The 288358-nt window shown below is 43.0% G+C and overlaps 1 long non-coding RNA gene and 2 pseudogenes across 2 annotated transcripts; 2 read left to right on the forward strand and 1 right to left on the reverse strand.

Moving 5' to 3' along the window:
- Nucleotides 1–22336: 22336 nt before the first annotated feature.
- LOC148093463 (uncharacterized) lies at nt 22337–229498 on the reverse strand. Of its 2 annotated transcripts, none has more exons than XR_015714213.1 (3): nt 229427–229498; nt 120166–120275; nt 22337–22419 (listed from the first exon to the last, which is right to left on the reverse strand). It is a non-coding gene; the product is annotated as an uncharacterized LOC148093463 (long non-coding RNA). The 2 variants fall into 2 exon arrangements; XR_015714212.1 differs by lacking the exon at nt 22337–22419 and adding an exon at nt 47237–47293.
- Nucleotides 150301–151083, forward strand: LOC107529302 (transmembrane epididymal protein 1A-like; annotated as a pseudogene).
- Nucleotides 229499–254528: 25030 nt separating the features above from the next.
- Nucleotides 254529–254778, forward strand: LOC107529306 (cytochrome c oxidase subunit 6B1 pseudogene; annotated as a pseudogene).
- Nucleotides 254779–288358: the final 33580 nt, after the last annotated feature.

Consider the following 288358-nt stretch of genomic DNA (forward strand, 5'->3'; position numbering starts at 1 on the left):
GACCTCTTTGTCATCTTTAAGGATAAGACTGCTTTAAGAGACAAGAGAACCAGGCAATGTACATGTGGGAAATTATTATTACCCTCAAACTTCTGGTTGCCTAAGCCCATGAAAGATAATCGAAGCTCTGATCTCAACTCAAAATGCACAGAGACACGTTAGGTGGAAGATGCCTCAGAGAGTGACTAAGGTTAGCCTCTTTGTTTACTACAAGTGAGGAAATTGTCCCATAGAGGACATCATGTCCTCCCAGCACTGTCCTAGGAGCAGGGTTACCTTTGAAGAGGTCAGAATAAGGGGAATCTTGGCATTGATTGCCATAGGAGGGTGACATGGTCATGAAATCAGAATTCACTACTCCCTTATAGGCCATTTTTAAGTTTTCCATCAAGAATGGCCCATGATTTAGAAACAAGCATAGGCTGAGAAATGCTCCTATTTAAAGATGTTCCCAGGCATTGATGATGGTTTATCCCTGATCTCCAAACCCTGGGTTCTAGATGACTTTCCTAAGCAAGGACATTTCATTTGCCTATATGGGTGAGCCACTATCTTTCTCTATCACGAGTCATATCTACTATTACTGTGGGACCTGGGATTCGAGCCCAGTTAGGGTGTAGTCTTGGTTGAAAAGGAAGATTGGAAGTAGGTAGTCAAGAGATAGCCTGTGACTGAGTTAGGAGAGAGCCACTAGGCAGTAAGTGAGGGGGCTCTGACCAGACCTTGCTGCTCAATGTGTCCTCTATAGATGAGCAGTGTCAGCCTCTCTGGGACCTTGTTAGAGAAGCAGAACGGGCAGTTTCACAAGATCTTCAGGTGATTCTCATGTGCATTAAAATTGAAGGCAGTGCCTGGTCCCACTCACAGAGATTCTGATTTAATTGGTCTGGGACAAGGACAATTTGAAAGGCACTTCAGGTGATTCTAAAGTGCAGCCATAGCTAAGAAGCTCTTTAGAACTTGGTGATGTCACCACATGCCTTGGACAAAAAGATGGTACTGTGTAAATGCTCATGACCCAAGGAAGTGGAGCTTATTTTGTTGTTTGTTTTCCGCACAGAAATCTGCATGAATTTTAGAGAAAGGACTGTTTTAAAAGAAAATAATGGGGAGAAGGCAATCCTAAGAAGAGTTGGGGAAGGAGGGCGGGCAAGATCACTGTAAAACACAGGAATTAGTATTAAATGAGTTAATATATGCCAAGCACTTAGCACAGTGCCTTACAAATAATTAGAGCTTTATAAATGTATTTTATTTTTGTACTATTATTTCTATTCATGGAGAATGTGGACCTAAAATGAGAGAAGATACTACAATAGCTACCTTTCTTTTCGTGTCTCCTAAGTGCCCAGCCCTTTATATTCATTCTTTCAACTCTTCCTCATAACAACACTTTTAATATTACCCCACCTGGCAGGTGGAGAAATGGAGGCTTAGAGAGGTGTTTTAGTCTGCTCAGGCTGCTATAACAGAAAACTATAGACTGAGTGGCTTAAACAACAAGTACTTATTTCTCACAGTTATGGAGGCTGAGATGTCCAAGGTCAAGGAGCCAGCCAATTTGCTGTATCCTCACATGGTACAGAGAGAAAACTCTGGTCTCTTCTGCTTATAAGGGCACTAATCCCATCATGAGGGCCCCACCCTCATGACCTCATCTAAACTTAACTACCTCTTAAAGGCATACTTCCAAGTACCATCTGATTGGGTGTTAAGGCTTCAACATATGAATGTTGGAAGGACAGAAACATTCAGTTTATAACAAGAGGTGATGTATACTACCCAAGATCTACCTGACCCTAAAGTACCACTTAACTGCAACTAGGATGCCAATTATCACTGTATGCCCCTGGAATGTAGAAGTTGGGGGTAGCTAAGTGGAGGCTGAGAAAACTGGGAGGAAGAATAAGAATAATCTTGATAAACTCCAAATAATATCAATTTACTAGGTCCTGTCTTATCCCAGTTCCCAGGTCCTCACTCAGACTCCTGCCTAAAGAGCAGTTATAAATTCTTGCCTTTGGAATAAAGTGAAACTTGGTCATTCTAGCAAAGCTCATCTCTGCACTCAAGAGGGACATCTTGCCCCTGGCTTAGAGCACTGGGGCCAGGTTCCAACTAATGAACTCCACAGCCAATTACAAAGAGGGTGGAAAGGCTAAGAATTAGAAAGGAGTGAGTGCCAATCCCAACACATTTCATTACCAAACTGTTAGATTTAGAAGAGGGTGTGTATCAGATTGGCTAAGAAAACACTAGCAACCACTTGGGCTGTGGAGTTGCAACAGGGTTTGCAGCAACAGGGTTTGATAAGAGGTAGCCAGTGTGGATTTGTGAGGGCAGGCCTAGCTTGAAAGAACTCGTTGGGTTTGTTTTGGTTTTATTTTTTTTTAGAGGAATTAGGGTTATAGGAGACAAAAGAAAACAGAAAGACTAGGATTATATTTACCTAAAATTTCAAAAAGCATTTGATAAGGTCGCATGTTAAAGTCGATTGCCCCAGGTAAGAAATCATGATGGGGGTAAAATAGCTTAATGCGAAGCTGAAATGCTTCCCAAACAGGAAACAAAAACGGGTAATAAAAAGTAATATTTCTAGCTGGAAAGAGGTTATTATTTATGGGGCTGGTTTGATCCCTTCTCATTTACACAATTTAATCAGAGACAAGATTTTGGTGGTTCTCCATTATTATATTTTTTAGGTGGAAGAGAAACTGAACAGCCTAGCAAAATAAAAATCTATCCTCAAGCCCTCTGCACTCCAGTTTTTCCTTCACTAACTATTTTTAGGATGCCTCTGCTGTGCCAGGCAGTTTTAGGCACTTGGGATAATCAGTCAACCAGAAAGACAAAAATCCCTGCCCTCCTGGAGTTTGCATTAACATGGACATACAATAAACATTTTACATAATATAGTTGCCATTTAATTTGGGCACAAACACCCATGTCTTAGATGTCATTGAACCCCAGGAAAGTCGCCGTGATTCGGCTGAAGGAAATGGTTGAACAAACTCTTGATGATTTGTTAGGAACATCTCCTACTCCACCAGAGCCTACATGGCAAGGCTTCTGGGACCCCTACATTTCAGGCTAGGGTTAAGGGGAACGTAAATGCATTCCATTCTTGATGCCAGTGTGTTCCTGTGCCTTTGCCCCAGCAGAACTTGAAAGTCCTTGAAGGCACGGGTCACAGCACCTCTTTTGTTTCCCATATCTGCCCGGCCCCTGGGAAACAGAGGATTCTCAGCCCTGCAAATGTTACTGACTTAGTCATCGCTTCCATAAACTAGAGGAGGAGACCACAGTAATTGTCGCAATAGCATCTATTAATATGCTATTACTGATAAGAGTATGGCAAACAGTTCTCCACCTTTACTGAGCCGGCGGGGGGGGGGGGGGGGGAATGCAACGGTTGCTCAGTCCAGATGAGGCCCTTACATCTGTAGAAACCTTTTTCTCTAGAGATGCTTAAAATGGAAAAGGTTCTCATGAGCCTACGGAGGTTTGGAAATGGAGATTTCTAAAAACAGGTAATGGTAATAATCTCTTATGTCAATTCTAACTTGTGATAGCAACTTAGAAAGCACGATGCTAGCCCTGGGGAGTTGAGTTCCCCCAAAAGGAGTTTTGTCAATGGGGCCAACACAAAGTCTCTCTGGAAGGTAGAGCCTGGGCATATCATAAACCTAGTGCTTGAGCTAGACTGGGCAGTGGACTGGTGACTCTTAACACAATACAGTATGGCAACTATAACCGGGCACTAAAACCATCCTCAAGGTCAGTCCTTAAAGTCTTCGCCTTGGAGAGAACTATCCATAAGAATGTGGATCTGATCTGCCATTGCTCTAGGAAAGTAGACAACAGCCATGGCCTGAAAGCAAAGAGATGGTTGCAAAGGGGGATTTCCACCCTGTGTTTCCATGGGCTGTGCTGGCGGAAGACACACAAGACTTGAAGTGATACACTCGGCTCCGGGCCAGGGTAGAACTCCTATGTCCAAAGGCATCAGAGCCAAGTGTTTGCCTTTCCCTCTCCTCTCATCCCTGCTCTCCTCCTGCCAAACGTGCACACACTCCACTCAGAGGAGCGGTGGAGCCCTTGGGAGTCTGATATTTCTTTGTTCAGGACACTCAGGCAGGTATCCTGACCAGTTATGACTTTCTGGTAGCCATTTGTATCACCCTTCAAAACAGCAAGTCTTTCCACAGTGACCTTGTCTTTGAAGCTGCCAGGTTTCTCTATTGCCTCGTCATTTCCCCATGGCTACTTCTGGACACTGCAGACTTCTCACAACAGGGTACCTGCCTCCGAAAGGAGTCTGCTACGGGAAGCACGTCACAGGGTGACTCGTGACCCTGCTTAGATTGCAAGTGTGGAAGGCGCTTCTAGAAGGCTGTCTTCTGAGCATTTCCTGTGTCATATCTTTTGTATCGTCAGAGGAGGGAACTGGAGCCCAGGTCTTATAACTCAATGGTTGGTGTTCTTTCTTCCACATCACAGTGCTTTCAAAATTAGCAACATCCTCCTTATATTCCTCACTAAATCAGAGTGCATTGTTTACTTAGTTCTTTATGAGCCTTTCTCCTCCCTTGCAAAATAATTTTTTAACCTCATATTGGCAACCTTCAGCCCTCAGCCCCCAGGTCCTGGAGCCCCATGAACGTGGCTTCCACAGAACCGCCCTGTGCTGTTCTTTCAGACCGTGAACAACTGTCACCCCAGACCTTTCTGTTCATGGAATCACGGACTGAAGGGCCTGGTGAGGCCTTCAGAAATCATCCCGCTACACACCCCCATTGTACAGGGGAAGAAACTGAGGACAAGGGAGCCCTCGCTTACACTGGGCTCGTGACTCACAGCCTTTGTCCTTTCCACTTTGCAAAGCCACCTTCTACAATCCCAGCCTCGACTCAGAATTGTCCACAGCACATTCTCTGAGCTCCCAATTCTCTGCTAGCCATGATAGAGATAAAGTACTCGAGAAAAGCTTTAACTGGTGCATTTTCTCAGTAACAGGTTGTCACTCTGAGGTAACAGTGACCTAATCCAGGGAAATGAGCTACTCTGCAGATGAATGTTGTGATATAATGTGAACAGTGGGAATTCTGGGTCCTGAGGCAGATGAGAGAGAGATTATGGGTTGAGTGGTTTCTTCAGACCCTTAGATCACACCCTCAGAATTTGCAGAGGATGGATAGAGGCCCCTGAACCAGAGGTGCCCAGGCTCTAATGTAGAGAAAGTGTGATACCCTGAGAAAGAGCGGTGAGATCAAGTAAGCCCACTTCAATTTTGCCACACGTTTTCTATGAACTTAGATATGTCCTTTAATCTCTCTGGGAATAGTGGCCTGAACTAGTTAATCTTAGGGCCTCTCCCAGTTTTAAGATGTTATGATTTATGATGAAAGTAGAGTAACCTCTAGTTCAGGATTTGCAAGCTCAGATGTTTAGTGGGCCAGCCAATTAACATAAAGCAGTGAAATAAGATGTTTGCATATTAAGCACTTTATTTGCCATAAAACATGTAGGATGACTATTCTTCCTTTTACAATAAATTATGTTGGTCCAATATTGCCAGGTCCTCTGATTTTTTTTTTTTTTTAATCTTCACCTGAGGATACTTTTTCCATTGCTTTTTCAGAGAAAGTGGAAAGAGTGGGGAGAAAGAGAGAAACATTGGTTGAGAGACATCGATTGGTTGCCTCCTGCACACACCCTGACCATGGGGCCGGGGATCAAGCCTGCAACCAAATACATGCCCTTGGCCGGAATCAAACCTGAGGCCTTCAGCCCACGTGTAGATGCTCTAACCACTGAGCAAAACTGGCTAGGGCCAGGTCCTGAGTTTTTATCAAGAAAAGCCCCAAGTCCAAACTATATGTGAAAAGGTTTTGATTTTTAATGTTGGCCATTCAAATTTCAACAAGAAAAGAACTTGTGGGGACAAATGTCTCCCATCCTCAGGCTGTGAGCAGTAGTGATGAGCCATTGGGGGCCATTATGTAACTAGGATGGTCTGGAGTCCTATATCCAAGGGATGCTGGCAGGTGCTTGGAAGTATAAAGAAAGTCTTGTGTACCTTGGAAAAATAGTTCTGTGCAGAAACAAAGAATGACCGTGCCTCGATCTCCCCCGCAGCAGTGAGCCACTGCTAGAAGGGCTGCGATCTGGAATTCCCTAGCTTGCGGTCCAAAGAGCTCAGACCGGCTGGGCTCTGCCATGTGTCCCAAGGCTCTGGGTGCTCACAGTTCAGGGAGCGCCCGTTGTTAGAGTACAGCTCTGCTTCGAGGAATGTGGAAGTGCCTAGGGGTTCTCACTTTACAGCCCAGAGAAAGGAAGAGCATGGTGCTCCCGCTCTGCTTTAGGGAGAGTCCGGACACTGCCCAACAGCGAAACCCAGTCGGAGAAAGAAGGCTGTTCAGAGATGCAGAAAGACACTGATGGGTGGGGCCCACCGGGGACCAAGTCCAATAAATATAATGATACTAAAAACGACTATCGTTTATTAGCCTCTGGCTTGGAGTGAGAAGCACTCACAAGCAGGTTCTCATTTAAATCCTATAGCAACATGGCAAAGGTTAAGTAACTTATCCAAGGTTAAGTGAGTGGAGAGCACAGATCAAAATCAAATGTGCTTGATTACAAGCTCAGGTCAAGAACTGGTGGGCCATGTAGGTGTTTTTTTTTTTAATCCTCACTAGAGGATATGTTTTTATTGATTTGAGAGAGAGAGGAAAGGAGTGGGAGAAACATCGATCAGTTGCCTCCCACATGCTCCCTGACCGGGAATCAAACCTGCAACCTTTTGGTGTACAGACAATGCTCCAACCAACCAAGCCACCCAGCCAGGGAGCAGATGGTGTAATTTTGAGGGACAGTGATGTGCCAGGTAATGGCCTGGTCTCAGTGAGGGAAGCAGCTGCATGTTCCCCTGAGAAAATTTGTTTTCTTTTTCCCTGAAAGAGACCTGCATGGCTTCAACTTTCTTCCTGGCCGAGCTGAGGCTGCTCTCTTTCGAAAGCTCCCACAGTTATGTTGTTTCAAGGAAGTAATATTTAGTAAAACTTTTGAAAACCCAACTTTCTTGCCCACTTTTCCAGACCTACAAGGCGGCATTTTATTATGTGTGTAGCTAGTCACATGATTCCAATCATAATAAAAGAGCCATGGACCATAGAATGACCTGATTTTTCTGAAAAGCTTTTGCTGATACAGTAACCGATTTTATTTTCCCATTAACAATGAGATTGGAAGGCTCCTTCTGCAGTTTGCTGCATGGACGACCACCATCTCGGTCCCACTCAACAGCCACACGGTAGAGAAAACAGTGCCAGCAATGACTGCAAATGAAGCCAGTGGACAGGCCCGGCACCTTGTGGCACATTAAATTATCTGTCTCACTGCCACGGAATCAATCTCTCTCTTAATCAGAAGAGACATAAAGGGTCACAAGTTCCATTTGAGACAATGGTTAAGGGGCAAAGGAGGGAAAGAGCCAGATGATTTATTTTTATGTGCATTTGTTTGATGGAAATTTCCATGCATCTTGCTATTATCAATCCACAGTGCAGACAGAGAGAGGGGAGGCTTTCAGGGGGAAGGAGGGAATGGTGAAGGAGGACTCGCCTGGAAAAGATAGCCACAGAGGGCAGTGAAATAACACAATGAGTCAGTCTGCCCCACAGTTAGTCTCCAGTGCTCTGGCTTTGATTGCTTAAATATGGACCCTGGGATCTTAAAACTTATCTACCTTCATCTTGAGTTTGGATGAACTTACGCTAAGAGGCCTGGACTTGGCTGATTCATTGGGAGAAACATTCTCCCCATAGTCAATACTGCAAAAGCAGGTCAGCTCCTAGGGACCCCCTAGGGTGGGCCTAGGCTCTGCTTGGCACCGGAGTTGGAGGGAAGGAGAGATACAGAAGCATTGCACCTGATCTCTGCTCTCAAGGAGTTTGTACTCAGGGAAAAAATAGCAGCACATGAAGCAGCCAGAAGAGGCCTGAGGATATGAACCAAAGAATATAAAACAGTAAATGCTGCCAGAAGAGGGAAAGGAGTAGGATGAGTGTGGGCCTGAGTATCTCCATAGTACTATTGACTCAAGAATTTAATCTTCAGTGAAAAGTTTCAAATATTTTGCCTGTTTCTCCAGGCCTACGGTGAGGCACTAAAGCATGTGTGGAAGGAGCTTAACATGAAAGAAGCTCCACATTTAAAATATTTATTTTTCTGTTGTGAACTGGAAGCCAGCAGCTAGTTACTGATCTGTTGTTATTATAGTCACACCGGTTACTTGAAGTGAAGTATGAAAATTTGGGTTCCAGACGACACGTGGTCATTTGGGCTTTCACTTTCTATTATATTTTTAAAAGACTTTACTTAAAAGTCTTTTAACGTAAGTTTTGCTTTACAGGACAAAAGTTAAATATCTCTTTATGTAGGTCATATAATCCAGGTGTTGTCCGTGCCTGTGCCTCCAGGGGTCAGACAATTAATATGAATGAGTCGTGGGGGTAGGAGCAAGTGGGACAACAGGTGGGGATGTTAGGGTCCTGGAGAGAAGGACAGGCTCTGTGGAAAGTGACATTCACCACCCAGAACACCATTGCCACCACACAGGGATATGGCTAGTAGAGTCAGTGCCTCTAATTTTTTTTGGAGAAGGTGAAATGGCATGAAATTTACTGATGTGGAAGTCGTCGTTTAGCTCACACATACACACACACAAGGGCAAAACCAAACCAAATCCACTGGATCTGATCCGTGGATTTCCGGTTTAGATGCCCGACTTAGAGCCATCTGTTATTTTACAAATGGGGAAACAGAAACCACAAAGGTGACATTACTTGCCCAGGGTCATACAACTAGCTCAAGAGCCAGGACTGTTTTCCTGGTTCTTAAATCTTAGTTTCTTTCACCATACCATACTGTCTTATAAGAAATAAGTCTTAGATTCTATAGAAAGATTCAAGCTACAGAAGGCCTCAGAAGGAATCCTTTAATTTTCCCATATTCCCCCTTCTCAGCTTAAATGACAAACCCTCATTGTGGAAGCTCTGGGACCTCCCTGTGGCTACATCTTGTCTTTCCCAGCAGGGTGTCGCTTTAGGATTTGTCTCAACAAAGGGTATGTGTGAGCAACTGGAACCAACTACAAGTGCAGGGCCTTGACTTAGCTCACTGGGAAGTTTCAAAAGAAAAACCCTCCGTGCTAAGGCTTGCTGGCTGCCATCGACTGCATTCCAGCGCTCCTAGTCCCGGGTGAGCAAACTCTTCCCAGTTCATAATTTGGAGTGGGAATCAGCAATGGACAGCAAGTCTGAGTTTCATTTCCTACCAGGAGGAGACAAAGCCTCTCCAAGAAATTCATCCCTTGATGGCTGATAAAAATAGAATTGCAATTTGTGCTTTCGTCCAACCCCTCTGTCTTCAGGCTCTTAAGGTGTATTTTCCATCGTGATGGCTGATTTAGATGGATTCCCGGGGTGCTGCATCACTGCTGATGACATTAATGGTCTTGGGCTCCCTGAATTTTGATTGATTGCTATAATCTGTAAACCTATTTCAGGACATAGATTTATTATTATTAAGCCCATAAAATGGTGTCAGGGTCAAAGCAACCTGACGATGTGTGCTGTGATGCAAACATGGCCAAGGGGTGGATGCCACCGTTTAACAGACACAAATGGCAGGAACGACCGTGTTTCACCCGCCACTCGCCACCTGCCTCTAGGCCCTCCCCCAGAGGTGGTAGTGGGGTTAGGCTCCAATTTGCACCGGTCAGGAGGCAGGAGGCGGGGGGAGTGGGAGTGGGGATAGAAGGATAACTATTAATTAATCTCTTAAATTGTTCAATTCTTCAAAGAGGTTTTGACAGAATTTTTATTTCAGTTTATTTAGAAGTGGCTAAAGATTCCCTCCATTTTTTCTCTGGCCTCCAGAAATTGTCTTGCTTTTCTAGCTTAAATGTGTTATTTTTAGGTCTGAGAGCAATATTGATGCTATCCTGTTGTTACCTGGGATACGAGACCTGTGTTCTTGTCTTCCTGGAGGAAAGACTTTAATCAAAAGACAAAGTTCAGCAAAGTAAGTAAGAATTTATTGGCCCCAGCAAAAATATACTTGGGACAGTGAAACAAGGAAGGGCATAGAAGATGCAACAGGGGAGCTTAGGCTGGGCTGCCTTGGCTCACTGGGAAGTCAGAGAAAAGGGGGCCTTGGCGACAGGTTCATTGCTCCCCGGGTTGCAAGTCTCGTGGGGTCCCTTAGAGGAAAGAAGGGGGAAGGGAGTGGCACAGGTATGCTCCCCTGGGGGAGAGCAGGAGCTGGGTCCTTCATCCTGAGTGGATTTGTCTCTTTCTTACAGGCGAATATCTTAGGGAAGGTCCCCAGTAGAATATTCCAGGTGTGCTCTTTCAGGGTCGTGGTCCCTACTGATTGGTCGGTGCCAGGGCAGGGGGTCATGAGTCAATGTAGCTGGGCCTAAGGCAGCCATTGCGCCACTTGTCTGCTGTTGCTGGTTTCTGGGCCTGGAGCTGAAATCCACCTGAGGCCTAGGTGTTATCTCTAGGGAGGAACACTCGGGGTCTAACCAGCAATACACTAGGAGAGGATAGGTTACCCTGGGGACAAGGTTCTTGTTTTCCCAGTTCTGTCCCTTGCTAGGCATCCCGGGCATTTTGTCCTGGTGAGTTTCTGTCCTTGCTTGGCTCATGTCTGTCCGCCTGCCTGTATGACACTATTCCTTCTCAAGCAAGGAGAGAAAAAAGCTAAGCAGGGAATTATACTCCTAGCCATTTTATCGTTTCTTCCTTCCCTCTCTTCAGAAAGCTTGGCTCCAGTATTAAGAGCAAGGAAATGGATCTTCTATTTGGCTGGGTTCCAGAAAGATATTCTCAGGATTGCCATCGCAAGTTCCTTTTTAGGAAGGAGGCGGTACTCAGTAAAACAACAATCCATACTTTTTGTTTACACATGGGATACAGAAAGCTGAAAAGAGTTTCACTCTTCTTAAGATAATAAAAAAAACAGACATGTATATTCACAACTTATTATAAATTTATCAGTGAGCTGAGGTCACAGAAAAACCAACTAAAACTAACTCAATCCAAGGAAGACAAACGACCGTGGTCAGAGCCGGGGTGGGAGCACTTCCTTACCTAAAGCCCCTGCAGCTGGGCGGCCCAGGAAAAAGGGTCCGGCTAAAACTATTGGGGGGCTGATTGGCAGTGGCCAAGGGTGGGGGGAGGAGATAGTGTAGAGCTGGGGGGGGAGTCATCACAGATACAAGGGAAATTCTTGCAGGGGCTTCTCTGCCGACCTCAGAGGGCGCTCACAGAAAGGACTGCTGAGAGTCACAGGCAAGCACCCCGGGGTGCTGCGGGAAGAGGGGAGAGGGGCGAGGGGCGAGGGGAAGGGCAGCGCTGGGAGAAAGGCTTGAAGCTCTGCCTAGATCTTTCTCGGGCATCTCCCCTGCAGAACAAAAGCGTAAACTGCTGTGGGGGGCGGGGGGGGTGGCAATAAACACTGACAGCCTATTGCAACTGGGGTGAGAAAAGTGCCCTCCCACCTCTCCATAAAAAAGAACATTGCGCAATGATAAAGGGGTGGTTCTCCAAAAATACAATGATCCCAAGTTGGAATGTGCCTAATACCAGAGCATTAAAAATATTTGAATCAGAAATAAGCGGAAATGAAGAGAGAAACTGATCATTGTGCGAGGAGACTTCAGCACTCTTTTCCCAGTTATTAATACAAAGTAGACAGAAAATCAGTAAGAATAAAGACCTGAAAAACACTATCCACCAGCTTGACCTAATTGACATATATAGAATCCTCCACTTAACAGCAAAACAAACATTCTTTTCCAGTGCACATGGACCATCCACCAAGACAGACCAGGTTCCAGGCCATAAAATAAACCTTAACAAATCAAAAAGACTAGAAAAACCATACAAAGTATGTTCTCTGATCATAACACAATTAAACCAGAAATGAAAAAGACAAAGGTACCTGGAAAATTCACACATATTTGGAAATTAAGCAATGTACTTCTAAATTACCCAGGACTCCAAGAGAAATTCTCAAGGGAAATTAAAAATATTTTAACAAAATGGAGATAAAAACAAAAAATATCAAAATTGGCTTCCATTAGAGAAATAGAACATTTTAAAATTGGTTAGCAAAGCTTAAGAAACTGGAAAAGGAAGAGCAGATTAAACCCAAAACAAGAAGATGGCAAGAGATAATACAGAGCAGAAATCAATGAAATCTGATATAAAAACCAATAGAAGAGCACTTCCCCTGGTACAGTACTGACTGTGCTATATGGGTTCTATCATTCTAAAATACCTTGAATTCAAAACTAACATTTGCTTCGTGTGGCCAACATATCCTTTTGAGACTGATCTGCCCCAGAAACCTGCCAGGAAAGAAGAGTTTGGAGCCCAATGCCTGGGGTTGGCACTGCCCTCTGTGAGTCAGCACTGCAGGCCTCACCCAGGACAGCTAAGGAGGGCCTCTTCAACAATTCTGAACAAAATGCCCCCTGTCTCCACGGGAGACAGGCAAACAGTACCGTGATGACACTACAATGCGCTATGATTGACATCAACCCAGACACCGTGGGACCCAGGGGAGCTTCTCAGTTGGAACAGAGACAGTGCCAGTTACACTCTGAGACTGAGAAAGCATTAACATGAAAGAGAAGCAGAAGGACGCACACAAAACAACTGGAATTACTTTCATGTGTAACATCATCGGGCAGTTTAATGGAACAATACATGCTGAACTGAAAACTCTTTTAGTGCATATCAAAGTCCTGCTCCAAATTCTATAAGTGGGATGTTGTATCATTCAATTAAGCTACTGCTTAGTGTCCTATGCCTTAGAATTTTGTGAATGCTGACTTTTCAGCAACTGATTCAAATCTACTTAATATTTATTTATTTATTTATTTATTTGTTTATTTATTTATTTATTTGGTAATGATGTAAGAAAGAAACAGGTATAAATAACTAAGAAGAATCAGTGTTTTCTAAGGAAGGGGACTCTTGAGGACGTAAGGACACAGAAGCCAAGTTAAGGTTTCAGTAAACTGTTGAATGGACACTTGCATGAGATCATAGGCACATCAGCAAACAAAGCAGCTGTGCTTCCCCACTAAAATTCAGTGCAAAATGGCACCTGAAACCCCTGAAAAGTATGTTGTTAGGAACTATATATATAGCAAACCAATCCTGAGATACTAAATGACTACAAATGTCTGTATATCCAAGATTCTTGATATGAGAGGCAGTTATATTTAGACTTAGGTCAATGTTCAAAGTGTTGCAGAGAAATCAAAAGTTGGCTTTTACAATAACCCCATGTAAGTGGGAAGTAAGTGTGTGTGAGAGAGTGCGTGTGTGTGTGTGTCTGCAAAGGCTTCTTCAGGCGGATAGATGGTTTGCCCCCAATTAAATGGAGGGTTACTGATAGGAAATGAGACTCAGCAAAGCCAAAAACCTACCTGTGGCTGGAACAGATATTTGTTCTGTCTCAGCAAAAACCAAGAATTGAAAGTGCACTCTGAAAAGGTATTCCAAGCACTCCTGAGAGGAGAACATGTGAGGAGTTGGGAGCTTAGGGGAGGAAGGGAGAGGTTGGAGCCCAACCTCAATGTTGGAGCACAGGCTATGGTTCCGAGAGGGAAGTTAAATGCCTTCTGGAAATGACCATCATGTACTCCACCTCTGTCCCAACATGTTCTAAGAGTTTTTGCCTTGTTTTAAATAACCTTTATTCTTATACCTTGAAAAGAAAAGTTTGTTGCATTCTGATGTGCACTTACCTTCCAGGTCACGTGGCCTTTCTCCTGAGCTCTGTTGGAGGCACAGCCTGGGCTCAGACTTGTCCACCTTGACAGACAAAAATAGAACAAAATCAACAAAGGAATCTAATCCAAAGTGTGTGTGTGTGTGTGAAGAGGTCAGGGGCATTGTCTCAGCCCTCAGCATCATCTATAGGCTCTATCTACCAATCTTTTTACACCATTTCCAATGTAGGGACCAGACACTTACATTTTAAAAATCTTTCTCCCATGGTTCTGCTCTTCAGTCCCATGACCATCATTGTATTAGACATGAAGTTCTCAAAAGACAAAAACTATCCAACTGACATTTTTTTCTCTGTCCAACTAACATTTATTGAGCATCTACAGTGGGCCAGGAACTGCAGGACTTGGATAGGATAGTTAATAAGAGGGGCACTGTCCCTGCCCTCGTGGTAATTTAATTGGGAGAGTCAGACACTACAGAAATAATTATAGTTCATTAAATATTTACAACTTATTTAAGAACTACAAAGAAAGAACAAACTTCTATACCCAAAGTCCTTGGACCAGCACAATATATATGCATAATAAATATTTGTCCATTGTCTACTGTTCTGCAGGTTATTTGCATTGGCATTAAATGCCCAAGTCTGTTCTGGTAATAGTTGCTAGGCAAGAAAGAGATAATTTGGGGAAATCCTGGTTTAGACAAAGTGAAACAGACTTCTTTAATGAGGAATGTCTCTAGATTTTAATATGCTAAAGGGCACTGTGGGTCTCTAAAACAGCTCTCTGGTGTGCATGGGGTGGGGTGTCATGGGCACCCCTACAGCATCCCTGGGAGCCTAATCATCTGGGAGCACTCATGTGGAAAGACTTTTCTGAGTCTTTCAGCTAGAACTGCAATGCTTCAGTCTGAAGGAGGAAAGTGTCCTTCTTTTCCGTTGCTGGCAGCTGGGCCCTGGAGAGTCTGGGTTTTCTCTGATAACACAACCCTGCCCCTTTGCCCAGGGAACACTATGCCACCCAGACACACACAGCCAGAGGATCGCTTACTCAGTGAAAATGAAAGGGCCTCAATGCATTCAGGATCTGAAGGTGCAGAAATAAGTGTTGCAATCAGAGTTTCCGATGACTTTGCTTGGCACTACCTGGAGTTCAAGGTCAGGGCAAGGGCACAGACTCTCTCTATGGTCTTCTCAGAGCTTTTGGCTACCAGCATATTTGGTGGTAGGAACAGGGAGTGTTCTCTGGGCTGTGCACAGTGCCATGAAGCCTGGCCGCAAAAGTCGATCCCAGGAATTATCCAAACAGAAAATACAGACACACTGTTCCCATGTAGGGCTGCATGGGCCACAATTACACTGAAAAAGTATTTGTTGTGTACCTATCTGAAATTCAAATCTCGCTGGGTGTCCTGTATCTTTATTTGCTAAATCTGACAGCCCTCCTTTGGCGCCGGCCTGCTCTGCCGACCATGAGTTCTGCCCTGGGGTGCTGGGCTTTGAATACAAGGGGCGAGGGGGCCACCCTGCAGGTGCCATCCCGGCCAAGCCAGTAGAGGCCGAGTCCAGCTGCTGTGCAGATGCGCAGGACAAACGTTGCCGGAGGCACTCCTGCGGCTGCCCTACTTGGCCAGCCAGGGTCCGCTGCTGGTGAGCAGGTCAGTTCCATCCTTCTCATTTCTGCAGAAAATCGGTGAGTTCCATTAGCCATTTTCTGCAGCATAGATGAGACTAGAGCAGTGATTTCTTAACCACGGGCAATGTGACAATGTCTGGAGACAGTTCTGGTTATTACAGCTGGGGCTGGGAGGCAGTGTTCCTGGCATCGAGTGGGTAGAGGCCAGGATAAACATCCTTCAATGCACGGACGGCCCTCACGTCCAAGAATGACCTGGTCCTAAATGTCAATAGCGCGAGGTTCAGGAGCCCCGGACCGGAAGAAATCCAGCCACACTGAAGGCAGGCGGGCCCAGGCAAACGTGCGAAGGGGAGAAAGTTTTAGTCTTCTCTTCCTTATGTTTTTCCTTTCACCAACCCCACTCTGCCAGAGTCCAGTGTCCCTCTATGTGGCCCTTGGGTCCTTTAGTTGTGGGAAAACACCTGCCTACTGCACTCCAAATTTTATTATAGTATTAATGGCTTAATATACTGACTTTTTAGAACATACTCCTGTTCAAGAGGCCGTGTGGCAGACATTGCTGTTTCCCCACTTCAGAGGCAATCTCCCTTTTCTGAGCTAAAAGAACTCCCAACTGTGTCCAAGGAAGCAACTGGCCCAGTTACAACTACTGACCCTCTCAAACTTGCTCTCAGCCAGGTGGAAGAGGGAGCCTACCGGGTGGAGGTTTCAGGAAGGCTGCTTGCCTAATAAAAATGGACAGGCTTTTGTTCTTCCCGCTCTTCTCACCTGGAATGCAGATGTCAAGGGCCGCAGAGAGGCAGCTGCCATCTCACAAATGTGAAGACCAAAGCCACACACAGATGGTGCTGGCGCGGAGGCTACAGAGGGGCATGAGTGCCGGGTGCTTTCCCAAGCCAGTGCACTGGTATCTCCAGACTTCTTGTTACCCTAGAAAAACAAGCCCTTGGTTAAAATACATGCTGGGTTTCCGTTACGTGCAGCCCAACTCAGTCTTAACTGATACAAAGGCCTGGATGGGAGAATGTTTAAGCCAAGCATGGAACCTACTGGTGAGACGCTGGGGAGCCTGGAGCTCCTGAGGATGAGTGCGGGGGGACAGGGCACTTTCCCAGCTCCCCTCACTCACACTGTAGGCTCCGTGCAGACATGTAGCTGCCCTAGTTACGGCCCAAGGAGATTAGGAAAGCACTTGGCTGTCAATGGTGCCAGTCAATGCCACAGTAGTGGATACAATTTCAAGGAGATAAATGATCCAGAAAGGGGGCTTGGGAGGCCCCGGGCAAATAATAAGTGACCAGCTTTCATTAGGACCACATCTCTTCGCACGCAGGACCAGGGAAGATGCTTTCCATGGTGCTCACATTTGAGAGAACAGGGCCAGCGTTGCTCCAAAAGGAGAGGATCTTGGATCCTTAAAATTGACACAAGGCATTTACTGTCTTTTAGGATGTGACCTCAGCCACTGTCCTGATCTCTCTGTGCCTTAAAAGCCTCCTCACCTGCATAAATGGTGTCCATTGTAGTACCTACCCCCTAGGGTTCTTAGCAGAATCTATAGGGACACCTTCAAAAAGGGCAGGGCGCCGGCTTGGGCACTGGGCCAGACAGTGGCCCTGGGCTGGACACCAGTGAGCACTCCCTGAATGTTAGCTTGCACTATGTTTATATTGACCCTATCAGAGTTTCATCCAGCAGCAAAAAGAGGCGAGAGGATTTCTCCTCCGTCTATGTAGGAAGGCACATGGCTGTTCCCTCCTGACGGCAGCACAGAGAACCGAATGTTGTGTTATTTTATAATCTGGCCGTCCTGTGGAGCGATCTGTAGAGAATATTCAACAATCCATCCCAGCCCTCAGAGCTGGAAAGTCCCACTGAAGCAGTTACTTCCTTCAGGGAGGGAGACGCTGCTGCTCTGCCCTGTCACGTTGAGGTGGCCCCTGCCTCTCAGGCCTCTGATACTGGCTGGACCTGAGCCCTGGGGAGGGCCTGAGGTTTGGAGTCACAGGAAGCCAGCAGTGGTTCAAGGGGGAGGGGACAGATAGTAAAAGCATGAGGAGGCTGGCAGGCTGGGGAGGAAGCCCTCTGCACCCCAGTTTTAGGGTCTCTCTCAAACTCAGCCTGTCTGACAGATGGCCAAGTAGAAGTCCCCAGGTTGTCCCTGCCAAGTAGAACGTATATGTTTAAGTTGGAGGGCTTGGTGCACGTAAACCATTAACAGGACTCCCAACAAAGCGACCATGATACAATATTCCCTTGTGCGGAGCCCTGCCTGAATTCTGCCTTTGTGTCCTGCAATCTGTACAAACCTTGCCTCTGGGCTGGAAGCCACTGCAAGCAGGCTGGTCTCACCTCAGGCTTTTATCTAAAAGCCTTACCTAAGAAACACAATAGCCCGAGTTTACCTGGCTGATTTCTTTTCAAGGTGTGTGTGTGCTGAGGGGGAAGGGAGATAGGTCCGTGAACCAAACTATAACTCAAAAGTAAACGTCTCCTTGTAAAATGTGTAGAGAAATGAAGATATGGGCATAAAATGCAGCCCTTGAAGTCACGTGTGGAGGGTGGCATGACCCAGCACTGCCGCACAGTTACAGGCTGTGTGGTATGTGAGCAGGACGTTTGTCACACTGGCGAGCACCGGGTTAGACAGTAAGTAGGTTCCAGGACTTGTTCTTCCCAGAGCAGAGGCTGCTCCCGAGGCGGGGACACCAGGCCGCATGCAGGACCTCAGGGCTGAAGTGAGCTCGCCGCCTGGGTGGAAGGGGTGACGGGAGCCCAGCCAGGGCCCTGCCTCATTCCCTGATCAGAGAGTGACCTCAGGTCCCCTCATGGCCTGAAGAGAGCCTGCTGGGACGCTTCAGCCCTCCCTTCACCGAGAGAGAACCCCAAGTTCGACAGGATCGACACCCCTGCTATGTTCCTTACTCTCCTTTGCTTATTTCTACCTTAGCAGAACCCCACACGCCCGTTAAATTAGCCTTTTTTCTTAGTTGATACCTCTGTGAAATTGTGTAAGCCATTTCAAAATATTTTGAGAGCTAATTGAAAAGAAAAGCCTTAAATAGAACAAACTAATTTTCCATCAGGAGAACACTTGTTTAAGCGTAATCTTACCATGACCTACAATGCAGCTGCTTAAAGGAATGAGACTGTGCTGCATGTGTCGATGTGGAGGATCTCTGTAGGAGCTTGGTGGTCCCCAAAAAGGCGCGTCCATGTCCTAAAACGCAGAACCTGTCAATGTGACCTTATTTGGAAAAAGGGCCTTTGCAGATGTGATTAAGGATCTCAGCTGAGATCATCATAGATTATCTCAGTGGGCCCTAAATCCAATGACCAATGTCCTTATAAGAGACGAAGAGGAGATGCAGACACAGAGAAGACGTGTGAAGATGGAGGCACAGATTGGAGTGATGCAGCCACAAGCCAAGGAATGTCTAGAGCTACCGACAGCTGGAAGAGACAAGGGACAGATGGTCCCCTAGAGCCTCTGCAGGGAGTGCAGCCCAGCCGACGCCTTGACTTTGGACTCCTGCCCTCCAGAACTGCAGAGAATAAATTTCTGTTGTCTCAAGTCTCCAAGTTTGTGGTAATTTATTGCAGCAGCCCTAGGAAACTAAATACAACTCAAAGATAGATTTAAGTCTAGAAACCCAAAGGCAGAAAAAGTGAAAGACCATATATACAGTACACAGTATAGTGTATGTGCTACTATTGATATTTTTTAAAAAACATGTAGATGTTTGCATATGCACAGAATATAACTTAAGGATACAAAAGACACTGTAACAGTGTTATCTCCAGAGAGAGAGATACTGGTGTTCGGCATCCACTGGAGCTGGGCACTCTGATAGGCAGAATAACAACCCTACTCCCCACCCCCCACCACCACCCCACACCACAAAGACAGCCACATCCTAACCCCCAGGACTAGTGAATATGTTATATTAAATGGCAAGAGGAAATTAACATTGCACATGCAACTAAGGTTGCTAAACAGTTGACCTGAAAATAGGAAAGTTATCCTGGACTATCCAGGTGGGCCTAGAAACCACAAGGGTCTTTAAAAGAGAAAAGGGGATAATATTGGAATATTATTTGCAATAAAAAGAAATGAAGTGCCACCCACACTACAACATGGATGAATCTCGAAAGCCCTATGCTACATGAAAGAAGCCAGTCTACTACGGGTTTCTCATTATTGCATCCCAAAGCTTTGTGCAGTTCCTGGCCCATAGTAGGTGCTCAATAAAAACTGATAAATAAATTACTTTATAGTTCCTAATTTTGTCTCATAATCCCTATGTGCATATTTATATTTTCAGAGAAAACTGATTTTGCTACAGGACAGCTTACTAGTGTGAGTAGAAATTTTGCAAATGTATTATGAATAGTCCAGGAATCTACAAGCTAATGTTTAACAGATGACATAGATAAATATGTGCACATGCTCTCGTTAACATAAATCACCCACTCAGGATTCTTAAACTAAAAAGTACATATCTATTTCCTAATAAATAATGGAGGGGAAAGGAGGCTGAGAGCAAAGGGACCACTTCTGTAGTCTCTGACCACATGTGAGTACAGATGGACCCTCAGATATCGCCCTAAAGCTGGATCCGCTCCGTGGGAGAGCTGCTCACTACCTTCACGTAGGTCCTGGGGTCCTCTGTCCCAGTACACTTATTTCAAGAAATATTTTATTTAACATGGATCCAGCATATATGAGTTAGCTGTATATACTGAAAATTAATTCAAGCAGACAGAACTCATATATTCTGTGTCTTTGAACCAAGGAGTCAGTCACTGATGGAAGATATACCCCTAAAGCTAGCCACCTTTAGATTTAAAACTGTATTTATATAGTTTATATATTAAGTTAGAAAATATGTGTCTTATATCACCCACACATAATTGCCAATAAGAAAATTCCAGCTTCTATAAAGGCCTACAGAGGCCTACTTGGACCCACATGACTTAGCTCTTGCCCATCTCTCTAGCTTATTTCTTCCCATTCACCCTCCTCCTGGACTTCCAGTCGTATCCTTTGCTGTTTCTTAAATACACCCAATTTGTCTTTGCCTCGGGGTCTCTGCACTTACTCTCCCTCTGCCTGGAAAAATCTACCTGACTGGATCTTAGTTCAAATAAATCTTTGTGAGGTCTTCCGTGGCACCAAATCAAATCAGTGCCCACCTCTCCTCCTAGCAACTATTACCACACTCTTGTTTTTAAAAAATACCATGTCATTATCTAAACTCATCTTGTTCATTTATTTCACTGTTTATTATCTGTTTCCCCCTTGTTTTCCAGATAAGCGGGAACTTTGTCTCTCATGTATCCCCAGAGCCAAGGAAACACATAGGAGCCTAAGAAGTACAAATGTTGACTGAGAAGAACCTAGCCACGTGGTCACCTATCTTTTCACAGAGATAAGCAAATGCTGCAGCTTCACCAGGCCACGGACTTGTTTTAGCAAAGGGCACCCCTGCTTGCAAGGAAACTGCTGACACAAAATGCTTTAATACCCTGGGGCTTAGGAACAGCTGGAGAGCTGAACAGGTCAGAGGCACTCAGGCACAGAGAGCTCTCTGCTGTATTGGGTAGGGTCATTGTTTTGGATTGAGGATCTGTTCTTGGAAATCTTATAGGGGGTCAAGGCTCAGAATGTTGACCAATTCCATTCAATTTCATGAAAATGCTATGCTTTTGAATGTACCTATCAAGGAAGAAGCCCCTCTCTAAAAAGCAAGTTATTCACATTTCTTGGGAGGCAGGATAAATTAAGGTAAAAGAATCAGAAGGAGGAAGGTGACATTACTGACATCTAAAACATCCTTTTCACATGAATTAACACTTTCTAAGAAGCATCATAAGCCCCAATTTCAGAAAATTGAGAAGGCCATACAAAACTAGATTCAAATCCCAGTTTCTCAGCTGGTCTTCTCATGAGGTCCTTGCATAGCAGCAATTAAGGGGTTCAAGAGAGGGTCCCAGACAATTATACTACTGATCCCTTTGCTCCTGACCCAGCCCCAATATGTGCTAACCAGGTAATGATTACAGGGTTCCATTACTATTAACTTATGTCATCATTTTACTTAAAGAGCTTTTGGCTGAAACCTGTCACCTCAATTTTTTGAAATCTCTATGAAGACAACTTCATTGTTCACACTTGCTAATTTTTTATTATTTAGAATCCTAGTTCTAGCCTACTATTCCAATTTATATTACTCCTAGTTTTTATTGTTAAGTTTCTATGTGTGTCACTATATCATTGTATTTGTTTGTCTTCTAAGCCATCTCAAAGTCATTGTGAAATAGAGCTACATATGAAAAACTGAATTACATATTACTATATTCCTATATAGTAATATACTAATATATATTACTGTGGTAGGTTACAAAAACAACCATAAGTTTTCATGCATCCTTACATCCATGGCCTTTGCCATATGATTTCTCGACTCTTCCCAAAATGATGTGGGGTTTATTTTCTAGTTCCTTAAGTCTGGGCCGGCTTTGTGACTTGCTTCGGCCAGTAGGACATGGCACAAGTGACAGTGAGTCAGTTCAGAGCCTCGGCCTTCAGGGACCCTTGAGACTGCCATGTGAATAAGCCCAGGCTTGTTTGTTGGAGGATGAGAGACAGATGGGCCATTGAATCCACGGTCCCAGTCAGTAGCCAGTCACACCCCAGAAGCAGAGACATCTGGATGATCTGTCAGTACTTCCAGATTCATAAGGGAGCCCGGATTAAATAAGCTAAATGGTTGATTTCTTAAATAACTAAGGCGGCGATCGTTGCCTGATCTACCTCTATTCATAATAGCCATGCACATAGGCTAATGCCGTAATAAGTGATTTACTTACATAAGCCCAGTCTTTTTCAGTTGGGTGCCATCTTCATTTCACAGCTGATCCTTACAGGGGTTTAGCGACTCGCCTTTCCTCTTCTCCTGCAGGAAAGCAGAGGAGGAAGCTTGTTACCATAGCAAACGCTAGAGCTCCTTGGCCATGAGCTTTAGATTTTTGCTATCTCACTGAATGTACAAGCCCCTTCTTATTTGGTCTCCCATTAAGCAGACTGAAAATGTAAAGCTTAAAAAGGTTTTCAAAAGAATTCTTCATCCCTAGCCAGTTTGGCCCAGTGGTTAGGGCGCTGGCCTGTGGACTAAAGGGTCTTGGGTTTCATTCCTGTCAAGGGCACGCACCTCGGTTGCAGGTTCAATAGATGTGTCTCTCTCACATCGGAGTTTCTCTCTCTCCCTTCCACTCTTTTTGAAAAGCAAGGGAAAAAATATCCTTAGGTGAGGATTAAAAATAATTCTTCATATTTTTCTTCAAAGGTAACCTTAGAACATTCAACGGCAGGAACAACTCCAAGTTACGCAAAAGAGCCAACTTTTGAGGGGAGGTTGCGCCTGTCCCCGACGGGCTTTGACAAGGTACTGGGGGAGCCACATGCCCTCTGAAGAGCCCAGCCTGTGGCCTGAACATCCCTGAAGGTTCCTCCATAGATCGCTCCTCAGAGGGCCTTTGAGAACAGAAATGGCCCATTTGGCAACTCATGGGCTGATAGGCCCGAGAACGTCTTTGAGGCACCCAGGTGAACACTGTTTTCCTGACGGCAAAGCTCAGAGGCACCAAGTCGTGGGCCAAACGACTTTTATTCTACTTGTCTTTGTCCACGGAGCATCCCTCCCCATGGGGCAGACATAAATCAGCCCCCGGTGTAGAGCGTAACAACCACACGCGACAGTGGGAAGAACCCCACCCGGGTCCCTTCCTGCTGCCCTTCCACCCGTGACCTGGAGGATGCAGCGCCCCCAGCGAGAGACACAGCCTAGGCAGGGGGGCGACGCAAGGGAAGGGGGGTGCTGCTCAGTGATCACATGTGCTCACAAGGACAAATACAAATTTATGACCTAAAATTAGGGATTGTAAAAATGTTTTGATTGCCAAAGAAAACAAGGAATGCACAGGTTTCTCGCTCTCATCTTACCTCTAGTTTTGTTTTGCTTCTTGCTGGTGTTCCTATTTTATGTACTTTATCAATCTCTCCCTTCCCCAAGGACGCGTGTGTGTGTGTGTGTGTGTGTGTGTACGTGTGTGTACATTCATAAGGACAATGGACTCTGGCGACAAGAGACAGGGATGGGTGTAGCCAGAGAATGAGAGGCAGATAGAACCATAAAAATCAAGGAAAACAAAGCTTTTGATAGTAAAAACATACACAACTGGGTAACAAATTCCGTTTATTAGCCTTAGGAAGTCTCAAAATTAAGATGGGCCACACTAAATTTGATTGTCAGAAATATTCAGAGGAACCCTCTTTATATCTCAGTTCCTACAATGACAGTCCTGATTCAATTCATTAACTAATAGCTCCACTGGATTGGCCCTCTGCCAACTAATGCCCTCTACCATCTTTGCTTTCTGGTGTCGAATATGAATTCGTGTTCTTCATTTTTTGTGCCTTATTAGACGGACCTTCTGACATTTCACGAGTTCTTATTAGGGTAGAAGTCTGTCGGCCCCCGCTGCAGAAAGGCTGAGTGAGTGAGGCTCAGGATGGTTGGGTTCAACCACGGTGCTCCTGGCCGAGTGGGGGAAGGGAAAAGTGGGCCTGCGAGTTCAGGTGGGAGACAGTGCTGAAATGGGGGCAAATGGAATCACCACAAATTAGCCACCTGGTTCTGTGTTTTTCAGACTTGTTATATGGTCTCTTGTTAAAGAAAAAAGAACACCTCAGGATTTTTAATGTTGAGAAATATTTTATCATTTTACTTAAACAATTACAAAAATAAGTACTGAACATATGTATATAACCTTAAAACTACTCTAAGATCCCCCAAAAAGTGTAAGTTGTAAAACTTTATAAAAATGTATAAATTCAAATTAGTAAAAATAATGTAATGAGATGGATGAGTTTGTTTTTGCTGAAGCTGAATCATCCAGATTGGACTTAATATTAAGAAAGATGCACTTGCCTGTTTAATGCCTCATTTTTGACTTGATTCTTTTGCTTTTGATAAACTATTGAGTCATTGTTATTTTTGTTCAAAAAATACCAACCAATTTCAGCCCTAACCACTTTGGCCCAGTGGTCAGAGAGCTGGCCCAGGGAGCAAAGGATCTCGTGTTCGATTCTGACCGAGGCCACGTACCTCGGGTGCAGGCTCCACGCCCTGCTCAGGTCGGGGCGCGTGTCGGAGGCAACCAACCGATGGGCCTCTCTCACATCGATGTCTCTGTCTCTGTCTCTCTCCTCCCCTTCCACTCTCTCTGAAAAGCAATGAAAAAATATCCTCGGGCAAGGATTAAAAAAGAAAACCACAAAAAGAAACAAAACTAATTTTAGCCATCAATTTATTAGGTTGATGAGCCATTTAAAACTGCCTACCAAAATGCAATACTGGAGGAAAAACCATTCAACTCCATGCAATAAAGCCTTTCTCCTGTTTCGTAGCTGCCCAGGCTGCCTGACGGGCTGCTCCGCGTGCCCGAGCGCGGGACGGGCGCGGGCTCTCACGCTCGCCAGCGGCTTGCCCGTGGCCGTGGCCGTGGCCGCGGCCTCGGTGGGCTGGGACCGCCTGGCTGCCCTTTGCCGACAGTGGCCGATTCTTGGAAACACATACACAGGCAGACATGGAAACCGAGCATCGGCACTCCGTCACAAGGTAATTGTTCAGTGTCCAGAACTGCTTCTAGAGTAACGTGCGAAAGAAAACACAAAGCTAAAATTATCACAAAAATCCAGTGCCTCAGGGAACACATCCATGTTTGCAAAACAACTTCCTAGCTTATTGTTTTGCTTGGGACAACCTGACCTAGCAAATAGGTTTCCTATGTAAGCACTGTTAATAAAATTACTTTTGGGGAGTTAGAAATGTAGTGCAGAGAACTCACTCCTACGGTAGGGCTGGGGAAAGATAAGATTTATAAAGGCACCTGATAATTGAAGGTAAACATTTTTTTTTTTTGTTAAAAAGTACTCCTAATTTATATTTACCTTTCTGCCTTAGATAACAAACTAAAATTTTAATGTAATGACTTTTTAAAAATCATTTTTTATCTTAATATGTCTGCAAACCAACATTGAAAGATTATTTTCAAGTTTACATGTTTATCTGATCAAGCTGCAGGCTGTTCCTTTGTAGCATTTTAGCATCTCTTGGGGGGACACACAAATCTTTCTTCTTTTACACAAAAATGAGAAAAGAACAAAATTAAGCAAAAATCGATGTCACCTTTAAAGAGTTATCCTAAAAACCCCCAAGATTATTTGAGTTCTGTTAGATTGTGACAGTAATTCAAGGGATATTTTTGTCCATGAGGGCGGCCACAATTTTTTTCATTAAGGACCTTATTTGACCTAGTTTTCCATCAATTTCCCGCAGGCAGATGTCCAGCCTGTACATGTCCCCCACACACGCACACCTTCTCTACACCTTGCTGTAACTTAAGTGTCACAGTCTCCCCCAATATCCTTGTTCTGTAACAGAATAGTCAGACTTGGTACCATGGGGTATTGTTTCCTAGCACTAAGTTGAAATAATTCTGGAAACTGAGACCTCAGAGGTTTCAGAGATTTCACCATCTAAGTGCTAGGCTGCATTGTTTAAGGTCACTGACCAGCTTAATGACTCAGAGGATTACTGCAATCTTGGGGAAAACATTCCAGAGCAAGTCATTACTATTTAGAGAAATATCTTATTAAAAATATTCTTAATGTATAATTCTATTTGACTTAAAATAGAATTCTATTTATGACCCATATAAATTTGTGTATTTGTGTGTGTATGTATGTATACGTGTGTGTGTATCTGGATAGGTGATGATTTGCACTCTAGGAGCAATCATTTGGTTACCTTGTAGAAACACATATTCTTTGTTCTACCAAGAGCCCCCCAAAATCTGTTTTTAGAACAGATTCTTGTGGCAGAAGCTTCTAGTTGTCCTCATGCTCACCTTGTTTCCTAGTGACACAATTCTTAGTAGGTACATGACAGCCCTAAACAAAAGCCATGTTACCCAGCCTCCCTTGCAGCTAAGTGTGGTCCTGTGACCAAGTTCTGGTCAATGAGAGAAGTAGGCAAAAATGTCAGAGTCACTTCTGGGGACCGCATTTGAGTTGGCAAACGTATGCTCTTTGCGTTTCTTTTCCATCACGTCATCTTTCCTGCTGCCTGGAAGCAGACAACACCTTGGACCATGAACATGAGATCATACGATACAGGAAACAACCCAGTTTTTGAGAATTTCCTGGAGCAGAGCCACCCTACCGGCCCTGTACTGCTTTCTTCTCCCCTTTTACACAAGATAAATTCACTCATGTTTCTTGAGTTCTTTTAAGTTTCTTTAACTTTGGATTTTTCTGTTACTTGCACACAACCTTTTACAGAATGCGATTTGGTATGGCGCAAACTGCTAAGTTCCCATCTTACAGTACTGATATAGATGAAAGTACGAAGATATATAAAAATACAAAAAAGGAGCATTAAGTTACCCTTCAGCATTAAAGAATGTATAACACATGCACATTAAGGGTGGGTCTTTAGAACAGAGAGGGGAACTGGGTTCCAAATCCACATAGGACAGGGTGAGGGAAGGTCATCTGCTTGCATGAATTCTTGAAGGTCAAATGTCAAGAGTTGTTTACAGCTTAAAATGAGGTAATCCAGACCCATGGCCTCTTGGGAATAAACTTAGCGGTTGAAAGAGAAGACTGATGGAAGGGGCTTTGAGAAGGTATGTGGGCCAGGCTTACACCAGCCCAGCTCCCTTTCCCCGAGGCTGACTCAGCCTGCCCTGCTCCACGCTAACCTCTGACCTCCTGTACAGTCCCCACACGGAGGAAAGCCCTGGGCAACTGCACTCTTGTTCCTTTAATGCCCCAACTGCAAAAATAACCCCCAGCTGCTCTAGGAGTGCTGGAGGGCATGGGGACAAGCCCGACCCCGCACTCAAAGTCCCGAGAGGGAAGGGCAGCCCACTCAAGCAAGCACTGGATGCCTGAAGATTGTCTTCCTTCTCCGAGTGGCAGCTGCTGCAAGAAAGGGGACCCAGAGAGCGCTCGGGCCCACACGCTGCTTGGTAAGCGCATCGGAATTGCAGCAGAGGAGGCAGCCACTCCTGGCAGGAGGGAGCGAGAATGACAGGGACACGGGGAAGGAAGCCTGGGGGAAGCCCCCACCTATGGGGAAGTCAGGGTGACGCTAAACAGGCTCCTGTCTCTCCCACTGTCAACACCAGGAAGGGACAGCTGGTGTGACCTGGGCACAATCACAAGAAACAAATCTGAAACTAAAGAGGCGGGAACCGGAGCCCAGCAATGTCAAATCGATGTGGAAAGCCACAGGGCCTCTGGGGAGGGCAGGGGTGGGGGGAGAGAAGGGACTAAGCAATTGTCTAGACAGGGCTGGGAAAACTTTTCTCTGCCAAGGGCCATTTGGATATTTATAACATCATTTGAGGGCCATACAAAATTATCAACTTAAAAATTCGCTATGAAAAAAGCTCCTAGGTTTATTGAATTTCAAGGCCCACCTGCGGTTGCCTGGGCAGGGCCAGAGCAGACGATTTCTCAGGCCACATACGGCCGGCAGGCTGGGCGCTCCTCACCCCGGGGTAATCTCAGCAAGATTAAAGTTCCTCCCTGTTTCAAGGTAAAGCGAGTTTTTATAGCAGTGGATTCAAGTCCCAGCTTCATCATTTTCTTAATAGGGCTCAGACAGTCCTCTCTGAAGGGATGGCACACTTGTGCTCTGGGACCTCTTTTAATATGGGAGACTCCAGGTTCAGGTCTCTGGACACAGGCTAAGAAGACAAATACTTCCTGTGCAGACCGCCCTTTACATTTCTCAGCCTGACAGTCCCTGCTCACTAATCTGTGCGCTGCTCCTGTGAAAGCGACCAGAGCTTGTCAGCCCGGGGGGCGGAATGGAAACCCGAAACAAGGAGGCGGACACAAGGCCACCCCGCAGAGTCCCCCCAAGCGTCACGCTATCATTGATGAGTAGGACTGGGGGGATGCTAATGATGCAAAATGCCGTTAACCTTGACTCCCCCAGTTTTTAGATCATTTAGTTTGTATATCTAGAGATTTGTTGTTCTTCTTTCTCCCTCCTCTCTCCTCTCTCCCTTTAGTCAGCTCTTGGCTTTTATTTATTTTTTTAAAACATATCTTTATTGATTTCAGAGAGAGAAAAGGAGAAGGAGAGAGAGAGAGAGAAACATCAATGATGAGAGAGTCATTGATTGGCTGCCTAGGCATGTGCCCTGACTGGGAATCGAACCCTGATCGCCTGGATCCTAGGTTGATGCTCAGCTGCTGAGCCACGCCCGGCCGGGCCAGCTCCTGGCTTTTAACCACCACACCACCTGAAAGCATTCTCTAGGAATCTCTCCAACAAACGTGCTGAAGGGACCTTTCATTCAGTGCTATGCACTATTAGATCATTTCCCACTATTGGAGGGATCTCTGCCCACTCCCCACCCCAAACGAAACTCTCAATTTTCTGAAATTAAGTCAAATATTTATTGAGTACATATCAGGGATCATGAGTGTAAAGAGATCAATTAGACACAATGGCTGCCTTCAAGGGGTTCATGTTTATATTCACACACACACACACAGAGTAATTGATTGCAACTCAGGAGATACAATCAAGGCTTAGTTTGTTATTATTTTTCCAAGTGAATGGACAAAAACTGTTGTATTATTTAGATGAAGGAGAAACCTTCAGCCCAAGTTGCAGAGGAAGCTAAGGAACAGATAGAACTGAGAGAGCCTAGTGTTGTGGGCTGAGATTTCCCCCCTCCAAAATCATGTGTTGAAGTCTTAAACCCCAGCACCTCAGAACACAATGTTATTTGGAGATAGGGTCCTTATAGGAGTAATCAAGTTAAAATGAGGTCATTAGTGTGGGCCTTAACCCAAGTGGACTGATACTCTTATGAAAGGGAAATCTGGAGGGAGACACACAGAGAGAGAAGACAGTGTAAAGAGACACAGGGAAAAGACAACTGTCTATAAGCCAAGGAGAGAGGCCTGGACCAGATCCCTCCCTCACACCCCCCAGAAGGAAACTCTGCTGACACCTTGATTTTGGATTTCTAGCCTCCAGAACTGTGAAGCAATAAGTTCCTAGTTGGTTTTTTTAGGCCACCTAGTCTGTGGTCCCTTCTCATAGCAGCTTGAGGAACTAATACAACTTGCAGGACCAGCAAGATCTGAGGAAGCAAAGGGGGGTGAGCAAAGCCTTGCATGCCAGTGAGGCAGCACAGACAAGATAAGTGAATCAGAATGCCAGGTATGACCTGAGAAAATCCACTGACCTGGAGGAAAAGGTACCTGAGGAGGTAGAACATACCTGGTCAGGTAAGGAGGCTTTGGGTCCATGTGTACCGGGCCGTACATTCAGGAGTTTGGAATGTATTCTAAAGGCAGAAGAAACCATTGGTGGCACGCCATCGGGGGCCACATGATAATAGAAGTTGTGTATTAGGAAGATGGATTGAAGAAAGGAGTCTGGAAGAAGGTTGCTCAGTTATGAGTGGTTCTTAAGCTTGGCTGCGAATTAGAATCACCTGGTGTGATAAGCCAACTGGTGGCCCCCCCGGGATACCCATGGCTTAACCCTGGGCCCCGTGAATGTTACCAGATACGGCGAATGAGACTGTGCTGATGTGTGCCTTAGGATCGTGAGATGGGGGATTATTCCGGATGATCCAGGTGGACCCTAAGTGCAATCACAAGCGTCCCTGTGGGAGGGAGGCAGAGGGAAATCTGACTTACAGAAGAGGAAGGACGCACTGTGACAGCTGCAGCAGGAGAAAAGGCCACATAGTGTGACCACCTGAGAAGAAATGGGACAGCTTCTGGAAGATGGAAATGGCAGAGAAACAGATCCTCCCCTAGAGCTTCCAGAGAGAGTGAAATCACCTTAATGTCGGCTCAGTGAAAGTCACTTCGAACTTCTGACACCCAGAAATGTAGAAGAATAAATCTGTGTTCTGTTAAGCCACCAAGCTTATGGTAATTTGTTATAACAGCCACAGAAAATTAATACACCTGGGAAGATTTACCAAAGTTCGATACATGGGCTCCATCCCAGGGCATTCGAACCTGCCCGCAGGTGGGCCTCGGGCGCCTGTAATGTCTCCCAAGTGTGCTGCTGGGTCCGGGGAGAGGTGTGAGCAGCAGCGGAAGGTACCTTGGGGGGCTCCAGCAGTGAAAGCCCGCTGAGAAGTGGAGGGACAGCCTGGCAGTCCGACAGAGATAACGTGACATAATGGGCCTCGGGGCCTCCGAGTCCGCCAGACCCGACCCCCCCCCCCCCCAGCTCCTCCACTGCCTAAAATTCGCATTAAACAAACTGTTTGATTTTGCATAGATTCACCTCACTTATTGAACATGATAATACCTACCTCAGAGAGTGGTGAGGGTCAAATGAAACAGGGAAATTGTCTAATTTAAGTATTTTCACATAACAAATGCTAAAAATTAATACAGGTTTCTAGGCAGAGATGTAAAGAGCTCTGGAATCCCACTTTCCTATAAAAAGGGTTGCCAGGTAAAATACAGGCCTCACGGTTAAATTTTAATTTCAAAATTTATAGTATAACGATGTCCTAAATATTGCACGGGCCATACTTATATTTTAAAACTATCCGTTGTTTGTATCAATTGTCTACTGCTGCTGTAGCAAATTATCACAACCTTAGTGGATTAAAATGTATTACCTTACTGCTCTAGCAGTCACAAGCCCGACACGGGCTGAAGCCAAGGTGTCAGCAGGGCTACACTCATGCTCTAGGGGACAGCCCGTTTTCCTACCTTTCCAGCTCTTGAGGTCACCCGCATTCCGGCCCGTGCGCCCTTCTTCCCCCAGCCTCCTCCTTACTCACGCCGACCCCACCGCATTTGTTAAGGACGCGTTTGATTAGATTGGGTCCAGCTGGAAGGTTCTGGAGACCCTCCCCGTTCTGGGCGCATGCGCTTGATCACACCTGAAAGTCTGCCTTGGACAATAACGCATTCACAGATGTCAGGGATTAGGAGATGGACGTCTGAGGGATGTTGTTCTGCCTACCACACTGTTCATCTAAAATTCAGATTGAACTAGGTGTCCTGTTGCTGTTTGCTAAACCTGGTCACCGTCACCCCACCTATAAAACTTTCTTTGATTAATTGGAAGGGAAAATGCTAATTTTCCCTGCCCCAAGCCTTTTGCTATTCCCTCTTCCCATTCTACGCATCTGCATCTCCCTCCATGCTGTTATATTAGATTCTATGGAAGAGATCTGTAGTTGTTTGTGAAAGAAAGAGAGAGAGAGAAGGGGGAGAAGTAAAGATAAATTCTACTTTTTCCTGACTTTCATTATGAAATGAGATTTAGACTTATGTAATAGAAATTAGTAAGAAAACACAGAAACCATTCTAGGTATTTCAGGCAGGGAAGGAATGCAATACAAGCAACTGATTGCATACAAAACTCCTGGAAGGGCTGGAGGAGAGAAGGTCAGGGAGAGCCACAAGCTTTCGAGTTTGCTGGTAGCTTTGCAGAGCAGGAAGTCTCAGGGCCCACAGGAAACTGCCGGTTGTGATCTCATCTGCTGCACTGAGGTGGGTGACCCCAGAGAAATGCCTGGGAGCCCACACAGCCTGACAGCTGCTGAAACCCACACATCTGCCTAATTCCAACAGCGGAGCCGTAATGCTCCAAACCTCTTGCAAGTGCCTCTGGTTGTCAGTAAGACCTGAGACGCTGCTGGCAAGAGATGCTGAGAAGTGTAGTCTGCAGGCTTCCAGCCCTAACAAGGAGGAGGAAGCACCTAGCAGTCAAGCGGGCCTATGGAGCTAAGGAAAGGAGCCACCCCGAAGGATTGAAGGGAGGAGCTTTTCACAGAAGAAGGCAAAACAATCACCAGTGCTTAGATTCTTAGATATTGTAAAATACCAAAATCCCTAAGTGTTTTGTACCCTTCTGCAACTTTTTCTTTTAAAACAATTCTTTGTTAATTTGCTGTGTTCTCCCATATCTTCTGAGCTTTTCCTAGCCCTAGGATTTCACTAACTACTTACTCGGCCATCAGAATTTTGTTTTTCTGTCTAAGGTGGCAACATGTAAAAAGAGGAGTCTTGGCCCTGCCCGGTTTGGCTCAGTGGTTAGAGCGTCGGCCCACAGACCAAAGGGTCTCGGGTTTGATTCCGGTCAAGGGCAGGTACCTCCATTTCGAGTTCAATCAGGATGAGCAGGAGGCAACCCTCACATCGATGTCTCTCTCTCTCTCTCTCTCTCTCTCTCCTCCCCTCCTCCCTCCTTCTCATTCTCTAAAAAAATCAATGGAAAAAAATATCCTCCTGTGAGAATGAAAATAAAAGAGGAGTCGGTGAATATGTGTTTCCAGGGCTAATGTGTGAGCTGTAAGATATGACTGTTTCATTATCTCTTGCTGTGCCACAAACTACACTCTACAACTTAGTGGTTTAAAACAATAGCTCCCCCTTTTTTTCACAGTTCTATGGGTTTGGAATTCAGGGGGGACTCAGCAGGGCTGTTCTGCTCCCTGTGTTGTCCCCTGGGTTACTCAGCTCCATTCACTCGGTGGCTTGCAGGGCTAGAAAATCTGAACAGGCTTCACACACATCTGGTACCTTGGTGGCCCTCCACCTGGCTCCCCTCTGCCCAGGTGGCCTCCCCACACCTCAGTCTCAGGCAGCCGGTGTCCCTGCATCGTGGCTGGCTTCCCAGAGGGACAAAGTTGAACCTGCCGGTCCTCTAACGGCCTGGGCGTGCAAGTCTCAGAACAGCACTTCTGCCAAATTCTGTTGGTCAAGGGAAGTCCCAAAGCCAGCCCGGGTTCGAGTGCGGGAGAAGCAGCTCTGCCTGCTGGAGGGCAGAGAGCCTGTGCCCACGGAGGGAAGGAAATACTCAGGGCGTCTTTGGACACTGGGTTCTACTCGCCCAGCTGCTACCTCTGATCTCACTCTCTTATTCTACCCTCACAACGGGACACATGCTGTCTTTGACCTTTGATCTTCACGCATTTGTATGCATCAAGGGCTTCTTTACATTTTTTGCTTACGTAGACTATCAATAATAAATGTTTGAGCAAGCATTTCATATATACACACACACATGCAAATGTTATATATGCATGTATAGTATATTCATATACTACTGACAATCTATTTGTTACATATTAGTAAAGTTTAATACCTTTTTATTTTTTAATAAGATAAATATAAACAGAAGGTCGATTGTATATTCCACTGTGATACCACTGATTTATCTTTCCCCCTCGGTTGGTCTCATCACTGCTGTCTTGGATTTTCTTACTAACTCCCTACCCAGCCCCTTCTACCTGCCCACAGGGTGACCCGGAGACCTTGCTCCCCCTTTAATCTTCTTCCTGTTCCTTGAATACATTAAATTATCCAATGGTGCTCGGCCTGGTTCCACGATTTCCAGCTCATATCTAAGAAGCGTGTCATGTACTCAACCACAAGCACTGTGGAAGCGTAAGGCTTATAGTTGTGTAAAGTAGATTTGCTCTTCTTTTCTCAATGTTTAGATCCCCAATAATTGTAGAGATATATACAGGAACTCAGGTAGACCTCATCCCTCTTCAAAAAACAGGGGTCTGGGAATTGAACCCTGATTAGGATTATTTGTGTTCGCACACAGAGTGGAAGATTGAGGCCGACCTAAGCTTAGAGGAGGCAGGTGTGCGCCTTTCCATCTGAGTCCAGAGTTCCAACACAGAGGCCAGCAGATAGGAGGCGCTTAATAAATGTTTGTTATACTAGAAGTTGGCCCCTTATGTTGAATTATCCAAGTGGAAACGTACAATTTGCTTTGCAAGTGTTTTAATCAAGAAATACTGAGACACACAAGAAGGTGCTCTTTATAGTACAAAAATAAGACTCAAATAAATCATCACATAAAATCCCAGACAGAAGGTGAAGCAGAAAAAATACATTGAACATTACACTTATAAGTGCCCTACCCCTTTCCTTATGAGTACAAGTTCGGTTTCTTCTAATTTTCTTTTTTCTTTAATGTGTGGGGTGTGTAGAAAGAGAAGGGGGGCTTGAGGCAGTGAGCAGGGTGGCAGGATCTTCAGTGATCTGCCGTGATCTGCAGCGCACGTCCTGGCCAGGCTGGTCTCCAAACAGGCCTCCGCAGACACGAAGGGGAGAAGGCAGCCAGCTCCCTTTGTAATCAGGCATGAAGCTGCTGTGCGCGTAGCCCTGATGCCCAGGCTGCTGAAGGCTCTGATAGCTCAGGCAGAAGCAAGGGAGAGGCTGATAAGGGGGGCAGGAGCCCAGGGAGGCCTGTGGGCAGCCCTCGCCTCCCTGGGGGCAGCTCTTCTGCTTCTGGCTGCCAGATGTAATGCATAACTCAGGGGCCTGAGTGAAGGCCTGGGGGGGCTCTCCCCTTCTCGGCCTGTCTAATTTAACACGTTTCTGTCTGGCTGCCCTCAGCTTCAAAAGAGAGCCTGAAGTGCTTGCCTACATGACAGGGTCCTATGGAGCTTTCCCTGTCAGTATTTCGAAATAGGCATTGGAAGCAGCTTGTCAGGCAAGCGGAGAAGCAAGAAATATGTGCAGGGGTGTGTGTGGGTGGGGGTTGGAAGGGAACCTGCGCTCTGACTGAATGCCATTTGTTCCCTTCATTTTAGGCTGCTGTTCTTATTGTTTTTAGCAAGACATTTTCCTCCCCCAAATGCAAAAGCTAGAGCTATAGGCCCATCAATCTCTGGCCCTTTATACAAACAAACTCTGGGCTGCACTGTGGCTTGAAGGTGCTGACAGCTTACCTAGTGGCTCCCTTCCAGCCGCAGGCGGGGGAGGATGCCTGCTCTGAGGCAGCGGCTTCTGGGGGTTCTGCCCTTTGGCACAAGATAGTTACCATGATGGAGAATTGGAAAAAAACCAAGATATTGCTAAGCAGATTTCAAGGCTGCCTATCAGTTGTTTACAGGGAAGACATTCCTTTTAGATTTTCCAGGGTCTGTGTTCCCTGGGCCAGGTCCTGTTCCCAAATCTCTGGGCCGCAGCCGCTGATCTGTGAAAGGAGAAGTTTGGGCTGGAGGGTCTCCAATGCCCCCTGCTGCTCTGACTTCCTCTGGTCCCATGACCTCTGAATTATCGAGGATGATGGAAACCAAGAGAGACCTAGAAAATCCAGAAGAATGAAAAATCACCATATCTATATGTGTGTATATATATATACATATATATACACACATACATACATATACATATACATATACATATATATATATATATATATATATATATATATATATATATGTTGTTTTTTTTCACCTTGGTATATCATTCCTTTAATTGGAATGAGAATGTGCTAACTCATGAAGTCACGCAATAGAGATCTGGCTCAGAAGTTTTCCCATTTCTCCATCCTGTCCCCTGAAATTCTACAAATGCCTCTGCTTACCTTTTCAAAGGTAACTGACCCCACACCCAACTTGTCGTTCTAGTTTATCTAGTTAGCACTTTCTCTGATTAGGAAGGAGAGAGGGGTGATGCTTGGTTTAAAAGCCCTTCCTGTAGGGACATTCTACAGTTCACCCCTGTGTCCCTATTTTTTATTTTAATGATTGCACACATATATTTAACAACACAGTTTCACACAGAATGCTAAGAGCACTTTTTTTCACATTTTATGGGACTTGAAACATATGGACTTTCCATTAATATTCATACCACAGCACAGCCAAGTCTACCTCCTAAGTAGAGGCATCGCAATTTGTTTAGAGTTTAAAACCTTAATGACAATAATGAGGGGAGGAAAAAGAGTAAGTTTATTTTCTATAACTGAATGGAAAATAAGTTCACAAAGTAGTAAATAAAATTTCATATGGTCTCTCATGTGTCCTGAAGGAGTTGGAGCTGATTCCCAGGGGTGACTGCTGTGTCCAGATAATCTCCTCTGTAACTTCTGTGACTGTAGAAGTTGTTTCGAAATTCAGCTAAAAATGTTCCTGATCAGTTTTATTTGGGGTTCATGTCAAGAATTTTTTTTCACAGTTCTGTTTTGTTGAGGCCTTGGAAAGGTACATGAATATTTAGAGTATGAAGTAGATCTTTAATAAAAACAACCTCAAAAATGTTAACAATTCTTTTGAAAAATACTAAACAAGAGGCTTTTGATGTTTTTTACTTAAGCAAGATGAGCTAAAATGTTTGTCAATCCACTTTGAATTGAAAAATTACAGATCCTCAGGTGATGTGATACTATATAGAGAAAACTCTAAAGATTTCACCAAAAAAACTATTAGAACTAATTAATTCAGTAAAGTAGAAGGATACAAAATTAATGTTAAGAAATTGGTTGCATTTTTATACACTAATAATGAACTATCAGAAAGGGAAATTAAGAAAACAATCTCATTTAAAATTTCATCAAAATTAATAAAATACCTGGGAATAAATTTAACCAAGGAGGTAAAAGACCTGTACTTGGAAAACTGTAAGACACTGAAGAAAAAAATTGAGGAAGATACAAATAAATGGAAAGCTATACTGTGCTCAGGGATAGGAAGAATTAACATCATTAAAATGTCCATACTACTCAAAGCAATCTACAGAATCAATGCAATCCCTACCAAAATACCAATGGTGTGTTTTACAGACCTAGAAAAAATAATCCTAAAATTTATGTGTAACCACAAAGGACCCCAAATAGCCTCAGCAATCTTGAGAAAGAAGAATGAAGTTGGGGGTATCATGCTACCTGATGTCAAACTACACTACAAGGCTATAATAATCAAAACAGCATGGTAGTGGCATAAATACAGGCATATAGATCAATGAAACAGAACAGAGAGCCCAGAAATACACACATGTTCATATAGTCAACTAATGTATGACACAGGAGGCAAGAATACACAGTGATGCAATAAGGTAAAGACAGTCTCTTTCATAAGTGGTGTTGGGAAAATAAGACAAATATGAAAAAAAAATGAAACTAGACCACTTTCTTAAACCGTACATACACAAGAATGAACTGAAAATGAATTAAAGACTGGAACGTAAGACCTGAAACCATAAATCTCCTAGAAGAAAACACGGGCAGTAAACTCTATAATATTGCTCTTAGCAATATTTTTTTTTAATGTCTTTTTGGGGAAAGAAAGAAAAAGGAAACAAGTGGGACTACATCAAACTAAAAAGTTTCTGCACAGCAGAGAAAAACACCAGCAAAATGAAAAGACAACCTGCTGAATAGAAGGAAATATTTGCCATTGATACATCCAATAAGGGATTAATATCCAAAATATATAAGGAATTCATACAACTTAACAGCAGAAAACAAACAAGCAAACAACACCAAAAAACGATCGGAGTAAAAAATGAGCAGAGGACCCAAACAGAGAGTTTTCTAAAGAGGACATACAGACTTATGAAAAGATGCTCAACATCACTAATCACCAGAGAAATGCAAATTTAAACCACAACGAGATATTGCCTCACCCCTATCATAAACAAATCAACAAACAACAGGTGCTGGTGAAGATTTGGAGAAAAGGGAGCCCTCATACGCTGTTGGGGGCATTGTAAAGTTCACAATCCCACTATGGAAAACAGTGTGGAGGTTTCTCTAAAAATTAAAAATAGAACTACCATTGACTCAGCAATTCCACTTCTGGGTATGCATCTGAAGAACTCCAAAACACTAATTCAAAACGATATATGCACTGCTATTTTCATTGCAGCATTATTTATAATAGGCATGATATGGAAGCAACCTAAGTGTCCATCGGTAGATGAGTGGATAAAGAAGATGTACATATATACAATGGAATACTACTCAGCCATAAAAAGAATGAAATCTTGCCATTTGTGACAGCATGGACGGACCTAGAGGGTATTATGCTAAGTGAAATAAGTCAAGCAAAGAAAGACAAATACCATATGATTTTACTTATATGTGGAATCTAAAAAACCTAGAAAACAATAAATGAACAAACAAAGTTATATATACAGGGAACAAATTGATGATTGCCAGGTGGGAGAGGTTTTGGGAGATTGGATGAAAATGGTAAAGGAATTAAGAAGTACAAATTGGCAGTTATAAAATAAGTATGAGGATGTAAAGTGGAGCATAGAGAATATAATCAATATTATAATGAGGGATCACTCTGTAAGTTATACAAATGCCTAACCACTATGCTGTACACTTGAAACTAATATAATATTGTATGTCAACTGTAATTGAAAAATGTTTTAAATTGTATGCAAAAATTATCATATATAAGTGTTGAATCATTACCTTGTCCTAATGAAATTAATCTAAGGTTATGTCGATTATACCTTAATAAAAATATTATTTTTAAGTTGTGGCTACTATTTTTTAAATTTTTAAAAAATAATCTCCTTTACAATGTTTGTTTTGTGTGTGTGCCCAAAGCATACCATTTCATTCTCTGAAGACGTCTGACCTGACTTGAACTTTGAACTGACATGGCAGAAGCAGTTTCCAGTTCTGTATTTTGCAGAGATTCGTGGGGGAGGTTTTCAGGGAAGTCACATTGAAAAGCCTGAAACACTCAAGGGTATGTATTCCTGTAACTTGGAGACATGGGACTGAAAAAGTCAAATGAGGAGGGGTTGTGCAAACGGGAGATCCTGTTTCAGGGTGTCCCTACCTCTGGCCACATGGTTGATTTTTAGCACAGTTATCTGGTGATATTATTTTGACAAAAACAGGGCAGTGGTTTGAGTTCTTTTAGTGTTACTGGTGGTTAGAAACACCCTTTCCTCCCAGTTAAGTAGCTCTAATGCAACACTTCTTAGCCACAAAAGAGTTCACCCAAATGCCTTAGAGAATGAACACTTCCCTTTGGGTCTTACCTTTCTTCTCTCTCTCACTCCACACACACACACACACACACACACACACACACACACACACACACACACACATATTGGGGAACGTCTCATTAGTGTTTTTCCCAATGGCTCTGGTTTTTTTGGATGTTATCCTCAACTGAATTGCTTCATTTTGTTAAAAATCATTTAATGTTATCACTGAAGAGATCTACTCATAAGAGGCCTCGTCAGGCAGCAGCTTTTAAATCAGATGGGTTTCAAAGGCTTTCCTATGACTCACTTTTCTTATCTGGAAAAAAGGGGATCGTGACAGGACCTCTCTCAAAGGAGACGGAGAGACTGTGATGAGAAACGCCCAGCAAAGCCCTTACTAGGTGTTCAGGGGGTGTCTGATGTGACCAGCCTAGGCCCAGACAGGCCCCTTTCGCGCCCTGGAGCAGGTCTTGCCGGTCGGGAGGCGTAGGTGGGCGGCGGAGATGTGCGTCCTTGGACAGCTGTGAGGGGGTGGGAGGGAGCTCGGTAACCCTGCCTATAGGTAGCCGTCCTTGGGGGAAGCTTCCAGTCTCCCTCAGCTTGTCCTCACTGCAGAAGTGTAAGTTTCTCCTTCCAAAAGAGTTCACCCAAATGATCAGGGAATAGAGAAGTGCCCCAAACTTCCACGCCAATCCCATGCCCCACGAGGGCCCAGTGTGCCAGGGGGAGACAGGCTTCCTCCACCACGTGGATCCAAATAGCTTCATTCAAGCAGCAGACCCAAAACAGCAGGCTTTTCTCTCCATTTTTATGAGGTGGCCACTCTTGGGGAGGAGAGAGACGCGGGATTTAAGATTTGCATGTAGGAATAAAATAAGACTGAGCAGTTTTTGTGGAAGAGCCCTGTACCAGCACCACCTTCCCTGCCCCTTGTCACTGGGGAGGAAGCCATGGGGGCTGCCCCCAGGCACCCTGGCTGCTGTGTATGTGCCGTTGGAAGAGGGGTTTCTCTCTCCCTTGTCCCCTTTCTGCACCCCCCCCCCCCCCCCCCGGCTCAGGCACCTCTGACAGCCTGCCTGCAGCTTCTTCCATGTTGCCCCTGGATCTGCCTTTTCCCTTTTTGTTTTATTTCTGAGGATCTAAAAATGCTCTAGCTAAAGGTTTATTTCATCATGCTCCTATTCTCATGTTTTTGTCAAATAGGGAAAACAAGGAAGTTAGCAGCCCTGTCTCAGGAACTCAGCCAGTGCCAGGCCAGCGTGAGTTAGGATTCCTGAACTCAGAGCCCGCGCTTTGTCTCCGAGATTATCCAGCCTGCGACAAGGGCCAGAATGTGCCTGAGATCCCTGCCAGCTGGGCATGAGTCAACATCTAGCACGCAAGAGGTGGGATCACATCAGGAGTTCACAGAAGGACCAATGAACTAACCTTATCCCCCCTGCCTTCAAATATGCACCCGGGAAAAACAACCCTGAGCCACAGAGGTTAATGCTTAGGGGCCAGACGGCCTGGGCATGCACTTCACCTCCTGCTGGCTGCATGACCACGAGCTCAGGGCTTCACCTCCCTGAGCCTCAGTTCCCTCATCTGTAAAAGGGAGGCAGTAGTTATACAACCGGTCATTGTGGCAGGTGTACTGCCTGGCAATAGTAAATACACTGCTAGTATAGGTTGTCAATCGCCCTGGCATGGAGGGGGAGCAGGGTCTTCAAAATCGCAATTGAGCTCAATATTTAGGTTCATATAAATAAACCCAGCTCATTCTCCTGTCCACGTCTTCGTCCAAGCCCCTCGCCTCCCTGGCCTTCTCCCATTGCCTCTCCTACTGTCCCCTCCCCGGTGTGACTCCCCGGTGTGTCTGCCCAAAGAGATCCCCTGCCCCATCTCCCCTTTGCAGTGCGCATTCTGGCTTTTCATGCACTGCTTTCCTCTCAACTTAACGCCGAACCCCAGGACGATCTCTTCTGAGTCACCCATAAGGGAGGGCACATTGATAGGCCAGGACGCTGGAGGCACGCGAGCACTTGGTGCTTGCTGATGGTGCGAACACCGGGCTAAAAACACCTTTCAGGGAAAGGCCTGACTTCCGCGCAAACCGCCTTGTGACGGCCGCGGAGCCTGGGGAAGGGCCGTGCCCTGCAGCCCCTGAGCTCCGGCCTGCGAGGTCCGGGGAGCGGGCGTGCGCTGCGTGCACAGGCATTCCAATAATAGCTTCTGCCGGGGGAGAGTGCAGCGACTCACGTCCCCAGAGCACGTCCCGGCAGCGGCGTGGGCGGGGACACTGGTCCTGGCAGAGGGGGATTACCTGGGGAGGCCAGGGAAGGGGCGGAGCGGGGCCAGGCAGGGGAGCTGGGGCGCACAGGGCAGCCACTGTTGACTCACACAGGAAAGCGACAGGGCCAGGACCAAATCTGAAAGAAGCAAGTCGCCCGTGTCAGGGAAGCGCTTAGAGAAACAAGCAGCATGGTCAGCTGGTACCAAGTTCAAAAAAGGAGAATTCAGAGCATCTGCCTGCCTTTGTTCTCCTTGAGTTTATCAAGTACTGAGCACAGTGCTGCGCTTCTGCGAAATGAGGTGCAGCCAGCCCCTCGGCACGGGCCCCGCAGCGTCTGCCAAGCCGGCCAGGGCTGTGAGGGCGGCTCCCACTGCCAGCCTCACTACCACCCTCACTGTAATCGCTACAGCTGGCATCTCCTGACAGCCTCACCTGTTGGGGTTTAGGGGTGGCCAGCTTGGGGGGTGGAGGGATACACTGCTCACCAAGAGACCGGGCACCAGCCTGAAACAGAAGAGGCAGAGGCAGATTTTCAAATGTCTACCCGGAGGACAGCATTTTTTTTCTAACACAAAGACATCCTACATGCAAGCTATGGCCCTGTTTACTGAGCACTTACTATGTCTAACTCTGTGTTAAGGATTTGATGCGCATTGTCACAATGAATTCTTACAGCAATCCTGAGAGGCAGATTCTTTTAGTATCCCTGTTTTGTGCACTGAGGAAATGGAAGCACAGAGAGGTAGAGCAATCTGTCTAACACCGCACAGCTGTTTGTATCAGATTTGGAATTTGGACACAGGCCATACTCCCTCCCAGTATGATTCTGTTTAGTCCTAGTTGTTGATGATGATTTAAGCCTTGGATAGTCTGGATGCATTTTTTGTAGTTAGTCTGCGTTCTCAGGGGTGTCTTCGTCAGTCTCTAGGGTGAAGAGAGAATGGCGGAGTGTTGGGGAGTTCTTGGAGAGGTTGGCTCATTATTGTAGGGCCAGGTTGCAAATGAGTCTCTCCAGGGACTAGATAAACCCAGTCTCCAGTTTTACAATGCAGAGATGTCTTCAAGGTCATGGGCCTCATAACCCCTTAAAATGTCACCACACACCTCTGGAGTTAACCTGGAAACTTATCTCAAAATGTAACTCTTGAGGAGAAAGGAGATGTTCTTTGTTATTTCTTATGACTCATGTCCATTGGACACACCAGGCACCTGCCAAGCATTCAAGAGACACTTTCTGACCACCATTGTACCAGCTGCCCCCACCTGGATAGCTTTGTCCTGAGTTTTCCTCTATTCCTAGGCTATCTTTGACATAGTGACCCATTTCACCTCTTTCTGCCCAGAAGTGGCTGTTCCTATGGGATGGGGACTGGGGACGGGGCAGGAGCACTGGATATCCATAGCAATGAGAGCAATCCCTAAACATCAGGCACTTCCCACTTGTTCAAAGTCCTTGAACAGACTTTGCAAGAAACTTAACAAAGCAGCTACCCCTGGGTTAACACCTGGTATGAGGCTGCACTGCCTGAAGGATAACTTAAACCACTTCAAAGCCACTGGAGATACAGGTTTGGAACAGAAAGGCCATGTCCCTCTATCCATTCTAGCATATTTCCTTCAGTCAAGCAGTAAGCCCAATGGACCAGCAGAACTCCAGAGTCATCCTGAGCGAGCACAGGGCTGCGGTTTGTCATGGCTCCATTCGAACCCTCCCATTAGTCGGCCTAATGTTGGCATATCTAATAAATCAAGTAGAGGCTGTTTGCCTCCCAAAAGATGGATTTGCCTTGATTCTCTGTGCCACATGCAATTGAGCAGTAATTTATACATTGCCTGGAAACCAGTAGCACAAACACTGTTAAGTAAATGTTCAATTGAAGCCAAATTCCCCCTACTGTTCATGAAAGGAACTTGGATGCTCACTCTCAAGTGTCAATCATCTTGAATCATGCTGCTGTCAAATTTAGCTAATGTTTTTCCAAAGTAGCATCTCCCATTAAGTTAAATGATGCCTTCAGGCACATTATTCCTTTAAAATGTTGCACTGTATTTGAATAGAAAATAAATGTGAAAAAAATGTAACTCTGTACGGTTGGTTATATATCTGGGGTTAAGTGTTTGTATTTCGTTACTATTTTTAATCAAGAGTTTTCAAATAATTACAGCATAAAGGAAACCACCGTAAAAATTTTAACCAGAAACTTACTCACCATAATGGATAATTACCAAAGAATAAGTAAACAGCATGTAGGAATAGGAAAGAAAGAAGAGTGACTGTTAAAAGTTGCCAGCTTCGCAGACAGAATCTCTTCCCCGTAGCTCCCCTCTTCCCTCTCAACGCCCTTTCCCACCTCAGCCAGGAGCTGAGCAGCTGAGCTGCCTTCTGCACCTCCCTCCCTCCGTTTCTCACTACCGAAACCTGCCCAGTGGGGAAGGGCTGAAACTCATTTCCATTACGGTTTAAGTGACTGATAACTTAAGTGTGACAAGTTTTTCGATTATTCATTTATTTTAACATACTAAATAATGCTTTAGTCCAAAGAAAGAAGCTATAATGAGAATTTTAGGAGCCAGACAATGGGGAGCAATGACTTGTCAGCGAGGGTGGTGGCCTTGGTGGAATGTTTTACTGACCCAAGTGAGACCTTAATAGCATAGAAGTTTTGGAGCTATTAATGACGATATATCAATGAATGTGGGCTAAAATGAAATATTTGACAAGTATATTGTTTAAAAACAATAGTTGTGTTCCAGGAATTTAAGTACCCTCACCAAATGGAGTCAATAGGACACAAGATTTTTGCTTTTGTAAAAATCAGCAAGAGTGAATATTGAGATCACACACACACACACACACACACACACACACACACATTTAGATTTTTTATTATTATATTTTTAAATCCTTACCCAAGGATATTTTTTCCATTGCTTTTCAGAGAGAGTGGGAAGGAGGGAGGGAGGGGGAGAGAGACAGAGGAGAGAGAGAGAAACACTGATGTGAGAGAGACATGTCCACTGGTTGTCTCCCGCACTCGCCCTAACCAGGCGGGGGATGGAACCTGCAACCCAGGTGTATGTTCTTGACCTGGAATCAAACCCTCGACCCTTCAGTGGACAGGCCAACACTCTAACCACTGAGCCACACCGGCCAGGGCTTAAAGAGCTTATCATAGTCTTACGTGAAAGAAGCGGAAGAGGAGTGAGGCAGAGAAAGAGCCCTGAGGTTCTTGGAGGAGCTGGGAACTATAGGACCATGAAACCAAGGTTGTAAAACTAGGTAACTAGCAGGTCACTGGTGGCCTTTATTGAATAAAATTGTAGAAACCATTGTTCTCATGATAAATATCTCAAGCCTCTGGATAATCTGGCCCCTGCCTACCTCTCATCTCTCTCTATTACCTTCCACCCTCATCCCAGCTCTTGGTGCTTCAGCCAAGAGTCTTTGCACTTGCATTTTCCAAGCCTGAAGCACTCTTACATTCTCCAAATGCTCTAGTTAACTCTTGGTAACCCTGCAGATCTCAGCTCAATGGTCATATCCTCTGAGAAGCCCCTCCGACTCCTCAGAAAGACAAGGTTCCCTACTGTCACAACTCCTATACCTTCTCTTCAAAACCACTTTTCCTAGTTTATATTTATATGTTCATGTGACAACTGATTTATGTCTGTCTCCCCTACTGCTCTCTAAACTCCGTAAAAATGAGACCACATCTCATTGGTTTACCTTTGTGACCCCAGTGCCAAGTACAGTGTTTGGCAAATAATATGTGCTCAATACTTGTTAATTAATTATGCGAATGAGTGAATCAATAACTTTTCTCATCATTTGCTACAAACTAAATGTTTATGGCCCCCCCAAATTCATATGTTGAAGCCTAATCCCCATTGTGATGCTATTTGGAAGGAAGGCCTTTGGGAGAAGATTAGGTCGTGAAGGTGGAACTTTTGTGAATGGGATTAGTGTCCTTAAAAGAAGGGATCTCTCTCCACCACCTGAGGATACAGCAAGAAAAGGCATCCATCTGCAAACCAGGAAAAGAGCCCTCATCAGACACCAAATTGGCTGGCACCCTGATCTTGAACTTCCCAGCCTCCAGAACTGTGAAAAATAAACTGGTGTTCTTTAAGCCATCAGCCTACGGTATTCTGTTACAGCAGCCTGAACTAGGAGACCAAAGCAGCTCAGGACAATCAAAAAGCAGTGAACCTTAAGCAAGTGATTTAATTTCTCCAAACCTCTATTTCCTTATCTCTGATGTGGCGTTAACAACAGCATCTACTTATGAGGATAGTTTTGAGGATTAAATGACATCATACATGCAAGTAATTTAGCACATATCTAGCACATAAAACACTCAATAAACATATTTTATTATCACCATTAAAACTTACCTCTTTGCACCAGCTTTCTATAAACTAATGGTTTTGAAGGGTCCTTTAGCTTTAACCATACTATGACTCCTACCTAATCCTAAAAAAAAAGTTCTTTGTGTTCTGGTTTGTCAACCTGGTGACATTAACAATCAATATATTAACTTTTGCCCAGTTAAAAAAATTCTATAGGAAACAGCAATGATTCATCAACTTGTAATTGCAACGGTAAGCACCTTATTCATCAATATGCATAAATTTAGGGCATGGCCATAATTATTTTATGAACTTGTTTTTAATATACCAAAAGTCTTCATTCTTGCCCTAGCCGGCGTGGCTCAGTTGGCTGAGCATTGTCCTGGGCACCAAAAGGTCGCCAGTTCAATTCCTAGTCAGGGCACATGCCCAGGTTGTGTGTTCGATCCCTGGTCAGGGTGCACATGGGAGGCAACCAATCAATGTTTCCCTCTCTCTCGTCCTCTGTTTCTCTCAATCTCACTCCCCCCCCTTCCTCTTTCTCCAAAATCAATTAAAAATATATTTTAAAAGTCTTCACTCTTCTCATGAGATTCCAGGAAGTACGCAGGGGATAATTTGGAATGATGAAGTTCCTTCTCCATCTGCAGTCCTGAAGAGGAGCATGTTTTTCCTTTTTGATGATCTGACAACAGGACAGATATATATGCCCTTACTTGAAAGAGAAAAAAAACCCAGAAAACCAAAAGTAAGATACTTATATTACACAAGCCAAATAATTAAACAGAGGCCTGTGTGCCACTCTGTGATTCGCTAACTCTATTATACATCTTTCTGGGTTTCAATCTACATGAAGAAAGTAATGTTCATTACCTAGTAATGACACACTGTGGGTGAAATTTACTTCCAGTGAAAATCATGCTCTTCGGTGCTCTTACAATGTGTAATGGAGAGTTTTATGCCCATTTTATGTATGAGAAAGCTGAGGATCCATGGAGATAATTACCTAAAAACCATATAGCTAAGCAGGTATGAAACCAGTGCCGAATGAGCCCGGAGCTTTAGGCCTCATGATCAGACACCCCACTTCCCTTTGCTTACCTGTCAAGTCCCGTAAGTGTTAGCTATACTGTTTGTTTCCCATAAATACATCCTTACTGGTAATGTCAATAAAGCAAATTTCATCACCCACTTGGAATGGCTCCGTCTTCATCCTGGCAGTGTTTTGCCTTCCAGAAGAACAGAACAATGCACCATAGTTTTCAAGTGCCTTTCATTTCTCACTGGGACCTTTGCTACTTGGATCATACTTCCTCCTTCCCAGACGTTAGCAAATATCATATCTTGCTCCAAATAATTGTCTCTGTAACAGAGGTAATTACAACGGTAAGCACCTTTTACCCCAATTCCTGTGTTTTTTCAGTGCTTTATTTTAGGTTGACCTATACAGCCTAAAACTGTTTCAATAACACCTGAAGCTAGAGGGTCATAAGGTAGCAAGAGAAAACATTATTAAAAATCAATAACCAATGTTTGTATAAAGCGTTACAGTTTTCCAAGTTTCAATGCTGCAAATCTGGTGACTTTCAGTAACCCAGTGAGGCAGCTCCGGCAGGCCTCGTTCCCACTTGATAGGTGGCAATGATGTTCCTTCAGTCCTTTAGATTTCGAATTCTTTGCTAGAGTTACAATACTACAGATTCCTAAGGACTTCATTATTAGTTTCACTAGTATCCCCTTACCATTCAAAACCCAAAGGGCATTTGCCTGAACTTCCATCGACATAACCAAGCAGAGAAGCCAGAATTGGAATTATCAGCTAAAATTTACTCAAACCAAGCTTACTTATTATTTCCCAGATATGCTTTGGACAAGTTATTTTAAACACAATTGTACATCAGTAAAAGTCCACAGGAACAATGAACACTCCATAGGCCTCTAATGGAGAAAGTGAATTCAGCACAGACCTTGTTACGGTGTCAAAATGAAACAATGCCTGGGCTAGTTCCATTACTGCTCCACAAACAAAACTGAGGAAATGGGAGAAGAAAGGAGGAAAGGAAAGTATATTTATGCCCTGCAGGGCTGGAGCTCTGGCAGGAAATTCCGAGTGAGGGTTCTTGCTGGTGCCGGACCACTTGACCCTGGGATTGAGGAGCCTTCACAGGGCCATCGCCAGCCAGGCATGTGGTTGGCCCCATCCACAGGCCAAAGCTCCAGTGCTTTCCCATGTCCCCCCAAACTTGGCCCCTCCATCTGTCGGGCAGCTGCCCTTCTTGCTCCTACAAGCCTTGTCGACCTCCAGTTTAATGCAAGAAGAAATGCCTCTCTCCCCTCACCCTTTATATTTCTCCTGCATCCCCCATCCACTGATCCCTGCTTAGTGAGTCTCAGTGAGTGTTACCATTGACTGGAAATGGACAACTTGACCAGACACCCTACGTGCCTGACACACAGCAGATATTCTCAAACTTTATTGCATAAGGATCAGTAGGAATGCTCATTTAAAATGCACATTTGTGGGTCCTACCTCTGAAGATACTGATATAGTAAGTTTGGGATGGGGCCCAAGATCTGGATTTTAATCAAATACTTCAGATGATTTTGATGTAGCGGATCCAAGGACCGCGTTTTGGGAAATACCATAGAGAGTACTAAGTAACTGAATAAAAGAATGAATGAATGATAGTCTCACGAGTGAGTATCAGTGGTTGAATAGTGTTTCCCACATTTGCCTTACCATAAGAATCACTGGAACACTTATTAAAAATACTGATTCCTAGGCCTACCCCAGACTGGGGAATCATAACCTCCAGGGAAGACATCTGGGAATCCAGATAAGTGTCCCAAATGCATTCTGAAAAGGCACTTTGGGGATACTACTGTGGTCTCTTTCGTTCCCACCATGCTCATTTTTTGTTGTTTGAAGCAGTCACTTGTGGAGCCCACATCCAAGCAGATACCTGAAGCTCCCTACTGTCTGTAAAACTGCCCCTTCCCTGGAGTACCTCTTAGGGAAAACTGGACCCCTTAGTCATACCCCAAATGAGACTTCCAGTAAATAGCCTATAGCTATGGATCCAAATGCATTTTAATATAATCTGGTGAAATGTCAAAATATTCACATAATCAGTACTGTGTGGGCACAGTACACATAATATATACATATAGAATTTCAATATGTATAATATTTTAAATGATAGTTTTCCACTGTGTAAGCCTAATAGAGCTAGGGAATATTGATGTATTTTTAAGATTCTCTTCTACATTCTCTCTCACACCCCTTAAGGTAATAAGGCTTGGGATTGGTAAATATCTTTTAGGTAAGGCCTGGTAATTTTGCCCAGGTTTGGTTAATATATCTTTCCCTGTTTAATTTGTTGCATGCTCCATGCCCTGACATCTTATTTCTTCCCAGACCAGAAGTTTTCAAATGTGCAAGCCTACTGTGCCTGGGGGAAATGTTCAACTTTTGCCTTTGTAATAAGATATGCTCCAATTACCAACTTTAGCAATTGAATATAGTTGAATAATAACTGAATGGGACACTTTGTCACTCCGTCATTATTCAAGCTCCTACTGGTGGTGGGGTGAGGACTGAGTGGAGGTCAGCCTATTCTCGGGGGAGCTCAGCCACACAAATCAACAGAGAGGATTTTCTTAAAAAACAATGTCACAAAAAATAAAAAAGATCCAGAAAAGAGAAGTCAAACTATAGATTTGGGAAATGCTATAAAAGCTCCAGTTTGCTTTTTGAAAAATGGCATAGTGTGTTTAGTGCTAATTTAAGGCATTTTTATACATGGAAAGTATGCTGGAAGGGTAAAGCAATCACCTGGGTAATTAACCCTAAGAAGTGCTTTGCAGGTGGACAAGATCCAGATGGATGATATCATTTTCACATGGACTAGAGTTAGGTGTAAATTCCCTCCACCCTACATTGCATGTCTCCTCTGAATCTGAAAATATTCCAGTATCCATTATAAGCTTTAAGCACCTGTATCTTGCTTTGGCACATACAAAGACTTTTCTCCTGCAAACAGAAAGGCCTCTTATTTGTATGTGAAGCTTGAGAAGCCAAGAAGTTTTGTGTATTTTAGTCTCAGTTTTTCTATTTGTTTTCAGATATACTATAAAGTCAGCTTTTCCCCCTGTATCTAGGACCGAGGTTTATTTTCCATAAAGAGACTATCACATGCTGACTTTCAGTTTATATGCTTAGTGTACAATGTGACTAGAGTCTCATGAAAGTTACTCAAGGGAAAAACCAGGTGGCCTGGCAGGGGTGTGGTCATCGGGGAACTAGGGTGTGGCCATTCGGGAAGGACACCTGGTTGGGAGGAGGCTGGGACACAGAGTGTCAGGTCAGTAACAACTGCCTCAGTATCCGGACAGGAGGCTTTCAGGAAGGATATGGCACTCTTCCAGGATGCCTGAGCCCTGGTTCCTGCAACCTCATAATCCTCATTTACTCCGTGTGTGTAAAATCTCCAGGCCTGGGACTGATAATTAAGGGACCTCAAGGGGTTTTTATAATTGTTGCTAACCTCTACTTATTATTAACAAAAATGTTGATCCCTTCTGGGGTACTGTGGGTAGAAATGCTTATAGACAGGGGAAGTGTTCAGTGCAGTGGATATATCTCCTTGAGAGTAGATCTAGCTCAGTGATATACTCCCTGAAAGTCACGATAGGTATCGTTTCCACATGGATACAGATGTAAGTTGAGAAACACTTTTCCTAAAGCACCGGTTTTCTCATTTCAAGACTCTGGTTAGATGCCCCATGGCTGGGACCTTTCTCCATGTTGTGAGTGGACAGAAAAAATCCTAGTCTTTGTTTCAGATTTCAGCTCAGGAGACAGCACTGCTTCCCTAGAAAGATTCAATGGCCCTGGTCCAGAGAATATTCAACTTTTGTTCCAATGGCAGCAGAATCTTCCTTCCACTGTCCTGGCCCACCATGAACTGGGTCTCAGAGAAAGAGACAGACTGACTGCCCCGTTGTAGAGCTGCCAAGAGAAATTCTAAGCCGTGCTTTGGTAAATGGGAGCCTCCATCAGTATCTTGGGAAGCATCTGCAATGATCTTGGTTATTTCCTTCAGCTGTGTCCAAGCTATAACCTTACCTGATCCTCAGCTTCCTTCACTCGGAGCCTGACCCGATGGCCATGCCCTACCTCTACAATCAGCAGCAGCTCAAGTTTCCCCTTCCAATCCCCCCACGTTGCCACTTCTACGGCCACTCTCAGCCTTTGTTTCTGATTTTATCTACCCAACCAAGCTTTGGTCTACCCTGCCATAGCTGATTATCCAGGCTGAACAACACTGTCTGCTAGCCTTACCCAGGACCATGCCCATCTGGAAGGCCTAACCTCATCCAAGGCCCTTGCTCTGGCTCAGGGCCTCTGGCATCTGTTGCACAATTGGGCACCACGAGGAGCACATGACTGCCATCCACAAAGACAAAGATGGAAAATATGAGCCATCCATTTGGCAACAATGTTGGCATCTTCCTCCATTCATGCTGCCAAGCCCTGACCGAAAGATCTTGGCCTGCTTATTGCCCAATGCAGTCAGTCCAGACTCTGGGTGGCTCAGGTCGTCGTGGGTACAGCCAGCTCTAATAAGATTTATATATGCAAGAAAAGGGCAGAGGAGGGGACCCAGGCTCCATATCGGCTTATGCCCACCAGACCCAGCTAGAGGGAAATCTAGAAAACATTTGGGAAATTAAATAGAAAACTTGTTGTTGTTGTTGCTGCTGTTATTATTATTATTTAGAAATGACAAAAAGAACATCTCCTTTTTTAAAATTTTGACTTGGTTTTCACAGGAAAAAATGTTTTTCCTGTCCATATAAAGCACCTGTGATCTTTTTTCAGGAATGAGGGAAGCTGGAAGGTAGGGAAAGAAAATTAAGTAAATGGAATAGGGTATATGTTCTAATGTTGAGAAAAGCTATGTCAATAGTGCCTACAGAGTACTAATCCTAGGTCCCAAATGAATTTGAAAGCACCATAAAGAAGCCAGGAAGAAAATTAAGCACTTGCATACAGACTCACCTCGCTTATCCTCCCCCCGAATCTCTCAAGTTAAGTGTTGTTTTCCCCACTTTACAAATAAAGAAAGTGAGGCAGCCTCAAGGAAGCTAAAAGATTGCTCAAGTTTGCAAAAGTAACAAGTGGCTGCATTGGGAGTTGAACCCAGTCCACCAGGCACCAAAGTTCAAAACCGCCTCTCATTAAAAATTGTTGTTAATTTAGACAACTGTCTTCTCCCTGAAGCATACGCTAAAAGAAGTTTATCAACATTCCAAGACGATGTCATCAGGGGAAGCATGGTCAAGTTACCATGGAAGGAGTCCGTCCAGTCCATTTCCCAAAACGAGTGTTGGGAGGTGAGTTTGGTAATTGGTTCACTTTTAAGGCATGATTTATTTTAAGCTGGCTGGCCTGATGATGCAATAAGCAGGGCAATGAGCTTGGTCTTGAAGATAGGTTTCTGATTTTCTGGGAAGAGTTTTTTCTACTTTAATAAGCTTTGACTCTCCAAGGAAATTCCTAAGGAAATGCAGTCACGACCTGCTGAGCTGCCAGCTCTGTAAATACACCCATGCTCATACACACATACATCGAGGAATAGAAATGTAGTTATGGCACTCAATGCTTTCATCAGGGAGCAGTCTATTCCAGCCACCAGGAAGGAAGCTGTTGGTGAGGAAACTTATTTTTCCAACTTGGGTCCAGTGGTCAGGGGCCTGCAATTTAACTGATGCTAGGCTAACAGGAGAAAAGACAAGGCTTATTTATACCTACACGTGGAACTACTCAGTGATGGGTAACTCACTCAATTGCCCAGAACTAAAAAGGTTTATATACCAAACTAAGCAAAAGGAGGAAGGAGTTAGGACTTTGATGGGACGGTATGGAAGGTTTTGTGGGGCTTTTTGATGATAATGGGAATGGGCAGCCTGCCCCTGTGGCAGCTGAATTCACAGGAAATTTACACTGGGGCTGGGGTTAATGGCAGCTTCATATCCTGAAGGCTGTGCTTGAGTCAGATAAGGGGAGTTAAATAAGATTTTCTTTTTTAAATCCTCACCCGAGGACATGCTCAGAGAGAGGAAGGGAGAGAGAGAGAAACATCAATGTGAGAGAGGAACATGGATCAGTTACCCTCTGTACGTACCCCGACTGGGGATCGAACCCCAACGTAGGTATATGCCCTGACCAGGAATTGAACCGGCGACCTTTCGGTGCCCAGGATGACACTCAACCAACCGAGCCACTCCACCTGGGCGAGGGTGAGATAAGATTTTTTTTTCCTGTACCTTCTTTAGCTCAAATCTTTTCACTTTCAAATCAACTCTGGGGGTCCGAGTGGCTCCCCTCCTGCATTTCCCCTGTCTGAAACTTCTCTAGAAGTTTTACCAAGCAGCAGCAGCAGCAAGGCTGGCTGCTGTGGAGATAGATTTGGGTTAGAAGTTTCAAGGAAAGAGGTCTGCAAAGGGGGAGAAAAAGACTGGAGCAGGCTATAAACCTGGATTCTGGGTCCAGAGAGCAGGCAGTCGAGAAGATTTCTACCCCTTGGGTTTGCAGCATCTTAGGGAGGTTGGCAGTGGCAATGGCACGGCCTCGGCTATTTCCTGCGGCAGAGCGTGGAAGACGCAGGAGGTTGGTGAGCTTTCTGGAAGGCTGACCCACACCGCTGTGGTCACGAACCCTTGGCACTTACATCAAGCTGTTCAGCTTCAGCTTCTAGCACTTCAGGAAAAATCACAGTTGTACTCAGTGACGGCAAGTCAGGAAAGGAGGAGAGAAACTGGAAAAGTTAATTATCAACAAAATGTGTAGGACAGCAGGGTCCAACTTACAAAGGGGAGGAAATTAGCTCAAAGGCAACGGACAGGCCTCAAATCTGATAACAAAAAGGGCAGGTGATTATTTTCCATTGAAACGAAATTTCTCTCTACAATCACCCCCATTTTAATCAAAGACAATCAAAGAAAGATTATTCTTGTTCACAAAATAAGTCTAGGTTATTACGTTTGGCTGGATCACTTATATAAGCGTAGCAAGGATGGTAACTGATGACATAGGCCTTTTCAAGTTTGCTTTGCTGGGGCTTTTATAAGGATCCTCAGATTGGACTTTTAAATGCCTCTCGGTGCTTGTGAACCAAGCCAAGAACTTACTGGACTTCGTCTGCAGTATCTATATATTTGGGTCATTTGCTCTTTTCTTGAGGTTCCCCAAATAGTCTAAAGTTCCTGGGCCTGCCAGAAAGTGGCCTTCCTTACCACCTATAAGGCTGGGAACCTGTAAGCCAGGCATCAAGTCCTTTTTTCTCCAAGAGGGTTTTGTAAACATCGGTTCCATAAGGTGAGTCTTAATTCCTAAAAACTGTCTGGTCATACCCGATTCTATGTGCATCTTTCTCAAATATGACATTCCAGTAAAAGCCTTGGCGATATAACAAATTTTCTCAACTATATCCTCTTATAAGTAGGGCAGATTTTTATTGAACTTATGCAAACAACTACATTGCAATAAAAATAAGAATACTGAGAAAGAGTTTCTGAATTCCAGAGAGATCAGGTAGGGAGAAAAAAGATAAATGTTTCATTTTTGCTCACAAAGATATAATCTACTAGATTATTGTGAGTTCTGGATAGCTTAAGAGAAAGGGGTTCCTTATATCCAGAAAGTAAAACATTAAAGAATCAGCAATGTTTCAAGCAAACAAACAAAAAGCCCATAAAAATTATAATCACTCTTCATGTGTTCATTCAGTCCCATGTAATGAATTCTTGTTCTTCTTGATCTCGAATTAGCAGTTTCATGAACCAGAGTTCTGGAACCGTCTACTCAGTCCAATGGCATGACCTCAAAGTTAGTTAAGTGATGCGATCAGAAGCCTGTACCCCAGAGTGCCTGTCATAGACTTTTCTATGGTTCTTTGAGACATTGCTTTTGTTGAAGACAAAGTATTCTGGCTTGTAGTTGATTGTAAGAGCTTTTAGGAAAACATCAGAATAAAATAATAACTAGATAGTGTGAATGACACAAAACTTAAAATGGTCATAGTTACCCGCCTCCAGTTTGGCCATCTGTAGGAGGGACGTGGTGGAGGGGTGCTTATGGTGAGTGTTAGATTTTAATTTTTGTTATAAATCTGATTTCTGTTCTTTAATTTTGCTAAGGAAGTCTTTTAAGTTAGTCATGATCTTTTTTGTGTATCCTTCTTTCAATTTGATCTTCCCATGTTGGTTAAGAAGCTATTTATTTAGGATGAGAGCTCTCAAAAAATGGATTCATCCAGCTGGCGTGGCTCAGCAGTTGAGCATCTACCGATGATCCAGGAGATCGAGGTTCGATTCCTGGTCAGGACACCTGCCCAGGGTTCGGGCTCAACCCCCAGTGGGGGGCGTGCAGGAGGCAGCCCATCAGTGACTCTCATCATTGATGTTTTTATCTCTCTCTCCCTCTCCCTTCCTCTCTCTGAAATCAATAAAAATATATTTTTTTAAAAATTCTTTCAAATATAAAAGCTCTTCCAAATCAAGAGATCTGTTGCCTGGCCATTGATGATTTAGGATCTCCAAAGGTATACCTGTTCCAAAATGTGACGCAAAATCAATAGGCCTTTGTATGACTTAGCCATGGACAGGAGTCATCCCCCCAAAAGGGTGGAGAAGATGAAGCCCCATGATCCAAAGTCATTCCCAATGATAGACAGAGACAAAAGGCAAAGAATCTCCTTGCCACAGGTGATGAGAATGGTGTTTGTGGAAACTCGTCTCCAGTTTTCCATAAAAGTGAGATGCCTCCAATCACCGACTTCCCATCTGTGACACTGGGCAGGTGATACCGAGATGGGACTTCCCAGCACTAGCAATACAATGAGAAAACAAGAAGATGAGGCCCTTAGGGACTGAAGACCCTTCATTTAGCCTTAGATGAACCCTCTAAGGGCTGGCAATGGTTAGCAGGATACCAACCACAAATGGGGTGCCCAGTCTATTCATATTTTTGTCCTGCAAATTATAGATTCTCATGCTCCAAGCCTCTTCTGAGCATAGATCCAATATTTTAAGTTCCTGGTCATACAGAAAACCAGAGAGTCAATGCTCTCATTAGATCTGAATGAAGCTCTTGGGACACAAAAGAAGACAGGACACAATGGACATCCTAGAAAGGAAACGATCTATAATAAGGGTACTCAAACCAAGAGTTACAGTATGCAAGGAACTAGTTGCATAAGTGTTTTCTCCGGCTCATCTAAATCTTGGGGAAAAAAAAGAAACGGAGAGAATCTTACTGCCTTTGTTCAACCAGATCTTGAGCAGAGATATGGGAGTCTGACTGGTATGGAAATTCATCCGTCAGTGTAGTCAGTGGTCTCAATATCTCAGCTGCAGTCTCCAAAGTAGGCAGGGAGTCCAATCATACCATTTATACCACCAAAGCTGTTAGGAGGAAAACTTTTCTTCTTCCAACTGGTGTCTAGTAGCAGGGGGCTTGGAAATTAACTGACAATAAACAGATTAGGGGAGCAAAGAAAAGGAGTATTTATGGGAGCAGGTGAAAGTACTCAGTGATGAGGAACTCACGCCATAAACACAGATAAAAAATTATTCACGTACCAAATTTAACAAAGAGGTGGTGGTGGTGGTGGTCAGGGCTTCAGTGGGAAGGTGTGGAAGGTTCTGTTGGGCTTTTTGATGCTGATAGAAATGGGCAATCTGTCTCCCTGGCAGCTGAATTTGCAGGAAACTCCTCAGGAGAGGGATTGAGGGCAGTTGCAGTTTCTGAAGGCTCTGCTGTAGTCAGATAAGGGCAATTTTGATAAGGTTTATTTCTTTGTCTGCTTTAGCTAACATGTTTTGTCTTTGGAATTATCTTTATACCAACTCTGGGGTCTGAGTGGGTCCCTATAGGACTCAAGACACCACCATCACAAGAACTTTAAAAAGGAAAACCACCTGTATCCTCCCTGAGGCAAGTTTTGTTGTTGTTTTAAATCTTCACCTAAGGATATTTTTAGAGATTTATTTTATTTTATTTTTTTAGAGAGAGAGGAAAGGAGAGAGACAGAGAAACATCGATCAGCTGCCTCCCATATGCACCCCAATGGGGGTTGAACCCACAACCCAGGCATGTGCCTTGACCAGGAATCAAACCTTCAACCTTTTTGGTGTATGGGACGAAGCTCATGCAACTGAGCCACCCAGCTGGGCCCTGAGGCAAGTTCTGAGGCAACATTTCTGTGCTGGGCTTGAGAGCTGCGGGAAGGTTCAATGAAGCTCCTGGTGACAGACTCAGCTGCCTAAAAGGAAGGCCCTGTAGGTTATCGATGTCATCTCTCTACAGGCTGAGATCATCCTGGGCCCCATTCCAACAACATGAGCCCTGGCTGCTGTACCACAGGGAAGGCTGGTATTTAGCTTCACTAAGTCCCCAAGATTCAAAGCTCATTACTTGCCTTCAGAAAATCATTGCACAATATTTTAAGACTTTAGTAATATCAGTTTTTGAACTGGATATATAGGGTGTCCCAAAAACTGTATACACACACTTTGAATAATTTTAAAGGCAGTGTTTATTAAAATGCATTTCATTTTCAAAATTGAGCTATCAGCTGTTAAAGTGTGTACATATTTTGGGGGAATCTATATATATATATACACACACACACACACATTTATAGGACTTTTGCCTTTTACCTACCACAAGCAGGAAGTAGACTTTGTATTTTTGGCTACAAGTTGATTTTATAACCCCAAACACTGATTTCCAAGGAAATATTGTTACCAGTGGAAATATCTAGAAGGAAAAGTGTAATTCAAAGTGCTAATTTTGAAAGGCAGCCTTCTACACTCCCTATCACTTTGAATTAGTGCTGTGAGTTAGTGCTACTTGGCTGCAAGGAGAACATGCTTCCTGCTCATTAAATCCATCTTCACAACCTCAGGAACTCTGCAGTTATTAAGATAATTAAGGACATCTTCTAAAAAAATTGTGGCCTCAAGTTCATCAATTCAAACTGCTCATACAGAATACAAAGTGTAGAGACTAAAATAAAGCACCAGGTGATCTTTTCTTAGAAGAAGGAGCTCCCCCTCCGCCACCAAAGAAAGGCAGGTATATGTCTTCAGTATAGACTCTCAGGATGAAATGTCTTAGGCATTAATGGGCATCCTGGGGCTCACTTACCTGCAGGGACCCTGGAAATCAATGGCAATGGGGAATAGGAACATAGCTGGAATGATTCCAAATTTGGGAAACTTGTTTATAGAACTAATTTAGACATTGTTAATTAGTGATTCAAATGCTGGCTTCCCAAAGTATTATCAACATAATAATACTCTGTTGGGGAAAGGGGACTGTCCTGTACATTGCAAGATATTTAGCAGACATCTTGACCTTGACCCTCTGGATGCCAGTAGCACTCTCAGTCATGACAATCAGAAAGGCCTCCAGACATTGCCCAATGTCCCCTGCGAGGCAAAACTGCCCCAGATGAGAACGGATGCTTTACAGGTGACAGAGATGTAGTTCTCAGCAGGTCTTAGTAGAGGCACGGAGTGGAGAGGCAAGGTTGAGAATATTTCTCAGATTTGGAAGTCTGTTTTTGAGGTGTGTCTTTCAGTGGTCAGGGGCCGGGGGGTTGGAGTTCTGGTTAGGGCTGTATGAGGATCATAATATAATCTTTAGGATTAGTGGATACAGCAAGGTGAAGATTTTGAGATTAGGGGATTGAAAATGCTCATATTGATGTAAAATTGTCCTTTGACGCTTTCTATAGATGAGTTTGGGGAAGTTCCTGGAATGAAATAGTTATTTGTAAGAGTTATCTTCTGGGGCAATAGCTTTCTGGAATAGTAAAGTGGTCTGATGAGGACCCTGGAATAGTGAGTCATGTTAACGTAGGCTGTGTGGATAGAAGTGATTTGGGTCCCCAGCGGATTTCTTGATTGCCGTGTCCCCCTCAGATGCTGCCTGCCTTTGCCCACCATTTCCACACTCAGGGGAGCTAAAAAAATGAAGACCAAAGAGGCAGAGGCGAGGAGCCTGGACTCTGGGAGCGTCGCTGCCAGGGGCTCGTCGCGTTGCCGAATCCTGGCTGTGGGACCTGGGCAGGCAACACACTCACCACGCCTCCGTTTCCCCATCAATACCCTCAGGTTAATAATAGTATCTCCCCCAGGTTGTGGCGGAGTTTGAATGAAGTAATGCCTGTCTAATGCTCTGAACATAGCGCGCACTCGGTGGGTGTGAAGCGACGGTTCGCAGCTGCGGCGTGGGGAAAGTGACCCGGCCGCGGCGCACCCCTGTCGGGCAGGCACGCTCCGGGGGAGCCCCCTCATGTTCTTTCCCATGCTCTTAAAAAAGACAGGTTTTAAAAAGAAGCTGAAATGCTTTCCCTGCCCTAGAATATCATGGGATGAGAGTATCTAACTGTTCTAAGTTCCTCCCACACTCCGCTGAGCATGGTTTTTGATCGCCCCTGAAATGCGTGGGGTGACTTAGGCTGTAGTTTAGTAATGCCTCTTCTGTGAAAGCTGGTGAACAATAAGAGCACCATGGCGTTAGCCTGGGCTAGGTTAAAAGTTACTTTTCTGTAGCTCATCTACTGGAATGCTCATCTAATCTAGTCTTCCATGGAACATTTTAAGGACAATACCTTGCTTTACTAGCCATGACCTTGAATCCGTTACACTGTGGAATTCTACTCCGTGCTTTCTCCGGATTCTGAAAACAGGTCATCTATACAAGTGGGAGACCCGCTTGCATTGTGCCAGGGGCTGATCTAGGCACTTTGTACACATTTCTCATGTAATCCTCACTATAAGGTAAACACTGTTACGAAAAATCTGATACTGACAGAGCTGAATTAACTTGCTGAAGAGACCTGGCTGATACATGAATGGAGGCAGGATTTACTCCAATGTCTATTAGGCTCTAAAGTTGATGGTTCTATTACCGCATGATACCACGAACTATTTCCCAAAACAACAAACAGAGAAACCCAAGGAGAACACATCAAATGCATTCTAGTCATGGTTTTACAGAGCTGGGATCTATGTACAGTATTTGACCACAGCAACTATTTTCTGGAATTGGCAAGGAACAGACAATCTTGAAAAGTGATATATCTAATCTGGCCATAGGATGACTGAAATAATCGAACACCAACCTCAAGGAACCAGTGCCAGTCCATATGTTTGCCTAATTTTAACAAATAAATGAAGTAGGCCCAATCAATCTATTGGTTGGGTTGACTCTTAACTGCTATTGATGGGATTTGGGGGGGGGGGGGACTTCCTGGCCCCCAATCATTTTGAGGGCTCTATAAATTCAACAAAGAAGTATTTAGACAGCAAATTTTATCAACAAATGTAATGGGCTAAGGGAATTTTACTGAATAACACTGTGAGTGGGGAGTAACATTGGAATGAAATGCCTTCAAGCAAAGTGTCTTACAGAGTAGATTTTCTGGGAAAGTGTCCTTTTTTTCGTGGTGATGACGATGTTATGGTTTTCAGGGAAGGTGATTCAGTAAATGGACAACTAAATGCAATTTGATTTTTAGATCTTTAAGTTTTTTGTTTTAACATGAATCAGAATTCTTTATTCTACCTAAGCTCGGCCCAGCGCCAGATCCGTGATTCTGAGTAAGCCACCTCATTTCTTTGGGCCTCAAATTTTCTCCTCTACATAGAAAGAGGGACTAGATATATGATCCATAAGGTCCCTTCCTGATCTTGAGTCAAATTGATTCAAAAAGATGTTATTAACTGACTAGTGCCCTCTACAGGCAACTTTCTCCTCACTGTGAGAATTCATAAGCGAGATGTTAGCAAAATTCTCTTGGTATATTTAATGTTGTGACTTAGTGTCCAACACAATATTTTGATATTCAACGAGCCATGGTTGTAAAGCAATTAAAATTGTAGTTTTTGTCTCGACTTCATTTTACGCAGAAGGAATATGAGGCCTGCCGTGGCTGTGAACTTTTCCAGTTCCCTTGAAGTAAGGCTTTGAATACAAGTCTCTTGCCATTCGGTTCAACAGTGTCCAATGGTGACCTTCTCAGTCTTTCACAGTTGTCTTCCAAACGCTCTTCCCTCCCCTTGTCAGATAGCAACGGAACTCAGCATTTTCTCAGTTTCTATGTACTCACTACCTTTAAGAGTTGATGAACTGTGGATTTTTCCATTAGAGCAGGAAATGGCTGCTTCACCGTTGCCTGGTAATTATGCGAGCACCTTGCTGTACGGCTGCTTTTCTGCAGCCTCTCCTGTTGCTGACGGGGAGGTCACTTACTGACAGTGCCAGCAGATAATGTATGCGTGCTCCATACCTGATCCACTCACTCCCTTCAAGGACTGCTAAAAGTTTTCATCCTTCATGCTGAGACCTCCTCAGAAGTAGGGACACTATTCATTTCTAAGGTGGAAGACACAGGAAAATGTCCTGGACAGCTTTCAATAAAAATCTGAGTCTGTTTAAGCCTACTTTAAAATTTTTAAAATCAATTTATATTTCAGTTTTTAGCATTACAAAAGCATTTGTGCCTTATAGAAAGTTATAAATGTAGATAAAGAAAAATGAGGAAATGATAGCACCATATTCCTACCACCCATAGATTGCCACTGTTAACACACCTGTGTATATACCCTGAAACTTTTTTCTATGCATATATAAATATACATATTCATATTTTTACCAAAATGAGATCACACACTGTTTTTAACCTGCTTTCTTTAGTTAATGATCTCCATCTTTCCTTGCCAATACATTTTCATCTTATCTAAAATCCACTCTGTTTTAAAATGTCCCCAGCTTGTCCCCAAAATGTCCTTTACAGTTTGTTTATCCAAACCAAACTCAAAGCTAGGATCCTGCACTGCACGTAGTTATTATGTCCCTTAAAATTCTTTACTCTAGTATAGTTTTCTTCCCCTCTCTCCCTCCTTTTCTCTCTTTCTCTATTTATCTCTCTCTCTTTTTCACTTTCTTTTCATGAAACTCATTGAAGAGAACAGGGCAGGTTGAGATTTGTATGTGGTTGTTGTTTTTTTCTTGTTTTTAGATTTTGTTCTTTACATAAACCAGATTTTTAGGAAATTGCCCAACACTCTGCTTTATCTTCACCTGCAAGAAATACTGCCTTAATGGCATAACAGATGGTCAACTGCTTAAATGTAAAGTTTTTAGTCTAAAACTGAATTTGTAAACCTGATTAAATATCTCCATTTTTCTTTCATTTCTCCCTCACATCCCCTCTACAGCTCCTAGAACAAAGGAAAGTCAGTCAAAACTATGCCAAGCTCTGTGATAAGCTATAGTGACATGGTCCCAATCCTCATGGAACTAAGAGTCTAGTGGGGGAGCTAGACCTTTAGTTAATCATTAACATGAAATGTTTAATTGAATGATGACAAATACAAATTCTGAGAAGGCAAAATATAGAATATAAAGTTTCAAGACACGAGAGATGGCTCAGGGAAGGAAGGGACCTGGTTTAGTATGTTAGAGAAGCCTTTTCCTGAGGAATAACATTTAAATTGCAGTTAGTTTAGGGAAGTTCAGGCCAAGGCTGTTCCAGGCACTGGGAACAGCATTTGCAAAGGTGGTAATATTTAGGAGTAGGGCCTACCTCCGCTGGGATGAAGGGAGTAAGAGGGAAAAGTTAGTAAGATGAAGCTGGGAAGTGAGATAGGGACCAGTTCATTCAGAGGTCACAGGCCATGTGAATCATTTTTGGACTTAATTATATAGGCAAGAGAGAGCAATAAAGAACCCTAAGTAGAAGAGACACATAATAAGATTTAGGTTTTAAGAAGATCATGCTGACTATTGTGTAGAGAGTATATTGAAGGAACAGGAGTGGACACAAGGAATAGGTTAGAATGCCATTGTGATTGTCCAGCTGAGAGATGATAGTCCTAGAGTGACGGTTAGAAATGGACTGACGTGGAGTGGTTTTCGATATTTAGCTCATTAGGAAGTCATTTTAAAAAGACTTAGGGACTGATTGGAAAGGAAGGGGTGAGGGAAGGGGAGGCACTAAAAATAATTGAACTGTTTCTATACAAGCGATAGCAACCCAACTCGAACTGGTGTAAGGAAATTGATTGATTCAAGTACAGGAAAAGCCCTGGGAGTAGATCAGGTGCTTCAGATATGACTGGATCCAGGAGTTTAGATGATGTTTTTAGGAGTAAAAAATGCGTTCAATTTTTATCTCTGGAAAGCTCTTAACTCATAGTGGTACAATAGCAGCTGGGAGTTCCAGGTTCACATACTCACAGGGTAGCAACTTCAACAGAAGAGAACTTCTCAATATTTTCAGGGAATACACTAGAACTGAGCCTCATTAGCTAATCCTGGGTACCATGTTCACCCCTGGAGCTAAAGGGCAGAGTCTGTCCCACTTGGAGCAAATAGACCTAGGGTGAGGAAGGAAATTTGAGAAGCTATTACCAGTCCAATGGTGAATGGATGCTAGGCAGGCAGGAATGACAGTACTTATTACAGGTAACAACTAGGATTTTGACGGGCACAACTGAGTGGATGGCGGGCCACTTGCTGAAGGAAGAGTGGAGTGTTGAGGGGAAAGATCACAAGTTCAAGTCTGACATGTTCTTTTGAGGCCTATTAAGCTTATACGTATAAATGTCAAGTAGGCAGATGAATACATGGGTCCAAAGCTCAGTAGAAAGTTCTTGGCAGTAGTTCAAGGTTTTGGAGTTATCCACGTACAGGATATGGATGAGATCATCTGAGATGTGTGTCAAATGAGAAGAAGAAATTTATTAGCTGAGTAGAAGAAGAGGAGGAGACCGCAGAGCAGAATGCAAAAGAAAGTCTGGTGAGCCAGTTCAGAGGAAACCTAGTGGGAACAGTGCCATAAACGTTCAGGCTGTTTCCTGAAGGTGAGTATGGAATGTCTACCTGTGTGTCATACGTCTGAGAGATAAGATCAGATAAAGAAGTGTCAATTGAATGCAGTAACATGAAGATCATCAGTGAGTCTAGTCAGTAGTAAAGGTTCAGATAGAATGACGGAGAAGAAAGCCAGTTGGGTGGGAGGTTCAGAGTGGATACAGATGGAAAAGATGGCAGTGATGAGAAGTCTGCTATGAATGAGTAGGAACTGACAGAATAGTGGTTAGAGTGGGAGAGGGGGGTCTAAGGAAGGTTATTTTTTAGTTTTTTTAAAATTTTTGGATAGAAATAACTTGAACTTGTTGAGGTGCAAAGTTGGAAATACATGAGATAAAAGACAGAAGATGAGACCCACAGCATAGCAGATGGAGAGACCTTAGCATAGAGAAGGGCCACCTCCTTCACTATAATTGGAAGGGAAATGAACACGGATGTGGGAACATGTTTTGATTCCATGGCCATAAGTTGCAGTTATTCCCAGATGATGGCTTCTGCTGTCTCTGAAGTAGGAAGTCGTCTCCTTTACATGGGGAAGGATCTGAGGTTGAAGAGAGTAGAAAGACTTGAAACAGGGTGGAGGAAAATAAACTACAGATAGGGTAGGATCTCTCAGAGCTGTGCCAGTGGCCCAGCAGTGCCTGTGGCCCAGCAGAGGCTGAACTAGCCTTCGCCTGATCAACTGATGATTTCCTCCAGCAGCTCCCAGCAGCCTGAGTGCTGAATGTCAGAAGATGGACTGTTGGCCAATAGATGTGATGGAAGAGCACTGTCAAAAAGATTTGATGGGACAGTAACATTATGCATCGGGTCCAAAAACCAGTTGCACAAATGGAGAGCCTTGCCATGCCTACGTTAGTGAAATGAGAGTGGGGGCTGGGTGGAAGATGTCTGCTGGACTCATATTACCACAGGATGTGTTCTCTTGGGGTTTTACTGAGTGTACAAGAGAATGATTGAAAGGATGAACCATGAAATCCATGGTGGGGAGGAAGGGAAGTGAAGAGGAGGAGAGCACTGAAAACAAGGGCTGACAATAGGAGGTCCCAACAGTGAGAAATAATAAAGGGCTGGCCATTAGCCACACGGAGTCAGTCTTTTGAGGGAGAAGCAATCTTGGGCCATCTGACCCACTGCACACTGACCAAGGTGTTGGAAGGTCCCAGCTCCACCACGCGTTAGCCATGAGGCTTTGCCCCTGCTTTAGATTCCTGATCTTAAAGTTGGGGATAGTGGCATCTTCCCTGCTCACCTCGCCAAGCTGTTGTCAGCAATCATTTGAAGTGCTATAAAAGTGTGAGCTACATCAGCAAACAAACTCAAAGGTCTCTTTTTTCCATTGTGGTAGAGGGGGGATGTGTGGAAAGGGAGGTGGTTACCCCAGAGCTCACCACTGAATAGTGCAGGCCTCACACTTGCTGTGCTTGGGTTAGGGGAGGAAAAACAAACTGCATACTCTGCCTTGAGCTGTTGCTATTTAGTAACAAGCTGTTCTGCAGTAGTTCTGTGGTTCTGTTTTAATTTTTTAATTGTTTGTTTTTATTCCATTACAACCTAACCTTCCTGGATCGTTCATACACATTAAAATATTAGATCAGGGCACACAGCCTGAGGACCGAGGCCTCAGAGTGATACTGCAAAGGGAGTTGCTTAGTCTCTCCCCGGAGCAGGTGCTGTGTTCTCAACCCTTCATTCCTATTCCCTCTTCATTCTCCTTTTCTGATTAATCCCCTACTCTGGGAAAACAAAACAAGACCCTTTCCTTCCTGCACTTGTCTCTGTTGCAGTAAATGGCACCACCACTCACCCAGTTGTTCAAGCCCAAACTTGGGAGTCACTCTTTGTTCCTGACTTTCCCTGATGTTCAATCCACTGGCAGGTCTGGTTGACTCTACTTCCAAGAAAAAACACTTTTCATGATCTTTATTTGCCACCATCTCCACAGTCCAGCGACCATAATCTCTTACGGGGACAACAGCAATAACCTTTTAGCTGGTTTCCTGCTACCGTGTTCGGCTGCCTATAATCTATTGTCCCCACAACCCATTCTCCAGTCGTCTAGAGAATCTAGTCATCTGCCCTCCCTTCCCGCCCCCTTCACTCAAGCTACCCTAGCCCTCCTTTGAGACCTTGAACTTGCCAAGCTTGTTTTAGCCTCATGTTCTTTGTCACAGCTGTTCTCTTGCCTAGGAATGCTGTTCTTCCTGATCCTCTCATGCCTGGTTCTCTCTTGATATTAAAATCTCATATTGCCACCTCCTCAGAGAGTCCTTCCCCCACCACCCGGTCAAAAGTAGGATGAATGAGTTCATCTGTCTCACAGAAATATATATTCTTTTCTCTGTCCTTTCTTGTCCATCCCTCTTTTTCTTTTTTGCTCTTAAAAAAATTCTCTCTAACCCATCTCTCAAGTTAGCCTGTGGTTTATGTTAAACATCACCTAGAATTCCCTGAGTACCACCTGTGTGGCTAAATTAGTGGAGCAGGCATTGCCTTGAGGGTCAGGCATATTCCGCAGTCTGTCTTTCTTTCCTCCCTCTCTCCCTTCTTGCTTTCTCTGCCTGTCTCCACATAATTAACTCATAGGCTCCCATGATAGATCAGAGTCATGTTTCTAAACATAAAGATACAAAGAAAGGAGTTCTTGGTTTGAACTTTAAGGACTTAGGTGAAATTCTTTTTTCCTTCTATTTATTTGTTCCTGAGCCTCAGTTTTCTTAGATTTGAAGTGGCAGTAAAAATTACTGTTTCACAGGTTATTGGTGAGACGGTGAGTGTTTCAGTTATTTACTACCACAATAATGCTGTATAACAAACCACCTCAAAGCTCATTGGCTTCACACGGCCATTTATCATTTCTTATTTCTCTATGGATCAGCTGGGCAGCTTTGCTGATGTGGCCTGGGCTCATGCATGTATCTGCCACCAGCGGTGCGCTCAGCTGGGCTCGCTGGCCTGGGATGGCCTTCCGCTGAAATAACTCATCTCTGTTTCATACGCTCTCCTGTCACACAGCAGGCTTGTGTTTCTGGTGGTGACAGCGTTCCAAGAGGGAAATCAGAAACCACATTTCAGATTTCTGCTTCCATGAAGTTTGCTGCTATCCCATTGTCCAAATAAGTCACCTGGCCAAGCCCACTGCCAAAGAGCACAAATACAGAGAGAGATGAAATGCCCATGGCCAATAATGCTATAATCTACCACAGTGAACTGAATCATGATGATGTAGAGCCTCCTCATCTGGGAAGCCTTCCCTGATTTCCCTCAGCAGACCTGAGCACGCTTTCTGATATATTTCCAATATAGAAATTATTCATAAATATTTACTGAATCCCTAACTTCCCTAGACTCTAGATGTGCTCTTCACAAAGCAATGAGTGTGACAAAGTCCACTGAATACAGAAACACATGAGATAAACACAGTTCCATATACAGGACTTAAAAAGATTACTTTGTAGCTCTTTACGAGCATGTCAGTCTCCCCAACTATGCCGGGATCTCTGAGAGCAGGGACTAAGTCTTTTCATCTCCAGTTCCCGGTGGAGTATCTGGCGGAGGAGGTGCTCCATAAATAATGAAACTGCAGGTGAGCAAGGGAGCCCTGCGGAAGGAAGGCATCAGCCGAAGAAGGCATGGCCCTGAGAGGTGTAGAGCCAAGAACTGGCCATGGCAACAGCAACTCATTCTCAGGCTTTCATTCCTTTCAACTCTTACGTGTCCCCACGGGGGGACACAGGGACTGCCTTTTCTTCCTGGCGCCCGTCTCTCTATACACATCTTCATAGGGCCCCCCTAACAGACGTCTCACTCGGCAGTGATTCTGACCGATGGCTCTGGCATTTGCCTAGTTTTGTCTCTCTTGTAACCCAAAGAAACATGTGCTTCCTACCTCTCATCACGGATGACTGTGGTGGCGATGTCAGAGAGGACAAGGGACACGTGACCCTGGGTGCCTGGGTCTTCCATTTAGGATTGTGAAGGCAGAAATTCATCTTTTTGAACCGAAAATATTAATTTCTGAATGAGAGATAGATTTGGACTATCATTTATAAGTTTTGGCATGAATCTTCTAGAGTTCCTTCTTTACCTGGCTAGGTTCTAGACCTTCTATTAAATGTTATCAGGCTTCTTTCCAAAGACTAATATGACCACTTGAAGACACTGGTTGGTTTAAAAAGTACTAATGCGGCTTCTGGTCAAGTTTTTAATCACTCAGCCACTGAACCTCCTTCCTCCATTTGGGGTATTCTCACAACATGTGTCTTGGTAGAAGGCAGAACCTGCCTCCCACTCTAGAACCTGAGAAGGCCATATTCTAGCTTTCTTCCTGCTCCCTGGCAGGGGTGATGTCTTCACGTGACCAAGCCCAACTAATCAAGTGCTCCTTCCTGAGACAGCAGAGCATCTCCCCCAGTGGCTAAGGTAGCAGGGGTTAACGGCACCAGCAGGTGTCCAATACATAGTATCTAGTGGGTCTATCTGTTATGGGTCGAGTTGTGTCCACCCAAATTCTTATGCTAAATACCTATCTCCAAGTATCTCAGGATATGACCTTGTACGGAGACAGGATCTTTGCAGAGGCAATCAAGTTAGAAGGTCATTAGAGTGGGCACTAATTCAATATGACTGATGACCTTATAAAATAAGGAAATTTGAACACAGAGACATGCACAGAAGGAAGAATGCCATGTGAACATGAAGACAGCCACCTATGGGCCAAAGAGAGAAGCGTGGAACAGATACTTCCCTCACAGCCCTTGGAAGGAATCAAGCCCGCAGGCACCTTGATCTTGGCCTTCTAGCCTCTAGAACTGTAAGACAATAAACTTCTGTTGATTAAGCTTCCCAGTTGTGGTATTTGGTTATACCAGCCTTAGCAAACTAATATACATTCTCAACAGAAAATTCCTGTGGGGTGGTTTTGGCTTGGTCCTAGCCTCCTTAGGTTCCTGGTTCTCCATCTTCCAGGATTTTCTGAAGTGATTAAATATCTCTTCAAAAAATCCCTTTTTTGAGTAAAACTCAGCCAAAGTTTGTTGTTTCCAACTAAGAAACCCAAATAATACAAATACCATATTCTGCAGAGTTTTCCCTCTAGGTTTTTGGGGTTTTTTTCGTCATCTCTCATCAAAACAGCTCCTTCTTCTGAGCTCCCTGGTCCAACCAAGGCTTATAGGATTGGCATAGCTGCCCTTCCTCTGTGGTTGGTGGGTTTTTAACTAATTTAGCCCCACTCCCTCCTTCCTTCTGACAACACAAATGCAGTTCTTCCATGACTCACCTACGGCTAATTTGTTGACCCTCTTCATTTAAAACAACCAAGATCAGACGCTGTTCAGGTCATACGATGGAGGGAGTGTTGTGCTCCCTGAAATACCAACAAGCTATCCCCAGCCCCAGAGCCTGAGAGGTGTTGACACTAAATGGGACACTCCAATTGTATTCTTGCTTTAGGATGTGTTCTGAGTAAGCTGCTCACTTGTCTGTACTTTGGGCTTAGTCACATTAACACCATAGCGTGAACTCCTGGCTTGCTGATACTTTTTCATATAATGTCTAGATTAAATCTACAGTAATAGTGTTCCATTCCTTATAAATACGTGGTATTCAGGCTACATAACCACTGGTTGGGTGAAACTGTCTTATCTGATCATAGGTCTGCACAGGCTCAAAAGCCTTGTGAATTGAAAATTTATTTTGTTGCTGCTCCGACATTTCACAATTCAAGAGATAAAGCCGGGGGGGGGGGGGGGGGGGAGGAAATTATTGAGCCCAGGCTTCTACTTTAAGTTCAAAGCCAAAAAGAGAGAGAAGAGGAAAAGGCCAGCAGAGTGTGGTACCAATTTTTGTCCCTACTTCCATTTCCCAAGGAGAAGCAGGGCATTCATCTTTGTTAGGGAAGAGCCATGGGCTAGATGCAATGCGGCTTTCATAAATGTTATCTATTTAGTTCTTGCAGCCGCCCTCCAGAATTTCTACTATCATTGTCCTTTCCATGTTATAGATAAGAAAATATGTTTTCAAGCCATTTGCTGGCCAAATCAGCCTCATATATTACTCCAAAGGATGCTCTTTCTACTACATAGGGAAAGGTGATCTAGCATCCCCCCAGAAGCCCAAGATACCTTAGATGTAGCAGTTTTCCCTTTGCTCCAACAGAACAGCTGGGATGAAACAGGACAGGAAAGTCAAGTTGCTCCTCAGTGAAGGCTACGGGGGGGACGGCATTATCACCTCTCGCTTCTACTCCCTCCTTTCAGCTCTTCTCTGACAACACAGGTCGGAGAGTCACCTTGTGGGGATCCTGCCTGTTCAACAGCAAGGATTGGATTTGTCTTGCCCATGTGGAGGGCCAGGCACTTTGTCTTTCTGCGGTCCTCTCTGGCTGCCTCTTTTAGGGTTGAAGCACTATTTGATGCGCATTGTATGACCATCAATGGCTGCGGCCCCTTGTTCTCTCTGGAGAAAGAGACAGTATGGGTGGCGTGTAAGGCAAATAGTTCTTTTCTTCCTTTCTCCTTTGTTCTCTCCCACTAATAATGATCTGGCTGAGTGACCTTGGAAAAGTCACTTCACCCCTTGACACCTTGGTGATTTTATTTATAGAGTAGAGGTGATGGTACCTTGTGTGTCTGATGACAGGGGCATGACCCGAAGCATCTCTTGAGCCTCTGCTCTTTCCATACCAAGAGCCATTAGCAAAAACAAACACATTCCCTCTCTTATGACATGAAAAATTAATTACTATTCCAATTACATGCCTTAAGGAGAGACATCTTACACTGAGTGTTCTTCTGAATGGCAGTTATGATTGGTAAATGGCACCAACCTTGGGGAAGTGGGGGTCAGACATTCCCCACTGCAGGCTCACTCTGCACATGTCACTCACTGGTCACAGTCACCCAAATGCTGTATTTAAAAATTAGTTTCTCAAATCTCTTTTGTTTTCAAATCACATAGGGAAAAAGTTTTTCTCAGAGCACCATTAACACTAAGGCACAAAACACACTTTGACCCAGAAGGGAATGGCAGAGTGAGGTTTCATCTGCTTCCATTCATTTTTTAATCAAAACCCACCATATTGGAAGTTTCAAAACATCATGAAATAGTCTCTAGGAAATATTCGTGATTGAGCTACTTGAACTTCCTGTTGACTATAAGAAGCAAGACGTTCTCATTGGCCTGCCTCCTATCAGAGCCCAGAAATGGCCCTCTTCCTGGGGGCACTTGTTTGGAGCATGAATTTGAGGCTGTGAACCCAAGAGGGGTCTCCGGGGTGGTGAGAGGGAGCTGCATCTTTGAGAATGCTGTAAGTTATCACGGTGTGTGCAGAAGACTTTTACTCCCTGACTTTCCCTGGGAAAGAGGTGATGGAGCCAGTGAGAGATGAATGCTTCTCTATGTAGCAGGGGAAATAACCAACGTTATCATTGAAACTCTCTTTTTAGACTCTCTTTCCTTTGGAAAGTTAGAGGCATTTGGGGTTTGCATGGAGACCCTAACCAGACTCTTAAAGTGTCTAATGATTCCAGGTTTCCTAGTGAGAAGCTGTTATTATTTTTTTAAAGAAGATTCTGGTAGTGGTAGTAATACTATTACTAATCATTACAACAACAATAATAATACTTAACATGAATTAGACATTTATTGTTCCAGGAATCTTTCAATGTTTTATGTGTATTAACTCATATAATTCACACAAGAACCATACGAGTTAGATGTAATTATTATCTACTTTTAACAAACAAGAAAACTGATGCACAGAGACTTTCCTCAAGGTCATACAGTGGGTGGAGTCAGGATGTGAGCCCAGGAAGTCTGGTTCTGATGCCCACATGCTTTAGCCAGCTACATAAAGACCAGTGATCTCTACCTCCCCTGGGACCTCCCCAGCACCACCTCTGACCAGTGACTCTGGATGGTAGTGCTGAGGGTAATTCCTGCTCACTGAAGTTGCTCCTAGTGGTTCCTAGCCTTTAACATACCATCCCAGGGACGACTCTCAGCAGGTGCTCCTTTGGGGAAGTTTCTGTTATTTGGGGAAGTTTCCATCACCACCTCTTGTGATGGCTGCTGCCAGTGATTGGTGGCTTCAGGCATCCACTCCTGCTAGCATCATTGCCAGGGCCCTCTTGGTGTCTGCTGCTCCGATAACAACATCCAGGTGTCTCAGTCCTTGTCAGCACTACCCCTAAAGTATAGCTCATCGAAGCTACAATGCCACACAGCTCTGTCCAGAAACTTATTTGAGTAGTGCAGGATCTTATAGATGGCATCAGGGAAACAAATCTACTTACTGCCACATTTCCTTTTTGTTCTTTGGGGCGAAGCACAGGTCAGCTTGGCTTATAGGACCAGTAATTATACTTCATATACCTGGTGTATATTACTTTTGAATTCACAAAGTTCTTTTAAAATTTATTACCTCATCTAACCCTCCCACCACCTCTGTGAGACTATTGTAATACCCAGTTCAGAGATAAAAAAATTGAGGCTCAGAAGTCTAGAATGGCTTTCTTAAGATTTTAAAGTCAGAGTCAGGAGTAAACCTAATCTATTATCAGTCTTTTAATTCTCTGGCTTTATGGGCAAAATAGTATCTTGTTGTTTTATTTTATTTATAGTTTAATTATCCCCGAGGATATTCTATAGTGCTTTTTTGTCCCTTGCCTATGCTGGGGGGAGGGAATTAACTAATAAAAAACTCTTTCTATAAGGGAGATATTGATTTTTTTTCCTATCATATATTTTGTGAACATATTTTCTAGTTTGCCCCATGGCTTTAACTTTGTTTATAGTTTTAGGATATACAGAAATATAAAAATATAAAAAATTTATTCACCTATCTCCTCATGGTTTCTGCCTTGGAAAAGGCTTCTCAATATAAAATCATATACATTTGTTTCTACCTAATTGGTAGTTTAACTTTTATATTTAATCTTTAGTCCACCTGGGATGTATTTAAGTGTATAATGTGAGCTGAGGGTTCAATTTGATGTTTTGCAAATGGGTAAACAGTCATCTCAGCACTATATATAAATGACGTGTGTGTTTTCCATCGATTTGGTCTTCATCATGTTTTAAGTGCAATATATATTATATTTGGGTCTGTCTCTGGGCTTTCTATTCACTTCCCGTGAAGTGTGAATCCTGATTCCAGTTACAGTGTCCTCCCCTTTCGACCCCATGGCCACCCCTGGTGCTGGAGGGCAGGACCTGCCCCTCCTATCTCAACATCACTCCCCCTTGGGCACCAGGGGACTTGGCATCAGCACCTAATGCCTCGCGACTTGTGCCTTTGTTCCTCCAGGCAGAAGGGCAGGATTCTGGGCCCCAAAGCAGATTGCTCGGGCTGAGAAAACATGCTTCCTTCAGAGTGTGTGTGTGTGTGTGTGTGTGTGTGTGTGTGTGTGTGTCTCAGAGCTGGTTCTCTGTATCCTGTGGTTCTCCAAACCGGAGACGTGTTCTGCCTGTGACTTGTGTGACTAAATAGAGAGCTAAGATCTGAGGCCGGCTCAGGAACTGTCGTTATTCAAGAGAAGATTTGCTCCTTTAGTGTGGGGTTTTGTGGAGATTTTGCGGCCCTCATTTTCTTTTCCTTCCCTCCTTCCCTCCTTCCCTCCTTCCCTCCCTCCCTCCCTCCTTTCTCTCTCTCTCTCTCTCTCTCTCTCTCTCTCTCTCTCTTTCTTTCTTTCTTTCTCCCTCACCTGAGGATATGTTTTTTATATTGATTTTTAGAAAGAGCAGGGGAGAGAGAGAGATTGACGCGAGACAGAAACATTGACTGGTTGCCTCCCGCACGTGCCCCGACCGGGGACTGAACCTGCAGCCGGGGTACGTGCCCTGACTGGGAATTGAACCCGCAGCCTTTGGTGTGTGGGACGACGCTCCCACAACCAAGCCACCCGGCCAGGGCCACCTTCATTTTCTTTTAAGGTGTGAAGTCGTAAGAAAATGTGGACACACATGAGAACTCAAGACCTAAGCAACTGCGAGTGTAGAAACTGAACATTGACCTGGGGAGTCACAGACCAAATTTACTGTTCTCTTAAATCCCTGGGAAATACCAATTTCTGTTCTACTGTTGGTCTGTTCAAGTCACTTAAAATCATAAAATGTTACACCTGAAATGGACCCTGCCCGTTTTCCAGCCAACCCCCTTGTTTTGCAGATGTGGAGACTGCCGCGCAGAGAGCTTCTGTGGCTCCTCGGCAGGCCAGGGCCGGGGTGGGAGAGGCGGCCTCGACGCCCACGCTCCGGCCCGCAGCCCGTTTCACGCGTGGAAGGCGGCTCGGTCAGGCAGCCCAGGCTGTGGCAACTGTACTAAAATCCCAAGCCCAAGTCAGAAGTCATGCTGGAAGTGGAGCCGCCTTTCAACTGAATCAGTTGCTTGTTCCTTGGACTGAGGGAAATATACACCATAATGGCTGTGAACAACCCCTCTCCCCGGCCTTCCTTTCTCTGTCGCCTGTGTCCCCCTTCCTCTCTCTTATTCTTTCTTCCTCCCTCACCTCCCCCTTGCACTAGAGCCTCTCCTGCCAGAAATGAAATTTGCTGCACGAGGCACGGACCTGGGGCCCGCAGCACAGCTGGCTGCAGCGGGCGTCTGTCCTGTGCAGACGCAGTGGCTTCGCAGCCGCTCCCACCCAGCCGTGGCTCTGGTCCCAGAGTTCAACCAGGACAGGGCGAAGTAACGTGAGTTAAACCAAAGCAGGACGTGGACAGCTCGTGGGTACACAGTTCAAGTCTGCCAGCCACATAACCAGTACCTCAAACAAGCGAGATCCAAGGTCCCCTTCCAACCCCTACTGTCCTGCCATGCACTCTAGTCACCAGGAAAAGAAAGACCAGGAGGCATGGTCCCCTCTTACAGGTTCAGTTAGTTCTTTAGTTGATTATGTGCCACAAGGTAATAAGTACTCAGAGCTGGCCACTCAAAACAAAATCTCAGACCGTGACACTGATCTTCGCACAACCCTTCCCCACCTGCAGTAACTATCATCCTAAGTGCCACACTTTTCATTGCCTTGAGTTTCTTTATATAAAAAGAAAATTTGGTTTCATTGCATATATGTAGTCATAAAAGTGTTTTCATTTTAACATTATAAAAATATTTTGTATATGTTTAAAATTTTCCATATTAAAAATCACTAAAGGGTATGCTGTATGTAATATTTTGTGACTTTTCCACTATTTCTGTATAATATTCTCTATTGTAAAAAGATCACAGAGCATTTTAAATATTTTTGAATACAAGAAATGATGCAAAAGGAGATTTTTGATTAACCTAAAACTCCAAAGTGACAATATTTTCCTTGTTCCTACTGACTGCAGTTACATCAATTTTGTTCATGTTTTTCCCCAACTCTGCCCCCTCATGAATAGATCCCCCCCCCAACTGCCTCCAGGTACTCCATGAAGCGGACCTAGCTCATGGTGAGCTCTGGGCAGAACCCTGGTGCTCTGACTTTTCACCGATTGGATTTGGCTCTTAGCCACCTTAACCTTAGCTTCCCAGAGGTGTTACTCTCCTACAGGTACTTCTCTCCCTTCCCTGGCTTCGGTCAGTGGAGGACCCTGAAGAGCTCTAACGAGGGCTTGTAGGGTGTTACTCACTTGTGTTTTTGTGTCTTTGCAGTCGCAGTCCCCCTTCTGCTGGGAATAGTCTCTCTTCCAGGCCCCATCGCTGAGGGCTCCTTTCCCAGTAGCTGGGCCCCAGCTGGAGCTAAACTTTCAGTCTTCCATGTAAAGACTGCTCCAAAGTCAAATCCAGAGGAAACAGAGTATGCCTCTCTCTTTTGCCCTGCTCAGTAACTTTCCCACCCTTTCGAGTTTGCATCCGTGTAACATAGAACACGACTTTCAAGTGCACTCCTCGGCTACCCTGAGGTTGACTTTCTTAGAGACTTAGCAACATCCTTCTTCCCAGGGAATCAAGCTTGTTGCATGTGACCCAAAATACTAATCATTTCTTTCATTCATCAGATATTTATTAGTTGCCTATTGTGTGCCAGGCACCATGAGTTGATACAAACTAGGCTTTGCATGTACAATCGCAAATAACCTGCTCTCTCTGCTCTAAGACCCCCCATTCCAAAGGGCATGCAGAAAAGTACACGAACAAATGTCACAGAGGTGCTTGCAGTCAGGGCCACATTATGACTTCTGTGGGCCCTAATACTTTTGCCTTCATTGGCCACTTTCTCCATAAAAATATTTCTAACTCTTTTTATAGCACTAAGCTGCCATTAGAACTCATTTAATACCTGAAATGTTCCTATTTCAGGGAACCTGCTAAGGGAATGCAGGAGCCACGCTTTCCCTGTGTGCCCTAGAGATCTCTCTGGTAGCTGAATGAGAAGCTGTGACTTTTCCACCCTGTCCTCCCTACCCCCTACAATGACTTAAGAGATTTGAGCTCCCAAGGACCCTGGCATTGTCCATGGGCTGGAGGACTCGAAATACAGCCTGTGCCTCCCTGCGTTGTGTCCTCACCAACAAGTAGATTCACAGAAAAGGAATTTAGGTAAAAAATGATGCTGTCTTAAATCTAGATCCACAATGCCAGAGCAATCCTTCTTTGCCAAGTAGAAATTTATGTAATCATAAGACTAAAGACACTTATAATTTCCAAAATGTAATCGCAACCAGCATAACTCTAACTAAGTGCCAAAATCATTTTCCCTGAGTCCTCTGAAGTGCGTTGAGTTGATAGAAATATATCCAGAACCATAGCTATGACACATGAGGAAGGAAGACAGAAAGGAAACATTTCAACTGAGATGGACATCAGTGGGGAAAGGAAGAGATAACCTCCTGACCCATATATACCATTTTCTGGTCCAGAAACATTATCTGTGCAATAAGAACTTTAGTATAGAATTAAAAACAACAAAAAATTATTATGTTTTTTCTGCACGGAGGAGCAAAGCTTGAGAGCTTGTGATTTTTTTTCCATTCATACAGCTTGAGGGCAACAAACACGGCGTGACTGAATAATATCACATACAATTAATGGATGAAAATATATGAAAGTCAACCCAGAATAGCCCTTAGACTGCAGTATTTGGGCAACAAGTAATGAGTGATAAAAGGTCACATGACTTTCCAGTGCAACACTGTCCCCTTTCTTAAAAAGAACCAAAAGACTAAGTGTTTTTAAAAATAATTTTAAATTCCATGGGAGTCTACCCTAAGTCACTAGGCTGTATAAAGAAAGTGTCTGATCACTTAGTCCGAGTTCCCGGAATGGGAATCCAGGCAGAGGCAAATGCTTAGGTCAGGCCATGTGGATAGGTGACAGATGGTAGATTTTTGCCTTTCAACACATAACCGTAACCTTATGCACTGTCTGAGTTTATTTTCAATCCCATACACAAGGACTTCTTGTTAATAATAAGCTCTCCTCCAAACCCATTTCCAGGAAAAGCTTCCCCATGTGTGTCACCCTGTATCACTTCCCAGTTGCAGAGTGACCATGAGGACTCTGGGACCCAGGGATCAAGTGTCAAGTTCCAATAATGGGGTGTGTGTGTGTGTGTGTGTGTGTGTGTGTGTGTGTGAAATTTCCGGTCCTTGTTACTATTTGTATTAATGTCCCTTCCAGTCTAGTCTCAGATGCGTCTCAGATGCATTACTTAGAATTTGCAGCCTTTCTCTTCTTTGTCACCTGGATGAAAACCAACACACATTTTACCAAGCCATCTGTACTTGTTATAAACAGAGGGAAGAAAAGGAAATTTTGTCTCACAGGTTAGGGTCCTATCTCAAGGTGGGAAAACTCAGTAATTTATACTCAAAAGTAAACAAGCTACACCCGCCCCCAGCCTATGAGGTGTGTAAACATTCAACAGGCAATCCTAATTTATTCTTGGTATTGTGTTTGTTTGTGTTCTGAGTCAACTCTTACCTTCTCTTTATTTTGAAGCTAGTGAATAAAGGCCCTTAATTCCATCTGAGGCCATGTAATTTCACTGGGCTTTTCAGAAGGATTAGGGGCAACCTAGAAACATGAATTTGAATGAGCGTAAACTCTTGCTATGTGACTCCAACTAAAACGTGAAGCAGAGAACAGCTCTCAGATTTATGAACATCAATTTACTTTGGGGAGAAAAGCTGGATAAAACTTGGAGTTTGGTCTGAAAATAGCCTGGCCAAGTTTAGCTTTCTGACAGCATTTGGTGGCAAGCCTGTTAAAGAACACCATCTTGAAAGCTCCCGTTTGCGAGCTGTAGATAGCACCTCATCTGGACACGCCCAGAGCATCAGAGCCTTAATCCCCAAGGCACACCTGGCAGGGAGCAGAGATGTGCGGGGAGAGGAGCTGGAGTTTAGATGGGCCCCATATCTCGTGTTTTCTACATTTCTGCCTATTTGATTAGTTCCGTGCTAACCCAGAGAGGCCCCAGGATGCAATAGTTAAGAGCACCAGTGCTAGAGTTAGAAGGATCTGATTCCGAATCCCAGCTCTGCCATGGCCTGGCTGTATGGCCATATATAGTTTCCTTAACTTCTCTAATTCTCAAAGTATGTTAGGACTAGCACAGTACCTGCACATTTGGGAGTTCAGGGTTCTTCCCCTCCTCCCTTTCCTTTTCACTGAGTTTTCATAAGGATGATATATATGAAAAGCATTCAACATGTACTCCATTCTCACATGACTATTAGTTTATCTTTAGTAGAACATAAAGTCATTATTTTTATTATTACTATTTGAAAAAAGACCATCTAAAAGTTGCTGTTTCTAATTCTAGTCATCAAGTCACTTTGCTATAGACAATTTTGTTCTGGGCTGAGCTATCTGAGAGGCTCAGTAGATATAAGGCTAGTGCTAAACCACTGTTCTCACAAAAGAGTTGTTAACAGAATATTCCCTGACTTGACAAAGTGTTAGTGCTTCACTGCTCCTGGTAATGGTATTGGACAGAGTCACTCCTTCATGGACATCCCATATTTATAGTGGGATTCAGGGGATTCTTTGAAGGTTGAAGAGAAACAGGACTCAAAGTCCTTAGATACTCCAAGTTATTAAATCATCTCTGAAATATTAAATTGTTTTTAATTGAACTGACTTAGCAGGAAACGTCACTGGGATGGGGCTTAAGAGGAAACTCATCATTACATACACTTGGGTGCCTTAAGCTTAAGAACAGAGTCAAGATTGTCCAAGAGGAGAGCTGGCCTGGCATTAATATTGCCCCTTTCTGATTCAGTCATGTTTATATCCTGGTCATACCCAATGGAAAGTGGCTGAGTATGTGAGGAAGAAAATCACAAAGACTCATCTTGCTGGAATCCAACTTGCTATGGCATGGAGCTCCATTGTTGAGTGGAACATGGCACTTCAGGGAGAAGCACTCTACCCTACCAACCTTCCCTGATCCAAGATGGTTGATGGCAGCAGCCTTTCTGCTTACACTACACTAATGGATTAATACTGTCAATAGAGACACAGCAAGGGCTGTCAACTTCTTCCATGACTGACTGTGTTGTCCTATGTAGACGTGGGTCCTCGGATTTCTCATAGGCAATGGCCAGGAAAGAAAGTATAGACTTCTCAGTGAGAACAGGGGATTGGAATTATTATAAATTGAACATTCAAAGAAATGTGAAGTTATTTCATATTGCAAACTGATGATGCATGATATATTAGTTATGCCCAGGAGCATTTGAGTTAGCAGTCTTCATAATATCAGTTTCTAAGTCCTTCTGCATATCCTTAAACTAAAGAATTTGTAAAAATTGAAAATAGCCAGGAGCTCACATCTCAAAAGGGGTCCTACCTCTGTACCTACTACCTTCCAGCCTAGATTTCCAAATGAGGACTGTAGTAAGATAGAGGTTAGGGCCACAGGTAGGTTAACTTATCTTTTGAGCTGGACAATTCACTTCCCTTTGGTGACTAATTTCCACTCTCTTCCTCCTACTAGTTTGGCCTTTGGCCAATTTCAATTAATTATAAAAACTTGAATTGTTTGAGGTTCCTGGTTTTAAGGGCAGAAATGAAGTTGTTTTAGAACAATCCTGCATCTTAGCATTCTTAAAGAAAAATCTAAACTAGCTCATTAGAAATGTGTTAGATATTCTTTTGATGGTACCAGGAACAGGCCAAGAACAGGGACCTTCATCCCATCTTTGTTTAATATAGGTTCAAAGGTGCCATCTAAACTGATTGGTTGTACTGCAAATTTGTCAGGTTTTGTATAATTTTAAATAAATGGCCTGGACAGGGAAAAATCTTTTTCCTTATAGAGAGATGTGGTAATAGAATGGGCAATTTTATAACCTGACCCTTATAACATTTTTTATCTGATAATCTCAAAGCAATTTTCAGCATCAATGGTGACCTTCATTGCTCTGTTATTGAATGGGAAAGTGCCAAACATTTGTTCACAAGTTGTGTACCTCCCCTTCCAACGTCAGCTGTGGGGATGACACAAAAGGGAAATTTCAGAACCCAAATTTAGACTCCTATCTCTCAACCTGTCATTCCCAACAACATATTCACATCATCTTTGCTGGGCAGTTGAATGGATGGGGTTTAGGGGAGAACATGCATTATTGTGATTTGCTTGGGTGGTTCATAATTTGGCCTGTGGAGGGGCTTCCGTTCTAATGGACAACTTCCCTCTGGGGGCCGGAGCAGCTGCAGCATGATTGAGCTCTCTAGCAAGGAACCCACTGGGAAGCAACACACAATGTGATCACAGTGCCATTAAGACATTGGACACTTACTCATTTGCCTAATAAAATGTCTTGGATATCACTCTTACCCAGTGCCCATTCACTCACTAAGTTCGTTAGGGGATTTAGGATACACCAGATCTTAGCAATCCTCCCAATCAAACTGCTCATTTTACTGACAAATGAACTAGCCCAACATCACACAGATAATTAATGACAGGTTCATAACCAAGATCGTGAGTTAATGGTTCCTAATGTTTCTTCTATCACCCCACTCTTCCTCTGTAAAGACAAATAAAGACACATAAACCTGGAGGGGGTCACAATAATGGAGGGGAAATGGGACTTATTGCAAAAGAACAATGTACGTCCCAGCATGAGAATGAGATGGGGAGGGGCAGAGATTTAATATGTGCTGAGCACCTGCAACATGCATAGGGTTTGATTACACATTTCTTTATGTAATCTTCATATCAAACTCACGAGGAGTATATAACCATCCTATTTTATTGGTAAGAAAACTGAGGCTTGGAGGTTCTGCAATTCTTTATTAGCATGTGCATAGAACTCTAGCCCATCTATGTACCCACTCTCTGGAGACCCAGAGTCAATGGACTCCCAAAGAGGAGTGGTTCCGCTGGAAAAGCTGCCCGATAAGGCAAGACTTGAGTTGGTGCAATTGCACTTGCTTAGGTTCAGAGAAGCCTCAGCAGATGGAGAAAACACAGATGGCCTCTCCTTGATTGCGTCACCACCCAGAGAAGGTTGGAATCAGCTACACACCCACTGCTTTGCAGTCTCAAATGTAAATTGCCTAGAAAATTGAGCATGGCAAAGAGAAATTTTGCATCTTAAATCTTCAGTGGTCCTGTTCACAGATGGTCTATTCTGTGGGCAAGGAGTAACACAATATATAGGGGGAGTTCCTGAGGATGTAGAAGGCCCTCAAGCCCCTTTTGTGAGTTGCATCACTTCATGATGAGCCAGAACAGCCATCAGTAAAGGGGCAAGGTGATGGACAATTGAACAGAGCTATATCCAAGTGCTGAGGGAGAGTCAGGCAGAACAGGGTAAGGACAGGTAAGATAAAGTAGCATGTGGCAGTTTTCAGAAGGAGGAATACCCTGAGCAATGGTTTGCAGGATGTGGCTTGGCAGAGAGCCGGGAGAAGCACTGGAAGGAAGGTTCTGAGGTGGGAGGAAGAAAATCACACACGTAATGGGAACAGAGAACAGAAAACAGAATATGGAAGCTGGAGATGAGGAGGACTGGTAAGGAGTATATGTTAGGAAATTTAGAAACTCATAAATTCAACCACATTCCCCTTGATCACTAATACACAGAACATTCAGACCTCCTCAAGGACCCCTTTCCCCTTTGAATACCTTTGGATATGACTCTGACACTGTCTGTCATGAGTCACAGAGAGAGAGGTAAAGACCTTGTCAGAACTGAGATTTTTATCATTTCCCTTTCCTAACTAAACCAGAGGCTCAAAGGAACAGATTGACTACATTCAAGTAAACACCAAAGTTGAATTTTATAAAGGAGCTTCAGAATGCACAGACTGTCCATTGAAATGTGTCAGCGAAATTAGGCCACTAATACTCAGTGGACATGACTTGTTCTGGAGGAATTTCCATTAGATACATACACATTTGAGGGGATGTCCAACACTGGATCCCAAATTTTCTGAACTCTTAGTGGCTGGAAAGGGAGCAACTGGAAATGGGTGGTTAGCAGCACCTCTCGCGCAGGAAGGTGAAAATGTTCTTGAGGAAGCAATGAACAGATGCAGTGCCTCAGAATGAGATGGCAGGTATCCTGTTCAATCGTGTAAGAGACTTGGTCTAGATCAGTGAGTTTATTTCAGAACAAAAGGTTTGTCGACTGCCTTTCTTTTCCTCTGACTTTTTTTCTGGTAGAGAAAGACAGAAAGAAGCCTTGATCCCTGGGGAATGGTCAGGTTCATCATAAAGAGTGGTGCAGACTGTGCCCTCCTCGCTGAGTACCGTCTGAGAGGCCATCTGTCTAGAATGTCATCAACTGGAGCTACAGTGATGCGTCACAAACCAGTCTGAGAGCTTCACTCCCTTTCTGTTGCTTACTGCCACTGAGTTGAAATGAACTAATTTATTTTGAATGGTTGCTGTAAATTTGATCTCCAAATTACCGGGGGTAATTTTAGTGTCCATGATCTAAAAGTACTCTATGATTGTAAGGAGGAACAGTTGATATTATCACCTTCATCAGAATAACAGCCTCATTTCACACGCTGACACCTTGAGTCTGTTGACATCGCTGGTGACTGCGCTACGCATCTATTCTGCTTCCCACAATACCGGTGTCAATGAGTGTCTCGAAGAGCTGTGGGCTCTTTGAAGTATATTTGGAGACTTTTTCTGCCCTTAGCATCCACGCAGCTAGGAACAACAGGGAGGTGTTGATTGGTGGGTGTATTTTTAGTTGGATTACTTCAGCCCCAAACAGGGAGAGCGTCAGGCAGTGAGGAGCGAGGCACATCTGACTAGGACTGGCGCACGCTGTTCAGGCTCCTCCCGCAGCTAAGCGCTGCTGTGGCCTGGCCACCGGTGTGTGCGTTTTGGTGGATGCCCTTAGGTGGCCGGCTCTCCTATGGAAAAATACTATGTACCTGCTGCAGGCACCCATCTTTATTCTGTGGAGCTTCAGAATTTATTTTTCAAAAGGTAGCTTCTCTTATCCTCACAGCTCTGTGAGGCTGTTAGATGTTCTAGGCCAAATAACCCCCCTATGCGTGAACAAACCGAGAGGCAGCTTCGCTGTGAGGCCAGTTCTCCAGCACTTTTGCAGAAGGGTCGGACATTTATAAAGTATATTCAGATGGGCAGAAGTAAACGCAGGTTCTTTATTTTCTCTCTCAGGCCTCATCTTGTCTTGCAGTGCTTCATTTCCACGGGTAGCAGGGAAAGTCAGTGCTGCTGCTCCACCGTGACTCCATCTCTGTGGTTCCTTGGGTGTGCCAGGCCTCCGTCAGGTTGTGCCTGTTCAGACCTTGTCTCTGGTGCCCACGCTTGTCTCTAGTGTGGCGCAGCTCATCCCATTTGCATCTAGCACCTGAGGTACACATTTGTGGTCTCCTGACGTGAGGACCCAGCATCACGAAATGAACTCCTTTCACTTCCCAGGCATTTCTCCGTCCCTCTCTCGTTCAGTGGTCTATAGGGCCTCTTGATTCTCTTACTGAGACACCTGAAGGTCCTGGAGCTCCATCGGGCCTAGAAGGATCTCTGTAACCTTTCTAAACTCCCACCTGGGTGGCCACGTTACACCGGTGCTGGGCTGAAAATGGAGAGCTCCTCGAAAGAGCTTTTGAATTTCCTAACATTCATCTTGAGATACGGGGCATGTGCCTACCTGCTCTCAGATTCTCAAACTCTCTCCCACCCAGAATTTTTATCCTGATGGTGGAGTATGTGCCTCTTCTGGCGTCTTGCCTCTTTCTCTCCCCCTTCCTTGCCTCCCCTCTGGAAGCTGGGGGGCTTTTTTGCTTTCCCTTTCAGTCAGGTGAACTTTTTCTTACATCATCTCTTCCTTCTTCCATTCTCTAGAGCTGATTAGTAAAGCTCTGGAGTCCAGTCTACCAGCCCTGACTCTCCATAAGTAAAGAGAAGCTTTACAATAGAGTAGTCTCTTTTCTTCGTCAAAAGCTTAGCTTTCAAGGTGATTGTCACACTATAGACTCAAAACATTAGCTTTTCAACTGAGAGCTAAATGGTGACCTCTGACTTTCAGTGTGTGCCCACCCTCGCTTTCCCTGGGGCAATGAGATATAAAGGCCGAAGGAATTTAGGGAACCAGAATTTGCTAAGCATTCATGTTTGAAGAGTGGAGGAAGAGAGACTAGTTTAATATTTTTTAAAATAGTCTCCATTGAGCTTATGGGAGAGTCAATGTTTGTGTGTTAACTAGGTGCCAGGCGTTGTTAAGTGTTCTCATGCTCTTCCCTTCACTTAACCCTCACAGGATCTGAGCCCGTGGGCTCTGCCTTGACAACTTGCAGGATTACTGACTTGTGACACTGTGTCTTACAGAGGACAGAGGGCTGGGTGAGGGCACAGAAATCCATGTTATCTCCAAGAATATGCACCGTAAATTTCACCACACCTGCTTTCCCATGTTTTTTGCTCAAATTGTCATGCCCCTAGAAACACATCAGGCAAATCCAAGTATTCTCATTGGAAGGGAAGGAAGCAATGGAAGTCTGGCAGGAGGAGATGGAAGGAGGAAGGCATAGAATGCTCACAAGATACCAGTTTCTGGGAAATAGACTTACTGCTAAATTCATTCATTTTCACCCACATCACTCTGAAGAGGATTTTAATGACCCATTTATTGGACGTTTGCTAGGAGCTTATATTTTGGGTACCATATTTTTATTGGTTTCCTTGTTATAAAAAGGCAAAACCAAAGTACACAGTGTTCAGATGACTTGCTTAAAATGGGAGGCATCTGAGTCACAGAAGTAAAGTTAAATTCTCTAAGCTTCCTGTCCCATAATATCTTTCTTTAAATATACTTTTGTCCTGTAGCTTCACTTTTTCAAGATCACAGGACAATTCTGTAGGAAGAAGAGAACCCATGAGACTTGCCTACATGGCAGTGAGGCAACCTCCTTGGAACCTGCCCCTCCCCCCACCCCAAAGAAATCGTGTTTGAAACAACAGAGGCGGCAGGTTTTTGGAAAAAAGTAAAAGTCCAATGTCATTTTTAAAAATCCAGAAAGCAGTGTTTCTTGAAGTACAGACCAATGGTATAGGCCCATATTTTAATACTGTCATGTTTTCTCACTCATAGTAGCTACAACTTAGTGTGAACTATTAGGAGGAAAGAAAAGCAAATAGTAAAACTTCCCAAAGATAAATGACCAAGTGTTCCAGAAGAGCAATGCAAACCAGTAGGATCAGTAGTCGATGCATGTGAAAACATCTTAGACTACTTAAGAGAGACTCTTTTATAGAACCAAATGTGGTGAAAAAGAGATGGAATTAAGACTCCAAACAGAAACAAATAGGAGGCCTATAAGCAAAAATGGAGCAAGAACAGTATACAGGGAAACAAGAATAGTTTTAAATACATGAAGTAGAGGGAATTGGAGAAGTCAACATAACTGTTGAAAGAGGTCTCAAGAACTTTTTTTTAATTTTCAAATTTATTTTATTTTACTTTTTTCCATCACCATTTATCTCCCCATAGCCTCTTCCAGCTTCCCCCACCTCCCTCCCCTCCAAAATCACACAGTTGTTCGTGTCCATGAGTTCTTTCTCTTTTTTGCTCAATCCCTCCACCCACCCCCCCACCCCCACCAGAGCTGTCAGCCTGCTCTCTCTGAGTCTGTCTCTATTTGGCCTGTTAGTTCAGTTTGTTCATTAAATTCAACATATGAGTGAAATCATATGGTACTTGTCTTTTACTCTGACTGGCTTATTTTACTTAGCAAAATGTTCTCTGGGTCCATCCATGGCACCACAAAGGGTAAAAATGTCTTCTCTTTTACAGCTGAGTAATATTCCATTGTGTAAATGTAGCAGAGCTGTTTTATCCACCCATCCACTGATGGGCACTTAGGCTGCTTCCACATCTTGGCTATTGTAAATAGCACTGCAGTGAACATCGGGGTGCATCTATTCTTTTGAATTAGTGTTTCGGGTTTCTTTAGATAAATTCCCAGAAGTGGAATTACTGGGTCATAAGACAGTTCCATCTTTCATTTTTTGAGGTATATAACTTCATACTGCTTTCAAGAACTTTTTTTTTTTAAGTGGGAAAGATGGCTTGAGAATGAAATGACTTCTTTGTCTCAGTGTGGGAAGCAGGATAAGTGGGGACAGATGCCAGACACAGCGTATTTCCCAAAGGAGGAAGAAACAGAATATTGGTTTCCTGCCAGAACAGGTGGTGTGTTGACATGTACACATCTGCCAGGCAGGACCCCGAAGCTCTCCAAGGGCCTGGCCAGGCCAGTCCGAGGCCGTCCCTGAGGCCCCGGGGAGAGGCGCCGCAGGGGAGTGCCACGGGTCCGACGATTCTGGACGCAGGAGCGGTGGGGGAGGAAGGTCAGGGGCAGCCTGCCATTGAGCGCACAGTTGAAGGTTGGCCTACACTCCTTCATAGCTCCCAGTCTGGTATTTTTAAACTTCCATTACAGGAAAGGAACCAAATGTCTGGTTAATTTCAGGAACAGGCAGGTATTCTGACTAAACTCCCTTTGACCTTCTCAAATACTGTGGAAGCTTTATCAGGACTTTTTTCCTTTTTTGGCGCTGGTGGTAGTGGTCGGTAGTAAGTGGGTAGGTGGGCCTGAGGCTGAAAGACTGATGTACAGTGTTCCTGCAGAGTTTGGAATCTTGTTTTACTTGAAAAACTGGCTTTTACTATGATCTATGATTGGGACTCTATAAATGGCACATTTTCCCAATCATAAATATGCTTAAATAATAGTCTGGGGTTAGATCTGGGGTGAAATGATCAGACCAAATAGTGATGATTTGAAAATAGCATTTCTCAGCCTGCAATAAGTGAAGGGCAGTAGAATCGTGGTCACCAGCACGGGCTTAAGAATACAACTTCTTGTTTTTGAATCGCCAGCCTACTTATTGACTGTGTGATATTGGACATTGAACTGTTGGATGCCTTCATTTGCTCAGCTATAAATCAGGGATAATAACTGTCTGTCTGTGGCATGAACATTGCTGTGCCTACCGCACTGCTTCTTTTTCCTCCTGGAGTGAAGGAATACATTTCCCGCTTTCTCCTTGCATCCAGCGGGGTCCTGGGACCAGTACTGACCAACGGCGTGTGGCCAGAAGTGATGATACCACTATGGGACGGCCCTGAAAGCCTCCCACAAGATTCTCCATGTTCCTTCTCTCTTCTGGTCTGCAGGCCAGATGCAGAAGACCCGGGAGAGGCTTCTGAGGCCCCCACCGCTGATGCTGCCTCCCCAAATCACGGTGGGAAATGTCTGCCAGTCATCCAATTGACGCCAGCAAGAAATAAATCTTCTATTGTATGAAGCCACTAAGATTTGGGGGATGTTCGGTACAATAGTCAATTCTAATACTATCCAAAGTATTAGTCACTCTTGACTAAAAACTGTTTCTTAAGGTTATTGTACAGATTAAATGAGTTACTGCATACAGAAACTATTAGAATAGTATCAGGTGCAAAAACTTTCAGTACATACTCTCTCACATATCATAACTGGTATAGGATTGACCAGTTGGTTAGATCCAAGAACCCCTCTTGGTCTATTAATTCTAATAAATACTATTTGTATTTTCTTAGCAAATTTGAGTGTGGACTAGACTACCAATCCCTCATAGTTGTTAAATTCATTCTTGATATGCTTCAAAATAATCACTTTGGGTCAGACCAGGCAAGACTGTATGTTTGTGTAGGTGAAAATCTGCGAGGACCTCTAAGGATCAGGTATTCCAGCTGCTCAGAAATACCTTCCATGGGAACATAAGATTCAGATGGACACCAACGTGGCTTCTAGATTCTGATCAGGAATTTTATTTTAAAAGTCACACAAACTATTTGAACAGCTGTTAGGTTTAGAATATGCAAAGGACTTAGCCCAGAATGTCATCCAGATTTAAGCATATGCTAGTTATCTAATAAGTCATGGTAATACTACTAACAACAAACACCAATGATCACTATCATTTGAATACTGCTTTTTTTCTTAGAACTTCAAGAGTGTGTCTATTGTACACTTTCTACCGTGGACTCTTTGGAAAGCTATTTTAAATCCTGAGGCAGCTTTGGCCTAGCTTATTACATAATGCTATCTTTTCTAACATTCCATCTACTTTTTCCCTACTGCAGTCAGACACCATTACTTGTCCTTACGCTTGCTCGACCTAATAAGGCTAATTAGTCCCTGCCCGCTTTGCAACGTCCTTTATTTATTTGCAAACTCCACACTGGGGTATCATTACATATTATGCATTAGATATGCAATATCACACCAAGATCTTAGCAATAATTAGGCAGTAGGAGGTAAGTTTTTCAAAGAAACATTAGTTTCAACTCTAAAATTCTCTTTTTTTAGTAGGTTCAGGTCAATAGATAAAGACCTTAATGTCCCTTTAATGTGGAGATGAGCAAACCTGGCTGCTTTAGGATTTGGCAAACTATCTCTGGCTATTTTTCAAGCATTATATGGCTGGCAACTCCTCAGATGTATTCTGCCAAATGCCTTCTCACCCTAACCTCTAAGTGTGTGTGTATTTCAAAGGGAATTAAAACCATGAATTTCTGACTTATTCATACTTAACTGATCAAAGTTGCCGCGTTTGTCTTGGTCAACACTTACAGCTTCTAACTTCTGTTTGTCTGACCCAGGAAACCTGGAGAGGTTGGCAGCAACCAGCTTGTAGGGAAGAAACCAAACTGGTTGTCTGGATCTGGGAAGCAGCTAGCTCACATCTGTCCTGCAGATAATATTTAAAATGACTTTCCCTTTGAATTCTATGTCAAGGGTAAAGAAAAACACAGAAGTGTTTCCAAATCTCTCTTAGCTGATATCAACCTGAAATGGAAGGAATCCCAGAACCTCTGGAAGGGAGAGGTTGAGGGGCAGCAATCAGGCTGGAAGGGTGTAGGGCTAGGAGTCCTGTCCTGGAGCCCAGTTTACACAGCACTTTACATAAGTCTGAGAAAACATCAACTGTCCATACCAAGGAAAGGGCAGTGCTAATGGGGAGGGGAAGGGAGAATATGGCAGTAATGGGGATTCTTGGTTCTCCTACCAAGAACGCCTTAGCACTGCTTCTGACCTGATAACACCACACTTTGGACCAAATATTTTAGGGGCTGGAGTTTCCAGAAGCAAAAGGAACCACTAAAATACTGGCTAGGCAAAGTGACAATAAAAGGCAAATCTTTGCTAAAAGACCATGGACATCAAGCATGCCAAACTCACAGGCTGGTTAAATGCCCAGGTTATTTTGCTGTGGTCCATTTTTTTTTCCTGGCAACTTTTTATAATATTGGCTCCCCTCCCAAGATGACCGAGCGTCATGTGAGTACGCATGGAGGACATTCACTCTGGAAATGCTCCCCAGAAGGCTGTCTCCCAGAAAGGCAGGGGGAAAATTCAGTAGATTTAGGTTGGCTGCCTACTGTATGGTATGGGATGGAGTGATCTTACCTCAAAATGGACGGTCATAAAAATCAACACCTGGGCAGACATTGGTCAGTTTACAAACCAGTTTCAAACTAATCTTGGTCATGGATATGCCTTCTCCCCTTTTCATCAAAGTCAGAAAAAAACCCACAGAGAATAATGGCCTGTCCCTCAGGCATTTGGACACTGTGACAAGGAGTGTGTTTTGTTGGGACCCAATACACTGAAGCTCTCCTACCCTAAAGGTCACTAGTAGAATTTCCTTAAGGCCTCCATCCAAATATATAAAATAATTAGGACAGCCCACACACATTTGCATCTGCATTATCAATTGACAGTGAATTGCAAGTTTCAAAATCCTCTTCTGCCCACAATAAAATCTATACTCCTTACTGTGACGTTCAAGGCCTACGGAACTGGGCACAACCCCATCTCTGACCGCCTCCCCAGCCTTCCTGTTCAGCATGTTTGCCCCTCTGAGCTTCTGTCTCTTCCCCAAGCACACAAACCAAAGCTGTGCCCACTTCCAGGGCTCCTCAGAATCTGCATGGCTAACTCCTCAGGCCGTTTCCAGGAGGCCTGCTTTCCTCCCAGGCACTCTCTTCTACATGAACTTCTTTTACTTCCTTCAAGACACTAATACTATGAAATGACTTGTTATGGGTTTATTTATATGATGATTCTATGTCCCTCCCTGGAATATGATTGCCACACAGTAAATGCTTTACTAATATTTACTGAATACATGAATGAAATACAATTTGATTATTATATTGACAAACCTGCCAATATTTATTTTTCTTCTTTGCTCCTTGCACACCCTCTCATGGGTTTGAAATCCCACAGAAGTTTTACCACTATCTCAGCCAGCATTTTTTGTACACCTGCACACACGCACTATGCAAGGCATGTTAAAGGAAACAGAAGCTGGAGAAGACATAGTTTTGCCCTTGAGGAGCTGATTCTTAAAATGGGTGTGTTTACGGGAGAGAAGGCATGAGCATTCAGAGCAAGGTGAAAGGAATGATTAAACTCCCAGAATTTATGTATCCATTTCCCAGAGAAATGCATCTCTAACCTCCAAGTTGCTAAAGATTTATAATCACTTTTTTTTTTTTTTTTAGCTAAACACTGGCTGGCTGAAACACCTAACTGAAGATATCAATATTGGCCTCAACTCTAATTAAATCAGGATTTCTGGGGACTGGGCTTGGTGTATTTTCAAAAGGTCTCTAGTGAGTCAATGTACATCCAGGGTCGAGGTCCCTTGCTAGCCTGTAATGCCCTCACAGGGTTAAACTGAGGAGAAATGCCCCAGGACAGCAAGGGGAGGCACCTTGCTGTAGTAGTAGGGTCTGGAGTAGAATACCATAGGTTCAAATCCAGGCAGGCCCTGCAATATTCCTGCTGGGTGTCCCTGAACAAGTTACTTACCCTCTCTGTTTGTACATCTGTAGGCTTGGGAATAATAGAGTTGCCTCATAAGGCCCATGGAAAACTGAATGAAATAAAGTTTATAAAGTACCTGATGCAACGCATAGCACATAGTCAGAGATCAAACTTTTTTCATTACCATAATTTATGTCCAGAATTCTCAATATTTCATAAAGACACTGGAATGTCCAATGCACACTTCTGAAGTCTTTGCAACCATTGTCTCAACAAATTATCTTAATTCTGACCACAGCCTTAACCTAGCACATTGATGAGTTCAAGCACATTTAAGTAGGAAATAAGAAATAAGAAGAAGGCTAAAATAAGTCAACCTGGGAGCAAATGAACATTTTAATGGAAATTGAAATCATGAGTGACGGGGCCAGCAGCCTCACCTGATGAGGAGACCGGGGGCTTGCAATGTCAGAACAACCCTTCTATAAAAAAATTACAGGGCATTTAAATGAAACATAACAAAGATTTTCCACATTACTTAGATTACTGTCCTTCCCTGTCATTAGTGTGGACCCAGCCCTAGATAAAAATCATAGCCTGAATCACTCTCTCCCTCACCCTGGGTCTGATCGCTTTACTCCAAAGTTCTCTATCATGTGTCCTGCCTAATATTTTTAGAACAAGTCATTTGAAAGTTTCTTAAACTTCTCAAAACTAGCAGTGTGTCCAGAATGAAATCAGTTAGATCATTTATACTTATTAGAGAAGAAGTTTGCTCCTTTTAGTGTAGAAAATTCACCACCTAACTCTGTTTTCACATTTTGATATTATGTCGAAGATGCATGTCTTGCAATAACACAGAACACAACTTTGGAAATATTGGACTTGCAGACCTGGAGTCACACAGTGGAAGAGCTGTAGAGGCATGGGTTTGAGAGACAGCAGGAAAAGGGATGCCAGAGAGGAAAATTGCTCAGAAGCAGTAAGAACTCAGAGACAGTTGATCAACAATTTCAAATGCTCTGGAAAGTCAAGGCCAATAAGAGTAGAAAGGTGTCCTTTCAGCAAAGCGACATGGTCTTGGCTGACTTTAACTTTAGTTATTGTAATTTCAGGTTCTAAAATTTACATTTGGTTCCTCTTTATAGTTTTTTAAAAAGCATGCTTTGTATGTTGCTAACTGCTTCGAAAATAAAATTTACAAGAATGTCTTCTACTCAATTGATGACGACCATATCCGGGGTAACACAGGGTGGCTTTAAGTTTCTATATCAGTCTCTTCAATGGAATTTGAAATTTGTAGAATGAGCATTTATTATAATATTTTATTTAAAAGAAAAGTTGTTAGAAAAAATAAAATGCATATTTTACAAAAAGACTTTGGTCCTTTTGGAAATAAGGAGTGAGTTTAAAAAATGCTGAAAATCTTCAGCTTAGTCAAAAAAGGGCTGTCACTGAGTATAAATTTTAAATATTTAGTGGGTTGGAAAAAGCCTTCTGCATTGGAAAGAGAAGACGAAACAGACTCCTGGTTAGAAGAGGACAGCCTTTCTGGCTGCCCCTGGGTGGCTCTGAGCGTCTCAGCTCCGCTTTCAAAGGCCGACCGACGAGGTGACAGCGAATACTCCATTGCATGTGTTTGTGGAGTGGCGGCCTCCAAGGCCGGCCCAGGAACTTCTCAGCACAGATTTACATCTCCGTTCCACACATTGAATTGGGGCTTTTCATGACTCCAAAAAACTACCGTTCAACTTTTTTTTCCCTCTTCCATCATTTAACTCGGAAACATTCCTTTCTGTGGATTTTCATGAACTCCTGCCCAACACCAGGTGCAAATTGAAAAAATCCCACTGGCCAATTTCAACATAGGGAGGCCTACTGTTCTTTCAACAGAGCCCCTCTTTCAGGCCAGGAGTTCAGATCTCAGCCCCTGGGCACACAAGTCAGGGTTTCACTTTCATCCACAAGCATCACTCATGAAAAACTCCTTCTCTGTGGTGGCCGCCTCTCCAGACCCCCAGCCTAGAGGCTCAGATACATCTGTCTGTGTGAACCTGGGCTTCTGTCAGGGAGGAAAGCTAGGGGGGTTCCTTGCTGATCTGCACCTTTAAATGTACAACTGTCCCTGGCTCAGACATGTAACTTTCCACACACTGCGGTTTACGTGCGGTTGACATTATCATTTGGCAAATACTCTACAGCTGGTCACTCTCCTTAGTTTGCAATTCAGAGACTATTGGGTGGTCTGTCCCCACTCAGGGCCCTCCGCGGATGGATCACAGCATTAGCTCAGCCACCAATATCCACGGAAGAGCATGGGGGCCTTCAGCAACTGGTGAGTTCAAATAGGAATTCAATCCTGGTTTCAAGTCAGCTCTGCAAAGTACTTGTGGCGTGAGCAATCATCCAATTAAATTCTATTTTACATGCATTTATTGAGCATCTACTTTGGATTAGTTATCTATGGCAACCCAAATTACAAGCAACTGTTATTAAGTTGAATTGCTGTCCCTGTATCCTGTGAGAGATTCAAAGAACAGAGTTGGTTCTCTGTGTGTGCCTCCAGCCTCTGTAGATGTGTATCTTCCCGGGCTAACGAGGATGGGCACACCTCCTATTCAAGTTCTACTGTTAGAATTTTCCTGATCTGAATTGATTAGTGTTGTCACTATGGGCTTGCCAAATGGACACGGTATATAACCTCCCCATCTGAAATGCAGAAGTTGGGGGTTTAGAATACCGGTGGGTTGGTTTTTTTTGTATTGTTACAGGCTGGGTCTACCCATCTTATGGATCAAAGAGGCAGTTCAGATGGCATCTCGGAAGAAGACACCAGATTATCAGACTATAAACGTTACATAAAGTCCCTGTTCTTACTTTGCAAACTAGGTGTGTCAGTCAAGGTCCTACAGGACACTGATGGTCCACTTCTACTGGGTAATTCGTGACACAAATTAGAGTCTGGCAGGGTTTCAGGGAAGGGCGGTGCAGTACTCCATGGACAGTAGAACTGTGGCTACCGCTAGAGACCTGAGTAAGCAAAAAGTGGGAGAGGACGCCGGAAGCAGGAGAAGACAGCTATAGGGACAGGGTTGTCCGAAAGGAACTGTAGCTTTACCAAAAGACCCAGACAAACCATAGCAACCAGGCGGAAGGGAGCCAGGGAATAAATACCTCAACTCCCTCTCCACTTTCTGATCTCCTCTGGTGTATCCCATTAGCCAAACCCCACTGAGAACAAGAGGGCAAGGGAACCCAGAGTGTGCAAGGGTCAGCCTCCTGGGCATGGAGAAGGGTGGAGAGTGAGCTGGGGGGGGGGGGGGGGGCACACAACAGTATCTAGAATACCAGATTTTTTTAAGTGCAGTGAGTTTTAAAAAACGCATTCTTTCTTGGAAGCTAAAAGCAAACGTATAATTTGGGAGTCGATGCTTGAGTTGGTTCTAGTATAAGTAGAAGTCAGATCTAGGCGAAAGGGCTGAGAAAGGCTCTGAGAAAAGGCGCTTCTGAAAACAGCTGTGTGGCCAGAGCCTGGGGTGTAAACAGCTGCGGGCAGATAGGAGGCTGGAGAGGAGAGGGGCTGGGCTCTGGAATCCTGTGCAAGGTTAAGGCAGTGGGATTTTCTAGGGACTCGAAGCAAGGAAGTGTTATCATCTGATCTGCCTTTTAGAAAGGCTGTCAGCTTCAGAGAAATGGGATTAATGACACTGCGGAGTTTCAAACCCTCTCTGGAAACAGGTAGGGCAAAGAGATTAGATAATCAAAATAAATGAAAGAATTCCTTCTGACCATAACGGTCCTGGAGAATTTGGGCTTTGCAACAGCTAAGGAGTCAGTACAACCATATTCCTTTGTAAACCAGACAATTATTGCGCTTAATTATCTCTTGGAAAGATAGTTGTCCTCTAGGGTCTCGGTGTTCTTCCACAGAACCTGCAGACGTACTGCGCATTTAGAGAAACACCGATCGTGTTGCCTACAAGAGCCCGGCCCTTTTTTGTCATAAGCTTGTAAGGAAGCTTTCTGGGCTCTGGCAGCCCCCTTTGGCTGACTTTTTTGATAAATTCTTATACCACTTTAAATGGCTGCCACACGACTTCATTCTGAAATATGCACGCATCATAATTTTCTCTGGGTTTGTTGTTAGATCTGATTAATTAGATTGCAACCTCTTTGAATGCTCCACGCCGCCGAATCCTGCTGTGTGCTTCTCACCACCACCACCACCACCACCCCCCCCCCCAGGGCTAAACATGCTCCACACTGACAGGTATTTGTTTTTTCAGGAGCACACGGTCCTTCTCTGACCAGGAAGCAAAGCACACCATGCTTGCTTTGAAAGGAGGGGTTCCTCAAGGCTCCCTGGCGTGTCTCTCTCTAAACTAGTCTATGTCTCTAAGCACCCACTGTGCATACTTTCTGATCCCAGGACAAGTATTTATTTCATCAGAAAAAAAATACCTTGAGAAACTATAATTCAAGGATTAGTCCAGAGAGTCAATGAAATATAATAATTTGAAACATAAAAATAAGGAAATTTAGGTTAATGTGTGTGACTAAAAATGACCCATTTTGTTAACCTTTCCAGATAATATATAAAATTTTGCAGAGACCTTCAAAACCAATTCAAAGGCTGAATACTGCAGGAGTTTCGAACACCATAGTAGGACAGGCACGGAAAGCATTTTGGTTCGGGAAGCCTTTAAGCATTTGTCATAGAACATCAGTCACAACATGTAGGGCTGCCACAAGTCTGGAATCGGGAGCACAAACTCTACTCATCTTTCAAAATCTCGCTGAACTGTCTCTTCTGTAGAGGCTTTCCGGTGACTTCCTGCGCAGCCCAAACTCAGAGTTCCTACGGCTGGCGCTTCTTAAGCTGCGGTTCTGTCCCCTCTTCAGAATCACCTGGGGTGGGATGGGGGGGTGTCTTGTTAAGCCTGCACCCCATCAGTACCACCACTCATTCAAATCTTGATGTTTCATGTGTATCATTTCTGTTAAACTATAAGCTTCTTAAAAACGGGAGCTATATGTAAATATTCACACCCTTCAAACCTGGCACAATTCTAGGAAAACAGTAGATTCTTGTTACATGTGATCCTGTTCTCACAACTGTGAGAGGTCCCTCTGCCCGTAGTTTGAACCCCACCGATGCATTCTAGGTATCTATGTTCACGTAACAAAGTTCCCAGAAACAGGCACAGTGTCACCTCCAAAGCATTCTGTTGGTCAAGTAGTCACAGAGCATGTCCAGATTCAAGATGAGAATTATAGACCCCACCGCTCATTGAAGGAATGTTGAAAAGTTTGTAGCCATCTATATAATCTACCACATAGCACCTGCTAACGCCTGTTATAAAAAGACTGGCTAGAATTCTTTAATAGGCCTTTATGAGACTTTCAAAGAACCAAGTAAATCCATCATGAGTTCAAAAAAGATGGAAAAAAAAAAAAAATGTATAAAACAGGAAAGAAAAGGGGAAGCTTTTCAGGTACCTATGGCCCTTTATAGCTTACTACCCAAGCAAATGGGCCATGGGGTATTTGAACTGCATTTGAATCCCACTGTAGTCTCTATGATTTTCTTTTCCCAGAAGGCAGTTGAACATTTTAGTGGTAGTGAATGGAAGGCTTGGTACCCTTTATCAGTCTTAGGGCGGGTCAAAGACTGGAACTGTGAAAGTGCTCAAAATTCCTGGGAATAGCCCAGGGTATTTAGGCCAGGAACCCTCCACTCTAGGGATGTTCTTAGCTTTCCCTGTGGGGGTTTGCAACTCTGGATGACTTTTGATTGAAAATTCTCCTCTCTTTATTTTGTATACTGGCAGTTCTAATCCCTCCCTGTGCTTAAATAAGACATCTTATGATTCATTTCTGACGACTGTAAGAAATAAGACCTCACCCACAGACTCTGTGCCTAGAAAAGTGCATGATGACCTAGCAAACAGACATGGGACCAACTAAGGTGGTCAGCCATCAGATAATCAAAAGTGAAGAATCTGACTTGATTGACACAGAAATTAAAATACGTTGTCCTTGGAAAGCTAAGTAAAAAATGCATTTTAGCTAAAAGTGCTTTTGTTGAGCTAGAAAATTCTTGACTCAGGGGTGGGAGTCATCAAGGGCTTTACGAGTCATGAGAAGGTCAAAGATCACCTTTCAACTTTAAAACTAGCCTGGCACCATAGGGTAGCTTTCTTTCCCTCTTCCCCAGCTCCCTCCGTTTCCACCAGCTTCATCATCTACGGCCGCTGCACAGTGTATCTGTAACGAATTTGGATCCAGTTCAAGGAATACATAGGAGGACTTCAGCTCCCTAAGCAGGCTGCTCTGTAGGAGGCAGGGAGAAGAGAAAACACCTGGGGCAGCTCAGCAGTTACCAAAGATTAAAAATAATTAAACAATAAGATATTCAACGTGGATTATTGCAGGACAATGATTAATGGCTTTTCTTTCTCTAATGATGCCCTCCCCTAAGCTAATCCTTCCCAACCTTATTTCAAAGAATGTTGGTTAACACTTTGTTTTATTTCACATACTCTTAAGTAAATCAGGGTTTATTATGGCCCTGACATTCATACCAACCAGTTGCCTCCCTCTCTCCCCACTTGTAATAATTGAGGGTGAAAGGAAGCAGACATTTTCAAAGGCATCAGTGCTTAACTGAGTAATTACCTATCTACCCAAGTCAACAAAGCAGGGCTCACCTTGTATACTGCTGTTAGAAATACAGGTCTGAGCATGAGCGTCCACCACAAAATAGCCACTCAATAAGTGTTGGTTGCATGAATAAATTATAGAAACAATTCCTTTTCTTTTTTGAAGTGGGAAAGTGAATCCTTTTCGGAGGACCACAGACTGAGGTAAAGCAAAGGTAATGTTGATGCTGTTGCAAACATAGGATTTCTCAGATTTCATAATGGCCTCATGCCTTCAATCAATGATCATTTGTTTAGCACCCACTCACTATGTGCCAGACTCTGTGTTCTATCCTGTAGTCTATTAAAACTGGGTTTGCTCTAGCAGAGGTGGCAGCAAACTATAAAAAGAACCATCACTACACCAGACAGTAGGTAGTAGTTTTGTTGTACTTAGATAGTTCTTAAAACATTGAGATATCAGGAAATAGTTGAATGAATAATAATACATAAGAACAGCAGCCACAGATTACTTTAAGCATAACATTTCCAAAGCTCATGTCCTTGAACCTTAGTGTAACAATCTCTTGGCAAACCAGTGCATTTTAAAGGAATGGTGGGTATTTTTGAGTCATTTAATTTAAACTGTAAAAATATAACACAAGCCTAGTTTTTAGCCCTGGTGTCTCTCCTTACCTTTACATGGTCAGGAAGAGAGAGCCTTTTGCACTGGGAAAGTTAGAAGGTTCATTTGCAAGACTACAAGATACCAAATCCCTATGGATATTGTTGAGATCATTTAGAAACGTGGCAAGTCCATTTTCGTAAATTGAAGATAAATTTAATTTGAAATAAAGCCTTGATCTTTGACCTGACGGTGAGATTAATATTGCACTTAGCAATTTTAACTGCATACTTTTTATTACTTCCCCAGAGGACTTAACCAGCTTCCAGTTGGGACCTCCTAGCATAAGGAAACTCGGGTTTTATTCTACAGCTCCACCAGTGGACCCGCAAAAAATAAGTGTTCAGTCCTTTTTTTTACATACACAGAATTTTTATTAAATATACTTTATGAGAAAAAGCACACGCTGCCAAATTTATGTAAATTATATAACTTAGCAAATATACTGATGGAAAAAATCAAAAGGGAAAAACATGATTTACATAATGAGCTCCCCTCGGTTGCATCTTCCTGATTCACCCAAGCTAGAGGTTTTCCATTTGGATAACAGTGACTCCCCTTTCTAACTTGTAGGAATGGATAAAGCCCTTACAATGATGGGCTCCAGAAGACTGAATGGCCACACTGTATGCAAGTTTAAAAAACACTTCTATCCTGCTCAGCTGCTGTCAAAAAGCAACTAAATGCAGCCTCTATGTAGGCTGGAGCTGGGCCCCTGAGCATCCCATCCTGAACTGTAACTCCCAGCTCTCTGACTGAGCCCCTGTCCGTGCATCAGCAAGAAGCTGACCCACCACCCAGGGAATGCTCTCAGGAGCCACAGAAAGATCTACTCCATTGGCTATGGGAAAGATTCCTGGCCTGTCCTCTTAACACCCACAGGAGAACTGGGCTGAGTATCTTTTAAGAGTATTATTAGTACTTTCTTCCATTAATAACAGAACCAGATTTCTTAAAGGACCAAGTTTCTATAAAAAGTCATCTTGGTATACGTACCCGAGTGCCTAATTTATCGGCTGCCACTCGTACTTACCCAATTTTTGAAATTCAGTAGGTGGATCAATAAGGGAAAACTGGTAGCTTCTGTAACTAACAACCCCAAACTGCAGTGGCTTAACACAGTAAACATTTATTTCCCACTCATGTCATAGACTAGGAGGCTTGGATGGCTCTCTTAGGTGTTTTGCCTCCATGGGATGACTCAGGAATCTAGGCTCTTTATAGCTTGTGCCACCTTCATCCACAGCATATGAACTCCTTATTTCTATGGGAGGGCACATAAACTGTCTAGAGAAGTTTATGTCCAGGCTTAGAAGTAGCATATGTTGTCCTTTGTCCCATTCCATTGTTTGGTAGGCAGCACTTCTCCAAATTAACTTCAAGGGAGAGTAGAAATTTAGACTTCTAGTGTGCCTCGCAAGAAGCAAGGGATTAGTGAGCATCTACCTAGTCTCTGCTGTGAGGTTAATGCCTTATGATAAGAGCACACAGAATGGGAGGAATAGAAGGAAATAACATTTTAAAGTGTGAATAAAAGGTTATCCTACGTAATGCTCACTGTGTTGTACCAGCAAAAAGAAAGATAGAAGCTTAGCAGTTAGGAGCTTGTGCTTGGGATCACACTAATTCAGTTCATATCATGGCTCCACCACGTATTAGGTATGTGACAGTGGATAAATGGCTCGATTTCTTTGTGCATCAAATTTATCTGAGACATGAAGATTATAACAGTATTTGCCTCATAAAAGGGTTATTGTAAGGAGTCAATAAGATAAACTATTTCGAGCACATATCCGCTTGAGAAGCTGAAAGAAAGGGTAGTGAAGAGTGTTGGAAGGACCCAACCTCTGAGCCGCTGGTTTACATGTGGCAGGAGGAAGGGGGTTTGGGGAAAGTAGCCTCAACGTGGACCAGGACTTCTCTGGGCTTTCAGTGATATGGGCCAGCCAGCTGTCAGGCCAACTAGTGATCTTCTGAAATTGTTTTCTACATGGGTACAGAAATGTCTCCTGAATCACCAGGACAGGGGGAATGCTGAATCTCAGAGCTGTTGAAACTTGGGACTAGAGTCCATTGGGGAACCGGGGCCCCCCCTCTCATTTGTCTTTGCTTCTCTCCTCACATTTGCTTCATTCTGTTTCCTCATTGCAACTCTCATGGTGGAAAAGGGCCACTACCATTGTTTATGTCTTCCTTGTAAGAATGGATAAGCAAACTAAACTGGCATCTTACACTTAATTCTGATTCTTGGGATAGGATCTGATTGGCCCAGCTCAGTCAGGTGCCACCCTTAGTCTCTTCAACTTTGGCCAGGCAGGTGAGTTCATGCAGTAATTCTGTATATCAGGATGGGAAAGAGATGGTTCCCCAAAAAGGAAGAGAGCTGGGGAGACTTCTTTCTTCAGGTTTCTGATCACATACTGCCTTCTGACATCCTGTTTTGTATTGCTATTTCTATTATTGCTTACCTCAGTTTTTCATGTGCTTTTCTCCCTAATTAGGTTATGCTGTAGTCTGAATGTGTGGCCCCAAAATTCATATGTTGAAACCTAACCCCCAGGGTGATGGCATTAGGAGGAGGGGGTCTTTGGGAGGTGATTAGGGTAAAGCTCTCATGAATGGAATTAGTGTCCTTATAAAAGTGACCCTAGAGACCTGTTTCTTCCGCCATGTGTGGATACAGTGAGAAGTCAGCAGTCTGAGACCAGGAAGAGGGCCCTCACCAGACTGTGCTGACACCCTGATCTTGGACTCCCAGCCTCCAAAACTATGAGACATAAATATCTGTTGCTTTAAGCCACCCAGTCAATGGGATTTTTGTTACTGCAGCCCAAACAGACCAAAACAGGTTATAAGTAACGAAGATAAGGACTATGTGTTACAATATTTTTCTATTCCACAGGGCTAGCACATTGACCCATAATAGGTGTAAAAACTTTTATTGAATGAAAGAATGATTAATTTGGGGGACAATTCTTGCCAGGTTCTTTGGCTTTAAAGGGTTGGTATGACATCCTTGGATGTCTAACTTAAAAAAAATAGTTGAGTCACAAAAGGATGGTACAGAGGAGAAGCTCATTCTTTCCACCCTTTTTTGTTACCCTCCTTACAAATGACTGATTTGAGGCTCTAAAAATTAACCTGCCACTGACTGCTTTTGTTTATCAGAATTCACTGCAGCTTCACTGACTATTTTGACCCTTACCTCTTTTTGTCGTCACTAACTCCCCAAAATTAACCTCAATGTAAACTGTCAGAAGAGTACTTTTCACCCTAATGCCACATTATCGATGTGCATGGTGATTAAATCTGATACTAACTTAGTACATTTGTTACTATGGCACTCAATTCCTAACTCTTTAATCCTCCTTGCTGCTAATTCATTCACTCACTCACTTATTCATTCATTAACTCACGATCTTTTGAGTGCCTCCATGCACAAAGCCCTAGGTATACAACAGTGAGTGATTAAGATCCAAAGCCTCGGTGTCTAGGAGCTTGCTACAATCAGGGGAGGAAGCAGTTTAGCAGGCAGTTACTGAGGAAGCTAATAGTCACCTTTTTTATATTTATGATTCTGCAGGCAACAGTCAGCAATGAAGGGATTTAAAAAAACTTCTGTTCCACAGCTTCTAAGTAAAAAGAATCATTTGAAAGGCTACAAGTCAGGGTAAAAATCATGCACCAAATTTGTCTCCCCATTTTGGTAAGTCTTAGTGCTTGTATCTATATATTAGATATATTTGCTGTCTCCCAGTCTTGTGGGATGGGATTTTTGTCTTGTGGGTCCAGTGGAGCCCAGAGGTGTGTTTTCCTTACACCTCTGAGCTCTTTGCTCTAGACATGTCCCTCTTGTGGGTGCTCCTTTTGTGGTTTCTTTATGTTCTCCTGTTGTGGTTGGGTCTAGATTGTTGTAGATCAGTCCTTGGGAGGACCCTCCTCTCAGGTTGGCTAACTGTGTCTCAGCCCCAACCTCGACGTGTAAGCTGTTGTACGGGTGCTGGCAAGGCAGGACAATACACAACTAAAATTCCAGGAAACAAGAGGTATCTTACAAAATATCTTGACAGTCACAATGAAAACAACCCACGTGAAAATAGAACTGGGAGAGTGAAGGGAGAACACACACACACACACACACACACACACACAAAAGAATGCTTAAAACAAAAGAAAGAGAGAAAGAAAAGTAACGCTTAGAGAGAGAGAGATGTATGTTGTTGTTAATACTGGTGAAAATTTAGAAAATAATAATAAACTAAAATGTAAAAAATAGGGAAGCTACTGGGAGAGAACAGAAGCAGAGAAAAGATTCTGAAAGAAGGGCCAGCAAAAAATTAAGGGAGAGAATAGGAATAGGATAATAGTTGAAAATGAGAAAACAAAAATACAATAAAGAGAATAAGAGAAACTAACAATCGGACAGGAAGACAGAGGGAGCATAATGAAAGAATGAAAGAAAAGTAGAAAAAGAAGAAAAAAGTTATGCCAATGGATTGAGAGGGGAGAGAGAGATAAAGCCCAGGCAGGCAGGATGTCCTGTAAGAGATTTGGGGGAAACTATAGAGGGAAGCAGTAAACTTGGTTATAATGATAAAGTCCCAGTCGTTAAGCAGGGATATCAAGAAAGTCTTGATAGTAGAAGCAAGGATAAAACAAAACAAAGCAAATAATCAAAACAAAACCAAAAACAAGCTAAGCAAGACAAATTCTTTTATAAAAAAGAGGGGGGAAAATTTTAGTTAAAAAAATGTTTTAAAAAAAATTAAAAAAAAAAAAAGATTATTATAAAATTTAAAAAAGAAGAAAAAACAAATTCATGCACCAAATTTAACAGATGGAATTTTATGAATTCTCTATTTATAATCACAGTCTATATTTCTTTTTATCTGTTTTCAATTTGAAGTCTGACCCCTGGTAAAGTGAAGACCCACTTTTTTTTCTCTCTCTAATCTTTTTCATCCATTTATTCCCATTGACCTCTCATTTTAATTCCCAAAGGACATAGTTGAGAGAGAGAGAGAGAGAGAAAGAGAGGGGGGGGGCTCCCTGTGGCCTGGGGAGTGGGGAGTGTGGCAATGAGAGAGAGCTGCAGCCTAGAGAGGTCAGCAAAAGAGGGATATGCACTTAACTCCACTCTCCTCCCTCATTACAGTGAACCATCTGAAAACCCTAAGGTGAGAAATTTGAGACCTGCATGGGGAGGGGTGTAGTTGGCCCTTTTCCTTGACTATTTAGAACCTATTCCTGTAACATCACCCAGAGAAGGAAGAGTGAATTGCTAATCCCCTCCACCCCCTAAATAATTGACAAGAGATCTCCTTAGAAACTCAACATGGTACAGCTAGGCTCATGTGGAAGACAGAAATCAGTGTCAAACTTTGTCTACAAAACTATCTAAATATTTTATTCCCCCACCACTTTCTCCAAATGTAACAATGGAAGAGATACCCACTGAACCAACCAAACCCAAAAACAGAACACCCTAAAAACCAATGGAACCAAGCCTCCTAGTATTAGTTCGACTAAAGATTGCAATGTGCAAGGAACTCAAGCTTCTTGTTCGAGTCCCAGATCCCCCTGTACATGTAAGTACAAGGTTTGGTTTTGTGATAACTTGTGGTTCTCAGAAGGCTACAGAATTAGCAATCCTTGCCTGAGAGTGTGGTTCCATTATATAGTCAGTGTAAATTGTCACATAAAAGTCAAAGCCAGTGTTAGAACCAGGCCTGCAGGCAGAACTGTTCTTTCTTATGTCTTCTTCAGGGGCCCTTTCTAAAGAAAGCAACAACACATATTTAAAACATGATGGGCTTGATCTGACTTCATTTTGGGTGGTGCAAAACATTGTCTGTTTTTCCCAACTTGGGAAAACTTAAGCATTGTGGTTAAACTTGGGAGACTCACTACCTACTCCCCTCCCACATTTATAGATTGTTCCATTCTTACTTAGTTTCCTCTCCAAAGACATGTGGATTCATTGTTCCACCATCGCACTATTCAGCTTCTGCCAGTTAAGCGGTAGCAAATTTCACCTCCTTCAGAGATGACTTTTTTCCTTTTAATTTCTAGAGCTATGTATCACCGTACCAAGGTTGGTCATCAGCAGATACAGCTGGGACTTGTCTGACATAAGCACAGGTGCCAAATACATGGACGATAGAGCTTGACAGTTGCAAGGGCCTTTCTAAGACCTTTGTGCACTTTTAAACCTTAGTAATTTTGTTTGTAGGCCTGCTAGAAATAATCCTCAATTGGCCTTTAGAACGCCATTTATTAAGTTTAAAACAACTACATTAGGTAAGTATACATGATGTATTTTTTTCTCCCCAGAATCCATGACCGATAAAAAAGGCTTTCATAGATAATAAGTTAAACCATGTCCTGTGGTTGGAAGGACTGAAGTTCTTATCAGATGTGGGAAAAGAATTCAATTTGTGTTTTAATGCCATTTATAACTTGTTTCTCTCACAGTCACAGCCTAATTGTTAAACTTTGAAAGTTAGGTGTTTAAAAGCTGGTCAAGGACTTTATGATATCTGAATTTTTTAAAATAAAAGGATGCTCACTTTTTTCAGAATTGTATTTAAATAATCACTTTTTAAAAAAAGTCAGTGCAAACGTTGTATATAATATAACCCAGGTAATGAAGAGCTCATTTAATAGCTGGGACCCCGAGCCAGAGGTGCTGGGTGACTGTCTCTGCTTTTCTCTGAGACTCTATTCCTGGCACTGTCTTGCCTTCCCCACTTGCCCCATCTCTACAACCAATCTCAGGAATCACTCACACGATTTAGGAACCAGCTTCATGGCCAGCAAACACCCAGACCTATTCCATGCTCCATCAGGACCTGAGCCGGGTAACAACAAGGGCAAACTTCAGAAAATGGGGACTGAGTTTTGCTTTCTCTTTTCCAAGCCAAAGGACTGCAGGGGCTGTGCTGGGCACAGAATTAGGGTCTCCAGGCAGGAATGGCAGACCCTGAGTCCAGGAGGCATTTGCTGTTGGGCACTGCCTAGATCTCCTGCCCAAGGTACAGACGGGATGCGGCCACACCCTAGCTGTTTTCTCAGCAGTCCCTGTGAGCCCAGGAGCTCTTTTCTCAGTAGTTACTCACATACTCAGAGTGACTCTAACATCTAACATCCTCAGTTCTAATTCCCACTCTACTTACCAGCTGTGTGACCTTAGTCGCTTCTCTTTTCTGTAAACTGATGATAATACGGGCCCCTAGCTCCTGGGTTTGTGGAGGATTGATGACATGAGACGTGGAAAGCCCTTCCAGCGGGGCCTGGCATACAGCGAGAGCCCAGCAACCATTTGCAGTTATTATAATAATCGATATGCATCTGGCAAGGTGTCCAGGCGCTTTGGGGGAGAAATCATTAAAGTCATAGATCCTCTCATTTTGACGCAAAACACCTATTTCTATTGATTCTGTGCGTAGCAGAGTGTTTATCAGGACCACGGCTCACTCCTTTGAGTTATTCCTGAGCACAGCGTCCAACTCTACTGTCTGTGGAGCGCTGGGCACCGCGGCTTGCAGTCCAAAGCAGCAGCTCTCAATAATCGAGGCAGCTTAGGGGCCGCACAGTCCCTCCTCGGGCTCCGGGCGCGTCCTCGGCAGGGCCCCGGCCGGTCCCTCTCCCCGTGTCGCTGGCGGTGACAGCTCCCCCAGCCCCTGGCCGTGCAGACATGCCTCTGGGCAGCTGAGAGGGAAAGACTAGGGAGCTCAAGAACATAGCAATTTGAGAATTCACGGTCTACAACTTTCCATTGCTGAGATTCTTTTGGTCAAGATATTTCCTGCGTTTGCTGCTTCAAGCAGCTCTACAGGTGGAAATCACATGTTCGTGTTTATCGAAAGGAGGGAGGGTGAGTTGAAAGCGCGCTAGGGGCTCTGCCTTGGCGAGGCACAGGCGCTGTGCCACCCCGACGGGCAGTCCCCGCTCTCCTGCTGTAACCTGCTCCATGAAAGCCACCATCAGCTTCAGTGTATTACACATGGCATGGCCTAGTCTCCAAACACCCTGCTCTTTCGATCTGTCTGTCTTTGCAGACTTGCCTGCAACTATCTCTGGAATGACCCACCTTTAGCCCCCTTTCCACGTACAAAGCCTCTATTCAAATGTCACCTCCCAAGAGGGATACATTTGTAGTCAGAAGAACCTGGGTTTGAATCCCAACTCTGCTATGTCCTGGTTCCATGACCTTGAGCAATAACTTTTACTTTTCTCATCTGCAGGTAGCCCAAAGAGCTCCACCATACTGGGAATAAACATCTAAGCACTTAACACAAATGCACACTTCTCACTGGCTTGACCACCCTGTTCCTCCCCTAGTCAGTTTAAAAGCAGTTTAGTTGTGGGTTTTTGTTTGGTTGGTTGGTTGGTTGGTTGGTTGGTTGGTTGGTTAATAGATCCCCTCTCCCCAACTATTTTTGGGAACTGCTAAGAAAGATTGCTGAACACTGACTCTAAATCCAGACCCAGCTGGTCCACAAAGTGTACTTGGAGGATGCAATTTTGCATTTATTGTTACTCCCACAGACATCTCAGTCACCTAGGGATGACTTTCTTTGCCAGCTGGAACAGACTGGCTGACAATTAGGAGAAAAATCCACCACCATCCCTGCCATCGTCTTGATTCTTCTTGCTCAAGCCTGTTTCTTAACAGCTCTTTACAGAACAAGAAAGAAAGCTCTGATCCTCTATGTTTTAGTCAGCCAAGGATTTCCAAAATGGTGCAGCAATGCTGATTGGGCTCCAAAGTTGTACAGCTCTTCTCCTCCAGATAGTGATGGATTATAAATATAGGGTGTCCTATACCCAGGAATTTCCAAACTGTAAACCTGACCAAATCTTTGGGTTAATTCAGTGGGCCTCCTCCACCCCTTCTGGGGTTTTCTCCCCAAGCTTTACTACTATTCCCACCTAAGAGTTCATTAGTCCCACCTGAGATTTCAAGTCCCTCTTAAGCCTCAGCACCTTCTATGTGAATCAGCATGTGTAAATTGGTACTGGGCATGTTACAGGGATAGTATGCTCTCTTCTCTCAAAAAAGCTTCAGTTACCATCCAGAGGGAATCCATATGATGTATAAAATTAGATTAAGAATATCTACCTAAAAGGAGCTGAGAGAATGATAAATTAAATTATGTTAAATGGGATAATATATTTAAAGTGCCTGGTGTAGTCCCAGGTACATTTATAGGCAGATGTAAGCAACCAGTGCCCCGAACTTCATAATGAAAGAGCTCCCTTTTCTTGTGCTCCCAGAATGGTTAGTATGATTTTTTCTCTAGCCCTGACCACATTGTGTAGAAGTTCTATTTCTCCCTGCTACACTGGAGCCACCTCTCCTCATCTTCATATCCTTACCACTCTGTCCTACCCTTGGCTTAGCATAGTGTCTGGCATATCATAGCCCCTTAGTAACTCTTGAGTAAATGAGTTTAGAGAAAAATAGGCCTGAAATAAGTAGATTCCAATTTTCCTTGGAAAATAAGCTTCAGACCACCTTTTGAAGCCCATGTGCTCTTTTCCATCTGCCATATAAGCAACTCTAGGAAAAGGTGCTTGCTTTTTGAGTCTCTATGTATAATGTTCTATATGGTAGACACTCAATGGATGTTCGTTGATGATCATCACTGAGTTAATGTTACCTTAATTATTCAATTCATGACAAAATCCTAGGCATTATCATTAATTCAAACCTATGAACACCTACCCCTCAAATAAACAAATAAAATGGCTATTCCAAGTGCCTGGATCCAAGGTCCGGCTTATAGGTGAAGCCACTCTCTCACCCTCTATTCTTCCCAAATCACTGTGTTGGCGCAGAGTCTGAAAGAGGCTTCAGTTCCTAACTTAACCACCATTATAAGAGTGAGTTCAACATGGCAATCAGATAACCATAAAGAATCTTAATTAGAGAGGTACCAAGCTAGTGCTTCCCATACCTAGATCTGCAGTATCACCTGGGAAGCATAGTTTTAAACTACAGACTCTTTCCTGTCTCCCTACCCCACCCCACCTCAGGTCTTTTATTCAGTGGTTAGGACATGGGCCTAGGAACATGCATTTTTAAAAACTATCAATATAGTTCTGATACAGCTATCAGGTTCCAGTGCACGGACTCACCTTTGGAATCACTGACTTGAGTAATCCATCAGGATTCAGTTAAGACTTTTCTAAACCCATTGGTCCATTGTGTTACAAGGGATGTAGAACCAAGGAGAGGGGAAGCACTCCCAGAGAGAGGTATGGCAGCATTCTTAGCAAATAGGGTCTATCGGTGGAGGTCCATGCTAGGCAGAGATGCACGGGGTGGGGTGGCATAGGAAGTAAAGATGAGAGCATCAGCCTAATGCTGATTTCAGAAAACCAGGGAGGAATGTGGCGTGTGACCTGAATAACGAAGGAGAGGGAAACTCCAGAGACATGGTTCTTGGGGGCAAGGACAGTAAGGCAGGCAGACAGGAAGGAAGCCTGAAGAACCACGCAGCAGTTCAGGAAAGGCTGCACGGAGGTTCAGCCCTGGGGATTTCCAACACACAGGACAGGAGAGATTTCCTAGCCAGGGTGGTAAGTGGTTCCAGCCTGAATGCTTGCAGAAGGGGTGGGGTGTCAAGGCTGGGCTCCTCTCTCGTTTCAATAAGGAAAGTTGTGGATGCCACCCAGGAGATAGAGAAATGAGGTAGCACAGGGCCAGGGCCAGCCACCTTGGATGGTCTCACCCCAAGAGCTCCAGAATAGTTCAAGTGAATTCGAGGGTGAGCAAAATCAAAGAACGTCACTCAAGGAAATGATCTATTTACTTTTTTTTTTTTTTCAATATTTGCTGATGATGATATTTGTCCCTACTTCACTAGACGTTTTTAAGTGAAGAAAAAGATCTGAAAATCAGGCTGCTGCCAGGCCTTTGATTCTGCCCAGAGGGCTGGGAGTGAGTCCCTGAAGGCACAAGGTGAGCCAGATGAGTGTTCTCAAATAGAACAAGAACCAAGAACCCAGATGCAGGCAAGAGCAGTCCCCTGACACAAGCGAGTCATCCTGGGGAGGGGCAAAGATCAGCCCCAGGGTGGTAGGAGAGACACACATGAGTTGGCAGTATTCTTGGAGGGGAAGAGTCTTAAGTGTGAAAATCAGATCCTACTCTGAACTCCGTGCTGTTGATACTCCTCAGTCCTCTGCTGGCCCACTGGACTTCTCAGCACCTTGTTAGTGCCTCTTTGGTTCTCACCAGGGCATGGGGGAACCTCTGGGTCTCTGTGTGCCCTGCCCAGAGCATGGGGAATCAGAAGCACCATCGGCCTAGACTCCACCAATGCTCTCAGTCCTAAAATGCACTGGATGTGACACGGAGCCAAATGTGGGGCTTCCTCTAGCACATGGAACCACCCATGGCCATGCCTGGAGAAATAGGCCACTAAGCCTGATATTCTCTAGTTTGCTTTTTCCAAACTGGATGCTTCAATAACTCCCCCATCCAAATCTCCAATAGAAGTTTTATCCTATCATAGACATTGCAGCTGCCTCCCCCTTTTCTCCTTCTTATAAAACCCCAGTTTTGTTCAGGTATCCATGTACTCAGAAAAGGATGACCTCATTCTCAGACCCAGGAGCAGGCCTGATCCGTGTAAGGAAAATCTCATTTTTCTTGTCTGATTTGTTCAGAAGTGGTTATGTGACCTAATTCCAGCCAAAGAGACATGAGGGGAAATCTGAGCACTTCTTGGGAAACTTTCAATCTTCTAAGAAAGCTGCAGGAAGAGAGGGTTTCCCCTGTCCTCCACAGATTGCCATGTATGGGTGCTCTGCCCCCGACGGCCGTGGCCATCCTGCTGCAGCAGGAGGAGGAAGCCGCCACCGAAGGTGAGAGAGGACAGCGATGGTGAGAACACGGGTCTTTAAGACATTGCTGAGCGACTGAGTCAGCTAACTCCAGAGCCCACTCTGTCCTGGACTCGTGATGACGTAAAATAATAAACTTCTTCATTGTTTAAAGCAATCTGAGTCAGGGTTTCTTTCGCTTGTAACTATTGTGTTCTAACTGTTAAAAGTTCTGAGAGGAAAGGGAAGCATCTGACAGATCTTTTTCATTCTTTTCCCAAACCCCCAAAGAATGGAAGGGTGGTTTCCGTGCGCTATTCCAGTCTCCCTGGGACTTCCCCCTCCTACCCTCCCCCTTCCTGAACTGGTGTTTCTTTCTCTTTGTAGTCTCCAGTACTTGCATTGTGTTTAGGACTTCTATTTAATTGATATGAATGTAAACAGAAGAATTTGTTTGATGCAATGTGATATAGGAAACCAAAGAAGAGGGAAGTAAAGGTTATGGGTGAAAACTATGAACATTGTGTAAAATACTTAAAATATTTTACATGCAGGCATGGTCATGGCACACATACCTACAGTGCAAATCCAAGTCACCTTTCAAACCCAGTGACCTTTAAGAACCTTTTTATAGAGCTCTACTGTCCTATACAGTAGCCAATAGCAACCAGTGACTTGTCCACACTAGCCACTAGACACATATGAGTATTTAAATTTTTAACTTAAATTAAATTAAAAATTTAGTCACCCTAGCCACATTTCAGTTCTACCACAGGTGGCTACCATATTGGACAGGATAGATAGAGAACATCTCATCATTCCAAAAGTTCTGTAGGCCAGCACTGCTTAGAGGTATCTCTTTAGTCAAAGTGAAGTGATAACCGGAGGCTTAGGAAGCATGGTAGATGGATGGTACAGTGGCAATGACACAGTTTTATGGCAAGCCCTGGCTCTACTACTTCCCTAACCTCTATGAACTGTAGTTTCTTCACAGTTGAAATGGAGATGATAGTATTCACCTTGCAGGAGCACTATGAGGACTAGCATTGATATATATGGGAGATCTAGGAAGGGCCTTATCACATTGCAGATGATCAATAACAGTAAATATTATCCCTATTTCCTTCCTTGGGGATGAGTCATACAAAATTTTATTTTGTCCATACAACCCTCTATAACCTTGACATTCAAAGTGTGGTTCACAGACCAGCAGCATCGGCATTACCATGGAACTCATTAGAACAGCAGATTATCAGGCCTTACCCCAGAGCTACTGAACCAGAATTCACATTTTAACAAGATCACCAGGTGATTTGCCCACACATTAAAAGTTGGGAAGCACTGTTGTATTCAACATGGCAGGCAAAAATTATAAATATGCAAATTATTTGACACAAAAAAGAATTTGAATAATGGACTATGGAACCCTAACCATAATTGAGATGCCTTGGGTTGAAGAACCTGTGAGAACCTAGTGGTTGATCCCAGCAACAGTGAGACCTGGGGTCAAGAAGCAGCAGCCAGGATAGAAGGCCCTTGCACCATCCTAGCAAGATAGTTCTACAAGCAGCAGAATATCCCAGCTCCCTGGGTGGGTATTCCAGTGGCACTCTGAATTCCCCCAGGAGGTAAGTTATTACTGCACAATGAATTACTTCTCAAAATTAAAACAACAATAATCATTCTCTCTTACAGTTCCTATGGGCCAGAAATTCAGAGAGGGCACCAGACCAGGGCCTCAGCTGGAACACTTGCAGGCTGGGGACTAGAATCATCCAAAGGCTCCTCAATCATGTGTCTGACAGCGATGCAGGCAGTCACTGCGGGCCTAGTTAGCATTGTCAGCTGGAACACCCATACATGGCCTCTCCAGGTGGGCTATCTTCCTCAGAAAATGGTGACTGGGCTCCCAGGACAATCAGAGAGCAAGGGAGGAAAGAAGGAGGAGAGGGACAAGGAAAGGGAAGGGGGGAGAAAGAGGGAGAGCAAGCAATCCATAGAAGCCGCAGAGCATTTTATGACCTAGCTTTGGATCATGCAGCATCACTGCTGCCACATTATGTTGGTCAAGGTAGTTACAAAGGTCTGCCCAGGTTGAATGGGAGGAAACATAGACCCAAGATATATCTAGGTCATACTTGACATAATAGAGGTATGCCAAGGACACATTGTAAGTACACCTTGTGGGGAGAGATACTTTTGTGACAGCCATATAATTAAGGCCATCTGGTTATGGCTGTCCTTAGAAAACCAAATCTGCCACATGAATATTCTCTTTGGTCCGTTACTCCTGATCTGAAATCACCATGCCCACTATCATCATCATAAACAAGCTCTTATGTAATGTCTTCCTTGTAGAGAGCATCATATTCCGATTCATATTTATTTATAACAAGTGATAAGATGTTCATCTCCCTTTAGTTACCTTGTTCTTGGGATTTCTTTCATAATTTTTTTTCCGGGAAAAATAGTCCCAAAGCTAGTTTCACTTTCCATTCTGTCTTGTTCTTTTGCATTATTTCATTATAGTCAAGCTCTTTGAATGTGCCCTCAAAGAACTTTGAAAATAAAGTGAGAATAAGTGGAATAGCTAAAAATAATAGCTCATTCACTGGTACTAATTTCCCAAGTAGGTTTTTGGTTGCTATACAGCTTGAGCTTCATTGCTAACGGCAAATAAAACAAAATAATTACAGCAAAATGTGCCCATGCATTAAAATTTTGATTTCCATTTTTTTGTAGTTATCTAACCACCTTGTATTTTCCAACTTAAACTTTTCTCAGTGTGTTTTCATCTTCACAACAAAAGTTTCTTGGCAAGATCAATCTCAATCTGTTAGGTGATTCTTAGAGTAAAATCAAGAAAGGAAAAGGAAGAGATAGTTTTCTTCATATAACAAAATAGAAAATACTAGTGTTTATTTCTCATTTAAAAAAATCAAAGGCAAAACTACCATTGGATCTGGTCTATAGCCATTCATCCCAAATAATGGAGGAAGAGAAACATAAGGCAACTGGCTATAGACTTGGCACAGACTTTGAAGTTCCCAATTTTGCACAACCTTCTGTGTTCCCTTGCCCCAAAAAGTCACATTCTAACTTCTTATGGTCTGCCCCTATGATGGTCCCTTCTCCCTACCCACCTCGTAGCTGCTGTTAACACCTCTGGGTTGCCATTAATTCCTTCTCCTAAAAATCTCACACCCACATACATATACAATCATTCACCATATATGGACACATTCACAGGTACACACAAACTCACATGCACACAGACATGTACACAGTCACATACAATCATTCTTACCCACACGGTCACTCACACACAGTTGCTCCCAAGCATGGGTGCGCGGGCACACACACAAGCACAACCCACCTTCTAGCTTTGGTCATCTTTTCCCTCCCTTGAACACCCTAGCTTCACCCCTAAGCAGGAGGAAAACTTCACATCATGATGAAAGAGACAAAACTTTTTGGCATTTACATGACAATAGTAACATTCCCGTTCAAGATCTACTTGCCAAGGTCATTCAGGGTCCTGAACTCCTCCAGTGCCAGCAGTACATGACTCTACCCCTCTTTTCTGGTAAGCAAGATTATCAGAAAGAGTAAAATTTGCATAGGGTTACCCCTGAATCTGTTTTTTAATTTATCTTTACTGTTGAAAGTATTACAAATGTCCCCCTTTTTTCCCCCCATTGACCCCTTCTACCCCATACCCACCCCCTGCCCCAGGCCTTCACCATTTTTAATTTCACAAAATTCTATAACATAAGTGTTATGGATTGAATTGTGTCCCCCCAAAAAGACATATTGAAGTCCTAACCCCCATTAAATGTGACCTTTTTTGGAAATAGGGTTTCTGCAGTTGCCATCAAGTTGAGATTGTTCGAGTGGAGCCTACTCCAACATGGCTGATGTCTATATAGAAAGAGAAGAGGTACAGAGACACACAGGGAGAACACCATGTGACAAAAGAGGCAGGGGTCGGAGTGATGTAGCTGCAAGGCAAGGAACAAGTGTTATGGCCACTACTAGGAGCTGGGCAGCAGCCAGGAAGGACTATCCAGTGTCAGAGGAAGCATGGTCCTGCTGACACCTTGGTCTGAGACTTCTGGCCTCCAGAACTGTGAGAAAATAAATTTCTATTGTTTTAAGCCACCCAGTTTGTGACGCTTTGTTATGGCAGCCATAGGAGACTAATACAGGAAGTAGTAAAATAAATTACTCCTAGCAGACCTCATGATTGAGGAGACAAGGTGGCATGTTGTTAGCCAGAACAAGCACGAGGAGAGCACCTGAAAGTCAGGCTGAGTGGAAGCCGGAAGCCTGGCTGTCCGAGTCTACTTGGGCTGCTATAACAGAATCTCATAGACTGAGTGGCCTATGGGTGACATAAATTTATTTCTTATAGTTCTGGAGGCTGGGAAGTGCAAGAGCAAGGCCTAAGCAGATTCAGCACCTGGTGAGGACCTGCTTCCTAGTTCATAGATGGCCCGATAAACTCACATGGCAGGAGGGGGAAGAGAATTCTCTAAAGTCTTTTTTATAAGGGTACCAATCAAATTTATGAGGGCTCTACTGTCATTTCCTAAGCACCTCCCAAAGGCCCATCTCCAAATTAATTTGGATTTAACATAAACTTGGGGGGACACAAATATTCTGTCAATAGTACTTGTCTGTATTAAGCAACTAATTTAAAGACCACAAAGCTCTAACAATTTACGAAGCAACTACTTTCTCATTTCTTTTAATCCTCACCAGAGGATATTTTTTTCTGTTGCTTTTCAGTGAGAATGGAAGGGGGGAAGGGAGAGAGAGAGAAACATTGATGTGAGAGAGACACATTAATTGGTTGCCTCCCACACACACCTCAACGGGGCCCAGGGCCAGGGGATCTAGCTGGCAACCGAGGGATGTGCCCTTGACTAGACTCAACCCTGAGACCATTCAGTCTGAGAGCCGATGCTCTAACCACTGTGACAAACCGGCTAGGGCTGAAGCAACTACTTTAGAGACTATTTCAGCTCTTTTAGGACTTTTAAGATGCAGACATGATCTGTTGCTCATAAAGATAAATGCTTATCCCTGTGCATATTTGCATTATATTAATGTAAGTCTTAGGTATAATTGTGTATGTTCTGCATGTCTCTGGGTGAGCATAGTCCACAGAATGTGTTCTGGGCAAACAACGCATTTGCTGCTTTCAACGTCAGCAGCTCAATAGCTGCAGTTGATGGTGTACCTGGGGTATGCTGGGGCTACCCCTTTATGTGAATTGGTTGGAAAAGATTCGAAAAAGAATCCTTGGGCTGTTGGGAGTGTAGACATGGTCGAAGAGCAGAAAAGTAGCTTCCAGATAAGGATAATGTATATTAAAAGAGGAGGGAACAGAAGTTCTTATTTATTGTATCCACTTATTTCACATCTGTATTGATATCTAATCCTAACAACATCTTCAAGCATGGGTGTCATGCTCATTGTAAGAATAGTGAAATTGAAGTTCAGAGAGTTTAAGTAATCTGCTCAAAGACACACAGCTAATAAGTAGAAGAGTTAGGATTTGAATCTAGTTATGTCTCCCTCCTAATTTTGACTTGTAGTAAGAAACTTTTAGACCAACCTTTAGAAAACCTGTTCAGATTTATCTGAATCAAAGAAAGAAGCTAGCTTCATATTGTAAGTAGCCACATCTTTTACACTGAATATCTTACTTTGATATTAAGAAGGCTAGACCAGCATGCATTGTTAAAATGACTCATTGAGAGCTGGGATTTAAGATGGCGATTTTCTCTCCTCCCTCCATAATAATAGAACTTCTGATTTTTATCTAGACCTATGGCCACATTTCTTGGTTTTCTTTCTAGCTAGAGGTGGCCATGTACCTAACTGCCAACCACTGGGAAACAGATGGAACTGTCATGCAGTTTCGGTGAACTTCTTCCTCAAAGAATATTGAAGCATGCCCTTTGCCCCTTCCTTCTCCATCCCTTCTTTCTTCCTGCTGCTTGAAACTTGAACTGGATGGCTTGAACTCTAATGACCATCTTGGAACCTGAGGACAAAGGCTCTACTCTAGGGATAACAGAGCAGTGAGCTGAAGAGTCCAAGTTTCTGAGGACTCTGTGAAGTGGAGTGGTCATTCAGTTCCGGACTGCTCATCCTGCTTGTATACAAGAGAGAAATTAATGTCTATCTTGTTTAAGCTACTGAAATCTGGGTCTTTGTTATTTGTAGCCAATGATAATCCTAACTGATACAGGTTCATCACAGAGACAGGAATAGAACTGAGATTGCCACATGCCAGCAGCTTCCCACATCATGACGGATTTTGGCCCTTAAAAATAAAAAATAAAAGGATGCCACCTTCTCTATGTTCCCTACCTGGGTATCTTCATAGACTTCTTTTCCCCCAACAAAGAGCTTAAAACCCTCAAGTCAAGTATTGGGTACTCAATTCCCTTATATTGCCAATAAAATCAACACAACTTAAGTTTTAAATATTTCTCCATTTATTTTTCTTAGTCATTGCTACTTTTACCTGCATATGTTCTATAACCTAGTTTGTCAAGCTCATATCTCTCTGCTCTTTCAAAGCCCTCATTATAGTTTGAACGTTGAGAGAGCATATAAATGCAAGACCCTGCTACTGACTTTTTACTGGCTCCCCATTCTTAATGATGTAAGGTTGAAGGATCAGAAGAAGAGACCCCAGGGCAAAGGGAAAATGAAATGAAATGCTCTCAGCGGCTCACCAGGAAGGCTCATCTAACTCTTTACCTGGAATGTCTCTCTTTTATAGCTTTGCTTTCTCTCATTATCGATAAAAATATAAAGTCACTGACCAGGAACTCTTTCTTCATCTTCTATATGCTGCCAACATCTCATGAATATTTAATAAGCAATTAAATATTCACAACAAGAGGAGGGAAGCCCAAGTCTAAAACTCTAATCTTATGTGTGATATTTTATAATTCCTTTAAAAGCTAGTCTTTAATTCATTTGACTAGGAACTGAAGAAGCTTATTACTGCAGCAGGAGATGGCCCAGAGGGGCTGGTGGGAGAGATGTTGGGGAAGGGGATGGGTGGTGGAGGAGGCATTGCACACTCAGGAGCCACCATTCCCATGACCCTGCACTCACACACGATCCACTCGCTACCTCCACTCTCTACCAAGGGCCAAACTCCACAGAAACTCCACCCAGCTGCTGTTGTTTGACCTCCCTGCCTCTATGAGTCCCTAGGCATGTGGTTGGCTGTGCAAGGAGGAGTGGAGGGATTCTCCAGAATTCTGCCCCAGGGGGCATGTCTCCTAAAAGATGGGCTCCAGAACTCCAGAGAGATTTAGACTTTACAAAGCCAATTCTTCAAGATATGGGAGGCTCTTTGCTCGTACTGTTTCTAAGTTTGGTTTAGTCAGTTATCCACAGCCACCCAGCGTGGATGCTCAAAGGTGTCTGCTCCCTGAGGGTGCACTGACCTGCACTCAACTCCACCCTCGCTCCTCACTGAGAAGCAGCAGAGTGAAATGAGTCTGTGGACTGCCCTCCCTGGTGCTACCTCCCATCTGCCCAACAGAAGATGAGCTTCAGGGGACTGTTGCATAACCTCAAGTCCACCAAATGCATTTCCTCTGAGCCTTCAAGGCTGGTCTAGAAGATGAGCCCAGTGAACCCACAATGAAATCAGCTAGCCAGCTATCAGGACTTGACTGAGAGAAATGCTTGGCTGGAGTAAACCAACTGCTCCTAACAAAACATTAAACGAGAAGACTGATGGAAATAGAGGGGTACTGAAGACTGAAGCAAAATGAAAAGCAGTAATTAAAAAACAGGAATAGCTGATATTTAGTGAGCATTTGCTGGGACAGAAATTGTGTATACTTTATGCATTTTGGATAACAGTCCTTTATCAGATGTCTTTTGCAAATAAGTTTTCCCAGTCTGTGGCTTGTCCTTCATTCTCTTGGCAGCATCTTTCTCAGGGCAGAGGTTTTTTATTTTAATGAAGTTGAACTTTTCAATTCTTGTTTTTTATCCTTACCCAAGGATATGTTTATTGATTTCAGAGAGAGAGGAAGGGGGAGAGAGAGACAGATAGAGACAGAGAAACATTGATGTGAGAGAGAAACATCAATCGGCTGCCTCCTCAATGGGAGGTTGAACATGCAACCCAGGTATGTGCTGTGACCCGGAATCAAACCAGTGACCTTTTTTTTTGGTGCATGGGATGACACTCAATCAACTGAGCCACACCAGCCAGGGCGCCATATACTTTTATATTCACAGGTTCCAGGGATGAGGTCTCTTTGGAGACCATTACTTAGCCTACTACAAGGACATTAGCCTGACCAAGGGGCCTAAGGGGGACTAGTCCCCTGGCTAGGTCTCCAGAAATTTATGTTATCATTCTAGGGAGAGGGAGTTCTACTAAATAATGACCCAAATTAGGGTGTTAGGTGTAAATATGCTATTTAAATGCAATATATTAAGTTTTCTAATTTGTTTAAGGAAATGTAGACTGCTCATCATCCAGTTACTTTGCATCATGTAGTCAGTCAGCCCCAAGATGATTTGTTTTTCTCCTGGAGCATAATTTCAATTTAATTAATGCTGAAAAAATGAATGTGAGCATGTTAATGTGGAACTAAGTTACAAAATGTTAAATTTAGTATACATTTTCTGAGGTGTGGCTCATTCATGGCTTCTGTTCCTGTCTTCTTGTGCTTGCACAGCTGGTAACTATAAATTCAACATGAAAAAAAAGTTTTGAAAATCAGCAGACTTTTCACCGAGCTTAGGGGTGAATTTGTCACTGAATTCTGTGATGATCTATTTTCACAGTCTGTTGACCTTGGGAGAAGGTAATGGCTATGGTGTCGCTCACATAGGGGTCCAAAGTTAGCCCAGCTTGTCATAGCACAAGATACTTGAAATTTCTATATCCAGACATTTTTTTCTGGCCTAACCACAGAAAGGAGCGCTGAGCCATCCCACCTGATTAAGGAACAGGTGTAATCCCAGCATTGGGAGGGGCCCTCTGAGACGTCAGAGTTCAACTACAGCTCTGGTTAACTTCGAGCACAGAAGTCTGGGGCTGGCAAGGGAGGCAAAGGATGTTACCAAAGCATCAGATCAAACCCTCTTTCTAACCACCATCATCATGTCAATGAGGCTCCATTGCTTCTTCCTCTCATCCCCTATCTGCATGTGCTGCTGGAACATTCTTTTCTAATGGCCTGGGAAGGGAATCTCAGTTGTAAGAGTGGCTATGTGCACAGTTACTAAAGCCCCTTACAATGAAAAGCCCACCTGAGTTCCTCCTCCTCGCTTTCTAAAAGGCTCAGATGGCTCGGGAAGGAACATGGATCTTCAGCAGCTGTCCTCAAGGCTACCAACAGCAACCCCTGTCCCCATCAGCCCCTGACAACCACACAAAAGTACATATTCTCTTTCTCAAGGACCCTTGAGGCTGCCAGTCAATGGCCAACAGAAATGGAAAATCGATTTCAGATTTATCTCCGCTGGGAAGTAAGTATATTCCTTAGAAATAATGAGTTATGAGGTCATGGAAGGCTTGTTCTTTTCCCTGCTTGCAGAGACAATTTAACTTTAGAAGAAAAAGTGACTAATGAACAGGACATTCTAATTCTAGTGATGTGCTTTTCCCATTTTAATGTCAGCTGAACCACAAAAATGTTCATTTTCCTCTCTTCATTTCTCCTCAGGGTTCAGGAAGAATAGTGTCGCCAAAGGGGAAAAAAACTGGGTACTTCTGCTCCCTCCACCCAGCTTCCAAAGAACAAAATAAGATGCAGTTCTGCCGCAGCCAGCGTGTTGTCATTGTTTTTGGTGGAGCCATTCCACTTACCAGCAGGGTGCCCACAAGGCAATATTTTCCATCCTTCTTAGTACTGGAACCTAAGGAAGACAATGTTGTTCAGAACCCAGGGTGCTCAACAAGGTAGAAAGAGGCTTGACCTGCAAAAACAAGAAGTTTCCTTAGCAAGCACAAACTCACAACCCCAGCACCCCAAGTCCACAGGTACGAACTATTGAGTGCCAGCTATGATTCTGCTACTGCTAAAATCCTGTAGACAAGCATCTTCCCATTTAATCCTTGTAAGAGCCCTTTGACATCACACAATTACTAAATTAGAGAATTGGATTAGAACCCAGGTAACAAAGTCTGCATTCTTAAACCCTGTGCTCTAACTAGTGGTTCTCTAACTTAAGCCTACATCACAATCACCTGGAGCACTTGCCAAAGTGGAATGTTGAGCCTCACCCCACAATTTCTGATTCAGTAGGTCAGGTGTGCACACCTTGAGAACCACTACTCTAATGCCTCTCTCTGATCATCAGCAATCATGTTCTAAAAAGGAAAACTTCAGAACACCCTTCTATGACTTCTGTTCCCTTCTCCACTTCCTAAAAGAGAATCTGAGAACAGTGGCTGGTGTAACAAAGGCCAAGAAGGGAAACAGGAAAAAGTAGAGAGTTAGACACACCTATGTCTCTTTTAACAACTCAGTTCAAATGCAACTCTCTATAGTGGTCCAGGACAGTGATGACACACATCCTTAAGACTATGGCTACCTCTTTAAAGTGAATGCCTCTCTTATGTGGGCAATGACTGATCCTGTGGGAATGACTATAGTATCCCCCATCTTAGCTCTTGGATTAGTTCTCATAATTTAGAATACTTTGCATTTTCTATGTCTCTTGAGCTATACTGGCCCTGCCATTTACACCCCATGGTGAACTCAGCCACTGATGCCTCCAAGCGGCTTCAGTGTCAGCACCATGCTCCCTGTGGGTTCGAGGTCCTCTTTCCCTTTAAGGGTATGTCCCCTTCTGTCTCATACCCTCCCTCCCTATCTTACATCATTGCTCACAGTTTCCTCATGGATTGGCTAACTGTTGGCGATTCAACAGTAAAACTGATGCAGCACACAACATGAAATCCCTTAAATAGAGACAGCCAAGTACTTTGATCACATTGGGCAAGGATCTAACCAGACTCCTCTCTCCCACTTCTCTACTCCTAACATCCATAACCTGGACCTGAGACGGCTACCAGTCTCCTCTCTTGCATTCCCTTGGGACTTTCAGAATGGAGTACAATTATACAACTCCTCCCAAGGATCGAGCTGCCTTCTGTAACATCCTGAACCTCTATAAGTAAGGGCTCCCATCCCTCCATAGCCCTCATGGAGCTATTGTGAGGAGGTGTGCTCCTCCAGGAGGAAGCTTGACTGATCAAAGCCTACTTTGCTTACAGACTGACGGTTGTTTTATTATGTTCTAATACCAAAAGTCGTAAGATAACAATAATGGAAGATAAACTTCAAGTTCCATCTGTCTGTATTGGAAGACTCATGGGAAATTATTTCCTTACTAAATATTTACAAAATAGACAGGCTTTGCAAAGAGAACCTAGCATTTGTGGACACTAGAATATAGAGGTTCCAGCTATGCGATTCAATTTCGTCATCATAACAACTGAGAGCTTGGCTTTATTACCCCCATTTCACGGTCAAGAAAGCTGAGGCTGAGAGGTTATGTAATTTGGCCAAGATCAAATTGAGCCACAGCTGGAACCCAGACTTGTCTTTCCTCTGTATTATACGTTTTCCTTGGAACAGGATATAGCAAATAAAGATGGCAAAGTGGAGGCCAAAAAAAAGCAGCCTAGAAAGGAAAATCAAGAGAGTGCATGCAATGAAAAATATCAAAGGCATTTACATGGATTTCCAATTCAGACACCAGTTCCAATGTGTGTTTTCTCTTCCACATAGTACCAAGCAATTAGCGCAATTCTCCATGGAAACTGACTGGAAATCCACAAATTTAACTCAATTCTGATACTATCTCCCTGGAGAGAGTATCGGATTCCACAGGTTAAGGTCTTGGTCCCACAAGACTTCACCCCTCTCCCCACCTCAGATGCTACCTGCAGTCAAGGTTGTCACCTTTGCTCAGGAAATCAGTTTACTTACTAGATTGCCAGTTTATTACACAGTATATCAAAGGATACAGCTCTATAGCCAGATGGAGATACATAGGATAGAGGCAGGAGCTTTTGTCCCCATGGAGTCTGGGGCCTGGCAGGTGGATGTGTTCTGATTCGCCAAACTGGAAGCTCTCTAAAAGCCCATCCTTGTGAGTTTTTAAGGCTTCATTACAAGGACTTGACTGATTAAATCACTAGCCATTGGAGATTGAGCTCAATCTCCAGCCCCTCCCACCTCTGAGGTCAGAGGGTGGGGCTCAAAGTTTCAACCCTGTGACAAAGTTTGGTTCCCCAGGCAAAGAGCCCCCATCCTTAGGTTACCTAGGGGACTTCCAAACATTGCCTCATTTACATAAAAGACACCTTGATCAACTGATAATTCCAAGGTTTTTTAAAAGGAGCCCTGGGCCAGGGATAGGGAGGAAGACCAAACGCATGTTTCTTATTATAAGTCACAATATCACAACATATAAAGGCCACTAACAGCAAACAAAAATTTTAAAATGAAGACAGGGTTGAGAAGTCATGAGAGATGCTAATAGAAAGGTTCAGAGTAGATTCGAGTACAACCTGAGGGCATGGAACAGGAACAAGCAATGAAGGCTTGCCCACCAGTGCGGGGTGGGCAAAAGTAGGGCTACAGCTCCTCGTATGCAAACTAACACCATAGCTAATAATATAAGAACAACCTGTGTTTCACACAGGACTGTGAAACTACTTTTACCCACCCCTGGAGATGAACAGACCGTAACAAAATGTTGGGGAACCATGACCAAGATCACGGGGAGCAGGAATGTGAACAAATCCACCTCAAACAGGAAGTGGGAAAGGAAGCACCAAGTAGCATAAGGTTCTCTAAATGATAAGCCCTAGACGTGCCTAAAGGAATGAGAAAAATAAATTGGCAAAAACAGAGAGGGAGGAGGGGGAGGAGGAAGGTGAGGGTGACAAGGATACGCAGAGGGAGGAGAGGGGCGGGCGGGAGGGCAGGGAGAGGAACCAGACACGGGAGCAGAGACGGATTTTTAAAATGTTTCCAAGGAACAGGCATATAATTACTCTGATGTTTGTAGAAACATTGATTTTTCTGTTAATGAGGGAAAACACAAATACAAAGTACCTTTAATAATTTCAAAGTAAAACTGCAGAGACCGGTTAAAGTGACACCACCAGCAAGGGGTTCTTCGGAGAAAGGAGCCGCGCGAGCTGCGAGGCTGGGCTCGGCGCTCCCTTCGGGCGTCGGAAAGAACCCTCCCGGCGAATCAGCCGCCTCCCCTTCCCGGCTTTTCGCTGGCCCGTTCCTGAGGTGCACGCCAGCAAGGTGCTGTCACCATGCCCAGGCAGTGAGGGGTTGGCTGGGAAGACACACCTGCTGCTCTTTTATAGGTGGGAGCACACGATGCTCGTTAGGGTTTATACCGCGTCTGAAAATGCCCCCAGTGCAGACGCTTGTCTGTGGGGCAACTAGTGTGGGCAGCCCAGGCTCAGATACAGACCCTCCCTCCCAGGCCCTATGCCATGCCGCTGTATTTAGGGACTGTGCTATAGTGACTGAGGTTAACTGCCACGCCATATGATCTTTTTACCTCCGTTTAGTGAGATGGTTCCAGCACAGAGATATTTTCCCAAGGGCACCGTGGTGATTTGCTCTCTCGGTTTATGTGCTCCTTACATTTATGGGTTATGCACAAGCTAATGGGGCTAACTGTTATTGCTCCAGTGGAAGCCCCTTTAACATTTTCCCCTAAATGTCAAGCCCATTGTCTTCAGGCGCTTTGGTTTTTCCACAGTTTGTAGTCTTCATCTTTTAACCGGAGTTTGAAAGAGGGAAAAATAAAGTTGCCGCGACTGGAGGCTGGCAGCCTTGACTGTTGCTCTCTGCTCGAAAGGGACTTGTTTTTCGAGTCGCAGAATAAAATGATTTAAGAAAAAGAATCCTCAGTGCTCAGGCTCTGCCTTCTAGCTTCAAAGCATTTTACAAGCTGCAATTCATTAAATGCAATAATCATTTGAGGCCAGCGGCCGACCTCTGCAGGGAGGGGGGCCAAGCCCTCCCACCCCACCCTCTTTCTCTTTGTGCTCCCAGCCGCAGAGAGCAGGAGGGGCGCAGCGATGGTAGTCCCACCAGGCGGCTCCGTGGCCCTCAGCCCGGGCCTGCTTTCCTTCCTGCCCTTCCCTCCTCCTCGGGGCTGCATTTGCCTGCCTTTCACAAAATAGACAGTCTGCCCACATTTGTATTTCCTTTAGATAAATGAAGAATTTCCTAGCCATGGGGCCCGACCAAGCCTGACATTTGCCCCATGGGGCAGATGCCTCCCTGCTTGGCCACTCAAGGACAGTGAGCCAAGAGGTATTGCACCCCTTTTGCCACCAAGAGACAGAGCCAGCGGTGCCCCACAGAATGCAGGGCCCATTGTCACAACATGTGTCCTTGCCCTCCCAGCCAGATCTGGTTACCCCTTGGCAATTCCCCATCCGCCACTGCCAAGTGGTTGCCTCTCCAGAGAGGGTGTGGCATGGATCTTTGGTATTAGGGTTACTTAAATGAGAGGTATGTGGTCTACTGAGCTCCTGAGGGCCATTCCCGTTTGGAAGCCCCATTTCTTTTGCCTTCTACTCTTTCACATGGACCCTACCCAGACCTTTTCTTAGAGAGAGGGAAAAAATAATAAAGCACACACAAGGCCCAACTTTGGCATATTAAATTTCATAAGGTAATGCCACATTAATTCTTTTTTCTTTCCAGTTGCCTTGGTTCTCCGCAACTCTGCCCACCAGTTTAAGAAAAAAACAAGCATAGGATCCCCTTAAAACAATACATTAATAATTCTGGTGTAAGAAGGCAGATTGTGTCTACTTTACAAAGCTTATCGTTTCCTAGTGGTACTGAAAACATTCATGAGTTTCATCCGCAGAACAAACTTAAAGCAAACACTTGTGCCAGGATCTTCTTGGGCCAGAGTTCATGGGGATGGAAGATGTGTAACCAAATCCCATGCCAGGCCTGACTCCTTCCATTCCTTTCTCACTGTCTCTCTAGCCCCAAGGCTTTCTTGAGTCTGCCTCAAGGCACGTGTTTCTTCCACTGCTCTCTTATCCTGTCCAAAGATTTATATCCCGCCCCACAGTTAAGGCCCAACACCACTCCAGCAACTCCTTGAAGGTTTTCGTCTCCACTGGGGCCCAGATGGATCTCTCTTTTCTTTAGATGCGTAAAATGTTCATACTCATTGATGTTCAAAATTACAATTTTAGACTTGGAAGAACCTTAAGCTCCAACCCCTCTGTTTACAGAGTTGAAAACTGAGTCACTGTGAGCTTAAGGCCTTTCTCTGTGTCACACAGCTGGGTTGTAGAGGGCGAGACAAGAATTCCCACTTCCTGACAATGACCAGCCTTCCTACCTTCCCCACAGACCATCGCCAGAGACAGGGATGCCAGTGGATGACCAAAGGCATCATGCATTGCTCATTTGGTCTCCCTGAAAATCAAGCAAGGCAAAAGGACCACTTCTTTCAGCGGATTTCATTTCATTCCACTGTGAACCAGACTCTTCCTCCAACTACATTCTGACGGTTCTCATCATTTCCTTACTTGGCACACCTCCAAGGAAGTTCCCTCATAAGCCGTTGAGTTCCACTCCCCACCCCCCTTTTCCCCAATTTTGCTTCCCCACTCAGGTCACTGGCTGGGCCCCCTCAGGACCTGAGCATTCAGATGTGTTTACTAACACACTCAAAGTTAAAAACCATCTCTCTATAGTGATGTCAACTGGCACCAACATGACCAAGAAAGACAGACTGTATGACAGGACTTGGTTATAAGGAGGAAGTGCAGATGACACAGAATATACTTGTGTTAATCTTCTTTGTTTTAACAATTTAAAACTTACAGAAAATCTTCAAGAGTGCAAAGAAGTTTTCTTCCTGAACCTTTTGAGAGTAAGTTGCTGACATGATGTGCCATGACCCAAAATACTTCAGTGTGTAATTCCTACTAAAAAGGGTATTTTCCTACTCAACCAAAACAGACATCAAAATCCAGACACTCACACTGGTGCCTCACTAGTATTCATAGACCCCATTCAAGTTTTGTCAAATTGTCCCAATAATGTTGTTTAGAGCAAAAGCATCCAATCCAGGATCATGTGTTAGATTTAGGCATCGTATCTTTTAATCCCCATAATTCTGGAAAAATTCTTCAGTCTTTCCCGGAGTTTTGTGACATTAACACTTTTGAAAAGATTACAGGCCAATTATTTTGTAGAAAATTTCTCAATTTGGGTTTGTCTGGTATTTCCTCGTGATTAGAGCAGATTGTGTATTTTTGGCAGAAGTGTCACAGGATTGATGTTCTCATTGTATCTTAGGTGGTGCATCAATTTGTCCCATTTATGTTAACCTCTTATTAACAGAATAACACAGAATCGAAACACATAAAGTAGAAACCTAGAACTTATAAAAGAATTTACAGAAGCACAATAATAGGGAAAGACTTTAATGAAATTGTTTTTGATAGACCAGGGTACAAAGGAGCAAATAAGGAGAAAGGAAACTTGAGAAATATAATTAATATGGCTGCTCATTTTATATACATTGACTTTTGAACTCGATAAACAGATAAATATTTTTCACCATAAGTGACATGCTTTGGGTTAAAGAGAAAACAAAATAAGTTTCCAAAATAAGATATTTTATATTTTATTTTAATAATAAAAATATTTAAAATGTAAATCACTACTAGATTATTCAAGGATGCTTTTAGAAATAAGTCATGGGACAAATAAAAAACAAAACAAAGCTTAGTAAAGCTAAGTAAAAATACTTAGAAAATAATAACAATGAGAACATTATATTTTAAAATCTACAGTATGGGATCAATATAATCACAATCATATTTATAACATTAAATAAAGAGTTAAAAAATGTACTCAAACAAATAACAGTAGCAATGTGATATATATTATTGCAACCTTAAAGAAAAAATAAGTGTACTCAAAATTAATTGAAGACATTAAAAGACAGCCAAAACAACAAAATAAAGAAGGAAATGACTCATTAAATAAGAAATAAAAATAATAAACTGAAATTGGAAGATAAGAAAAAAATTGATAAGTAAATATAAGGGCAGGATAAATCTATGATTACTAAAGTGGTATAGTATTGCTTCAGAATCATACAGATAGATCAATGAAATTATATAAAAGTGTTCAGAAACAGAATTGATGTGTGTTTTATATCTACAAGGTGGCCTTTTATATCAATGAAGGATGACTACCACTTAATAAATGGTACTGGGAAATGGGTTAACCTAAAGGAGTCAGGGGAGGAGTCTGATTTTTTACCTTACACCATGTACCCAAAATTACAAATGATTAAAGAATTATTCAAAACATGAAAAAAAATTACAGGAAAAAAAGATGAGTATTATATCACAGTAGAAACAATCTCCCTAAACAGCATCAAATATAGACACTAAGATGTTAAAAGATGAATACATTTGATTACATGACATTTACATAATTATAAACTAAAATTACAAGGAAATAAAAAATTAGAAAAATATTTGCATTACATAAAACCAAAAGAAAGTGTCTCAATGTATAAGTAGCTCTTATAAGCATTTAAAAATAGGGTGACCTCATTTATTTGTGATATATAGTTGTAGATTTCATCAATAAATAAATACCAAATCACACTAATAAGCAAAAAGATTCAAATTAAAATAATTAAGTAGAATTTTATGCTTCTCAGCTTGAAAAAAATGAACAAAGATAGACTGCTATCAAATGTTAGACTGCAAGGAAAACATACATTTTATCTACTACTGGTACAAATATAATTTAGAACAATCTAACTGGGAAGAAATATGTCAATGTGTATAAAAAATGTAATGTGCACATTCCACTTCTAGAAGTGTATTCTAAAGATATAATTATGAAGGTGAGCAAAGACTTATGTTAAAATTAGAGACAACCTAAATGTCCAACAGCAGTGGTTTGATAGATTAAATTATGGTACCTAAAAAAGATGGAATATTCTGCTATTGAAATCATTTTGCAGGAAAATATGTCATGTTGAGTGAAAAAGACAGGATATAATCCAATATGATTCTTCCTTTAGTTAAAAATATATACACACAAATAATATATCATTTCTCTCTATGTATAAGAAAATAAACCCAATGAATTTATGCCAATGTTAAGACATTAACAACAGTTATCCCTGATTATTGTTTTTCTGTTTGCAATTTTTGTGTTTTTCACATTTTCTATAGTGGTCACAGAAGTTTTTACAATCCAGAAAAGAAAACCTATTTTAAAACATGATTCAAGTCCTTTAGTAAAAGTTACTAAACTACCCCCCCCCCAAAAAAAAAATGTCTGTTAATGAGCTTGGCTCACAAGCCAAAGCCAGATATCCTCAGGCTTCTCCTCCTCTGTCCCTGTGCATCTACCTCTCTTTTCATGCCCTGCACCCCCAGAGTACGCCTCTGCACACGTTGTGCATAAACAGCTCCTCCTCTGAGACCTTTCCTGGCTTCCTGGAATGAGGCAAAGGTTGGGAAGCCCCACGGAGTCTTGAGGTTCCACAGCAGCCCCAATCTTCTGCCCTAGACCCCTGTGGACAGCATACCCTCCAGCGCACTCTCAGCCCTGCATGACCCTCCTGAGCTCCAGCCAGCCCCAGCACAATGGAACGTCACAGCTTCCACGGAAAGAAAAGCTGAGAGCCCAGCATGGTCGGAACAAACTGTCCAAGCCGCAGAGCAGAGGGCAGACTCTGGCGATTGTTGTCGCTATCCATGTGTCCAGGCTGACAACAGAGCCCCATAGAAGGGCAATGACTAACCAGAGCATCTGAGGGCAGCCTGGGATAATTTTTTCACAACCAGACAAGAGTCTTACTGCAATAACTGAGATTAATTGTGCAGAAAAAGGCTAAGAAGACATCACCACTGTTCCCCCATGCACATGGCCTAGACAGGCCTGGCTTCTCTGGACTTCTGCAAGGAAAGAGAAACAGGATATGGACAGTAGGTAGAGTGGGCTCCAGTTCACACAGTGGTGCAATTTTGAAAGTTTCTGCGAGCCCCAAGTCCCTCGCCAACTAGTTTCTGTCAACTAAAATAATTCCCAGCCCTGCCGGGCGTGGCTCAGCAGTTGAGCTTCAACCTCCGATCCAGGCGATCGGGGTTCGATTCCTGGTCAGGGCACATGCCCGGGTTGTGGGCTCGATCAATGACTCTCTCATCATTGATGTTTCTATCTCTCTCTCTCCCTCTCCTTTCCTCTCTTTGAAATCAATAAAGATATATTAAAAAAAAAAAAAAATTCCCAGAAGCCTTAACACAATTAGTTCATAGTGGTCCTTATGAATAGATTTGCAGCCTTCTCCTGGAGGACCCATTAGAAACAGAGTGGTGAGCAGGCGCACTCTGAGAAGGGGTCATGATGACGAAGGTGTATCTCAAGTGAACAGATCTGGCAGGAGACCATGAGTGATGAAGAGGCCACTGTAGGGCTCTGGGCCATCAGGGAAGAGGGAAACACAGAACGAGGAAGTGTCTAAAGCGGGATGAACAGGTTCAGAGATATAGCCTCCCTCATCTTTTTGTCCTGGGCCAGCCCTGGGTTTGGAGTTTCTGCCTGTCTTCAGGGTTGCCTTGGTGGTGTGGTGTACAAGGAGAAAGGGGCTTCTTGTTTGAGTTGCATGTGAGCTGGGCTTAGGACAGTGATACTCAGCGGAGGTCCGCTGAATTCTTGTTCTGTACTGAGGGTAATAGTTGGTAAAACTTGGTTATTTGGGAAAAAATGTAATATAAAATCCATATGGGTTTAACAGTCTGAAGGGCCAATTAATTTCATTTTTAGATCCCAAGCTTTTGCTCGAGTGGCAAACACTCGACTGTCACTCAACTCTATGTGGTATAAGGCCTTTCTGCCCCCATTCCCATTCATTAAAACTCACCTGTCCAGCGCCCTGGCTCTTCTGAGAGCCTCTCTTTGGGCAGGATAAAGAGTGGTTGGCATGAGAGAGGGGCCAAGATGCTTGCACATCGCTAGGTTCCAGCAAGATACTGGCTCACACTGATTGTAATGTGTTCCTGATTCTACAGGTCATATTATTTTCACTTAACCTGGAGGGCTGAGGAAGGACGTGGAGCATAGTGTTAAGCGATGTGGCCCTCACTTCACCTACAGATACAAAAGGCCCCCAAATTAATTATAGGTCAAGCCTCTCCTCTAAGAACCTCAGGGCTCCCAGGCTTCTCCAGGAAAGCAAAGGAAGAGCCAAAGCCTCATCTTCTTAACATGATAATAGGAAAAGTACTTCTGTTCAGTACAGTCAACTTTTGTCGCTCAGTGAACGTCCTCTCTTGGTCTATGAGAAGATTAGGAAAAGGCATTCCCTTTGAGAAAGCAATTTCAATACTCATGTTTGCAGTGCATAATTCTTAAGATGTTTCCTAACATTTCTTGGAAATCTCATATTGGTGAACTTCAGTAATGTCCAGATGTCTTTCTTGTCTCTTGCATGTTGCTCTAAATTATCAGTCATAAGTTGGGCTTGCTATATTGTTGTCACTCTGAACAGTACTTATGTCTTTGATGATATATCCATTTAAAAAGGAATCATAGCCCTAGCCGATTTGACTCAGTGGTTAGAGCATCAGCCCATGGACTGAAGGGGACCAGGTTTGATTCCGGCCAAGGACACCTACCTCAGTTGCAGGCTCGATCCCTGCCCTGGTTGGCACACAAGCATGAGACAACCAATCAATGTGTCTCTCTCACATCGATGTCTCTCTCTCTCTCTCTCTCTCCCTCCCTTCCACTCTCTCTGAAAAGCAATGGAAAAAATATCCTCAGGTGAGGATTTAAAATAAAACAATTAAAAAGGAATCATAGAGCTGCTTCTGACTGTGTCTAGAACAATAATAGATCGCTAACATATTATAAGTTGGAGGGAGGATGGAAAGGGAGAGAAGGAAAGCTAGAAGCCAAAGTCTCCTCCCATTGCTCCCCTTTATCAAGGTGGCTTTGCTTTTCCTTTTTTTTTTAAAAAACAAGGAATGTATTTTTTTTCATAAATCATAGTCTTTTAGAGACTTCTCCATTAAAAAATAAACAGAGGTTCTTAGTAAATTGCTCCAAGTTTACATTCTTTGATGAGTTTGGGCAAGCAGGGGTGATAAATATTTTCCCTGCCTGGCCACCTGGCTCAGCTCTCCCATTCCCTGTCTCCCTCTCTTGAGAGCTCCCTTATTGAATTCATCTCTGGTATTTGCTTTAGGTTTTCACTTGCTATAATGGGTCTTTTCTGCATGAGAATCATTCCTATCCCATAGGTTCTGGGTTCTCCTTTCATGCAAATCATTTGTTAAATCACCTCATTTCTCTCATTTCTCTCTGTAGGAAGTTGTTTAAAAAAATTCCAGTTCAATGTCTTATATCCAAGCGTACTGATTCTCTTTAGATAATCAGGATTTCATTATAATCAAAGTCAGTAGTGACCACTGTCATAAGGATAGATATAAAAATGCAACTGAATTGAGAGAAATAAATCCATATATTTATGGCCGATTGACTTCTGACAATGGTGTCAAGGAAATTCAATGAAGAAAGAATAGGCTTTTTTGCAAATGATGCCAGGAAAATTGTATACCCACATGCAAAAATTACACTATACACAAAAATTAACTTAAGATGTATCAGAGATCTAAACATAAAACCTAAAATATAAAACATTTAGAAGAAGATGGGAGAAACTTAATTTAGGCAAATACTTCCTAGATATAACACCAAAAGCATGATCCATTTAAAAAATTGATAATTTGGGCTTCATCAAAATTCAAAACTTTTGCACTTCAAAAGACATCATTAAGAAAATAAAAAGATAAGGCACAGATTGGGAGAATACATTTTTGCAAATTACATATCTGATAAAGGACTGGTATCCAGAATATACATAAAACTCTTACGATTCAATAACAAGAAGATAAACAACTAAATTTAAAAATGGACCAAACATATAAATAAACATTTCATCAAAGAAGATACATATATGAGTGGCTAACAAGCTCACAAAAAGATGGTCTGAATTGTTAATCACGTGGGAAATATCGTTCCCACTAGCACTATAACCAAGAAGACAGATAGTAACACGTGTTGCTGAGCATGTGGAGAAGCTGGGGGGATGTAGAATGGTGACGATGCTTTGGAGAAAAGTTTGACAGTTTCTTACAAGTTAAACACAAATTTCCCATATGACCCGGCAAATCCAGACCTGTTATTCTAACCGAGATAAATGACAAATGCGTCCACACTAACATGTGCACACAAATGTTCATAACAACCTTATGCGTTATAGCCTAAAAGTGGACACAGCCCACGTGTCCGCACAGAGGTGAAGAGAGAAAACGCGCACGCATACAGTGGAGTCCGATCAGCAAAACGAAGGGATGAGGTGCTGATGCAGGCGACAGCATTATAAACCTCAAAAACATTATTTTAAGTGAAAGAAGCCAGGCACAAAAGACTACAGAGTGAATGATTCCATTGAAACGAAATGTCGGAAAAGAAAGTAAATTAGTTGCCTGCGGCTGGAGGGTAGAACAGGGATTAAGGGTAAAAGGCTGTGAGAAATCTTCTCGCAGTGATGAAAATGTTCCAAAACGGTTACAGTAATGTCGCACAGGTTAGTAAATCTACAAAAAAAACACTGTTGAATTGTACATTTAAAATGGATAAATTTCATGATATGTAAGCCACACCTTAATAAAGTTGTTAAAAGTCAATAGCAAACAAAGGAAATACAATGATAGAAGATTGTAAAGTTAAACTCTCAATCTCCACTTCAAATGTTTTCTACTTTTTCTTAACCCTTAAAAAGGAGAATAGTTCCTAATAATAATAAATAATAATAATAATAATCATGGAGATTGTCTTTTCTGGAAAATTAAAATGATCCATTAGTGGAAAACAAATAAGTTTGAATTAACCTAGCCGTAATCAAAGGGAAAGCTGGTTTTCTTCTAAACGTTATTTTTGTAGAAGACATCCCACCCCGATAAAAATGCATCCCGTCTCAATAAGATTGAGCCCCAAATCCTATGTTCTGAAGTCAGATACTGGGGCAACTGTCCTTGATATTTCCCCAAAGAGCTTTTCCAAACAGAAGGAAAGGGGGGAAAGCAAGGAAGGCTGGGGGTGAAAAGGCAGAGCGAGCAAGAAGAGGCGACAACGCGTCTGAGAGGTGAAGAAGCTCAACCCAGTCCCCGGAGCTGGAAAGATCTCGCAGCGCTGGGGAACCCAATTTCCAAAGCTGGCGGCGCTGGGGCCAGCTTCCAGGGAAGAGCCCCGCCGCTCCGCTCCCTCGGCCTACGGGTCCCCTCGCGCCCCCTTCCTGAGTAAGTATAAGATACGAGTTAGACACGGAATCCCCGCAAAACCCCAGCCGCCCCTGAAGTTCATTAACCCAGGAAGCCCCAGAAGCCCAAGTGCCTCACCCCAAGAGCGAGGGCACATGCAAACTGCTACCCTTTATGGCAGCCCTTGTCCTGAGGGGATGCAGACTGTCCTTTGCCTCCAGCGCCCAAACCCCAAGTCAGATCGTTCTTCACAGGGTCCTGTGATTTCTTTAACACTCCTGTTCCTTTTTTCCCTTTCAGCTAAGCGACAGCTGATCATTGCACAGTCAAGATTCTTCTAAAGGACAAACATGAATTCTGAGGTTTCAGAACCTGTGTCTGCAACCCCAAAACCTATGGCTGCTTCTCCTTAGGGTTAGCCCTGAAATAAAAACTAAGGTGTGTCTGTGCTGAACTTTTGGTCAACTTCAATGACACAACCCTAATCAATGCTATTTCCTGTTTCATTCAAGACAGGCAGGCCTTGCAGGAATGGTGTTGGGGACACGACAGAGCCTGGTTCCTTTTTAAGAACCGGGGTCTTTTCTTTGGTAGGCTGGAGAGTTGGGTGTGAGAAACGAACCTCCTGCTGACACAAAGAAAGGGTTCTGGTAACTGTTTGTTTTACCCACAAAAACCCTGAATGTCTATCAGACAAAAGGTGGCTTGTTCCTTTGCAGACTCAGTGATACTGTGGAATTGGCTGAGGAGGTTCCAGAAGGTGTTTGGCTGGTGCAAACGTACGAGCTTGGAGAAGGGCTTGCCAAATCCTGTTAAGGTTTATAGAAGTCAAGAAGCCATGGCATTCCAGCTCTGGTCATATTTCTCAAGTTCGGCTTAAATTTTGTGCTTGCCGTTGACTGGCTTTTTTGTATTTTGATTTTCATTAACACAGAAGGCTTGCTGTTGGCAATAGCGCCTTGGAACGTCCTTGCTGGAGCTTAACGTTTCAGCACATTCTGCATTGCCTAATGATGGAGCTGCGGTTTGCCAGGAAGGACTGTTAACACTTTCCTCCTAGAGCTGGGGAGGACTATCCCCATGCAAACCTCAGCTAGTTCAAACAAAGCTTCTGTAATGGCAAAGGGAGAGAAAAGCTGCTATAAATACTTTTATAGGCTGCATAGGTGATTTACAACCTGCTTTATTAATCCTATAAAAAGGCACAGCTGAACGCCTTTAAGTTACATGCATACAGATGACTAATTAAATACACAGTTAAAAGTCTTGACCCAGCACAATTCTGACCATTAAAGAAACAAGTCTTGAAGTCCCTTCTGGGCAAAGGTTTTTGGGTAGATTTGTGGCTGGAAGAAGGTGGGAGGCAGGAGGTTGACACGGTCGAGAATGGCAGGTGAGAGAGCAAAGGGGGACCAGAGTTTCTGCTGGTTCATGTTCACACCCTTCACTGCAGTTATAATGACACAGCAGCCAAGGGACTGCCCAGCACTGCCCAAGGCCACCTCCTCTGACAATGACTGGGCTACACTTAGCTTGAGTGGGGACAAATTTAAAAATTTTTTATTGATTGATTTGAGAGAGAGAGAAGAAGGGTGAGAAACAAAGAGAGAGAGAGAGAAACATCGATTTGTCGTTCCACAGATTCATGCATTTATTGGTTGCTTCTTGTAGGTGCCCTGACGTGGGATCAAACCTGCAATCTTGGCTTATCAGGACAACAGATAAGGTGACCTGGGCAGGGCCTGAGTGGTGACAAATTTAAGTGGCTTTGGATACAGAAAGAATAATAGATTCCTAACTGTCAGGTTGGGAGGCATCTTAGCAGCCTGGCTCACCCCAGTTCGTTTATACGTTTAGAAACTGAGACTTGGGGATGAGAGGCGGTTTTTTTCTCTAGTCACAGGACTAGTTAACAACAAAACCAGGATGAGGGCCCAGAAGCGACCTCTAGAACATTAACCACTCATTCCTCAGACTGTGTTGCCAGGAGACACAACATATTTTGATGGGGGGAGAGGGGATTAGTGGAAGGCAAGTCAGGTAGCATATGATTCCGAAACTCTAAATGTTTGCCAAACAATTTATCAGAAACATAAAAGGCCCTTTCAGTTTTTAAGGTTCTGGAAGGGACTGGAATAGGAGGGAGTGGCCTTTCCCATCAGGGGACAAGCCCCAACAATTCCTCCATCAGCTAAGTGGGGTGTTCTTTGTTGGTTGGCCCCTCACAAAGTCTGGCTCAGTACAGAACATTTTTAGAAGCTCCCAAATCAGGCTGTGAAAGTGATGTGTGAGAACACAGGGGAACATGGGTCAGGAAAATTGGATAGCATGACTGAGATACCACTCAGAGCAGCCCATATCATTCCTCCTGCATGTAGCTCTTGAGATGACCCACCAAGGTCAAGGTCACCTCCATACCTACAGGCTCCCACATAGGCAGTGCAGCCGAGAACTTTTTCCCCCCACTGGCACAGCTCTGCCTGCTTTGCTTGGTTTCCTTAACACTCTGGGGCCTTCTCCTCCACTCCAAAATGGAACACAAGTGTTCTTCCCTCTTTATACATGAAGCACAGACCCTGGCTGTTGCCTTTATCAAGAGACATCACTCTCTCAGTTTTTCATTGACCTTTCACCAGCTAATTCCAGTCCATTATGCAAGTTTTTGCTCAGATGTCACTTCCACATGAGAGAAGTCTTTCTGGATCCTAAGAGTAGATGCAGGGCTCTCTCGCCTGCCCCACAGGAGGTTTTATGTATATATATATACACACACACTTGTCATAGCAAGCACTTACTTCACTCCTAGAATTGCCCAGGTTCAAGCTGTGTGTTTTCCCCACTAGACCGCAGGCTCCATGAGGGCAGCACCACGCCATGTCATTGGCTCTTGTGCCTCTGGCCCACACCGAGGTACCTGGCATTCAGAAGGGTGCTTATGAAATGCTGCACTTCTTAAATGGCCCAACGTTCCTCCTTCCTCCACACCATCGCGTCATTGCATCCCACATCCAAAAACTATTTCATAGAATATAATTTTGTTCCCATCAAAACAAAAAAAGTATTTTGCTGTAGATGCAGGGATATAGAAGAAAAGTACTAAACGCAGGGATTGGATTAGATTCCTAGGGCTGCTGTAACAAAGCACCAAGGACTCGGTGTGTTCAACAGTAGACATTTGTTGTCTCACTGTTCTGGGGGCTAGAAGGCCAAAATCAAGGTACCCACAGGATTGGTTCCTTCTGAGGACTCTGAGGGAAGGATCTGCTCTAGGGCTCTCTCCTTGGCCTATAGATGGCTGCCTTCAGGTTCACATACATTCCCTCTGTAGCCTGTTTGCCTCTAAATTTCCCCTTTTTATAAGGATACCAGTCATATTGGATCAGGAGCCTCACTACTGACTTCATTTTAACTTGACAACCTCTATTAAGACCCTGACTCCAAATAAGGTCACCTTTTGAGGTACTGGGAGTTAGGACTTCAACAAATGAATTTGGGGGGACACAATTCAACCATCACAGGAACAGTGGAAGTCACTGCAGCTCTAGTTGGCCACTTGAAAGCCTAAAATCACAACAAAATAAAAAGTCTCTCAACTTTCTCTGCGGGCTGGATATGGTGACTTCTTGAAGTGCCTAGAAAGCCAGGCTGGGAAGCACATTCTGAGGCTATAATCCTCTCCAAATTGGGAGCCTGAGGAGTTTCAAGCCCCTCCACCAGAGTGTTGGAAACCCTTGGCTAAAGGAACCCCAGGATCACCTGCCACAGTCAAAGAACTTCCCCCTCCCCCCTCACAATCATTCCTGTGATCATGACAGGAGGCAAAGGGAAACTGAGTTTCCCAAGGGAGTTATGGGGTTTTCATTTCTTATTCTAAACTCGCACTATTTTTCCAAGAATAACTGTGAAGTTAGAATTTGAGCCATAAACCTGGTGAGTAACCGGCAAAGGTCACTTCCAGCGGAAACATGGCTCTGCTTGCTGATTCTCCATTTCTCTGAGTCCCTCTCCCTCCCAGCAAAGCCCAAGCCAGGCAGACCCCCAAAGCAGCCTTGCTCCTGTCCCCCTCTGCTTCAGTTTGCATGTGTTCCGTTGTGAGGGATGGTGAACATCTGTCTCTGTAAGTTAGGCACACTTCCTCTTTTGTAAGCCCTCTTTATATGTGAAGGAAGGTAGCTCTTGATGTGGCTCTTCCTCTCCACTCCCCACCACAAGTTTCCAAGTTTCAGTTCTAGTCATGAAGTTTTCCCTGCCAAACTTTTAAATGCTTATGTAGTCAAGTAATAAGTCTTTTCCTTTTCATCGTTTACATTTCATATGCGTTTCCCTCTCAGGAGGCTCATTGATATACGTGGCATCTTCTGTCCCTGCTCAGGTCCGACTTCTTTAGGAGTCATAGGAACTGCACAGGCTCCTCATGTGACAGGTTCTATTTCTCAGGGGTGGCTTTGCAATATCCTGGATAAGATGCATTTGATAGCTTCTATTAATAGTTTCATCATATTTGATGTAATCGTCTAAGTAGATAAATGTTAGTGTCTCCCACTAGTTAGTAGACTGGTCTCTACTGAAGGCAGGGACTGTGTTCTTTTCACTGTTGTAACCCTGGAACCTAAAATAGTGACTTGCAAACAATAGGTGTTCAATAAATGTTCTCTTGATGCCATCCTGAGGCCTCTCTTCTCATGTGGGTGCCCCATATTCTTTCAGTGCCCATGTTAAATTCTCTCAGATTATTCAGCATCTGAAATGTCATCAGTCCGTTGGTCACATGGTATTAAGATGTTCATGTGACCCTACTCTAAAAATAGTTTTATTGGCTCAAGGAGCTAAGGACTGGATCCTTTGGAGTCACTCAAGTTCTATCTCTAGGCCTGCTTGTCTATGTATGAGGCTGAACCAGATTAAGGGATTTTTTACCCAACACTTTGGCTATTTCTTAAATTAACCTTTATCAATTGTTCCTTCTCAGGGTCACACAATCACCAAAAGCCCCATCTTCAGTGGCTTCCATTTTGCTGTTACCGGTCATAAAGGAACGCAGCTCAACCTCTATTGAGAAATGAATGCTGTAAATAGAATTTGTTCATGTGGCCACTAAGTAGAATAACAGAATAATGGGACCCTTTTCCAAGGCTACACACGTGGCAGCCAGGGCTCTCACCCACTCATCCCCCTCACTTACCCCTGCTGAGGAAAGAGAGCACGCATGCCTGCCGAGCTACTCTAAACCTGGGAAACCAAATGCAACGATTTTGTTTGAAGAAAATAACCCCACTTTGTGTTTCTCCGTTCCACCTTAGCAAACAAAATAATGCTGCTCCTCAGGAGCTGGCCGAGCCCGTGGAGGGAGAGAACGAGAGGAATGAAGCGGGATGCGTCGGCCTCACCGGCACACGGCCGCTGCTGCGTTTGCTAGGACAGTGACTCACTCCGCAAACACACAGCTGCTGTGGGAGGCAGCCTGTCAGCTTTGATGGATGGCTGCGTGTCTCTGGATCTTCTGCAGTTGTCGAGGCAGACAGGCTTCGGGGCCAAGCAACCATATCAAATACATCTTGAGTCAATAAGAAATATGAGAACGCTTCCTACGAATGGTAAAAATAAGGCAAAGTTCTCTGAAATCTGGGACTCTGGACCCACTCTCCATGCTGGCCCAGCCTGCCTTTTGACCACAGTTCCACAGCTGACTTTCTGAGTGCCCCTGCTTTGCAAGGGGAGCTCTGGGAGTCACTCGCCCTTCATAGAGCAAGGTCAATCTCAGTTGGTCCCAAACAGGAAAGCCTGGATGGGGGAATGAACAAGTGGTAGCTATTATGAGGGAAGAATGGATTTCTGGCAAATGTGAGCTTGAGAGAACAAATCAATGGATTGGATAATGATCTTTCCCCTTTCTTAGTATGGATCTAGCCCCTTTCCTTATTTCTAGCAGAAACACCACCAACAGAACAGCCAAGAATAATCACCTTGGGCTTTTTGCCAATAAGAGGACATGGACATTAGCGGAGCTAATCACCATCTCTCTCCTGCACTCAGGCTTAAGGGGCAATGGGTTTTGGTCTGATCTGATCTCTCAAGTCCTAGAAAGCCTGAGCCTTGGCCAGGAAAAGCACTAATTTTGACAGAGGGAATGTGATTGGAAGAATTCTGGAAAAGCTTTTTCCATCACATACATTTCTATACCTCACCTTCGTGGTCTCTGAATGCTGCTGATATTTGTTTGTTTTAAGACACTGAAGGCATCTGTGGAAATGCAACCATAAAAGGGTGAAACACTAAGCCATCTCCTACAGGGCGCTTCCAAAGGAACTTGGTCCTGGTTGGATTTCTCTGAGGAGAGCTTCCATCTCCAACAGCTCACCGGAGCGCTTCACCGTCTCTCCCTTCTGCCCTCAACTCCTTTGTCCTACCTGCTTTTTTCACCTCACTTTCTCTTCTTTGACAGGCCTCAGTCTTAAAGGTGTGGCTAAGCTAGACCCTCATGACTCAATGTCTGGCCCAGCAGCACTGGTACCACCTGGGGCTTTAAAAAATGTAGGCCCTTGGGCCCCCCAGGAGACCTGTTGAGTCAGAATGCACATTTTAATAGGTGACTTATATACATGTGAAAGTTTTAGAAGTCCAGATGTAGGACCCTCTTCCCAGAGACCCCACTCAAGAACATTCATCTGTCACTCCCTCCACCTTGAAGCCACTGTCCCCGGGGATTCTGGCCTCAGAGGCCCAACCCGGCAGTGTTGCCAGCCTCGGGTCACCAGATAGCTTCTCTCAGGGATTCAGTCACTCACTCCTCAGCATGTGGAAGGTTGTCTTTATCTTGCCCTTGGAGGTGCTTTTAGAAGACGTTTCAAAGCTCCATTGAAATGATGCATCTACCTTGTCTAGTCGACCACTATTCCAGCCATAATTAGGAGAGGTTTTAGTTATGTACCTGGGCACAAGGAAGAGGAGTGCTAACAGCTCCCTGACTTGCTGGTGGGTGGCGGCTGGTAACTCCCTCAGCTCAGGCTTCCTCCAGACCAAGGACCTGTGCCAGCTCTTCTCTTAGGGAGACTTCACTTTGAAAACCAATATGGAATATTCTTTACAAAATCCCTTTAGCAATTCAATGTGCTATGAAGAAGGATCATCTCAAAGGCTTGTTCTACAATCTAAAAAACGTTTTATTCTGAGGGAATTGTAGATTCACATGCAGTTGTAAGAAACAGCACAGAGAGACTGCGTATGCTCTCCACGCATTTTCCCCCAGGGGCAACATCTTGCAAAACTACAGTTTGCTATCACAGCCAGTATACTGACATTGATACAATATATCAACCATCTTTAGATTTCACCAGTTTTCATGCACTCCTTTTATGTGTCTGTGTCTTTTGTTCTATGTAATTTTTTTACATGTGTGAGTACTGTGACCCCCGCTACAGCCCAGGTGCAATTTCATCACATAGATCCCTGGTGACACCCTTTTATAGACGTGGCCACTTCCCTTGTCCCCCTGCTGCACCCCCAGCCCTTGGCAACCACTAATTTAGTCTCCATCTCTATCATTTTTAACTTAAAAATGTTATATACTGTATATAGAAGCATACAGTATGTAACCTTTCAATAGTGGCTTTTTTCATTTAGCACAATTCTCTGGAGATTTACCCAGGCTGCTGTGTTGCATCTGTGGTGTATTTCTTTATATTGTTAGGTAGTATTCCATCGCATGGATAGACCTCAGTTTATTAACTTTTGAGTTTTTTCTAGTGTGCGGCTAGCACATATAAAGCTGCTACAAACATGTGTGTACAGGTTTTTGTGGACACAAGTTTTCGTTACTCCAGGATGAACTCCCAGGAGCATGACAGCTGAGTCATGCAGGGATTGTATGTGTCGTTTTGTAAGAAACCGCCACACACGTTTCCAGAGTGGCTGCACCATTGTACATTTCCACCAGCAAAGTATGAGTATTTCTCTGCTCTATGTTTTAAATGTTTTTATTTGAAAATCCAAGTTCTTTCAAGTTTCCTTGAAGCACCCCAAAAGCAACACAGAAAGGAACCCCTCGCCCTCTTTGGGTTGCGTGCTTTGTGCCCCCCTCTGCCGTGAGGGCCTGTCTGCCCACTCTCCCTTTGACTCTGCAGACTGTCTTCATGTTTTTCCTCCTCTGAGTGTCTTCCAAGTCACTTATCAACATCAGCTGCAATTCCTTTGTGTCTTGTTCCGATCATAATCTCCTAATCCTCCCCAGATGCCACGCCAAGCCCAGCGGTGGAGCTGGGCCTGCAACCACAGCTCATGACTCAGCACCTCAGACAGAAGAGCAAGCAGGGCCTCTGGCTCCAGGGACCCAGGCCAGTGCTAGCCACTCACTCTTTCCAGGCCCAGGGGACAACTCTGTCTTCATCCCCGTTTTGCCAAGTGTGAAACAGAACTATGGGGAGGGCAGAGAGTGCAGGCCTAAACTGAACAGGCCGGGACAGGAGGTGCTGACAGGGAAGTTCGGGCAGGGGGTGGACACAGCCTCAGCACTAGGAGCTTTTCCCTGGAGCCAGCCTTTCCTCGGCTCTGAGCATCACGATAGTAAGTATAACAATGCTAGTTATTATTTATGGAGTGTTTGATGTGGGCCAGGGACTTTTAAAATACTCTTTCCAGCGTTAGTTTCCTAAGTCTTTGTAGCCACTGCACAGAAACAGCTCTTTTCTTCTCTATTCTACAACTGAGGGATTTGAGCCCAGAGATAACACAGAGATTGAAACCCACACAGGCAGCTTACACTTTTAACCGCATTATTTCACGCCCTCTCCAATGAGTAGAGTGCTGCAGCTCCAGGGGCTACAAACCTAAAGAGAATCCTGTGTCCTTGTGTTACTAATCCAGACCCAAGTCATCTGCATGAAGGGAAGGAGGGCCCACGGGGGGTGGGGAGCATGTCACACGCAACAGCTGTGCCACCTATTAATCAACCTTTGGTTCTTAAGAGTCGTGTAGCAGGTGCCTGGTCCACCCAGACCAACATCTTCTGGCAATTTACAAATTCCACTATAAAGGAAGACAACCAAAGAAACTGCTGCTCATACAAAAATGTTTAAGGGGATATAATATGCAGCAAGCTTCAGGGGAAGGATGCAGGAGAATTTGGCTCTCACCCACCTGCTCGTGGCCTTGTGGCATGCCACAAACTAACGAGGACACGGTGCAGCTTCATGGCATGCCACAGACCCAAACACATAGTTGTCGCATACCATTCACTCTGGCAACACGCATTCCACATGCCCCAGAATCCTACAGCTTGTGCTCCGTGCCATCTGACGCTACAGCTTGCTGACAATAAATACTTCTTGATGAAGAACCTCAGCTCCCAAGCTGAATGCTATTTGACCAATGCGTCGATGCCCCCTCCCCGCTTTAAGCCACACCTCTATGTTCTACACATACGCGGCTTGCATAACCTGCCAAACATTCCGTCCTGTTCCGAAGAGGATGCCTGCTCCTAGATTCTTTGTCTCCTTAACCCAAGCTTGTCGTGGGACCTTCTGACACTTAGGGCTGCCAAGAACAACTTGGAATTCCTGCAACCAACACACTCCTTGTTCCTCCCCTCCTTCCCTGGCACTTGGGGGAGCCCCACCTTCCCTGGGCACATTCCATCCCCACTCATCCCACCCACCCCCTGGCCTTTTTTATTCCCTCATCGGGTGGTGCCAATCAAGCTTGCAGGCTGTTCTTTTTTCGTAGGCAAGGGATTTGGGTTTCACTGTTTTATCTACTCTATGTGGTCTAAGGTGGGACGTTAGGATTTAACGATCAGAAGGCGGTGACTTGCAGTCCTCATTCTTGCGCTAGGAACACTCCCAGGTGGCCATAGTGCTCAAAATCAATGGTTATCAACAATCCTGTAGACCATAAAAATCCTTGCCCTGCTGTCATTACTAGGAATACCTTCAGGGTGAACTTCTCTCTCTCTCTCTCTCTCTCTCTCTCTCTCTCTCTCTCTCTCTCACACACACACACACACACACACACACACACACACACACACACGCACGCACACACGCGCATGCCCAATGCTTTATTTCACTGCTCCAAAGCAACAAATGTCTTCTTTCTATTTAATAATCCCTCCCTTATTTTATTTCTCTTCTTTCATCTCTGCTTTTTATGTATGCGGTTTTGTATGTTTCATGTTTTCACAAACTGGTTTCCATTCTTCCTGGTTGCAAATGGTAGAAGAAATAAAGAAGAAGGAAGGAAGGAAGGAAGGAAGGAAGGAAGGAAGGAAGGAAGGAAGGAAGGAAGGAAGGAAGGAAGGAAGGAAGGAAGGAAGGAAGGAGGGAGGGAGGGAGGGAGGGAGGGAGGGAGGGAGGGAGGGAGGGAGGGAAGGAAGGAAGGAAGGAAGGAAGGAAGGAAGGAAGGAAGGAAGGAAGGAAGGAAGGAAGGAAGGAAGGAAGGAAGGGAAATGCAAAAAAAATTAAGAAATTCTAGACAAAACTCTGCTCATAGCAAATAAGCTCAGAATGCCTAAGCAAATTTAGCTTCTCCATATAAGTGAAACGAGGGGCAACCAAGAGGCAGGAAGCACCTGAAAGCTCAAAGGTAAGAATGGAATAGCTCAGATTTCTTGTATTTTGTGCATAGTTTCATGAGTGAGTAAAACTCTCTGATTCTCTATCTGTAAAATGAGATGTGAATCATGGAACTAGACCACAATAACTAAGGTAAGACAATCTCTTACAAAATATTGGCATTACAAACACAAAGTAGAATTATTAGGGTAAATTAAAAACTCTGTTCAAGCAGTAGGAAGAATCATTTGTTACTATTATCTAGGCTGAACCACAAATGCTAATTCCAGTTTACAAAGTGTCCTCTTTATTTACATTGAAAAAATACTTGGTAATTATGGGAGTGAGTACATAATAGTTCAAAGCACCTCAGCAACTTTCCTTACGTTTGCCCTGCTCAGTTCCCTTTGGAAAGAACTGGTCCTGGCACAACTTATTTCACATTTCAGGAGTTGCTTTACTTGGCCTCTTAACACCCCTTCTGTCTCTGGAGCTGCTGAATCTGTTTGAAACTCCTTCCATTGGTTTCCATGACATCACTCTGCCCACTCTCCCCAAATCTTCTTGCTTCTGTTACTGGGTCCTCCTTCTCTATCCTAACTATGGCCTCTTCTCTGCTCACTATATACCCCCTCCCTTTCAGTGTTTCCCAGTGAGGATACCATTGGCATTTTGGCTGGGACAATGTACTGTGTGTCACTGTCCTTCATATAGTAGGATAGTTAGCATCCCTGACCCCCACTCACTAATGCCCACAGTACCACCTCCAGTCATTATGCTGACCAAAACCAACCTTGCATATCTTGCATATTTCAAAATGACCCTTGGAGAGACAACACCACTCACACAGTTCGAGAATTTCTGTATCATGTTTCCATACCCAACCCAAATATCTCCCCTAGGCTTTAGTTCACTGGTGACTAGATATTTTCACTTGGGTAGTGCAAAAGAATTTCATTCTTCTGTCTAAAGCAGAACCCATCATTTCCCACTTCTCCAAATCTGATTTTCCTCCTGCATTCCTATCTCTGTTGGCCTTACATAATAATCATCAAAGCCAGAAGCCCTTGTATAAACCTTTTCTCCTCCCTCTTTTTCAAATCCCACATCAATTAATCAGCAAGTCTTTTCAGTTCTGTCTTGAATATTTCTGTATCCATCTTTCCTCCCTATCTTCACCTATTTCTTTTGCAACACAATGATTTTCAACATAGGATCTTCAGTCTTCTCTTAAAGAATAAAAATATGGTTCTAGTCATGATCTTTGTTTCTCTAAACCCTTTTTATTATAGGGAATAAAATTCCTAGAGTAGGTGTGCTGAGGCATCTTTTGTCCTACTTCAGTAAGCTAAGATAAAAAAACTTGTGCATGACTATCCCAGGCAATAAGTTTTTAAATCTTTCTAAAATATATACTTGACAATGTTATGCCTCTGCTTAAATTTGGTCAATGGATTTTTATCACCTAAAACATGCATCCTGGTAGACCATGTGTGAAACTTCAAGATGTGTCCCCTCTCTACCTCTTCAGCTTCTCTCTCTCTCTTCCTTGGTTCCCAAATTTCACAGGAAGCTTTAGCAATGCCTGTAGCTCTGCACCTCCCAGCTTTTGCACACATGGCTCCCTTGGCCCAGAATTGCTTTCTACTGACTTGATACATTTAAATGTATCAATCCTGGTCCTCTACAGAGAACAGATGTTAGGAGGCGAGAGGACAAGCAGGGAGCCCACAGGGGCAGCAGGAAAGAGGACAGTGCTCAGATTCTCATATGTTTTTTATGTTTTTAGGGCATATGTTTTATATATTTCATTTAAAATCCTATCAAAAACTTTAAACTAGTCAATAGGTGGAAAAACCGAGCCATGACATAATTAAGTATTTTGTCAATATTTTACCAGAAAAAAAGTTCCAAAGTCCATTTTTTTACATAAAGTGTTATTCTCTGTAAAATCCAAAACAAAAACCCTGATACTCACTGTAAACTGAGTAGGGGTATAATTTTAATCTTTCTTGAGGATCTTCAAAGGTAAGTGTTTATCTTAATTATCTTAAAAATAATTCCCCATTTGAGGGTTGCTTTATCTTTATGATGATCATAAGAAAAACCAGGAAATTAGTAGCTTCTCTCTGATTCTTTCCCCTTCTTTTCAGCACTCTTCTCTTAATCTTACAATAGGCTCATATACTCATAAGGTCCTTTAACCTAATAATTGTATGGTAATAGTAATAGTAGTAGAACTGGTAGTAGTAGTAGTTAATAGTAGTTATTAGTAGTAGCAGAAATCTTAGTAATAATACAAGGCATTAACTGCCATTCATAGAATCTTACTATGCTAAAGGTGTATTAATATTATCTCATTTCCTTTAAGAACCCTAAGAGATAGGTAGTTTCTTTTTCTCCATTTTTCAGGTAAGACAACTTCCAAGAAGTGACAAAACTTGTCAAGATCATTTACCTAACATATTTTGTGGAGTAGAATTCAAACCCAGATTTTATTACCAGTCCTCTAACACACTACACCATATTGGCTCCTTTAGAGCCATTTTTATTCAGAATCCAATTATTGTGTAATTATAGATTAATCTAATGAAGCACTTTTTTAATGTTTTAAATTTTTCAAAATAAGTTCATGTTTATTATAGAAAACCTAGAGAACCCAGAAAAGCACAAAGTAAAAAGTATTTCTATAATCACACCACCCAGGTATAGCTACTGTTAATATTTTTTGTATTTTTTACATCATGGTTATAATAAATTAATATTGTTGTGATTTAACTGAGCAAACTTTTTTGTAATCTAATTTTTTCAACTTAATAAAATTGTTAAAACATTTTCCCATATCAAGTTATTTACACAAAATCATTTTTTGTCATTAAATATTCTGTCATTATGTGGATGCACCAATAAATTTATTTAACTAAGTCTATACTGTTGGACATTTAGATCAAATTTTTATGTATTATAGGTTTAAATTTTTCCTTAATATAATTAATTCAGTAATGAATACTTTTTTATATACCTGACTATTTACTCTAGATAAATCCCTAAAAGCAAAATTGCTAGTTCAAAAATAGAATATGTTTAAGTTTTTTTTATTTTGCTAAAATGCCTTCATGAAAGATTGTTCAAATTTAAACACCAACCAGTAGTTTGTTTTTTCAACCAGTAGTTTTTAATGTGGCCTGCTTCCATATACACTAGCTAATACTCAGTATTAACTGTTACTATTTTTATTACCTGGAGTTGTTTTCTTTTCCTTTTAATAGTTCTTTCCATTTACTTTATTTTTAAAATAAAAAGGGGAAGGACTTTTGCTTCCACCCACAAAGCAATAGAAACTATATGGTATTGTACCCCTCCCCCAATAACCGATATCTACAGAATTGGACAAAATATATAAAATGTCTGTTTTCAGGTATTAGATAACAGGCAGTACAGATGTTTCCTGAGAGCATGACTTAAAGCCTGGACCCAATTTCTTAATCTCAGGATAGGGAGGGGGGACCCAATGCAGAGCTTGGCAGCTTCTCTGAGTTAAGGAGAGAAAGGAGCCTTGAAAGGCTGAGGCAGCTGGAAATTGTAGGGAGGCATTTCAGAGAGGGAGGAGCTACACAAAACAAGTTCTTCGGAAACCCACATAGAAGTCTCATTGAGTCTCAGGTTGAGTAGAAAACTGCACCTGTGTAAGTGAACACCACAAAACCAGGCAGAGAAAAGCTGCAGAGGCTCTCTCACAGACCAAGTCTCTGAGCTCACACCAGACTAAGAGACAATCACACTGTTATCATCCAGAGTGGAAAGACCTCATTGAATACCTAAGCATTCAGTAAACACCACAGAAAATTCAACTCTAATTAGGAGGAATAAACTAGTCTTACAATATGACTAATTTAGATCTGCCCTAACAAAGCTTAATAACAAGTCTCAAAAGAATTAAATTAAATGCAAGCAACATAACTGCCTGACAAAATAAATGTCAACACTCTTTAAAGAAATACAACAAAATAACACTCAATAATGTAAAATTCCAAATATCCAATATTCAATAAAAACTACTAGATATGTCAAGAAGTAACAAAATATGACCCCTAATTAGCAGAAATACCAGTCCATGGAAACAGACCTAGAAGTGATACAGATGTGGAACTAGCAGACTAGGACTTTAATAGAGCTGCTATAAACACTCAACAATTTAAGAGAAAACAAGGACATAAAGATGAAAGAAGTTAAAAACATAAAAAGAAGCCACATAAAAATTCTAGAGCCCCAAAGAACAATAACCAAAATGAAAGAATTCACTTAATAGCCTTAACAGCTGATTAGCTATTGCAGAAGAAAAGATCAGTGAATTTGAAGACATAGTAATAGAAACTATCCAATATCAAGCATAGGAAACAGAGGCTGAAAATAAAATGATGGGACCTCAGTAATATGTAGGACAACATCAAGTCAAGTCACATTCATGTAATTGGAGTCCCAGATCAAGAATGAGAGAGGAAGAGGCAGAAACAAATATTTAGGGAAACAATGGTTGAACATATCCCAAAATTAATTTTTAAATATTATAAACCTACAAATTCAAAAAGCCTAAAAAGTACCAAGCAGCATAAACACAAAAAATACAATATCCATGAAGACAGACCACATTTTGGACCATAAAACACACTTTAACAATTATAAAAATTATAAAAAAAGAAATTATTCAATGTCTATTCTTAGACAACTATGAAATTAAACTAGAAACCACTATCAAAAAGGTAACTGGAAAAACCCAAAATATGGGACATCAAACAACATACTTCTAACATAACATATAACATATGGGTCTAAGAATAGACCCATTTGCTTATCAGTGAGACTTGTTTTCTTGAATTGTATAGGTTTATTAAGCATTTACCATTCTTTTCTTGGGTGGACAGCCACCTTATGTCATTTGCCCATTTTCCTACTGCCATGCCCATTTTTAACTATTTGATTGATAAGAGCTCTTTATGTTGTAAGGAGATTCACTTTATGTTATATATGGGGTAAAATTTTACACTTTGCTTTTCTTTTGAAATTTGTTAACAGTAATTTAATATATAAATAATAAATTAGTAATTGTGATGTTTAATTTCTATTAATAAAAACCTGTACAATTTTTTAACATAATTATGATTTTCCACTTTTTTTAATGACTCTTCCTTTGGTATCATTCATAGAAATACTTGCATAACCTCATAGTCATAGGAATTTAGAAAGAAATGTTAGTAATAATAGTAAAAGTACACATAACCACTACCATTTATTGAGTATTAACTATTTTTAGACACTCTACATACATTATTTTATTTAATCTTCACAACAAACCTATGAAGTAATTATTGTTTCCACTCTATAGTTCAGGAAACTGAGGCTCAGGAAGACAAAGTAACCTGCCCCTAATCATGAGACTTGCTAGTGTTGGAGCTGAGATTCAGTCATTTTGCTGTGCACTGGCTCTGAACTTCACAAGATGCGAGTAGACCTGGGACTCCCTTTCTGGTTCTGCTGTTCTGGCTGCTGGGTGTGTTACCCCGTGGGTGTCCCTTCACCCCTCTAAGCCTTGATGTCACCTGTAAAATTTGCTGAACATTATCTCCCTCGTAGAGTTTTGAGGGATTTAAATGAGAAAAAAACATGCCATGTGCCTGGCACCTAGAGACAGTCAGAGGAGAGTCAGCAACCACCCTTCCTTGCTGGATGACGGATTTCCCTCCCCTCTCTGTTGAGAGGTGGGGTAGAACGGCAGCAATAGAGGGTGAGCCAGTATCTGCAGTTAGGTGCAGAGGCGGCAATTCCAGGCCTGGCCCACTTAAGTAAGGACCGGAGTGAGGTGCAGCCCCAGGTCTCTGGAAGAGCTCCACCCTGGGAGGAGCTCAGGAGCTTGCAACACGGGGGAGGTATGTTTTTCAGAAAGTGGAAGGCTGGGGAGGCAGTTTGAGCAGGTGGCTTGTCCAGTGCCCAGAGGCAGCCACTCTTGCTTGTGAGGAAAGCCCTGAGTGGTTGCTGCTCATCTGCGAGCTCTCGCCCTGTTGGCCCCAACACACACATGGAGGCCATGGGTGCCCTCTAAGGGCCCCTGCTGCCAGGGGTGTGCTTCCTCTTCTTTGCTCTACTACTCTGTGATGGTGTCTTTGCCCCTGCTACAGGGACAGAGGTTTCTCAAGACTCCTGTGCCGCCAAGGAAGAAGCGAGGACACAGGTGGTGGAAGCTGGTCCCTGTGGAAGGAGCGGCGAAGGTCGTCATCAGCTTGACTGGCATCATATGCAACTTTTTTTCTCCCCACGAGCCAAGCAGCTGAGGATGGCAGACTGGGAGGGCCCTCGGCAGCTGTCCTCGTTTCCAAATAGCTGGCCTCATGCCACCAGGTACTGTTCTTCCTGCTCCATGGTGTGGTGGACACTGGGAGCCAGTCAGGCCAGGCAGGCGGGGTAGGAAGCTGGAGCGAGCAGCTGAGGGCCAGGGCTCCTGTGCGCTGGTGCTGCTGAGGGCGGCGCACATTGACAACCAGGGCGCCCTGGAGATCCGCCTGCACGTCGCATTCAGAGTCCCCACCTTCCTGATTGTCCTGCTGTAGGCCGTCAAGTCTGGGTCCCTGAGCAGCCATCACTCTGGGTGCTCAAGACCTGGGTGGGGCTGGTGTTCAGCACCTGGGGCCTGCAGCTCTGAGTGTGATGTAAGCTCTTCCCTCCAGGCAGCCTTGACCATCAGAAAGCCCATGGACCTCTCCTTCCTCACCATCTTCTTCTGCTATCACCTGGGCTTGGGGTGGCCATGCTGGCCATTGCCTATGGCATCTGCAGCCTTTGGCATCATCACTGCAACTCCTGAAGAGAGGCCTCACCTACCAAGTACCAGCCACAGGCTACAGCAGTGAAGAGCCGAGTTCCTACCCTACTCAGTTCAATCTTCTAGCCCTACCTGGACACCCTGCCTGGTGCCTGGGGCATGTGGTGGACCTGCCCTTCCTGAGCCGCCTCTGTCCTCAGTTCTGGCTCCACAGTGGATTTTGGAAGCAAACCTGAGTCACTGAAGAAGTGCTCCGTGAAGTGCTGGGGGTGAGTGTCTCTGTGCCTCTGTGTGTCTTCTCTGTGGCCAGAGCAGGGCCAACTGGCCCTTGGTATTCAAAGGTTCACACAGTGGGACTCACTCCCTCTGAGCTCCAGCACTGGGGCAGCAGGTTGAAAGGCACCAGAGACTGAATTGTCTGGCATCAGGGCAAGAGCCGGGGGGGGGGGGGGGGGGGCAGCTTTCTGCCAAAGTGCTGGCAGAGGCCACTGTTCCTTTTCTGATACCCCCTCCACAGGGCCAGCAGGCAGGAGACACATATGAGTCTCCATCCATAATGTTGTCTTCTTTTACCTATTAATAGTATAAATTTGTATAATGTTGGATAATTCTTTCTCTCCTAACAGAAACTTCACCATCCTATTTTAATTTTTTATATATTGCTGGATTCTGTTTTTTGGGATTTTACGTTAATATACGTAAGTTAAATTGATAGCCTAAGTTTTCTATTCAGTCTTTGTTGGATTTTAAAATCAATGTTATCCCTGCATTATAAATTATTTTGGAGCTTATTTCTCTTTCTGTGGTCAAGATGAGTTTAAATTTTATGGCAATTCTCTATCCTTTAAAGGTTTGGTGGAATTCCCTCAGAATCCACCAAGCCAACTGCTTCTGAAAAGGGGATAGGTTTTGAAGTTTTCTCTATTTATTTTTCCTATGATAATGGTAGGATGACATGTTTATTTCCTCCGGGTCCGTTCTGGCCATTTATATGTTTCTAAAAAATTATACATTGCACCTGTTCTCAAATTCATTTTTATAAGTGTGAACATGGAGAGTCTTGTAACTCTATTTTCTTCTGCATATGTGGCTACTTCACTACTGTCACCTCTTATTATCTACATGTGCTTTCTTCTTTTTTCTCTTGTTTAGATCAACTAACAGCTTTAAAGTAATGTCCCCACTGAACCAGCTGTTGGATTTGCTATGTCTATATTATCTATGTTTAAATTTATTAACTTCTGTTTTAGTCTCATTTTCCTCCCTTCTGCTTCCTTAGCTTTGTTTTGCTTTTATGTCATTACTCTTCTAAAACTGGATTCTTTTTTCAGCCATTTCACCTTTATTTATTACTTATTACTCTAAATTTTCCTGTAACGACTCTATTCAAGGGCCTTTTCCCCAGTGAACCTCTTATGTTTTGTTTTTGTTATAATTGGCCATTTCAGTTTTGATGCCTTCTTCAGCTTAAAAAGTTGTTTGAAAGAGGCCCTGGCTGGGTACCTCAGTTGGTTAGAGCATCATCCCAACACACCAAGGTTGAGTTCTGTCCCTGGTCAGGGCACATACACAAAATAACCAATGAATGCCTAAGTACGTGGAACAACAAATGGATGTTTCTCTCTCTCTCCCCCAAATCAATAAATAAATAAAAATTTTAAAGTTGTTTTAGAGTTGTGTTTTTTGTTCTGTGGTTTATTTTCTAGTTCTGTTGAACAGTGATTAAAATAGATTTGTTAGAAGTATTTCTACCATTTGAAATTTACTCAGGTTACCTTATGGCTTGAAATTAGTCAATTTTTAAAAATGTTCTATGGATACAAAAGAGTAAGTTTTCCCTTCATTTCCATGATACAGAAATTATATATATATGATCACTATAATATAATAATTTTATGTAGGTTTTTTTCTTATTTTTGCCAACTTGATCTTTTATAAGTAACTTCATCTTCCCCAATCCATTATATGAATAATATTTCTTAATGTTTACATTTATACCCTTATAATTCTATCTCTATTATTTTTAAGTTTATTCAATAATCCCCAGTTTTAGAGAATCAGACATAATCTCTTTCTCTATAGCTTTTTATTCCCCTTCCCCATCAATTTTCATTATATCCATTTTTATAGTTTTTTGAAATGATTTTTATTACATGGCCTGTTGATATCTCTATACTAATTTTGAACCATACTACGTAACTGAAGTTTTTTATTCAGTAATTCTCATAAGTTTCTGGGTATGTGATTTCAAACAAAATTCTCCCAAAATAACAAATGGGCAAGACTGCCTAAGTATTATAAAATAAATGTATTTCAGCTCCAAAGCTATGACATGTTAAAAGGGAAACACTAGAGGCATTTCCATTCAGATCAGGAATAATACAATGATGCCCATTATTACCATTAGGGTAACGCAATTATCTAAGAGAGAAAAATAAATGAAATAAAAATTGTACACAATTTTTCTGAAAGCCCCAAGAAAATCAACTAAATTTAAAAATTACTTTAATTAGAGAATCCATTAGATTTAAAAATATATATTGTTTTCATATGTACAAAAACCCCATTTATAATAGCAATGATCACCACAACAAAATATCTAGAAAAAAAAAATAAGATAAGAATTTTCAAATATCCTTGGGGAGGGGGAGAAACATTAAAGACAAAGAGAGAATCTTAAAAGCAGCAAGAGAAAGACAGTTGCCAACAAGGGAACTCCCATAAGATTATCAGCTGATTGCTCAATAGAAACATTTTGGGCCATAAGTCATTGGAATGAAATATTCAAAGTGATGAAAAGCAAGGGCATACAACCAAAACTACTCTACCCAGTAAGGCTATCATTTAAAATTGAAGGAGAAATAACGAGCTTCCCAGACAAGAAAAAGCTACAGGAGCTCATTACCACCAAATCAGTACTACAAGAAATGTTAAAGGGCCTTTTTACAAAGAAGTGGGGGAAAATAATGTATTTATAAAGAATAAAATGGCAACAAATATGTACCTATGAATAATCACTTTAAACATAAATGGCTTAAATGCTCTAATCAAAAGACATAGGGTAGCTGAATGGATAAGGCAACAAGATCCATATATCTACAGGAGACCTACCTCAGAATGAAAGACACACAGACTAAAAGCAAAGGGAAGAAAAAAGATATTTCATCCAAGTTGAAATGAAAAAAAAAAAAAAAAAGCTGGGGTAGTAATACTTATATCAGATGAAATAGACTTTTAAAAAGGCTATAATAAGAGACAAAGAAGGACACTATATAATAATAAAGGGAGAAATCCAACTTGAGGATATAACCCTTGTAAACATTTATACACCCAAGATAGGAGCTCCTAAATATATAAAGCAGATCTTGATGGACATAAAGGGAGAGATTGAAGTAATACAGTCATAGTAGGTGATTTTAACACTCCATTGGTATCAATGGATAAATCTTCCAGACAGAAAATCAACAAGAAAACAGTGGCCTTAAATGGCACACTAGATCATATGGATTTAATATATATCCTCAGAGTGTTTCACCCCAAAGCAGCAGAATATATTCTTTTCAAATGCATTTGGAATGTTTTCTAGGATAGACCACATATTAGGAAACAAAACAAGTAAATTTAAGAAGACTGAAATCATATCAAGCATCTTCTCTGACCATAATGGTATGAAAACTAGAAATCAATCACAAGAAAAAAACTGAAAAACACAGAGACATGGAGGCTAAATAACATGTTACTAAACAATAAATGGGTTAACAATGAGATCAAGGAAGAAATCAAAAGGTACTTTGAAACAAATGAAAATGAGAAAGCAACAACCCAAAATCTGTTGGACACTGCAAAATCAGTCCTAGGAGGGAAATTCATAGCATTACAGGCCTACCTCAAGAAACAAGAAAAATCTCAAATAAACAATCTAACTTTACACTTAACAGTACTAGAAAAAGGATAACAAACAAAGCCCAAAGTGAGTAGAATAAAGGAAATAATAAATATCAGAGCAGAAATAAGTGATACTGAGTCTTAGAAAAAATAAAATAAAATTTAAAAGATCAATGAAACCAAGAACTGGTTTTTTAAAAAGATAAATAAGATTGACAAATCATTAACCACACTCATCAAGAAAATAAAAAAGAGAACCCAAATAAATAAAATCAGAAATGAAAGAGAAGAAGTAATAACTGACACCACCGAAATACAAAGGATTGTAAGAAAATATCATGAATGGCTATAATGCCAACAAATTGGGCAATCTGGAAGAAGTGGACAAACTCCTAGAAACATACAATCTTCCAAAACTGAATCAGGAAGAATCAGAAAATCAGAATAGACTGATTACAACTAATGCAATATAGCAATAATCAAAAAATTCCCAACAAAATTCCTAGACCAGATGGCTTCATGGGTGCATTTTACTCAAGATTCAAAGAACTAACACATATCCTTCACAAATTATTTCAAAAAATTCAAGGGAATGAAGACTCCCAATCTCGTTTTACTAGGCCAGCATTAGACTAATTCCAAAACCAGGTAAAGATGCTACAAAGAAAGAAACTTATAGACCAATATCCCTGATGGACATAGATGCTAAAATCCTCAACAAAATATTAACAAACAGGATCCAGAAATATATTAAAAAGATCATACACTATGATCAAGTAGGATTTATAGCAGGGATACAAGGTTCAGCTAATCCATAAATGTGATAGACCACATAAACAAAATGAATGATAAAAATCACATAATCATATCAATAGATGCAGAAAAATCATTTGATAAAATCCAGGACTCATTTATGATTAAAACTCTCAGGAAAGTGAGGAGAGGGAACATACCTCAACATAATAAAGGCCATATATAACAAACCAACAGCCAACATCATACTCAACAGGCAAAAATTAAAAGTGTTTCCCTTAAGATCAGAAATAAGACAGGGATGTCTGCTTTCACCACTCCTATTCAACATAGTACTGGAAGTCTTAGCCACAGCAATCAGGCAAGAAGAAGAAATAAAAGGCATCCAAATTGGAAAGGAGGAAGTAAAACTGTCATTATTTGAGGATGACATGATACTGTATATAGAGAACCCTAAAGATTACACAAAAAAAACTACTAGAACTGATAAATGAATTCAGTAAATATCAGAACACAAAATAAATATCCAGATATCAGTTGTATTTTTATATACCAACAATGAATTGTCAGAAAGGGAAACTAAGAAAATCCCATTTACAATTAATTGCATAAAAAAATATGTTGGAATAAATTTAACCAAGGATATAAAAAACCTGTACTCAGAAAATTATAAGACACTGTAGAAAAAAATTGAAGAAAATGCAAATAAGTGGAAGCGTATACCATGCTCATGGATAGGAAAAATTAACATCATTAAAATATCCATACTACCCAAAGCAATTTATAGATTCAATGCAATTCCTATTAAGTAAGATACCAATGGTGTATTTCACAGGACTAGAACAAATATTTTAAAAATTTATAAGAAACCACAAAGAACCCAAATAACAACAGAAATCTTGAGAAAGAAGAACAAAGTTGGAGAAATCACACTACCTAATATCAAACTATATTACAAGGTTTGAGTAATCAAAAGAGCATGATACTGGCATAAAAACAGACATAAATCAATGGAACAGAATAGAGAGCCTAGAAATAAACCCATGTCTTTGTCAAGTAATATTTGACAAAGGAGGCAAGAACATACAATGCAGTAAGAACAGTATTTAATAAATGTGTTGGTAAAATGGGACAGATATGTGCAAAAAAAATGAAACCAGACCACCTTCTTACACCATACCCAAGGAAAACTCAAGATGGATTAAAGACTTAAATGTAAGACTCAAAAGCATAAAAATTCTAGAAGAAAATATAGGCAATGAAATTTCAGACATTTCTCGTAGCAATATATTCTGTGATATATCTCCTCAGGCAAGGGAATCAAAAGAAAAAATAAATGAGTGGGACTACATCAAACTAAAAATGTTTTGCAAAGCAAAGGAAACCATCAACAAAATGAAAAGGGAACCCACTGAATGGGAGAACATATTCACCAATGATACATCTGATAAGGGATTAATACCCAAAATTTATAAAGAACTTATAGAGCTCAACACCAAAAAACAAACAAACAAACAAACATCCAATTCAAAATGGGCAAAAGACTTAGACAGACATTTCTCCAAAGAGGACATACAGATGGCCAATAGACATATGAAGATTTTTTTCAACACTCTAATTATCAGAGAAATGCTAATTAAAACTAAAATGAGATATCACTTCACACCTGTCAGAATGGCTATCATCAATAAACCAACAAACAAGTGTTGTCTAGGATGTAGAGAAAAGGGAACCCTAGTGCACTGTTGGTGGTAATACAGACTGGTGCCACCGCTGTGGAAAATAGTATGGAGTTTCCTCACAAAATTAAAAATATGCCTGGCCAGCATGGCTCAATGGTTGAGCGTCAACCCATGAACCAAAAGGTCACAGTTCAATTCCCGGTCAGAGAACATACCCGGGTTGTGGGCTTGATCCCCAGTTAGGGGTGTGCAGGACACAGGCAATCAGTGACTCTCTCTCATCACTGATGTTTCTATCTCTCTCTCCCTCTCCCTTCCTCTGTCTAAAATAAATTTTTAAAAACACATAAAAATTAAAATAAATAAATAAAATAAAAATGGACCTACCTTATGACCCAGGTATTCCACTTCTGGGAATATACCTAAAGAAACCGGAAACACTGATTCTAAAGAATATATTCACCCCTATGTTCATTGCAGCATTATTTACAATAGCCAAGATTTGAAAGCAGCCCAAGTGCCCATCAGTAGATGAGTGGATAAAAAGCTGTGGCACATTTACACAATGGAATATTACTCAGTCATAAAAAAGGAGGAAATCTTAGCCTTTGCAACAGCATAGATGGACCTGGAGAGTATTATGCTAAGTGAAATAAGCCAGTCAGAGAAAGACAAATACCATATAATTTCACTCACATGTGGAATCTAATAAACAAAATAAACTAACAAAATAGAAACAGACTCATAGATACAGAGAACAGACTGAGAGCTGTCAGAGGGGAGGGGGATTGAAAGGTGGGTGAAAAAAGTGAAGGAATTAAACAAACAAACAAAAAACCTTATAGACACAAACAGCATGGTGATTACCAGAGGGAAAGGGGGTGGGAGAGGTAGAGGAGGGTAAGGGGGGGATAGATGGTGATGTAAGGAGAATTGGTTTTGAGTGGTGAACACACAATACAATATACAGATAATGTATTACAGAATTATACACTTGAAACCTATATAATTTTATTAACCAATGTCACCCCAATAAATTCAATAAAATATTTCTAAATATATTTGTATAGTGTATATGTGTGCAAGACACTGCACTAGGTAGAGGAGACCCAGCCCAAAGGCAGAAACAAGAAACTGGTCTGAAAAGGACTGGAAGGAACTGTAACCATTGAACAGGATACGGTCCTGGCTAACCTGCTCTGCTCCTCCTTGCTACTGACCTAGGCCATCCCTACTTTGTCAGCAATTAAAGAAACCTTTCTCTCCACTCATTGGACCAAGAGATGTTTCCTCTGTGGTATTTATTATCATTATTATTACTATTAACGTAAATTGTAATTTATGAGAAAAATGACTTTTCATGCTACCATAATTGTCATTAAAACTCAGTCCTTAAAGATTTGGCTTGTGTATTACCAGACAAAAAACATCAACTGTGTCTCCACTCTCTTTAAAATAACACACTCGTCTTCATGTAGAAACACCAAAAGAGAAGAAATTCAAGGAATGAGACTATAAACTCATGAACCTGATTTTTAACAAAAGTTCCAATATTTACACATCCAAACAACAATTGTTTTCTTTAGAGAAGACACCACAAAGCTATTAAAATTCTCATAATGATGCCATTGTCCGAAGACAGCCAAGAAATACTTTTGGAATTTTCTTCAGGGTCTGAAACATTTTCTTTTGAACAACCTCAAAGGTGGTAAATCACTTTGGGCAAGTTATTTAATGTCTCTGTGCCTAAATTTCCTTATGGTAAAATGGTGATATAATAGTATCTGCCTCACTGGGTTTTTCTGAGGGTTAAGTGAGAAAACCTGCAGATAGAACTTAGCACAGTGCTTGGCACCAGCGAGTATTCAGTAAATGTTATTAGCATTATTAGTATAATTATAATTGTCACAATTCCTGGAGGATGTATAATTTTGGGGGGAGTGTTGAAAGGGCTTTGAAAATAAGTCTTAACTCAGATGGGTGATACGATCGGGTAACACTTTTAGGTGAGCAGCAAGAGGAGACTACAAAGCAAGAAATACTGTATATTTTATTCTTGTAGTCTGTGAACTGGAAATTTTTTAAAGGCATCTCAAAAATATGCTAAATAATGGCAGCACACTTAAAATAAGCACTATCTTCATAATGGGACTCCTTTGAAAGAAACAAATCATCTTCTTTCAATGGAAATGTGTGTCTTCACCATCAGTCACTGTTTTCAGAGTCATGCCTGGCTCAGTGTAATGGGAGTTGACAAACACGAAGATGACATGTGCAAATTGAAATAATACAAACAAGCACCTGTGCACTTGTGCTTTTTAATTCTCTCTAATTTTATCTCCTCCATGTGTTGTTTGTCTCTCTCGGAGCCTTGAGAAGAAGGGGAAGGGGATTTTCTTGGAAGGTTCATGTGTCTGTGTTACTCATGTTTATGTCACTAGAGTTTTTAAATGGGGAATCTAAATTGTTACTGTGGCATAAAACATGGATAGAGTTTCTTCTTCCTACTTTTCAACTTGCGACTAGTGGCACAAAGTTCAACTCTTCAATTCTACTTTAATTCTAGAAGCATTTATGGAGTGTCAGTTACGTGTGGGGCCCTGGCCTTTAAATGTGGTTCACATCACCAAGGAGCTAACTAATGGGACAGATAAGATTTTAAACCCATGTGGCATAGATAAATCATGACACCAGGCAGCTTATGGTTTGGTACCAAAACCTCAGAAACAGAGAAGTGTTCTAGGATATCAGCAGAAGATTGAGCTGATAAATGGTCTGGGAGGATATCACAGAAAAAGTGTGCTTTAAGGAGGTTTAAACTCAATTTCCTCTTTGCAACGGGGAAACAGTCACCCATTCATTCAACACCTGTTATTAAGTGCCCATTGTTTGCCAGGATGATCTTGATGCAAAAATGAAAAGCACTTTCCCTAACCATAAGGAAACTTAGAATCTGGCTATATGGGAAAATGCGCACCAAAATAACTACACTCAAGAATAAAATGTGAGATTTGCTATGAGGCGGTAGAGTGTTAGAATGTAAAAGAAAAGTAATTCTGTATTTTTGTGTTATAGATGAAAGTCCAGAAAGATAGATATCAAACCATCAACTGGGGGATGTTTATTTTTTACTCTACATGTTGTGAATTTTTTTACCATTCTTCCAGTGGATACACATTCATGTATTATGTGGATTATTTTTGCAAGGTACTATAGGAAACACTTTGGGGGTGGGGGGAAGAAAAATCTGATTTGGGGATTCAGGAAGGTTCACAGGGAGATGACGTTTAAGTTTTGTCCTGAAGGATGGCTGGGATTATAATACAACAATGCCCAGCACTTACTGAATACATTTAATGTGCCAGCCCCTGTGCTGAATGATTTATAAATATATACGCCTCAAAAAACCTCACTAAGCTATTTTATCCCTATTTCTAGAAATCAAGAATCTGAAACTTTAGGACTTCACAAAGTAAGTAATGGAGCTGAAGTTTAAAGCCAGGTTGTCTAGCTCCAGAATCTACACACGTAACTCCACATTAAACAGCTTAAAATAGAAATGGCAGGGGATAACTCTCCAGCTGCAAAAAATGGAATTAAGATAAGGGAGTGGAAAACGAGATTCATGGGGGGGAGACTGGGCACCTTTGTGTGTGAACCATTTTCCAGATTAGAAACTTTCCCTTATGTGGAGTAGAGGTACTCTATAAAAGGTATGAACATTTTTAAAGCTCTTGATAAATCACAGTTGTTTTGAACTAATCTCCCTGCCTCTAACATTTTATCTTATACTATATCTTACACATGAATGCCAAATAAATATTCAAAAACAGTTACTGGCCCAGTTAAATATATCAATGAATCATTTCCCATTCTTTGCTAGGTGGATCAGATTGCTGCACCATCTGGGCCCAGAGGACCTATGGAGCCTCTAACATCCTTACATCACAAAGAAGAAGTTCCTGCTCTAGTTAAGTCCTTGTTAAAGAATGGAGGGCCCCTATCAGAACTGCATCATTTAGACACAAATAACCAAACACAGTAACCAACCATGCTTTTCTAAGGTGAGTTGAAAATTGTTTTCAAACTAAATTGATTAATTTTATTGCCAAAGGCAGAGAAGAGATCAAAGTTGCAGGCACATTATTCAGCGGTTATGCTCCTCATAACAGAAAGAGGTTCAAAGTCACAGTATTTCCAAAAAGCTTATACAACCAGCGACAAAGCTGATGGCAAGTTTTATTCTCAGCAAGAAGGAAGAGTAAGCTTTCTTAAATTTCTGTATCAAATGATGTTGCTGGGCAGTGCATAAGATCAAAATGTGGGCATGCGGGCCTGGCCAGGTGGCTCGGTCAGTTGGAGCGTCATCCCTATACCAAAAGGTTGTGGGTCTGATTCCTGGTCAGGGCACACACCTAGGTTGTGGGTTTAACCCCAGTTGGGGCACATACGGGAGGCAACGGATCGATGTTTCTCTCACTCTCGCTCTCTCTTTCTCTCTCTCTCTTCCTCTCTCTCTAAAGTCAATAAATATGTCCTCAGGTGAGGATTTTAAAAATGTGTACATATGATTCTTTCATATGTACTATATTTTGTAAAACAAAACTGGACGAACCTAAAACAAATCGCTTCTTGGCATATATACAGTATATTTGTGAGCTAGAAATACTTGATAAATTTGTAGATTTTTATCCTTGAAAACACATGCTACAGGAGAAGATATGTGTTTGCTTGGTTGTTTTCATTATCAATTATCTGGAGAGTTAAATAGTGTAGGCTAAAGTGCAGTTGGGCAGCAAGGGATGGGTTTGCTCCATGAATAAAAAAGACCGCCCTTGCATATAACTCCACACATAAGCTTATTTACAGAGAGCAGCTAGTGGTCAGTAATATGCCTCTGGCTCTTGAGTCAGTGTTGAGGAGGGAACTAGTGAAAATTGTTAATACAATCAAGTCATGACTTGAGGCACAAATGGGTAAGAAATTCAAGATTTTGTCTTTGCAGCTGAAGTGTTCTTTCCATGAAAGATAAGAGTGCTCACAGTAACTTTCGAGATGAAAGATAAATTGAAAACATTTCCTCGTGACACTGATCTTGAGTGGTGTATAAGAGTGACATATGCAGCATCTTGAATAGGTTGAGCCTGTAACTTTAGGGTAAGAATTTTGCAGGTTTTTTTTTGTTTTGTTTTTGTTTTGTTTTGTTTTTTTAAATATATCTTTATTGATTTCAGAGAGAGGAAAGGACAGGGAGAGAGAGAGAAACATCAATGATGAGAGAGTCATTGATCGAGCCCGCAACCCGGGCATGTGCTCTGACCAGGAATTGAACCCCGATCGCCTGGATCCTAGGTCAACGCTCAACCGCTGAGCCATACCCGGCCGGGTGAATTTTGCAGTTTTTAATGCTATGTATAAAATACTAGAACTTCTTCAGGCAAAACCATGATTCAAAGGCCTCAAATCTCTTTTCAGAATTTCATGATTTTCTTCACCCAGTAGCGGAAGAAATCTGTGAGTATATCACTTAGCATATTTTTCAAAAATCACATCTAAACTCTAACACAGGACATGGAAAAATACAGAGGTCAATGCTACCAAAGAGTAAATTTGGAACCATTCACCTCCATCCTCCAAGTTGAGTCACCCATGATTCTCTTCAAATGTCCTACTTTTGGGTGTAATAGACTCATCGACTCAATAGGTGATGGAAAACTCAAAGTAGTCTTCAGTGATAAATTCTTCCATATTTTTCTATCTAAATGCCAAGAACTTGCTGCCATTTCAAGGATCTATAATTCTGAATTCAGATTTTGGGTACAAAGAAAAGGTAAAACATAAGCCCCTTGGAATTGGAAGCTGGCCTAAAGCTCAAACAACCTGATATTGACAGAAGGCTATTCTTATTAATTCTAGGATATGTTTTATTTTGAAAACATCACAATAGAATTCTTTTTATTCATTTGACACCAGTAATCTATTCCTTAAGTAATTTCCCACTGTCAAACTTTTTAAAAACTGTGTTTTATAGAATACTGTCTTACTAAGGCTTATTTCTCTACTTCAAATTACACCTTACCTACACTTTCCGTCCATAACTTCAAAATTGCTTTGTGAGTGGCTTGCTCAGCATTACCCAGGCCCGGGTGGGAACTCTGTCTTTCCCTGAGTAAACACTGCCAAGCAATCATAATATCACTAGAACATTAAAATCAATAATGCTGAAACATCAGGGATTTTCTTGACTTAAAAACAGTGTCATTTTTGGTTATTATATCTTTTCCCGTGGAACTCAGAGTCTATTAGAAGTTCCTTGTCTATAGAGAAACAAAAAGTTAGGATGGGGAATGCAGTTAGAAAGAACAGAGAGTGCCTCACCCCCTCGATAATGAAGGTCCATTATGAGAATCCCAGAGGTTTGTGGACCTAGGCTTGCCTTTAGTGCTCACCTACTATAGCAGCTGCTCCTCACAAGAACACATAGATTCTCAGGCTCCGTACTCTCATTTCCCAAGGGCCAATGCCTGTCTTTGTTGGTAGCGAGCTTAGGAAACTGTTAGTAAACATGACATTTTGGCATGTTCCACAGAAAAGAGAAGTCTATATCCTGACTTGGTGAGTATACGCTGCCGGGTGTGTGAGTAAGGAAGGGCCTGAGACAAATGTGAAATAGCCAGTGGGCACTGATTGCATTTTCCTCTGAGCCTGGCAATTTATTTCCCAAGTGAATTAGACCACAAACTAGAAGAATCTTAGAGCTACAAGGGACTTGAGAGATCTGCTTCATTAAACAGATGCAGAAACTAGGGCCCAAACTGGTGAGGTTACTCAGAATCAAACTGGAGTTTGCTTTGGAGTCCGGTTAAGTCCGCAGTTCTCCTAACTCACAGACCACAACACTGTTTTCAGCTCTCATTTTTACTTCATAGTTTCCTTAGAAGACGGAAACATCTCACTACCTACCCACCTTCACTCCCAAAATCTCATAATCAGCTTCACTAAGAAATTGCCTTACATTAGAAAGATACAGAACACATTGGCAAGGAATTTATGGGTCTCTCTCTAGAGCGTTTAAAGGAGAGGAGCTCTCTATTAAGCGAATATATTTTTTTTAATTTTATTAAATTTATTGGGGTAACACCCGTTAATAAAATTATGTAGGTTTCAAGTGTACAATTCTATAATACATCATCTGTATATGGCATTGTGTTTACCACCCAAAGTCAAATTTCTTTCCATCACCATGTATTTGACTCCCTTTACTTTTACTACCTCCATTCCACCTCCTTATCTCTGGCAACCACCATACTATTGTCTGTGTCTATGAGTTTTTATTTGTCTGTCTTATTTGTTCATTTTTGCTTTCAATTTTATATCCCACATATGAGTGAAATCATACGGTTCTTGACTTTTTCTGTCTGACTTACTTCACTTAGCATGATATTCTCAAAATCCACCCATGTTGTTGAAAATGGCAGTATTTCATCTTTTCTTATGGCTGGGTAGTATTCCACTGTAAGTATGTACCACATGTTCTTTATCCAGTCATCTACCAAAGGACACTTCAGTTGTGTCCATGTCTTGGCCACTGTGAATAATGCTGCAGTGAACATAGGGGTATAAAGAAATAGTATGGAGATTCCTCAAAAAATTAAAAATAGAGTTGGCACATGACCCAGCAACCCCTCTTCTGAGTATCTACCTGAAAAATCTGAAAACATTTATTTATAAAGATATAATGAATATAAAGATATAAGTGAATGTAGTCTTTCCTGGAAAACAGAGACACAGAATAGCAGTCCTCTGGAATTCCTTTCAAGTTTCGTAATTCTCATATTCTACTCTTTCTGTGAGAAAAATAAAGGTATCAGGAACCCTCCTAGCAAGTCAACATCAAAATAAGGATTTTATCTTAGACGAAATGCAGAACTAACCTTTGATTTAATCCTACTAAGCCATGTACCCAGTGTCTTTGGGTTAGTTGGAGTCCAATACAGACAGAGGTTAAACAAACGAGAGTACATGCTGATGATGGGAGCAGGGTTTTCAGAGTTATTTGAAGAATTGTGTCTACCTTGCCAGCTTAGGGCTAGCAACAAGTAAGTAAACTTAGATTAACCCTAGATTAATCCAAAAACAAAAGAACCTTCAGCCAAGAGACTAAGATAGGGCTGAGAGGGAGGGGGAAGAAAAATATGCTATGTCCTAATCACTAGGAAAGAACAGGCTGTCCGAGCCAATTCTGTCCTGATCTACAATGAGATCAATTGCATCTGGAGCTCTCCGGGCACTGGCGGCAGGCACGGGGAGAGCAGCGCAACACTGGGGAGCGATTACCTCACCGGAGACAGCAGCCAAGGCCACCAACCTCCCTCTGGCCTTCCCCCTCTGGGAGCCTGCACCCCCACCCTCGGCCACCGCTCAGTTGCCAGGTGCCCAGTGAAGCATAGCTAGTCTGCGAAGTAGATACGTCCATGTGCTGAACCTACAGTCTCTTTCCAACCAACCAAGTGTGTGTCTGTTCAAAACCATCTTAAACTTTCAATCAGTGGGAATTACCCAGCGGCTTTCACATGGCTGGCCCTCTTTTTTCCCCCAAGACTCTCGGTTGGTGCTACCTCTATGGATCACATTTAGGGGGATCTTTAAATCATCTCCATGATCCCCTTCAACATCGAATGCACCCACATAAACGTGGAAATATGGCTCTTCATTCAACTCCGCGGTCATGGAAGACGTAAGTTATTATAGCTTAAGTTTAGGTAACTAGGTTCCTCCCTAAAGGAAAAGCTAGGAGCTTTTTTGTTGTTTTTGTACTTTCCTCTCTTATTTATTTCCTTCCTCAGGCAGGAAAGCAAATGGATAATGTCTTGATGAGCCACTTCAATTAGTGATCACACCAGTGTCGGACTGGTGTGGAAGGGGAGTCAGCGAAAGAGCCCCGATGAGGCTTGAGTCAGACAGGAACGGGGAGGACAACGCCCCTATGAGCAGGGGGAAGGGGGGAGGCTTACATGGCTCATTCTAGAAAAATGGCGTGGAAGGCCGCCTGGACTTCAGATACTCTTACAAAACGTTTTGATGAATTGAGTGCAAACAGTGAATCGAACATGTGGATTAAATTTTCATTAAAATACAGATGGGTATTTTTTATTATTAAGTTAAGTAAAATGCTTGGCAAAGTAGATGAGGGCTTAGCCAAACGCAGGACATTTGAAAAATAGTTTCGAGATACTCAGGGAACTGCACACAAAGCCAGGTTGACCCATCCCTAGAGTTTGGAAAAATGAAATTTGGCTCATCAAGGTTTGGTTCAGTGTCAAATATATTTGTAGGGAAATGAGTTTCTGGAACACCAAAATTGCCTACGTGCCTTGGGAGGGCAGTGGAAATGCCCGCTAGTTACTGAATAACTCGGCTTGCCCAGCACCATAAAAGGCAGCAATCCACTGACCCGAGGGAAAGGTGAGCTGCCCCCCTCCTCCCCACCAGGATATTGGGAACTGAATCCAAGCCAGTGCATTCTGTGTTTGCAACTACACTGTCTAGCCTGGAAAATCAGCACAAAGCAGCAAATGAAAAGGAAATGCCCATTTAAGAGAGAGGTCATCACCGTAGCAGCTTGGCTGACAGGGGGCTTTTATTATCTGCATTGACAGGAGAATTTAGAAAAGCAAAGGACAATAAGAGTATTGATGAAAGGTGAGGTCATATTGTTTGGAACTTCATTGTACTTATTTAAAAAAAAACAACACCTCCCCAAGGAATGCATGGAAATTTTTGGCACTCTAATGCCAGTCCATTTGAATATCTTTCCATCAATCCATGGGTTACTGGAAAATTTTTTTAAATCTATCTATCAGCGACCCATCTGAACATGACTATACATGAAGTTTCAAATGTAGCAATCTTTCATTCCTGCACAGGGCCATTGTGAAACTCCACTCTATCCATGGCAAAACTTTAGCTTTCTGCCAATACTTTGGGGGGAATGAGGTTATCTAAAGAGCCAAGCTTTGTGGGCAACTAAATGTTCTAAGTATCAACCCCCAGCATCATACCACTAGAGGATTGTATTTTAACCACTTGGAGTAGAAATATTTGTCAACCTATGATCCACTCCTCTGCATTTTTAAGTGAAGGACCATGTATTGCTTGAGGCCAATAGGGCTATTTGCCTCTAAACGACATGATCTCAGCTTATAATACTTTTTTGATACTTTTATTTTCTCTGTATGGTGTATGAGTCAAGAAAATAGAACCACTCTAGGTATTTACAGCATAAAGTGATTTAATATAGGGATTTAGCAGCTTATGCAATCTTTGGAAAGCTGAGTGGTGTGAAGACAGGGATAGCACTGCTAGCACTTAATAACTCAGGAAATGAAGGTTTTATAGAAACTGCTACCTATGGCCTTAGCTAATGGTGATACAAGAGTAGGTGATTATCTGGAAGTTCCTGGAAAACCCATGTGTGCTGCCTGCTGTTGCCCACGGCTGCAGCCAGAAAATGGCCTCTCCTAGTCCACATTCTACACCTTATGTGAGCACCTCTCATTGGTAAAACCAAAACCTGAACCCTTCTAGGAAAAGGAGTCTCCAGGTTTCCAGCGCCTGCATGTGGGAGAGAGTTTGGAAGCGAGAAAATGATGCTGAGTCTCAACAGACATTCCTGGCACTTACTGTTTCCCTGCTTCTTTGCCTGTTGCTAAGTGCACTACCCCTTACTCAGTGGGTTTGTCTTAGTCATTGCTTTCCACTCCTTTCCATCTTTTATTTTGTGGCACTTAACATGGCAATGGCTAGAAATTCTGCTACCTAATTTACTAAAAATGAACAGTCCTGAGTGAGAACACTAAAACATTTATTATGAAAAACAGTGTAGCTGAGTAGTGGACGCTGGACCACATGTATGAAGCCCAGCTCTGCCAATTACTAGCTATGTTATATTAATGTTTCTGACCATAGGTTTTTCTCACCTGAAAAAACGGGAATGACAACAACTGTCATACCTACCGTTCCCAAAGACGTTGACAGTATGAAATGATTTATATACTTGTGAGTCCTTAACTTCAGGAGTTTAATACAAAGTCTCTGTGCCCTAGGAATTTGCCACTCAGTAGTTGAATAAAATTCATTAATTAAAAAAAATACAAAGTAGAAAGCCATAAGAGCCATAAGGAACTATGAAGGATGACAACTCAGTCTAGGAACAAGTTACTGTTTCCACCTGGAGGAATTGGGAAGGTTTTATTGACCCAACTCTCTCATCTGCTCTCTCTTAGTCTTCTGTTTGATTCCTTAACTCTCACTTTCTTGTACTCACTGCTTCCTATAGATGCCTTAATGCCATCAATTATTTATCTAATTCCTTTCTCTCCATTCCCTGTGTAATCATTTTAGTTCTGAGTCTTATCACATTTGCTTGCATCACTGCAATACCTTCCTCACTAATCTATTTACCTCCAACCCTGCTCTCACCATACTGCCCACCCTAACCTCATAAAAGGTTCCTCTAACCTCTGCACTGCTCTCAGGACGATCTATCTAAACTGCACATCTAGTCAGAGATCTGCTTAATATCTATTCAAAAAACATCCTCTAATCTCAGGATGAAGTTGAAATGCCTTTACACACAAGGCCCTCCCTCCATGGTCTGGGCTCAGTTTTCCTCTCTAACCTGATCTTTGTGAGATGTGCCTTCATGCAAGAACTTCATGACACCTATTTATAATATTCAAGACTCCCCTCACCCCTCTTCCTGCTTCATGGCCATGTTAAGAGTAACATAGCTGTGGTCCTTAAAATGAGAGACTAGAACTGGGAAGCCGGTGGCTTGAGCAACTAAAGAGCTAGCTGGAAAGAATAAAAGAGGAAAGAGTGCAATGAGAGAGAAGGCAAAAGGTAAAACCTGCAGTTGGTAACACCTGGCTTGCGTGCTACTGGATGTGGCAATCGGGACTCAAGCTGATTGTCAGGGATGGAAGGATTCACCAGGGTGGGGCACTCGGTGTTGTGGCCACGCAGACAAGATTATGTTTTTCTGCGTGGAGGCCAGAAGTCAGGCACCCTGAATCCATTTGGAGAGGAAGCCTTCCTGGACTACATGAAGCTCCGCTGTACACATTGCTCTCCAAATGTTCTCTCGTGGGATATGGTTGGTGCAATTATTGTGATGATTATCTAATATTTACATAGCACTTAATAGTTTCCCAAATGCTGCCATAAATGTCATTTGAGGATCAAATTCTAGGCCCTCCAAATGAAAGGATAGAGTTTTCAAAGGGAGCCCAGGCTACTTGCTATGCTAACGAAATAGTCATTATGCGCCATGTCTTTATGGAGACGTTAAACTCCATTAACTGCTGGCAAAACCAATGTGTCTAATTGGGTGTCACTTAAAGTTAACATGGCAACATGGTAGAGTCTCAAAAATGCTTAAATGAATGAATAATCACAAAACTTTGTGCCAGGAACTCAGATCATCTCTTTAGGAAAATCAGCTCGCAGAGTAAGAAAGTTTAAAAGAGTAGGTAGTGTGAGAAGACACAAAGGCCGGTCTTGAGCTGACCTGTCTATTTGTTCCCTTTAAGTGTCAGACTAGCCTGGGTGTACACCAGTCTCTCAGGGGAAAGGTGAGGAAGGGATGTGCAGGGACGGGGAAAGGATGCTTTTATTTTATAATTAAGGGATTAGGTAACCTTTTCTGAACATTTTTCTTGGAGATTTAAAGACCCATGAGTTTAACCTCGTGTTTACTCAACTAGTGATTAGTTTACGCCCAGAATATTAGAAAATTATCTTTCTCCCAAATCCTTTCTCCTTCTTGACTCAAACACCAAAGACCTGTCAATATCACTTAGAGAAACTGAGCTAAACAAATGTGTTTTAGACCTCGAATTGAAACTTGAAAGGACATGAAATTCTAAACATCCACAACACTTTTCAATCACTTCGCAGATCATTACCCCCTCCTTCCTCCTAAAGTTGTCTCCTGAAATAACTACACCTTTGTGTTCCGAAGCTTCTGAAGTTGCTGGCAGGATCCATGTGATTCGGACCACAGGGCAAATACCCCGCTGGGGAAAAGTGAAAACCAGGGGCGTTTTCATTTGGGATTTCTGGTCACTTCGTCTTATGACTTTGTTATAAGAGCAGTGTAGTCTCCAGTTTTCTTAATATCCTTTTGGAGAACCATGAAGAATGCTTCATTTACATCTCAATCTTACAGATAAGAAAAGAATACTTCACGGCTTTAGGCCTCCTCATGGAAAACTAGGATTGTTACAGTGGCCTTAACTTAAAGATCTTTCATAGAGAGCAAGTGAGGGCTCTCAAATTAGAGAAAGGATGAAAAATCGCATTTGTGAAGTGCTCCATGGATGCTTTTCGTAATTTTTTACTTGATTCCTGTGGCTGCTTAAAATGATGCACATTGACTCTCTTACAGTTCTGGAAGTCAGAAATCTGAGTTTCACTGAGCCAAAATCCAGGTGTTGGCAGGGCCATACTCCCTCTGGAGGCTCTGAAGGAGAGCCTGTTTCTTTGACTTTTCCACCCTCTAGAGCTGTATTTCTTGCATTCCTTGGCTCATGGCCCCTCTTCACCTTCAAAGCCAGCATCATGGTATCTTGCTCCAGTGCTCACATTGCCTTCTTTTTCTGTGTCAAGTCTTCCTCTGCCTCCATCTTATAATGACACTTGTGATTGTACCGGGTCTACCCAGACAACCCAGGATAATTTATGTCAACATCTTTAACTTAATAATATATGCAAAGTCTCTTTTGCCATATAAAGCAACATTCAGTTTTCAGGGGTTATGACCAGTATATCTTTGGGGGGCCATTATTTAACCTACTATAATTTTTCTTTTAATTTTCACAACTATACATTGCACAGACATTGGTATCTCCATTCTACAGATAAAGCTACTGAGACAAAGACAGATTAAGAGCTATATCATTGTTTTAGGTAATAAGTAACAGATCCAAGGTTCAAACCCTATTCTTCTGGGCTTATGGAAGAAAAGAAAGAAAATCTGAGATACAAAGAAAGACCGAGATGACAACTTTTTCAAATATTTTTTCTCTAATTCCCTTTCTGGCTTTTCCTATGTAGTAGGGATAGCCCAATAATTTCCTGCTACACCTGCCTGGCATTGGCAGGAAAACCTCATTTCCATATATGGAATTAGAAAGAAATGATAACTGACAATTGGCTGGGACTGCACTCCATATTTTATCTCGCCCCCTTTTATGACTTTTACCTTTCGACTTGTATTATAAAATCTAGTTGTAGTCCCTTCTATGTGCCAGTCACTGTTTTATCTGTTTTTACATGTATCAACTCATTTAATCCTCACAACATCCCTATGCTGCAGGTGCTATAATTATTCTTATTTTTTCACTTCACACGGAAGAAAATTAAACCACATAGTGGTTAAGTAATTTGGTCAATTTTTTATAGGCCAGGATTCGGGTCCAGTTATTTTTAACCACTAAGTACTACACTATACTACTTATAGTCTAATGGTTGTGTGTGTGTGTGTATGTGTGTATTATATATATTTATCAACCTCCTTCTACTTTGTAAAGTCTATAGAGTAACTATATTAGGTATTGTGTGCTACACAGTCTCTGTGGCAACTACTCAGCTCTGCTGTTGTATGGTGAAAACAGCCATGAGAAAGGATGTAAATGACTTGGGATGGCTGTGTCACAGAACAACTTTATTTACCCAGGCAGATGGAAAGTTTGTTTGGCTATTGGGCCTTAGTTTGCCAATCCTAGATTTAAAGCAAAAATAATAATACCGCAGTGTGGGATTTAAAATACATGTAGAAATAAAAGATATGACAACTACAGCATAAAGGCCAGAAGGTGAGAACTGGAAATATACTAGTGTAAAGTTTTTATGCTGTATGTGAAGCAGTACAATGTTACTTGAAGGCAGACAGTGTTAAGTTAACTATAGTTAACTGTGCTAAGTTAAGTACTTAAGTGTACTATAAATCCTAAAGCAGCTGCTAACATAACAAGGCAGAGAGTTGTAGTTAATATACCAATAAAGAAAAGAAAATAGAATCATAAAAATTACTCTCAAAAGAAAGCAGTAAAAAGGAAAAATGGAATGAGACAAACAGAAAACAAAGAGCAATAAATATATCACACTGATTAAAATGGCAATGGCAATAATGAAAGAGGAAACAACACACAAGGTCAGGTGGGTAATTCTAATGAAGAGATAAAAACTAAAAGAAACAAGAAGAACAGCAAGAAACAACACAATCAGAGATCGAGAATGCCTTCCACATGCTCATCAGCAGACTTGACACAGTTGAAAAAGCCAGTGACCTTCAAGATAAATCAGTAGCAATAACTTAAACAAAAACACAAAGAAAAATACTTTTTTTAAAAAGAGCATCCAAGAGCTATAAAGTAATGTCAAATGGTCTAATAAAATTAATGACATCCTCTAAGTCACAAATCCAAGAATTTCAGAAAACATAAAGCAGGATATTTAAACTACCGAAAAGCAATGACAAAGAAAAAATATATATTTTTTAATCTTCACCCGAGAATATTTTTTTCCATTGCTTTTTCAAAGACTGGAAGGGAGAGAGAGAGAAACGTTGATGTGAGAGAGACACATCCATTGGTTGCCTTCCACCGAGCCCCGACCAGAGCCAGGGATGGAACCTGCAACCGAGGTAAGTGCCCTTGGCCAGAATCAAACCCAAAACCCTTCAGTCCACAGGCTGACACTCTAACCACTGAACTAAACCAGCCAGGGCAAAGAGAAAATCTTGAAGGCAGCTGGAAGGGGGGAAAAAAGCCATATTAAGTGTAGAGAAACAAAGATAAGAATAGAGCAGATTTTAATCAGAAGACATACAAGCCAAAAGACAATGCAGTAATGTCTTTAAATACTTTTAAAAAACTCTCAATTCAGAATTATAAACCCAAAGAAAAGAGCTTTTAAAGAAGAAAGAAGAAAGAGAGGCTTTCTCATACAAACAAAAGCTCAGCTAATTCATTGCCTTTAGACCTTCACTACGAGACACATTAAAGGAAGTTTTTCAGGTCGAAGATGTAACTTACCAGACAGAAATTTGGATCTAACACAAGAAAATGGGAATGGAATAAATGGGGGCAAATATAAAAATTTTTTTCTTATTTTTAATTGCTCGAAAAGGTATCTAAAGCAAAAATAACAACATAATGTGTGTTTAAAGCATATGTATGTCAACAATGACACAACAAATGAGAGGGAGGAATTGGGAATATAATATTACAAGGTTCTTATATGACAGGTAAAATGATTATTAACACTCTTTGAATTCTGATTAATTAAATATGTATTGCAAATCCTAGGGAAAAACTAGAAAGGATGCTTTTAATGGAGGAAATAATAAACCAGTAGTGGAGATGAAATGGAGTCATAAAAAAGTCAATCTAAAAAAAAGGAAGAAAAAGAACAAATGATACCAATAGGAAACATTTAGCAAGAAATTATATTTAAAACTAACTATATATCAATAATTACATTAAATGTAACTACCTAAACACATTAGTGAAATAACAAAGATTATCCAATTAGATAAAGTCAAAATAAGACACAACTATGTGCTGTCTACAAAAAAAAAAAAAAAACAAATCAACTTTAAATATAAAGTAATAGCTAGGTGAAAAGTAAAAGAATGGGAATAGGTATGTCACTTAAACACTAATAAAAAGAAAGCCAAAGAAGCTATATTGATATGAGGACAAATAGACTTAAGAATGAGAAATACTACAGAGGATAAGGTGGAACAATAAATAAATGAACAAGGAGCCAATTCTCCACAAAAACATAACAATTCTAAACATGCATCTACCTAACAACAGGATTTTAAAATACATAAAGAACAGATAGATAAATCTACCATTACCCTTGAAGTTTCAACACTTATCTGTCAGTAAATGATAGGAGAAGTGGACAGAAAATAAGTAAGGATACAGAAGAGCTTAGCAACACATCCAACCAACTTGACCTAACTGACATTTATAGGCCACTCCATCCAAAAACAGCAAAATACACATTCTTTTCAAGTACACATGGACTATTCATCAAGATAGACCACATTCGGTGACATAAAATAAACCTTAACAAATTTAGAACAAAATTTGTACAACATATATTCTTTGAACACAATGACATCAAACTAGAAATCAAAGGAGAATATCTGGAAAATTTGCAAGTATTTGGAAATTAAACAACATACTTCTAAATAACTCATAAGTCAAAGAAGTCTCATGGGAAATTTTAAAATATTCTGAACTCAATGAAAGAAAAATATAACATCAAACTCTGAAAATTAAACATACACCAGCCACACAATCCATCCATTCCATTCAGCATGTGCCCATTGGGGGGGGGGGGAGGGGTGTTAAAAAAAACAAAAACTGTGTCCATACAATGGCTTTTACATGAACATCCTTAAAATACTTATTGCAATTTCCCCAAACTGGAAATAACACAAATGTCTACCAAAAGTAGACTAGATAAACAAATTTTGGTATATTTATATAATATAATATTACCTGGCACAGAAAGAAATGAACTGTTAATACACATAAAAATATGGGTGAATTTCAAAACTATTATGCTGAGGGAAATAAGCCAGGCAAGATGCAATATATACTGTAGAAATCCATTTATATAAAATTCTAGGAAATGCAAACAAATCTGCAATGGCAGATAAGTGGCTGCCAGGGGATGGAGGGTAGACTGGGAGGAGAGAGGAGAAGGAATTATAAGGGGACCCAAACTGTTAAGGACGATGGCTATGTCACTCTTTTGTTTATGGTGATAGTTTGACAATACACTAAAATGTATCAAAATTGTAACATGTGCAGTTATTGCATGACAGCCTCAACAAAACTTTTAAAAACAAAAATGAATCAGGGCAATTCATGTGAACTTGTACAATTTTAGTTGACTTCAAGTAAATACCTTGCTGAACTTGGGATCTAACCATAAGCAACCTTCCTCCTCCACCCCATCCCTTCCTAGCACACATAAGAGTTAATAGGGGGAGTTGTATCAAAGCTGGACTTCATAAAATTTTGCTTGAATATCTAGAGTATAAATTGATATTACAAGCTTCAAACAATAAACTCTCAAAGGGAAAAGCCTTAAAAGTAAACATAATCCACAAGAATAAGTATCATCCCCAGCGTTTACACTGAGCATCTTTCAGCCTCTTTACTGCTTCTCACTCTGGATCATAATAGCCAGCAATGGCATCAGGTTTTCTCTTTTCTGTTATGCTATAGGGTCTTTTTAATAAAAATTGTCTGGATCCACTATTAAGATGCTGTGTTACCTCATGATGAAGTGGTTTTCGCTTTCTATTTACAATAAAAGGCTCATACTGGGCAGTTTTATCACTGCTTATCCCACATCTATGGAAAAATCATCTCGTATTTGGCATCAAGAACAGCTTAGTAACTCGTTTTAATGCTGCAACAGGCCTTGCCTGCTAGGGGTCACACCCTGCTTTAGGAGGGCTGGGGATGCATGAAACTCATACAGCGCCCTGACTCACTCAAATAAAACAATGAACCAGGCCTGAAAACTTAGAGGAAATGTACAATTTTGTAGTCTATCTGCATCTGTTCCGTCATATTAGCATTCATGACCAATAAATTGAATATTCTAATGATATTTGCCATTCCTGGTTTTCAGTTGATTTCTTTAAGGAATTAGCATTTTGTTTGTCTAATTTCAGAGACTATTAAGAACCGCTCTCTACTTAACTAAAGCCAGGGTTTTGAATGCTTCCTCCTAACGAAACAGGCCCTGTGCCCCTCCAGCCATTTGACAATTTAGTTCCTAAGAAAAGAAAGTCATGCTTTTCAGCTTAGTGACAGAGCTCAGGCCTCATTAGCATCAAAGTGTTGCAACCCCACCTTCCAAGCAAGAAGACTCCCTGGTCCCCTATGCTCTTCAGCTCTCCTTGTTGGATGGCCAAGGAAATAGTTTGTGGTCAGTGGTCAGACCATAAGCCTTGGCAAGTGATTATTGCCGTTTGGAACCCCAAGAGGCAAAGGCGTATTTCCTTTCTTTTGTTTATTGTAACTCTTGGAGCTTTGTCCCATAGTTTGTTGTAGTTATTATTATTTTTTTAAAGCAACAGGAAGTTGTTATTATCTGTTTTGGGTCGCTTTTCTTTAGTTTGTTCTTTCTGTTGCCACGTTGTTAAGGGCCCCAGGAAAACACTGTTTGTATTTATACTCTCCTAAATGTCAGCTTCCCCCGGACTCTGGCTGCCCAGGTAAGTGGAATTTTCCAGTACAAACGTCCCCCAGTCTTCTCATTCTTGATTTGGCAGCTAATTGACCTGTCATCCTTCACTCTGCATAAGTTATTTGCAATGTTGGGAACACTTCTGAAAAGTAAAATAATGAGACCTGAAGTCAACACCTTGGGGGAGGGGGAGATTAACCAAAGAATTTATATGCATATATGCATAATCCAGGGACACAGACAATAGTGCAGTGAAGGCCTGGGGGTGCCGGTGCTGGGTGGAGGGGGTCAATGGGAGGAAAGAGGGGAAATCTGTAATACTTTCAATAATAAAGATAAATTTTTTAAAATAATAAAAAGAAAAAAAGAAAAAGAAATTCTAAGTTGTCCTTTCCGGTTCAGCAGAAAGGCAGTATTGAAGTGATTTGATAGCAAACTGTTTCCGCTCTTCTTAAAGAAAGAATTCCTTTGGATGAGTGTCTTAGGGACAGAAACTTAGGCATCTGCTCCAGAATATTCTCTTAGGTTCTCCAGTGTGGTTTTCTTATTGGTCTTAATAGAATCAGCCACAGTTTCCTTGCTCAGCAGTTTATTAGGCATTTGTACAACTTTGCTTTAATATTTACTTATAATGTATTTGGCCAATTGCGTAAGAGCGCTCACTCTGCTGACATTACACAGCAGCCTCACCAGGCCTCGTTGCCTATCTCCAGCCTTCTTTTATGAGAGAAATTAATTTCCACCCTAACACCGGGATTAAGATATCCTAATCCCTAAAACCTGTGACTGTTACCTTGAGTAACAAAGTTGCTGCAGGTGTGATTAAGTTAAGAGTCTGGAGATGAAAATACCATTCTGAATTACCTGGGTGGATCCTAAATGCCATCACAAGTGTTTATAAGAGAGCGGCGGAGGGGGATTAGACACACAGGGGAGGGGGCTGTGTAGACAGGAGCAGAGATCGGAGTGCTCTGGTTAAGGAACGCAGGCAGCTACCAGAACTGGAAGGAGCGAGGCGAGGATTCTGCCCGAGAGCCTCCTGAGGGAGTGTGGCCTGCTGACACCTTGATTTCAGTCCAGGGAGACTGATCTCAGACTTCTGGCCTACAAGACTGTGAGAGAATACATTTCTGTTGTCTTAAGCCAAAACCAAAATTTTTAAAAATACACTCAAGGACTAGTAGCATAAAAGACACATCCAGAATTTTCTGAAACTTGCACTTCTTGTTAGGGTTTGTGATGACATGTAGGACAGCATCATTTAGTCACACGTGAGTGTCTCGGGCTGAAACTGTCCCAGAGATACATAAAATCAGCGACCTCCCTGTCCATCTGTAGTCCTGAACCTTGTAGGAAGTGCAGTTCGGCCATCTCTGAGAGTAGGGCCAAGCAGACATTTGCTAGGAGATGGCTACTCTGGGCGATGATCTCAGAGACAGGGATAACTCACATCCTCAAGCTCCCTTTCCCTTCAAAAACACAAATCAATGAGCCTGCCTTTCATTAATTTATCTAAACTCTTCTTGACCCTATTTATGTTTTCAGCCTTATGAACTCCTGGGGTAATGAATCTGAGAATCGCTAAGAGGATTGACTGTGTTGCCTGGAGGAAAATAGAAATGGGGTGAAGATGAGTCATTCAGGCAGAATCGCTGTGCTGCAGCCCAGGCCAAAGGGCCCTCCCCGCCCGCCCGGTGCCCGGGCCCCTCCCACAGCTACAGAGCATCGGGCCAGGCCCGGCCTCAGTGGGCAGCAGAAACATACAGCTCGCACCCTGCCAGCTGTATTTTCCATCTTTATTTAAAATTCACACTGAAGTAAGAGCTAATAAGCTCAGCTGAGCCTGGCAGACCCTTCACCTTTCTCATTTAGAAAGGGCTGTATAACATCTTTCTTGAAAAAAATAGTGACTGCTACCTGTGAAGCTGCTTTGTGCCCGTTGATGTCCAGGGTAAATAAAACAGATATGGTTCTTAACACTTAGAGGATTCAGTAGGCAAAAGAAGCAAAGATGGGCAGACAAACAAAAGAGAAATTTACAGGAGATATAGGAGATGTAATAACTATGCAGAGACATCAGTGAATTAAGAGAGAGGGTTAAATACAATATATACCAGAGCTACCCTGCCCTACAAGTGCCAAAGTTAAGTGGGTGGGTGGGAAAATATATAGATGGATGGATGGATGGGTGGATGGATGGGTGGATGGATGGATAGATAGGTTAGATAGATGGATAGTCTCCACATTTGCTTAGGAACTGAGAGAAATTTTAAAGAGAGTCTATAACTTTCTTGTTCTAAATCTTATAATACTAATGAAGAGAGGGGCAATACTCAGTACTTGTAGATTTGCTACAAGAGTAAAGTTCATACTGGCACCACATTTTAAAAACAGTCTAAATATAGAGAAATAGGCAAAATAAGACAAAAATAGCTGCAATGGAAATAGAAGAGGTGGAGGGAACTGGGGTTTGGGGGTATGTATAAGAGATGAGAAGACATGGAGGAAGGATTTGAGGGAACAGAAATTTCTGGTAAAGATCTTGGATATTTGGGTACATCTGGGCATCAGGATTTTTCAAAATTCTCCTGATGATTCTAATGTGCTACTGAGTTTGAGAATCACTGATCTATATTACCCTACAAATAGCCACCAGATCAAGATTTCAATTATTTTCATAATTTCCTCTACTTAAAGGTGTCACATTGTTTCCTTACTAATTACTGGGTAGGTATCATCTCTTCTTTCCTTTGCTCTTTTAACAAATGGCCAGTAATAACCATAGACAATTACTGCTCTGAGTCTTGGGATTTAACTTGTAAAAAGAAAATAATACCTACTGTAGCTTTGCCTTAAAGAGTAAATGAGGCAATGTTTACAAAGCATTTTGCCCAGCACTTTGCACAAAGAAAAATACATATATATATATATAAATATAAGTAGCAATTACTGCTAACAACACGTGTTATTTTCTGACATGATTTTGCTACGGTCCCCACTCCACCACCTGAAAGCATCAGGCTAACCACTTCTGGATCTTTGCTCCTGCTGCTCTTTTCCCTGGGAATAGGCCTTGTCACTCTCAGTCTAAGGCCTGCCTATCCGAAGTTCTGCTTCCTTGAAATCTCTGAATGAATAATCTCTCCATAAACTTTGTCCTAAGCAACCCCTCCCCATTTTGGCATCCCTAAGGACGTTTTTGTCCTCAGTCTAAGTTGGTTTTGAATTGTCTTTTCATTTTACTACGCATGTTAAGCCTTGTCAAGGCATTTGTGTTGTAAATTTCTTGAGATCAAGTACTTGGTTGTGTTATTGTGTGTACCCATGGCTGTGCATGTAGAGGCCACTTACTGTGCTGAAGAGTCATTCACATCTAAGAGACACTCAGTAGACTACAAGCTCCATGAGGGCAGGGGCCCTGTGTATGGGATTTATCCAAATCTCCCCAAGGCCCGTAATATCACCTAATACATAATAGGTGCTTGTATTAGTTTGCTAGGGCTGCCATAAAAGAGTACCACAGATGAGGTGACTTAAACAACAGAATTTATTTTCTCACATTCCTAAAGGCTAGAAGTCTGAGATCAAGGGGTTGGCAAGGTTGATTTCTTCTGAAACCTATATCCTTGTTTACAGATGTCTTCCCTCCTTGTATCTGTGTCTGGATCTCCTCTCCTTATAAGGACACCAATCATATTGGATTAGGAACCACCCTAATGGCCTCTTTTCCACTTAATTACCCCTTTAAAGGCCCTCTCTCCAAATATAGTCACATTCTGAGGTATTGGGAGTTGTGACTTCAACATATAAATTGGGGGGTGGGGGGCACAATTCAACCCATAGCAGTAATCAATAAATGTTTGAATAAATGAATGAATGAATGATCCTGCCCAGCAGTGTTACTACTTAGTGTAGCCTGACATTTATTAAGCAACTATTGTGTTCCTATCTTAAGGTGGTTGGTATACAAAAAAGAGTAAACTACGGCTTCTGCCTGAAGTGACTTACATTCTAACGGAAGAAACCACTGCACACAATTTCAATAAATGGAAAATAAACGACATTAGAAGCATGCACAGGAGATATGTGAGACAGAAGAGAACCATCCAGCTCAGCAAGGGGCTCAAGGAAGCCTTCCTCAAGGAGACAGTTTCTGAGGTGAGTTTTAAAAGATGAATGACAACTTTATAGGACAGAAACACAAGAAGGAACTGATTTTTGTGTTGGATGATTACACTGTCGGCACAGTGGTGATGGATTTAAGGCAGGAGGGGTATTAGAGGCATAGAGAATAAAAGGTGATTGCAATAGTCGGGGTGAAAGATGAAGAGAGCAGGCATCTGCAGTGGAAGTCAGTCAAGGAAGTCAGCGGGTGTGAGAAATGCTTAAGGGTAACATCTACGAGTCTTACTGGTTAAATAAATATGGAGGTGATGGGGAAATAGAGGTCTAAAATAGCTTGAAGGGCCCTGGCTGGTGTGGCTCAGGTGGCTGGACATCATCCCATGCCCTGAAGGGTCACTGGTTCGATTTCCAGGCAGGGCACACACCCAGGTCGCAGTCTCCGTCCACAGTAGGGGGCGTGCAAAAGGCACCCTATTGATGTTTCTCTCTCACATCAATGTTTCTCTCTCTCTTCCTCTCCCTTCCTCTCTCTCTCTAAAAAAATCAATAAAACCATATTTACTTTTTTAAAACAGATAGCTCAAAGGGAAAGAGGAGTGTTGAAGAATTTATGGCCATGTTTTAAAATCACCACAGTCATGGGAACTTGTGAGAAGTGCAAATTCTTGGGGTTCACCCTAGATCCACCAAATCAGACTCTGTAGGGTTAGGACCCAGGAACCTGTGTTTTAACCAGCCCTGTAGGTGATTCTGACCCCTGCTATAAGGCCCTACTCTAAGGATAAGGAATATTCCCTTTGTATCCAGGAATAAATATTTTCTCACTTTTGTTTCTCTCTAATAATTCTCATTGGATTATCGATGCCCCAGTCCTTGCTGAATATCCCAAAACCAATTAGCTGAGGGGAAGGAGAAATTGTGGAGTTGGTTGGATTGTATATAAGGGTGTGTGTATGCGCACTGGGAAAAGAGGGTGGGGAAAATGCCCAAATAATCTCTACGCATCGAAAGATTTTCTGAAATCTGACATTCATTATTTATGTACTCGAATTTAATATATGATCACCTTTGGGAAAATACTTTCTAGTAAGGTCACCAATCGAAGAAAATATAAGCTCATCACAGGAAAAGTTTCCAGGTTGGGGAGCAAGATTTGGAAAGCACCATTTTTTGTAAACACCCAATGTGTTACTCATGCCTCCTAAAAGAGAGGATGCATTAAAATAACTGGTCAATACCTTAATCGATGTTTCAGTGGGACCCATGGTAAAGTCAATAATGGTGACCCCAATGCAGTGACCTTTGGAGCTCAGAACTCCCCTGCATCACAGGTTATTTCCAATCAACTTAATAGAAAATGTTCAGGTGCAAAACCAAATGGTTCGATTCCTGGAAAATCATTAGTAGTTAAGTAATTAAACAATCACTCACTTATTAACTTTTCCAGGTACTTTGGTCACGCTTGGCAACACCAAGATTGCCTGGTAATTATATAAATTATTCCTTTCCCCATTTAGTAGTTACCTGAAAAATATATTTTCATGAAGATAACAGATAGGGACATAACCTTCAAAGCATGGAGGGTGGAGATAGGGTGCTATATTCTCCCAAGGACGATTGCTAATTCAGAACATATGTTGGGAGCAAGCAGCGTGAAGTGATGGAAATAATGATTTGTTTGATGTACTTGAAATTTTAATAAGCATGAGCATTTAATAATTATAAATAATAAAGTTATTGTCTTTTGAATATAAAATGTTAAAAGACAGAAAAGACCTGAATGAAGACAAAAGCACAAGCATCCAAGCTCAGGACGTTTTGTTTCAATTCCTGATTCTGCAACTTACTGGGTATGTGACCTTGGGCACGCTGCTTAGCTGCTCTGGGCTTTAGTGTTCTCATCTTTAAAATAGAAATGCTTACCTCAAATGGTTGCTATCATACTAAAAGAGCTAATATTTGTGAAGCACTTAGCACAATGCCTGTGAAGATGAGTATGCAACGATACTTGCTTTTTGTTGCTGTTATTAGCTTTGGACTCAGCTCAGGTCAGAATTCAAATTCCAGTTCTTTTACTTACTAGCTACATGACCTTAGACCAGTCTTTCACCTCTCTTAGTCTCGTTTGTTGGTTAGTTTTTAAAATACGTAAAATGGAGATAGGATTATCTATCATGTAAGATGTTGGAGGACACAGAATGGACACTTAACAAATGATGGCTGCTTCACGTTGGCTCTTCAGAACGGATTTTATCTCCTACGTCAATTTGTCTTAGTCACCCCTGTAATGCGGGTTCAGTTCAGCCCTTAGGACTGCCCTGGTCGCAGTCGGCCTGGGGACACTCTTCCTAAAAAGAGATAGTTTTCCTCATTTTGTGCTTGTCGAAAGACCATCTTCATAATCCCGCCCTCAGACTGTCCTGAAACCACGGTATGGGAACCCCACACTTCATGGAAAAAGGGCAAAGTCATGCCCTTGAATGAGAGGAAAGAGATGACCTCAGACACAGTTTTTTAGATGTTCCCCATTTTTACCAGCACAGTCTCTGTCTTACTGGAGTGAATCCTTAGCCATCTGGCTTTCATCCAAGCCTGAAATTCAGTCAGGTGCGAGCAATGAGACAAGATGATCAGAAGCAGATGAAGAGAATGACATAAAAATACAAAACCGTGAAAGGTGATTATATATGACTGCCTTACCTTGTTTGTTTTCAACGTTACATGGCAAAAAGACAACATAAAAATAAAATGTCAAATAATATGTGAAGAAAATGTTTGCAGTAGGTATAGCAACATGTTAATGCCCTTATATAAAGAGCCCTTGCAAATCATTAGTATGAAAAAATCAGTATTTCAATAGAAAAAAAAGAGTGGGCAAAGAATATGAACAGGACCCTCGCAAAAGAAAACAGAAAGGGTGAATAAATAGATGAAAAGTGATCAAACTAGTAACAAATAGAGTTTGTTACTAAAAAAACTAGTAACAAATGAAATTTCATCAGATGGTCAAAGGTTCTATAAACTGAGGCTTCCTAGTGTTGGTAGAGTATGAGAAACGGGACTTTACCTGCTATTGAAAGAAGCTTTCAGAAGCGCGGTGTGTATTCAGCAACATGTATCAAAAATGTCAAGGGCATATCATTTGATCTAGTAATTCCACTTTTAGGAATTTATCCTAAGCCCAATGTTCAAGATGTACAGGGTGGGCAAAAGCAGGCAAGAGCTCTGACAAAGCGTGCTTGAGCACAGCAAGTAGACTACAGGAATGTGTAACGAATGAAGGCCGGCAATGGGAGCACTTACGAGATTGTACCTAAGTGTGCCACACTATTACGACATTCTTTTGAGTTAATAAAGCTATTGTAATCATCATAACCTGCATGTCTTTTTCCATACGAACTATAAGCCTACATTTGCCCACCCCTCTATATAAAAGGATGCTTCTTACAGAATTGTTTATAATAGAATATTTTTTAAACTACCTAAAAGTCTATCAATAAGTCATTGGTTACAAATAATAATGAATCAATGATTTAGCCATACAGGAGAAAAGACACTTCCATTACATATACCTTAGAATTAGACCTCCTGACACGGAAATCTGTCCAGAGCGTGGGAAACGGGGTAGCTAGCAACCCGGGCAGAGAAGCCAGCTTGTGGCAAGGCCCTGGTCACATAGAAGAATATGGTGAGAGATGTTTTCAAAATGCTCACAGTGCTGATCTGCAGGTCGAAGGACTTAGGGTGATGCTCGCTTTGTTCCTTATAATGTTCATGTATTGTTTGAAATTTTACTAATAAGCATGAGTCATTTTTTCTAAATAGAAATAACTAATCATGTTGTCATTGAAAAACTTCAAAAGGAATGAAAAGATCTGGATGGTGGGAGAGACACACTGCTGGCCACTGGACTCGGGCGTTTACCATTTATTTCTTGGAAGTAGCCCCTTACTCTGCTGTCAGCAGCTGCAGACAAGGCAACCACAGCTCGCAGTCAGCGGTTGCAAAGGCAGCTGACCCAATCAGTGGGTGAGCAAAAGCGTTTGCTCAGCGCTCAGAGAGAAGCCTCTGCGTCCCCAGGCTTGCAGAGTTGGCTGCCCTCCTATCGAAGGAATGTTCTTTCCTCCCTTCAACCACCTGGCAACAGCACAACACTCATCCTTTAGCACCCAACTCAAGCATCACCTCCTCCAGCCTGGAAGCTTCTCCAGCCCTGACGCTTCTCCTCTGTGTCCTCCATGACATTCTCTTTATTTCTCTTGTGGCACCATCTCTCTTGGCCTCTAAGTGACCCATTCACTTGCCCAGCTCATCATTTTTGTGAGCTGCTGGAAAGCAGGAAGCATGTTTTATGCAACTGCTATTTCCAGGCCCAGACTATTATCTGATATAAAGCAGTAGCTCAATTAATGCTTGTGAATGAAACAGCAGACAGTAGCTTCTTTCTCCTGGGCTATACCAGACAGCTGTCACTGTCCCCTAAGAGAGCTTGCACACCCCCAAATTCACCCAGCTTGGCCAGGTCCTCAGCAGACACCCATTCACATGGAGGCATCCAGGTATGACGAATGGAGATAGTCTACCTTCTATGGGATTCTGCCCTTCTGTGTCCTCTGACTCCCTTATACCCTTCTGTGCTCAAAAACAAGATGAGAGACCAATTTAAAGTCATGTGTTCAGGCACTGAAGTTTTATAGAGGAGGAGACAGTATTCCTTCGATCCATGTTTTACCGGTGGGTGGAGAACATGGAGGCTCACCACCATGCAGGCAGAACTTCCTCACATGGGAAAGGGCTCTGGGCAGCTACATAGTCTTCCTCTGAACCCCACAGCATGGGTTTCAGGTGGGTTTATGCCAAGCAAGCACTGAGAAGCCAAAGGCATATAAGTGCCACCTGAACAAAGGTGAGTTGCCTAAAAGCCTATCATTAAAGAATATTTAAATAATTGATGCAACTCTATTGAAGATATTTTAGTGAATCCATTAAAATGATACTGAAGTGTACACAGCAATATGGAAAATACTATAAAACTTTAGGAGGAAGTGCAGAATACTAGTGTTATTATAACCACACAAATTTGAGGCAGACAGAAAGGTACAAAGACAAAAGTAAAACAAAAAGTTAATAATCCATTCATTCAGTGAACTATTAATATGAATGTTCCCTTCTAGTCATTCTTCTGATCATATTTTTACATATATAGACAAACATGTTTTTTAATCAAATAAAATGGAGATCTCACATTATATAGGTTTTTGTATCCTACTTTTGTTATACAGCATTTTATTTATGAACATTAGATATTCTTTAAAGTATTATTTTCAATATGTGCATAGAAGTCTGTTATGATAACATCCTATAATTTATTAGGTTAAACCACACAAAAAGCTGTTTCCCTAGGTCAACACTTGTCAACTATCAGTAATTTCAGATGGTTCAACTTAATATTTATCTAATTCCCATTTGGAGCATGTGGGTTGTGTTAATTACTCGCAGTGGAATCAGTTTGAATAAATATTTAGTGTCTCTTTACTTATTTTATTTGGATAAAATTTCTAGAAGGAGAATTTGTAGATAAGTATATTTTTAAGGTTCTCCAAATATTTTTCCACATTGCCCTTCAGAAAACTTGTACCAATCTCCTCTCCATAGCAGTGTTTGCTATTCTGTTTTCACTGCACTCCAAATGCAAGGAACTCCTTATACTTTTTTAAAACACATAATATTCTAGAACAATTGCCCCTTTTCATTTCTTTATATTTAAGATAATTATCTCCCCAGAACAGTTGTGAACAATTTATCTCATTAAAGCTTGTGGATGTCAAGAAAAAAAGACTTCCTGTTGAAAGCCTGTCTCTGGGCAGATCAAAATTGGAGATCAGTTCTGAAGTCTGGAGAAGCATGGAGGATAGGTTCTGGGGTAAAGTAAACACAGCCATGGGCAGAAACAGAGGGGATTTGAAAGTTCCGGAGTTATGTTCAGGATTCCCAAGGTTAGAGTCTAGAGAAAGAAGTGGAAGCCCACCAGTTCAGGCTGGAACCAGGTGAAACACAAGAGTACGACCACCATTTAAAGAGCTTGCTGGAGCCCAGCCAGGCGTGGCTCAGCGGTTGAGCATCGACCTAGGATCCAGGAGATTGTGGTTTGATTCCCCTCAGGGCACATGCCCGGGTTGAGGGCTCGATCCCCTGTTGGGGGCGTGCAGGAGGCAGCCGATCAACAGAGACTCTCTCATCATTGACGTTTCTATCGCTCTTTCCCTCTCTCTTCCTCTCTCCGAAATCAATAAAGATTTTTTTTTTTAATTTATTTAAAGAGCTTGCTGGATGTCTTTGGTGTCTGGCTGTGGCCAGTGACATCTCCATTTCTGCCAGAGTAACCCCTGCATCCCGATCAACATCCATTTCACTACAGAGACCTCAAAACTAACAATTACAAAATCATATGGTGACATGGTGTTGGATGATGGGAAAAGTCTGGGAGGTCAGAAATTATAAAAAGATGGGAGGCACATTATTTAAATGATGCCCTCCACAGGGGATTTCCACTAGCTCTTTCTAATGTAAGCAGCAAATTACCCACTGGTTGAAATAAATATCCTTGCAAAGGCAGTGAGTAAATCGTTGCTCTTCTGACTATCTCCTCCCCATAAGAGAGAATGCTGGGAGGGCTACAGAGGCTTGAAGGGCCCAACGTAGCCTGGGGGCTGCCTGGGACCTCTGTAGAGGGAACTCAAAGAGTGGCTTTGTTCTCTAGAAAACAACCTAAAGAAAAGGCAGAAATCCTCTAGCCAAAGTGACCCCAGGCCAACCAAAACATCAAGCTAAATAAAAATATGGAGACCTTTCAAGGGGAGGCTCCATAATGAGCAGTTGCAAAAGCTTCTTTGAGCCATGGAAAGTCCCTGGATCCCAATAAAACTCCAGACCCTCCAAGGTTGTTTGGCTGGGGAGTCCTCTAGGAGCAGAACACAGAGCTCTCTGGGAGCCTTTCAAAGACCTTTTTACATACTGCCCTGTCCCCACCAACAGCAAGTACACCATCAGCAGAGATGCTTAACCAGGAAACCAGCTTGTCCCAGCTCATGAATGCACCCAGATCTAGTCTCCTCTAAGCTCATTGCCCACAAGGACATTCAAGCTGCAATAATTTAGTTTCACACATCACCAGCAGCTAAATATCATACTTGTCAAAAATTAATAAATTGCTTTTGAGTTGTGGGCCAGATCTGGAACTGACCCTAGTTCCTGTGAAGTTCCCCTTCATTTTGGCCTCTCAAATTCCTGTCCTGTCATGAACAGTCAGGTAGGAAACAGAAAAAGGACCCTGAAGCTTCTACATTTCAGAAAAAAAATCAAGAAACTCAGTTTTTGTTTCTCTTAAGCATGTTCCTCCTATTCTGATTCAGAAGTCATGCATGTAGAACTAATATATATCCCATACAAAACTTTTCAATTGCATATAACAACTTTTCCTTTTATATTTTCTCTTCATATAGAGGTTTAAACCAGCGGTTCTTTTATTATTTCCATAAGTACTCCTTTGGGCATCTGACATAGCTCCACAGATACCCATTTCCCACTGACATCATTGGATTCATGTACATTAGTGTGACTTTCTCCCCAATCTATAGTCAGTATTAGAGAAATTTATCTGAGATAAGCTGTGGGGGTTTTGAGTTCTTGGAAGATCCACTTAGTCTTAGAGGACATCACTGGGCTAGTGCTTATTTTCAAAAGCATTAGACATATCTTCTCTCATCTATTTCTAAATGTTACATCACAGAATCCAGGCTAGGTCCCTCAAATATTGTTAATGAGTTTGACGCAGAATTATGTCTAGAGTCTTCTTTATACTTTATGTTTAGCCTGTTTACATAGTTTTGTGGTGATTTTTTAAAAGTAGGACCCATGATGGAGCTTAACTGAGTTTATATTGTTTTCCAAATATACTCTTATCCCCAAATTTTGAACTTCATGGGAAATAAAATCACATTATTTCTATTTTATAAGAGAAGAAATTCATCTTATTTTAAACTATTTTTGCACTTCCAGTATAACTAAAAAAGCTCCCACTAGACCCTAGTCTCCAACAGATAACTATAATACATGGGAAAATATACAACAAAAATCAAATATAGAAAGGTTACTAGAGAGTGAACTCAAGCAGGCAAATTCTGGTTAGGAGCTAAGAATTGATAGAAAGGATTGATACAGTGTGAGTTAACAATTTTTATGTCTCTGCCTGAAGGCAATGTCACACAGGGTAACAAAATTTCTAATAGAAAAATCAACTTTTTTGAAGAAAATGACTAAATAACAGAATTTGGGGCAACTACGGCTACCAGAAAGTGAGCAAGAAATTCCAGAAAGAAGTGATCTGGAGAAGGAAAGCCCCAAATTTTGTACATACACTCTTCCCAAGAACTCAGATGACCCTTGAAGCATACGTGCACATAGTAGGTTTCAAGAACCTCAGCAAAGAGAAAAAACACACTGAGGGTTGAGCCACCAAACAAGAGTCAGAGTTTATAGTTTGTGTCAGCAAGTTAACTGCCTGCTGAAACAAAACAAAAAATGTAATAGCATTAAGAATTTCTACAAACAATCATTCACAATGTTCAGGGTATAATCCAAAAGTCACCATATAAAAAACTATCCTCAACAAAATAAAGAAAAACATTATCACAATAAATGAAAAGACAGGAAATCTCTGCTGATAAATAGAAACTGTTTTTATAAAATTAAATAGAAATGCTACAACTTAAAGACATCATATCTAAAATTAAAAATTCACTGGATGTGTTTAATGATAAAATGGAAAATACAAAAGAAAGAGTCAGTAAACTTGAAGACAGGTAAATAAAAATTATCCAATCTATCTTAAAAAAAGGAGATGAAGGGAAAGATTGTGGAAAGTGGAAGAGATTCTCATGAACCCATGGACTTATAGAATAATAATAAAAAGTCTAACATGTGTGTAATTGGAGTCTCATGAGGAAAGACAAAATAGCCATTAAAAATATTTAAAGCTATAATGGCAGAAAATTTTACAAATTTGGTCTGAGACTTAAATATATAGATTCAAGAAGCTCAGTAAATTCCAAACAGGAAATGTATGCTCAGTTTGATTGTAGTCAAATTGTAGAAAACCAAAGATAAAAAAAGAGAAAATCTTGAAAATATTAAGATAAAAACACATTACATAGGAACCATGATTTAAATTAAATGCCTTCTCATTGGAAATTATGGAAGCCAGAAGATTGTGAGACTTGTTTTAAAGGACTGAAAGGAAAAAAACAACTTACTAACCCTAAATTCAATATCCAGTGAAAATAGTTTTCAAGGATGAAGACAAAGATATTTTTATATAAAATAAAATACTATTGTCAGCTGATCTGCACTATAAGAAAAGCTAAAGGAAATTCTTCAGGCTAAAAGGAAATAATACCAATGGAAATTCAAGTTTATAAAAAACAATGTAAAATATCAAAAGTGGTAAATATGTGAATGAATATAAAAGGCCTTTCCCCCTTATTTCTTTGAAATTTATAACATTGTTTACAAAAAAACATAACATTGTTTCATGGGGGTCCGAATGTATGCTTGATATAATACATGTGATAAAGATAGCACAAAGGATAGAGGGACAGAATGGACTCACACAGTTATAAGGTTTCTACATTTTACATGAAGTAGTACAATATTAACTCTAAGTAGTAGACAGTGAAAGTTAAGTATGTATAGTATAATCTCTAGAATAACCATTAAAAATGATGCAAAGAAGCATATCTAAAAATTTATAATAAGTTATAAACACATTACTAAAAGCAATTCAAATATTTCAAAAGAAGAGATAAAAGGAAGAACCGAGAAATAACAACAAAGTATAATAAAATGGTAAACCTAAATCCAAACATATCAATAATTTTAATTGTTTATATGCTAAACAGAGATTGTCAGCGTGGATAAAAAGCAAGACCCGGTTACCAGTGGTGCACTTTAAATATAGAGAAGCCAAGAAACAAAAGAGAATCATTCTAAACCATCAAACAAAAACAAAATACAACGTGGATTGAAGAAGACTTGACAAATCTCCACAGAAGTCTGTTTGAACTTTTTTGAACTTTATCCTGCAGAACAGAGGACACAATTCATTGATTTTAGCCAGACACCAAGATAATTTCCTACATTCAACCCACCTCCATTAGCACATAATTATTCCATGTGGAAATGGGGCGCCATGTCTTACTCCCGTCCTTCTAACTCCCCTCTGCCCTTTCCCAAGCTCAACCACCAGGCAAGGTGTCTACACCCTTGTTGTTCTATACACATTCTCAAAAAATTTTCATGTCTGCAAAAACTCTATTTAATCATTATAACATTAGCTGCATCCTGAGGGAAGGTAGGAAAGGTGGTCTCTGATGGACTTCTATTTATTAATTAAATTATGTCAAGTGGCTTTCATTCTCATATCTATTTTACTGTTTCCTAGAGAGCTGGAAGTTTAGCATCCTCTAATCGACATAACCGTTTCCTCCTCTGCCCACACAATTAATTGGAAGTGATTCTCATTGACAGGTTTTCCTCTGCTTAACCGATTCATGGCTTCGAGATGATGCCAGTGTGGACCAAGCATTTTTCTGCTATTAGGATGGTGGATTGTGTATGCCAACCTAAATGCAAAATTCAATTTTTAAAAAAAGGTGACTAGGGACAGGACATAAGTGTTTGGACTAGAATATATTTCTAACTGGGGGATTGTTGCTCTGAAGGACTGGTCCCCTATGACCAAGTTGTAATCTAAGGGGGCACTCAAACCTTAGAGCGTGAGATGCAGGGTATGAGTTTCATTATACGGCAGGCACAAAAACTGAACAAAGCTAATACTAGTGCTCAGGGCTATGCCCAGAGTTGTGCCTCAGCTCAATGAAGTGTCTCCTCCTTTGTTTCAAAAAGATGAGTTGAGGGATGAGAGTGGTTTGAGAGCCTTGGTGGGCTTTAAGAAAGTCAAACATGGAAAAAATAGTGAAGAGGGGTAAAAATGAAATAAATTTCCACTTTTATACCTCTCTCTCTCTCTCCCCTGTTCCCCCCACCGCAATCCTACTTCTCAGGAGTAAACAGCATTAACGACTTCCTGAATAGCTTTCCATAGATTTCTATGCATGTGTTATCAAACTCCTCCCTTGCTTTTTTAACATAAACTTTGAAAATATAATCTTAGATTTACAGAAAAGTTACAGAGAATTCCCATATAGTCTTCATCCAGGTCCCCCTATTGTTAACACTTACATAGTGATGGTATATGATGGTATATTTATCAAAACTAATTAACATTGGACTGTTCACTATTAACTGAACTATGGGCTTTTTTCAGATTTCACTAGTTTTTTCACTAATGTCCTTTTATACTGCTCCCAGAGTCCATTTGGTTGGTACCTCTCCTCAGTTTCCTCTGCTCTGTTTCTCAGTCTTCCCTTTTTTTGTTACCTAGACAGTCCTGAGGAGCATTGGGCAGATGCTTTGTAGACTGTCTCTCAATCTGAGTTTGCCTGGTGTTTCCCTCATGACACAGGGGTTACGGGTGCACAAGGAGATGCTACGCATGAAGTATCCTTCTCCTCACATCGCATCGGGCCGTCCATGCTATCGATACGGCTTATCACCGGGGATCTGAGTGCCGAGCGCCTGGCTAAGGCAACGTCTGCAGATGCCTCCTGTAAAGGTAGTGTGTCTCCCGCTCCATGCTCTGTTCTTTGGAAGTAGGTCACTAAGTTCAGCCGGCATTCAAGGCCATCGGAATTAAGTTCCACCTCCTGGAAGGGGGTAGCACCTACACATATCATTTGGAATTCTTCTGAAGGAAAAAAAATTTCCCTAATCCATACTTTCTTTTCATATCGGCCTAAATAACTCTTTTTTTGTTTTAAGTGCTATCTAATAGTTCATTGCAAAGATGTTTCAGATTTTGCTTGTCTAGTCCTATTTTGTAGGATATTTAAGTTGTTTTCATTTTCACGCTATCTAAACACTGCTCAGTGAAATCCCTCTGTCTACCTTTGGGCATTGCAGGTCTAGAGCAGTAGATGCATCCCTAACCATGGAACTGCTGAATCAAATGTGCATGCTTCCAGTGTGACAGATGCTGTCGAATGGTTTTCCAAGAGTTGCACCAATTGAATAAGAGTTGCACACTGGGCTTATAATAGGTGAGGGCATTTCAGCATGGGCCCCACTTTCTTTTTGTCATTGTGATGCATAGCCACCTTTCCTAAGCACAGTGGGATGTGATTGTTTTACTTTTTGCTATAGACATATTAACCTGTAGACATGGATTTAAGTTTTAGCTTTAGATGTTAATGTATTCTGATGGGCAAGAAATGGACAGACAGAAGCCCGAGAAATAATGGGAGAAATAGCTTGAGGCTGAGGCTTACGGCAACGTGGCAGTGAAATAAAAACCAAGAGAAAGTGATCAAGAGGGAAAAAAGAAAGAGAGAGAGAGAGAGACGTAAACACCTCAGAGAGATTATAATTAATCAAAACCAGGATCTGAAAAACTGGGGAAACTGACCAAGATATGTTTTTAAGGAAAAAACTGTTTCCAAAGCTCCTTCACCTAAGATTCTAAGAACATGGAGTAACCCGCTCTGGATACAGGGCTAAACCTAGCAGTCATTCTTAATATTTTCCCAAAGAAGCCTAGGATGCTGGCAATCGCTTCTTTTCTCAGGGACTGTCCATTGAAAAAGGTGGTGATAAAAAAAAGAGGGGCGACTGAAATCAAAGTCTGGCTTGTATTAGGCAACAGACAGAGACAGCTGAATTCTAAAGTGAGGTGCTTTGTTTGGTTTTCTCCCTCTAACTGACCTGTCCTTGGGATTTCTTTCACCACAAATACTTTGGCAGACAGGAGACCTGTCTGCTGTGGCAGATGCTGCCTCTGAGAAGGGTTTGAAGTGGCCTCTGTCACACATCAGAGAGTAACCCCTTCTTTTATGTTTTGGGGAGTGTCAGTGAATTAGAATGGTAGTGAACCTCTTGAAGCCTTTGCCTGGAGGATTTTCTGTCATTTTTGCTACAAGCAGAGTCTCCCCTCTCATGGCATAATAATATTAACACATTCAACAGAGAACTTGCGTCTTTCCCAATCACAGGTTAGGTCAGCTGACTTGTTCTGAGTTGCTTTGGGTCGAGTTATTGAAGAAGAGTATTAGGTTAGGGTACAGGTCTTTTAAATAAGGGTACACAAATAGGCATCAAGTTTGGGGGCCATTTACTTTCCTTACACTCTCTCCATGGGGAAAACAAGAAAACCGTTTATGCGTTTAAGACAATATGCTGGTTCCTGCTGCTACTCCGCACCCCATTCATTAGAACACCCTCGTCCTCTGCCACCGTGCCTGAAGCCAACGCGGCACCTGAGACAACTGTTTTAAAAATAGAAGTAAATTAACTAATAGCAACTTGGGAACAAATTTAAAGTTAAAACAATCTGCCACTGGTTCCTTTTGGACAGCTCGGCCTTATCCTCAAGAGATCAGCTGACAAATGACATCCAGTTTTCTCTTTTGCACAACAGTGATGGGTGGGGGTGGAAATGGGACAACATCCTTGCACTAAATAGCGTGGTCGCTGCTGTTTGTAGCTAACATAGGATGAGTTTGTGATCCTTGGATTTTGCAGGCTATTTCTCTGTGACTTAAGGAACCACAAAGTCTATTCCAAAGGCTACCCTGATTTCCTTTTAAAATATAGGACTGGGGCTGCTGAGAGTGGACTGAGCTCTTTCCATATTCTATTTTAAGAAAAGCAGTGACTAGATGGCCTGGACACCAGCGATTATTGGCCCCTAACTTTGGGAGTTCATTTGCAATGAACGTACCATACCTATTTGGTTGGGAAATGTACTATCACTTCTCTTCTCAGCAAGGCTATCAAGAAACACACTTCAAAAAATCCCCAGGAACACATGATCATTCTTTCAAAATAGCAGTGTGGCTGCAGCAGCCTTCCATTCAGCTAAGCCGGCCTGCGAGTGGCAATGGAGACAGCTAATGTCCGATGGGCTTTCTGGGGGAGGGGGAACCGACCACTATGTGTAATTAGTAAGAAATAGCAGAAAAAGACAACTATTGTGGAAGCCAAATGGAAAATACACTAACAAATAAGTCTAAACGACATTCCTTTGGGTTCCCTTTGGAAGCAGAAGGGGAGATTTTCTCATGTTAAGAATGTCATAGAGGAGAAACAAGACGGTGGCGTGGTAACAGCTGCACCTGCCGCCTCCCACAACCACATCAGAATTAAAACTAAAATACAGAACCACCGTCACTCAGAGCCTCCTGAGATCTGGCTGCACAGAAGCCCCACAGCCAGGGAGCTGAAGGAGCATCGAGACCGGGAGGAGGGGCGGAGACGCGGGCGGATCGGGGCTGAATCGCAGAGACTCGGCCGCAGGCTCGCACCCAGTGCCACGGTTTAGACCCGGGAGGGAATCTCGGCGGTGGGGGTTTCCCGAAGGAGGGAGGGGTCCCAGCCCCACAGCAGGCCCCCAGCCCAGGGCTCCAGGCCGGGAAGAGACGTCCCCACACCTGCAGGCTGTGAAACCAGCGGGGACTGTCCCTGAGGGTGGCGGAGGCTGAGGGAGCCCCAGCAGCTCCTCTAAAGGGCCCGGCACGGACTCACTCGGACGCTCCCTCTGAGCCCAGCGCCGGGCAGCAGCCTGAAAGGACCCGGGACACTCGGGGAGGAACTAACCTGCCTGAGATCCGGGCGAGAGGGCGGCTTCCTCCCAGGCAGAAGGGCTGGCGGAGGCCATGGCTCCTGTGGCGAGTCCTCCCCGCACACAGCCGGCAGGCAGGCGCCATGTTTGAATCCCCAGCACCTGACTCCCACCTTTGGCCCCGCCCCGTGATTCCCAGAGGCCCCGCCCCTCCCCACCTGCAGCTAATCCAGGCCATTTCCAGGGGCTTTTCTATGCAAGCGGCCTCTGGAGCCTCAAGCTTAGGACTTTCCTAAAATCTCCCAAACAAGCAGCAGCGGGCCCCATACAGCATGATAAGTGGCCCCAGGCCTGGCACTAGCGGCAGCTGCATTGGCTCATGGCTTGGCCTCTCCTGGACACCCCCAAGCCCAGCACAAGTAGCAGCCAACTACTGTTTGCTCTGTAGCTCATGCTGGGTGGCCCTGGGCAAGGCACTGGCACAGGCTGACTTTGCACCTCCCCGGAGGCCCCAGAGACAGTGCACCTGGTGGTTGGACTCAACCACGCTGGATTACAGCCCTACCACATCCACGAGTGACACACTCAAGGGGCGCACTTGGTGAACACCAAAGCTCCACTGAAGTAAATCCTGCTCCATAGGGGTGTCTCCAGCACAGCAGCTCTCTGGCTGTAGTTGCAGCTGGTCCTCACAGCCGATTGGCCTGGGGGTCAATTCCTCCCAGTGACGCCAACAGCAACCAAGGCTCAACTACAACAGGACAGTGCACACAGTCCACACAGGGGAGCACCTGGAAGGCCCAGCTCAGGTGACTAGGGAGGCTGAGCCACTGGGCCCTACAGGACACCTACTACACAAAGCCACTCTACAAATTCCAGGAGACATAGCAGCTCTACCTAATACATAGAAACAAACACCTGGGAGCAGCCAAAATGTGGAGGCAAAGAAACATGTCACAAAGGAAAGAACAGAAGAAATCTCTAGGAGAGGAACTAAATGAAATAGATCCAAGTAAGCTAACAGATACAGAGTTTAGAATTTTGTTTATAACGATGTTTAAGCATATTATTAGGATAATAACTGAGAAAATTGATAACATAATAAAGTACCAATTTGAAATGAAGGCTACATGAACTGAAATGAAGAATAATTTACAGGAAATCAACAGTAGAGTAGAGGACACTGAGAATCAAATCAGCAATTTGGAACATGAGGAAACAAAAAACACCCAACCAGAAGAGCAAAAAGAAAAAAGAATCCAGAAATATGAAGATAGTATAAGGAGCCTCTGGGACAACTTCAAGAGGCCCAACATTTGTATTATTGGGGTGCCAGAAGGAAAGAGAGCAAGAAATTGAAAACCTATTTGAAAAAATAATTACAGAAAACTTCCCCTACCTGGGGAAAGAAATAGACTTACAAGTCCAGGAAGAACAGAGGGTCCCAAACAAGAGGAACCCAAAGAGGCCCACAGGAAGACACATCATAATTAAAATGCCAAAGGTTAAAGACAAAGAGAGAATCTTAAAAGCAGCAAAAGAAAAGCAGTTAATTACATACAAGGGAGCACCCATATGACTGTCAGCTGATTTCTCAACAGAAACTTTGCAGGCCAGAAGGGAGTGGCAAGAAATATTCAAAGTGATGAAAAACATGGAACTACAACCAAGATTGCTCTACCCAGCAAAGCTATCATTTAGAATTGAAGGTCAAATAAAGAGCTCCTCAGACAAGGAGAAGCTAAAGGAGTTCATCACCACCAGACCAGTACTAGAGGAAATGTTGAAGGGCCTTCTTTAACAAGAAGCTAATGAACAAAAGAATCTGATGAACTAAATAGATCCAGAGACATTGACACATGTAACAGACGATCATATTTCAGAGGGAAGAGGGAAGGGGGGTGGAGGGTGGGAAGAGATTAACCAAAGAAGTTATATGCATATATGCATAACCCATAGGCACAGACAATGACAGGGTGAAGGCCTGGGGAGGGAGTGGGAGCACATTAGAGGGGGTCAATTGGGGGGGGGGGGGAATGGGACACCTGTAATACTTTCAACAATAAAGATAAATTAAAAAAAAAAAAAAGAATGTCATAAATAAGCAGGACTTCACAAGGCTCTGGAAAGAGAGGGGGGATCCCATAAGAAAATGACAGATGCCATTTTATTTCCATGACCTTTTTTACTTGCTAACTCTTTGTTCTTAGTTAATATATTGGATGTCTCTGCTTCCCCCAACATCTATAACAGTAACAAAAAGCCTCCATTATTAGTCATCGGATTACTTGCAGTGGCCCAGAGGTCCTCTCCCGGGCCACACCTGCTGAGACGTGGCAACAGTGACTGTGTAAAAGCATTTCAAAGGCTCACTGTGCAGCTCTCCTGTGGCTGGGCTTCGGACAGGGAAACAGACGAAGGCCATTGACAGCGAGGGCCCTCTGGGGGAGGGGAGGGAGGCTTTGCCTCTCACCTAAATCTGGTTGCACCTCATCTCCCATGCTCCCCATAGACCCCTCCCCTGAAGTCTCCCTGGGAGACCATTCTCATTGCTGCCTCTAGACCTTCGCTGCACTATCTGCCTGGGACTGTCTGGGGGATCCTTCTTCCAACCCCATCCTGGTCTAACTTGAACTCATTCCTCAAGGACCCACCCCTTCCCAGTTCATAGGCCTTCATTTTTCTCATCCCAGCCCACACTGAGCTCCTGATTCTCTAAATTCTAGTACCACCTAGAATCTACATAATAATATCATAATAGCAATATTGTATGTATGTATATATTGAGTATTCACTATGTACTAGGTCCTGTGCTAAGCAGTGCACATATTTTATCTTATTTCATCTTCACAGCTATCCCAACCTATTTTGCATTTGAGAAAACTGTGGTTACAGACCTACTAAGTGGCAGAGATGGCACTCTAACCCACACCTGGCATTGGTAAAGCCCATTTCTTTCCCATATTCCAAACTCCACTCTTTGGTCTGGCTCACAATATACTTGCACTGTATCCTTTTGATAGCATTTTATATCTTCTTATACATTTGTGTCTCATCTGCAGAATGACATTCACTCGGTGTGAGTGGGGATCACTTGTATGTATAATCCCCATTTTGTCTAGCATCAGGCGAGGAGCTTAGTAGATACCTAATTTTGTGAGTGGATATAGAATGAATGTAGAATGAGTGGATATGCATATTTCTTTGAGGTTCTCAAAGGACTTTATAAGAAAGCTCCTGTTGGACTGTGGTCCATGGAGAGGGGAAGACAGAGCAATGGTGATATGTGAAAATAGGCCCCCAGTAGTCAATAAATCATATGGCTTGAGTTTGATATGGCTCTCTCAGGCCCTCAATAGTAGGTGAGGCCATGTGAGGTCTGGCACAGATGGGTGTTAGAGAAATCCCCCAGGAGATGTGCCATCTCTAGTGTAGCTGTTGCAATAGTTGTTCCTGAGGTTTCTCTGAGGAGCCAAGATCACTTGAGCCAATCAGCTCCAGGATACAACTGCAGCATTTTACTGGGCTCCCTTGTAAATCTTTAAATGGCTGAGTTAGATCATTGGAAACCAGTGCCAAATGGAAGTCTTCCTGATTGACTTTCTATTAGGAGGCTACTGCATTACACACCTTCAAAGCTTTAGCTATAAAATAATTTTAAATGCAATGTCAAAAGAAGAGTTCCAACATGTAATAAGTAAAGTTCAGAACATGCATAAAAATTAAAGGTTGGGTCAACCAATTTAAATAGCACAGAAATTTAATGTTAGTGTCACAATCTACTAGAAAATATCAGGATCCGGGGGGTTCGTATCAACTCTAGGATTGCCCTTCAAAGAACTTCAACCCGGTTACTTCACCTTGCTGTGCCTCAGTCTCCCCATCTGTACAATGAAGACTGCGATCTATTTTAATCTTCAGTCATATTCTAATGTCACCTGAGATTCATCTGATAGCCAAGCTTCCTTTCCTAAGTCATATAAAAGATATACTATGTTTCTAAAAATCTTTCTACATACACACCTCTATTACAAAAGAATATCACTCAGAACTTTCTGTCAGGGCAATCAGCCCCATTTTAAAGAAAAAAAAAAAAAATGGGAGGGGAGAATTATTTTCAGAGTTAGAGAAAGCAAAGCCAGAAACAAGTTCTAGGTATCCAATCTGCTGCTTACCTTGAGCAATGTCACGTTCCTTTTAGAAAACAGTACTTAAAAGAGTAAGATTCTGCTGATGTTCTCAACTGGGAGGGCAATACTTTTGTAATAACTTATAAAGTAATTTGAGAAAATCCTTTCCTAACAAATTACCATAATATTCATGTCAATTAGAAATTTGGAAAATACCAAATGCATTTTTCAATTGGACAAAATGCCAGGAAAGCAGAATCCAAGACTCACTGAAGAGGGGAAAATACCAAAGTTCTTACCAAAATTCTTGGGTCTCTAATTCTCATGGTTCCCCCTTCTTTACCTGTTGCCCCACTGACTGCAGTCTCCCCCGGCCACCTCTATAAGTCAACTCCTTTATTCCTTCCCCTTTCTTTGTTTGTTGAATCTAACATTCGGGGGGTAGGAAACAAGACACCTAAGCCTATTAAAATCAGGAATAAAGTTATACAACTAGAAGGGACCTAAGCTGCTCCTGTGAGGAAAAGTCATGAGCTTGTGACACCTGCTAGTTGCTGGGCTCTCAGCTGAGCCACAGACAGGTGAGGCTGTCAGGTTTCTTTCAGACTCAGGAGGCTTTGCTCCACGTAGAGGCAACATCATTTGGTTTCCATCTTAACTTTGGGAGAAGCAACCCAGACCATACCATACACTTGTTCATTCTTACCCCATGGAGGCTGTAGCCACGGATCGTTAAAGCACCACGCTGGGAACAGTAAGGAACAGAGTCGCCTAAGAGGTGTCTCCAGTGAGGTCCTTCATCGTATCGGACACTGTGACCTGGCCAAGCAGCAGTGACCAGGTTAGTCCTACACATAGAAATAATAGGAGGTACAAGGGAATCCAAGCTTGGCAAAGTTGTAACCTAATCTTTTGGGCTTTGGGGCTTTGGTTATAAATGGGACAAAGCCTTAGAGAGACCACACTGGGTGTTAGGGAATAAAATGGCCCTTCCTCAAAGAAACAGGAACAAAGGAAGGACACAAGGCCATATTCTGAAAGGCTGTACCCTTTGGGGCTAAATTATAGTCATCAAAATCTCGACATTAGAAATGAGTTGTGACTTGTAATTATTATACCAGGATTCTCATTTGTATCAGTTCCTTAAACCTCACCGGTGAGTTACAACCTCCAGCAAGCCTCCCATGGGCCCTCCCCACCTTGGTGTGGACCCCACTCCCCTTCCCCCCAGTACCCTAGCTCATACCAACGTGCTCCTTACACACACTGTGCTGTAACTGTGCTCTCACCCGGAGGCCCCAGCTCCCTCTTTAGCACCCAGAAGAGTGTCTGATGCTGGTACACATTTGCTATGTTTGAAGAGTCAGTAAATGAATGAAGGAATCACGCCTTCTCTAATACAGTCCTTCCTTCCTTAGCATGTGGTCTGATGCCAAGTGACACCATGCTAAGACAAGACAAAGCCTGAGAAGAGGCTGACCCTGACCCTGACCCTGACCCTGACCCTGGACAGGTAGGTGATCTGTGACCCTGGAAGCACATTCTCCTTTGTGACTCGGTTGGGCTGAGCAGCAGGTCTGGCCTCCAAAGCCTGGTCGGATGAGACTGATGGCCCATGCTGTGGGTTCAAAGGAAAACCTGGGCTGTCCCAGAGTCCACAGTGAGACTTCAGCTCCCTGGACACCCGCATAGGAATTCAAGCTCTGCGTTGTGAAGATATCTTATACCTTCCCTGAGCTCTTAATTCAATTTCAGTAGGGGGGAAAAAATGAATAGCTGGTTTTTTCCATTGAGGGCTCTGAATAAAACTGGAAATACTTTGTGCTGCTGGGGTGTGGGGGTGAGATGAGCCACTGAACTGTAATGGGTTCTTAGGCAAACAGGCCTCCAGCCACAGGAAAAGCCATCTAGGAAGGTATCTTTTTATTAGTCCTTCTTTTAAAGACTTACAAGATTTTAAAAGAGCCACATGAATTCTGTTTTTAACTTGCATAAAAGCCTGCAGTTAATTTTTATGAGCAGATTTCAAATCCCTGAAAAACAGGTTTGGTAAAATCTCTGACAAGACTTGAACTGCAAGGTTTGAGGAGACCTCAGGGGGACAAAAATAGACCTTTTATTTCTTTTGTACATTTTCCCTGGAAAGCTGGGTCACATTTTTGGTAAATAATACTTAAAGGATAGCAAATCTCACTTAACAACCTAACTCTAATCCTCCCATGGAAAATGCCAGCAGTGAGTGACTTTCTACAGACTGATCCTCAGTAGGTACAAATCATCAGAGCCAAGGCTAATCACTTTCAGATTAAGAGTTTTCTTGGTTTCTAATATTGAAAGAATATTCCACAAAATACATCATCAACTGATGTTCCCTTCCACTACCTCTAAAATGCTTCACTCAGTTGAGACTTTCTGTTTATATTTCTCAAATTGGCAGAAGGCGTAAGACGGCTGCCTGGACTCCCTTCTCCATCCCCCTGAACCCTACTTGGTCTGTGTCTACATATGTAAGTCAGTTAAAGCAAACACATCAAATTTTCTTCTAATTTAGCCACATAAGTGATCAGTATCCTTAGTCTCAATTACTTGTTTAATTCATTCTAACTCCCCCCCCCCCAATGATCAATGGTTTGATTGAAATTATAAGGGTGAACAAATGGTCCTCATAGGTTCATGTCTGTAAAAACACAATATAAAGAGACTAGTCCTAGGAACTGAAGGCAGATGACTTTTTTCTCTCTCACTTTTTCCTTAATATTAACTCAAAAAAGAAGGCCAAATGTGGAGTCCTGGCTACTTCTGAAGAGCCAAACCATCATATACAATATTTCTGTGTGCCCTTAACACTTAGCAGTCTAAACAATGGCTCAAGAGGCCAAGACCAGCAGACGTCTGAGTTCAAGAGGAAATCAAAGACCCAGAGGCAGGACACCATGGCTGCGTCATGGCACTAGAACACAGCAGCAGGTCATCAGGAAACACCCAGAGTTTGGGGTCCAGCCAGAAACTGAGGCTCAGACTCCCCTCTATCACCTCCGGACCCTTCCATCTTCCAGCCACTTCTTCCTACCTCTGCCCACCTTCTCCACACTGGAAGCCCAGCCTGGAAGCTGCTTAGATTCTGACCAAGGTGTGAAGTGGTTTAAACACCCTGACCACACTACACAGTGATCAGAGGCCCCCCAAAGTGTGAGGGCCAAATGCAAACAATTTTTTAATCACAACATAGAATGGCAGGAGCGTGGGTTTTAGAATTGGGGAAGGAGTTGCTGTTTAGTGTCTCAGAGGAATCAGGTTGCGAGCAGGAATGGAGGGTGACCCAGGTGAAGGACGGTGCTAGCTTTTGCCAGACCAGCCAGGTGAGCTGACAGCTCACCACAGCAGAGCATGCGGGGACAGCTTAGGGAGAGGGAATGGGGCTGTTACAAAAAGTGCAGTGATGTCCCTCCTTCCAGCCTGCCTGGTGGGTGGAGAGAGCAGACGGAGCATGCCGGCCATGGCACAACCTCCTTTCCAAACAGTTATACAATCCTTTTATACATTTTCCATGCTGGTCTCTCTTGACCATAACTGATTCCATTAGAGACCTGGAATCCAACAATGTCTGATATAATCTATTCCAACTTTTTCATTTGACAGATGGAAAACCCAAGGTCCAGAGAGATAAAGTGACTCCCCCAAATTATTAGTTTTCTACTCCCCTCAGGGTGGAATAACATGACAAGCAGTAATCTATGTGACTTGGGGCAGGGAGGCCAATGTAAGTGGTGTGTTTGGACGTTTGCCAACTAACTGTGTGACCCCAAGTAATTTCATTCATTTCTCTGAATTTCCGTGTCCTCATTTCTAACATTAGGGTAATAATAGCAGCTACCTCAGACAGTTGCTGTAAGAATTAAATGAGAAAAAATACTTAAAGCATTAAGCACAGGGCCTGGTACCTAGTAAGTACCATCAGAAGGCATATATAATAATTACTGTTGTTATGGTCATTTTTACCTCTGCTGATAGCATAATGGTCTATGGAATTGTGAAGTCAGGAGTCAAAATATCTTTAACTATTATTATCATTACTACTATTATAACAATAATAAGACTAGAATTTCTTGAGTATGTGCCTGGGCACTTGACTATTTTAAATACATTATCTCATCCCAATCCTTCCAGTTCTAAAGATAAGAAAACTGTCCCTGAGAGTTAAAAATTTGCTTTAAAAAGTCCTTAAATTTGCTCAAAAGCTGGGAAATTACACTCTTTGGACATGAACTAGACCTCTCAGACTCCAGGATGCACACTGCTATTCTGAATTAAGATTAATCATCTATAAATGAAGGAGAAATAAAGGAAAGGAAATGTTTGACTTCATGAGTGAGATCCTTTACTCTTTTCCCAACTGAAAAAGATGAAAGTCTGCATTTTAGAGCAGGATGGGCCTATATCAATCATTTCACTTAACCATGTCAGACTTTTATAATAAATGCTTTGGCTGAGCGTGAGGTCACTCAATGTCACCCCTCTAACAGGGAGCTATATGTTGATCTGCCGTCTCGAGACTTATCTCTGATGTACACTAAAATTGGTTGGTTTTCTATTGATTGAGCATTTGAGATACAAAAGCTTGAAAATTGGCTGCCATTTATTTGATGTGTCCCTGTATCCATCAAACCTGGAGCAGTGTGACCTTCTGTTCCATGTGTCCTGAACTTCCCAAGTCTGGCTTCCCTACTTGTGTGGAAGGTCATCTGCTTGGAAAATGGTGGTAAACTGTGAGCTGCTCTTGTTACTTGCAGATATTCAGAGCTTTTATTTATGTGAGCTGTTAACCAGGTTAACTTTACCCACCCTATCTCTGGGGAGGAGGGAGGAATTGGGGTGTGGGGCAGGCAGACTTCTTAAGGGTGCTCAAAGAACTCTCAAAAAGTTACATCTTGAGTCAAAAGGCCCACATGTTGCAAAATATTGAAAGGAGGGTGCCTCAAATTGTGAAATCTTCTGTGAGAAATCTCATTTTTCTGGAACTCCCTGACATCTGAGCCCTGGTGCTACTGGAAGGGTTCCAAGAGCACCATAAAATTAGGGCTGGTCCTGTCTGAACTGAGTCCAGATCGTTTCAAAGTGACTCAAGGCAGGGAAATAAATATTGAACCTAGTTAAACGTTGCTTGAGATTATGCTTGGCACTGGGTGTCCAGTCACTGATTTCCTCTTAGGTTACATGGGTTATTTTGAGCTCAAATGGATATGCCAGGGCGGATCCGTTCAATGGCAGCAATTATTTGCAAGCACAGTTGCATTTCTGACACATTTAGTGGAATGTAATGTAAAGATTTATGAGATGGTATTGGGTGGGTGGAGAAGATGTAAAAATCCTTGGTTTCATGCTACTTTACCCAACTCTGGCTCTCATTCAGTTTTCCCCCATTCCTTTTCTCCTTTCCTTGCTTTCCTTGAATAAACTTTCTTTTCTTTCCTTTCTTTCTTCTTCCTTTCTTTTTTTGGACAATAACTTGCAAATCATGAATGAACAGTAAGAAATCATGATCAAAGAGTTGTAATGATCATCCCATCCCACCCCTTTAAATGGCATATATATATATATGGGAGTAGCTATTTGGAAAAGAAATGTTTTATAAATGGCCAGGTAATGGACAGACTTGGAAGCAAAGCTGCCTCACAGCATACCTGCACTCTGTATAGCCACATACCTGCTGAATTGGCCTGTGGCATTTTCAGTTTGAAACTGATGTTGGATTTGGTACCAGTGCCACAAGATGGAAGTCACCTGCAGTCCCAGCCCTCTGCCTCTCCTCCCTTCAGCAAGAGAACACTCCCCATGGGTCTCGCTGTGTAACCAGAGGCCCTGGCTGCTGTGTCCAGTCCCAGTCCAGCCAGGCTCTGGAGCACCGTTCTGCTAAGAGCAGCCTTTGGAGTCAGACAGGCCCACCTGGGACTCCTGATCTCCATTCCATTAACTGTTTTCCTTGCACAATTGACCTAAAGCTCTCTAAGCTCAGTCTCCTTACCTGTAAACTAAGGATGGTATGTCCTTAGTGGTAAAGATTTAATGGGGTGGTACTGGTAAAGTGCTCTGCTCAGCACCTGGCACACAGTAAGCAATAGGTGGTAGAAATTATTAAAATTCTCCAAATGTTAAACTTCTCTTTCTGAAGGACCTGCAGAGTCTGGGCACAGATGTGATCACAGCCTCCAGCCTCCACAGACCTGGTACACCTAATGTGGTAGCTCAAAAGCCTGGCAGGGGTGGAAGATGGGGGGCGGAGTGGGGGTCCACCATGGCAGTCAGGCAGGAAGCCCCTTACAAGGACATGCACCTGTTCCTTGAATTATACAGAGTTGCTCAGGCTCTGACTTTTGAAAAGTAGACACAAGACCACCGAGTATAGATTAGGAGAAGAATCGATAAGGAACATCTGTTTAACAAAGCTCCAGACTTAGGCCATCTTCTTTCAAGAACTGTTTGATCCAACTTAAGTCCAGCAGCCACAGTTGGTGTGTGTATAAGATTTTATCATTCCCAGTGCACTTGCCCATACCTTATCTTACTTGAGCCTTCCCCAAATCCTTCTATGTAGGTATCATTATTTCCACTTTACAAATAAGAAGCCGATGCCAGGAGAGTTTTAGGTCAAGTCCAAGGTCACTCAGCTAATACCTGGTTGGGTTATTTCTTAATCCCAGGTCTTCTGACCCGTGTTCCTTGCCCTGCACTGTTCAGCCTTCCCTGCCCTCTGCGAGTTGGTCACCACAGCCCTGCCACACACACCTGGCACTCGCTGATCCCGTCTGGCTCTGATTAGAAACATGCCCACTGCGCAGTCTTTGAAGAGGGGTGCGAGTTAATGAGGCATGGAAAATCTCTGGTTTTAAAATCTAGTCATGAATATGCACCAGATACAAAAGGACTTAATGGAAAGAAACAGAGCCTAAGAATTTCAGGCGGGGGAAGCTCTTTGCTGGTGAGCTTTAGGAAGCAGACTGGACATGAGGGGTGATTTACTCTGCGAGCCAGTTGAATCATAAATACCACGCTAATTTTAATGATAGGGTGTCCCCTAGACCTCAGACATAAAATAATCATTTCACTAAAGGTACAAAGGAATGAGGATTTTACAAACAGGCAGACCAGTTCCTGAGCTCCCAGCCACAATGAATTATTTCTGTCCCTCCAAACACAACATTTTCAGAGACTCCCTGTGCCCCCCCCTCTTCTTTGCTAATTGGGGAAGAAAGACCTGAATTTGTCAAAAGAGCAAAGCTCCCAAAGAGAGGCAGAACAGATCCGGTGATGTCTGTTCCACCCGCCCCTTTTCCCACCACCTGGAAAATGAAGACTGACAACAATTAATGGCTCCTGGTAACCACGTATGGATTACTCATCAGCGAAAGCATGATTTAAACCATTGCTAAGAAATGGTTATTTTTAAACGTCCCACATAGCCCTTCTCCAACCAGACCTGAAGCTGAGAGGGTGGAGGTGGACATTCAGGGTGAGCCGGAGCCACAACACAAACCTTCCAAAGAGCCCAACTCCATGAGTGTCACTGTGGGGAGTATAGGGACAGTGCCTCGGCTACACCCAGCAGGGAAAGTGACTATCTTTTTTAGGGTATGTTCCAAAGCGGTTTTCTTGCCTCATTTTTAGCCCAGAGTAAAATAGGTTGTTTCCTATGCGGAGAACACAGCCCTGCCCTCCACAGGGCCAGAGGACCCTCCACACAACCCTCACTGAGCTCACTTGACTGGCGGAGCTCTCCGTCCACAGCCACTGGACCAAGCTGAGGTCAGCTGGAGCATGCCCAATGACGTCAGTAGATCTCAGGGTTTGATTTCATTAATCTCTGCAGACAAATTAGCTGGGCATTTGCTGCCGTGGTGGGTCATATTAGGAAGCTGCTAGTACCACAAGTCCAAGGGCAACCTGGGTGTGTGCGGGAGGGTTGGGCGGGGGCGGAGGGAGGCTTGGCTTCTGCCAGGGGTAAGATCTCATGGCTGCTCTGGAGCTGACCCCCCGGCACAGAGCAGGGCCTCTGCTGGCAAGCCCACGGGTCTCTCCAGGTGGGGTGTGGCCTCCTGCCGCCACCATGACACAGATCTCCACTGCAGCCAGAGACAACCAATTTGCCTGGGGCTGGAGGCAGGGCTGGATGGCAGCAATGGAGCCTCCTTTCCAGGAGCTTGACAGACTTCTTCCCCCCGGGGGCTCCTCCTCTTTCCCGTGCAGTGTCAGGGTGAAGGCTGCAGTTGAAAGTCGAACCATGTGACCGTGAGCAAGTCACTCGCCCTCTCGGAGCCGCAGGTCCCTCTTTTATGAAAGGGGGTAAGGAAAGCTCCCGCCCAGCATCAGGAGGTTGCTGTGGGAGTAAGTGGCATGATTGGCCTAAAGACTTAGAGCAGGGTCTGACTCTGAGCAAACAGTCTTGTTAGACTTGATTTCCCTCTTCTCTGGCTCTGGGCCCGCCATCTCCCCTCTCCCCCTGAGCCCACCCTGTCAGTCCTGCTGGGGAAGTGCCTGTGCTCTGGGCTGCTCCTCCATTTACCTTTTGAAACCTGATTTCAGCTGCCATGTGGGAAAGGGCCCACCACTCACAAATCTATACAAGGCTAATGTGTTGCCCTATCAGGAGTATTTGTATCACAGAGGAGAGTGGAGCTTTAGCTACAAGGAACCCACTCCTAGGAGGGAGTCTCAGGATTTGGGGCTTGCAGGTAGACAGGGGTTTTACATCTTGTAGGAGAATATTAAAGAACAGAGGAGGAAGCAAACCTGGGCCTCATAACCCAGACATTGACTGTGGGACAAGAGAACACATAGGACACAGGTTTTGTAGGCAGAGTCGAAAGGACAGAAGAGATAATACCACAAAGTTCTTTCAAAAGAAAATAGGGTTGATGGGGACCCAGTTCCCCCAGATGGAGGCTGAGATGTGGACATCCTCCTTGTAGCACTCACTAGCCCAGGGCTACCTGGCCCTCAGGCTACCCACGAGCCCATGACCTCTGGAGTCCTTGGGGAGAGATGACCAGGCTAAACAGTTACTTCCTTGCGCCTTTCACATGTCCAAGGGCACAGGTGACTGAGAGACAGCTTGGTAAGCCTGTTCTCCGCAACTTCCTGGGACCATCACAGCACATCAATTATCTCTCTGTCCCTCCTCACCTCCCTTGCATCTCCTCACACACACTCCTCCCTTTTCTAGGTTTGAGAAAAAGGGACCAGACAAAACACAAACTCTAAGGACCACGTGTGGACAAGCAACGCTGGCCAAGAGCAATCGTTTGTGCCCACAGACACAGGCAAGACTCATCACCAAGGCCCCACCTCCTGCACTCTGGGAAAACGATCTGTCTTCTTGCAGGTAAAAGCTGACAATCACACTCCTTCCTATGTCACACTCAGGCCGCATGAGCCTGTGGCTGGACTACAGGGCTGGAAAGAACTGCCGGTCAGAAAAGGCTGGAGTGAGGGGAGCCAGGCACACCCCCACGCCTGCCCGACCCTGCCCCATGGAACATCACCCAGGCCCCGTCCCCTCCCCACCCATGAGGTAGCCCACTGAAGGCTCCCTGGTCTGTTTCAACTAACTCCCCGCAGCACAAAGCCCAGACCACTTCTGTGTAGCCCTGGGCATTTAACAAATGCTTTTAATGGTGGTGATGCAATCCTCTCAGCCTAGATCTGTCAGGATCCCTAAGGTATGAAACGATCCCCTGAGAAACATAGATTATCTGAAGCTTTCCCTTTTGCTTAATTATATTGTACTAATGTTCTTTTTCCACAAGATCCCCCTCCCCAACTCCTTCCCCCAAACCGGGCTACACTGTGGGCTGGGTTTACATAAAAGACCCGCACATTATAATTGTGATGATTGATCACTGAAGTTTCCTTGGGTTCAGATTGTTTCCTAATGTGGGCCATTTTTCATCATAAAGATTCGGCTGATAATGATGTCATTTCCATTGCTTGAATTTTGAGGCAGTGGCCACATATCACAGAGCTTAAATGACTGTCTATGGGGCAGCAAAATCGTATTGTTATCCGTTTAATGCAGCCGCTGCTTTACTCCTGGGGACGAAACAAAAATTGGAGGCTCCTAAAACTCATCAAGTAAGAGCAGGATGCCAGGAATACAAATCTGTATGGGAGCCGGAGGGCCACGGGCTGGAGGGGGAGGGGAGGGAGAGGCTGTGGCCCAGCAAACCTGTTTGTGTGCGAAGCTGGGTGGTAAGGATCAGATAAAAGCGACAAAGTCGTACTTGACAGAAAGTAAGCCCCATTGCTGATCACTGGATATCTCCAATGCGCTCTCTTCCACAATCATTTAACTGTGGCTCCACAGCTAGATTAAGGAGGGAGGACTGAAATCACTCGTGAAGAGGAGCTTTGGACGAAAACCCACCTACCAGACGAGCCAGTGAGTGCACCTCCCGTTGAGTGATGGGACTGGAACATGACCTCAATTTTTGTGTGTGAAATATGGATCTGGAATGAAATGATGTTATATGTGTGTTTAAAACAAATAGCAGCATCGTTGAAATCCCAGGGCTTGCAGGCCCTAAATCACAGCTGCACCAGATGTTCTGTTTTCTGCCATTAGCCTCCAACCACCTTGCCATGTGGCACTGCCTTCCAGAAGCCCTCCAGGATGTCCCGCAGATGTGGAGGTTTTCAGCCCTACCCCAGCCCTGCGGGCCATGGCCTTTCTCATTCAATCCAACATGTTTTCTCTCCTCTCCAACTGTTCATTTTGAAAATTTTCTAACTTAAAGAAAAATTGTAAGAAAAGTGCAATGAACACTGCTCACCTAGATTCACCAGTTAGTTGTTCAGATGGGCCCCAATTGGCTGTATTTCTCATATACATATATACACATATTTTTATTTAACCATTTGAGAATTAGAGGCTTCAGCTTTATGGCTTTGTGACACTTTCACTCCAACATAATTCAGAGTGTATCTCAAAAAGACAAAAAGGTTCTAATTTCTACAAGACAATTATTTTACTCAAGAAATTTAACATTGGTACAATATAATGATCTAATATTTAGTCCTTAAGTTCTCCAATTATCCTATACAGTGTTATGTAGCCGATTTAAATGTATATGTATGTATGATATACATGAATATATATTTATATACCTATAAATCATATTAAAATTATAAATATAATTTTAAACATATAAATATAAATTCTAAATATATATTTATAGATATATACAATTATATATGTATATAGGGATATATAATATAGAGATAGAGATATATAGATATGTCTCCAAGATTTAATCAAGGACATCGCATTGCATTTAGTTGACATGTCTCTTTACTTTGGTCTCCGTTTTGCTTTTTATTGGTTTTGGTTTGCTTTTGTTTTGTTTTGTGCTACTGCATTAGTCTTAGCAGCATCAGTATAGACTCATTATTTTTTCAAGAAATGCATTTCTTAGTATAATGGGGCTATGTCAAGAAGACATAGTATCTAGCTTGAAGGAATTCACACTGGGAAAACTGCACAATTTGAACATCAAAATGGCTAAAGACAGAAATGGCTATAACACATTAGGAGAAAAAAGAATGTATTTTGATATGAAAATATAAAAGTGGAAAGAAGGAATAGGGAAAGCTCTTCTTTACAGAAGGATACTAGTAAATGGGAAAGGAATTTAGAAAATTACCATCTTATAACCATCATAGTAATAATTCAGTCGAGAACCATCATCTCCCAGTCCATGTTTATATCTCCTGTCTCCCATAGCGAGAACCCAGGTTCCCAACAACCCAATATTTTTACTCATTTGTTCAGTCCTAAAATACACATAACAGTTTTGCTACTGCTACACCATCACCACTCCCAACAGCTTGCTAAGTTCAAGATTTCTTTGCAGGTTTTGTTCTTAGAAAATGCCACCTTGGGAGTATACAATCAGAATACAGTGCTCAAAAGTGACTTGAATAATTTTTCTAATGTGCGCTTTTTATCTATTTGATAGAAAATTAGGATTTTCTTTTTCTGTTTAAATTCAATATCTTTTTTCCATCCTTGTTGACTTTATTTTTGGAAATGTAAACCATTAACATAGCTTAAAAGTCAAAAGCAAAAGGTATATTCAAGAGAGGCCCCTACCCCTTACACTTGGTTCCCAGTCCCCCCTGGAGATAACCAATTTCATTAGTTTCTGGCTAATTTTTCTTGTGTTTCTTTTTGCAAAAGTAAGCAGTTTCATCAACAATTCTTTAAAACCATTTATATCCCTTTTGTAATGATTATTTTCAAATTTTGGACAAATATATGAGAAAATTGCAAAAGATAAATTCATCCCAAGGGCATTTCTTCCGCCTTCCTGCTGGGACTTAAAGCATATCAGAAAGGTGAACGGTAGGGAACAGGGACAATGATGGAGGCCAAGCCCAGCCACATGACTTAGGAGACTAAGTACCATCAAATTCCTCCAAGTCTGTATTTTTTTGTCTGAGCAGCAAACCAGAAAGCAACAAACTTGCTTCAGTTCTAATTCTCTTGTTACTGATATGATCAAAAAAAACGGCCCACTTATAATACTTCTTAGACTAAAAACAAATCAGATCAGGTCACTCTCTAGCTCAAAACCCTTCCATGGCTCCCCATTACCTTCAGGACACATTCCAAACTTACAAAGGCTTCTGTAGGCTGACCTCTCCAGCCATGCATCACACACAAATGTGAACATACACGCTAGTGATTCCCAACTGCCTGGTTCACTTCTCACCCTCCTCCTTGATTTGCTCACATCAGTCACGCTACTTGACATGCTTCCTCCACACAGCCCGGGGCTCAGCTGGATGGGGTCACTCCGATCAGCCCCCTGAGGCAAGCCCGTTCTTTGAGCTCTGAGGAAGCCTCTTAGGCTGCAAAGCCCCCCACGTCTGAAATTTGGGCCTTGGGTTTGCAACAGGACCTCCAGAAATTGCAACGACAGTTGACCCTTGAACAACATGGGTCCACTTATACGTGGACTTTTTTCAATAAATACTGTAAATGCATTTCCTTTCTTATGATTTTCTTAATAACATTCTTTCCTCTAGCTTGCTTTATTGTAAGAATGCAGTGTACAACATGTACGACATACAAAATAGATGTTAAGAGATTGTTTGCGTTATCAGTAAGGTCAACGGTAAGCTAGTAGGAGTCCAGGCTGGGGGAGTCGGAAGTTGTACATGGGCTTTCATCTAGGCAGGGGCGGCGCTCCGGCCCACAGGCCGTCCCAGGGGCAGCCGTTTGCGGCCAGCGCCCGGCCAGGGGTACGGCTCCCCTTCGCCGGGCGCGGCGGAGGGGGCTCCCCGCCGTCACAGCGCCCCGCTGACCCTGCTGATGGCAGGTCCCCTGCCCCCCCACCCAGTGCCATCCTGCCTCACGCACCCCAGGGTCCCAACCCGCAATCGTACGGGTGTCCCTGCCTCACCGCTGCTTCCCGCCTTCACACCTCCAGCCAGGCAGGTAAAGGAACAGCCTCCGGCGAGCTCCCCCTGCCCCCTAGCCCCGGGACCCCGCATCAGACCCTGCGTGGCACTGTAACAACCCCATAAACCCTGGCGTTTAATCTGGGCCTGGTTCCTTCTATTGTCTTGAGTCTTTCCTTGCACTTGAAGGGACGATAATAGAGCCTGCTGAGGGCTGGAGCTGTTCTTTCTCCTAATGAGTTCAAAAGGACCCCCCACCACCCACCCTGGGCCCCCCCACCACCCACCCTGGGCCCCCCCACCACCCACCCTGGGCCCCCCCACCACCCACCCTGGGCCCCCCCACCACCCACCCTGGGCCCCCCCACCACCCACCCTGGGCGACAGCCGGGCGCACGACCAGTCTCGCCAGAACTACTGCCCTCAGCTGGCCCAAGTGGGAACTACAACTCTAAGATCCTTCCAGCTCTTCACCCCAATTACATTCTTACCCTAAAATGAATTTCTTTTTGAATTTGGGAATAATAACTTCTTTTCCACTCAAGTAATGGACATTATTCTGCTGCCTCTCATTATTTGTTTTATTTTTAAAGATATTTAGACAGCATACAGATTTAGAATTCATCACCCTACTTACGGAAAACATCCAGCTCATCACACATTATCTCCCTCAAAACCATAATAAAATCAAACTGGGCTTGATATCTATGGAGCTCCTGCAAGTTAGTGAAAGTTACTACGACTTGGCAGATGAGTGGCAACTAGGAGTGGCGGAAAGTGTCACAGCCTTTCATCAGCGAAGTCTGGAGGGGGAGGCCACATGGAGCCAAGCCCGGCAGAGGCCCAGAATGGCTGGGGGTGGGAGGCTGTTCTCCCCTGCCCTTTGGGACGTAAGCATGCTTGCCTTCTCTTCTGAGGGAATCGGAGCTATGTTGGCAAAACATGCATGTGGTTTTACATATAAGGATTTTTAAAATTCAGAAGAAAGAGATGCTCAGGGGTAGGTAAGGAATCCGGGACCACACTAAGAACCTGGGCAGAGGAAGCGGGGGGTGGCACAGGCGGGGAAGGAAGCCTCTGCCCCACTGGGCCACCGCGGGACCCCGGCCCCCCTCGCTCCCCGGGGCGGCAGCTGGCGCCGTGGCCCTGTGTGCGGCCTGGGCCCTCCTGCCCAGCGCTCCTCCCTCTCTGCCACTCACCAGCTGTGATCTCAGGCGAGTTCCTTAGACCCGGGAGCCTTTTCCAGCCACTCTCGGAGGGACAGGCTTCAGTCGCAGGACTGTGGGAACTGCTTTCTGCAAGGTGGGGGATAGAAAGAGAACCCAGTGCGTACTATCTAAATACCTTTAAGGAAGCTTACTATTTTTCATTGTGGTAAAACACGCATAACATGACATTTACCATTTTAATCATTTTTAAGTGAACGATTCAGAGGCAGTAAGTTCATTCACGATGCTGTGCAGCCATCACCTCTCCCACTCAGAACTTTTTATCTCCCCACCTGAAACATTACTAATTTTTTTTTATCCAGTAACTGATTTTTGTCATGTTCATTAGTTTCTTACATGTTACCTAATACATGTTAACTGCAGGCATAACATTGGGGATCGCAAGGTGCCAGTTTAGCTTCTAAATTTCACTTCTGAGCAGCCGTATTTTTAAGGATTGATCTCGTACGGCTTTTATTCTTTCTTAGCAGTCCTCTAAAGAACAAAGAGAGAGTTTTCTATTTAATAAATAGAATAAAACTCATTCCATCTTGAATTTTCATAAACTTAAGATACATTATGGGATCTCAGCAATTTTATTTTTCTATGTATTAAAAGACTTTGCTGTTCATTATCTCAGGCATGATTTAATATTACTCACCAATTACTCTCAAAAATGCTAAAAAACACTAAGGTAATGTGAAATGGGAAAATGATGGAATTATATAATATTGAAATAAATCATCACCATTACATCACCCTTCAGTTTTCCTGTTGTCTCGCCTCAAGTACTGCAGCATCTTTCAAGGACTAAGAGAAGACCGAAGATACTATCTTTGCAGTTTTTTTGAGAATCGATAATTTTTCTTTTCTACCCATACTGGCAAAAGTAAGGGAATTTATAGAGGAAGATGTTTCACAATTATTAAACAAATCAGAAGATTAATACAAAAAGATTTTATGTAAGTGAAATCTGACACTATAAGTCTTCAGATGACAATACCTAGATGATCTTTCTCAAACTCTAGAATCTATGAGTGGACACTATATTTCTAAGGGCCAAAGAAATGCGGTGTTCTCAATGAGCTACTCAATAAGAGCTTTACCATGCAGTGTTTCATGATCAGAGCCTGGACCACCCTATTTTGCTAAAAAGATGAGTGATAATATTCTGTCATCTTTTATGATGGTTGTACACCAAAATTTGCTTTATGTAGGCCATAAGTAGATAAGGCAGGTCTGCATAAAAAGGTGGGTTAAAGAAAACAGATAATGTAAAAGCCAAAAATTCTAATTATGTTTATAAATCTGAAATGTTTTTGTAGTTATGGAGCAAAGATGGCTATTCTCTAAAAAAAGTATGAGTCATTCAAGTTTTTAAAAGTATATATTGATGATGTAGCTGCAAGAAGATAAAATCAGAAGTAATGATAAGCTAAACCTTTTAGAGATACACTTGAAATCTGGAATCAGTATTTATAAGATGGGTATGTTCTGGAATCATACATGATAGTTGATGGCGAGTTAATGGCATTCAAGGGAAGTTGCCCATTTTAGGTATATTTACCTTCTAAACCCAGAAAACCTGGAAAGAAAAATTCAATTTTACTGTTTAAATTTTTATTAAAAGAAGTTGTATTTCACAATATCTCTGATTTTACTTTTTTAATTACTCATAAAATGACTTTAAAATATAAAACCATAAAAGGAATTCATTGAACTCAAGTGGTAAATATTGAGAACTATCCCTGGTCTACCAGGGATCAAGCGCCCAATACAATTTTGTTGCTATCACCACTATCATCATCATCATCAGGAGTCCACAGAGTTACTCTGAAGAAGAAACCACATGCTGTGTTCCATGGAACAATATGAAGGACTCATAGCACCAGCAGGTTTGAGGTGCCCTGTTACCACATCCAGGAGAGGAGGGTGCCCAGGGTGCCTTCCCACACTGGCAGGCAAAGCAGCTCTGTGGCCTGATGTGCCACTCACAGTGGGCCTTCTTCCTGGAGTGTGTGCAGGTCCCGGTGCAAAACCTGCCAGGAAGCATCAGTCTCACCAACCACCACCCACTTCCACTGACTCACGTGGGACTGAGCAGCCAGCCAAAGACCTGGTAATATACCTTTCATGACTTTAAAGAACTCAATCTTTTTTAAAAAAGAAAAACTTGTCCCCAAGTTTCAATCAAAGGCTGTTACTTTGAACAATGAAGGAGGCTATGGGACGTGATCATCTGGCTGGAGAAGGGAGTGTCCATAAAAAGAAAAAGAAAATCATACAACTGACTACAGAAAGGGACGCCAAGAGGGCCAATTTTTTTTTTTTTTTTTTTTTTTCAGAAAAGAAAATAGAAATTGAGGAATTTTCATAGTAACTGAAGAGGAAACATAAGAAAGTGGGAGAAGAAAACTCAGAGCTTCAGATGTCTATATATCAACAAATAAATAAACAAATATGACTTTTTTAAATTAGTAAATGTGACCTCCTGGGTTTGTCCAAGGGATAACTTTCCAATCACAAGAAGGATCCCCCAGGGGAAAGACAAAAGACCACAAGAGAGCAGTTGGTTCCCATATAGACATATATTCAAGTAACGGCCAAAGAACCACCTGAAAAGCGCACTGCAAAAGCCATTCCTGAGTTGGGAGAGAGGAAAACTGGGTTCCTTCCAAGGTCCCTTCCATCTGAACTCAGGACAACACAATGCTTAAGAGAGTGAGCCCTCGCCCTGGCTCAGGTGGCTCAGTTGGTTGGGCGTCACCCCTGCCCAAAAGGTTGCTGGTTGGATTCCTGGTCCGGGCACATGCCAAGGTTGCGGGCTCCCCCCCGGTAGGGGGAGTGCAGGAGGCACCCGATGGATGTTTTGCTCTCACATTGATGTTTCTCTCTCTCCCTCTCCCTTTCTCTTCTACAAAATCAATAAAAAATCTTAAAAAAGGAGAGAGAGAATGAGCCCTAGCATCGGTGCCTGGGTTCAAAGCCAAGCGCGCGTGTATTGAGGTGCACCACCTAACCTGACTAAATGTAGCTTCATCGTCGGTAAAACAGCAGCCAGTGGGGGCCGCTGCTGACAGTGGCACCCGCCTACGTGGGATATCTTCTGCGTGCCCCGCGGATCCCTCGCCTCCTTCACTAGCCTCCCCCTGCCCCAGGACACTGGCCTCTCTGGAGGTCCTCAGCGCGGGGCTGCAGGGAGGGAGAAGGCGAGGGCAGGGTATGGAGGCCTTTGGCTCACCGCCGGAGGGATTCTGTCTGGCTGCTGTGACCTCCAGGAAGCCCGAGCTACATACCTCTTTCCTTCTGGGTCCCCTCCCCAGCCCTCCAGGCAGAGATGGTGGCATGTCCTTCGTTGCAAGCCCATGGCTACGGCCCTGTCACTGTGGGTCCCTACCCCTGCTCTTACTTTGGAAACAGCCTCTTTCTGAGCCCCCTTCCAGCTGTCTTAATTTGAGGGTCCACCCGTCTTGGAGGGACCCTGACCGCCTGAAGGGCTGCGGAGAGGACCAGCCGTGCGGGCCCCTAGCAAACGATCGTGACCATGATATTGGTACCCTGCTGCCTCTTGGCTCTCATTTCTCCTCCCATCGTTGGTTAACCCTTCCGGCCGGCTCCACTTCTGATTCTTTAGCAGAGAAGTCAGCGAACTTTTTCTGCAAAGGGCCGGAGAGTCAATATTTGGGGCCTCGTGGGCCACACAGTCTCTGTCGCCACCGCCCAACTCCGCCCTCGTAGAACCGAAGCAGCGCGGGCAACGCGTAAGGACTGCGAGTGGCTTTGTTCCAACAGCATTTTCTTTCTGAACACTGATATTTGAACTTCATGTAATTTTCATGAGTCATGAAATACTATTCTTCTGATTATTTTTCAACCACTTGGAAATGTAAAAGCCATTGTTAGCTCACAAGTTCCACAAAAACAGTCAATAGGCATAGTTTGGCAACCCCTACTTTAACAGTTCTAAAATGTAGTATTTCTGCTTCAACCCTCCAGGCCCAGGGATGGTAACAGCGCCTTTGTTACAACCCCAGAGATACGGCTACACCAGAGAGCTCTGCTGCTCCAAATTATCATTCTATGTTTTTTTCTACTTTCTATTTCTTTAAAAAATCAAACTCTACAAATTCATTCTTTGAAGCCAAAGCTTGCTCACTCTTTCCCATCACCATTGCTAGCTGGCTTCCAAAATCCCGTCCAATAGCACATTCAGACCACCCCCCTCCATTGCACCATCCAGGAGCAATGTCCTTGAAGCTGTTCCCACCCTAGAAAGCATCCCAGCACTGCTTCATCTAGTCAAAGGCACACCCAGGACTAGCCCCATTGTGATTCACGCCATAGAGATAAGAAGCCTGGTGTATTTAGGCAGAGCCTGTGTGCTGGCAACACTGAGAAGAGGAGGTTTGTCTTTGCCGAATTCCACCTGCTTATGCATTCGGGACATGAACCTATACATGATGATTTACCAGTCTGATGATTGGTCTCTCTCTCCCCTTCTCTGAAGGACAATCGGATCAGTTAGGGCAAAACTGCCGGTAGATGCTAAGGCATTTAACACACTCCAACAGACATACGATGACTTCTACAGACAAAAACATCCTTGAATTTTAATGAGTCTTTTCAAAATAATTCCTTAGCCAAAGTGGTGGTTTTCAACCCTGGCTACAGGTTACAATCACCTGGAAAGCATTTTAAAATGCTGATGTGAAGGACTCACCCTACAATAATTGAAATTTTATCTGAAGTTTTAAAAAGTTTCCCAAGTAATTCTGTTGCAAGGTGAGGTTGGAGAATCACAGACTTCGAGAAATGGCCAAGGGATAAATTCTCAGACAACTAAAGAAGGTCACCATGAGCCTATTCAAATCATGAACTCTTTTTATTTTTCTTATCTCCCTTGTAAAGCATCAGAAAAGAAGGCAGTCAGGAAAATGGGATGGAGATGAAAGTTATTGTGCACCTAGTTTGTGTTTTGCTTTTATTAATTACTTTCATTAATTCATTCATCCAACATTTAAATACGGTATTTTTATGCCAGGCACTCTGCTAAACATGTAGATACAAAGATGAATGAAATAGGCATGGTCTCTGCCCTCATGGAGCTTACATTCTCATGAGTAGAAAGGGCAGGGGGATAGGACAGCTAATTGCACCATTATTTTTTAATGACAATTATGGTAAATCTTATGAAGTTCAGGCTGCACCTTCCAGGGAGATCTTACTTGAAGGAGATCAGGGACGGCTTCCTTGAGGAGGTGATGCTCTGGCTGAGCTTTGAATCATGAGTAAGAACTAACTAGATAAAAAGTGGGGACAACATGTGCAAAAGTCCTGTGGTAGGTCAGCAGGAGCTTAAGGCATTTGAAAAACTGAAAGAAGGCAGTGTGGGGGAAATTCAGAGAGCAAGGGAAGCTTGGTGGGGCACATGCGGGCCAGGTCAGGCAGGGCCTTCGAATTATATGTTATCTCATTTGTACTTTATTAATATCTGCATTTTATAGACTCAGAGCACTAGGAACATGTTCAAGTTTCCATCATGGGAAAGAGGTGAAGCCAGTGTTCAAGCCTACTCCTCTTTAGTACCAAAGTCCATGTCCTTTCTGCTGCCATCTCTCTCCCTCTGCAGTTCCCTCCACCTTCCCAGGTAAGATGTTTCACTAGAAACAGAAATTATAAATCAATTCTGTGTTTCTAAATAGTATCTACATATAGCAATATAGTATCTGTGCTTGTATAAAAATAGAAAGGAACAAAACTATTAACTTCAGGGAAACTGACTTTCACTATACAAAGAAAAAGATTTGCCTGCACCTCTTAGCCAGTCCTTTGCAGAATTCAAAAAGACTCAGTGGACCATAATATAGGTTAATCAGATAAAATCATTCATTGATTCATTTATCAGTATTTATTGAGCACTGATGTACCAGGTACTAGAGATATAGATGAAAATGCATGATCTCAACGCTAGTGGAGCTTGCAATCTTTTCTACAGAGAGTAGAGAAGCAGTGTGCTTAGCCAGAAATTCCTGAAAGTTAATAGGAGATAGGAAAAGAGTGGTAATATTTTATACTTAACATTTATTTCTAACAGAGTTATCTCTTTCTGCCCCACTCCTTGACCCCAATGTTTTTCACTCACAGCCACCCAAAAATATCAAGGTCAATAGAAATCACTGGTATTTGGTAGGTAGGAAAGACCACATTGTGAGTAAAATTTAAGCAATGTGCAAGGACATTCTGAAACATAATCAATGAGGGAAAATTGTATAAATGGGCAAAAACCATTCTTTTCTGTCCAGTTCCAAAATCAGCAATGTACATGAGGTTGATCCAATTCTCTTCCAAATGGTTTGAGGACATCTGAGCTGCGTCCTGGATGTAATGATTAGTCTAAGAGCGATGAAGGGAACAAATAAAAACTTCATTAAAATCCTAAAATAAACTGAAAAATCTGCAGCAGATGGTATGGACCATAGACAGTTAAATGTCTGACAAAGGCAGTACAGATTTTTTTTTTTAATATATCAGCAACAGGGATTTGGGAGAGAGATGAGAAGAGTGAGTTATAGGAAATACTGTATTGATTTTTGAAAATGGAAGTAAGATTGATTCTGACCAGTACCTCAGATAATCTTCTTCGATCTCTGTTAAAATATTCAGTTTGATTCTAACGATCAAGCAGGCAGCTCAGCACACTGTCCTGAGACCCGGGGGAGGTCTCGGGGAAAGAAGGAGGGTCCGTATTCCCCTGCTTCTCCAGGGGTCCCCAGGAGACAGGCAACCGTGTGCTCAGAGCAGCCTCACCCGTACCCTGGAGGACCAGCTCGCCTGTCCCAGTGCCATTTCCAACCGGCTGCAGGCTCGAACACACAGTCAGGAGAGGTGGCTCAGTGGGGAGCTCCTAAGTTTTACTGGACATCCCCAGTTATCTTCCTTCCCCCCTAAGAGTGACTTCTAGCTAGTCCGGCTAGAACTTGACAAAAGAGAGCAAGAAACTCAGGCCATCGTAGCACAAAGAGCTCTTTCAGCACGTTCCCCACACCAAGGTCCAGAAGAGCACCTTGGTCTTCCCTGGAGAGCGCTAGGAGCTGAGCCCAACATCAGCCTTCCCTTTCTCCCTTTCAAGAACACCTCACGTTTCTTTCAGTCACTCGTCCCCCAGATAAAATGTTAAAATGGCAACAGACTAGGAGAGCTTTGCTTTCAAGGAAAACAAATCTGTACCATAGAATACCAGCCACACAAACATCAGACTTACTCTGATATCTACTTGCTCTCACACTCTCGCCTTCCAACGTTATGACCCTTAATTTGATCGCCATGTGTCCCTGTTCCCTAGATTGGAGCCTAAGTAGCTGTCTGTCCATCATGTTCATTGTGATGTGTGTCCTTCGTAGGTTGTCAGCTGCCTCTGACGTGGATGTTTGTGTTCTAGATTCACTGCTCAAAGTGTGGTTCCTGGGTTAACAACATCAGCAGGACCCCAGGCCTCACCCCAGACCTGCAGAGTCAAAATCTGCACTTTAACACTAACTTATACACCTTAGAGGTCAAACAGCCCTGTTAAGAAATAGAGAGCTCTCCGTCTAAACTGCTAGGTGCTTATCACACTCCTGAATACAGGCAGCAGTAACTTGTTAAAACTGAACTGTCACTACAGTGGGATTTTAGAGAGAGACAGAGGGAATATATAAGAATTAGTCGCCGTTACTATTTACATCTTGACTCCAAAATTTATGTCCGATATATAAAGCACTTAGAGACTCAATGACACTAGATATTTAAATGGGGAAAGTGAGAGAAAGAAAGAAAGAAAGAAAGAAAGAAAGAAAGAAAGAAAGAAAGAAAGAAAGAAAGAAAGAAAGAAAGAAGGAAGGAAGGAAGGAAGGAAGGAAGGAAGGAAGGAAGGAAGGAAGGAAGGAAGGAAGGAAGGAAGGAAGGAAGGAAGGAAGGAAGGAAGGAAGGAAGGAAGGAAGGAAGGAAGGAAGGAAGGAAGGAAGGAAGGAAAGAAAGGTGAAAGAAAGAAGTTGAAAGAAAGGAGAGCTTGATGTGGAATTTGCAGGCTGGGGAAATACCATGGAGAAAGTAGGACTTGAACTAAGGAGAAGTGGGTACAATCTTGCTAAATATGACTACCAGGGAAATCTTCCAAATCCAAAACAGATGGATTGAGTTGTCAGTCACTTACCAACCGTGTGAACCTCAATGAATCACTTATTTTCTCTGAGCATTAATGAAACTGGAGGGTGATGTGGTGTAGTGGAAACAAGATTTGGTGTCAGCTGAACCTGGCTGCAATTCTAGCCAGACTATGTCACCTTGGAGCAGCTGCCTTACCTTGCTGGGCCTCACTCTCCTACCTAAAAATGAGCCTACTACCTGAGCGTCAAATAATAAGACAAGGTATCCAGTTTCCAGGTTAGCGTCTGTCACGTAATAGGTGGTGAGCCAACATGGCTTTACGTCTTCCCCTCCCTTTCCTCTGATGAAGCATTGGGCCGAGACCAGAGTGAGCTAGATCTGGGTGTGAGTTGGCAAGGACAGTCCAGATCAGGGAAGTCCTAAAGAGTTCGAGCTTGGTGTGGCAGGAAGTAAGGGCCATTGCGCAAAGTTGTGTTTTAGGGACCCTAACCCAGCAGTGTGTCCAGAGCGGACTAGCAAGGCCGGTGACGGCCAGCAGTGAAGTGCAAGGTCACTGACACACGTAAAGGGCTCTGCACCAGCTTTCGCAGAGCATCTGACCACATGTGTGCTGGTCATGTGTCTCTGCGCTCAGATCTACTTCTGAGCCTCCCCCGCTCTAACCTGAATGTTCAGGGACTGGTTTCTTGCTAACTGGCTTCCAGGTAAGATCAGCCGATGGGAGTTGAGGAGGAAAGATGCTAAGGTGTTTATCTTTTCCTCCCCAGGCCCAGGGCAGCTCCTCAGGCAGTGCTACTTCTCCTGGGAGCCTCCAGCTCCAACAACCAACCTCGTCCTCTGCGCTCCAAGCTGCGGGCTCTGGGAACACCTCTTCCCTCTGTGGTCCACCCAGCCTCACAGTGGGAGCGACTTCCAGCCATTGCCAACCTCTGGGTTGCTGTACCATCTCCTCTTTAGCTTCTCAATTTTTCCATCACCTGGGTAACAACACCAGTTTCCTGTACTATATTCCTTCTATCAAAAACCAAAAAGTGATTTACACTTCCTGACTAGACCTTAACTGATACAGCATCTAAATCAAAATACATCTCAGATTATTTTTGTGTGATTATGTGGGATTTTTTAAATTTATCTTTATTGTTGAAAGTATTACAGATTCCCCTTTTTATGTGGGTTTTTTAATCTTGGAGAAATATACAAATGAAATCTACATAATGTTGGATCTTCCAGTAAAGAGTTGGAGAGAAATTGGGGTCAGAATTCTCCAACCAAAAAATATCATAGATACATTAATTTGGGATCATTATTAATCTGTGAATGCAGTGGTGTCTATGAGCATGTCACATTTAATTTAGCATTTGCATGGGTGATCTGAAAAGGTGAATAACAAATGGAGAAATTCATTCTGCAGATATAATTGGGAGATGTTACAAACATACAGAAGAATGGCGAAATAATAATAAAAATAAAAACTGGCAGTTGCAGAGATATGGTGGTAAAAAAATCATAAAAAGGCATAGCTGGATCAAAATAGCAAAATGAGATGCAGCCTGAAAAAATATACATTTGTATAGGTAAGAGATCAAAAACACAGATACTCTGTGGGTAGGAAAGAAAATAAGTCATGAATAAAACTAAAGGAGACTAAGGAGTGACCGCGCAAACTGGGATGCAATTTTGAAACATGATGGAGGAAAAGAGCTTAGTTAGTTTGAGCTTGAACAATAAACACCTTATAATTTTTTAAACCAAAAAAAAAAAAAAAAAAAAATCATGTTCTCTGTTTCTCCGACTTCCAATCACTCCTGCCAATTTGCACAGCATTGGCTAGGCCCTACTCGCCCCTTTCTATGCCTCGCCCAATTTTGCATGCCTCAATAGCAAAACGGAGAAAAATATTAAGAATGGTAAGAACTCTGGGAAATAAAATCTGAAAAATAATAAGCTGGGGGTGTGAATAATAAAAGAAGTTGAAAGAGCCAGATTGGCTGAACAATCCTATTTCCAGCACAGACCCTTAGAAAATCAGGCATATTGTGTGGAACAAAAAAATGCTAACAAGAGACTAGATTTCAATGTTGACCTAATTATCTAAAGCCCAGCTCTCACTTTTACGGGATAAATCCAGGCAAGTCAAATAAACTCTTGGAGACAAAAGTACTCCTTCTAATAAGGAAAGTCACTTCCTCTTTCTCCATGAAGCCCCAGATGGTCGGAAAAGAAAAACCCAGTATATTACCTTTTTTTATTCAGTTTGAACCTTAAATATCACTTCTATAAGGGTAATACTGACTTCGAGGGGTCCAGACAGTGTGTTTCTATGTGGTCAAGAAGGGTTTTCTTTAAGGGAAACAGGGGTTCAAAACAAGGACAAGAACTTGCGACTCTGAAAGGATACAGCCAGCACCATGTAGCAGCCTCAGTAAAAATCACTTGCTCCCAAGTAAATTATTAGGTGAAAGGAGAGTGAAGAATTAAAGCCAAACACTCACAGCTCCACAGTAAGCCGGGCCGTTATAATCTAAGTATTCATGAGAAACCATTTCAGCATTTAGAAGGGGGTGGGAGAGAAGCAACCAGTCAACTGTAATATAGTAAGGGCCTGTCACATGATCTAATTACAGAAATGAAAGCAACCCAGGAATTATGTGCTCTATTCAAGCCTGCGGGGGGAGGAACCAAGAATATAATTATGCATCAAGCCTGTTGATTAAACAATTACTATTTAAAGCAGATATAGATTCAAAATTAATTTGCTCCTGCATTCTGAGGATTTGGGGACTGAGATGAACCGTGTTTGAAGTTTAATTATCCACGCGTCAGATGAAGGGGTGCATTTCGGTTTGGTTAGTGCTCTGGAGCGTTCGGGCCGGTGCAGAAGGGACAATCCAGCTCTCGGCGGCAAGTCTCGGCACAGAGGAAATGCGTGATTAAAGGAGCAAGGGCGCTCGCTCGGCCTAATCCCCGCAGAGTGTGGTAATATCACAGGAGAGATTGTGCAACTGCAAATTAATATTTAAATGAACACCAGTCTGAAGTTTACCTGGAGGGGAAACGCGCTATCTCTGAAAGAACAGAAGAAGGCTAGCCCAAGAGTTGCAGGCTCCACAGCCACGGGACCTGGGGAGTGGAGACCTTCACGCATGTTTGAGCAAATAGGACACCTACCTGCCAGCTGCTCTGAATGGGGTGATTCTTATCAGAGGCCACGTGTGCAGTGTCCCAGGGCAGAACGGCAGGGCCAAGGGGTGGGCAGGGGGAAAGGGGGAATTGGAGTTGGAGCGCGAGACAATAAACAGAGACCAGAAACTGCAGGTTAAAGAGTGACTGTTGAGATGCATAGGATTGTGTCTGAGTTCACACACCGGCATTAAAATGCACAAGGACAAAATTTCCAGACGTCAGACCCAACTCATGGCCCTGAGGGAGGTGTGCTCAGTGACCTGGTAGCAGGTGCTGCCTCGAGTGGTGGAGGGGATGGCTTTTAGAATGGGATTGAGTTTAAAGGCCAGCTCTGCCATCTTCCAAGTTTTTTAACCTTCGAAAGGCATGGCTGGCTGTAATATTAAATATGGTAATGAGGGCAAACTTAAGAGTGTCCTCTCCCTACTGAAAACCCCACGGACTCCCTTTAAAGATAAAGAGGAGCCTCCTTCACTTGGCCTCAAGCCTCCTTCACTTGACCCGCCCACCTCCCCGACCTTCTCTTGCTTTTCCCTCCCCAGCATCCCTGCCCTCCAGCCACTCGGGCTGTTCAGTCTTCTGTTCCCTCCCGGCCTCTCAGCCTACCCATCTGCTTTTTCCTCTGTCTTGGGACACGTCCCCTTCCCCTCTTCAACCAGCTAACATCTACTCATTCTGCTCACCTCACCTCATTATCTTGGGTAGTAGGTTCTGAAGACAACTCATCAGACCCCAAACCCAAATTCCAACACTTACTATCTGTGTGACTTTTGCCTTCTAAAATTCAGCTTCCATCCTGCAAAATGGACATGAATACTAGTACCCACATGAAACAGTTGTTGTCAGGGTCACATGAGCATCCATGTGACAGTCCCAGAACAAATTCTGGTACATAGGGAGCTCTGGGAAACTGCTCCCCTCAGAGCATCCAAAGGCCTCCCTTCCTATCGCTTGTCACGGTTGCAATTGCACACCCGGGTGATCCTCTCAGCCTGCCTGCCTCTCCACTGGAGCGGAAGTTCCATTGGTCAGGAGTTTGCCAGGGTGCAGTCCACATTATAGATTTGGTTCCTACAGAAAGACACTCAAATGTTTGCTGAGAAAAACATGAGTGAAAATGCTGAGCATAGTGCCTGGCATATAATGGGGCTTCATAAATACTAGCTTTTAAATAACCTACTGATAATAGCAATTAATAAGCCAAAAAGTTAATATTCACATTGCCCAGTGGTTCTCAACGGGAGTCATTTTATCCCTGCCCCAGGGACATTTGGCAATGTCTGGATAGGGCAGGAAGGGGGGGCAGGAGGGGGCTCCTGGCATCTAGTGGGTAGAGGCAAGGGAGTTTGCTAAACATCCTACGACATACAGGGAAGCCTTCTAGCCGCAAAGAATTATCCAGCACAAAATGTCAACAGTACCAAAGTAAAAAATCCTGAATTTTGCCTCCTGTCATTTTCCCCTAATCCTTTAATTCACCAGATAAGTTATAACAGGCAAATCCAGTTAACAGTAATCACTCTTGCCTTTTATCATGTCTATTCCTACAGATACAAGGCCACTGTAACTCTGAGAGCCTAGCTGGACAGTCTCACTCCTCTTCACCCTGTGTCAGGGCAATGTGGAAGTGAAGGTAGGCTGAGGAAAGCACACGCTCCAAGACAGCTCCCATTGGATCACTTTCCTGTGTCCTACATGTATTCCTATTTTCAGCAGAGCTATCAACAGAAGCCTAATGTGAGCACCACTACTGGCTTTCAGGACAGAGCTCGGTTTCAATATTATACTTCAAAAAAATTCATTAGCCACAACAAATAGGGCAGGGGCCGGCCGGTACAATCTCTCATGTCTAATACAGAGATTGCTCTAAGATGCAAGAGAATTTTCTTGAACAATAAATGCTATGCTCGAAAATTATCAAATGTAATGTCAAATGAAATGTAATGTCCCCTGTACCAGGGAAGAAATTATAGGATCTGAGAAAAATCAGAATAAAGGAGCACAACTGTCCTGAAGGGGCAACCCAGTATATATAAGTGCTAGAGATGAATATAAATTTTAAAACTTAATGCTTAATTGATTGCATGAAATGACTTGTTCACAATGGTTAAAAGTATGTCAAACAGAAATTACAAATGTTGGTAAGAATGTGAAAAAATTGGAAGCCTCGTACATTGTTGGTTGGAAGGCATAGTGTTTCAACCACTGCGGTTCAACCACTGTGGAAAACAGTTTGGCAGTTCCTCACAAAGTTAAAAGGAATCACCATATGACCCAGAAATTCCACTCCTTGATACATCCCGGAAGGCACGAAAACATAAAAAAGAACATGTACATGCATATTCACAGTAGCACTATTCACAAGAGCCAAAAATGTTGAAAGAGCCCAAAGGTCCATCAGTGGATGAATGGATAAACAAATTGTGGTATATCCATACAATGGAATATTATTCACTCACGAAAGGTATTGGCCCCTGCTACAACATGGATAAACCTCTGAAACAGTATCCTAAGTGAAAGAAGGTCACACATTATATGATTTCATTCACATAAAATATCCAGAATAGATAAATCCATAGAGAAAGAACACAGATTAATGGTTACCAGGGGCCGGGGAAAGAGAGAGATGTAGAGAAATGCAAAAAAAACACTGAATGGGTAAGAAGTTTTAGCCATTACTACAGATTACAATCTCATTTAAATTAAGATGGAAATGTTTCAAAACTAGATAGATGTGGTAGTTGCACAACTCTGCAATCATAGTAAATGCCACTGGATTATTCACTTTGAAATGGCTGATTTAATGTTATGTAAATTTCATCTCAATAAATTACTTTAAAGTATGCCAAAATTGACAAACACTGAAAGAGAAAATACCTCAGAATGGAAATAGATGTAGTAGCCTGAGGGATTATAAGTGATTTATTTTTGAGGTCTTAATATAACTTTATTTTTAAGTAAAATATATTATCTATAGAAACTTTAGAAAAATACATAAAAGCACCAAAAAGTATATAAAGCACTATCAATATTTCTAGTTTTTTAAAATATTCTTTAATATCAATATTCAATTACCTTTCAATAAAATAAAATACCCTGTACATTAAGTAAGATAAACTCACACAGTTGAATATTTATTTCAGCCAAGGCTTTTATTATAAGTGTGTTTCTCTCTATAAGTAGAGGTGAGAGGCTGGGGGACCAAGGGTTCCCAGGAAAGCAAAGTCTGTGACTTTTTGGCTAAGGCATCTCTTCTATCATGCCATCAACCAAGACCAGTGTGTCTCGCTCTTACCAGGCTGGCAAAGCCCAGTCCCCGTGACACAGAGTTTGAAAGAGTCACCTTCTCCATGACTGAGCCTTCAACCTTCCATGAAAGAAAGTGGAATTCCTATTTCTCTCACCTGCACAGCCTCTTTCCTGCCCACAGCAGGAGGTTTTCATAAGTCATTATGCTATTAAGCTCTGGGAATGGGGAAATGCTCCCTTGTACCCTTGACTTCATGAAAGAGATCATTATTTCTGAAATTTTTTCAAATGATAGTGAACTGTATGCCTCACCTCCCATCCTTCTAAACCTTTGTGATCATGAACATGAACAAAATAAAAGAGAAACAGAGAGAAGCATAAATTTGGGGCTTGGCTCAGTGCAGAATGGATATGTTACCAGTAAATCATTAACTATCAAGGGCTCATGTAGTAGCCAGCACTGGGGTGGTACTGTCTCTAAGAAAAGACTCAGGAACACCATCCTGACTCACAAATTCAGAGGTTTTGGGTTTGAATATCCACTCTTACCTTAATCTATCAATGGCTTCTCTCTCAATCCAACTTTATCATTAAAACTTCAGTTCCAATTTTCCTCCTCTTTCAACAGTTGCTCCTCCCGGTCTTACAGCAAGACTGCCCTGAGCAAGTCCCCTCCTCCTGGTTAAAAAAATGAGATATTAAAGACATGTAAGTGTCCTAAAAAGATTTTCTTCCTGAAAAAACCAATAGGACCAAAAGGGTACCCCAACAACGGTAAAGGAAATAAAATAGGTAACATCAGAATCATCACTGTTGAGCCTGGCTCTCATCAGTTGAGCATTGACCTAGGATCTAGTCAGGGCACATGCCCTGGTTGCGGGCTCGATCCCCAGTCGGGGGCATGCAGGAGGCAGCCGATCAATGACGACTCTCTCATCACTGATGTTTCTCTCTCTTTCTCCCTTCCTCTCTCTAAAATCAATAAAGATATATATATATTTAATCATCAATGTTGAGAACAAAGGCTAGTGGCTTTTCCAAGGACAGAGTTTCCTCCCTAGCATGGGAAGTCCATCCCATGGCTGATGGGAGGTACTGATTCCTCTCCGTTTCCCCAGGGAACTAAGCACTAATGGTGTTCCCCAAAACAGTTGCTTGAGGGAGCATGACCACAAGCCATTAGATAGGAGAAGCCTGGCCAGCTGGCCTTGCCTCTGCTTCTTGATGTGTGTGATATGCAGACACAGAGAACCTACAGCAGGATCCCACAGAGTAACACAGTAGAGGAGAGGAGAGACAGTTATTGAGTCAAAAGCCCAGTGTTCTACTGCTCTGTCTTGTCATGACATGCAGACATGACCTATCAATAGAAACCTAAAAAAGAAATTAATTATGTTCATCTTATACCAAGTAAAACACTTTTGGCTTCACATTTTATGGTTTACGTCTCAACCCCAAACCTGCTCTGTTCAAGACTTTAGGTGGAACCCAGCTCCCTAAAATAGAGCCTGATTTTGCTCTGGGCTGTACAAGTCTGGTTATGGGGCCCAAGTAAAGACTCCAGAGGTAGAATTTTAGGTCTTCAAAAAGGTACATTTCCATATAAACCAAAGTGGACAACCGATGTGGCCCCAAGTGCCGAGAAAAAGAGAAAGTCCAGATGCCCTCATAAGCAATTTGGTATCATTGAATTTCTCCTGGGACACTCTGCCCTGCCCACGAATATTACCAAATCCAATTCTAGGTGGCTTCTGGAACAAGACAAGTTGCCAGGATTTATTCAGGCCAACATCTGAAAGCATGCATGTTCCACACAGTTAACTCTGTGAAAGAGAGAGATCACCCCACCCCAACCCTCCTCTACCAGTCTAAAAACCTTTGCAGCACAATGTGTCTCTAAGATGCCGTAAGATAGTATCTCAAAATTGGACAATGGCTGGCAGCAATCATCTCCCAAACTTGCCAGATTGAGTAGTATTTTAGGGCAGAAAGCATCTAATGGCCATGAATACTTCATTCAGTGCTTTCCCTCCCCTAATGCATTGCAAAAAGTTCACTCTTCAGCACTGGACCCTGCCAAGGATCCCATCTCAACCTCTCATCCAACTCCTGGAGAAATTTCATCACAACCTTTTATTAAGCTTTTCCCAAATGCTCAGTGTTTGCAGAGGACTTGGCAATAATTTATTAGCCTTCTCCCAAGTCACCACCTAGAGAAAGGAGATCGCCCTCTCAATATTCAGCCTTACCTTGCAGAGAGAGACCCTGGAGACCGAGGGAGGTTTACAGCTAGTTGCCAAGATCTTTTGGAGTCATAAATAAAGTCCAAGTCTAGACTTTCAGACCTCTATCCCAAAGCCTGTCCCCCAAGCACAGAGGGGGCAGCTGACTCTACCAATAAGGCGACAGGTGACTGAGATGTCTTCCCTTTTGGTTGGTGATCGGTCTTGAGTTTCGCATTAGAAGGCTTTCTTATATAGACCAAGGCCTATATTGAAGTGTTTTTAAGGTTTTGCTTATCAGGAAGAAGTAGCATATTTAGTTACCTAACATGTTGGTGAATTTTCATGTTATCTGGACAACCTGGCACCTACCAAAAAGACAGGTCCTGAAACAACAAGTTCCCAGACAGGGAAGTTGGATAACAAGGGAAGTTGGATAAAAGGAGGAGAGTGATTCACAGTAGGGGCTGGCCTAGGGCCAGAACATGTGAAATGGTAAAGGGGTAGTGCTGGGGGTGGAGAGAGGGGCGAGGGCACCAGCCACGTGGCTGGTTTGAAATGGAGCATGAGGTGGACTTGGCTGAGCTGACAGATTTGCCCGAGGCCAGCACTGCCTTTACTAGTAATCAAGGAGACGCCAGAGAAAGGTGACGCGGCTGCTTTGCAGGTAATGTCTTTGACACCTGCCCTCCTTGACACCACTCCTAAGGGAACAACAAGCTCCCAGAGAGCTGAGAGAGTGGGCTGGGTGTCAGGAGCAGAGGAGGGGCAGAGGAAAGTTGGAGGGAAGGTGCAGAAGCTCTCCAGGCTGGGAGGAGTGGAGCCTGTCGGAGGCCCTGGAATCTCCGATCGGGTGACCATGCCTGGGCCCATCTCTGGGGGAGGCTGGTGTGCCAGCACTGTTCACACTGCGGCCAAGCATCTGTGAGTGCCTCTCCAAGCCGATCTGGGATCTCTGATCTCGGAGGGAAAGAGCGTGCAAGGAAGAGCTGGCAACGTCAGGTGGCCCTGTCCTGATCCCAGGGTGAAAAATGTGTTTATCACCTTCACAACATCCTCCCCGTGTCTCACCTCTCTTCCCACATCTCCTCCATGCTCCCTCTCAGACTGCCAAGGCCAAGACGTTGAGAGATATAGTTTACTTGTTTGATAAAATATAAATACTGAGAGGTACATTGATAAATCTTACCGAAAAAGTCAGAAAGTAATTTAAATATTCAAAGCTATCTGTGGGTTCCCCTCTGTACAAACACTCCCCTCATTTTAGCTTCACGACTTTCCATGGCCTCATCCTCACTCCCAGGGACACTCAAATCCTGGTGCTGACCTCTGGCTGCTTTAGCATCTACCACGATCCACCCCTGAAGGACAGGGCCTAATGCTCCTGACATTTCCTGACACCCCCTCCTGGTAATCCTTCCTACCATCCACACTTACGTCCTTTATGCCATCCCCTGAGGACTTCGCTCAGCACTGTAGATTTGATAAAGAAGAAACCATCGCCTTGTGGTTTGTTGAGAGGGTCAATAAGAGAAGTCAATATGTACAGGCAAAGTGATAATATTGTCTTTATCAGCATGTCAGCCGTCGTGGCAGCAAACTGGCATTTTAGTGGAGACTGTGAGAACTGTCACCTAAGTGAGTGGTCCTGACGGGGAATTTCAGGCCCGGGGCAGGCTGGCGTGGGCGGGGGCAAGCGGGAGAGGCTGCGGCCCTTGGCTCTCCTCCGCTCACTTTTACGAGCCGGCTGCCCACTCCTCCTGGGTTTGCTGCCCACTCTGTGGCCAGTCCATGTTTTTGCTTCACTTAATTGAAGCTGGAAAAAACTTTAGTTTGCTCTATAGTTAGTAAAATACTGTTGGAGAGACACAAGAGCAATAATGTACAGTTAGCTTCCAATTATGAGGGAAAAAGCATGCCTTCGGGCCAAATATCTTAAAATTCTCTGCAGTTGGCAAAGAACCATTATTTAGGGAGTCCGTCCCCTGGACAGGGGAAGAATTGCTTTCGTTCGGCGGAGTTGCCTCTGCCACTTTCCAGCTCTGTGATATTGGACAAGTTGTTCAGCCTTTCTGAGCCTCAGGTGCTCTATCTATAAAACAGGATAAATACACCTATGTTGCCAGGTTGTAAGGATTCAATTTAACAGCTATGTACCATCTGCAAACCACATAACTCAAGGCTCGTTATATAGTAAACAAGTGAACATAGTAGCAACCACAGCAACTCTTCCCAGGCATTCTGAGAGTGGAAATATTCAGCTTCCAAAAGGTACTCGAAGGTAATATGCAGGCTGTGATCTGCATATTAGTCAAGACACTTGGAAACCATTTGGGTTTGAGAATTTCACATTGCCCTTTGAGACAGCTGGCAAAGCCACGAGGTGTCTCAACACCTCAGAGACAGGAATTTCTGCTCTAGAGATAGACGTTACGTGTCTCAGGCAGCTCCGGAGACCAGAGGGCCTGGCCACCCCTGCGAGAGGACTTCTCCGCCCACCAGGCCAAGGGCATACCCATTACCTGTCCTTTTCCTGACCTCACCCTTTCCACCCACCCGCTCCCCTCCAGGGTGTGAGAGCCTGCAAGAGTCTGCCTAATCTCAACTTGGGGAGTGCTCTTGGCTTTTAAAATGCCTTGCCCAGCTTAATCAGTAACCAGCAGCCCTCTGCTGCCGGTTAGTCGCCTGCCCTGACATGAGTTCCTTCTCCTGCCAACCGGCAGATGTGACTTTTTTTTAGGAAGATTCAATTTCCAGCCTGCGCCCTTCTGCCAATGACAGCCACCCTTCCTGAAGGTTACCTGTCGCCAGCATTCCTGCTCATGAATGCAAAGTGAAGTGGGTGCCTGCCCCGACCTTGAGAAGCGCATTGCTCTGCATAGGAGCTCTCCAGAAGAGCATTTGACATTTGCCACCTTTTCTGTGTGAGGACCTAGGAAAGGAAGCCCCACCTGGCCGGAGACCGTTCTGGGTTCACGAATGTGGCCTGTGAGCGCCACTTGTCAGCTAGACTAGCGATGATATTCTACGGGCATGTTGTGGAGAAAATGTTAATGAAATCCTGCCTAACTGCAGGAACACATTTGAACAGAATCAAAGTCATATGTGGGATTTTTTTCTCATATACTGTCTCCTCTGCATATATTAACCTTTTGCCAGCTTCAAAAAAAAAAAAGCACCAAACTAGGATGATTCACTCATTCAATCATTCTTCAAACATCTATTGAGCACCTGTTATGTACCAGACCCTGTACCGAGCACTGGAATAAAACATTGAATGAGGCATAGATTGTTTTAGGCAAATAATCTATTATTCAACATCTTATGCTGAGAATCCAAATTCTTAGTTTCTTAAAAACAAACCAAAAAGGCTACATGTGTTTCTGGACCTTGGCTTCCTTTGGAAACAGGCAAAGGAAAAGGTAGGCTCTTAGAAAGAGCAAACAGAGCGTTACATCAGCTAGGCATGTGGTGCACTTGGGAACACGTTGCAAAGGAAGGAAGCATGTTGGGTTGTGGGAAAGAGACGTGCAACAACCAGAATGAGTGGGGTGATCTTGGGCAGTCTCTCAGGAGGAAGGGTGCCCGGGCTTGCCATCACCTGTGCAATAGTTCATCATGCAAGAAGGGCCTGCAATGGCCAGGCTGGGCTGGCCCTCCGGGCCCAGTCTCTGCCCCCTGCCTGAAGCTGCTGATAGTGAAATCCGGCTGAGCCCCGCTCCGCTGATAACGGTGTGAGGCACCATTTAGCTGAAGCTCCTGATGCAGAGCTTTTAGAGAATTCAAGGACTCGCTCTGTCATCATCATCAGAAGTGCATGTTCCCATTGCTGAGTCAGAAGAACTAAATTGCAGCTGGACCAGAAACAAATGGTGAGTCAAATGAAAGACTGGCTGCAGAGCAACCCCCCTGCTGCTGGGATTGCTGGGGCGCGGTGTGGAGCAGCTCAGCAAACGCCCGGCCCGTTCATGCAGGCAGTGCATGGTAATGGAACACCTTCCAGGCTCCAAGAACTGTCCCAGGTGCTGGGGACAGAGCAGTGCGCCGGACACACCAAGCCCCGTTCTCATAAAGCGTATATTGTAGTGGAGAGACAATAGGAGTGTAACTTAAATTATGATAAGGGTGAAGGGGAAAGAGAAAAAGATGAGCTGAAGAGTAACCTACGGAAGGCACTTATACTGGTCCAGAGTTCATTGCAGACAACAGAATCCACTTTAACTAGTTTAAGCAGAAAAGGATTCCATACAGGAAATTGGTGATCATAAAATTGTTTTTAAATGGGCTGAGGCTGACCTCTGAAGAACAACCCCCAGCCTCTGCGGAATCTGTTCAAAGAAGCTGTTGTGTTAGGAAGGTGCGACACCCCTGCTGACTGCAGAATATTCTAGCCCCCAGTGCAATTAAAACAGCTGTCGCTGACGTTGCAGGGACACTGACTCGGGAAGCTGCCCTTGCTGCTTTCCCCTGTAGTCACAGCTACAACGACTCGCCCCAGAATCACCCACTTCCACCACGCTCCATGCCAGCACAGTGATGCTCGGTCCCGTCAACATGGAGACCCCGTGATCCACAGAATGGGGGCCCCGTGTTGCGACTGTGTTGGTGAAAACTAAATCGCTTCTAGTATCCAAGAGAGTCGGGGAAATGTGAATTTTAGTTTTGCGTTCTCAGCATAGGAAGAGAGTTTGAATGGTGCTAAACTATCTGACATAGTAACTGCCACACCACTTTGCAAGGATAATCAGGAAATGCCTACGGAGGAGGTGGCATTTAAGCTAAGGCCACCCGACGAACCAAGGAAGAAACTTTCTAGGCATAGAAAAAAAGGGGTAGCAACTCCGGCCATAGGGATGAAGCAGTAGAGAGCTTGGAGGAGTGAGCAGAAGATACATCGCACAAGGCTTAGGGATCACAGGAGTTGATTTTATCCACAATACTGGGGAAAACCATTGAGAGTTTTATAAAGTAGACTAGCATACTCTGATCTGTATTTTCAAACAAAAATCCTGGCCTCAAGGTGGAGAATGGATTATAGACTGAACCAAGGAGACAAGACAGAAAATTCTTGAGGATTAGACATGATGGTGACTTAAACTAGGATGTTGGCTGCAGAGAGGAAGTTGACACATTCTATGTATATTTTATAAGGAGAACCACATGATTTCAGAATAAATTAAATGCGAGGAACAACAAAAATGAAAGCATTAAGGACTGCTCCCATGTTTCCAAATATAAACAAATGGTAAGTTATATTCTATATCCCGGGCTCAGGAGCAATGTGGAGGACATGTCTACAGCCCACCAAAACAACTCACCCAGCCCTTGATGTTTAAAAAAAAAAAATCAGTCATGTACACAGGTTGGAAGTAGACTCAACCAGAAAGCCTCTTCGCTTTCCCAGCTGACCACCAGTTTCATCTTTCAGAGTATTCAGAGTATTCTTAAGGTTCAGCAGCTGAGGGTCTCGCACTCTGTGCATGAAAGATTATGGCACAGGTGGGATCACACGTAGACTTGGACGCAGGTTCACATGATAAAAGACACGTGGGGTAGTGTAGAATAGCTTTTGGAGTTGGCGTCTAATCTTTGTGAGAAATGAAAGTCATAAAATATAAAGTCATTTGAGCTGAAAGGCTGAGTTCTGAAAAGTCACATGAATTTAGGACTGGCAAGTCAAAGCCCGTGTTCACCTGGCCCAGCGAAGCGCTCTCAGGTTACCGACTCCCATATCCCTCCCTCCCTGCCTCTCTCTATTCACTTCCACCATCAAAACACTTGCTAGAATCAGAATAGGATGCTTCTTGGGTTTGATGAGCTAGTAGTTAAGTGATAAAATGTCAAAAGTAAAAATATAAATTATTATCTCTTTATAAATACAAATGCTATTAGTGATCATCCCAGAAGAACAAACTCAGAAAAAACACTGCTCTAATCTATGCTATAATCTCTTTGGCAAATAAATAAACCAACAAGAATTTAAAAATCTGAGCAAGAGACAGAAAGAGAAGCCAAGCCTGTGCCCTGCCTCTCTTAAGCAATCAGAGCTCTCAGCATAGCTCTGTTACTGGGGCAGAAGCAAATAATCTTTTGCTCTCCCGAAGCATTAAATCTTCCACATGTCTCTAGAACTCTCCGTGGGCATACCGGTGCCAAAGCAAAAAAAGATTTAATTTCACATTGCTAGGTTTTCACTTTTTTGTGGTTAATAAAGAGGCAGGTGCAGTCAGCTGGGCTGCTAGGGGAGGAAAAGGGGGAGAGGGTTAAAACTGTTTATTTGGCCCCCTTTAAATCTCGCTAAACCGCAGCATAAGTCAGCTCATCGCTTGTTCCCAGCTTCCATCCTTAATCACTTTCAGGGGCAGTGCTTCTGGAGGTATTCCACACTAACAAATGAAATTATTTTGCCAAAGTAATTTCATAAAAGAATTTTTGAGCTGTGCTCCTCCCACTCCAGAAATAAAATCTGTATGTATGTAATGTGGTAAGCCCACAAGTAGAGTTGCTAGCTGTCAAATTGATGAGTTGTGGGTGATGGAGATGTGTGCCCAGTGCTCCCCAGAGTTAAAGGTTAAGTCAATGTAATCTATCACCCAATAAAGGGAAGTGGGTCTGTGTAAAAAGACTGATTTTTTTAAAGGTTTGTGTTGAATAAAAGAATTGGTTGACTGAATTTGGCCAGTTCCCTCTTTTAGGAACCATCAGTTTGGGCTCAATTTCCATCTTTAGTCCAGCCTTGGGCTGTGCAGGGGTTTTGTTGAGCGCTTACACCAACGAGTAGGGAGGAGAGCAAAAGGGCATGAGCCACAGATTGTCATTTTTGTCACCTAATAGGGAAGAGGGTTCCTGTGTAACTTTTCTTTAGACTCTCTTGGTTCTGAGCAAATGGCAGGTGTTTAATACATGCCTTTTGAATATGTCAGTGAATCATGGAACCCATCTGGTGCAGGCAAATCCTAGCCTGGGGACTGCAGTTACCTTTGCAACAGGCATTCCACTTCTACCTTGTTGAGGAAAAGCAATGGTGTCTGAGGGAATGGCCGTAGTTCAAGAGATGGACCTGGCTGACAATGAGCAATCTCAACCCATTTTCCAGAAATTTTAAGAAATGGTCATGTGACCCTTGATTCTGCCCTGGGAGAAGGAAAAGAGGTTTCTGGGAATTTTGTTCTTGGTTCTGAAGAGAGCAATAGGAAGCCGGTTTTCTCTTCCCCACTTATGCGAATAAGGAGCCATGTAGCCCCAAATGCTGCTGGCAGCCTTTTTGTGAACATGAGGAAAAACCAGCTGAGAATGAAGCCAAAGCTTAAGGCAGCAGAATGAAGAGGTGGTGTGAACCTGACCCTTTGATCATATTTTTTTAGTCACAGAATCAAACATAAAGCCTACTCTGCTTCTGAGTTGCCTGCTATAAGACCTAATAAATATCCTTGTTGTCTAAGCCAATTTGAATTTGGTAGTCTGTTTCTTGCAAATGGATTTGAATGATGGGCAGACTGATACCATTTGCAAAAAAATATTTTTATCTCAAATATCCAGTTTACCTCTTTAATCAGTAATTAACTTTTATATGACTTTAAAAGTCCTTAACAGTCCCTTCTCATTATAAAGGTGATTTTTAAGAACTGAAAGTCTACAAAGGCAATAAATCAGGGCTGATAGCATACAACTCCCCAGAAACTATGCTCTCACATGTATACAGCATATCTTGTATACTTTATGTATAGTTTTTATTCTTGTAATTTAGTTATATTTAGATGTCTTTTTATTTCCTACTTTATTCTTGAGAATCTCTAATCAAAATCTATACAGAAGTAACTTAAGCCAGGCTGTGCACTCTGCCCACCCTTCCTCTGCACACCCGGTGAAGCACCAGTTCTCTACCCGGGTAGCCGGGTCCGGGCTGACTGTCCACTGCAGGATACCCTGGCCGCTAAGAGCCTGGACTCAAATCGTGACTCTGCCATTTATTAGCTGTGCTTTGGGGTGAAACACTTAACCTCTATAAACTTCCACTTATTCTTCTGCAAATGAAGGTACAGTTGTATTTACCTCATGCCATTATGATGTGGATTATATAAGATAATGCATGTGAAACACTTAGCACAGGGCCTGGAGTGTGGAAAGTGCCCGGGAACTGTTACTGATATTCCCTTTGTGGTACAAGCAGTCAGTGGGTTTTACCTGGAGGGAAGATGCTGGCATTTTAAAAGTGCAGCTTGATAAACCAAATTATTACCTAAGTGAGTGGGGTTTAGGAGAGAGCTGTCTGAGAAGCGGCGGAGTGAGGTATTGCTTTTCCTCTTAACATTTATTTCCTGTCTCTCTTGTATGGAATTAGTCTGGATCTCTCTTCCGTCTCCATAACACTTAAGAATTAGCCCTGATTGTTTCACACGGAGTTCAGCGACATAATGTTGTAACACAACAGGATTAGAATATCATGGATTGATACAGAAATGCTCAAAATTGTCTTTTTAAAATCTAGAGTATAGAGACTGACTAAATAAACAAAAGAAGGAAGAAAAAAATCAATGCTGCCTGTTTGTATTGGCTTAATTCTGAGACAGTAAAGAACCTGCTCAAAGGGTAAGGTAGAAAGAGCACTGGCAGGGGTCAAGGGGCTCTCCCCCACCAGCTGAGTGTGACCTTGAGCAAATCACAGCATCCCATTGGAGGTCGGTGTCCTCCTCTGTGACTGTTTTATTCCATGGGCTTCCTGGAGCCTGGTCAGGCTGTCAGGTATGTGAGAGGGATGGAGAGGGGAAAGCAGGAGCACAAAGAACTAATCTTTGGGGTCCCCTCCCCGATTTGCCTTAACCAGAGCAGTTTCTTGATCACCTATTTTACCTACTCAGTTGAAACAAAAAGTTTGAACACACACATACAAAAGCTTAACTGGATGGTCTCTAAGGTCTCTCCTAACTCTGACTTTCCCAGGTTTCCCGACACATGGCTCCGATCGCCAACACTCCCAGCGCAGCCCGATCTTTCCATTTCCACTGAACAGACAAGGTGATCTATCAGAGGCACTGGAAGGGCACAGTTTTGTTGCTCAGGACGCCTAGAGCAGTGAATTACTGATCCCACAGACGGCTCACTGAGCAGTAGGCAGCCTGATCCTGAGAGCCGAAGTGGAGGGGCCTTGGACTGGGTGCCACACAGGTTGCTGAATCTCTCTCTACAAGTTCCTAAGCTGAGCCTCTTCCTGAACCAACATGCTTTCCCCTATCCTACCCTCAGAGTCCCCAGAGGAGAGAGGCTAAAGAGATCCCGTCTGATTGTTCTCGGTAATCTGACATATTCATGTCCACCTAGCTGTGCTCTTCCTGAGACCCTGTCCAGTAGAGAAGGAGTTTATCCAGCTAAATGCCATGGTCTGTGGAAGTTGGATTTCATTGGTCAGAAACAAGGATTTGCAACTTTAATTTTAATCAAAGAGCAATAATAGATTGTTCCTTAGACAGTCAATTTAAACTTATTTTTTTCCTTTACTGAATCCTGAAGTACTTCAAGAATACAAAAGGTATAGGAAATAAAACCATTCATGTACCTACCACTAAGCTTTGTCAAGTTTAAATTTTTGCCTTCTATCTTTGAGCTTCAGGGTTTTTAAAAGGAAAAAAAAAAAAGTATAGATATGATAAAAGCTCCTCCTCAATCCCATTCTCCTCCTCACACTCCCCTCTACAAAAGGAATTATCTTTAACTTGGTGTTTTTCATGTTTTCATAGTATTTCATAATACATATGATAGCATACATAGTATGTAAGATATGAAAATATGTAAATCATTTATGTAACATGTAATAATATTACATCTATGAAATACATAAATATAATATACATATATTCATAAACCATATATAGCATTAAACTAATATTCTGCAACTCGAGTTTTGTTTTTTGAAGGGGTTCAAGATTTTACCTTTTAAGGTCCATCCATATTGAGACCTGTGGTCCTATATCACTTTGCCTTCAGTATAATATATCCTTGTATATAGATGTTCTTGTATATATAGAATATGTCCTTGTACGAATATACTTCAACATATCCATCCTCCAGTGAATGGAAATTAAGGCTGTTTTCAATTTCCATTCATTTTTATCCACATGCAGGAGTTAAAATTAAGGTCATTTTAAATTTTGTTTGTTACCAAATTGCTCTCCAAAGTGGCTGCTCTGCACGCCTCCTTTACCCCCACCAGCAGGCTATGAACGCTTCCTCACCCCAAATCCTTGCCGACACCTGGAACTTGCAGGCTTCTCCATTTTTGCAAACCTGGTGAATGTGAAAAATTATTTCACTGCCGTTTTAATGAACTATTCCCTGATTGCTGGGGAGGGTGGGTTTATCTGTTACTTTTCAAAAGTGTATTGGCCATTCGGGGTTCTTCTCTGAACGGCCTATTCTTATCCCTCAGTGGCCCATTGATATGTGACTTCTCTCTTTCTTATTGTTTTCTGGGAGTTCTTTAAATATTCCAGATATTAATAAGTGAGGGTAGAAATACAATTGCCGAAGCAGAAAGTAGAATAATTAAAAGACCCAGATAAGCAGGCACGCAAAAGTGGACTTACCGAGTAAGGCTGGAAAGCCCACAGGGTGCTGTTGCTCCCTAGGAGCGCCCAAAGCGATAGTGAGCGTGCTGGTGAGAGGGCCCCCGCCTCCCCGTGTTCAGCGGTCGCTCCCCCTGCAGGCCCAGGATTCCAGAACTGCGCCCACTGGGAGCAATGGGGATCTGAGGACCCTGACATAATAGAGGCCAGATGGCGGCACTTAACTGCTAGAAGCCAAGACGATGTAATTATCATAATGAGTAGCAGGTTGGGAGCAGCAGGGGCATTAACGCTGATTATCAGGAAAAGGTAGGGTTGCTGTTCCACAGTGTAGCGGTGAAGAATAGATTTGGCATTTAAGTGATGTACCTGGGTACCTCTTGGTAATATCTTGCCCAGTTTTGATGGTAATTGGACAGTTGCAGCAACTGTGCCCTAAGAAGGGCACCAGGAAGGAATAGGACCTTTGGGCAAGGAGGATCTGGGTCACTTGCCAGCTAGGTCACGGAGACCAGCAGAGGTGCTAGCTAAGGGGGCACAGAATGCATAGTAAAGCAGGGACCAGTGAGTGTCAGTTGTGACCCCAAGGCCAACTACAAAAAAAGGAGCTATAGTCCATCTCACTCTTCTTCCTCTTATAAGTCTCCCCCAAGGAAAAGACTCCCTTGGAACCCAGAAGGAGTGGCTCCCAGAACTAGATGAAAAAGAAAAATCCCAGCACCTCCCAGGTCCCTACTCAGGACTAAGACTGTATCTCCTCAGGTGCAGGAGGCAGTGTCAGCAATTACACCTCAATTACCAGTCCTCTTAAAGAGTCTTGGCTGAAAAGCTGCCAACCCAAGGCCACACCCCTCCCCAGGCCATCTCACACCCAGTAGCTAGTCAGGTTGGGGATAGCAAGACCTGGCCTCCGCACCCCAACTTGGGAAAAGTCTAAAGGGATTGCCAGCTTGAGATCTCCCCACGAGGTTGTCTGGGCTTCTCCCTCTGCACGGCCCTGATTCACGCCCCCCTTCCACAGGTGTTGCTATCCGAGCACACTCTGATACAATAACCCCTCTCATGCTCAGCTCCGGCTCACAGTCAGCTGCCCTGGGACCCGGCCTACAATCTCTTATCCAACAACTTTATTACTAGAATCATTGGACAGTTTCTCTTGCATATATAAATAAATACATTGTCTAAAAAAAGCCAAAAAAAAACAAGAAGCTTTTTCTTCTTTTCCAATCCTTCTATCTTTTATTTCTTTTTCTTGTCTAACATCACTGACTACAACCTCCAGAATGTGGATATAGAGACACTGTGATGACAGGCATTCTTGTCTCATCTCCCTTTCAAGGTAATACCATAGAGCCCAATGTTTGCTCCAATATTTTGGCAGATATCCTTTATCAGCTGTTCCCCTCTCTCCTATTTCACTAAGAATTTTTTTATCATGAATATATTTTTAATTTTTCAAGTGCTTTTTCTGCTTCAATTTCAAAGATTATATGATATTTCTTCTTTAATTGGTTAATATGCTAAATATTAAAAGGGGTTCTACAGTTAAGCCATCTTTACATTAGTTAGTAAGCCCTACTTAGTTCACTCGCACACACGTGCACACAAATGCACATTTATAAAACTCATAGATACAACTGGATTCTGATTTGCAAATATTTTATTTATGACTTTTGGTCCTATGTTCATTAGTAATTGTGGACTTTTTCTGTTTTTAGCATCAAGTTTATCTGATTTTTCTATCAAAGTTTTACTAGTCTCATAAAATTAGTTGGAGAGCATTCACTCTTTTTATCTGGAACATTTGCATAAGATTGAATGTTTGATAGAACTTACTCATAAATTCAAAGTTTGAAATGTGTGCATGTGTATACACATGCACATGCATATGTGTAGATTTTTACCAAAGACTGAATTATGTTAATGATTGTAATTATCTGATTCTTCCTGAGTCGGTTTTGGCAAATACATATGTTTCTATGAAATACCAAAGTTTTAAGTTTTATTGGTATTTGGTTAGCCCTAGAACACTCTTTTTATTTTTTAACATCTACCATAGCTTATCAATGTTTCCTTATCTGTCTCTAAAATAACTTATTTGTGCTTTCTCTCTTTCCTGCCCAGATTATGAACAAATTGAGAAATCAGATAAAGGACTATTTTTATACTGAGAAAGGCTAGGTTGGTGATTGCGGCTTAATATGAGAGCCAGAGTTAGACTGGCTGTGTGTGCAGAATTCCCCAAAAGGGCTGCCTGCGTCAGATCTGCGGCCTGGAGAGGCAGAGGCAAACTTATCCCGACTCCAGACAGGTTTGCTCTGAAAACATGAAGGCAGAGCTCAGTTGAGTCAGCTCAGTCTCTTCCTCCCCGATTTACCAACCAGGTAAATCATCCTGCTTTCCTAGGGCTAGAATGCACAAAGCTTAAGAAGGTCAGTCCTTGGGTTCTGTTGAAGCTTCCTAGTGTTTAGCTTTTTATTTTATTAGACTGTGTTCCCCGGCTCATGTTTTCCTTCCTTTTAATTCTTTTGAGTAACTCTGTTCTTTTAACAGATTCTTGATCCATTACATCCTGATTTTCATCACTTCTTTTTTTTGGGGGGGGAGGGGGCGTAGATAGGGGGGCTTTAATTTTTTTCCTTTTTATTGAATTTATTGGGGTGTCATTGGTTAATAAAAGTATATAGTTTTAAGGTGTACAATTCTTTAATACCTCACCTGTATATGGTGCTGTGTTCACCACCCCAAGTCAGGTCTCCGTTCATCCCCCCGAGTCTTCTACCGTCCTCCATACCCTTTCCTTCTGGTCATCACCAGGCTGTTGTCTGTGTCTAATTTAGATTTATCCCATGCTTACTAACTTGTGTTCATCATTCTTCCTTGTGTCTCATTCCTAATTTCTGGGTTTGATATGTCAATAAAAAATTCTATGTTCAGCCAGATTACCATTCAAGAGTGAATTTTGTTATAATAACAAAATTCTATCTTGGCACTTTAAAAATATTCTTCTTCTTTTTGTTATTAAAAACTCTGTTGTCAGTTCTTATAAGTAACACGGTTTCTTTTTCATTGTCTCTAAGATAGCCTCTTTGTCTTTTGAGTTCCGAAATTTCATTTCAGTAAGTCTAAGCTACTTTTTAATCTGCCTGGGATCTGTCTTGCTTCCCGTATATGAGGAGCTAGGTCTACCTTTCATTCTTGAGAGTTCTTAGTCCTTATTTCTTCAAGCACTGCCTCTCCCCTGCTCTCTTTATTCTTTCCTTCAGGAACAATGATTAACATATATAAACCTTTTCATTCTATTCTACACGTATTTCCACCTGTCTTATATATTTCTCATCACTTTATCTCAGTGCTAGTTTCTGGATAATTTTATCAGATCTACTTTCCACTGTACTAAATATCACTTTAATTCCTTTCGATTACATTTCGTTATAGAAGTTCTAGTAAGTCCTTTTAAAATCTGCCTTTTCTTTTTTGAAAAATTATGTTTGTAATGGCTTATTCTTTTCTCATTTTAAATTCCTTATTATATGTCTTTAATCACTTAAAACAGTATTGTCATAACTTCCACTCAATGACTCTCCTATCTCAAATTATTGGAAACTATCTAATTCTAATGTATTTTTGTAGTGGCTACTAACGCAATCATGGCAGATTGTTTTGTGTGTTTTGCAACAATATATCATGAGCTCATGTTTAGTAGGTACTTACCTGTGAGACTCAGATTGAAGGTTCATCCCACCACACAAGTTTTGTGTCTACTTCTGCCAGGAACCTGTTATTAGCTCTTTTTATAAAAATTTCTCAGCTTTCGGGTTTCCCAAATAATGTAGGCAAAATAAAATCAAATATCAACCAGGCAAACATCTACAGAAGATATTTTTTTCTTGTCTTTCAAGCAGTGTCTTCCTAGTGCTCAAGACACTGTAGAAAACAAGTAAATTATAAGAACCTTGGTCCATTTTACCCATAGTAGATAAAATATCCTTTCTTACCTCTTTACCAATCTTCATATGCACCCAAAATAATAATTCCCTAAAACTAGTGTCCCCCTCTCCCATAATCCTCAAAATATTTTTCTCCAAAGGGAACTAATTGGCTAACACCAAGTTTCCAAAAAGAGCAGGCCCGTAGTTCACTTTAGAAGTAGCAACTTTATCGGCTGCAAGGTAAAACATCTACTAGCATATTAATGAGGAAAGTCAACAGGGGGGAAAAAGAGAGAGAGGAAAAATTAAGGGAAGGAAAGAATTTACCCACTGACATTACATCAACCCGCAAAACCGCTCTTTGTGGCAGATATTCCCTCTCACTCTGCAGCTGAGGCCCAAGGCTACCGAGCCGGAACAAGGCTAACCTGTCTCCCTGACCCCTTTTCAGAAGGAAAGTCCATGAGTCAGGAAAGGGGACCAAGAGTAAATCAGAAATGCAGCCTCAAGTGAAAGGAAGCTCAAGGCAGGTGAAAGTCCTGTTTCTAAGTGAATCATGGAGGCTGCCCTGTAAACTCAGCCTTAGCCAATTAGTTCCCTCTGGATGTGCTGTCCCATTTGAGATTTTAATTTCTTACCTTCTCCTAACCACACCTTCCCATCGCCCACATTTCCCACAGCAAGCACGCTGATTCTCTAGGCTGGAAACTAAAACCACTAATGGGGAGGGAGGGGCACTTGGAAGAAAGGCTTTTCCAAACCTCCCAATGTCAAAGTATCTGCGGCGTTCCCCCTGGGAGACAGCCCTGCTTCCTTGAAGGCCAGCTGTACCTGTGACAGAAGGTTGCAAGGTAATGTGATTCTAGAATTCAGGCCTTCTGATGCTCCAGGCCTTTTTAAAAAAATCACAGTCAGCAAAAAGTTTCGCTCCCAGCTGTGTGGAAAGTGACTGTGCGGCTCTCACTCAATTTTTGGTTGCATTAGCTCATTCTATACATCATTCATGACAAGCGAGGAACCACAGGGCTCCTTTGGCTAAATCCTCGTGCCCTTGACCCAGCTCTAATTTCTTTGGCCATTTGCTTCGTAAATGTGGTAAGTCCTGGAGCTGAGAGAGGTTGTGCTTCTAGAAGTTTGGGTGCAGCGGGTTCTTTCCTCCTCACAACAAGCCAGAGAAGCCAAGGAAATGGGGCACCTGACCCACCACTCTTCCCTGGTCCTTCCCGCGGGGTCCACATTGCCATCCCTCTGGCAGTTAGATGAAAAGGGAGAGAGAGGAGGCTTTTTTAAGTTGTTTTTGGATGGGCTATTTATGCCTTCCAACCTGGCACTTTTCCTTGAACTCAGAGGGAACACCGAGACAGACTGCAGCGTGACTCCTCTGTCCCACGTAAGGGAATACATTTACACTCCTCTGCTCTTGGTGCTGGGAAAGAGCTGGGGATCCCCATGTGCTTCAAGGGCCCGTCCAGGTCTCATGCCTGTCAAGACAGAAACCGGGGAGCAGGGGACCTCAGGCCTGGAATGAGGCAGCACCCAGCCAGGCCCCAAAGGAACGGTCCCTGGGAGGGTTTTGCCTTGTTTATAGACACAGCCATTCCCCCAATCTGCGCGGCCAGGGCTTCACGATTCTCCTAGGAGACAACACAAAGGGAAGGATTCATTCTGGACCCGCCAAAGGAGGGGCAGCACTTGAGGCTGCAGTCGGCAGGTATTTGGAGCTGAACCAGGAATGCCAGTCTGCCCAGGACACAAACACGATCAGATAAAGGAACCTTTTCAGCCACGGCTTAGACTTACCCCAATCTTCTGTACTCTCTACCCCTCCATAAAACGTTATTAGAACTGAGGGGCTGCAAGGTGCTGAGTCATCAGAGCAAGATTAGATCATGCCACGCACTGCGCGCAGACATAAAAGCAAATGTAAACATTTTAGAATGGATTTCAACATCGAGGATTAAAGCAAAGGGGGTTTTATGTTTAACTAGGAGTTAAGCATAAATTCTATTTCCCCAGAGTTCCATTAATAAAGGTTTGCTTCTAAAGTGTTCAGGGACACTGTGCAGGCTTTGCCTGAGACCTTGGGCGACAGTAGGATAAATAAGCCAGACACAAAAGCACCAAAAGTAACTGGAATTTCTCCCAAAATATGCAATACCCTTTGAAAACCCAAGGAAAAGACCAGCAAAAAGATACAAATTGCTCTGTTTTAAAAGGACTATGTTTAAATTTGCTTAAGGAAAATGAATCCAAAAAAATAAAAGCTCACTCAAGATCATCTCAGAGGGGCCAGCAAATCTGGTCATCAGAATCACTATCTACCATGGGCCCTGCTGAGTTCCTTAATTCTTGTATCATGCAGACCTTAAAACCAATTGCTGGGCCGGCCGGGCGTGGCTCAGCGGTTGAGCATTGACCTGGGATCCTGGGGATTGAGGTTCGGTTCCCGGTCAGGGCACATGCCCGGGCTGCGGGCTTGATCCCCAGTGGGGGTCGTGCAGGGGGCAGCCGATCAATGCCTCTCTCATCATTGATGTTTCTTCCTCTCTCTGAAATCAATAAAGATTTTTTTTTTTTAATTGTTGGAAGAATGTATTAAAGAAACTTTCAAAGTCAGTTTAAGGTTAATTTCCCCCAAGAAACTCCTGGCTTTTCTTCCTTTGGTGCCTCCCTGCCCCTGTACTTAATTGCTTCTGTCTTCCTCCAGCCTAACCCCAACTAGCTCTTTCTTACCAAGGTCTGCCCCAGGACTGGCAGAGCAGACAAAAAAGCTCTTTAAGAATATAGAGTTTACTATTAATAGCAGTGACACAGGCCACTGAAAGCCAAGGCAGTCAAGTAAGGAAATCTGTCTGCCTGGATTAGCTCTCCAGCACCTGGGAGGTAGGACTTATTTATAAATAAAAATAGACAGCAAAAATGACCCCTCATAGGCTCCTGTGGTCTGAGAAGGCTTGCATGGAGCTAAGGCCAGATGCTTTTCCCAGCTGTCCTCCAAACGTAGCCGCAAACTCTTGTTTTTGAAACTAGATTTAACACAAAAGGAAGGCCTGTATTGGACTCAATCAAAATCCCTGCTTGTATGGACAGTGTAGCATCTTCCGTGATTTCCAAACACTTAACCAAATCCTCAGTCCTGGAACAGACACTGTACATGTCACAGCACCTTCTGGGATCCACAAGGCACAGTTATTATGGGTCTTTACCGGAGGGTGGTCCCCGCCTTCCACTTCATGCTCTGGCCCACCACGGAAGCACCTTGCTTCCTCCACATAACATCTAAGCCCTCTGTTTCTCAGCCTTGGGAGAACCCCTCTTCTCATCACAGGATGGACGGCAAGAATCAAAACATAATCTTCTGAAAGAAGCCTACCTATTCAAGGAGCATTTTGAGGTTAATTTGCAAAGCCTCTGGATTCTAGAAGCTGCATGCAGACATTGCCAAGTTTAGAGGTCAGGTGACTACCGGCATAATTCACTTTGATCAAGTAATAAAATTATAAAATATTTGCATAGAACCCTCTTCTTGAGTTCTACAGATTAGGTCACCTTGTGCTGCAATGGTCTCTGGTCCAGAGAAGTTTACAGTATCATTGTCCTAAAAACCTACTTTCACATATCTCAGGTAATGGGGTACACACACACACACACACACACAGGATCAGGACATGGCGGTCCTGCGTGTAAGCTAATACACTTGGCCAGAGCATTTTCTTGTGCTATTCAGTCTTTCAATTCCCATCTCTTACCTTCTAATTATACTGCCTCAATTATAAATAATTCTGGCCTTCTAGGGTGTCAGGAGTTACCATCCCCCTACTAACTACCCATATTTAGCTCCTTTAATCTTTCCTCTGGTCAGATGCCCTGAGTCATCCTCACCTCCGCACTCCTTCACCTTGCCCTTCTCCCAATTCCCTAAGGTTCTATGCCCTAAACTGAGCTTTATAAAACCAAAGTGATATTCCAGATTCCAGATGCTTGCTCACTGTGGCGCTGAGACCAGCTGTCACCTCTGGTCTCTGTTACCCCATGACTCAGGGTTCGTGTCCCAAAATAGGTCTGGCCTTTCTCGGTGCCTTCTCTCATTGCAGCCTGGCTGCTCGGTGGCTGTCCACCATCACCCAGCTCCCCTTTGGCACTACTGCTTTCCAGGTTTCTTCGTCCCGAGGCGTGTATGTGTTTGAGATGATTCTCCCTCAAACTTGAATGGACCACTGGTCAGCACTCTTCTTTATCATCATCCTGGTTAGCAACCAGCCCCCAAGTTTCCATGAACATTTCTACCAAAGGAGTTCTAGACGAACGTCCCCTCTGGAAGAAGACAGCAAGAAGGAAAGTTGTTTACAATTTTAGGCTCTTAACTTCTGATTGTATTCGGGAGAATGTAACAGAACATTCCAGGCAGGATCTGCCTCAGAAAGGATTTGATGGGCTTGTGAAGGTGACTGCACCACAGCTGGAGCTATAGAGAGAGGAAATTTTCCCTCCTCCAATCAGTTCCCCTGGGGCTCCGTGGTTTGCCATAGGCTTCTCCATGGTGCTTTGCTGCCTGAGAACCCTGCTTTCTCCTCTTTACCTCCCCCAGGATCTGTCCTCTCCTTTCTGGAGAGCTCAACTCTGGCAGGTGGCAGGAAGGGTGTCCATGGGGACTGAGAGGCCCCACCCTCCACCAGGAAGGTGCAGGGGCCCACGCTCTGCTCGGGGAAGTCCGGGAGGCACTTATTTCAGGAACTCCCAGGCCCACAGCACTAATCCCTACAGCTTCGGGGGAAAGAACATTCCTATTTTAAGAGGCCCTGGGTAACTTGCTCACCCAGCTCTGAGTCACTGCTCATCTTTAAAGTTTATGAAAAATCTATTTCTCAGCCTTTAGCTTTGCAGGCTTTCTTTTCCTCGGCCTCAATGATCAACTGGTTTACCACAAAATTTAAAAGGAGCTGGTGAGGCAATGGTAACTAAGGAAGTTAGAGTGTCTGGAATTATAATAACAGAGGCAAAGCTAAGAGTTATCTGAGATCTAAAAATAAGTCACTAACCATATCCTACTTCCTCTAACATACATACATAGGTAGCCAGAAGAGAAAACCATGCATCGTTCAAAAGAATCAACAAAGAACACTGATTAACCACAGCCCAGCCCGCGCCACAGACGCATCCCTTCCCCCTTAGTGAACAGACTTTTACCCAATGAGGATATTTCACTGGAAGGTGATTTGTCACTATTCTACTTGAGAGTACAGAACCACCAGGGGTCTCCCCGTCAGCCACTGCAGTGTAATTAGAATAATAGAATATCACATTTCATCCATGGCTTTGGTGGCCTTTGAGTAAACCACTGTAGGTGCGTGTGAGTTCTTCCACAGTGTTTGCCTGCAAACACATGCATTTCTTCTACATCAGCAAGTTACTGTTTAAACACCTTTGTGTATCAATATAAACATAAATAATAGCAGTTTATATTGATTGTACATTTACACAATAACTCACTGTAAACTCACTTCATCTTTATAGCAAACTTACCCCTTTTTACATACGAGAAAACAGAGGCTTAGAGAGATTAAAGAACTTGACCCAAGACACACCATTCATAAGTGTTAAGAGTGTAGGTTCGAATCCAGATCTTCCTAGCTAGTCACTTTAAGAGCTTCGTCACATTCCTATACTGTTGCTTACAAGCCAAATTTTAAATGGTAAGAGTTTCCATCTTTATTTTCATGGCAAATTCTCATTCCCCTCATTAGTCAAGCTGATTTTTCACACTTTTAAAATGACTTCAGTTTTTAAAAAAACAAAACAGTTTGAACTCTCTTCTCAGATTTCTGTATTTAATATCATATTTTGGGTGTGGCTCAGCAGCACAAGTCACTAGTTCAGAGAATCCCAAACTCCCAAATTCCTTTTCATCTGTTTTCCTTTGAGAAAAATAGTGGCCAGGTCTCAATGGAATGATCCTGGCCCCAAGTCATAAGCTCCAATTCTTTAGGGCGACCTTGGTATCTGTATTTGTTTACTAGGGCTGCCATAGCAAAGTACCACGCTGGGTGGCTTAAACATCAGAAAATTATTTTCTCACAGTTCTAGAGGCCAGAAGTCTGAGACCAAGGTGTTGGCAGGGTTGGTTTCTTCTGAGGCCTCTCTCCCTGGCTTGTAGATGACTCTTCTCCCTGTGTCTTTATATCACCTTCTCTCTATACCTGTCGGTGTCCTAATTTCCTCTTCTCACAAGGACACCAGTCATATCAGATTAGGATCCACCCTACTGACTTCATTTTACCTTAACTGTCTTTTTAAAAGACCCTATACTCAAATATAGTTACATTCTGAGAAACTGGGGGTAAGAACTTTGACATGAATTTGCAGTGGGCACATAATTCAGCTCATGACAGTATCCCAACAATTTCCTTTTACAAAGTCGTCTGTGTTGTGTAATATAAATGCCTTTGACCCTGACCATGAGAAATGTAAACCACTGCTTTCTCTAGATGGTTTGTTACCTCCCTATAATGATATAAGTAAGTTTTTCTGTGACCAAACCATAGTTTTTATTCAAACAGTATTATCAGCAATATCAACTACATTATAGTTTTCATCTTAGGAGACATCATGAATCTCATTTGTAAAAAGGGAAAATTATAGAAAATGTTTTTGCCAATTATGAATTACCAATTATTAAAAACAAATTCTAGACTTTTAAAAATGTATTGAGACCAATAATATCGTCTTAAATTATTATTATTCTATGTCTGGTAATTAAAACAGCATAACCTCTAGTCAAAATATAGCCCAGCATCACTTACCCTGAACCCTCAACATATATCATAAGCCCTGGTCATTCCTTGTGAAGATTCAAAGTGACCTGACAGGAGGCAATTCAGATGTCTGTAGTTATATCAATATAAAATCTGTTATTATGGGGTCCTGCTGGTTTCACATATTGTGCCAAGTGTGTCATATGCATTAAATCATTTATCCCCTCAAAAATCCCTGCAAGAGATATTATTGTCCCTTCTTTACCAGTAGTAAACAGAGCCTTAGAGAGATTACGTAAATTGCCCAAGGTCACGGAGCTCACAGAGGGTCAAGACCTAGACATCAGGTCTTACATGTGAACCCAGTCAGTCTCATCTGACTCCAGGAACATTTTTTTTGCCACCACATGTGCTTCTTTGACTGAAGACATGTAACAGTATACTCCAGAGGCTCAGCAGCTCAAAACTTTTCCTGGGCCATAAAAATATCCAATCTAGTTTCATCAGCTGTTAGTTTTGGTAAATAAAATAGCAGCATCTTTGTATCTATGCCTTAGCCGCAAAATAAGTCATGGGGTACTAATCATCAGAAATGTAAACTCTGCCTCTGTCTTTGGTGGTGATGAATACCAAGGTTATGTAAAACAACGGACACATTTATTAAATTACTTAATTGCATCAAGTAAACCTAGTTAGGAATCACAGGCTTCCTTGTAGCATCTCCGGCACTGCGGTCTCGTGTCCCTTCCCAGTGCTTAGTTAAGCTTGCTCTGCTTTGCACCTGGCTTCCCAGTCGAGACTGCAAGTGTGTCGATTGCAGGAACCCTTTCTCGGCCTTCGCTGGGTTGTCTTGCAATGCTAAGCATGGTGCCTTGACCAGAGCAGGTGCTCACTAACATCTAAGGACCAGCTTCAAAATCTCTACAAAAAGAAGCCCATTAGAAACTTGGTGGTGGGCATCACAAATGTGCCGCAGGGTGTCTGAGAAATCCTTAACACCAGCCGCACTGAGACGGCTAGCCTTCTCTATGAGGCCGGATGTGCAGTAGCCAGAGCTTTGATTTCTAAATCTTAAGTGCCTGAGGGACGCCTCATCCAGGTGGTGGTGAGGTGTTGTTCCAATAATTGTGCAATTCCATTTGTCTATGTGAAGGAGGAGGTGTAAGGAATCTTTAAAAGGTCCTATTTAGTGGCTGCAAAGGCAGTCCTAAACAGAGCAGGACTCTGCCTGGGGCCCTCATCAATGGCCAGAGAGAAGACAACTGAAGCAGTCCAAGGCCACCAGTATAACTAGAAGTGCTGCCCTCCTTCCTCCAGTTGCTCAGTTGTCTTTTTTTTAGCAGGACCCCATCGTCTTGGCCAAAGAGTAGATTATTGAAGTTATACCAACAGAAAAAGGCAGGGCAGTCGTATCTAGAGCTCTGCTCTAGGAACTGTATAACTAGCCACAACATACTTTTTCACCTAGAAGTAAACTCAAAAGTAACAAATAAACACACTTAGTAATTAAGGCTGAGCCACAGGGCCCTCTGGCAAATATAACAGAAACCCTGATGCCAGAGATAAAGAAGTCTTTCTCAAAGGAAGGCATTGTCTTCGAAGGATAGAAGGAACAGTGAGAACATGATTAGGTGGATACTGGGAGATCTGGTCCCCAGGAAAAAGGCTTTGCTCAGGGAGCCTGGGACAAGAAACAAAGCCTTTCTTTAGTCTGGTGTCTCCTTTCAGTTCAGGACATCTGTCTGCAAGTCTACCCTAGGCCCTTATATTTGTCCCAGAGTGACTCTGGGCACCTCTTCTCAATCTTCCTACATCTCAGAGAACTAAGAAAGCTACAAAATTGCTCACCTGTGGGGAAAAGGCTTTTGAGAATGGTTTATATATGAGATGAGCTTGTGGATTTACTGATCCTTTAAGGAGGCAGGGAAACCTTGATGTGGAGTTGGAGGCAGTTTAGAAAGCAAACAAGCTGTAGGGATTGAAGTGGTTCCCTCTGAGATGTTCAATAGCCTACACCATCTTCAGATTCGTAGGAGGCGCTTACCCCTCCTGCCTAGGAAACCTTGAGCTGCATCACACCCTCAAGTAGGTTATAAGCAGAAGTAGAGATGGAGGAGGTGAGGCATCTTTGCTGAGGTCACATTGAGCAGTGAACTGCTTCAGGGACATCTTTAGGAGTGAGCAACATGGCAGAAGACGGCAAGACCAAAATCAAGAACTACCAGACTGCCCCTTTTCACAGCTGCTACCCCAACCAGGAACTGGAGGCAGACCTACCTGGGTTTCCACCACCGTGAGAAGGCAATGACTGCTAAAGGGGGTGATGTGTTCATGGGCAAATGGTACCAGAGTGCATACAAGTCCCTTTGCCCCATATCCGGGGTGTCAGCCTGGGACAGCTGCCAAGCGGAAGGCACGTTTTCTGGGAAGATCTGAACTGGCTCCAGCCCTGTCCTCCAACCTTAACCCAGGGGGATGCAGGGGGACCTGGGTACATCCCACCCTGGGATCCTGAATCATGGCTTAACTAATAATATATACTTGTTGGAAAAGTGAGAGAGAGAAGTAGAAATGGAGGGCAATGGAAAGGAGAAGATACAAGTTTGTAGAAACTGCTGATTTAGATTAGAGAAGAAAACCATGAATGTAGAAAATTAAAATAAGCATAAATAAAAACAAGAAGCTGAAATCTGCAATGTAAAGATAGAACGTGGATCATCTCAGCCACCGCCAGCGACGCCTGGGAATACATTGTCCTAGAGCAGACTCTGAGCACTGCCCAGCACAGAGTGTTCCTCCAGAACAGCAATTCTAGAAAGGGGAAGAGGACACTAGGGGCTCCAGGAGAAGTGAGTCACACCAGAGCCATCGCTACACAGCTAACCCACCCCTTCCATCAAGGAGGAAATTACTCCGTATTAGCCACAGCTTCCATGATCTCATTAGCAAAGATACTGGGAATCTGCTGTTCCTTTAGGAGGGAAGACTGAAACTGTGCCACAAATTATTTCACCCAGAACATTTCGATCTGATTGGATGGATGGCAATGGGGAAGAAAATCTATCTCCCTGTGGCAGTTTCCATAATCCTGTTGTTAGGAGGATACTTATGTGATGGGAATTGTGATATGTCCTGATATCCACAAGTCCAGGAAAAGGCCTCAACCTAGATAATACCCTAAAGATTTAGAGAATGGTTGAGATACTTTCATTGCAAGTGAGTAGCTTAGCCAACAGGCGATTATGGGCTTACACAAACTAAAAGTTCAGGGGTATATCTGATTTGGTTCCTGGCTGGATTCAGGACTCAAACAATATGATCAGGACATGGCTTTTTTCCCCTTTAATCAGTCCTGCCTTCCCCAGTCTCAAGTCCCCCGTAATGGCACTGGCAGCACAGACCTCTCAGCCTCTCAGGGACCCACCCAGCACACACGAGCAAGAGTCCTGTTCCCAGCAAAAGTCTCAGAGCATCTGACTGGGTCACATGTTCACCCCCTAACCTAGACTGCGGCCTGGGCTGTGGAATCAGAGATGAAAGCAGGTGCTCCGAAGCCATGTGGACTGAGTTAGAAAAAAGACAACTCGAGCTACGGCTATCTTAAGAAGAAAGAGTGAATTCTGGGCGACAGAAACGACAAAAGCTCATCGGAATTCGTGAGTGATCTTGAAGCTGGTGTTTGCAGAAGAAGCCTTTGGTCTTAGTTTGGGCTTCCCCCAGAAAACAGAGCCTGAGACAAAGGCTTGCATGGGGCTCAGTCATTTACAGAGGCGAATCCAGGGAACAGCTGGGAGCTGGAAAGGGCGAAACTGGAAAGGAGGGAAAATTAATGCAAGTACATTGCAGAGCCCCGTGGGAAGAGGAATCCGGGAAGGAAGCATTTACTGACCAGCTACCACCCTTGATTGGGGAAGGACTGCCCAGGGGAGGTCATCCTCAGGTCCAGATTTGTCCTTGCACGAGAACGGTCTAGCGGGTTCCTGCAGGTGCCCCTCACTGCCAGGTCAGAAAACCCTGGCGGCACAAAGCGGGGTACAGCTGGTTCCCATGGCAACAGATGGAGTAAAAGTAAAGCAGGAGGATGTGAGGTAGGCACAAGAGTTGGCCAACGTACTGGTATTTCCTCTTGGATACGTAACCTGTTTTGCTTTGTTTTGTTTATCGTTGTCGGTTAATTGACCACCAAGAATAAACTGTAAGGAGAAAACACCACGGGACTGGGCACGGGTTATGTGAGGGACAGCAGGGAAAGGCCTGGGCTTGGGCTCTTGCTGCGCAATCAGCAGTGTGATTCAGGGCAAGGCAATGAACGACTTTGACTATGGTCAGTGTAACGCAGATGTCAGAACACCTACCTTGTGTGATCTGGGGGAGTGTTATTGGTATGTAAAATCACACTCTCTCCTTATTTAAAATGATATTTTCATTTCCACTATTCTTAATAGGAGACAAAGGGGGCTCCATAAAATTGTAATTGTTCATACAGATTAAATGGATTTTAATAAGGGGGCCCTCCTAACCACCTCAGCTTCCCTTCAGTTTATGAAGTTTGCAAATCATGGTGTTTTAAACAACATGCAACTCACTGCAGGACTGAATGATGTCACACCAACAGGAAAGTCGCAAAATGTCCTTGAAATTGTTGCAGGTAGACCATCAAGATTTCTCTTCAAATTCTAATTTCTTGAAAATATATCACTGTCATCTTTTAAAACCCACTTAACAAACTAAAACAAAGGAGGGGCTATTTTATATCCAGCCATGTGGTAATACAGTTTCCAGGAATTTAGAAAAAATATATACCATACATTTGTTACCATTGACAGCAGCCCATATGCCTGAGCATTTGTTTTCCACAGTTTCTGAGAAACATGGTGGGGGGAAAATGTTGAACTCAAACATGATCCAGATCCCTGATGGGACACTGTAGCCAGGACAACTAGCCCGGCAGTTTACCCCCGTGGTCCCTCAGACAACACTATGCCCCCAGGCCTCGTCTCAATCCCACACTGTTTCGTCTCCCTGTGTTTCTCTGCAGAAGCCTTCTCTCGGGAGCTGAGCGTCAAGGAGTCTGTCTCACTGCCCTCGTACTTTGAAAGATCCTAGCATCTTAGGGACTGAGGGCAGAAAGCCACCTCTTCTCTTGCTTAAATTTCCTCATCAACCTGGCTTGAATCCTAAAGTGATTCCACTGTTTTCAGCAGAAAACCAAACCACCCCTGTGAAACAGTGGGTGGAGACGGTCCATACCACACTCCAGACTCCCATGAGAGAAGCCCTAAAGGACCCAAGTCTCCTTCAGTTCCCAAACTACCCCAACTTCTGCATCAAATCACATCATTCGGTACAGCTACAGCCAACTGCCCAAAGGTAACTTGATTGCACATCAGTCTCTGCAGGTGTTTTGGAAAATGACTATGGGGGGAAAGTCCCTCTTCGAACTATCCCCATCCATCCCCAAAAGCTGAATTTCATGGATGCCACACAGCCTATATTTTAAGCCAGGCCATATAAAGGTACTCTCCAAATAAGGTGACAATCCACCCAGTTGTTCCTCCACCGTGTGCTAATAGGCAATCAGACAAGCTTCCATATAGATGGGGAAAAGCCCACAGGTATGTCATTCCTGTAAGAATTTCGATGATAGGAAGGTTAAGCAAAAACATAATTGAGATGAGTCTTTAAGAAAAAGAGCCAACTGTAAAGCATGTTGGGAGGGCAAGGTGGTCCTCAGGCAGGTAACATGCATGAGGACAGGTGGGGCCTGGGGTGGACTGGAGAGGAGCACATGTCTTAAAATGAAAGCAGTAGCTCCCCAGATCCTTCTGTTTATGGTACAGGGGTATGTTGGCCCAGTGTTGACAGGTGTGTCTCTATAATTTCAAGCAAGTTAATCTAAGTTTCGCAGTTCAGATTGAGAGAGAAAATGTCACTGATCAACACAGCCTATAGACTGATTCTTCTGGGACCAGGTGACTGTTCCTATTCCGATCAGTTGTGGTGGGAGGCCTGAGAAGGGCCAGGTGTACCCTGGAGGGGCCTGGAGAGGGCGAGCTGATTTAGGAGAAGGGGACTGTGGGACGCACTGGTACAGCAAAGCTGCCTTCACAGGCCTAAAGGACAGATTGTGAACTCACGGTGATTTCTACTGGGGAAGGAGATCTTCCCCACAATTCCTCTTTGTTCAGACAAGCACTGCATTCACCACTCTGATCCTGTGCTGCTTGTTTGAGACGGGTGGGGTTAGAGTATAACTAATGAGGTTTCACTTTTGCTTTTTCATACCGTTACTAATGATGGACAGATTTGGAAAACAGGAAGCTGCCTTGGAAGTAGGAATGAAGATATCTCCCAAACACAAATGAAGATATCTCCCAAACACAACTGCCACTTTCAGAATATGATGTTTGCATCAGGAGTCATGTGTTCCCTCAGACTATGGCAGTGCGTATGCAAGAGTGTCCTGCTGCAAAGCGAGCAAGGCGGAGGCTCCCGGCCATGCACACCTCACCTCCTGCAGCATCTTGGTAGGCTCAGCTTGGGAAGCTGAAAGCGGGGCCCTGTGCAGGTACATTTTGATCAGAACAGAGAAGCCTTTGGAGGTGTGCTTCCCAGAGACAGTATAATCGGGATCTCGCTTCACAGACCAGGACACGAGAGCCCAGTGGGCTTGACTCTAGTGTCTTTAAATAGAACATGGGCTTAACTTCCAGCCCAGGGCCCTTCAAATGTTTGTAGCAGGCTCTGAGGTTGAGGTGGAAGAACCAGAAAGAATGTGGTCACTTAACTCTAAAAGCTACATCTTTTTTTAGTAGACTTCCAAACTAAAGGCATTTTCACTTGTCAGAAGTGGGCAGTCTGCCTTGAAATACAATGATGGAAGGGCAAATGTTCCTGTTTATAATTACAGCATTAACACAGACATGCTTTAATTAAAAAATCACGAAAATGACCTTCGCTGTGCTGTGGCACCTGTATTAAAATACTGGCTGAGGAACCACTTTCCAGCCAAGCTCCTATTTTAGATGCCTGCCCTTTGTTAAAGGATTTTCTTGAACTTAAAATTTCTTAGGTTTATTCTCTGACCACTAATGACCCTTTGGCAACATCTGAAAAGTAATAATCCAAAAGTACATTACTCAAATCTGAACAGAGAACACTATCCTACCCCTGGCACAACCATCTGTGGTTGAGGGATGGGGGCTCAAGCCCTGTGACTGTCCACCTCGCAGAAACTTGGAGAGGAGGGATACTGGAACAGTCCAAAGGATCATCTGGCCCAGCCTCCTCATTTTACACAGAAAGGAAGGAAGGCTCAAAGATGACAGGTGACTATCCAGGGCTACCACCCAGTGGTGGGAGAGCTGGGACATACCAGTAGCCACCCTAGATGATCATTGCTCAGGAAAATGAGCTGCCTGGTCAACTTAAAAAGAGATGTAATTTTGAAATTACAAACATCATCCTCTATTACTTTCCAGATTGTGCTCCTGAAAACACCGCTCTTCCAGCTACTTGAAGAAGGGGGGGGATTTTCACCCAGGGCACATAAGCATGACAAATACTACATACTGTATTCCCCTCTTGGTGAGTCACATCACGCACTAGGGAGTCTGAGAAAGAAGCCCAGCAGTAAAAATATCTGTTTAACTCAAAACTCTTTTTTCAAGTGACATCTATTAACATCCTACAGACCTGGCATTCTTGAAAATATACATAGGGACACATTGGCTTAGTGAGAAGAGAAATGGATTTCAAAATAATTGGGTTGGAAAGTAAAGAAATTGAAACAGTCTGGCTCATGTCAAGCAAGAGTTCAAAACTGGCCCCATGTCATCTTCATTTTCTTCCCCTGGGTCTCCTACCCTTGAAACTTGGAAAGGCATGGAAGATAAAAGTGTCCTTGAGTAGCCAGGACAAAGAGAATAAATCTTTTTCTGTAATTTACCATTAAGGTTTGTCTAAAGGGGTAGAAACGCAGGCCCTGCCTTTGCCACCCTTCTCCGCGTGTATTTAAACCCCTGCCAGAAATATAATGCTTAAAATAGTATTCACGCATATTTATAACTCCTGTACGATGAACTGCCATGGTTTTCTTTTCCCTCAAAGCTGGTAATGTTACATTCCTACCTCGGAAACTGTGAAGAAATCGAATTTGGCCTTTAAATAAACTAATTTGAAAGGTTTAAAAAAATATTAGAGACTTTTAAAAAAGGAATAGGGGACTTGAATATCCCAAAGTGTGAACATGCCGCATTTTTATACCCAAATGATTCAAAATAGATGAACAGAATGCTTCCAAACTTTCTAAAAATATGCACCTTCAGGCAATAAAAAAAAAATCAATCTAAAGGGTCATTTATTTCAAGAACCTAAAAGCCCGATTTAGCACTCCGGTGAGCCCCCACAGCTGACTGGATCTGGGAGCACAGGGCTGAAGGAAGGTCATTCACACCCCTCCCTGCTCCTTAATGATATGTTTAGCCAGGCTACTTTTAGACCTGTCGGAAGCTTTTGATTCAGTTAACCATAAGGTGTCGGTGACAAGACTGTGGTCAATGGCAGGTGTGGGCTGAGCCCCTTTGGACGTCAGCTGGTGAGTTCATTCCTGGAAGGAGGACCTCAAGAGGCAGTCACGGGAGCTGCTCATGAGCCACCGACATCCCCCGGGGGCCTCTCTCCCCTCCCTACTCACCCCACACGGCTGGAGACCCTGGGCACCCTCAGCAGAAGCAACAACATCTTGATGATCCCCATCGCATTATGCTCCTTTCTACTGATCCACTCCAACGATCTTGTCCTTCGGCTTGGCTTGTAGTTACTTTGGTTTGGGCAGGAAGTACCTGGTCCAAGTCAACCTGGATTGGCTGAGGTTGTGATCTTCAGGGAGAGGAAATTCTTTAAGAATATCAGAGGTAGATCTACAGGGTGTCCCCCAAAAATGTATACACTCTTTAACAGCTGATAGCTCAATTTTGAAAATGAAATATATTTTAATAAACACTGCCTTTATAAGTAGTCAAAGTGTGTGTATACATTTTTGGGGACACCCTGTATATCAGAGCTACTCAGGGATGGAAGCTGACTGACTGTTCTTTTAACAGGTGCTTGAGCATGAACAAGAAAAGTCTCTTTTTTCTTGGATTCAGAGATGCATATGCCTACACCAGCCTCCAGAAAATACATTGTTACATCTAACTACCCCACTGGTTCATATAAGTTTCACCATAGTAATATCCACCCTTTTCTCCACTTTGCTAGGTTTTACAGGGGAATTTCATTACCCTATTACTGATTAAAGGGAATTTCTTTAGCCCTATGAGATTTTTGTATCAATCAACTCTAATCCTTTTCACCTTCTCAAGGTCTCCCGTGAATGGATTTTATCTGAGGCAGTGTGTGCTTCTGCTCTACGTATGCTCCATAAAGCTATCTAAAGCAAAGAGAATATCAATGTTCTGCCCGAGAACTCAACAGCCCAAGTGAGGGGGGAAAAATGTCGTTAGTGCTCTTACCAGATTTCAACAAATTCAGATTCTGTAAGGAAACTTGGGGCTAATCCACTATCACCCTTTCATTTTATGAAATGGGGAAAGCAAGACTTAAATTTCCTCAATGGACACGATAATTTGGCAGAACCAGAAAACTTCCATGGAGCAAGAAATCTGTTATCTTTCTAAACTTTATCAATTACTCATGGTCCTCACCATGGGTCAAAAGTGTGGAGAGTAAGAGGAAGACAAAGGGATAGAAAAGAGACAAGCAAAGGGTGAGACAGATGAGAGAAAGTCAACTAGTGAGTAGCTTTCTGTGGTCTCCTTGTCCTCTCCCTTTCCTTCTGACCTACAGTTGCATTCTCTTTGGCCTCTTCAGATAAACCAGATATCAGCGAGTCTCAGTGGAGACCCTTGGTCACCCATATCCAAGGGACAAAGAGAGTCAGAGACAGGATACCTAAGTGAGCCCCATTTTCCTGCTTTGGGACTATAGATGCCTCAGTAGTTAATGTTGCAACTGTAGATTTTAAACTCTAATTTTATTCATTTGACAGTCATCTACTGAACATTTGCCATGTGCTAAGAACTCTGCGGCACACTCAAAGAACATGAATATGAAGAAGACATAGTCTTGCCTCTAGAAATTTATAGTTTAATATGATAGAGAAGAAAAATATTCCTCCTGGTTGCAAAATTCTAAGACTGTAACATTTCACACTAACAGTTTATAACACAGTAGGAATCAGATAGGTGCCCTCAGAGAGGCTCGACCTGGGTATCATGGGGGTCCAGAGAAGGAATATATCATTTTCAGGTGTCAGGAACCAAGAAATCTTCATCAAGAGGTGGCATCTTGAGCTGGGACTTGATGGATAGAAAAGATTAAGTCTTTAAACAGTAAGGGGATGCTGAGGAATGGGATTCCGGGGTGGGGAAGGAAATGGCACAAAGGTACAAGAAGAAAAGATCTGTTTGGGAAATAGCAAGTGGACCAGTTTGGATAAAGTGTAGATAAATAAATGAAGGGAGATACACAGCTAGAAGAGAGTGTTGGAAGCAAAACTGCAGAGTATCTAAAAGGATGAGCTAGCAAGCTTGGTCTAAATTCTCTAGCTGAAGGGAGCCAGTGCAAATTTTTCAAAGAGCTATAGGGCAGATTAACTGGGCCACAATGAATTGGAGTGAAAGAACTAGATAGAGGAGGGATCATCATTTTATGATAATCTAAATGAGAAGTAAAGAGCACATGTAGAGACAATGAAAAGAAGGCTGATTCGCTAGGCCTTAAATTGCAGAAAGGGCAAAAGAGCAGGAATAATTTGGTACAAAGGCTGACGGAGCATTCCCTATCTGTGATGAAAACAAAATTCTACCATGTCAAGTGCATACTTGAAAGCATGACATATTAAACCCACTACGGAGATGGTCTCACCATTTGCCCACTGTTTATTGATTGATTGAATGAGTTTGCTTGTTGTAGGTTGAGAACATTGGTGAAATTTTTTCAGTTGTATTCTCCCTTATATGTCTTATGGTTTAGAAAGACCAGAATAAACAATAGCTATTACGTGTCTCAGACTAAAGAAGAGCACAGGAGGTCTCATAATCTCTTTTCTGGTGTATAAACATAGCAGTTACTATATAGTGGTGGGCCTAAATGGGACTGTTGAATATAAAGGAGATGATCTATTATATACTGTCCAGATCAGCAATTTTGCTTTACCATGTCCTTCCGACGTGTCCCAATTCATTTTTATATCAGAGCTTCCTTTTAAAAACCGACCACATTGAATGGGTAAGAACGTGACTTTTGAGGGCCCTCTATTAACAAAGGATGCAGTCTGCACATCCATTTGTCTACCACTTATTCACTGAGCAGCTTCAAATCACCTCTCAGGCGCTAAAGGTTTGGGAACAAATAATAATAGCTCTTTTGTCCTACTTAGAGGCTAATACAGACACATTGTCGACAATCTCCTTCAGGCAGTCTTCCCTGATAAACTAGAAGCAACCTGACTCCACGGCACCCTCCAGAGAGCTCTGTTTGATCTGTTCATTCCTTCTGCGGTCATTCCTCTGCCTGTCCCCGCCCCCACCCCCAGTCCATCTTAGCAAACATTTAGTGAGCACTTGGTATGTGCCTAGCACTGGCCCAGGCATACAGACACAAAGATAAAAGGCAACAATCTTTCTTTGCTTTGGCAAATCTTATGTAAGGAATTCGTCTGCCCTGTGGAATGCTTCACCTTGAAGACAGGAACCATCTCTACCTAATTTGGTGCCATCTGATCATTAGTGGCTAAGCATGTGGACTACAGGGTCCTAGGATAAGGCGCCCAGGCCAGCTGGGCCATGTACTAGCTGTGAACCCAGTGGCTTATTTAAACCTTCTGAGACTCAGTTTTCTCTTCTGGAAAATGGATATAATAATACTAGTACCTGCCTCACAGGGTGGCTTCTGATAAGAATTAAATGAGACAATTAATGCGAGGAGTTTAGGACAGCACCTGCTGTACATTAAAAAATACTAGACAAAAATGATCATTAATAGTATTAATATCTGACCAGTGGTAAGTCTGCAAACGACTGCCAGTGGCTGTGATGGTGACTGTCCTTTCAGCAGGTAAGAAGATGCTTAAAGGACTTGCTAGCGCTTCACGGAGTTAGAAAGCAATGCCCATTTCAGTTTGCATGTCACAGAAGCAGCTCTTCTTTAGCCTATATGTCATGTTTTTTGTTTTATTTCTCTCGTTTTCTTATACCAGAAAAATTTCATCTGTTCCCGATGTTCATTCCCTATTTAAAGACACAGCGTTCGGTCTGTGAAGCCAGCAGTCCCCTGCCAATGCTGTCACACCCAGGCCTGTGGCACTGAAGGCCCAGTCTGCCGCAAGAAGTGACACAAAACCCCCCGACGTTCCGTCCGGAGGGAGCTGCTGGTATGCAGGGTGGGTTACGGGATCAAGTCCCCCGGGTGGAATAAGTAACAGAAACCGTAGAAAGCAAATAAAATAGAAATGTGTTCCTCACGCAAACGCTCAGAGCACATAAACATAAAATGAGGGAAAGAATAAACTAAAAAATTGTAGCGGGGGTGGGGTGGAACGCTTTTTCAATCAAAGGTCGTGCTTTTCTTTCCTTTTTCCTTGAGATTCTAGATCTTTGCTTAGATGAATTTATGGCTGCTTTCAACATTTATATGAAACGCGACGGAGAGCTGGGCTCTGGTTGCCGGGCAGGCTACCCCCGGAGGTCGGAACACATCATTAATTAAGGGGAGGTTGCAGAGACTGGTTATCTGGGAGCTTCAGGTGCCCCACACTCGGACTTCTCCAAGCCAGAGCAGGTTGCACCTGATAAGGTTTCACGGTGAATCTGTCTTCAGTGCTCCTGACCCCCGACTTTCTCCCAAGCATTTCCAGCCTAGCTACCCCCACATTCCAAGGAAGACAAATCTCCTTCAAGCACCGCACCCGCTTCTCGAACATTATCAGCAGGAACAAATTTAGCATTACACATTACATCACCACCTTGCTGCAGATAACAGACCCAGACAACCAACCCCCCACACGGGCCAAGGTGATCTGGGCAGCCTGGGGCACCATTCTGTCCAAACTGGAAGACGGCAGGGCTTCTTGCTGAGCGGATGCCCTTGAGCCCAGCAGATCTAGGAATTCTATTTTCTTTCTTTTTTTTTTTTTCTGCCTTTCAACATGCAGATCGGAACATCAGACCTAGAAGTTTTCCGTGCTGCACAATTTATGCTAGCTCATTACCTCCCGCTACACTCCGAGGCTTTGTAAGGGAAATTGGCTCTGATTTCTGAGACGGGCATTACATCACCGTCTTCTTTTAGCACATTCTGTCATCCCTGCTGAGACGCATTATCTCGGGTTGGCTCAGCAGTAGCGATTTTTGTGGGCCTACTGCAGTGTTCCCGAAGAACTGCTGGGAACCACAGATTGAAATCTGAAACATTTATCTTGTAAAAAGCTGAAAAAGGGGAGAGATGTTCACACCGGACCCCATTGATTTTCCTTAACCCTCTCCTCTCTCGGCTGCTTTTAGATTACACTGCAGCCGTGACCAATGTTGCAGAGCCCGTGCAGGGATGATCGTCTTGAGAGAAGCCCGGCTCGGGGTGCCTAAAATATTGTTCCCCATCTAGGGCTGACGCACCTGACACTTGCCATGATTCTACCTCAAGGGTGTTACAAAATGCCTAAAAGGAATCCCCTTGGCCTCTCACGTTGATAACATACAGCACCCTGCCTAATTCTTGGGTTATTTAAGAAATGAATTTCTTCTCGTGATGTGTTTATAAATACATACGAAGGAACACTGCGTACACACACATACATGCTTATCCTCCTGACCACGTTGCAGCCACAAAGGCAAACTTCTAGAAGATTTGTAGTAGAAATCATTTTTAGGCAGGGAAGTGAGCTGATATTATCGCTTCTCACTTCAACCATGAAATTAGAAGCCTGTTTTGTATCTCTCCATCCTAGGCGGGATTAGAAACCAGCGCACAGAGCAAATAAACAGGAGCTTTCAGGAGAAAGCAAAGATATTCCAAACCCCAGAGAATCCCCATCCCTCTCTCATCACAAAAGCATAACTGTGGGAGAAAAGTCTCTAAATACTGAAAGGAAATGGGACACATTCAACCATGACTAAAGTACAATTCCCCCTTATATGCCAGCTAATGAGATGCATCGGGTGGGGAGTAAGTGCTGGGGGAGGGGTTAGGAGAGACGGTCTGATATTCCCTTCCCCACCCACCTTGCTGCATTTTTCCCCACTGATTTTTATAAGCAGTGAATACTTTTATGCTCTCATTTGCTCTTTGTGGCTCTCAAATGGTAGCCACATCCAAACAAACAACTTCATACTTAAATTGGTAAATGACAGCAAGTAAAGCTATCATTTGGTCCAGCCCAAGAGCCTTGCCCTAACTTCTACCCTCAATGATTTTTTGTGTGTTCTTTCCTAGTGCCCGGCCCCTGCCCCCCATGGATCATAAAACAAGACAGTGGCTTCCATCCTTTCCTCAGCCCAGGGCAAGGCCACGTGAGTGGTGTGAGCATTGGAACAGGGGTTGGGACACCTGGCCCCACACTCTTAGTGTAGAAACTTCCTGCGTGACCTTCAACAACCAACTGATAGCCCCATCTTTAGCACCTTTTCTTTCATATTTCATCTTCATTGCCATTTGCCTCCTATCTCCTAGAGGGGACGGTGTGAGGATTGATGGTATGATCCCACAAAGGGCTCTGAGGCTTTCAGATGGATGGTCTCCATAAAATAGCATTATTTAACAGCTAAGGACATTTATAAGAATCCCCTTACCTTTCCTTTATCCCTTCATCTCCACCCACCTGCCCCCAGCTCTAGGAATTTTATGATCTGAAGACCAAAGTGCTTTAAATCTTAATAACTACACGTGCCACTCGGGATACTGAAAGGAAACTATATATACTCTTTACTGGACTCATTCTGAGCTTTTACTGCAGCCAAAGTAACTGCTGCACCATTTAAAAATTCCACTGCAAAAGCAAGTAGCCTTCAACACGTTAAGCTGATTTTCATGTAAGTTGTAAAATATTAAATGACTAGAACTTCTCTCCAACAAAGCAGTTACCTGGCCCAGTCGCCCCCCTTTCTGTTTGCAGGAGGTCAGAAGGTGGATTCATAACCCTGAGGGACGTGTGCCTGCCTCTGGATGTTGGCTGGCTGGGCACCAGCTTCTGAACCAAACTGGGTGAGGGAGGCTGAGCATTACTTCTCCCCCTTCCTCCACCACCGTATATGTCCAGTAGGTTGTACCTAATTCTGAAAAGGGAGAAAAAAAAAAAAAAGGCTTTCAGGATGCCCAGAAGTCTTCGGTTTACTCCCAACCAGGCCAACTGTGGAGCAGAGCCACTGGGCTCTTGGCTCCTAATAGGAGAGCCACTGGCCCTGAGAGTCTACAGGAGGTGCTTTTCCTGCTACCCTCTTACAGAGAAAGGAAACCAAGCCCAAAATATGTAGGTAGTTTCAAAGAGTAAATACATATTGGGGGATCGGAATGCACAGGGAGAAATCAACTACTCCCTAATGGGTGTCCCAAAATAAAGGTGGAGAGCAGGGCTGACCAAGTCAGAATGGGGAGATCCTACACCCAGCTCACTGGCTCCTGACAGTACAGTGAAGCCCAGGCTTGGAGTGAGGAGGGCATTCTGGGCCTGGCTTCAGCCTCCTTTGCCAGCTGCCTTGGCATCAGTCACTATGCTTCTGGGGTTGGCAGAAGGGAAACAAAGTATGGACCTTTCAGACTCTCCTGGGCATGTGGAGAACTGGCATAGTCTCCCTGTGCCCCCACCTGCCAACCCAGAATCACTATCAGGATCTCCTAATGCATAGGGAAAAAATGGCATTTGTTTCATCAATGAAGGTCTTGATCCTGCACCTACCAGCAATGCCAGGACACCAGCTGTCCTCACCAGCTGCTCTCTGGGTGCCACCCAGAGTCCCATTGCCAGTCCCCTGGGACTTGTGGCATTTCCTAGGCTGCAGAGCCTTCCCTTCTTCTCAGAAAAAGCCCTTAACAATGCCCTGTCTTCTCAGGAACAACCAAAGCCCTTTAAGTTTGTCGTGTATATAGAGACTACAAAAACATCAAGGGCTACGTTCAGACCCATCAAGGTTACAGAGAGGCCTGCTATACCCAGTTTCAGGAGGGAAATCATACAGATTTCCTTGAAGATGCAAGTCTGTTTCTGGGCGGGATCCTTCTTAACTTCCAGGAAGTTTTCATTTCCTTCACCTCTATTCCTAGTCCAGGCTAAGTACCCTTTCCCTTAAAAAGGTTTTTCCTTCTCAGATGCCAGCTTTCTACATAATTCCTTCATGACCTGAAAGGTGTCTCCTGTTTACCCCTTAACGAAAGTACTAGATTCCCATTAGTCCTGAACAACAGAACTAGGTGGGCTCCATGCATTCATTCAGCAAATATCTAGGGAGGAGCAGCAACACTGTATCCATTATTGTAAAGAGTGTTGTGGGGATGAATTCAGCTTTTCAGGCAGAGGAGAAGCCACAGACAAGGTATGTCAACAAACACGGAACAGAGATGGCCAGCTTTGCACCCAATCCCTCTTCTTATCCCTGGGCACACAGCTGGATGTACTTCCCAGCTTCCTCTGCTCATAGCTGTGGCCATGTCCCGAGTCCTAGTCAATCAAAAGTGGGTGCAAGTGATGTGCACCCCTTCCAATGACGTGCCTGTGAGGCCCTGCCTGCAGGCTCTCTCCTCCTTCCGGCTGGTTGGGTGGGTGAGATCAGCAAACCCCAGGAGTCCTGTGTTGAGGGGGCAACAGCCTTGGAGGAAAGCTGCCCTCACGTCTGGTCCTGTTCAGGACTGGTACAAGAGTAGGAAATAATCTTCTACCATGTGCATCCATCACGTGATTGGGCCTATTTATAATAGCAGCCAGGTTGCTCCAAGTAATATAACTGTTGAAGTGATTTATTGAAATGGAAAGGTATTCACAGTATATAATAAGAAAAGAATAAGTTTAAAACTGTATTATAGTGCGCCATCACTTTTTAGAAGAATATGTATATAAATGTACATACACACACAAAGAGAAAGTTCTAGAAATATGTACAGCAAGGTATAGGTGTTTATCTCTAGATAGTAATAGTATAGGTATGGCTTATCTACATTTCCTGATATGAAATATGACTTTATAGTTAAAAAATAAAAACTGTGTTTGTCCTTATAAAGGAAAGTATGTCTTGAGATGTAAATACAAAGGTATAGCAGCACCTCTAAGTGGGTAAAGATTCCCGAGGGAAATTAGGAAAAGCTGCTCAAGCTAAGCATCTATTAATGACCCTCCAACACCGAAACTCTATGAATAGCTACAGCCTGAGAAATAGAGCAGTTCAATTATACAGCATACTTTGTTTCCAGCTTTTACACGGAGAGGCTTTGCCGATGGAGATCAATTCAGCAGAAAGGATGGAGGAGATAAATCTTTCACCTTTGCAAAGTACCAAGAAACTAGTCCCAGTGGTTTGGGTGGGGAATGGGGACAGAGAAGCAGGAGTATTGAAAGGTTAGGGAAGGGAAAGTAGTGCACTTACCTTTATCCTTCTGAATATTTTGCTATATGCATTTACTACTTCAAAAATTCCAAAACAAAAACTTTCTTTATAAAATTTGTGCTATATGCATTTATTAAGTATGTTTTAAATTCTAAGTTCTATGACCTTTTGTAAATATTAAGTCAGGGATTCTCTTTGAATGAGCAGAGACAAATGCCAAGAAAATAAACCGAGTCCTTTTTTCCCAGTAGAATCCCACAAAACCATAGGCCCCATTGGTCCTCCCAACAGATGTGTTTGGATGACCCCAAACATGTTCTACTCATGCACTGGAGGGAAAGGGTGGTTGGGGAAGGGCCATCTCTGCTCTCCTCCACACGGCCTCCAACAGTGTCTGCAGAAAGATTTCAGTGTACAAGAATCAGAAACTTTGCAAAACATGGTGTGTCAAAAGCCCAGCCACTGTTCTGCCATGAAGGCTTGCAGAAGTGAGGAAGACCCAAGCGAAGAGAGGCAGACCCCCAACTCTCCGGACTGGGAAGAATGATGCAGGTTGGGGTCCTTGTGAAATAGCCTCTTAGATGCAGATTTGCCCATAGGTAAGCTAACTGAGCAGGGCTCTTGGGGAAGCAAAAGAAGCAGAATTCAACAAAAAGAGGAGTTGAGTTGTGATACAGTCACAACAAAGGTGTCAGTGGATCCCACAGTGCACTCTGGACCTGGGATGGCCCTTCAGAGTTGCCCTAAGCAGGAGTGAAGATTTTATATGCCCTCGGGGTCTAGGGCAAGCAGCTCTCTTCAGCCAGTTTTCTGGGAGGGATTCAGCTGTGAGACATCAGCAGGTGATACTCTCAGCAGCTAGGGAACAAGTGCCTAGATTGGGGGCACACTACAGCATCCACTACAGAGCAGTAGGAGGATGTCAACTCTTCTCCTATCAGCCTACATCTAGTTGTCAAGAGAACACATCAAAATCTACTCCTCTTTGAAATTCCTCAGCAGCTTCTCATCACCCATGGGAGCAAATAGGTCCTGCTCAGCAAGCCCATGGGGCTCTTCTCAGGCCTAGGGGCCAAACCCCATGTGCCATCTCTCCCATGGAACCTAGGCTCCAGTTCCAGGAGCATTCTGGAATGCTGAGGAGGCACTCTATTTCACAGCTCTGAGCCTTCTTACATGCTGTTCCTTGTGCTGGAATGCCTTCTCTACTCCTATCTCCCTAGAAAATTCCTAGTCGGCCTTTAATCCTCAGGGTATAATTTCCCCAGGAAACATCCCTGGCTCCCTTGGGCAACTCAGACTCACTTTCTCCCATGTTCCCCACCACACTAGCTCTACACTAGCATCTACACTAGCTCCCTACACCACCTCCCAGCACCAGCCCCTGTAAGATAGACCAGTTCTAGAAGTCTGTATTCCCAGTAGGCTAGAGTCCCCTTGAAAACAGAGCCTGGTCTTCCAACTTGGTCTCCCTTGTACATTGGAGGTATTGGATTAAATGTTTGTTGAATGAATAAATAATTCAATGTGGAAGAAATGGTGCTGGAAGTGTTAACTTCGGCAAGGAACAGCAGATGAATTCTGATAAATTGGTGGGACAGGAGGCAGGAACTAGGGATGTGGGAGGAGGCAAGATGTTTGGAATCAGCGACGTGCAAGAGACTTTGGCTTCTGTGCCATCTTTGGTCCTTGATACCTATTTTCCAGCTTCAGCTCAACAGAATGGAGAGTATATTAGGGGCTCTTGTGTTGACAACAAAATTGCTTGAGAGGACAACAACCAGAAACTCCCCCACGGATGACGCAAGAAGAACTGGGCTGCACAGATCCCTGGCTGTGGCTACTGACTAAATGAGATGGTGGGGCTGAGGAGGCATCCCCTCTGTGCATATTCTCTGCAGAATCTCTGCCAAGGACAAGAGCAAGTGCCAACAGTGAATAACATATTATTCAACTTTTCTGCACCGCGCTGATCGGTGAAGGTGTTCGTGAGGGTGTGGGCAATGGGCCATGTGAGCCGTGAGTGTCTAGGCCGAGGGGGAACACGGTCTCAGGTATCAGACAGAAGAAAAGCTGGAACTCCCTTGTAAGGGGAAAGTGGGCATGCAGGCTCTCGTCTTCGTTGTTCATCTCCTACCCACCCCCCTTCCACAGTTCTTTCCTCGGGAGGAGTGGGACTAGCCCAGACTGCACTGAAAGGTGACCGCATCTCAGTCAGATCTTGAGCAACTAACAGATTTCTTTCAGAAGCCCCTATGCAAACGGGATACACTGAGTAATGAAGCAAAATGAGCTAAGGTCATTGTGAACAGGCACCCAGGTTTGGTTTCAATCAAAGTGAATTTTAGGTCTGTCTTTCTTTATTTCCAAATCTTACTGCCTCATGACAGAACCAGGGACCTGTCATTTTGGGAGAGAAAAAAAATATTCTATTTCCTCAGGGGCCACAAGTTTTAATCTGCTCCAGCCGGAGTGGAGGCTGGGGGCTTGTTTAAGGTCATAAAGTATACCTTCTCTCATTTCCTCCTCCTGACAAACCAAAAATCTTCCTTGGCCCAGGTTTAGGTAGCTGTTCCCAGCATCCAAAGGAAGGCTGCCCAGCCAAGCAACTGCTCCACCCACCTGAAAGCCTGCTCAGGATTCCATGTGAATGTAGGAGTCGATCTCTAAATATAACCCTGAAAGCAGCCTCTGCTGTCATTCCTGCACTTGCAGCTTCTCTCCTTCCAAAATAATAAAAAGGGATGGGTGGGTCTTCGGGCTTTTTCCCTGGGACAGCAGCTTGGGGTAACGAGACACAGGAGAGCAACCCTCTGCTTCCACCCCTCTCCTCAATTCTCCCTTTAGGGTGGGAGGAGGGGTGGACGACAGCAGTCCTCCACCCAGGAGTTGCCACCAAGCGCCAACCCCCACTTCCCCACGGGATCCCTCTCAAAGCAGATGGTCCCTGAGGTGAGTCCATTGTCCCCGGGGCATTGATTAACCTAAGGAAAATCCTTAGGAGTGTGCCTTCTCCCCCTTCCCAACCCAGGGCTCCTACTGTAAAATTTAAAATCTCAGCACATCCTGCGATCATTCTTATCTCACCAGATGCTCTATCACTAACCAACCAATGTCTGGTCACTGTCACTCTCTCTCACTGACCCTGAGGTCCTTGACAGCAATGCCGTCTTCCTCACCCACGGACCTTCAGCACCCACCATAGTGTGAGGCACGTAGCAGATGCCCAGAAAAGGCTGGACAGAGGGAGGGATAGGTGGAGGGACGGGGGTAGAGGAAGGAGGGAGGGAGGGAGGAAGAGAGGAATGAAGGGGGGAGAGAGGGATGGATGGATGGATGGATGGATGGATGGATGGATGGATGGATGGGGAATTGCCTCAGTGTTACACTGATGGAAAGTACAGTTTGAGGAGCTTGACTTTATCTGGGCCCTGCAACTCAGGGCCTGATCCTGGAGCCTGCCCAGAGCTCTGGGGGCTCTAAGCCAGAGCATGGCAGTGCCATGGTCCTGCCCCCCCAGTCAGCTTCCCAAAACTGAATCTAGTTGGGGGGTGGAGGTGGGCCCTCCACAGAAGGCCCAGGAGAGACTCGCGTTGGGATCACCTGTGGAACATGGTAGCCTTCACTATCGTAACCCAAGGCTGGCTTCTCTTCTCCCCATGCTGCTCCCCTCTGTGAGGAGAGAGGGGTGGAGGTACGGCCCCCCGGCCTCATCCTGGGGAGGGTGCTGGGCAAGGGCCTGAAACGGCAGCCTCACTGCCAGGCCGACCTCTCACCCAGATGTGGCTGAGTCGGGCCCAGAGCCCCGGCAGCCTGATCACCTACACAGTCAGCGAGAACGCGTATGCAGTTGGCTGTTCTCCCCCTGGATGGAGCCCAAAGGGACACAGCCTTTGAAAGGAAGGTGGCTGGTTTTGTGGAAATGCCATTGCACTGCCTCGGCTTTATTTCCAGCCAGGCAGAGACTAGTTGTCACAGAGAAACAACTGTGCCCCATGGGCATCTGAGCAGATCGCCTGTGATCAGGGAGCGAGAGGCACCAGCACCAGGTGACTGAGGGGCGCAGGATGAAAGTAAGCAAAGGGGAGCTCAGGCTGGAGCCAGATCATGCTTCCTCATGGCCAGAGCTCTGCTTTTGCTAAGACCCAGCTTCCAGAAGACAAGGGCCAGCACTCCCTTCAGCCCACCCTGCACTGCCTCCCCAGTGAGTCCTCCAGGGATGCAGGGACCCGACTGGCCTTGTGCATCCAATAGAGAGCTGTTGCAGAGTAGAATCTGTGGAACTTTTCAAAACTATGGGTGCCCAAATCCCACCCCATAGTGTGATTTAGTTGGTCAGGAGTGGGTCCTAGATTTTTTTGGTGAGAGAATCATGTTCAAATGGAGGGTGTATGGATTCCTGGAAAAAAAAAAAAAAATGCCTTATAGTTTTCATCTCATCTTCACCCCAACACCAGGAAGTCACCTGCCATGTGACTCCACCTGAGCCACAGGAGCGATTCCAGTAAGTCTTAGCTAGGGTAGAAAATCAGGCTGACAGCTGAACATGTGTGCAGCTCACAAATGCTTTTAGCCTATCTACAAAGTCATACCAAGTCTCCTAGGCAACTGGTACTATTTTCATTAAACTGGGAAATATTGAGCAGGGTGGATGACAACACTTGCACTGAGATTTTCATATCCTGTGACTGGTAACTAATTTGTGGCGGGATTGGAGGTGGCTTCCCTCTGTGATTCAGCATCCTTCCCAGTCACAGGGCAGGAGGGAAGACGGAGAACACTGAGCTGTCACACAGGGAAAATTTGGAGGCATGAATAAATGTTTCCATGTTTATGAAGTGCTTCGGGCTCCTTGAGTAATAGCAAAGTGTCAGGGCCCGGTGTTATTAGTTTTCACACAAGTCCCAAGATTAATTGCTCCTCTCAACCTTGCTCCCCAGCTCAGGAGTTATGCTCTGGGCCCATCTAAGTTACGCTCCCTGTGCCCTGGCAGAGAACAAAGCCAGGCCTGGAGCTCTCCTTGTGGAGCGGCAAGGCGGTCTGCATTCTATCAGCAACTTCCCTCCTCATGACAGATCCCTTTGAGCTGGAATTTATCTGCTGCTAAGTCCTTGGTATTTGTTTAACACAGTCCAAGGAACCAGATCAACAAAGGGTGTTATAGCCAGGTATAAGCTCTTCTTACTGGGCAGATTCCTTTTTATGAAACTCAAGTAATTTTCAAAAAATTAGGCAATTGAGGCCCTAAGTTAACACGTGAGGAGAATCTCCACTTTATAACTGCAACCCTCACCCTCACTGTCAATTTCCCCTTGATCTTCTGTTTCAGCACAAAACCAGGCACTTTTCATAAGCAAAGTCATTGCTTGCTTGAAATGCCACTTCCTGAACAAAGACTACAATAATACCCCGGCTAGTGTGGCTCAGTGGGTTGAGCATTGTCCAAAATCCCCACTACGATGACCCTAGTTGACACTACAGTCAACTGCTGCCTATTTTATTTCAAAAGCTCTGAACTGGTCTCCATTGTCCCACTCTTTCCCTTTCCAGTAGATCCACCACATGGTAGTCAAAATAATCTTTCTAACATGAAAATGCATCATCACAACCCTACTTAAAAACATTTACACTTAAAACAGAACCTAAACTCCTCACCATGCCTTTGCAGCCCTGCACAGTCTGAGCCTGCCAACCCTTCCCCCCCATTTCCCCCCACCCCTCCCTTTTCACCTCAGCCCAGCCACACTGGCCATCTTTGTGCCATGAGCAGACCATTCTCGTTCCTGGCTCTGGCTCTGCAGGGTAGGGAAATCCTTCTGCTCAGATTGCCCTCCCCACAGATCTTTGCATGGCTACCACTTTCTCATCCCTCAGGCCTCGGCTCAGAAAGCCCATCGCTGGCTAGAGCAGCCCCCTGTCACTCTCCTTCACACATCTATCATCTTTCGAGCGCTTATTTGTGGCTGAAACTATTTTACTCCTTTGTTTGCAAGCTTATTGTCTGTCACCCTTACAGAATGTAAACACCTGGAGAGCAGATTTTCTAAGTCACCACCACCTTCCTCCACTCCTGAAAAATGCCAGACCCAGAGCAGACGCTCAGTAAATACTCATTGATTGGCTGATGCTAAAAAATAGTAATAGAACCAGAGGCAGAATCTATGCTTTTCAGTTCACATTCCAGTGGTGTTCCAATCTTGCCCTCTGGCTTACTAGAAACAGAGGTTCACTCAAGTTAGTCAAATAAAGGGGATTTTTGTGAGGAAGCAGATGGAGTGACAAGGTACAGTGTCTCCAAAATCCAAGAACAGGAGCTTGAGCCCCACAGAGACCAAAGCTAAAAGAGGGCTCTGCATTCAAAATGGCCCTGAAGAGCTCCCTCTGTGGAATATTCCTTTCGGTTCACCATTAACACTATTAACACACATTCTGTGCATCTGCTTCTTCCTCTCCGGTTCCAGCTGGCATCTCTTCATTCCCTCAACAAATATTTATGGAGGGCCAACCTGGGCTAAGCCATGCTAATCCTCCTTGCTTGTCATTTCTGCATCTCCTATATTTCATCTACTTTGGTTTTCCATGTTTCCATCAGTGTTTCTCATGACTTTTCTTTTTCTCTCATTTCTTCTGTTATCTAGACAGTTCTTCCTAGGTTTTAGCTGATATTCCCATGACAACATCTAACTGGACCAGTTCCTCTTTCAGAGCTGAGTGAGACAGTATAGATCACCAAACAGCTTATGAATTGGCAGCCTTGGGACCAGGGGCTCAGCTCTGGTCCCACCAGTTGTGCTCAGGTGTGTTGTTCAGCAAGGGCTGCACTTGTGGCAGCTTCTTTGGAAAGGAGAGGTGGCAGGGCAGATAGGATCAGATCTCTGGGATAAACTTTAATCTAGTGAGGGTGCATGTAGGCAGTAGGAAGGACACCTTTGGACATTCCAGTTAGAATAGTGTCATGTAGTATTTGCCTAAGTCAATGGGACATTGACTGAAGGCAAACTGAAGGTGTCAGAGCACATAGTGATATGACCAGAGCTTTGCTTTGGTGAAATTAATTTTCCAGAAATATATGAGATAGGTTGTAAAAGGAAAAACCTGCTATGAGAAGAAAAATTAGGAGCCTGCTGCAGTACATTGTAGCACTACGTCCTAAGACTCTGAATAATTGCATGAACAGTGCGAGGGGAGGGGGGCAGCTGGGAGGGACACTGAGAGGCAGGAATTGGCATGGGGCATCAATTCTACCAGATCTGCATGTCTACCATATGCAAGATCCCTTACTGAGGCCCTACTGTGTGTCACTCACTGTGCTAAAGGTGTCACAGACATTATCACATTTAAGCCTTGGAAAAAAACCTATGAAAATGCCCAAGGAAAGGAGCCCTGTAGAAAAATGGAAGAATCCTCAGGGCAATGGAAAGAGGGCAACAGTCTACACACAATATGGTCTCAGACTGGAGACCGGGGCTGGGCCAAGAAGGAAGGATAACGTGGGAGGGGGTGACAGGAAGGCTTGTGCTCCTAAGTGGAACGAAGAGTGGGGTCACAAGGTGGCTTGGAGGGTGGAGCCAGGCTTTACTCTTGACCTTGAAACCTGACTCCATCTTGAGCAAATGCTCCAGATTCAGTATCTTCTCCTATAAAATGAGGGTAATAATATAGCATATGCCCTCTCAGGTCTGGGTAGGGATTAGTGACAATATATTGAAAGTGATAGACACAAAGCAGGGTCTCAGTAAATGGCCTCCTTGCTGGGATCAACAATTCTATTCTAATATCTGATAGAGTCAGGGACAACGTATAAACATCAGCATTCCATTGCTGAAGGGGTTCCAGTCTCCATGTTTTGGCTTTTATTATTATTATTATTATTATTATTATTATTATTATTATTATTATCTGTCTTTTTTTATTATAGCTATCCTAGTGGGTGTGAACTTGTGGTTTTGATTTGCATGTCCCTAATGGCAAATGATGTTGAACTTAAATATTGCTATGATGATGTGGACTATTAGGCATTGGGGTGCTCATTCCTTAGAAGCTTGGTAAGACAGGTCTAACTTTCATTGTCAAATAATCCCATCATTTGAGTTAAACAGTCTGGACAGCTGTGGGGGAGGGGGTAACTGTCTCCTGCACGCTGCACACCCTAGATCATGTGCCTACAGCTGAAAGTGCCAGTGAAGCAACGCATGCTCTAGAGGAGAATACACTTGGCAGAAAGAAACTCTCATCAGTAGCAGGTGGTGAAAACTCCAAGTTAGTGAGAACATCTCTCAAAGCCCAGAATCCAGGCTTTAAATATTAATTTCCCTTCAATAAGAAAGAGCTAGGTTTTACCTATTAGCTGAAAGCACTTCAGCTCTCACTTGTTATTTTTAAGAAATAATTTTTTTAAAAGAGCTCACAAGGGAGAGGACTGGCATGAGCAAACTCTGGTGGTCTTTGTCTCTTCTGAGTGTGGGAACAGAGAAGCAGTCAGCCATCATTCCACCTGTGCCCTCCCCAGGCCACCAAGCCTGAAGCCCTCCTAGGGATGGGACCAGTCCCAGTTTAAGATCAAACTCTCCCCACAATGCAAGATGGGAAAGTCCCATTAGCCAAACCACTGGGCAGAGTTTTAAGAAACAACAATCTATTGCTGATTCCTTTCTATACTAGGATCATACAAAATATACAGGCTACCTATCCCTCAGGCCACCAAAAACCTATTTTCTATTGCTGTCTGATGCCATCCTATTCTACACGCTCAATGCCAGAGAGGGGGCAACCAAATAGCTTGGTGCCCCAGTTCTGGATATTTTCTCCCTCACTTTCAGAGCAGAATCCATCTGAGTGAGAATGATTACCTTTTAGACTAGATGTTAGTTTCATTCTAATCAAAGCTTGGATACAGGATTGGAGGAGAGTCTTCTTGGAAAAAGAGTTGGAGAAAGAAGGTGGCAGAATTCCAACCAACATAAGCGTTAAAAAAGAAATTTAACAACATGCATCTGTTCACTAGCCAGAAGAAAATATATTGTACGTTCAAGACAAGGCAGCAGCATTACATAACCAGGGGAAGTGGGGGTGCCATTCACTTCATCGTCTGTGTGGATGGTGCCCCCTGGAGTTGTGCAGCACACACCTGTGAAACCAAACTTAGCCCTAGTTCAGGGTAAAAGTGCCTGCAATATTTTCTATGCAGGTGTGGCAGCTATAGTCTATGAAAAGTATTAAATTGCTGTGGATTATTCTGTAGGAAATTCTTAATATATGCAGTGAAACCCAAACTTCCCAGAGAAGCATACATTAAACTAAAACCAGGGGAGACCTTGGAGGCCATCTAGATCATCCCCTCATTTTACAGATGAGGCAACTGAAGCCCAGAGACATGGTATGCTTTGCCCAAGGTCAACAAGCCTATGCTAACAAGGTGAAACACACTCTGCTTCCCCATCGATGGCCAACATAGGCCACATTGTTGTGAATGGTGTTCAGTCTGCCCAGACTGCAAACTGAGTCTTTTTTATCATTACCATCATTTAACATTTATCGAGCGCCTTCTACATGCAGAGCCTTGAGAATACAGAAAGAGTCCCTCCAAAGGGCTCAGCTCATGAGGCAAGAGTAGGGCAGAGCTTTGCCTCAGTCACACAACCTTTGGTCCGGGATATGAGGACTTGGCTCGGACCGTTTCCAGGCACAAAGGTAGCATACCACTTCTTGAGTCATGAATGGTTACGGCCTATTGAACAAACCCTCATTCAGGCAAGTTTTTAAAAATGTATTATGTCCCTGTTGGAGCTGACTGACTTCTTTGAAGCTGCTTTGGTTTATTGGTTAAGTATTTATTCATTAATATATTTTAAAGCCATTTTATTTACACAATAGACTTGGAACCATTCTGGACTATTGGGTAATTATTACCTAGTTAAAATCAGGCTACCCAAAGTGAGAAAACTGATGGCCATTTATGGGGAGAATGGGAAACTTACAGGTTACTGAGGTTGGCCTTTAATTTAAATTTTATTTTTAACACAGGCATTCTACTCTTTCTAATGGGAGTTTTATGTGTGTTTGAATGTGTGTGGTGAGAGTGAGGTGGGAAGAGAGAGAAGCCTTTTTACCAAAAACCAATGCAATTAAACTGCTTTATGGACAAGCTCTCTGCCAAATTTCTTATTGAAATCAAAGACACCTTTGAGTTAGTTATACAAGAGCAGGGCAGAGAGCACCTGCAGTCACGTCTGTTTCTCATTTTGCACTCATGTAACTCAGATGCCCTGTGAAATCTGCTCCTGAGTTGAAATTGTGTAAACCACGTGTCAGCTCAGTTTGAATTTGGAAACAGGAGCTCAAAAGGTGCCACTCAAACCCGTGGCTCTGGTTTTCCCCGAGTGTAACATGAACAGGGGAGTCGTGCTGTGGAGGCCCGTGTCTCCGTAAGGAAGACATACAGCAGGCCCACGTTCCCATTTAATGGTGCTCCCACCCCCACCCATATCAGTTCCCATTTAAGCTCTCACGAGGGAAGGTCATGGCATGGGACGAGAGGCGCTGTAAATGTGCACGTGAACAGTTCGTGACCTGTGCATGAATTTACAGCCTTGCCTGAGGCAGAGAAAAGAAGCAACCAGAATGCCTGAGCCAGCCTCCCCAGAGAGCCTGCTTTGGGTACTTCTCTGTGTAGATGCTGTATGTGGCCTGCTTAAATGGCTAAAGGGTTGCCCTGGTCTGGAGAAATTTCATTTGGGGAAAATTAGTACTCAGCTCTTACGTTAAGACCCTAAACCAAATCTTTTCAGCTTTAACCCAAAGAGGTCTCTTTTAAATAACAGCCCTAATAAAGAATTCTGGATCTTATCTCCTTGATCACAGGTTTAGAATATTAGCTCTTTGCCTGCCTCTGCACTTGTCCCATTGAGTCAACAAATATTTAGGAAGCGCTTATTATGTCCTTTCAAGCAACATCAGTCCATAAAACAGCAAGGACTCTGCTTTCATGGAGTTTCCTTTCTAGCTGGGGAGGGAAGAGTTGGCTTGGAAGAAGCTAAGTGAAGGCGTGTTCCAGTTAAAGTCAAATCTCCATGTGGCATTCCAGATTTGCACAGGATAAATTGGGATGTGATAATTTGCTGCAAAAAAAGATTCAATATTTTACTAAAAAAAAAATTTCACAGAAGGATTCCCTTTAAATCTAAAACTTCCATAAGTCCTTCTTCCCCCAAGTGATTTTCTAGAGTACCTCCCCTACTCATCACCACAGGTAGACATTCACTCCTGCTACGGAAAATGTGCCCTAAGAAAGCACTGCTCATTCCAGAACAAAAACACAGCCCACTCTGAAAGGGCCACTCAGCAGAGACTACAGGCAAGTCTTAGGGACTCGGGGACTGGTGCCCCCCACCAAGCCTCTCTGCTCCCTTTATTTAAGAACTAGGTCAAGGGCAAAGAAAGCCTGGAGTTAATGCTCTTTTCTGTTTCTCTGGATTTTTCTCATTGACATGAATGAGGCTATAAGGGAAGAAAACAAGCCCAAATAATACAGTTTAAAAAATAAACCTGGTGAAGACGTCATTTTCCTCTCCTGACACTTTCAACTACTTAGATACTTAATTATCTGCCGCCAGAATCTCTCCTCGGGAGCACCAGCAATTTAGCCCTTTAGCAATTAGAACAGTTCCTCCACCGAGCGTTTAAGTGAGAAAATAGAGAGCTGCCAGCCACACACAAACACACAGGCTTAGGAGAAATGAGAAAGAAGCTGAAAAGAGTATTCCGAATATTACACCTAGCCTCCTGTCATTTCCCCCACATTGGGGTTTATTGATCGGTGACCCATTTCGCCTCAGGACCATTGTACTGCCAGGAAGCTTCCTGGTCCAGCTGCATAGTGATTAGTTGGCATTAAAAAAAAATTTTTTTTAAAGCACCAGCCCTACCCTACCCTATTCAGAAAAGTTAATGCTATATCATGAATGCCAGCTCCATGGATTGGAAGGCTTTCCCATTTAAATAGGGGAAGCAAAAGTAAAAACAACCTTGGATGTTGCCACAAGCCTTTCATCTGCCCAAGAAAAATTTGTGCTGAAAGCCTTCATGGTAATTAGATAACTTGAGCAAATATAGGTACAGAAGGATATTCAGAAGTCAAATGAGCCATTCTTCAATTTAAGAGCTTTGGTTTAGAATAAAAATCGTGCTCAATGCAGTGGGTGTCACTTATGTTAGTCCTGGAAGAGAAGTCTGAAGGAAGAGAGGAATATATGTACAAATAAAAGAGACCAAGGTGGGAAGAAATTGAGTGTTTTTCCTGTCTCGATGTTAAATCCATCCAAAAAGATGACAGCCAAAGCTAAATCTCCACACACATGTCACACCCCTCGCTCTTCAAGGTCTCTCCTGGCCAAAAGTGTCTGGATTTCCATTGTACCTGAGGCCCTCTGTGTTGCTTTTCCAGGTGAAGACTTTCTGATTCCTCCAGGAGAGCCTGCGGCAGCTGCCATCCAACACTTTGGAGAAGACACTTGACTTTCCGGGGAGGATCTGATTCTTTTCGCTGCTACTTAGACATAGCACTCAGAGTTCATCTTTGGCCGTGACTTGTACTAAACAGCAACCACGCAGCAAAATGTGAGGCACAGCATCAGTGTTTGGGTTAAGCAGAGAAACTCAATTTACCTCGCTCCATCATAGGCCGCCACTCCTGATGGGACCCACTGAGCAGAGGTGTGCTTGGGTGCCCACATTTACCCAAGCTTCTTATTACAAGTTACCTGCCCCTGTCTATCTTTCATTCCTGCTGCCATCTTTCTCACTGATTTGTTTAAATGAAAAGAACTACAGAACAGTTTATGGAAAAAAAGTTTCCTTGGTCATACTCAGGTTACTGACAACTCCCAACACAAAAGGCAGGCCTTGACCTCCTGGTGTTCTGACTACAGACCACATGGAAACTATAAAAATCTTTGAAAATCACTCAGGAAGGTCATAGAAGACAAAGTCCACACATCAAAATGTGATCTATTCTTGGGGTTAGTCACACAATGAGAAGTTAAACCAATGGATTTTATAATGACACCATGCCTACTTAGGGCTGCCTGTCAAGTGTCAGTTAAGACACCCAGCACTGTGATACGAAGTCCTATATTCCAGGTAACACTTATGTCTTAGGGTAAGATTAGATCTCAAAACAGGCATGTGGAAAAGGAAAAGATAGGCATTTGACTTCAACTTGATGTTGCAGCTCCTAATGAGATCTGTGGATGAATGATGGGAGGAGTAGAGAAAGACCAACTCCATTCATGGAAAGAACCATTAGGAACTAAAACAAGAACAGGTACAGAAAGATGAGGGGGCTGGGGCTCAGAGTAGAACACGCAGATGTGCGTGTCAGTGTGGCTTATCCACAGTGTCTTCTGTATGGACCAGTGGAAGTAGACACCTTAGCTAACTCTCCTGAGACCTCCTGGAAATCATTTTGAAGACCTTGGGCTCACTGCCCCATTCATCCTACACACCTCTCCTGTTGCAGTGTTGTTTCTCATCGCCTAGACCAAACATCAGCATCGATTAACTCACTCTGAAATCCAAGGGTTATTGGAGAATTAGGAAAGGGTTTGTCCTATGATAAAGGTGTGGTGGGGCTTTTAAGTTTATGAACTGTCCCAATGTGGCATAACTAAAAGTATAGTACAAATCTATGGAGCACTGCTACGAACATCGTTAAAGGGTTCAATATATATTGCTTAGAGCTTAGAGAGTGAAATTCTGCCATCTAATTCATTCTAATTGCCGGAAACCTTTAGAAAGTCTATCAATGCTACTATCCATATTTATACTAATCCAAGTCTGAGGTATTTCCTATCTCTGAAATTTCACAATTCTATAATTCTGGTCACCATCTTTCCCTCCCTCTATCCTTCTAAGATGGTCTTAGGGGAGGGGGCTTTATTTACTACCCTCATCTCTAATTCCTTCTCTTTAATTCTCTACATCTCCATTAGAAATAAGGGCCAGCACATTCTTGTTCATGGCAACTCCAAATTCACAGTGAACATTTTTTTCAAGGATTATTAAATAGTTGCCACCAGTGCATCTGACAACCTCAGTACAGAACGACTGCTTCAAAAGCAGATCCATCGGAAGGGGGCTCCTGGCTAAACCTAAAGGCAGAGCTAAGGGAACAGTTATCTGCCCTTTCTTCAAATGTCCTGATGTTATTTAAAGATTATTAATGCCTACTTCACAGTTTCATTGGTGTTCATGTCAATAATTTCAGACCTACCTCACACATTTGCTAGTGTTGCTTAAAGATAGCACTAATTCTTGGTTGATAAATTTGCTCCTTTTGTCCTAGAATGCTGAGTGTGATGTGATTTTTCATGAATAATTCTGAAAAAGTCAACCCTGCTCAAATTCCACACACAGAGCTAAAGGCCCAAACACTCTTAGATTCGATTTAGCCAAATCACAATCAGTTTTGAAACTCTAGGCAGACCAAGCAACAGACAGGCTGACTGACCACTATCCAGATATCTCTCCTATCATACTTCATTAACACCAGGAGAATTTTCATTTCTTTGTCCCTATCATGCAAACATTTGGAGAATTTAATTAATGCATACAACCGCACTGAGTAACCCAGGTCTCAAAGGTAATGTGTGTTAGTTTCTATTTGTTGGTTTCTCTGAAGGAAAGGTCACTTTCATAGACTGACAGCAGCCTGAGAAGCAGTGTTTATACTGGTGGTGACTCACATGGGGTTTCCTACCCTGGGCCCGATCCACACAGTCTTGCTGAGGAAGATTCCACTTATCATTACTTTATAATCACTTCACTCATTTGGCCAATTATAATGAAAATATCAACTGTTGTTTCTTTCACAACGAAGGTGATTTATTTTATATAATAATCATTACCTTGTATCATGTCCTATGCTAGGCACTGGGATAAGATGGGTAAAGCTCAGCTCTTGCTTTCAAAAAGCTCACAACTCCTTGTAATAACTAACTAGAATGTAGTGAATGAGAATAAGAGAAAGGAGAGAGGAGGGTGACAGAGCCTCATGTAGGCTAAAAATATAATTAGCCAGCCTTGAAATTTCCACTGCACCATAATGCAAATGCAACCCACCAGGTTCTGTCAATCTCTAGTTACACCCTCATTTAGACAGAAGGAAGAAGATCTAGTCCAATAGCGAAAAGATGCAATATTGCTCACTGATTTGTAAATACGGAAATGACAGTCACAGCAATCAAAAGTATATATTCTTATACACAGACTATAAAGAAATATATTCCGAAAAATGTCCAGTTTAGTAGGCCAAAATCCATAGAGGTAGGGGAAAGCTTTCATACAGTTTTATAATTTCCTGCCCACCACTTCTCTCAAAGTTCTTTTAAGCTTAAATACCTCATCCTTCAATTTCTCCAATGCCTAGATGCCATTAAGACAGTAATAATGCATCCAAAGCCACAAAATGCAACCTGGTAGGCATTTATGGCATGAATACTATGTGTCAATATCCTTCCCTAAGTTTAATAGCTTTAATTTCAAATGGCATTCTAAATTAAAAGGATTTTATTAGTTTATACAAAGTTTCAGGAATTTTTCCCCCTTACTGGTAAAGTACATAAGAATATTTTTTTAAAGTCTTCCATTTTTACATCAAATAAAAAATAGCATTTAAATAAAAGAGCAATATTATTTGTCATAACATAACTATCAACATTTAATTATCCTAACACCAAAAAGCTTAACGTTAATGGAAATGAATTCAATAAACTCTCAAATGAAAGTTATATATTGGCAAAAACACTATTTAGGATTTTTCTATCCCTCTAGACATAAGTTAAATATATTCTGATTAAACACCTACTGTGTGTAAGACACATAATTACTGGAAGGAGAAATAAATTATTTCTACCCTCTCAGAATAACATTCTAACAACCAGTTTAACCAGCTGAACTTTCAAGCAAAGCACTATTCATATTTTGAATAAATGAGTCTGAATATCACCATAAGAATGAAACAAAAATATTGGTTTAGCCATTTTCCAATGGAACAGAGACTTCTTGTATCATATACTAGAGACAAAGTTGAGATAGAAATCCCGAGAAGTATATTTCCTACATGATATGTCAGTCTGTGTATGGAAAGATGCATTCAAACTGGAATTTCTTCCTAAATTACACTGATGGCCATCTAATGAAAGGTCTTTCAGGAGATATGATGAGACTTTCATTTTCATAAGGAGACACCTGTCACAATAGAACAAATCTAGAAGAAAAGCAACAGTGGAATAAGTACATGACTGAGCTAGTTAAAGTTACTGCAAAGGAAGAATTCAGTCACTGAGGGGCAAATTAATCCACATCAAGTTTCAACCAAAACTGTACTGTGAAATGGTGTGTCATTTCACTTTTCAAACAATCTTTAATTTTGAAGAGATAATGTCCATTCAAAGAACACCTCAAGTGACTAATATGAGAAATACAAAGACACAGAGAAAAAGGAAAAGAGGTTACTTTAACACTCATTTCCAAAGTAATAGTACAAAACCTATTTAATAGAAGACATAGTTCATGAAGAATTTTTCCAGTGGTGATTTTAATAAAACCAGAATTTTTCCAATTTAGACTGACATTACCCAGTGCTTAATATATCTGATATTTGCTCAATAGTATTAGGCTATGTTACAGACTCCGTAAGTAAGCATCTAAAGTTTCAGTAGGCTAAGAATCAGCTACGTAATAGACTTCAAGCTACATTTCAATATTATGTCAAATGAAAACTATCTCCACAACAAGTGTTTCTAAGGGCTAAAATAAAGAATATTAAGCACAAGAAAAATTCAACAGGTTTACATTATGCTTTTGTTTTTAAGTTGCTTAACTAGGATTATGTGTACTGTTCTCATGTTTGGAATTTATCAAGATAGCTCAAATCCCATCATAAATAAATACACAAGAGTGCCCCAGTTCTTTTTCGGAGTGACAATTTTTCATGTCAAATATGATGAAATAAATGAGCCATAATAACCTTGGAATTAACTTAGTTATAAAAAAATAATTACAATCATTAGTGTTGTAACTAATTCTGCTCTGTTTCAACACAAAGGTATCAGAAGAAGCTTTTAGCTATTTAGACTTCTAGAATAGGTCCATAAAGGGTGAATGTTTGGCTTGAACACCATAATTGGATCCAAACTGACATATATTTTTATGGTCTACAACAAAACTCTCTAACTTTCATTCACCTATGGAGAACCAAGTTCAAGCAACCAAGTTCAAGGTTAACTAACCAGTGGGGAGACTCTAGAGTGGGAAAAGAGTCCTAGTTATGCCAGTATGTGACTATAACCAAAGGACCCAAAATCATTTAAAATGGCCAAATAAGCTCTTAACAGGCTGCATCTTCCCCCCAGATATCAACTATAAACTCTGGACAAAATTCAAAACGAAGCCAAAAAACAACTACCTGAACACATTGGAGAGCAACCAAGAGCAGATAGACTCTGAAAGTTAACACTTGAAAGAATAAAAATGGGTGAATTTCTTGCTTTCATGGCTTCTAGCATAAGGAGACAGGGTCTCAAGTAGAGAGCCAGGAATGGGAGCCCTAAATTCTGTATATAAACTCTTCCCAAACTTCTGGGCACTGAACCACATATGTGTGGTCAGACTCTAAGCAGCTCATCCAAGAATAAAACAACTAGGCTGAGATTGGAGTTGCCATCCAAGAGACAGCAGTTGCAGTTTTATTAGTTAATTGCCTTCTATAACAAAAGAAATCAACTCTATTCAAGGAATTATACAATACCCAGAGTTTATACAACAGATAATTCATAAACTTCAGGATATAATCCAAAATTACTTCACATGTGGAAAGTGTAACCCATTCTGAAGGTAATCCTGAGAAGCCAACCATGAGATGGCCCAGATGATGGAATTATCAAACAGGACTTTAAAGCATCTATTGTCACCATGCTCAGTGACATAAAAAATGTGCTTTTAATAAATAAAAAGATATGAAATTTCATAAAGCAGTTCCATTTTTTTATGGTCCAGCGATTCCACTTCTGGGTATTTATCCAAAGAAACCCAAAACACTAATTCGAAAGAATATATGCACCTCTATGTTCATTGCAGCATTATTTACGATGGCCAGGTATGAAAGCAACCCAAGTACCCATCAATAGATGAGTGGATTAAAAAGCTATGGTACATACTATATACAATGGAATATTACTCAGCCATAAAAAGGAATGAAATCTTCCCATTTGTAACAGCATCAATGGACCTAGAGGGTATTATGCTGAGTGACATAAGTCAGTCAGAGAAAGACAAATACCATATGATTTCACTTATATGTGGAATCTAAAAAACAAAATAAACAAACAAAATTGAAATAGACTCATAGACACAGAGAGCAGACTGGT

Source organism: Miniopterus natalensis, chromosome 3 (genome assembly GCF_054644295.1).
Source record: "Miniopterus natalensis isolate mMinNat1 chromosome 3, mMinNat1.hap1, whole genome shotgun sequence".
In the NCBI taxonomy this organism is placed as follows: Eukaryota; Metazoa; Chordata; class Mammalia; order Chiroptera; family Miniopteridae; genus Miniopterus; species Miniopterus natalensis.